Source organism: Myiozetetes cayanensis, unplaced genomic scaffold, assembly GCF_022539395.1.
Source record: "Myiozetetes cayanensis isolate MyiCay16 unplaced genomic scaffold, myiCay2020 scf14, whole genome shotgun sequence".
NCBI classification, from domain to species: domain Eukaryota; kingdom Metazoa; phylum Chordata; class Aves; order Passeriformes; family Tyrannidae; genus Myiozetetes; species Myiozetetes cayanensis.
The window spans coordinates 7,560,298-7,804,090 of NW_026087048.1; the positions used below are offsets into that span (position 1 = coordinate 7,560,298).

The 243,793-nt window shown below is 37.1% G+C and overlaps 1 protein-coding gene across 1 annotated transcript; it reads right to left on the minus strand.

The window, feature by feature from the left end:
* Positions 1–104,444: 104,444 nt before the first annotated feature.
* Positions 104,445–242,960, minus strand: UNC13C (unc-13 homolog C). The gene is made up of 32 exons (XM_050309689.1): positions 239,985–242,960; positions 223,968–223,990; positions 223,371–223,435; positions 217,615–217,684; positions 215,896–215,901; positions 211,378–211,449; positions 206,140–206,359; positions 199,818–200,045; positions 197,743–197,884; positions 190,292–190,461; positions 188,765–188,880; positions 187,269–187,432; positions 178,946–179,096; positions 176,420–176,488; positions 175,075–175,164; positions 173,926–174,054; positions 165,956–166,089; positions 159,910–159,995; positions 145,946–146,072; positions 144,938–145,034; positions 144,365–144,508; positions 143,307–143,384; positions 139,938–140,015; positions 133,114–133,202; positions 130,767–130,916; positions 129,372–129,495; positions 126,836–126,892; positions 125,710–125,790; positions 121,544–121,691; positions 107,613–107,705; positions 106,720–106,879; positions 104,445–105,852 (listed from the first exon to the last, which is right to left on the minus strand). The coding sequence occupies exons 1-32, from the start codon at positions 242,944–242,946 to the stop codon at positions 105,567–105,569; spliced, it is 6,609 nt and encodes a 2,202-aa protein (XP_050165646.1). The 5' UTR covers positions 242,947–242,960; the 3' UTR covers positions 104,445–105,566.
* Between the last annotated feature and the right edge of the window lie 833 nt (positions 242,961–243,793).

Below are 243,793 nucleotides of genomic sequence, written 5' to 3' on the forward strand. Positions count from 1 at the left end.
TGGAGGAGCTGCTTGTTTCCTGGCTTTTTTTGTTTGTTTTGTTTTGTTTTTTGATACAGGACAGATTTTCAGCATGGGACTTGTTAGGATGGCATTGTAAATGCAAGTTTCTGAGTCAGCAAAGAGCTGTCCAGGTTAGGAATTAGAATGAATGGTACAAATTGCTTTGACAAAAACAAATGAGTCTATAAATGTACCTGTTTAAGCTAATAAGTCTTTTCATGAGTATTCATGCCATGTCCTGGTTTGGCTCTAGCAAATACCTTTGTTGCTGAAGAAAAAATCGAGGAGAATTTGTGTAGCTGCCAGTGATGCATAGTATAAACATTTAGGTTAAATGAGAGTGTGGGGAGAGATTTAAAGGGTGTCTTAAAATTGTAATTCCAAAGAATTGTGACTTGTAGCCAAAATAAAGGCTGCAATTCTACAAGTGGGGAGCTAAATTTAATGGGATAATATGCCAGGTATCATTGGTGGTTTTGTCTGTACCTTCATCTCTTTGCTAATGTGAATACATTTTAAATGAGCTGTCTTCAGGAGATTTCACTCTCTTGTACAGAGGCTGTGCAAGATGATGGCAGGGTTTAGACATTTCTGTCTTCATAACTAATTATAACTTTCTCAGTGTGGGCTCTGGTGGACAATAAATTCAATTATCTCCTCAGTTCTCCAGGCCAGTACTGAAGGAGGGCTGCGTGAGAAGCATAAAATGGTGCTTGCTGGTATTTACTGTCTAAAATCCGTAACAAATGTAACTTGGTTATTTGAATGTATTCCTGTTACATTCCCCTGTGTATAAAAGGTCAGCATATGGTGAACGGTTTTTTTGGCCAGGAATATCTGATTTAAAAATCGAAGAAAATTGTTCAATCCCCTCCCTAGACACCTCCAGCTCAGCATACCCTTCCAAACTATGAACATATTAATGATATGCTTTCATGTATCACTATGACCCGTGGTTGTGAATGTGTTCTCCAGGAGCATCACTAACTCTCGCTCTGTAGTCTTGAGCTTTGCACCTCAAGCTTTAAGAATACACAGAGAATCACAGCTTGCAGCTGGTGTTGGCACGTTATTGAATCACAATTAGTACTGAGTTCCTACAAAAGCAGATCATCCACTCAAATGAAATGGTTTTTCCCTGGGAGATCAGATGCCTCTGTGAAGGTACATGTGTGGTCTGACCTCCCAGGGCCGTCCCAGTGCAGGGGCCCATCCCAGCAGGGTGTTGGATCCCAAAATATGATATCTGCAGAGAGGGATTTGAGTGGACTTTGCAGGAAGCCGTGGGCTACGAGAGTTGGGGAAAAAAAAATTGGTTTGAGAAATAAATGAGATATTATCAGGGTTGATTGCCCTGTCCCAGCCCAGAGTCCACACCTTGATTTCATCAAGCCTGTGCAGAAGACTATTTGTACCTTTTCTCTCCCTTCATGTTCGCTTTGCATCCTGTAGAACCGAATACCTGTCCCCCCTGTAGATCCCCTAAGATAAAGTGGGTTTTCCCTGTGAGGCAATTGCTAAGACCTCAAATTTGTTCACCTGGGTTTTCCCCTTATATCATCCCCTGAAACCAACCCCCTGTTGAATATGTAGACCCTAAACCCTTTAAATATGAACTTGTAAGTCCAATAAACCATTCCAGTTTCCTGCCTCCACTGGGATGGCTTTGTTTCATTGACCTCCGCAGGGTGTCCTCAGAGGTGACTTTTCCCTGCCCTCCTGCCATGGTGCCTCCTAGGCTGGCTCAGTACCCAGCTCTGCAGAGCCTCCTTCAGAAGTTAAAATGCTGAAGTGTAAAGTTTACCAAAGGGATGGGCAAACAAAGCAAGTGTGGCAGAGAGGGCACTGCTGGCTGGGGCTGGTGGATGGAGGGAAGCGATGCATTTCTTCTGGCTGACACAGCAGGGACTGCTTGGGTGGAAGTCATGAACACTGAAAGTAATGAGGTGGGGGGTTTTATTGTTTGTTTGCTTGTGATTTTCTACATACCCATGATAGTAGCAGAAAGAAATCTTTATAATTAAGAGAAGGTTATAGGAGAATAAAAATACAGTTTGTATATAATTTAAAGCTATTTAGTCTAGGGTTATAAAAACCTTCAAGAGAAAAGCTTAAGATGTGAACACACTGATAGCACTAAGCCAGGATTCTTTTGTTGTTGTTGTTGTTGTTGTTTTTTGTTGTTGTTGTAAACAACCACTTTTTAATTTGTTGAACAGCCAAAAGCCATTTTGGAGATAATCCAAGGAAATAAACCTTCTACAATAAGTCAGAGGTTATAAAACATTAGCATACTAGTGACTGCAAAAATTACTATTGAATTATTTGACAGAATAACAAAGGAGGTATTTTTTAAAAAAATTCTGAACATATGCTCTGTCACTGCTTAAAATTTGATTTTTAAAGTTGAAATATTTAATACACAGTTGTAGGGATAATGAGTATTCTTGTCCTCATTAAGGTCCTTATTTGGAAAAATAAGAGTGGATAATAAGTGTGAGCAGGTACCTAGACAGCAGGGCCAGTAATAAGAGTAACAGTTGCCTTCTGGTCATGACTGGGAGCTACGGTACAGAAGGAAAAATTGAACAGGGTACAGAAGGAAAAATTGAACAGAGAAACACTGGCTTCTAATTACACAGCTAAAAAAAGCTCTAGTTGGTTGTTTACAATACAAGGCTGAAAGTACATTGCAGCGAGGGCATGAGGAGAAATAACCACTCCTCTGATAATTGGGAAGTGGGAATAGGTAATAAAGAAATACCACTCATATGATATTTTGTCTTTGGAGGTGCCTGGTTTCACACACTGTGTGAAATCTTCCACTGACCCTGGGAATTGTAAGGAGTGATCTCACCTGCCAAGAAGGCAAGCAGCTAGAGAAAAAAGCAATTTCTCCTGTGTCTTGAGAGAGAATATTGATGTAACCTGATGGTAAATATGGAAAATATGAGTAAGTAATCTTTGGGAGCTTGAACCTGCTGGCCAAAACTCTGTGGTGTTATCCTCTCATGACTATATTGGTGTGTGATTTGCCTACCTGAAGGTGAGGCTTAGCAAAGCTCCATTAGTTTTAATATCACTGCAGCTGCAAATCAGGTCTAAAAATCTTGACAACGTTTTTCTGAGAGGGGAAAAATAATATTTTTAGCTTTTAACATTACATCTTTAAGGGCTAGGGAGTAGACTGTATCATTAATATTCGGAAAAGGTACTGACTTGTGTCAGGTTGTCAGTTACAGTCGTATCAGCCAAAATCAGCTACAGGGAAGACTGTGATAAAAATAATAGAAAGAGGTTTATCAAAGAAAAGTGCAACTTCATTGGAAACACACGTTGGTTGACTGGTGATTTTGATTAAAAAGATAGTGTGATTGCTGGTGGACCTTTTCGAGGACAGAGCAATCATGCTCATTTATCTTGCCTTAGAAAAAGATGCTGATAATCTTGTTGAAGGCAAGAGTAAAATTAAAAGCATGACCAGAAGAATACAAACGGAGAGGAATGAGGATTTCTGTGGAGAGGGATTGGAGAGTGATGGAAGCTGCAATTCTGTGGGAGTTTTCACATACAGTCTTATTTTCTTGTATAGATAAAATACAGTTTTAAAATGAGTTTGATAGCAGAACTTACATTGTAATATATTCAGGAAGATGTTTGCATCTTTTATGCTGTGATGCAGCTCTGCTGAAGAAAATATATATTTCATCACCTCATTTTGTTTTGCTTTTCCCTTGGTTAAAGTTAAGATACTGTATAGTAGAATTCCTTTACTAATTTGCAAATCTCATTTGAGCAAGGGCATAAATGTCAGTAGTAGGAAAGAAAGAAAAGATTGGCCTTGATGCCCAGAGACAGCCTCTTGTCTGCACTCAACTTGCTTGTGATGGGAAAAAGTCAGGCAGGTAAAATCTCCAGTGAAGCACTTACATCTCACTTCACAATTGAATTCCTGGATGTCCCCAGAGGATTTGAACTCTAGTCCTGCACAGACACCCCAGGAGTGAAAAAATGCATTAAACTTAATTCCACCGTCTCTAGTCTATGCTTCTAGTGTTTCCCATGCTATCCCCCACACTGTCTGGCAAACATTCTGTTATTGCACCTTGTTATTATATCTTAATTCAACTTTCTGTTTCACCTCCCTGTCTGGTATCTCAGCTGACACCAGCAAATTCTTCTCAGCCAGCACTGCAGTTCCTATTGCCAAGGGTCCTGATCTGGAAAAACTTGTTCCCAAACATATGCACTGCTTTTGCAGGGCATGCAGCTCTTATTCCTCTTTAATGGTCCCTACTGCGATTGAACACTCAGCACTTCTGATTTGTTCAGCCTTCTGTCTTTCCTCCCTTCCCTCCTCTTGGTTTTCCACTCCAACAAAATGAAAAACCGCTCTGTTCTGTGTACTTGACAGTTGGATTATTCCATTCCTAGCGTTTTCCTTCTGTTTGAAAGCTTGGTGTGTTTGTCTCTGGCTGTCATGATTTGATTGTGAATGTCTCAAACAATCTTGAACAGATTCCTGCAAAGCTTGTCATGTGCAGACGATGAGCTGAGGCACAGAGGTGAGTTACAAGGTCACAGAGGATTCATTGGCAGAACTAGGAACTGAGTTGTGTTTTAGTCACGAGGCCATTTTACTCAGTGCATCAAGGAATAAATTCTCAATTTTCATTGTAACATTTTTTTAAATTTTCTTGGATGACTTTTGTCTGTGAGCTGAATTCAGAGGTATGTATCCATTTCTTCTCACAGAAGTGATGGTTTTGAGGGCAGGTCTGTGCTGTGCTCTGGACCTGTTTCACAACACGGCTCTTGTTGACCACTGTCCCAAAAGACCAGGAGAGGGAGCCTGGGACAAGGATGAGCAGCAGGCAGAATGGGAATGGTGGTAGGACCTGCTCATGCTAGAACTGCCACTGAAAGATGTGTAATCATGCCTAGCACATACACAGTAACACAGCTTCCCTTGTGTTTCTTTTTAAAATGATAACCAACATCTTAAAATCTTGGTGAGACAAAATTTTGTTTTCTGAATTTTGAGAACACTTAAAATAAAACTTTTTTTCCCTGCAGAAAAAAAAAAAAATTACCTTGTTCTCCAGCCATTTCAAAGGATCCCTTCCTCACTACACACAGGAATGAGGGAAATTAGTGTACTTGTAACTCTGTGGAATGAAGCAGTCTCAGCTCTCTTTTTGCAATTCTCTCTCAGTTTGTTTTAATAGCATGAAAAGTTTCCTTTGCCACCTGTGAGACCTGCAGTCTCAAGCTATGAAGCTGCCAAATTCCTCTTGGCTTGGTAAGCAAGTATTCTGCAAATGAACTGACTTCAAATGAAATCAGGAATATTTTCTGACTCATCCTTTTCATTTATAAAGTCATCTTTTTTTTTCACCATCCTTGTTTTTCGTGTTTGTTTTTTTCCCCTACTCCTCTATTGCTTTCCTCCCCCTCATTTCCCCCCATTTTTCTTGCCTTCAATGAGTCCTAGTTCTCCTGTATACTTTCTGTATTCTTCCCCTTATTTAGTCTGTTCTTTCCTCCATCACAGGAGTGCCATCTCCTTCATTTATTCAATATATTCTGCTCATCTGTCCCTTCAGACTCTATTTGTGACTTCTGTTAAGGTCAGGAACTATGTGTGACATGTAGCTGCTCTCAGCTTCTTCCTTTTGGCTCTAATCATTTAGTTCCTGTTTTTTTATGGAACACAGTGGGACCAAGAGGATGACTTTTCTGCTTGGACTGAAAGATGCAGAAGGCAAATGTCACAGCAGGTGTGTGTTGCCAGAGGGGCACACAGATACCCACCACTGTTCCAGCACCCTGATGAGTTATGGTGTTATTGTCAATGGAAACAGCTGCTAAAAGGTTTCAGAATCTGGTGTTCAGGCTGCAGTTTGCATAATGTATGGTCTGTGTTTGTGAATGTGCAAGTGGAAGAGAATGATGGATAGAGAATCAGAACATAACCGAAATAACTGTATTAGACTTTCAGGGTTCAGCAGAATGGGATTACAATGAGAAGGTCTCCTTCCAGCTGAGCTCCATTGCTCTTGCATTTCCAGTGCTGGGGGGAAATGGGGGCTGTGCCTGCTGGTACCCACATCAAACATTTCTGCCTACTGACCTGTGGGGTTGGCTACTGGTCAGAAACAGCTATCTTGAAAATTTAGTAGTTGATCAGAAAGCAATTTATTACTGTAACCCACACCAGCTTTTTTCATGTTGATAAACCAATGAAGAAATGAATGGCTAAGGCCCACAGGAAATTCAGAATAAAACTTGTTTTGATTTCTACCCTGTAGCAGCCCTGGGTGATTGTGAGACTTCAGTGTGATGGAGCCATAAGTGTTTCTGGACATTCTGGCAGGCAGCTGACCCTCTGCTGTTTGTGGGTGCGTAACGTCAGCTGCAGGTGAGTGGTGTCAGAGGCACCTGGCTCAGCACTCTGTGGATCCAGCTGGGCTCTGGTAGGATTTGCCAGCTGTGGCTCTGGCAGGTCTGAGCTGAGTGAGCCAGTGAGATGTGATTCAGCTGCATGCCTGGTGTCAGCTCTGCTGGCTGCAGGCTGGCTCGGTGCCCAGCTGGTGCTGGGTGGGTGGTTAGTACGATGGGATGCTCTCCCAGCACAGAGTGCCAGCAGGGCCCTGCTGATGGGAGCCCTGGGGCTGTGCCACAGTGGGGCTGAGAGCCAGTGGGGCCCCAGGTGTGGGACAGCTAAAACTCCTCAGACAAGAGAGAACACAGTTGGCTGTGATTGGTTTTACAGCAGCCTGCTGGTGCCATTCTTGGACTTAGCTGTAGAAAACTAGATACTTTAAGTCATCTGTGGGAAAGAATTTCACTGAGTGAACAACAGAGTGAAGCATGTGAGCCCACTGCAGACCATCACCATGGTACCTAAACTCTACTCATTTGTGTCACACCTGGCTTTAGTAACTTGGTGAGATCTCTGTCTTGCAGATCTTAATTTTCTCACTTGTTTTCTTCTCAAATCAAGAGTTTATTTTCCTCCCACAAAGTTCTTGCTCATGTTTACTAGATGCTCAGTAGATACCAGAGATCAAACTAACTACCTTAAAGCTGGTATTCAGAAACTCAAGCTTCCTTCAACTTTTAATAAATGGTGAAAATGATTACATATAGAACTGCTGAAATGATGGGAATAACACAGGCACTAAAGCACAGTCAACAGAAAGCTGAAAAAACCATATAAGAGCCCTATCAGATTCTGACTATTGTCACCACAAGAGACAAGATTATGATGCAAGACTTACGCTTTTCAAGAGTTAAGATCTATTTTGTGAAATGTCTATCCCCTCTTCCTAGTTAGTATGCCACAAGTCTGCAGAGGGAATTATTTACCTGATAAAGATAGATTTTATTTTATTTTTTTCCTTTTCATTGACTGGTGAGACACCTACTTTTTAATCAATTGTAAATCCTTGAGGATTATCAGTGGCACTAAAAATTAAATGAAAAACATTATTTAGTTAGATCTTGATGTAGATCCAGGTGTTGGATTTTGTGGCTGTTTTCTCATTCAAAGAACTAAGGGTCTCCATACTGGCTGAGCTCTGGTTTTGTTGCTTTTTTCTCTTTAGTGTTGCAGCAGAATTTTGTCCCTGATACCCTAAAGAGTGATTTATTATTCAAATTCTAAATGCTGTTCTCATTAAATCAGGAGTCTGTGTTAATTGATACACATTGCACCAAAAATTGGGGGTGTATGAAATAACTTTTCACAAGCAGATATAAATTGTGTTCAACTGCCTGTGGAGGACAAGCTTGTGGCTCTTTTACGTGCCAGTGATCTTAGCCTTAAAAATAGACTTACTTGCCTGTGCTTAAAACTTGGACTTCATTTATAATTAAAGCTACACAAGGAAATCTGACTTTTTAGATTAAATGAAGTTTTGTATGTGATAAAATATTATGAGTTTCTGGAAAAAAGATATTTAAATACACTTCTCATGAGTCATTCTCTGGACCTTAAGTCCTCAAGTAGGATAGATAACATTTGAATACAAAGTATTCATGATCCTCTAAAGCATGTTTAAAACTGAAGTTGATGTGAAGTTGCTACATTAACTAAAATAATTTGAGTAAAGTATTACTCAAGATGTGGCCTTCATAGACCTATCTGTATATATACACTTGGTTTGATTTACATCACTTGGTTGAAACTCTTATGTTCAATACTCTCATTTTCAGTTTAGTATCAGCAAACTCCTTAATGACTTTTAAAATCAAATTGCATCTGAGTTAAGCACAACTCTGTGTAACCTTCTATACTGAAATAATTAACTTGGTTTAAAAATAATTACACCTGTGTGACTCACTTTGTGGACGAGCCATTAGCCTGAGTAATCAGTCATATTTAGGCTCAGAGATGGTTACTGGCAAAGAGTACATGCAAAATATGACTTTGTGCCAGGGCAAAACAGATTTTCATCAATAACTACAAAAATGGTACTTCTCAGGAGGGCGCTTGGATTTGGTTTCCAGTCAGTGAATGCTGTCAGCATCCAACTGAAAAGTCAGGTTCTAAAATCTGGTGTTTAGTGCACCCAAAGGAAAGCATAAACATAGACTGAGGAGGAGTCCACTGGTTTGGCTGGAAACTGCAGCAGTTGCTTTACACTGGGATTTGTGGGATTCCTGTATTTCAAGTACTGAGTGCTTGGAGTCAGCTCTTGGCTCCTTGAGGCACAGAAATGTTATGAATAATTACGGCATATGAGAGCCCAGAACGGCAGGACAGGATTTTGGCAGTGAGTTATATGTTTTCTGTCTCCTTAGAGCTGTAGACACAAGCAGGCTGTCTTTTATTTCATCTCACTTTTCTGAGTTACTGTGATTTGCTTCTGATATTTGCATGTCAGCTGATGTCTGACTGCCTGTTGCATTCTCATATGGAAAAGAAACTGTGATTCAATTTACCAAAAGTGTAATGGCAGAGATCAGCTGCTTGTGGTTGTCACTACCCACACCCAGATTCAGCAGGCACATGTGAGCCAGCAGATCTGTATATAAATAAAATTTCAAAAGTTCCAGACTTCAGTGTGGATTTTCCTTCATTTGGGAGATTGTAGAAGTGAGTTCCAGCTCTGCTTGGAGTAGTGTAGATTTTAGAATCATTATTCCTATAAATATTTGAGCTTAACTAATGTTCAATAATGTCCATATTCACTAGTGAATAAGACACAGTGAAAACTCTTTGCTGCTATATGTCTTTGTGCTCATTAGTTTGCTGGATTTTACTAACCATGATGTAGTTTTTGTGTCCCTGCTGCGCTCCTTGGAGAGGCTGCTCAGCAAAGCTCACTGTGCTCAAGCAAATTGCAAGAAGCTTCTCCCTCTCTCTACCTACATTTCTAACAACCTGCAGATAAAAATCCCACACTGCCCTTTCCTCTGATACCATAATTGCCTTCCCTCTTCTTGATTTCCTCTCTTTGTAAAAACTACCTCTGTCCTCCCCATCCTAGTCATGCCCCTCACTCTAGTCAGCCAACCTGGCCATATTTGCTCCCTTCCAGCATGATACTGATTTCACTTCTTAGCTGACTGAGCATAAGAGTCCCCTTTTCTCCTCTCTTTTTAGTGTTAACTGTGCTGGTATTTAAGTAGGTGGGATTGTCATAACATAAGTATTGCTTTGACAAGACTCCTCTCTTAGATAAACTCTGATTTGCAACTATGTCAGCTGCACTTTCTGTATCTCTGGGCTATGCACAGTATATGTATATATATATAAAATTTGAAAATAGCTTTTTGCCCACGTTAAAATATGCATATAGCTGAGAAGGCTCCAGACTATCCATTGAAGCATCCTTGCTGTTATGATCAGGTGATTAAAGCCTGGTGGCTTTGCTCTTGTCAGGGCCATTTGACCAAACATCTGAGCTCTAGTGGAGTCCTGATGACTTCACTGAGACCTCATATGTATTCAGAAGACACTTAATAGGTCAGGAAATAGGTAATTTTAAATCAGTTACAAAATTCTGTGTAGTAATGCCTTTTATTTTCAGGTATCTTGCATTTTTTCTGTTTTTGTGACTGTTTCATAATTCATAATATTCTTTTTCTCATTTGAAAAGTTGTTTGTTGTGATGGAGGAAAGGATCTCTGAAAATAACTGAAGATGTCATGGAAAAGATACAACAGACTTCACAAAAATACTTGTGATTGCACAAAACTTTCAGGTGCAAGTGTGGAGAACTTTTTTTTTTTTTTCAATCTTTCAGGTGCTCCTCGAGTTACAGCAACACTGGAGTAAAAGAACTTGGTTATGAGTTAGGTATGTGGGTCTCATCAGCATCAAGAGTTAATGGCTGGCTTCTCAAGTCCTGTATAACCTGCTCACTGAACTTACCCAGTACATGGCACAACAAGTTTTGTGAGATGCACAGCAGGATCCTGTCTGTGCCCCTGTAAAGTCAAAGGATGGTGCACTAAACAAAACACTTCCAGCAACTGGCTGGTATGTAATTGGCTTAAGTTATAAAGCCAGTAAGGAGAATACAAGCAGCTATAACTGAAGCATTTTTGAATCTGTCTCCATTATTTTGATTTAAAAAATTATTTTTAATCAGGTGTATACACAGAGCCCCTGGTGGTCTAGTGGTAAAGGCACGGCGCTGTCACCGCCGAGACCCGGGTTCGAGACCCGGGTTCGATTCCCGGTCAGGGCCACTCCCGGGCAGGTGGGGCTCGTTAGCCCTTAAAGGCAACCCACCTACGTCCTAAGGACCTCGCTGCCACCGTCCAAGCTCGCTTGGCCCCGGCAGATGAACCTTAGGATTAAAGGGTGGGCTCAGTTCCGCGCACACTGTGTCTCACCTAAAAAATCCAATGCGCAGGCTGGAAGGTGGAAAGACCTTCCCCGGATCTTCGCTTGCGAAGACTGGCCATTATTATTATCTACACACAACAAGGGATCAGCTCATTATATTCTCTCTGAAAGCTGGTCTTAATTTTATGATCATATTCTTGGCAGGACTGAATATATACTTAATGCTGGAGGGTACTGCAGAATCATGGCAACAGGCCATATGGCTTTTCTAATGAGCACTTTTCTTTCTAAATTCTAGAGGAAAACAGTGTAATCTGTGCTTAAATTCAGTGTGAATGTTGCTAAGAGTCGTGGGGGGATCGAGGAGGTAATAGAATGGAGAAAACTTGAAAACAAAACAAACAAACAAAGTAAGTAGAGTACTGGGGAGGCTTCTAGGGAGGCTTTGAACAGAATCCTGTTGTGTGTGGTGCCCAGACTGAATTAGGAACAGGACCGTCTGTCTCCGTGCCCATAAGATTTTCAGCAACTGTAGAGCAGTCTTGGGATCTTTTCCCGACACGCTGCCTTGGTTTGGATGCTGGGGGAGGCCTTCTCTTTACCTGTGGGTAAAAGGGGAATGGAAATACTCATCTTGCTCTAAAGGAGACAAAAGTGTATGCTTTTTTTCGTTTTCTTTTTATTTTTTTCCTTCTCTTAATGACAGGGTGCCTCAGTCAAAACTGGCCTTACTGTGATAAAAGAGTTTCTGTTAAATATGTGACAATGGTGTGTGAACACTGGCTGTGTGTTCCTCTGCCAGGTCCTCCTTGTTTTGGGAGTGTTCAGCTTTCATCTATTTTGAGGAGGAAAAAGGAGAAGGGGAGAGGTCCTCAAGGTGAGTGCTGTGACAAACAGAAGGGCCCTGCAGCTCACCTGGCTTCACCCAGGTGCCGTGGAGAGTGTGGGCCACAGGAAAAGTAACAGCTCTGATGTATCTGTAGCAGCTGCACTGAAGTTAGGCATCTCTGTGCTCAAGTAACAGTGCAGAGATCATCAAAGATGCATTAAAAAAAAAAATCCAAATTTGTAGTTCCAACAGGATGCCGGATATTTCACTCATTATCAAGAGTGAAAGTATGCGTTTCATTTCCATATGGATTTGGGTCTGTTTTCTAACACATGGCTAACTCCTGATGAACTTCTCTATTTGGAACCCAACTAATTGTATTTTTTTGGCTGCTGCCTGATCACCCATTTTGGAATTCCTCCTGTGACCAGGGATTTGGCTGGGAATATGAGTTGGCTGCAACGGAGAAATCGTCTTGGAGCAGTTCACTTGGTAAATTACAGGCTGTGCTCCTAATTATAGACACACACTTGTGGGAACATACAATTCCCTGAGGTATACCTGGATTGCTGTGTCCAGATCTTGAAAGTTAGAGGGTAGGATATTGGCTTTTCTTTAACATTAAATCATGAAGTGAAAGCCAGGGGCCTGAGGTCACATGGATCAATTCATGCTGTGCTAACAAAATAATGAAAGCCTGCTTTGCAGAAAAGCAGGGAAATCTGCAGTCCTTATGAACATCGACCTGACCATCACAGCAGCTGTTTAATTCTTGAATCCTTACTCGTTGTTATAGAGCAAGAGCACCTGGAGGATAGATATTACCCCTGCAGTAAACGGCAATGACAGAAGGCAGCACTGCCCTGCAGTAACCTGGGCAAGACTCCCATTGCCAGGAAGCAGCACCGGCAAGACAGAGGGTGGGCTGAGCTGTGTCAGTGTTTTGTTTGTGTAATGGAGAACCTCCGGCTCAATGAATAGCTGCAATCAGAACGTGCCATGGTAGGTTTTGGGTGAAAGATCCCTCCCTTTTCTCCTGTAGTGCAGTGTGTCTCTGCTCCTCAGCAGCAGCAGCACTGCAGACATGTCACTGTGACCTGTGTTTGTTTTGCTGTGGGAGCTGAATCCTCTTAGAGCTGCAGTCAAGGAACCAGTCTGTGCTGCAGCCCACTCTCAAGGGGACACACCACATGACCAGTGTACCCTCTCACATGAGCTAACGATTTGCTTCTCATTCCTCACTTCCTGACATAATTTTATCCAGTGGGACAATGAGGCTTATTCTGGAGGTTTTTTTTTTTTTTCAAATCTTCTTTTTTCTCCTGGCTTTGTGCAGTAGAGTGACAGCTGCTGCTGTCACTGACATCAGCTATTACTCCTCTGATTTAACTTTTAGTCCTTCTCATGCTGACACTCACTGTGTGAGGACAGCTATCAGAAAAGTGTTACGGTGCTCATTACCCACTTTTGCATGGTTGTCTTGTCCTCTCAGTAGACAACAAATAGTCAGATTGCAGCTTCCCAGCTGGTGATTAGTGACAACCTCCTGGTATATCTTGGAATCTTAGGGCATTGACATCTTTTAGACTTTCCAGCTCAGAACAGTTTGCAGCACCCGGCTGGTTAAGGGATCTGGTGGGATAACAACATTTATCCAGTATATTGCCTTTAAGATGTCTGCCTTGTTCTTCCCACCACAGTAGCAAACACAAGGGAGAGAAACAATGGATTGTTAGAGACCCATGATTGCTGGGAGCATTCAGCATTTAGGGGAAAGGTAGCAAAATCAGTTTTCTCTTAGGAGAAAATACAATGGCATATTAGGAAAAAAAAATCTAGGTAGTTAAAGTATTAATGGAATGTTGCTCCTCCTAATGTTGAAATTGTCAAAAGGCTGCACATTAATAAGGACAATATTTCCTTTAGTCTTGTCTGCAAAGTCAGAGTCTGCTGATATTCTTGGGAGGTTATAAGCAGATTCACCAGGTTTGCTTTTTGGAGCTCTGCCACTTTGGTTATTAACTCCATTTTGCTCTCCAACCTCTCAGGTTGTCTTTTTGTTTGTGGTTACATCTGATGAGCTGGCAGATGTTTGTTGTGCTCTTCCTGAGTTGTGAGATTCTACTGAAATGATCTGGACATCTATCTAGAACTTTCCTTTTCAGTACCTTAGACAGAGTTGTTCCATAGAGCAAACTGACCATTAAACATTTGTTTATTACATGTGCATGCACACGTGTATAAATTCCAGATAACTGTTTGCCATGCTTCTGATACAGGGCATAACTATCTCAATAAAACATGCTTTTTGCAGTCTTGAAACTGACTTTTATTGCAATGACATTTCCCCTCGCTCAGTGATTTATTTAAGAGGGGTTTTTATGCCACTGAATCATACTGTATACAAAGGAAGGAAAATTACAACATTATTAATCTTTTCCCCTGCTTCCTCAGAAAAAAAAAAACAACCTCTGTTTTTTTCTGTCTGGATTTTACACATTCAAAAAGAAACTAACTTCTGTTACTCATCAGTCTGTTTGCTGGCAAAATTTACTGTGATGTATTACTGCAAAACAGCTCAATTAAACATAAGTACTGAAGTTCACTAAGTTTTACCATGCTGTGAATAGAATTTCATGTACTTTGGTAAATCCCTTTAAAAGATGCTGAATTAACTTATCATGAATAGTTAATTTTTTTTAATGAAGCTAATTAATATCTCTTCTGCATTACATGAAAAAGTAGGCCAAGGAACAACTTTTTCATGTTGTATTTGAACTGCTTCCCTTGTTACCACCTTTGAGTTTATGGCTGGGTGTTTAACTGTTATGGCCAAAGTGGTTATGGTTTTAAGTGTTTAGCTTGTGTGTGTCCTAGTTCTAGGAAAGCAAAAGCTTTGTACAAGTTGATATGATGAGATTTAATCTCCTTTCTGATTTTTTAAATGTTAATAGAGTTTGTAGTGGTACTTGCTCCTGCTAAAGGTAATAACAATCAAACCAAGTGGAATTCCTGTGATAACTGTTAGCAGACTCTTCTGGAGAACACACTTCAATAGCAGTTATGTGTTTGCTATTCTTTCATTCAGTTCCATCACCTGAGTAGTGAATCATTTCATAGAATCATGGAATGGTTTGGGCTGGAAGAGATCATAAAAGATCATAAAGATCACCTGTTTCCAACCCCTCTACCATTGGCAGGGGTACCCTCCACTAGACCAGGTTGCTCAGAGCCCCATCCAACCCGGCCTTGATTATTTCCAGGGGTGGGGCATTCACAGCATCTCTGGGCAGCCTGTGCCAGGGCCTCACCACCCTCATGGTGAAGAGTTTCTTACTAATACCTAAACCTACCCTCTTTCATTTTAAAGTCATTATCCCTCATCCTATCACCACACTCTCTGACCAAGAATCCTTCTCCAGCTCTCTTGTAGCCCCTTTAGGTACTGAAATGTGCTTTTAGGTCTCCCCAGAGTCTTCTCCAGGCTGAACAACCCCAGCTCTCTCAGACCGTAAAACTGCACGTTATCATCTATTATAATTCTAAAACTTCTAGATAAATTAACAGAATTATTATTACTTTTTAAAGAGACTATTTCTATTTAGCTTATGTTTTCCTTTCAACTTACAGTACTTACATTGTAATTACAAAGATTAGCAGATTTACAATACTCCAAGGTATTTCCTGGGATTGTAATACACGAGGAGAACCCGCAGAGGGCACTGTATTGTCTCAGATGAGTCGGAGCCTCCAGATTAGAGGAGGATGGAGGATTTTTTAGGTTCTGCATTTTCATAAAATTCCAATAAGAAAATATTATTTTTTCTTATATGTAGTGATAAGCAGAGTCACAAACTGGACATAAAGATTGCAATATCTGTTTCTTATGTCTTTGAGATGAAAAGGCATAAACCAGAAATATCATGCCATGTTTTCACTGTAATTCTTGCCCTCACCTTCGATTCTTCACCTGTGCTTGTCTGAACATTCCAGCTGTGCAAGCACTTGGGAAATGGATGTTGTAACTGCCGTGTGTCTGAACAGGCAATCTGACAAACACCAGTACAGCGTCTGCAAAATTCACTTCCATCCATCTAAAACAGGGCTCAGATTTCAGGTCTGAGCTCCACTCCCAATCAGGAGGATAACACAATAAAGCTCTTCTGCAGAAAGGGATCTGTGAATGGAAATTTCTGTTGATTGTGGTCTTCCAGAGATTAAATTTGCTCAACTCAGCTTATACAAAGCATTTTTCATGGTTATAGCAAAATGTTGCATTCCACTGTGTTTGCAAAGTGGATTCAAATAAAGTTTTAGTGATTTTAAAATGCAGACTACAAGTCACTGCATTTTCTTCCAAGTCTTCTTGGCATTTTTGTTTAGATTAAGGGTTTCCCTGAGCTAGCTGGTGCCACAGCTTTGCAACAGAATGCCTTAGTTTTTTTCTGCAGATGTTTCTAATAGAATTTGCTTTCTAGTTCCATTTTTAATAACGTGTGGATTTGTGTCTGAAATACAGTCAAGTTTTTTAGGTATTATTGCACACGCAAACTGATTTTGGTCCCTTCACATGCAACATTTATAAAGGAATTTGCTGCTCTAAAATGATGTCTTTTTTTGGTTTTTAGAGCTAATAGCTTATTAGCTTTATAGCTTATTAGCTATAAAACAGACCTCAAGATCAGCCCTTGTTACAAAGTGATGGTTTATAGAGAACAGTGAACAGTAACAAAAACTCCCACAGTTTGTGAAGTCCTCAGCTAAAAAATACAGATGTGCCTTGAGTTTTATTTTGGGTCTTCTAGTTTTTCATATTTTGAAAAATCTGTCTTCTAGTTCTGTAATTGTGTGATAATGGGAGGTAGATATTCCAGAGGCTCTATATCTGGTCCCCTACTCCTTCCACTGCAGTGTTGCAGCTTTTATTTCCTGTAAAATTGGGCAGAGGTACTACCCAGGGGTAAAAAAAACAAAACCAGAGTGAGAAAAGCTAAGAAGTATTGATTCAGATCTTGCTTTAGAAGGGGTTACAAATGATCTTCACCCTTCAGGCTTGTGGCCAAACTTTCATCCTTCCCTTCGTAGCCCCAAGCTGACAACCCCTCCTGGTGTGCAGGAGAAAGGCTGATGCTTGCCATGTGATCAGACCTTTCTGCAACTCAGCATTTAAAAGATGCTACTGCCCTTTTGCATTCCTGTCAAGGGGACCCAAGGCAGGTGAACAGACTCCTGTTCTTTGATAAAGGAGAATTATTCAGCTGTCAAGGAAACTTACTTGGCAGAGGATAGCTCATGTTCAAGTCTTCTAAGGTTCATTGGGCTGGCATGTCCTGTGAAGGAGAGTTTGCTTTCTTACTGGACCTGCAAGCTGGCACCTGAAAATTGTATTAGAAAACATGTTAATCATTGTATGGCAGAGAGATGGCAGCCACCTGTATCAGGATGATTTCACTGAACAAGGAGATTCGATACCAAGCCCGTAGTTTAGCTCTCTGATTCCATGCCCACTGGGACCTCCATTGGGACTCTAGTGATTTCCTCAGTACCACATAGATAGAACTCTCAGAACAGGGTGTAATTGTTACAAAAATCAGATTTTAAAGCCTGAAAAATCAATTTTTGCCTGTGGTACAAAATGATGTTAATTATCTGTTTGTCTTGATTTGCAGGATTAAGTTAGAGCAGGGTGAGCTGTAAAGTCATGGAAAAGGCTACAAGCCCTGACAGTACCAAATGTCCTTTTGCCATTGTAGGTGTAGCTATGACAGCAAAGAAAGTGCAAAAAGTCCTGTCTTTATTTGTTCCTGCCTGTGGAGCCTGCCTCCTTGATGCCTCCATTGTCTCCAAGTTCCTGCTAGTCATCCTGAAAGGGAAAATTATTATCAGCTCTGCAGAATGGTGACTGAGAACTGCACAGCTTTGTACTTCCCCTGCAAAAGAGCACATTTAATTCACATCCCATAGAAGGCAAAGCAATACTAAAGTACTTGGAGAAGATAGACTTGTTCAGATCACTCAGAAGATGACCGAGGGCTTTCAATAGCCCTTTCTTGAGAGCCCCTACTGACTATTCCCTTAAAGTAATTATTCTCTGAGACCTGAATGGCAGTAAAGTGTATTTGGTTTTGGCTTGCACAAGGTCTGGAGAGCACATCACCCTCCTACCAGGGTGAGTGGGGAGTGGAAAAAATATCTGTCAGGGGATATGGTTTGTTATCCTGGCTGACAAAGACAGTACAGATATTAAAGATTAACTAGACTGTAGTTAACTGTACTCTCAAGTAAAGGTTCAAGTGGGCTCCTGTATTTGATGTTCTGTTGCTTGAACTGAGAATTCTGGATGCACAGGGTGGTTACAGTGGAGATATACAGGCAGTTCTAAGAGCATCAGACTCACCTGAAAAGAAAGTGCTTGAATTTCTTCTAAAACTGCTCTTGCAAACTTTCTAATTAAACTTTCCTATGTCAAACAAACAGAGATATAGGCCGGCTATGCCCATGGCCCAGGTCTAGCAGCACTTGAGAACTCCTGTCTCTGTCTGCCCACCCCTTCCCTGAGGTGGTACTCCAGGTACCAGGCAGCCAACTCCTGTGTGGTATGGACAGCCTTGTGTTTTTGTCTGACTGTAGAAACATGAAAGGACAGAGCCATTGACCATAGGTCTTTCTAAAAATAATCACATAGAAAAATAGTTTAACTTGCTAATGAACTGCTGTCTCTGGAGAGCTCCACAGTGGCTTGTTAATAAAGTCTACAATGCTATAGATTGGATTACAGCAACGATGAGCTCTCTGTCCAAATCAAGCTGTCCAGAAAGATTGTATGAGCAGCATATAATCTCTTTGATCAGAAGTAGGGCATGTCACTGTCATGAACACCTCTCAGCCATAATAAAACATGACACAGAATCTGTAATGATCACAAATACTCTGGATTGCTGATCTCCTTGGACATACTGAAATCTGTAAAGTCAGAACACTCTGAGCTATTCTTGTTCTGTTTCTGTTTGGCATCTGAGATGGGAATTATGAAGCAAGATTATTTCTCCTTCCTCTTTTTAATTTATTTTATGTTAAGCCCTTAAAAACCACATCTGAAACTTTTTGTGCTGTGTTGCAGCCTGCATACAATTATAAACCTCTGTAAATAGGTTTCTCTAATGAACTGTCTGACATATTCATAACTGTAGTGCTGCAGATAGTGCTCCTATTAAATAGGAATGGGGCTGCTGTGCATCCACAGTTATGTATATGTTAAAGACAGTTATTGTCTGTTTGGGTGTACTGATTTATGTAGCTGACTACATGGTAATTTAAAGCAGATTAGAGGAATGTGAACATGTTTGTCTCTTCTGTGCTGATTCATGTGGGAGACTGTCTCAGCAAACAATCATTATTATTTCACTGAAAAGGCTTTTAATATAGTAAATTCCACTTTGTGACAATCTACTGTGACTCTTTGAAATAGCAGGCTGTATAGAAACCTGCTGGGAATATCGATAGCATGTCTCCAAATGAGAAGTGTATGCTTCTGTCAGCTACTTTTCTGCTGACATTTAAAGAAATGGAAACCTAACCCAAATTCTTTAAGGCTGGTTTCTGTGTTCTCTTTGTGTTCTTCAGGTTACCCTTCAAGCAGCTGAACATGTAACCAGGAATCACATTTTCTTCTAGGAGGAGGAAAAATACTGAGCTTGTTACAATGTTGCTTTAAATATTATTTTATCTCCCTGTGGTTTGGCTCATTTATTCTTGTCTGAGGCTGTAATTATGAATTAGAAAACTTTAGTTTTAAATTCTGACTCCCTCTTAGTCTTTGCTTGTTCTGCCACTTCAAATACTTTGATAATCATATCTGGACATTATAGAAAGAAACTGTATTTTCATATAGTTCAGTTAAGGCCAGTTAAAAAATATTCACAGTTTATTTTACTAAAATGTTTCAAGTTGGTATGATGACAACTTCATGCTCAGTCCTTCCATGTATCCTGCGATTGGAATGTGCTTTATAAAGCTTCGTGTGCAGGCTGATGCTGGCATGGATGGATCTGGTATGACCACTGAGACAAAACTAAGAGGAACTGTAACTTCACTTACAACGAGAAAAATAGACAAGTGCTGCTTCATTTTCCATAAGATTTAGTCACTGTTTTAATACAAGCATTTTATTAGGGACTTTTTTTCTAGTCATGTGTCTTGAAAGCAAGACAATTGAATAACTGACATTTCAATTACTCCTTTTCATTTTATTTGAGGAAAGTGCCTCAGTTTGAAGATTGCAAATAATCTCAAATAATAAACTATTTTAAGCCATTTACATTATGGCTACATTGTTTCTAGAAACTAAACTGCAAAAAATGTCTGGTTAATGATGCATTAAATATCTTGGACTATACATATGAACAAAACCATCAAGGAATGGTACTTATACATTATCAAGGTATTGTAGTTGGGGATTAAAGGAAGAAAATATTTCAGCTTTAAGTAGCTTAGTCATTTGCATGTGTCAACAAAGAATATCAGAAAATGATTATTTAAAGAGTTTGGTTGTAATGGCCTATTTTCTCTCCATTTTATTCCATACTCCTAGTTAGAACTTTTGGTTACCTCTTTAAATAATGTCTTCATGCCACTGTTACTGCAATGGATTGAAGTACTGAGTCATGGCAGAAGAGAGCCCAGTCTGGCCCTGGAATTTATTTGTCCTGTGAAAAATGAGGATTTGGCCAGTGGTGCAGTAATTATAACATCTCCTCGAGCTTTTGAATAGCTGCAGACAGACATGTTTTACACTGCCTGGAAGGCAGGCAGGCAGTGAATCAGTGTTTGCTGCTGGAGCATTGGAACTAAGCATTGACTAATACTTCATTTTTCTTAGGTGCTTTTTCTCCAGCTTGGCATTGTATGCATGAAAGTGAGATCAGTCTGGTTGGATAAACTGCCTCAGTGGTGATTTTGCACTTACTTTATGTTAGTAACAGTGGAGTATTATAAGAATAGCAGTTATTAACATTGTATTTGCTTTGCTTCTCTGTAAATGGCTAGGGCAGCCCAGCAGTCTCACTAGAGGGGGGAGACAGAGACACTCAAACCAGTTTATAAAGTTTTTCCCTTTGTCTTTCTTAGTTTTGATGTGTGTGATGTACTTGTGCACATTTTGTTAGATGCTGTGGTCTGAAATCTTGAGCTCTTTATGTATTTCTTCATCCTTCCCCCATTTGGAAGAGAGAGGAAGTTCTATGCTGCAAAGGCAAGGAAGTTTCATGTTTTCCTCAAAAATACAGATTTTTTGTGTGAGATGTCCTTTATTCCGTAGCTGTTCCGAGCTTCAATGCAAATAAAATTTCTACTCCAGAAAGGTATCATATCACAAATGCTCTTTACTTGCACTTTTGCAAGTTTGCACTCCAGGGAGTTTTAATGCTCAGTCCCAGTACAAATTGCACCTATTAGTTTGCAGTTTTGCCAAATTACTCCAGTTGCAAATAATCTGACTTTTAGCAATCTTTTGGTACTTCATAACCCAAACAGAGAAAACCAGTTAGGAATTTAAAATTATTTTTCTGGTGAAGCAGAAGATAAAAGTAAATGTAATCAAAGGAGATGATATATGGTTCAGTTTTGGATTAATTGAATTACAGGAAAGAGAGAGCTTTCCCCACCCCAAACACTGCAAATTTGAATTCTGAAACAATGCTCTGGAGTATTTTTCAAGCTTATGACTGTCTCCACTAGGGGTAAAATGTAGCTAGTGACAGTCATAAATAATGCAGGCTGTATTAATGCTGGGACTGTGGTGTGATTTGTGCTGTAAGGAAGGTGAAACTCAGCTTTGGCAGGGGGGTAATTTTGAATGAAAGGTTCCAGAAAGCCATAATTTTAAAAATACTATATATCTGACATTAGTGTTGCCTAAACATAAAGATTCAGCGCTGACAATTGTAAGCTGATGTATAACCTCCATCAGGGAAAAGATCCCTGGTCAATATTTTTGTGTACTTTCTGAATGCTCAGAGCAGCTGCTGTGATTGCAGTTCACACAGCCCTGGTCTTCTACTCCCAAACAGCAATAATAGGAGAAATTGGGGTGCTCGCAGCAGGTAACAATTAGCGAGGTGGCTCTGGGCCAGACTAACTTAAAAAATCCAATACTTTTCTGTGACCTACTGCAGCACCAAGTTCTCCTTCAGTAATTTTCCTTGCTTTCTGTCTTTCATCAATACCACCCTACAGCAGCAAAGCCAATTCCTTTACATGTACCCTGTTGATCTAACTGTGGTCTTCTACCTAACTCTTTTTCTGGCTGCAAACTATTCTCACCAGATTGTAACTGCCATGCTAAAAGCTGCATTTTGGGAGAGTGAGGGTCAAGATGAAAGGACTTTTTGAGGAACAAATAGCAATGAAAAACTGACATATTGACAAAATTGACATTCCTTGCTTACATATACTAACAGACGCACATTCAAATGATAAAAAAGAAAATTTCCAAATTTATTTTTTGGTGTGACAGTGCTCCAGGGCAGACAGAGCTTTGAAGTGGACCTGCCTAGGCAGTCTTTTGAGTGAGGTGCCCAGAACGCCCCAAATGCTTTAAACCATGCTCTTCTGAAATGCTTTATTAGAATTCAACTCAGTGATTTAATGTTTAAAACAAAAACCCCCAAAATCACAGAGCAGGCAGAGCCTGAGTTAGAGCTTGGTTCTCCAGTATTTGCAGGTCAGTCTATAGACTCTGCAAAACCTTTGTACAAATTTGAGTTGTTGTTGTCTGTGCAGCACGCTCTAGCTTTTCATCTCCCACTGAAGCTTCTTTGTTGCACTTCTGAAATTATGTAACTGCAAAGAACTGTGACTGAGCAAAGTTTAAAAAGTTTGGAACATTTATGGAGATTTGCTCTGTTTCCGCTATTGATTGAATTGAATATTTGAAAAAAATATTTCATATGTAGCCATTTGTTTTTACTATAAAATCTTGGTTGTTTCTTACCTGAGAGAAGATGAAAAATAAAGCTCTGCCATCTGGATAACATGAAGGTGAAGAGCTTAAATTCAGATTCAGTTATAAAGTACAGATGAATTGGGTAAATTTTATTTTCCTTATTTTAAATAATTTGATAGCTATTAAAAAGTAGAATTTAAATTATATTTAATTACTACAAGTGAGAGAAACCTGAAAAAAAAGGGGAAAATCCTCTTTTATGCTGAAGCAATAGTGCTTTTAAATAATTGGGTGTTTAATCAAGTGATGTCTGTTAGATCTCAGTACTTTGAGTTGCTACTTCTGATATTATTTATGAATTTGTAACCTGTGTGTCTGAGCTGGTAGTGGAAGTCAACTTGTAGGACCGTTGGGAAAATAGTAAGCTTTGCAAACTGATTTCATAGCAGATGAAAAACTAAGTGAAAATTTATGCCATAAAACTTGGAGTGGCTGGATTCAGAGAATGTTTAACATGTATTTGCAATTAAGCCAGGAGTTATTTTCATGGAACTCCTGTCGGGTACTTGATGGCTCTTTCATGAGGGCTAAGATGACAGCAGAGGTGCTCGATATAAATCACTGAAATTAATGTTTGCATTGCATTATAATAGCACTGTTCTTGATTAAATCCTCTGGGCTCTGCTCTCGCTTATGGAGAGCCATGAGAAATCTTGGTGCTGATCTTGGTGAGAGCTGTCAGCGTCTCACTCACAGAAAACAGCCTGGCTGCTCTCAAAGGGCTGCAGTCCTTACAATGGGAGAAGTCCTTGCAACATAAATCAATACCTCAAAGCCATGGAAAGGCTGTAGCAAGGCAAATAAATAGTTGCACTACTGCCATTTGCTGCAATCACTGAAGTGCTATAAACATCAGCAGCTTCAGAAATGAATGAGATAGTAAGTGGCTCAGTTAATGTAGTTATCTAATTAGGCTGGGTATAAAAGCATGCTTTAATCTCCCTAATGACCTACCTGCTGGAGAATGAACAGTTAATAAATAGGAGAGAGGTTTGCTTTTTTTTTCAGGGGGAATACCAATATAAGACCTTCCTTTCCTGCAAAAATCCTTCTTGGGAAAGCAACTACTCATAGCTGTGTGGGTGGGGAACAAACTTGGTATTCAAGGGGCAAGTTCTGCAGACTGGGATGATTTTATTTGCATGAAAGTAGGGGTGTTCATGATGGTAGCTGATCTTTGAGTAGCTTTTGTTTCATTTCCCCTTAAGTTTCTGACATTTTTGGGACTTTATACTTGTTACATGTGGCAATTTGATTTAATGTAAGTTATTATCTCAGGAAAAAAGAAAAGCATTATTGTTAGCCCTGCTTTAACATGAAGCTGAACTAGACCTATAGAACATCCTTCCCAAAAGAGTTTTCTAGCACAAAAAATCATAGATTCCCAAAGGTTCTTCCTGCTGGAATTTAACAGGAATTAAATGTTAAGCATTACATTTTGTAGGGACGTATTCAAATTCTTCTGCCGTTTTGATTTTTTGCAAGATGTACAGGAAGCCAAAATATCAGCTCTCAGGGTATCTCACCAGTGCAGAAAGGCATATCCTTGTGTTAAGTCTTGTGACAATAACAAAATACGTTTGTTTATGGGGTGAAAGGTCCAATTTTTTCCTCTGAATTAAATCCACTCCTCTCCCTTCCTCTTCTCTCATTTGTATTTCTCCCTCTCATTGTACTTGAAAAAGGTTCCTTTTCAATCAAATACAAATATTTAGAAATCATTATACAAAACACTAACACTTCTAATTTCACCTGGTTGCTTTTGACATTGGTAACGAAGCCCTGACAGTATCTATTTAGGCCATAAATATATCTACTAACATGTCTAGTGAGGAAATGAACTATATTTTTGAGAGGACCCCTTCTCTTGACACTTATATTGGAACTCTGGGCTTTAACATGATGGGAGACAGAAATATTAACGAAGGCACCTGGACACTCAGCATGTTCTTTATTGGCTCTTCTGAATGTATGTTTCTATTAAAATAACAACAACAAAAATAAATAGATGTCTGCCCTCCTTGCAGGGATGATGCCCTGGGAATCTCTGCTCAGGGTGGCACATCCTGGCTGCCAGTTTTATTGCAGGAAAGCAGGAAATGCTATGAAGGGCTGGGACAGATGGGATGGCAAGGAGCAGGCAAGTGGGCTGGGAGCCAGAAAGTTTCAGTCATCAGGGTTGACTAAACTGACTTGCCCTTGCAAAAGTTTGCTGGATTGGCATTTTTTTGACGAAAAATTTTTGTCTATGTCTTTTGAGGAACAGAACTGCTTTTGAACAAAGAGCACCTTCCCTGCCAGCCTGGATTTTCCACCTGGCTGTCTGTGCCTCTTGGATCAGGGCTGCAGGACAGGGGCAGGTTGTTTCAGTGGGGCAGCACAGTGACCTCTGACATGAACTCCTCAGCAAAGGGCACCTTTTGTGCTTCCACTGAGACCCTGGGAGTCCCCTCCAGGAGACTGAGGTAGTCACAGCATTTCTTGACTGCAATATTTAAAACTACTGTCACTACTGTCACTCAGATTGTGGATAGACTAGACTAGAGACAGACTAGTTGAGCTCATATTTTCTGATTTCACTCTGAATATGCCTAAATTAAGTGAGTAGATTTTGAGGAATAAAACATTTTTCTTACAGCAAAGTAGCAGTACCCTGTGAGATTTCTGCAGAGAGTATATTGAAAGGTCCCTAAAAACACCCATCTCATCTTTTGTTTTGCAAGTACTCGAGAGGGATGGTATCTATTGTTATTCTCTGTGGCACTGAACCACTAATTAAGCCCCCTCTTGCCCTGTGGGGGGACTTGTATCTTGTCTCTCAAAAAAGTTGCCTCTATATTTTTATATATTTGTATATTTTTTTAGCAGATCTAGTTATAGCAGCTGTCTTGCTTCCTTTGCCTTGCTTTTTAAGCATGGAATTTTGATTACATCCTTGTCTTCTCTGAAGTATGAAAAGCCATTTACAGTATTGTTGACATGTCAGTTATAATGCCTTCCCTTCTGCTCTTCAGAGAGACTACCAAAGGGGATTTGATTTGAGGGAGATGAAGATTTTCTGATGATCAATTTTAATATAGGCAGATGAACAGAATTTTTAAATCAGCTTTACTGTTTGACCTCAGGGGAAGAAAGAAAAATATATATCATGACTATTGAATATAATCAATCTTCATATACTTTTTTTTGTTGATTTTGTCTCTCCCTCCTTAATTTAATAAGATCTTTTTATATTTATATGAGGAAACTTACTGCAAATTTTCTAGTGCGAATTATTTTTTGTGTCATGGTTTACTTCACCTCAAGCCATTATGCAAGTTTTTCTAATTGAAATTTGGGTTGTTAACCAGGCAAAAGTATTTTTCTATTTTTTTCCCCATCTTATTTGGCAATGCTTGCTAACTAATAACAGCAAACTGACAGGGAAGGAATAAGGTTAGAAAACTTTGCTCGGGCAAAGCAGGAAAAGGGATGGGTAGTTAGGAGAGTCTCCTCTGCTCATTTCTCAACCATTTGGGCACCAGGCAGCACAACAGGCTGTACAACCCCTCTGCTGTGCCAAGGGCGGCTGCTCATCCATATGGGCCCAGCCAGGAAGCACAGGATGTGTCAGGAACCTTGGCTCGGCTGCCCCGGCACAGCTCACCTGTGCCACACACCCAGCAGGGGCCTGGGCCAGAGTCCCTCCTGGGGAATGTGCAAATGGCTGAGTTTGGACACGAGCTGCACCTCTGATATTTACAGCTTTTTAAAGCCTTTTCCCTTAATAAAGACTTTCTGCTCCAGCCCATCTGAGGTTTGATTTATAACTTAGTCATGTCTTAATCAGTGAACAGGAAATCTGCAATGTTTGCTTTCACATATGGTGTGACTGCTACAGAGCCTGAACTAAAACAAAAGGAGTCTTTTAGATTAAGCAGTTAAATGGAAAATCTTGGAGAATACTTGGTGTTAGGACAAGTACTGTAACAGTAGAATGAGGCATTTTCTGTCTTCCAAATAATAGGAAAAGTCAAATGAACAGTGATTATCAGTAGACAATTCTTTGCTTGTTTTTCTTCAGAAAGCTTGATTTTCCTCTGATGGATCGAATAAAAAATCCAATATCTTCACAGTAACAGCTAATAGAAAACAAGGAAGTAACAGAAAATAAACTTGCCAAACTTTATATCCCTTCAGGATCAAGGATCATTGAGTCATGCAAAGACAAAGTGAAGCAGCAGAATGTAGAAGTTCTCTAGAAGAAAAATAAGACCACAGAGATTTACTTTCCTCTCACTGACAAGGTCAACAGACACTCTCCTCTGCTGCTTCAGTGTAATTTCTCCATGCAAGCTGTTTGGTCAGGTTCAGTGAAAAAACCAGCATTAACTGCAGTGCTATGAAAATACCTTTGCTTATGGAAATATGCATTTGTCACGAGTAAGTGTAATGTAAAGTGGCACAATAGAATGATACTTGTTGTAATTGGGGCTGGGTGCTGCATTGCTTTCCATGCAGGAGAGCAGCCCAGAGACAGCCCCAGGTCTGAGAGAGGACACCTCCACAGGGACTGTTTGTGGGCCTGAGGAGCTGTAATTGAGAGTATTGGAAATTGCTGTATTAGAAAGTGAAAAGCAGCAGAAAGCAGCACTGTGCAAGATCATGGTAGGAAGGGAAAAAGAGGTTTGTTCTCAGTTAACTAATTTTAATTTGTCCGTTCCAGTGGGTCTGCGTTTTTTTGCTTTAAAAAGTTACCTTGGTCTAGTTTTTCATATGTTTCATTTTAATGAAAGCTGGTTTTGCAGACTGGAAACCTTTGGTGCCCTTTGGCTTTTGAAGTGGTGAAGCAGTTCCACCCTAAGATACTAGCTAGGGTAGGTCTTGTAATATGCAAGTCAGAGGAGAAGAATATATAGCCTAATATGTCCAGCAATTTAGAAATTCACTCTTGAAAAAGGAAGGACATAGAAGAAAAGCAGCCTCTGGTAAAATGTCCAGGCAGCCAAAATATCTAATTTTGTTCTTCTGGCATGTACTGTTAGAAAGATCTAGGACAGTCTATTGCTTCAGTTCAGAAAAATAGGTAGTAGCAAAATGCAAGAGATCTCAGATGGAAAAAAACATAGAAACAGAGCTTTGGCATATGTAATTTTCTATTTTGAAAGTTAAGTATGTCTAACCACTGTAACTGGGGTAGTCAGTGAACACAGACTGTCAGATTACAGAAATCCTCCTGTAATCCTCCTATCCTGGGTAAAACAGCAGCCCTAGCATCCTGTTTACATTTTTTCCCTCCTACAAAGTAGATTCCTCACTTCCTTCTTGGGCTTCATAAATGTGCAGGGATTTGAATGGAACAGAGCAGCGCTGTCACTGCAGAAAATACACGATTTTGCCAAGCTATGGCTATGATCCTCAGGGAGTTGTCAGTGTCACGGGGTTTGGGTTTCTGCTGAGATTACTTGGCTCTTTTGTTTTCATGGTCTCATTATATTTCATAAGAAATTCAAACGTCTTTCAAAATAGTTTTGTATCAGAACTGACAAGCAAAGTAACTATTGGGGGTAATGCTGACATCACGTTCACCACATACTCAATTTTACCTCTGTGCACTCACATTCTAAACTTGCAGCCTTCCCTCCTGGATAATACACATTAACTTCCATGTTCTTCTGATTAATACCAAAGACATATTTATCTCCTTCATGTCAGGATTGTTTTGACTAATTATGTTACCCATGCACATATATTTAACCTCTTAGCATGGCATGAAAAGGCATGCCAATTACTTTTTATAAAGATCTACTTTATTTTGCACGAGTGTAGAGCCTTTAGCTTTGCTTTGCATTCAAATAAATCTTACAAAAGTGGGAAGAATGTTGACGACATTGACCACTTTAGCTCCAGGGTCTGACGCTCTAAATCTGGTTAAAATCTAAACTCTCTAATGTTTCTTTATCTCTAGTGATCAAAAAAAAAAATAGTAGTAGTGTGGGCTGAAATTCTAAATGCTCACTGAACTGCAGCAGCACCGTGATTTGCCTGCTTTAGCTGTGATCCTTTGTGCTTCCCTGGCTGTTTAACTAAAATCATTTCTGTCTCTCTTACTGCATTTTGCAGGCTACTGATTGGAAACCTTTTGGAGGGACTGTGCACCCAGCAGGGGGTTATTCAGATCCTATCTTTACTATTAATTTTTAAGTCCTATGGTAACAATTGATGACAGGTTTGGGGAAGGCTGGTGGCTGCTCTGTAGTTTTTCCTTCCAGCAAGACCTGCAGTGTCAAGCACCACACGCCTCTACCCTAATCACAGGGGCGTGCTGCTGCAGAGCTGTTCTTATCATGTTTTCCTCCCAAGCTTCCATTCTAATAAGGAAAGTGCCAAGTGCCAGATTTCTCTATTGTAAACTAATGATTTCTGATTTGACAAGCAGACATGAAAGTCAAATATATTTTAGGCAGCAAGGGAGTTTGATACCCTACTTGTTTGACATTACCGAGGCGTTTTGCTGGTGGCTTTCCTGCATATTAACTAGTCTAAAGCAAAAGGGTTTGGTGAAAATCTAAAGAAACATTTGTTTCTTAAGAATTTGGTCCCAGGCTAGTTGTGAGAGTGCCTGGCCTATGTGGGAAATGGGAATTATTATGCTCAACCCTAGAGGAGCGCTCTGAGCTCTTTGGGTGGAAAGTGTCGTGGTTAATGCAAACAGCAGCATTACTCCCACGGGGGCAGCACAGAAGGAAAGCTCTTGCACAAAAGGTATTGAGACTTGATCAGCACATGCCTCTGACTGCAAAGTAATAACTTGGTGTTGTTCTGTTGTATCAGTCCTTTCCTATTATCAGTAAGGTGGATTGAATGTACTCGGTAAACCCAGGCAATTTTAAACTAACAAAATGAAATTCGGAGTGGTGAAATCCACATTCTTCATTCTGCAAACTGTAGCTTTCACCTGTCATAGGTATACTGTAAAGACACAGGGATATGCAGTGCAGTTTTTCATAGAATGCAGCTTGGTAATACAAGCACTTTAAATACATTATCCATATTACTGTGCAGGTTTTTTTTAAAAATGGTAGTAATTGTTGTTACATCAGCCTCTGGTGTTTTGTGACAACAAATATGAAGAAAATTGTAATAAACCAAGTGCTTATAAAAATTGAAAGTGCTAGCAGAACTTAATTACTGGCAGAGGGCAGCAGAAAGAAAATTCACTGTCAGATGAATAGCTCCCCTAAAGGTTTTAATTTTTAATTATAGATTAAAGAAAGCCTTTGCTGAGTTGCATAAGATCAATATGAAATACAGATCATTCATCCACACTACAGTGCACTAGTGGCACAGTTATAAATATCCAAAAAATAAAAGTAACACAAACAGCCCTATTTTTTTGATGACAATTCCTTCGACTTCCAACACTGCTGTGTGCTGTGGTGGACTGCAGACTGTTCACAAGCAGTGGCCACGTTCCAGAGGCCTGGAAGTATGCAACAAAGAAAATATGTAATTAATGATTGCGTACATTGCTCATGATGTCATTCTCCCCAAAGGTCCCCCGTGGTGGATGTTTGGCCGGCAGGTGAGGAGCTGCAGCGTTACATAAGGACATGCTCAGAGTGCCCGGGGAGCACAGTTCACTTCAGTGGGGGAGAGATGTGCTCCGAGTCTGCACTGTGGCATTTGATTTCTTTGCCTAATATTTGCTCAGATTTAGTTGCTGGATTACTGACCTTTATCTGCTCTGAGACTGTTACTCTGAATTTATTAAATTAATAATCGGTGTATCGAATGATGATGTTTAACATGGCTAACAATCATGCTACTCTGTAGGAAAGAATGAAATCAGATTCAGTTTTAATTTGATGAACCTTTGATTCTTTTGTGTTCTGAGTAATGCTGAGACCAGTACTTTAGTTTCATTTCATACTTAGATAAGAGTATTAGGTTGTTGTATATTTTAGATACCTTTTCTTTTGCAAGTGAGGTAGGGTTATCTCCACTGACAGTTTTCTGACATAAACCAGCTGTAATCAAGGGAGACACCGCGGTGAGCTGGTTGCATGGCTGATGTGAGCTGTGCTTACACTGTCTTTGTGAAGATTTGCTCTTAACTCCTGGTGCTGCAAGCTAGCTCACTTTGCTGTTCACAGGTTCACAGAGGTACTGACGTGATAGCTTTTGTTTTATGAAAGCCAAGAGGGTGTAAAGCTGCATTGATGGGAATGAGGAACAAGTAGTGCCGGAGCTGTTTGCTGCAAATGCCAAAGATAATTAAGGGGCCTTCACTGAGCCTGGCTGTGGAGGTATCTAATTCACTACATAATTGATTAGTAGCAATTATGTTTATAAATCAAATTAACAAGACTCTACCAATGTTCTTTCAGTTACCCATCACTCTGTCAGCACTGCTGGTCAATGCCGTAGAAATATTGTCTTTTTTACTGGTTTGCATGTCAGAGACAGAAACAAACTCATGTCTGAGGCAGACTGTACCTTTTAATAGTGTTTCAGAAAGAAATTTGTCACATGTGTAAGACTGCAGAAGAAACCAGCTTTTGGCAACAAAGTCCTCGAGTGAGACTGTCTTAAAATATGAAAAATTCTTATGTGCTGATGTGGGGGCATGAGGTGGATGGGAGGAGGCATGATGTGGAGCTGGCAGGGACAGCAGGACTTGAGCAGCACACCCAGAGCCGCCGAGGCTACTGGCAGGCAATGAGTCCCCTCAGGTGCTCCTTTCTGGGAACCTCCCCTCTCTCAAATCTCTTATCAGAGAAGGTAGCTATAGAAATCCCGTGAAAGATAACAGCGGTATGCCTTTCCATAGAGCAGCCTCGAGAGAAACGTTGAGTAATGTTCCTTGAATTTTACTTTGTAGCAACTTCAGTTGTCAAAAACATGAAAATTTCTTTGCACTTGTTACCAACACAGGGAGCTGCAAAGAGGGGTGGCTTGCTCTGCAAAACTTAAGTCAGCTATTTCAACAGATTTCTTGGTGTTGCTCTTTGGCTGAGAAAGAATGTCCAGAATTGCTCATCTTTCAACAATGTGAATACAAAACTTTTCACAATAACTCTGTCTTAGCAGCCACACACTATTTGTGACCTCTTTCCCTCTTGCCTGCAGAGGGAAACAGTCTGGGCTGTTGCAGTTCCGCCTGCAGTGTTTTCCACTTGATATTGCTATCTAAAAGCACCAAAGGCCGTGGGACATATTTACACCAGGGAGAAAGTTGCAAGAAATCCCAATATTATTTCAGCACTGGATGTCATAGAAAAAAATGTTGTTTGAGGTTATTGGTGCAGAGGAAGAAGTGAAGTTAAGAGGTGAAAAACTCAGATGCAAACAGTGGATGCAGTTGGCAAAAAGCATCCTGGTCATCAGCCAAAAAGATCAGACTGCACATCAGACTGCAATAGATACAGAGTGACATTTCAAGGTGACTAAGTTAGTATGGCTCTAGCATTAGACAGCCCCAAAGTGTGTATTGAAGAAGGAGTACACAAAATTATTGAAATATTTTTCTTTGTAATTCTTTGTAGCTGTATACATCTGAGGAAATAGTAAGTCAAGGAGAACACTTTAAAAATCAAGTGTGGCTGTGCAGAGATTCCTGAGTAGTGTACAGAAACCACTGTCTCTGTGCATGTGTGTGTGTTTCCCAGGCTTCTGGGAGGGCTGCACAGACCCCTGCCATGTGTGTGCTGTGCTCCCTGAATTCACTTCATTTGGTCAAATGGCCTTGCCAGAGTCTCTGCTCTTGAGATACCTGTGACACAGAGCTGTTTGCTCTTAAGGAGTGTTATTACTTCTAACTCCAGTGCTCCCTACGAACAGCCTTTCTCTTTGCTACAACTTGTCTTTTGTATGCACACCGCTGGAGAATATACATTATCCCAAATATTTTAAAAATTAATGTACTGTATCAATATTTTAAAGAGCTCTGAAGACTGAATGTCACAGTGAGAGGAGGCATAGTTTGAAAATTAAGGCACAGGAGGCAGGAGTTGGAAGAGGCTTGGGCTGTCTGCCCATTTTGGTCACAGATGTGCTGCGTGACCTTGGCCAGCCGTGCAGGACTGCCTCGAGCTCGGGTTCTTTCTTGGGCTGGGAGTAGTTCTGATGACAGCAGAGAAGAATCTACAAGCTGTGAGATACTGTGCAATGCAGTAGAGGTGATATTCAATAATTTTACCATATCCTTGCCCATAAAGCATTTATTTCCTTCACAGAGGTGCTGTAGATTAACTGAACGTCTCATCTTCATGAGGGAAAGAGCTCTTGCTCTAACAGAGTGCGTTGTTGCTGTGTGGAGAAGGTGACTTACAGATCTCAGCAGAAGTGTTTCAGTAGAGTGTTTTGCATCAAATTGAAGCAATCCCAGTTTCACCATCTGCAAATTAAGATCTTACAGTGAAATCCACATGAGGGATTTATCCAGGCTCTGTCTGTGGTAAGGCCAAAGGACAAAGTAAAATTTCATTTTATTTTCTGGTGTTCTCTTTCTGCTTGCAGAATTCTGTGTGGCAAGTATTATTTTCATTAAAATTAGTATTAAAACCCAAAAACCACACAAGTCCAATAAATAAGTCCAAAATTGCATGTATTTTTATTGGAGGGTGGGAGAGTTCAGAGTTTTGATTCCATAGCTCTCATGATTCCATAGTAGCAAGGCCTGTCACTGTACAGGGACTTTTAAAGCAACTCTATGAAGTAGGCTGGAAGGATGGACAGAGGAAATACAAATCTCAAAACAGCAATAGGAAGACTTGAAGAAACAAACAAACAAACAAACAAACTGCTTTGTAACAACTGTATTTGCAGTTCACAGTCTGCAATCAGGACTTCTCTCTATGCCTTACTGCTCTAAGAACTAAACTTCACAGATTTCAGAGTCTTTGTTTTTTTATGGCTCCTCTCATCAGCCACTCTCATACAGTCCCACTTCCCTGGACTGTAAGGACTATAAGGAGTGAATTTAACCCATTGTTTTAATGGAAATCATTTGAGTATGACTGAGAGCACCTTCTGTTTTTGCTGGTACTCCACTGGCCACTTGAATGAGAAACCACAGCAGGTTTACAAGAAACCAGAGCATCAAGAGACATGGCCTTTGCAGTAGTGACTGAGGTACAAAGCAATAAAGTTTATTTTTGTTCTAGAAGTCAAGGTATACACGTCTGAACTACCACGAAAAGCAAAGGTACTAGCAAAGAAAAATGTAGTTAAGGATCTTATACAAAGAACAGGAAGATATTTCAAAGTCATAGGGGAATTTAAGCTGTTGGGGAGTAATTGCAAAAACTGGAGCTGGGCCAGTTAGCAAGGACTGGTGTCCCTGACTTTTACAAATGGCACTATGAAACCTTAATGATGAGAAAATGTCAAGGCTCAGGCTGTACTCCTTAGACAGAATGTCCTCTCTTGTAATGCATTCCCAGAGATCTTGCTGGGCTATTTGCTCTCCCAGTAAAAGGAACCTTTCTATGAATTAGTAGTATAAACCCATCTAACACCTCTGGTTTTGTGGAAGGCTCCCATTCTGATTATTTCACTACTACAGGACTGGAAATCAGAGATTTAAAAAAAAAAATTGTACAATAAACTATGTAAAGTTAAAAGTCTTGCAAAATTGAAGTAATGTATCAGTTGCCTTCATTATTAAGTATTCTTAAAACAATTTAGCAGAAATTTAAGTCCTTTATGTTCTCTAGAGTGAATGTGGGTCTGTAAACTGTCATTCTGCTATATTTGTTGATCAACTGAGGTGGGAAGCCAAAGCTCAATTTCCTGTTGTATCCTCCACCAATAGAGTTGATGTGCAATCTTACTGAAAAAAGGTCATCATCCCTTAGTCTGTATAGTCCTATAGGGAAGAACTTGCTCTCTGAAGAATGCTAGAAGCAATTTTAAAAGAATTCCAAATGGTAGGTTTTTACTTAGATCAGAGATTTGGAGACATAAAATGAAACTTCAGAACATCTCAAACATTTGTTGTAATTTTTGTTGAGATTAAACTGTCAGCTGCAGAGCTTTAAAAGAAAATATTACAGATCTTATTTTCTGTAAGCTCTTTTTTTCTCCCCTGAAAAGCATGGCAAATACGATAACTTCATCGTGTTTTCACCCTGCAGAGCACTTGTAAATTTAAATAATTGTAATAGAGGATAGTATGTTGTTGGTGTCACTTGAACTGCTCAATACATATTGACAAAGAATGAGGATAATTTTATAGGCAAATGCTGATCTATCATCCCCTCACAGACTATCATTATGATATTAATGGAAAAAAGTGTGATGTTTGATGAATTCTGACCTACAGCATGAGTCTTGCCTGGTGTATTGGCAATTTTTTCATCTATACTTTTTTATTGATTGTATTTGGTTTCTTGTATTGCAAGTTTAAACCTACTGATAAGGGGCTTTCTGCTCTTAGTTACAGATTGCAAACTTTTTATAAATAATGCAGAGCCCCTGCCACGATTCCACAGACCACAAGATTAAACCCTCAGGTCCACACAAAGTTCTGTTGGATGGATGCCATCCTTGGTTGGGCTGAAACCTTTTACAGCTGTTTGTTTGAGTGTGTCCTGCATTAGTGGAGTCATAAAATAAGGAGGGAATAGGTAAGTAAATCCTCACTCAACTTTTTCAGGCTGAACCTGTGAGCTTCCTCACCCTCACATCAGTTCTCTCCACCCATTATCACTTACAGTGCATATTTCTGACTGCTGCTTCCATAGGCTGTTCCAAACATGTTAAGTGGTTTAAAATTGGTGTCTTTATGCTTCAAATGTTGAATAAGCTTTCCTCTGAAAGAGATGACCGTGTGTAGTGTAGCTTTATAGTAGGGATATGCTTTGATGCTTAAGTTTGCAAGAGTTACGTTCCATAGCTCTGTGTATAAACAATTGTATAAATAAACAATTCTTTGTTTCTAAGCTCTTATTTGAGAATATTGCATTGTTACATTTTATTGTCCTGAAGTCAGAGAACAGATCAGGCAGTGCTTGCGGTGGAAAACATTGGCTTATTTCAAGGTTTTATATGTATTGAATATTTTTAAAGTAGCACACTTCTAATTCCAAGCTATGGCTTTCAGGTCTTTTTCTCACTCAAGATCCCCTTGCAAGAGCTACAGGGATAGTGATTTTCACGAATTTCTCTGTGCCCTTCAGGTTCTATGCCCTATCTTTAACTCTAAAATATTTTTTTCTTAGAAAACTAAGTAAGGAACAAACAAATCAGCATATGCTAATAGTTACTAATGAATAGAAAATATAAAATAATACAAGCAAGTCTTAAATTTCTTTCTGGCCACACAAAACAGGGGCAAAAAGACAGGCTATAAAGACTGTAAAAGAGTGGAAAAAGAGCAAAGATGGAAGAAAGATGAGGCTGTGTACAGTAAATATATATAAGCTATAATTTGGAAGATACTTGGGGAGCACTAGTCCTTGACTAACAAAAAGAAGATGTAAAATTCAACTGGAAAAGTTTGCAGAGATTTTTTTTTTTTGTGTAGGGAAAACAGAAGAGCATAAAGGAAAGAAGAGAGTGCATCCAAAAAACTACTGACAAAATTGTCATTTGGCTCCCCTGAGAGTGAGCAATGGCAAGAATGAGAGACAGAAAGGTCAGAGAAAGAATAATTGGAAATAGCTATTTATAGCCACTACTGCATACCTCCTAGGTGTTTCACTGTATGGAAATGAGACTAAACCAGGAGAAGTTAATGCAAGTAAGAAAGGTCAGAGAGGAAGTAATTGCTGAATGACATTAATTGAATCTTAGTGGAATTGTTGAAGTGGGAAAACCATTTGGAAACCATGTGGAAAAAATAGCTGTAGGAAACATAGAAAGTATTCAGATGAATACATTACTATACTTCTAATAATTTTTGTTTTGTCTCTTGCATGAAAACGTTTTGGGTAAGTAGGAGGAAAGTGTTGCAGGTCCATACCCTGTTTGCAGAGCAGAACTATTAAAAACTGTGTTCCCAATGGAAGTTGTTAATGAAAACACAGAGGTGAAAATGACTCTGACTAAATCTCAGGTTTACGCTCTGGGCTAAAGGAGTGAAAACGACAATGATTATAAATGAAAGATCTTGAAGGCATTACTAGAAGTTACACGTTACAGAACAAAGCAAACCCAACTGGGTTGTTCTCATAAGAAAAGGAAGTTGGTTTACAAATACCAGTAAGGCTTGGGCTACGATGCTCAGCCCTGCAGAGATCCAGGACAGCCCCTCTGTGGCAAAGGCTGCTGCCCTTGGCTGGGGCTCAGGCCCCTGGCAGAGCAATTGCCTTGTCCAGGGGGATGAGCTACAGGAGGTTCTGAACTTGGAGATGTTGTCTAAACATGCTTGAATCAAGTAACCTTTCTGTGTTATTGTGGTGATTCCACACTGTTTTGACCATAGCTCAGAGTCACTGAACTCCAAAAGAGCGTTGCTTTGCTGAGCTCTTCTGACTAACGAGCCTGTCTGTAGGAGGTACCAAGCTCATTGCTATTCATTGCAACAAAAAGCTCCCTGAAGCTCTCCCCTCCCTGCCCGCCCCCGTGAAGCGTTAACTATGGCACTCTTAAAAGCAGAATTAGAGTCCTCACACGGAACTCTTCTGTCAGAGCTGTGAGTGCCATCAAACTTTCATTATCAGGTACTCTTTGAAAGGAAAAGTAGTGTACCCGTCGTGGCACACCTTTGATACCCTAATCACCTGCAAGCAAGGCCGGTCAAAGACCTAGTTAGTCTGTGAGTTTTCCTTTTTCAATTGATCTCTTAGAGTTTAAGAACAGTAGTAAGAGCTGAACTGGAAAATCTCACTTAAACTTCGAAATAGGAGTTGAAAGCATTTAATCTTTTAATGACCATTAGTGATTGCAGGGGAGTCTCCTCTGCCCAGGACCTGGCAGTCTGGGCTAACCATGATTGCAGCAGATTCTGCCTCTTTGAATGTCTGTGTCTTTCTCATGATGATTTTTTTAGATGTAGTTTTTTCCTCTTTTATTTATAGAAAAATAAGAGATTAGTTTATATCTTTATGACCAATCTTTAACTGACAGAACAAGGAAATTAATTTTGCTAATATATTTTCAGGTTTAGTTTAAATTTTTCAGAATCTAAACCTTATAAATTTTTTGATGTGTGTGAAATAATTCAAGGAATCCAAGAATTTTCAGACTGTTTAGTACCATGAGCGTAAAACCTATTTTATAGACTCAGCAAATCTACGAATTCAATTGCCCTTCCTTGAATTTTTTTCACTTTATTTGATTGTTTGGAGGATGTTACACATTCTGTAAGTGAAAGAACAAACTTGTGAGATGTTGTATGTTGATACCACATGAACTTAATTTTAATATATCCCAAATAACCCCACTGTAACTTCATTAAATTCTCTTTTCAATAATATTTGATTTATTAAAAAAGACATGGCTGAAGTGATAAAGCCTTGGAGCAAATTCATATTCGTTTAACTAATTGGATTCAGTGGAATTAGATTAGGAGGTAATATAAGGTACTTTTTATTTCGCCTCTGCCACTGGCATTACCTTCCAGTTCTGAAGACAGTAAGAGAACCATAAGCCAAACACATAATTGAAAGTATTTGCCTGGTTTATCTGTAGTTTCCAGATTACTTTTAGTTTTCTTTCCAGCTTCCTGGTTCAGGAACCTTGTGCCAATAACCAGTGAACCAGTATTTCTGCTGCATGAAGTGTTAACGACTTGTTGATACATCAAAACCAATTCAGGATAATTGCCGTTTATTTTGCTGTGACTGGTGAATATGGACGTGGATTTTTACACACCTCCCGATATTTGACTGCTGTAACAGTTCCTGTCTGGGGATCATGAATAACAGTAATGGGAACCACAGTGCACATAAGAGAAATTCGTGACTGTGTGCGTGTGTTTTTCAGATTTTTCCTTCTATAATAAACCTCAGAAAGTCTGAGTGTGACATAATGAGGTAGGAAATATGGCAAGGGCAGGCTGCGAAATGTGCTGCTTGATACAGAGTTTTGCCAAGGGTGCAGTACCACTGAAATACATTTATTTTGATTTCGATTTTAGATTTTTATTGTCAGGTTGTGTTCAAAAAGCAGTTCTGACTTTTGAAATAGATTTTCCTTCCTGTACTTTGCAAGTTTTTCTTGGAATTGGCTTTTCCTTCTGTATTGGAAATGATGGAATAAATATGTTTCCATCAAGCAAGTGGTTTTAAGAGACACAATACTAAAATGAAGTTTAAATCAAGCTCCATCTGATGAACCACTGAAAGTCTGGGACATTTGGTGATGATTGGATATTTAGGAGGAGAACTGCAGTCCATGTGGGAACCTTTAAGACTGGCAGAGAACTATAAAGTACAAAAATGGAACTGAGAGGGATAAAAGGCTGGAGGACAAAAGAATGCTGTAATGTGTTCCTATTTATATTTTTCATTTATAGGACTTGAGACGTACAAATCTAAATGTCTTCTGGTGAATTTAATTAAATATGAGAATTGCCTCATGACTAAGTGGCAGAAATGCCCCAAAGGGAAGACCAGATATTGAACTATGTCATCTTTCCAAAAGAATCTTGCACAGGCTCATAAGAGCTAATGAGGACGCAGGAAAACACGTCTGCAAACAGATGAGAAATTTGTCATCTCCATTTATTAGTGCTGTGTTAATTTTGAGTGTATAATTCACACGAAGAAAATATTGAAATGAGGTCTATGAACTATACAGAAGACATCTTTTAAAAAAAAATGTGCTTAATGTTATAATTGCTACACCTCAAAACTTATTCTCCTGCCTGATGACCTCTGCCTTTATAAATGAGCAGCAGCTGCGTCAGATGCTTTCCAGAGGTTCTGACACTTTTCAGTTGTAGTTTTATATTTTCCACTTCAGTAGTGAAGTGGAAGAAAAAATTAGGTCATAATCTCCCTTCTGTAGATCCGGTTTTAATCTTCTTGAATCATTTCAACTTCATGGTATTCTGTTACTTCAGTGCTTCCAATATGTTACTTGCTATCAATTTTGAGCTAAGTTGGCCATCTCATCGTTTACTGTGGTTATTCTGCATCATCCAATTTTCTGCTTTCCCTTTCAGGATTGGCTAATGCACCAATAATGACCTGCATTCTTGATCAACTGTTGAACTTAATTTTACCATATAAATAATTTTGGTCAATATGATTCTGTCATAAAACTCTTGATGCACTGAATAACACTTAAAAATCTCATTTTCTCTCTCTGAAAAGCATTGAAACAAAGGCAGGAATGGCTATAATTCATTCTTTGTCAGTGACAATATTTTGGCTCTTCTTCTAATACATTGGAGATCTATTGAAATATCAAGATATAGATAACAAAACAAATGGAAAACTGTCTAATAAGTGAAAAGTCTTTTCACTCTCATTCATAGGAGCCTGATAACTGATGTAGTTAAAAGGAGAAATCGATGTTCCAACCAGTAGCTGGACATAAATCTATGTATTTTGTTCTGTTCTAGCCTCTAAAAATGAAAACCCAATGGCAGGGAAAAAAAAAATCTCGTTTCTGTAGGGGTTAAATATATAAAACAAATTGTCTCTGAAGATGCTCTGATCATGTCAATGCTTGAATATTTAAAGTATAGAAAGCTTAAGTCAAAGCTATGTCTTTTCCCTTTTCAGAAATGTCACATTTAAAAGCAAAGCCATTTGAGGAATGATTGTTGCTGTGAGTATTTTTCCTTCATAATGGACCTTTACAAGGTAAGATATTGAAAGAGAGAGAAAGAAGAGGGCAAACCTAACAGCTGCATTAAACCAAAGGGTACCTTCAAGGTGGTACAATAATATACAGTGTGCTGGGATGTCCTTCTCTTTTTGTAAACAAAATTTTAAAACCTTTTTCTTGGTTTTAATTCCCCCCCCCCCCCAGTGTGAAATCAAAGTTCCTCTATTCCTGTCAGCATCCCACTAGAAAGGTATGTTGCTTCATTTAGCAAAGTAGCCTAATTCATCTAATTCTTCTTAGGTTGGAATTCTGTTGTTTACCAACACTGAAAGCATAAAATGCTGTATTTCTCTGTATATGAAAGCAATCAGATATGCATTAGCTTAAGAGTCCTTTAACTCCACTAAGGGCAAAGATCACAAGAAAGGGTCATCATATCTTTGAGGTTAGATAAAATTTTTAACAATTTACAACATCATTTGAAAATATTTTTTTTCATCTCTAAAGAAGATTTCCAAGGAAGAAATGATCTCTGCTCTATTCCTGCTTTTCCTCTTTTGCGCTGTGTTTATGAAACATTTGCAGATAAAGTCTCCTGGCTGTGCCTGGGACCCAGAGAGAAAAACACCTTCCCTTTGGGACACTCCCGTGCTCAAAGGCAAAGGCACCACCTGTGGCTCTTTCGTGGGAACACGGTGTGTGGGTGTTGATGGTCCACCCACCAGCAGTTTGTTCTTCATCAGTGGTAGCAGGAGATGTGGTTTAGGAAGACATCAATGAAGTTGTTAATATGAAGAGAGAGAACCAAACCCAACAAGGCTGAGAGAATAATAGATATTATGAAATGTAATTCTTGTCAAAACTGATTTAGGAAAAGCAGACAATAATTGAGATAAATGACTATGCTCCACTGCACCTCTTCCTCCCTCCCTTCCACCCCCCCAGCATTACAGGGACATATGAATGTGCTTTTGCTTTTTTTAGTGTTGGCTCTTTGTTAAGGTTATCATTACTTGACTTTCTGATACTGTGTTGGAAAGCTGTAGTCAAATTCATTGTTGTTGTGTCTGGAATACAAGGCACAGCTTCCAGGGCTTCTCTGAGAAACATTCACTAACCAACCAAAAGCAGTCATGTGCCTTTCAATAAGTGCAATCATTTGAGTGGTTTGGGGTTCATAATGAGAAACAAATTTCATCAGGCAGCAACTAGAGACTCTACAGTAAGTGAGAGTGCTGGGAAAAACTTGTATTGGAGAATATAATCTCTTGCACAAGTTATAAGTGTTTTTTTTCTTTTTTTTTCTTTCTTTTTTTTAAATAAAGGATCTCTTTCAATGTCAGTTCATCAATGTTGTGAGACTTGGCTTAGAAATGTGAGAGCAAACCCAGGAGATTGTAACTGCTGGATCTGAGGAGTCACCCCTTAGCCCCCAGACCCTTACAGTGGTCAGTTTGTGCAACTGTGGGGTGAAGGCAGGTGGGACTGAGCTTCCCTTTATGCTGATTTCCTTGATTAATTCAGGGTTACAGGCAAAACTTTTCCTCCCCTGGAGGTGGCTCTGAGATGGATATGTTAACATGTACCTGTTTAGAATTTCTGAGCAGTGGTTTGAGGACCTAAGAAACCCAAAAGTGTCTGGTAGAAACACAGATAAATTTCAGAAGAGGAACTTTTTAGAGTCTTAGAGTCTTCTTCAAGGAAAAGTTTGCAGAGATTACCTAATTTAGAGAAAATTCAATTGACTTCTCAACAATGCCAGATTTGGGCTCTGACTCAGCAATGTGAATTTGAGTAACTTCCATAGAGCCAGTTATTAAAGTGTGTTTTAAAAGCTGACACTTTGGAAACTAAAGCCCATCACTTAAATGCAAAAATAAATGCATCACAGTCTTCTAAAATAACTTGGAAAAGCAAGAGGTTAATTTTGATATATAATACTGTCAGGACACAAGGGGAAACTATCTGTTACTATTTCTCAGCATCCTAAAGAAGCTGAGTCAGGACTGAAAGGAAATGCATGTTGTAGCTGGGAAATGGTCCTTGCAGCTGGGCTTCTCTGAATGTGGGTGCTGCCCTCTCCCTTTAGTGTAGATCTGTGGTTTCTCCAGCTTGTGGATCCCATAGCCTGATGAGCTGGTTGGCTGCTTGCAGACCTGCCACACAGGACTGGAAAGGCTGGAGTCCTGTGGGAATTTGTGGAAAAAGGTAGCAGTGATCTGTGTGAGCTTCACACTGCCTCTGCTGTGAAAACAGGTGCCCTTTCTAAAGGGCATGTGAGCTCTTCTCTAAGGGATTGAGCTCAGGGACAGGGAACCACTGCAAAACAGCCAAACAGAGGGCTCTGTAGACTTTCATTGCTCAGTCTTCATGTGTCTACTCGTTAATTCATGTCCCCACTACACTTTGAACTTCCCCCATAACCAAGAACACACTGTACCTTTGTAGTTTGTCATCCAAAACTCTCCATGCCTTGTAAAGCCAGGTTTTAGTGTTGACTTCATTATTCCTCTGCCACAGTATCACCATGCTCCTTACTTACCCAAACGTTCTGCATTCCCATGTCCTGGCATGAGACGTGCCTTTCTCAGCATAATCCCTTCTAGGGTAATGCCCCAACCCACAGTGCTGTCAAAGGACCCAAAGCCTTTGGTTTCTCTGTGCAAACTTCCCAGAATCTGTGTCCTCCACATCCAGCTTGAACCCATGCACAGCTGCACAAACTGTGTGGCAAGAACCGCCCTCTCACCAGGTACAGGTGCTCAGCCTCTCCCTAACCACGCTGTGGGGCTTGGTGCTGGGGGACAATCCCTGATCACCAGCCAGCTGTGGACACAGGATCCCCAAACTGCAGCTGGCCAAGAGGGCAAAAGAAATTTTCCCGACTGTTGCAGAACAGGAGTGACCAAAGGCAAGGTCTGGTGGCTCTGCTATTTCTCCCAGACCTGTGTCACCCTTTGCTGACCATGCACTCGTGCTCTGTAACTCCTGCCACACAGCCCAGCTTGGACCCTTCCTTTGGGCACTGGAGCTGGGAGCAGGGAGCTGTTCTTGGCCTCTTTGGAGCCCACGTGCCTCGTGAGCTGTGCTTTGGCCACCACCAAAACCGCACCTTCTTCCCAGCACGCAACCCAGAGAGGGGGTTGTCCTTTAGGCCTGGCTTAAATCCACCCTTATTACCGAATCAGTCTGGCAGCAAACTTTATTTACAATTCATAATTACCTTCAAGTCTCATTACGGCAGGCACCTGGTGCTTGCTGTCACATTTAAGGTTGCAAAACAGTTTCCATAGCAACAGCTGTCTTCGCACACCATGATTTTGTAGAGCGTTTCCCTATTGGCTAAAAAAGAAATCCGCAATTTCTTTCTGTCCAAGGTTTAATTTTCCAATCAATCAATTCTAAATTAATTTGAGGTGAAATAATGTATTATTCCTCATTAGAAAAAAACCCGAAACACCCTCATTTTCTTCTGGGAGAAACTGTTGCAAAAATAGACAGGCTGAGGACTACTAATTGCTCAGACTGAGAAAAATTTTGGTCTTAATTTAGTTTTAATGAAAGAAAGATAATACCATGGGCATATGAGGCAGTGATTTGTTTTTTAGTTGTACTGCCTGTCCTTTTGCTTGACTCTTTTGCCAGCTTTTAATACTTGCCCATTTTTCAAAAGTAACAGCTATCTATCTGAAAGATCAACTTTTTTTTGGCACATTTTGTACTTTGAATCTTAGCTGCCCAAACAGTAAAAATGACCCAGTGCATTCAGGCTACATCCCTTTCACACTAATGTAGCAGGCCCAGAATTTGCTGCTTTAAATGTTTTTAACTTACATTTATCAAACTGATTTTCTTCAGACTTAGATTTTCTTTGTGGATTTTTTTTAGGAGCCAGTTAAAGACTAACTTGAAGGAGAATACTGTGTTAGTTCTGAAGTTATTTGCATTTAACAAAATGAATTGTAAACCGATATAATCTTAGTACTGTTGTTTCAGATCTTTATCAACAATTGCTTCTTAATTTTATCATCCTTGAATTTCTTTTGTTTCTCAAGCTTTATGTAAATTCTTTGAATTGTCTTTTTGGAATATTCTGCACAGTCTGCTTTGTTCAATTTGGTAGATTTTAATCAATATAAATCCCATTTAAATCATTCGAAGGGTTTAAATTGTGGGCATGTATAAAGACTCAAATTTGGGGGATAGCAAAATATATTAAGAGTCAAGATATATTTTTGTTCCTTTTAACAATATATATATTATCACTGTAAATCTGGAAATGCACAGTCAGCTCTTAGAGTTATTGACAATTTTTTCTGCATCACCTTTGCGTCCACAGCAGCTGCAGCAGAATTATAGACTTCCCATTGTACTTTCTGCTTGCCAACTTGACCCCAAATGCCCTCTTATCCAACAGATTACAGCCCAGGAGGAGACTTTTTCCTTTAAAAAATATAGTGCAGGTTAATAACGTATTTACATCTTGGGACATCAGAAGAAAAAACCAATGTTATGTTTAAATTACTTTTTTTTTCTTTTTGTATATATATTATAATAATCTTCACTGATCTGCAGATACCAGTTTTATTGATGTCATACCATAACTTCCTATTCAGACTAACATCAGTTTTTATACTACTCTGCTTTTTGTCTGAGGGAACAAGTTGATGGAAATTACTAAAGTATAAGTAGAAAATTAAAAGCATTGAGCATTGAAAAACTGAATACTGAAGCTGGTAACATTAATGTAATGTAACCATATTTTTTCAATTAGAAGTAGATGTATACCATTGTGATTTCAATGAATTCAAAATAATAGGCTGTAGAACTTGGACTGCAAGTCTGAGATGGATTCAATGTTTTTGAAAGCTGTTTTAATGATAGAGAATTTTGGAAGGAAATATATTTTCCAACATACTTACGACCTGGGAACATACTCTTCTCCTAGGAACACCAAAACACATACTGACTTTTAAAAAAAAACGAGGGGTCAAAATCTTACTTGAATAAATATCTCATCACTTTTCATTATCTTTTTTTAATGGGATTAATGAATGGCTTATTTTGGACAGTTACATCACACAGAAAATACGTACTTTTCCCACTTGCATTAAAGAATATGTTTTCCAAAGTGTCAGAGATATTTACTCAGTTCTATTAAAATTCAGTTCTTTCCACAGTTTTGAACCATACCCCTTTCAGTTGGTAGTTCAGCAGCTGATTAGCTCAAAGGCACATTTACATTCTCTTTTCCACCCTTATTTGCATCCTCATCCATCAAGTTCAGACCCTCTGAGTTTTTATGATACTTTTATTGAAATGCTGATATACAATGTGAGAGTGCAAAAAGCTCCAATGTGTGGAGGGAGAAAAACCACTGGTATCTAAAATAACATTGGGAGTAATTGAAAAGAGTGCTGGATCTTTTACTGCTTCTGTTCAGACGCTGACTTTTAGAAGCTGATTATATTACTAAACATCTGCTGAATGTGTCTGTCTCTTGAGCCTGGGGGGTTATTATTTTTCCATTATAGCTGTGTTCCTGGGCTGCTCTATAACAGTAACACAGTTTTTGTGGACTGACACCATAAATTATGTGGCAATATTAAACTATCTTTACTCTTGGTGTTTGAATAACACAAGGAGGTCAATAAAACAGATGGAAGTCGAGGTTTAGAGAGACAGGTCTAGCTAGAAAGGCAAAATGGTCTGTGTTTCATATTCAACAGCAGGCAGAGCTGAATATGAGAATGAATATTCAGGGATGCCTTTGTTAACGAGACAGCACATCAAATTAAATAGCAAAACAACACATTTTTCCTGCAAAAGAAGTAATTTCCTGGGTGTGTAGGCAGCTCCTGCAGTTTCCTTTATTTTCATTACTACACTTTGTGTAGTGTATTTCCAAACACTTTTTGTAAGATGATTTCTCTTGCAATGACTGTCTCTTAATGTTTGCAGCTTGACATTAGTGTTTGATGTAGGAGTACAATCTTCTGACAACAGCTTTTGAGGAATGAGAACCACTTCTACAACATTATTTTGAAAATAACATTTCCCATATAATCAGAAAACCCCACATGCTTTTGATTTTAAAGCCAGCCAATGTGCTGACCTGAGCATGGACCTCTGGATGATTATCTGCCATCTACAAAAGCTCACTTAGGGTATTTTGGATGAACACTCAACTCCTGATCAAACCCTTGTCGGGTGCTAAAGAGCAGGGTAAGTGCTGGAAAGAGACAAAGGAATCTCTGCTATTTGGGAGGAATCTGTGTCAGGGACTGGGAGGAGTCAGGGGCGTAGCTGGTACAGCCAGCTCGATACCAGCTTCTTTTACATTCATGATGTACTGGGCTTTGTCTTGTTTTTAAGTGCCTGCCATTCTGTAGGAGAGGAGATGTGACGTTTAATAATCTTCTGTTTTGTTGTCAAAGCCATTACAAGAGTGATGTGGAGCTAGGGCACATCTGAAGCAGCCTCAGAATTCCTCTACACTTAAAGCAAGGAACAAACCAAACTGGGTTCCCTCAGGAACGAGGGGAATGGAAACAGCTGTCATAAGACTCCCTTAGGTCTTCTGATGAGCATTTGAAGACGTTGCCTCAGGCTGCTGAATTTAGACACTAGATTACAGTTATTACATTCTGTTGCCAGGTGCAACTTATATTCACACAATATAAACACCCAAAAAACTAGAAAAGTGATGAGTTGAAATAAAAAACATTTTTACCATGCAAATCACTATAGCAATTGAAGAAGTATTATTTTCATTTCACACTGCCCTATAGGGAAGCTTTGGGTCATTTCCAGTATATATCTCTCTGTTAAAAACACTGTAGAATTTTTGGCAGTGACTGGAAACATGTCCCTGAAGAAGGGTTGACTGAAGAAAGGAGACAGGCCACCTGCTCAATCACTATAGGACTTACAGTAGGGTTTAATGCTAATAAGACATGATGTGAACTACATGGGTGCTGTGCCCTGGCTTGTACACTGCAAGACCTCTTCAGCAAATTTCAAAAATATTAAATAGGCTCTTTTCTCTACAGATAAGGTTTTTATTTTAATTTGAGTGCCTCAGCCCAAGTGGACTGCTCTCACACATCAGTGGTTATCAAACTGCTATGCAGCTTTTTGAAGAGAGAACAGACTGTTTTCATGGGATCAACTTGCCAGGAAAACATCAATATTATATTTTGATTGCTGACTGGCAGGGGTGATCTTGGAATCTCTATTGCCCAGTATAAGTTGTCTGTTCTAGGCTTTGCATAAGGCTGACCAGTTTCCAATTCCCCAGCCACCAGTTTTACTGCTTGCAGCTCTGCAGTGACACTGGGAACATTTTGTGCTGGAGGTTTCCTTAGATTATTAGGTGAGTTAAAAAACTGACAGTAGTTTAGAGAACTTATCAGCTAATTATCTGGGCCTGTTGATTTGAGACAGTTCAATTTTTCCAGATGCTGCTATATATCTTCTTTTATTACAGGCTGTGCATTCTGTCTTGTTTACAGGCAGGTTGAATATCTTTTATCTCTCTTTTAAATGTAGCATAAAAAATTTAAGAAACATATATTCATGTTACGAATTGATATTTGTACTATCTGTATAAGGCCCTCAGCATATGCCTTGATTACAAGTTCTTTTTTTTTCCAGAATTCGTTTTTAAGAGCATGTTCTTGATACCTGTGACCCCACTGCCTATTGATTGATTCCTTCAGTGTCTATTATCAGCCCTTTGCATTCTAAATCTTGTAATGTGGGTATTAGCATTTTGCTTTGTACCTTTTTTAATGGTAGTACATTTTATTGATGATTAAACTGCCATTACATTTTTTTTCCCCTTGGTTTTAAGTCTGCTGCATTGCTGGCATCCAGTAGGATTTTTGTCAGTGTTTTAAATTTCAAATGTAGTATTCTTAGCAGGGATGTTTTTACTATTACAGATGCAGAGAATGTGAAAGAAGAAAAAGGTCTTGGGAGATGGATATTTTATAATTCTTCTTGGGTTTTTTTAAAGTTTGTTTTTTTTTCCAAAAGAAAAGTTACAAAGTACATTGAATTAAATAAATATTGTATTAAATAAAAATAATACAAAGAGCTACAAACCTCAAAAAAACCCAACTTCTCTATTAAAAAAAAAATCTCTGAAAAATGGGCTGATTATACAAGACAGGTTTTATTCAGGGGGAAAAGAGTAAAGTCAAGGTTTTTTTTTATTTTTAATTTTAAGTTTCAACTTCCTAGCTAAGCACAGAAGTCATGCAAATGAAGGAAAGGTGAAGCAATTGAGTAATTTGAAAGTGAAACAGTATGTCTCATCTTAGAATCAGGAGGGAATTCAATGAACTATTTGATACAGGCTCTCTTTCAAGTTATTAAACAGGGTTTCTCAGTCTCTGAACTTGCACTGGAAAAAGTTCTAGGTGATGTTAAAACTATTTGCTCTATGAAAGACATTTTGCTTCAGCTTGGAGGTGGTAAAGGCAATGTCAGCTGACTGAGAGCTGACCAGAGTGGATTCATTGCATGGATTGCTGTCTTGTGTTTAGAGAATTGTGGAGAGCAGGACTTGCTAATTATATATCTTGACTTAGACTGAAAAGAAGTGTTTGCTAATACTTTTACCAGAAAACCAGATGAAGTTTTACAGTAAGCAGATTTAGTTTGAATCATATTATGTGCTATGGGCAAGGTTTCATTGCATGAGTGTGGCCCATATGGCAACACCAGGGACTCACCAAGCTGAGGAACACAAGTAATCTGTTATTATGGAAGTTCAGTTTGTTGTTCCCACATTAACCACTCTTCTGGAAAACAACTTGGTCTTCCCAGGCTGACAGTTGTATATGGACTGGTGTGTGTAAAAGCAATAATGGATCAATTTCCTATGAATTTATTTAATTATTCCTTTTGGTCTTATGTCTGTAGAGTGTACTTGGCCATATTTAAACTTGCCTACAGTTCACCTGTGCACTGTGTAAAGAAAGCTCCTTGCCTTTGGAAACAAATCACTTATAAGCCATCATTTACTAAGTTGTATAAAGGTTTGCAGTGTGACAGAAACGCTGCTAATGCAAACAGCAGTTTCTGTGTTTCATTGCTGAGAGTTGCTATTTCAAAATATTCTTAGAAAGAATCGAAGCAAAATATTCCCATTTGCTAGAAACTTTCAAATGTAATATTTTTCAGTAACTTCATGCAATTCAGTAATAGAACAGCATGTTTGCAGTAGGCTTAGGACAAGAATTTTTTTTTTTAAAGGTAATATGGGATATCTGGAATAAGGGAGTTTGGACTGTTTGTTTGGAGTAGATATTATCCCTGAGAAATAAAAGCATAAGGAATGCCATCTGGACTATGAAAATATGCCCTGGAAATTATTACAGTATTGAAGAAAACAACCTACTAACATTTAGCAATGTAATGAATATCATTGCTATCACTTTAAATAGGATGGCAGACCCAAGGATTTGTTGAAGCAAGAAAATTCCCCATTGTGAGAAGAACAAAATCCTTCTATTTCATTAATGGACCCTGGTCACCAGTTTAGATAAACTCCTGTTTTGATGTAAAGACTGTAGGCAATGCAAAGCTGGTGCTGAGTTACCATTCCAGCCTCCCCTGTGATGGAAATGTGTGTCTACAGCTGCAAATGTAAAATCTCCTACAGATTTTCAGTGTTCTGTTCCTGAGAGAGCTGGGCTTTCTCTTGGCACTTAAAGAACCTTGTATTCTTCTCTGGAGATATCAAAATGTTGGCTGTGACAGCAGTACATACACCACAAGCTGCACAAAGATGAATTCGTGTCAAGTCACCTGTAGAGCCTGATAATCATACTGATAATTTCCAGCCCTGGGAAAGCTTTCCTGCTCTGATGTGAACAAGGAACACCTAGATGGTTTGGAAATGATTAGAAAATGATCATAGCAAGGCTGGTAGCTTTTAACTTAGACTGAATGTGTGTCTGCCTCGCTCAGAAACAGGCAACAAACTTTCACCAAAGGGAATGTACCGATTGCTTCTGCTCGTCCTGCCTGGATGATGCATTTGTGCCCAGGAAAGTGTGTTACTGAATCCTTCTCTGCCATTTGCAGCACTGACAAGGTCATTTCAGCTGTACATACAGAAAATATGGGAAGCAAACAAAACTGTTCTCACTCATTAATTTAACACTGGACTCTGGGCAACTGAGTGAAGTTCCTGTTTTCAAGTGTGACCTTCATTTTTAGGTTGTTCACACTTTACAGCTATCTAATATTAGCCATTTGCTTTTTGTGGAGTCAAGAGAATTGAACACCTCCTTTTTCTACTAATTACTACTTAAAGTACATTCTGGATTTGAATTAAAAAAGAACCCCTCTGAAAATCAAGTAATGGAATTTGAGACATTTTTGAAATATGACTTTTAATTTCCTGCACTTCAACGTCCCCACCTGTACAACGGCCTTCCCAGCTGGATGTTGAGAAGGCTTGTCAGCCTAGCAGTGAGCTGGAAGGAAGTCATTAGCACTATTCTCAGATTGCACTCTAAAAACTCAGAGAGTAGAAGTTCATGGTAATTCTCTTTCCCCCAAGGAGCTTTTTTCTTTTAGCTCTGTCAAGTAAAAGACTGAATTTCTCTTGCCCCTTGTTGGACTTGCCTCTAAATCTCCCAGATATTGGGTCCTGTGCAGAAACTCAATCTCCACGGCAGTTATGTGCCAATGCTGACGGTGTAAAACCTGTCAGCACAACCTTAGGGGATCTGTGCTGTCCACGAAAGGATCCATTAATGAACATCTGCTCATGCTGAACTTCTCCATCCTTTTATACCCATCCATCAGCCTGTGTGCAGAAGGTAAGGAGTTTGTTTTAGCAGAGTGGCCTCTACTCAATTACATATAATTGGGGCTCTCTGTGGGGAGGTTTTTTGTCCCCTACAAAATGGCCATGATGTTGGTCACATATCTTCTGTACATAGACAAAAGGTCCCACTGTGAACTTGCTGGGCTGGCTGTTAAATACATTGAACTCTTTTAATTGGAATGGTGCTATTGAATAGTAAAGTCCTGGGTCTATATTTACCTTTGCAGTGTCTAATTAACTCTGTGTGAGATTGATCATTCAGGCTTCAGGTTTTCTAGGAGCTACGAACCAATCTTTAATTCTCTGTTAAATGCAGGGAGTTCTCACTTTAGTGATTTTTTTATGTGGAAATTTAAATAATTTGAACACCAAATAAGCATTGAACTTTACACAGTTTCCTTCCTGAGCTTTGATAAAGCACTGAACCAGCATAAAAGGTAACATTCTTTAGCTGACCAGCCTGTGCAGGCCTGTTTTTGAATAAACCTTTCTCTTTGCTAAGCAGTTGAAACTTTGTGGAGATTTCAGTGATACATCTGAAAGGCACCTTGTCCGTGCACCAGAGCAGCTCACAATCATTTGCTGGAAACTGCAGACTGAGGCAGATTGTTGTGCAATACTGGACACCTTCCAACACATTTTCTTCAGTCCACCTGTGCTGCAGGTAGCAGTGACCCACTCTTTTACATGGAGTTAATTTATATGAAACTCCATTTACAAAAGATGAGGTTTTCACACCCTTGACCGATCAGCATCAGATCTTTCAGAAGGATTGCATTCTTGGTAATGTATCTGCTTAAAGTCTCACAATAATACATATGGAGTTTCCTGTCATTAACAGTTTCTGATTGACAGGTTTGCATTTCTGGCAGCTGAAATAGCCTGAATTTCAAATTTCTGAACTTTACAAGCTGTGCTAGGAAGCTGCATGGAAAAAAATTTCCACTGCTCCTTAGGATTAGAGCCAGAAAGGGTAAAAGAAGCCTAAAAAACATTTGATTTTTTTTTCTAAGTAAGGTTCTGAAAAACTGACTAATTTATTCTGTTTGAAATGAAGAGCAAAAGTAGCTGTCTTCTTTTTATTACCTGTTTGACTCATTGTATTATTGCCTGGAAAATCAGCAACAACAAAGCCACATCAAGGGCAGTTTTGCACACATTTGTCTTCTTATGTACATTATCAAGTACATTTATGTTTAGTATATTGATTCCTTGGGTTTATCCAAGATAATCCCTACCCAGCATACATTTGTAGGTGACTGTGAGAGTTCTTCCTTGCCAAATGTCCTGCTTAGCCATTACCAGTGGGATTGGTTACTGATTTCTGACTAAATTTCCTGAACCCAGCACTGTTGAGAACAGATGTGCTGCAACTGGGATACAAATGGAAAGATTATATGCTTGATCCTGCTTATGCATGTTGGGCTCCAGCAGGGTGGTGGAGCTGGACCCAAGTCTGACTATAATTGCTGATACAAACCAGATAATTAGAGACACGATAATTAGAGATGTGAAAACCCCTCTAGCAGAGGGACACAATTAAGTGGTTGTGCCTTTGGCCTTTCAGTCAGGAAAATACACTTGTGGAAAGAAATCTGTATTTTAATATCATCAGATTTAAAAAAACCTCTAAAAACCCATTTGGCCATCATTGAATAGAATGTTATAATTCATATTCTGGTGAAATCAATGTTGAATTTTAGATACTTATTTGGATCAAAATCTAGGACCATCTATTTCCATCTTAAAGCTTAATTAGGTGCATAACCAGAGCAGCAGCAGCAAATCTACTGATATTACAACAGTTACTCATTTTTTACAATTCTGCAATTTCAGAGTTATTTCAGGGACAATGTAATGTGAAAAGAGAGACACTGCAAGTGGCCCAAGGTCATCATGGCAGCACCAGTTAGAAAAACCAGACAGATTTTTTAATATTGCATTTTATAGGCAGTTAACAATGCTCGCAAACAGCTTCATTCATGAATACAATTCTCTTTTTTAATAACCTGCGGGCCTCCAAAAAGCAATGAGAGCATCATGATTGTTCTGCAAGTGCATTTCCACACAAACTATAATCACATATTCACACAGCATTTTTGTAATACAGGAAGAGCTACAAAAGAGTAGCAGAGGAAGACAATGTTCTGATCTGCTTGTTGAGCTGTTCTCCCCTCAATAAGATGGGAATGATTAAAACAATACCACCACCATTTTTTTAAAGATTAGTTCTGGTTTCCATGATCAAAAAAAGGTTTTTATTTTTTATTTATTTATTTTAATTTATTTTTAAAATTTATTTTAGGACCATAGTTCAAAGTTCAAATTTATAAAAAGTTATGATGTGTTAGTGTTTGGTTTATTCCATTTGTGATTATCAGTGTGTAGAAAGGTCATTCTGAGTTCAGGCAGGAAATTTAGACAGTAGAAAAAACCCCCAGACAAACCCAAATACAGAGTAAGAGCATCCTCATGCAGGAAACCTGTTCCAAGGAATTCTCTTTGTCACCTAGTAAGGTGGTGAAAGGATGCATCAGATGCAACACAAGCACTTAATCAGGAAATATTACAAATGACAGAACCTATTGAACATGACCTTCTGCTTAGACTGCCAGTCAGGCTTGTCTAATGGTACTAAAACTGGGGGAATGAAAGCCTGAATTTAAGTGAGGCTTTAGCAAGCAATTGCAGTAGTCAGTTATCTTAGGTGAAACAGGTTCTCTAGGGGATTGAAGAACCTACAGAAGGGTGAATACTTGCAGGCTATTTTGATGCTTTAGAGTTGTCTTTTCTTCTTCTTTTATACATCTTTCTCATCCCAAATCTTAGTCACAAAAGACATTTTTTAGATGCTTTTCTTCATTTCTGCTTGGAATGAATCTCTAAATATTTACTTGAAAGATACATTGCATATAAATATTTAGATGTCAGAGGAAAGGTAGTCTGAAGCCTCTTTACAGAGAGATTCATTGGCAGGAATAAGATAAACCTTGTCTCTGTTTTGCAGACAAAATTAATTGAAGTTGTTTGCAAAGAACATTCAGGTCTGGAAAAAACTCAAAGATTTTTCTTCATAAATAGGGTGCTGACTGTGGTGTATCTGTTATTGTATGAATAATTTATATAGAACTGGAGTCCCTCTGTATGTTTTAATGTCTTTTAGGCAAAGGTAATAATTTTATAAATAGACAAATCAGTCAGACTGTTAAAAATCTGTTTTACTTCCTGGCTTAAATCACTCTGAATGATGATTAAGTCCAAGTTATGGCCCTTGACTCCACTGGCCTGATGCAAAGTTTGCACTTCATCTGTGCAACCTCGTTGCTTTGAGATTTTGCCTGGTAATTGTAACTGAAAGGTACTGGAGACTCCACCTGAGTACTAATTGTACATGATAAGCAGGGGAGAAATGGGCTTTCTCTCTGTGTGGCACTAGGTCTGTGAGCCAGAAAAAAAAAAACTAATTACATACTCTGGGCCATTCTTGTCCTCAGCAGTTGTGAGGAAATCACTGAATATCTAAAAGCAGTTATATTCAATTTATAGTCTTGGATTCTGAGTTTTGCTTTTACCTATTTTTCTTCCCCATAAAAATGCTGCTATTGAGACAAAAAAAAAAAATCACATTTCCAAATGTGAATGGTTTACATAAGAAGGTCCTTCAGAGCAGTGCAGTGTCTTGCATGCCTGCAAACCACTGTCATGCAGAGATTTCCCTGCTCATGACAACTCCTGGGTTAGTTCAGCCCTGGAGCTGCAGGGTACTTACAAATGTGGTTATTCTCATTGGACTCACACTCACTGCTATTGGAAACTGTATATTTTGCATATTACTAAAGCCAAAAAACACGCCTGGTAGTGGTGGAAGGAAGGCAGATCAAGTAACTTGGTAACCCACATGCATTCTTCCCTCTGAAGGTGCAAAAAGGCATTGGTTGGGATCTTAAATCCAACCCTTAAACTTGGTGCAGTCCTTCCCAGGATGACCATGCAGGTGGCTATGCTGATTTATATGGCAGTATTCCCACAAGTGCATTCTTTTGAAGTAACCACTCTTTTCTACTAAAACCACTAAATAAGTATCATATGATGTCATTTAGTGTATGGAGGATAGTTAAGCAAGTGGATCCTCATTCATACAACTTTGATTTTTAGGTCATTATATATATAAAGCTCATGAATCTTTACCAAACTGCTCCATTCACTGAAAACTAGAATTGATTTTTTTCTTTCACCACGAGGCTTGTGCTGAACAGATCAATGTTTAAGCATGTGTGAAAGCAGGGGTCATAAATCACCTACTTGGATACAAACTCCTGGGATTTCAGTAGCAGCTTTTTAAAGCCTGTTGTGCTAATGTTACCTAAGGGGTATATCTACTTATTATGCTGTGAAGTGTTTTTCTTGGGTAATATCTATATGTGCAACTAGGAGAGGTTTTACTTGTTCTATTATTTTGTTGTGCTCAAGATATTTACTGGCTTTATTAAAATGAAAAACAATGGAAAAATACACTGAACTTAATATTTTATACGGATTTTTTAATCTTTACACAGTGTTCTGTAAAGTCTTTTATGACACTTCGCATTTACCTTGTGTTTGTTTAATCAGTTACTTGATTTGTATTCCACTCACTCCTAAATACCTTGCTTGGAGTCAAAGCCTTAGTATTTTAGATGCTATGGAAAGGTGAAAGAGGAGGACAATCTGGTTTGACCATCTGCTGGTTGGTCTGGTGAATATGCAATTCCATGGCTCATTTTATGCAGCATATACAGCTGCTGTCCTATTAAAAGCAATGTTTGCCATGAATTAACTGTACTCATGGAAGCCCTTGCCTAAAATCTGGGGACTACAAGCACTGCTTGAACTGTTCTTGGTAAGAGACTGTTTTGTGTGTGTAAGGTTGTTGTGTGTGTTTGTGTCTGAAGGGAAGAGCTGCAGGTTAAAACACCTTCTGGGAAGGAGCAAAGGCAAATGACAATTCAATTTCTATGAATAAAGGCTGACTTCATGTACAGCTGGTCAGATTGTTTCTTGTCCAAGTCATGAACTGCAAAGAACAGATAGCATAAGACCTACCTACCCCAGGCTCCTGGTAGCTGCCTTCCCGTGGGCGCTGTGGTTCGAGGGCTCTCACACAGCTCTGCCACTGACTCCCTAAGCAAAGCTCATCAGCATGTTTGCAGTTGTGTTTCAAGGTGTCAGCGATGCACGACTTTGCTTTTTCTGGTGTCTAAACTGAGATGATGGTATCTTAATTCAATGCCAGTTTCGAGTTGCCTGCGCTTTGGAATTGGAGAAGAGAGGTTTCCTCATCTTCTGTGTCCACAAATTAGAGATTATAATTAACTTTGCTTTGTGTAAGACTGGTAACTCCTCAACTGATGCAATTTCCTAGGATTATCTTCTTTCATTTTGTAAGTTTTATTTTATTTTATCCACACTCCTAATAAAATAAAGTTTTATGTTCTAATAGGGTTCAGGTTACATAGCAAATCTTTAAACAATATGGATATAAAAAGTTAATTATGCAAATAATTCTAGTACTCCACTGAGACCTTAGGAGAGTCAGACTCAATTAATCAGTAATAATGGAAACCTCTAAGTGCTTATTATGTTTAGTTTTTATTTTGAAAAACAGTTTTTGAACGAAAATGACAATTATTTAATGTTTTGTTTTAATTCCCATAACAACATAATATACTCAGATAGGAACTTGCAGGCTGTGAATAAGCAAAATGAACTACAAACTTCACTAGTCTGAACACTCAACAGCTTACATATTCATGAGGCTTTATAATTGTCACTGATGGATAACACCACACATTTTATACATTTCCTACCTCTCTCTATGAGTCTCCAAAGTCAAATGTCTTGTAATTTGCTCTGTGGGATGCAGAAAGTGTTTTCCAGGCATAATGAAGAACAGAAGAATAACTAACCCTTTATTTATTTGGCCCATGATAATGTCTTTCATGTGTGCTTGTTCATGTTAGCTATTTACCAGATACATTAACATTTGTTTTCAGAGGATTAAGCTTACTAATTGCAAAATATGTTTTCTGAGTAGTTTACAGTGTATAACCTATAGTTTCAGGGACTACACTGATTATAGAGAAGAATTACCTTAAACCCCTTGGCACAGACAGTATAGCTGAAGAAGCAGTGCTTTTCTGAAGTGAGTATGAAGCATCATTGCTCTCTGATGCAAACCCTGCGTGCCCATGAAGCTGACTGCAGCACCACTGCCTCCACTGGGTTACAAGGTTCAGGTTTTGAAGTGGAAGAGAGATAATTTGTAGCTCAATAGAAGGGAAAGCAACCTGTCAGCAACCCTGTGTGTGTCATAATGGCAGTGGGAGGAGAGGGGATTTAGGGACGTTTGTCAGGGTGTAAGGAAGACTGGCTGATCCATAAGGTCAGGAAGAAATTCCACACCCAGCAGGGCAGGGGTGAGTTATTTTTTATTTTTTTAAGAGAGAAGGGTTCCAACTAATTATCAGCCCTGAAATAACGAGCCCCTTGGTTTGCCTGTGGGTTGGCACAATTCCATCCCTCCAGAGAATGGGCGAGATTGATTCATGCACATTCTGCACAGCCTGGAAACAGCCTGCAGGACTGGGTCATGGTCAGAAAAGTTAGCCATGGATGATCTCCAGGTACCCCTGGAGGTACCTGAGGGTTTTGATATTTTGGTTTTTGCTTTTGTTGCCTAGATCCCTTTTGGATGTAGATTCACATTGTTTCCTTTAAAGCTTCTTTATTTTGTCTATGTATGTGTGTCTTTTCAATTTCTCTGAATGCACCATTGGTGCTTTCTAATAAGTAAGATGTGAATCAGTGAATTCTAAGTCTTTGTGACTCTCCTACTTCAAAATGGCTTCACTGTCTGTATGAATAGCATTAGTATAAGTATTTTGAGATTTAACTTGTGTTTGAAATTGATATTTGAGAAGAGCTGTATGTTTATTTAGATCAACAAAGCAGAAGAATCACCAAGCCCCACACGCCTTCCCCCTGAAATGTTGTTTCCACAGCCTGTCAGGATGAGAAATGAAATTGAAACTTAACTGGAAATGACAAAGATGCTCTTGGAGATGAAATGTGATGAAAATCTATGAGAGTGGCAGAGGGAGATTGTATTTCAGGATAGTTCACCTGTCTGAGCTGGAAGGACTCTGAAGCTGCAGACAGTGACAAAATGCTGGCTCTGTTATTTACATATTTATGTCAAAGCTGAAGCTTCCCACATTTAAAATGTCCTCCCAAATTATATCCCATGACAGGGAACCTGCAATGGGAAATAGTACAATTTTGTGATTAGAGTGTCATTCATAATATGGCTGCTTCCAGAAATCTTTGTTTGGGTGTCTTGCAATAGGTAGATTTTTCCTTCACACAGCAGCATTTAACTTGAATCAATTGTTGTCTACATAACTTTAATCTGACACGTGTGGTGTTTTACATAAAGATACGTTCTAGTTTTGAACAAAAGGTTACTCACAGAGTCACCTATTCAGGTTGATAGCAATACTGATACTAAAGATGACAGAATGGACACCATTCCCAAAGGCTATTTCTTTTCTGTATCTCGTTTATAAAAAGAACATTGAAGCCAGCATATGGGAAGGAAGTTTAAACTTTTGGAAAGGTATCCTAAACCAATCACAGTTCTTTTTTTATGAGCAGAAGCTGATCCAAGTAATTGCATTTATACTGGTGAACAACATACACTGGCAGTTGGTATGAAATTATATGGACAGACCCCAATTAAGTGTATTTGCTCAGAGGGGATAATTGCAAAATTCCTGATGTCTACAGGAATAGAATGCAATTTTAATACTATGCTCATGCAAAATTCAGGGAAGTTATTATCAGTATTTCTCATGGAATAATTCTACGTGGTACTTTCTGGTGTTTGCTTTACTCCCTCATATTAGCATTTTTCTTGGTGAAGTAATAATGTGGCAATTAAATCCGGGTGCAAGAAAGCTGGAGGTGTGTGTTCCTGCCTTGTATTCTAACAGTGATTCAAATTCTTTTGTTCAGTCAGGATTTCAGTCTTTCAACAGGTCTCACCTGTGTCTGTCCTACAGCCTGCAAAGCACATTGAAGCTCAGCTGAAAACAATTGGTTTTAAACGAGTCTTAAAGCACAAAAAGTGCGAACTTCTCAGCTCAGGCCCTGTGAGGAGTTGTAAGTAGATTAGTAGGGACTTGGTCAGTATTTGGGACAGTTGTTTTGTGATGCACAGAGGTGAATATGTACACACCTCTCCACAACTTGGCCCCGGGGGAAGGAGGGAAGAGCACCATGTCTGAAAGAATCTGTGTGTACTGTAGTCTTGATGTGACTTTCCTTTAAAACTTGCTACTGCTTCTTTTGTGTTCACTTTGCAAATGTCTGTATGCTTCAATTTGGTAGCACAACAGCGAATTTCCTCAGAAAAAAATAACTATACTACTTGATGATTAAATAGGTGAGTACCTGGACAATTTAATTTTTAAAATGTGTGAATGTCATCAATGGTTATGTTTGAATGTTTGTGTAATGACGCCCCTTGATGACTGTCCATTTTTCATCCAGGAACAACAGGTCATGTTCAGCATATTTGAATTCAATTCCTTGAAAAATATTTTTTAATATTTTAAGCTAAAATGCAATCAATAATTTGCCATCTGCATGCAGAGAGTATCAGAATTAGATGAAAAAGTTTAGTAATTACTTATTTGATTCTGAAGTAAACATGCCCTTATAATATGAAGAATTTATATTAATTACAATGGAAACTGTGATAGTGTTGAAGCCACTCAGCTTTAAAACCTAATGTGATGGGACATGTAAGGTTACATGTTAAAAATCTGACTCATTAATATTTTCATAGTAGCTGCACTGATGACACTGTTTGTATTTAATTATAGTTTTAGCATTTCTGTAGTGATTGTGACCTGAAAATTTAACCATGGCCTTTAAGTACGATATTATTGATTTTGTGTTTTGCTTGAAAGAACTACTGTTTGAAAAGGAAAAGTAAGGTGTCTATTCTGATGTTCTTTTTCATACTGAGGAGTGTTTGTGACATCCCTAGATACATTTATTCTGTCTTGTACAGAGTAGCTTTTTCCTGCATGAGAAGTAGCTCTAGATTAGACACACTGTCTTGGCTTTACAACACAGATGCATTTCTTTAAAACCTGATGCATCCAATGTTAATTTTCTAGTTTCAGATGTGGTAACATAGATTTTTATTATTTTTTTTTTTATTTCTATAATACAAAATTTCTAGACCTAGAACTGCAAAAGCTGATGGGTGTGTTGTAATTTTGGTTTCATTTAATTAGTTACTTGAATCATTGCACTTTTGCAAAAATCGTGACCTTGATAAATAAAAGTTGGAAAGCTTTTATTTGTACTCCACAATAAAGTAAAAATAAATAGAACTTGTAGAAGGAGATTTTTTGCATCAGTTATCCAACATACTTTGCTTTTGTAATGATGTTTCCCACTCATTTTTGGGACAGACAGTGTAATATAAGGTTTTAGTGCATAATGTCATTGGTATCCACTCCCTTCTGAAGCACATGGAACACGCACAGGGCCTTTAAGCTGTAAAATAGCATTTGTGTTCATATACTGTCTTAGGTGGGTTTTATGGCACAGCAGAGTCTTTCGTCCCCTCCCTTCATTATCTTCCTCCAAAATCTTATTTCCCTGTATTTATTCTTTAACATTCCAGCTAGTGGCCCTGTATCTCTTACAGTCTGTAGCAGTAACTAGAGTGGGAGTGTTTGGTTGTAGTTTTTCTCATGGCTGTCCCTCAAGCTCAGTGTGTTTTCCCTTGCACCAGTGAGATGCTCAGTGCCTTCCACCAGGCTGGGTGCTCAGCACACTGAGGGTCACATCCAGGATAAACACGTGGGCTGGGTTCTTCACTGAAAGAAAATCATCACAAGTTCATGGAGCAAACTGATGGTTCACTGCCTGGAGAGCTGAGGTTCTGGAGTAATTACAGAGCCTGCACTGATTTCCTTCAGTGTGGAGGATTCTATAAATTAACAATTCCCAGAAGAATTTTGGGATGTGGCTGCCCAGCCTCAGAAATTTCTACTCTGGATTCATGGTCAGATTCTCTCTCAGAGTACAAGTATCACAAGTGTTCTTTTCATTAGAGTGGTGGTTGGGAATCTGCAGGTGGAAGGAGAGAGCAAATCAAACCCATGTTTGGATTGAACGTTTCTGATCTGCTTTAGGCATAGAGAAAATTTTCAGTTAAAATGTAAATGTTCAGGTAAAAAGGTGAATTTGGGAGCTCCTTTTCTATCCTAAGTATTCCTTCAGTGTTACAAAAGTAATAAACAAGTAATTTCCACGTGGATTAATACCATAGCTGTTGATCATGATAACATGTTGCTTTGATTGTAGATAGCTCTGTGTTTTTTCTTCCTCTAAAGTTTTTATATTGCTTTCCAAAGAAATCATTCAGTATAGGGTGTAATATATTTATCTTCATAAATCTTAACCTCATTATTCTGTGTGGAAAAAAATGTAGAGAATCAAATATGTTTTACTGTGTCTGTGACTGAAAAACATAACAATAAATACTTTTCACCTAGAAATCACACATTTAAGAATATGCCAGCTGCAGTCTAATAATTTTACAGTCTGTTTTGCAATATATAGGACATTGAGAATTAATATAATCTAACTTAGTACACTGAGATTTAATAAAATCTGACTTACTGAGTGTTTTTTCTTTTGGAAACCATTTCCAGAGTTTCCTGGGGCTTACTTGAAATATTTAGTGGTTTCTCAGATGTAATTTTGAACATGAGATGTTAAAATACACATATTTTCTGTAGATAAAGAAATTCTGTGCTTTTATTCAAGTTCCATAGATGAAAGGAGAATGTATTTGCAGCTGTGAAATGAGTGTCATGGGAGAGACTACAAGACTAGTTTAGATCTAGTTAGTATATCAGAAAATACACTGTAATTCCATGACACAATATAAAATTGAAGGACATGAAGCCCTTATTAATGTTATGGTTAGGAAAAGTTTAGATGTCTCTTCATCAATCAAATAGGGAACAGATATATTCCTAATTATGCTACACCATGATATCTTTCAATCAAGTTCCCTAATTTAAAGGAAGTAGTATGTGTAAAGGAAGAAATACAACCTCACATCTGAAAACTATCTACAAATCCTTCTAAGAGTTACACTACTTAAGAAATGTCTGATTAATAACTTAACCAATTTAGAAAGAAAGTTGGGATTAAAAGCACTTATTGAAACTGAAAGGGGTTTTGGGAAGTACTATTGAAAAGTAGCCTTTGTGATATATTGTTTTTCTAGTAGAGATATTTGTCTTTCATTCTGGAATATATGTTATGCAGGGGCATACATATTGTAGCACAGTATTATAGAATGACAGTCTTACAACAACTTTTTTAAATAGAACTGTTGTCTCCTTGGCTCTGACTTGTCAACCCATCTCAGCAGGTACACAGGTATCCAGTTGCATTAAGAAAATAGTTTATAAAATTATTCAAATGTACATAATGTCTGTATTGAAACCCCAAATTGAGAAATTATATTTTAACTTCAAAAAGCATTGGACACATGTCTGGTGGTTACATCATCTGTAATCCTGCCTGGGTAGGGTACCTGCAGAGCTCAGTATTTCACACAGCAAGAACACTGTTTTCTCAGCTGAGCTACCTAAATACTTTACATGTATATAATGCAAGAGGAATTTAGTGCACTTCTAGTCTTCAACATTAAACTAAGAATTCACCCATCATTTTAGAGTACAGATTCAAGCTGGAAAGCTGTCTCATCTCTTCTCCCTCTGGCAAAATAAATGTTCCTAATCAGACACTTTTAATGCATTGCAGTGCAAAGTATTCAATGTGTCAGTGTTCAAATAGGAATGATGGTGATATGATCTCATTGCCCAAGAGGCTTTACCATACAAAAAGCCCTCAAAAAACACTTGTCATTGTTTCACCTGAATATTTTCTTATCTAAACCCTGCTGCATATATCACAGTTTAATTTCCTCAGGGTATATCAAATTCCAGTCCTCTACTTTATTGTGTATCTGTATCATAAGTGTTAATGATCCATATCTTTTTACTGAAAGTCTATAGAATATTTATTGCTTTATTCTAGCTTTCCATGACCATCACTGTTAGACTGTTTAGATGTTGAAAGCATTAAATTGAAACGTACATTGCAAAAAAACCCATGTAAAATAAAATGAATGTGTGTTTTCATGTGTTGGATACTGCCAGTTGCTGTCATTATTTTTGCTGTATGTATGAAAGGTTGACAATTCACAACATTTTTATGATGCAAATGTCAGACTTGTGCTGATAGATGTTAATGTGGTAGGTGAGACCCCGACCCAATAAATGGATTATTTGCTGCACATATTACACTAGATCTCATGTTTAAGTGTGCATGCAAAGAAGTGAATGGAATGTACAGGGGGACTTAATGTTAATTTCTTTTTTCTTCTTGTTTAATATATAAACACGATGGTGTTCTGACATAAAGGATGTGCATTTCACGTGAGCATTTTGTCTATCATGTGCAAAGGACCTGTTACATCTGTAGTTACAGTTGATTGTTTGAAATAATTTCTTGGTAATGGTTGACTCCTGATTATTTTGAAAATGTTTGACCAAAAAGACATCATCTGAAGCTGTGTGTGCTCCACAATAATCACTGTATTGCTCACTATCTCTTGGGTCAATGTTTAGGCCTTTGAAACTTGACCTGTGGAACACAACTTAAGCAATTTCTAAGAAAATAATCTGAGAAAAACCTCCTTTTCCATTTTGACTGAAATGTGCTAGTTAGAAACCTTCACAGACCAGAGAAATAGTACTAAAAAAATACAGTGTTTTCATAGGGGCTATTAACAGATTATGTATCTTTTAGCTTGAGATAAATACGTATTTTTGATATACTTTTAAGTTTAAAATGCTTTAGAAGCTTTTATTTTTAAGTAGTCTCTGGTACAATCTGTTTTTCATAGATTTATGTACAAAATGTAAATTGATCCCTACTGCACTGAGAGGATAGGAAGAGAAGAATTGTATTCTGACAGCTCAGTGTAATGGCCAAGAGAAATGGGCCCAGGTGACATTCCAGATGACATCCTCTGTTGTGTATTCAGACCCCAAGAAGTGGAAGGCTAAGCAGAAGATCTTGGTAATTAACTAAAAATACCTGAGGAGTCCCTTTGGAAATGGGAAATGAATTTCAGCTTGTTTTCCAGAGATTAGAGAAAACAAGAAATTCAAATAATGATTTGATTGCCGTTAATTTTTATGTGCAAACAGGCTTCCCCCAAATCCCCTTTTTTCCTTGTTTGTATAACTAAAATATCTTAGATGTAGGAGTATATATGTCACCCCATAGAAATGCAGGAGCCAGATTCCCAAATGATATGGTGTACCAAAACATAGTTGTAGACAGCAGCTCAGATAAACCCTATTTAATTTAAAATAGAAACATTATAGAGGCCTGGGCAACAGAGAAAACTATTATTGATTTCTGTGGCATGACAAGCCACTGGTTTCTGACAAAAAGCTAATTACAGACATCCTGTGCTCAGGAAAATATCCCAGTGTTGTGCCTGGGGCAGGCCATGGATGGTGTTCAGCTGTGCCAGTGCCCACACAGAGTAATGAACAGGACCTGGGCTGGGACAGGCTGTGCATTAACTGAAGTGCTGCAGCTGCTCCCAGTCACGGAGCCCTTATTCCTTCAATTTACCTATTACTTGGGAGGTAATTGGCAACAAAAGCTGGTAGACAATTTTCTGATAAAATAAAGTACCCAGCAGATATGGAAAGTTGGCCATTTCCTCTGCTGCATGGGAGTACCGGGGCAGTCACATTTGTGGACAATAGAAACAGCTCACGGGGTTTCCCATAAAAGTTTGCTCCAGCTATATGGGCCCTGAATGTGTTGAATTTGTTCCTCAAGGAATGAAGTGACCAAGGGCACTCTGTTCTCAGTCCTGCTTTACCTCAGAGTGAAGCTGTGATAAGGCTGAGGCTGTGAGGTTCCAGCTCCTGGGGCTCGGCTGTTCTGCCCCGGGAGCAGCGTGGGAGGAGCTGAGCCAGCTCCCAGGGTCTGTTCTGCTCCCTCAAGTTAATTTGCCATAACCCCAGGACCTTTTGTTTTGGGAATACTGCACTTTAGTGTTTTTAGGGCAAAACTTTCTCAGAATTTCTCATTCATTGAAAGTTGAGAGAGAATCCAATGTCAAATCTGAATTAAATGGGTTTTTATGAAAAATATATCCAGCCTTTGAAGTCAGGTTTACTGACCACAGGGAAGATTCAGCTCCTAGAATTCTGAAATTCAATTGGAATAGTTACAATATTTATAGTATAAAGCACAATTAAAAGAAAGTCATAAGGAAACCTAAATTTTTCATTGCATATATGCCTTACTAGATAGATTTTGTTTTAATTGATTGAGATGTCCTCAGGTGAGCTACTTCAGAGATTTTCTCTATCCTTACTAGTATTTAGATGATCTAAAAATGCAAGCAAAGTGATGTTGATTCTCCTAATGCATTAAACTATTTTACCCTATTTTCAGTCTAAAACTCAATTAACCAAAGATGTAGCAGGAAGAGAACAATGTATACTGTGGAAGAGAACTGGAAAGTACTTACAAAAGCACTGCTAAAGAGGATACCTGCTTATGGTTGTGGTGTTTTGTTTTGGGTTTTTTTTTTCCTTAAACCCTCCTTGTAACATTTTTTTCAGAGATATAGTTGGAGCCCTGAAACCCATGTAATTACCTTCTGATTTTGAAACATTTTAGTGAGTTAATAGTTAAGATTGAGCTCCTCTTGGTAATTACAGATATGGCTGGTTGATATGGTTTGTCAGCTCAAACTGTTCATCAGGCTTAGCCTTGAGAATAAAAAAATGTCAAAGTTATTTGAGAAAGCTCAGCAGCAGAGTTGAAGGTCCAGCATTTGCCATTAAAATGTTGTGGATGTGGTTCCAAATGACAAGGGGACAACCTTGCACAAAAGAAATCCAGACAGTGCAGAAAAACCTTTCCCAAAAGACTGTAATTATTTTGACAGAAGACATTAAAAGCCAGATTTAAATAGCCAACTCTCAAATTGTTCTAACTCGTGTCGGGAGAGATTTTACAGTTCTTGGACAGTGGCACTTCTCATGGTGGGTGTGACAACTGATGTGAGGCTGAGTCAGAACACAATACTGTAGATGAGAACTTCCTGGTGATTTGCTTGTGGTTTGATCCAAAATGTTATCAGTATCTCACTGGACATTTTGTAAAGCTGATGATCATTTTGTAAAGCTGCAGCAAACTCTAGTGAGCAAAAAATCACAAACTGTAATGAGCAAAATTCTGCAGCTTTGCACATTTATGTTTATTTCAGTGTGCGTACTCATTTATTTTACTTGTGGGATGATGCAAAAACCATTTTAGTTCTGTCTTAGCTTCCCCCCCTCCCCCCCCCTTTTTCTATCTCCTCCTTCCAGAAAGGAGTTAAGAGTCAAAAGGAAAACTGATTTTTTCATTATCCTTACTAGATAAGTTGTTTTTTTTTGAGATGTCATCATGTGAGCTAGTTCAGTGATTTTTCTCTATCATTATTTACTAGTATTTAGATGATCTAGTATTTACTAATATTTAAATGATAAAGGAGGAGATAATAAAGAGACATTTCCTCTAGAAGATAATACTTGAAGTACCTTTTCTGTAAAATACCGCTATTGGCACTTCAAAACAAAACAATTCTATAGAATTTCTCTAGAAATTAAGAAGTGCACCTTCTCTTTGAAAAGCATTTTTTAGGCTGTCTATTAACTAAGAATTTCACTGTGGGAATATGTGCCTGAATTATGCAAGATTCTGAAGGCAAAACAGTTTATTCTCAATTTGTGAAAAAATTAAAAAACTCACAAAGTGAAAATATATACTTTTTAGAGTTTCCTCCATTTGATCTTATCTTTTTTCTGTTGCTGTTTTATGGACATTATTTGATTATTTGATTTTTATTGTTATTTTCTCTGCTTGTCATGGCAACAAGTTTCTCTTAAAATAATTGAGTGCAGTTGAGCCTCCCTGGAGAGAAGGTCCTGAAGATTGTTCTGGTAGCAAGTGAGATGGCCCAAACTGGGAGCAGCCAGCCTGGCCTTAGAGGGGGATGGAAGGAGCTTCTTAAGGACCTCCTTTGAGGCTGGGTAGAAGATTTTGCAGCTCAGAATATTAATAAGATGGGTAAAATAAATTCTTGACTTGTCTCACTGATGTGTTCCTGGAGGAAGATTTGAGGGATGGTTTCTCAGATAATAGAAACTGCTGCAAAAATGTTTTACAGCTCTCCTGAGGGATTTCAGTGTATTCTGCAGAGTGAAGGTTTGAATTTGAATGCAAATTTATTGTTCTGAGGTTCTGAGCAGATGAGTCCAGAGGGCTCTGCTGTTTGTGGAGTCTGGATTCTACTGTCCTCTACTTTCCTCACTGGCAGCAGAGGAAATCTTTCAATTTTCAGTAAGATACGGGAAATTCAACCCCTGTAACATCAGCTTGCTTCAAGTTTTCTCCAGGAGAACTCAGAAGGTTTGGGGTTTTATGGTACTTGGAGCACACCCTTTACGCACTGGAAAGACTCATTCCTTTCCTGTTCCACCCTGGGTATTTTGCTATATATTTGTGTTGTGATTCCTTTAATGGCAATAACATCTTTTTGTCTTTATTATTATAAATAATAGTACTTATATATTAGATAAACATGCATGGCTAGGCATACGAGGAGGAAGGAAGTGATTTTTAAATGTTCAAAAATATTTCCTATACATTTTTCTCTAGAATTCTTATCTTTTAAGCCAACGTTACTCAGTTGGAGAATACAAATTGCCACTGATATGACTAAGCAGCAAATCAGAAGCACAAATAGTGATCTGTTCTCAAATGGTTCATAAACTGCAATTAGTTACTAGGAAAGAATTCATAGTACCATTAAGTAGTGAAAAGATAGATAAATTACAGGGTTTATTGTTTCATTTTAGAATAATGGAAATAGAAGAAGAGGGGAAGTTTTTCTAGACAGATATTCATAGTGCACTGCCAGCCTAATTCAGTGTTGTGAGGGCAGAAAAACTTCTGGTTAATGCTGTGTTCAAGAGGAAAATTTTAATATAAGGGAATGAATGTTCACTAGATGTCAGGTTGATGGGTAATGTCAATTTTTGCTATATTTGAAAAAACTCTGGATTTTTGTACCTTGATTTCCCACCCCCCTCCCCTTTCCCCAGTGTTTAAAGTCAAGAAAAATAAAGTGGTTTTGAGGAAACTAATCTCCTACCTGCAGAGTAGACAGATTTTGAGTAATAGTTAAATAGCTCTAAGCTGCAAATCAGCATTAGTCTGGAGCAGTATTGCAAATGCTGATGTCAAAGACTACTTTTCTTGTTGATCTACATGTTACTTGTATTAAAGAGAAAGGAATTTTTTTTTTTTTCTGCTAGGAAAAGGGTCATTGCTTGCAGAAATAGTTGGATTATTTGGGATGATATTCTCATTACTTCTAGGAGTGACAAGAGCAATAGATGCATATTTATGCAAAATCAGCAAACTTTGAAGGGTTTCCCTGAGCAGGAGAACTAAGGCAATATTTTAGAGTTATCTTTCATTTATGTTGATGTCTTTACCACAAACATTATGGAAAGCTTCCACTGTATTATCACTGCAATGTATGACTTTTCAATACAATAATTGGAGTATCTTCTAATCACCCCAGGGCTTTATGCAGCTGCCTGACGTGTTCCTGGTATCCTCTGGTTTGCTTTCAGCTCCCTCCCATGTCATCTGCACGTCTGGCCAAGGGACAGAATATTTGCTGTGGCAGATCCAGAGCTGGGCATCTGCTGCCTGCCCGACTGGCTGCCCCTGCTCCACACCCTGCTGACCTCTGCTGCTCGTCTTTGCTTTCTCCTGCAGTGGGCAACTGGCTCTTTATTGGCCATTGCTTCTCATAAAACATGTAAAAACTGGTTCTGAAGTGTTCTTAGATAAAGAGTTGATGGCTTAATGTGGTGGCGTTCTTGTTTTAAGGAAATCAAGCCAGTGTATGTGTGCTCGTTTTTAGGGGAATTGCATCTCTAGCAAGTAAAAAGAACATCTTATTTTTCACGTCATGATTAGTGGAATTAGAGCTCCTACCAAGTTGAATAGATCCATCTCATTTCTGTTAATCTCTGGTGGTGTATTTGAAGCTGCATAAGGAGAAACGGTAGAGTTGTTCTGAATCTAAAACAATGTATTAATAATTCATCTCCTAGAATTCCTTGGCTGGAAGGAAGTAAAATACAAACTTTATTATTTATTACAGCATGTTTTGATTATAGTCTGCAAGTAAGTGCTATAGAAAAAGATTACAGAGGAACAGAGATGTTTTAAATCACAATAATAAAATGATTATATAGAATAGTACTTGAAACATTTCCAAAAGTGCAAAGGTTTTGTTGTGCAACATGAATTCTTACTTTTAACTATTCATCTCCATTTTCAGTAAAGAATTATTTTATCCCAGAGTCTTGATAGAATGTTCTAATTGAAGCATATACTAATTCTTTCTCTGAGGAAAGAGTGAGGATATAGAAATTTGGCTGTGTATATTATGTTCTGATATTCTGGTTATACTGTTTCTGAGGTCATTGAGCCACAGTAATCTCTGCACTAGAGGAGATATTGCTGTGTTTGGGGTTAATCAAGCAAGACACTGAATAATGTTTTCTCAGTGGCTCTAATAATCACTGGTATGAATTCACTTCACTATAGAAAAATATGTTAATAGTCATATGTTAAGTATATTACTGATTACATAACAAAATTATACACAGTGTATATTAGACTACACATAATTATATTTTGTTTATTAATTCTTATTTACAATTACAAATTGTTATTTATAATATAATATCTGCAGAAACTGAAATGATAGTGTTATTAGAACTGTGATATTAATAGTGCTACCAGTTTCTGGTAAGATTATATGAGTACCAACAGTAAAAAAGGGTCCTCAAATGGGCTGGGAAATTTGGTTCAGAAGCTGTGATAGGTTATTGGAGCAGCTCTTTTAAACTGGCTTCTGATTAATGGGGGGTACTAAGTAACTGAGTTAAAAGCACAGGATTAAATCATAAGGTAGAACTGACTTTTTAAAGGAAAATAATATATTGGAGGAACAGAATAACACATTTTAGAGAAACAGGTTTCCACAAATTCAGGGAATTGATATGCAGGATTTCTTGGGAAGATAAGCTAAGGGATAAAAGCTTGCAGCTCCTGAGGGAGACATATTTTGCTTTCATACATGTTATACAGTGTGGAGGTGAAATAGAAATGGTAGGAACAGGCCATAATGGCTGTATCAGGAATTCTTCACTTACTTGAAGATCAAATAGAAATCACAGAAAATGAGGGGAAAAGTGTATAGGTAAGGGTGAATGCAACGAAATAGAAGAAATCTGAGGGATAAAATTGGTTTAGAATTTCTGTCTGGAAGGGATACACAAGATAACAGGCAAAGGGATAGAACTAGGAGGCAATAAAAGAAGTGTATTTCCCCCACTAAACAGTAAAAGCATAAATTCTCTGATTCAGGGAAAGCTAAAGTGTCCAATAACTCCTTCTGCAGAAATTCTTAGTGTCTCAGTATTTACAGAGGTTCATGCTAACAAGAAAATAGAAGTTTATATCAATTTGCCTGAAGCAAACGTTTTGGGATACTGCAGGGCTAAATGTTCAAGTTGGCAGGATCTGATTAAATGCAGTACATTCTACCTAATGATGTTTGCTGTGCTGCCTGGTTACCTTCTGGAAATACACTTGGATTTTTTGATAGTATGGCTGTTAGATAACTTTGTGTCTTCATCTTTCACTCTTTTTTTGGTTTAGTGGAAGTATTTTGTTTGGGGTTTTATTGTTGTTTATTAAGAAGTGGAAATATTTCCTCTACCAATGTTTTTTTAAGAAGTGGAAATATTTCTTCTAGCAATGAACAGCATTGCAAGTGTGTTAAGATTTTTACCTGAAAATGAAGTTGGGAGAGAAGTAACATGAGGTATCCAAATTTATAACAAGGTGCAGTAATCTTTGAGCATTCCTGAGGATGGGTTAATTCACTGGCTCCTAAAACAATAACTCAAAATACCAACTAGAGCAGAATCTTGTTATGTGAAAGCATCCTTTTCACAAGAAAGGTGGAGACAAATTTGAAATAAAATGTAAAACTAAAAAGTGAGACAGAAAGTGGAGGTATATAGGAAACAAAGGAGCGTGATCCAATATCCAAGGATAGGTTCTGACAGAGAAAGCAGCAGGTGGGACAGCTAAGTGTGTACTCAGTTCCTGCTGGTGCTTGTTACTGAAAACTGGGTGTGCCCTGATTTTCCAACTGCATCCCAGCAGAACCTCAGCACGGTGTTAGCACAGCTGAAGGACTGTGTTAGGTAAAACTTGAGGGAAGGAGATGAACTAAAAAGGGTTAAAAGGAGACTGTACCTTGCAGCTTAGGGAGAACCTGATCTAGAGTGAGCTGTTGTCTCTGCAGTTCCTTAGCAAGCTTTTATGTCATTTATGCTTTGTGTGTGTGTGTGCCTATTATGTCTCTTTCTCTGAAATGTTAAGTGACATATATTAAGTGTGCTGAGCTGTGGAGATGCTTGGACCAAAGCATTGATTTTTTTCCCATTGTATTGAGAGTTAACTGGCTTTAAATTACTTTAAAGACATTTAATAACTCACTTGAAGTTGTTCTTCTGATTGATTGATTTTTTTTTTGATTTTTTTTTTTTTAAAGAGAAGGCTAAGGGAAAGGAGGAATGAACCACTGCCCACCTTTTTTTCCCCAGTACAATTTTCCTACTTATCTAGCATATAAACTTTCTCCCTGGATTGAAACATGGACACACCATAGTTTTTGTTTTATCATTTTGTTGCTAAGATTTGAGTGCTTCTCAGGAAGAAAAGTCATATCAGACATCCAGGTGGAGGAGGGTGTAAATGGTCTCAAAAATACTGATCCCTCATTCTGTCAACAGAAGGGTTGTTAGAATAGGGTGGATAGTTCTGCACACCACTACACAATTGCTGACAGACCACAAGTGTCTGTCTGAGTGTGCTGTTACCAGGCTCTGTAGCACAGTAACAGGCTACACGGAGAAAAACAATTTCAAAGCTATGTAAAAGCATTTCCAGGCAGTAATAAAGCTTGCAAAACATAAACCTTACAACTGGAACAGCTTTTTTTTGCTGATAATTGGTGAAAACAAAAAAAGGCTGAGAAACAAGTCCTGGATACATATTCTGGAAGATTTTCATTGAACCTATGGAGAAGCAGAATCAACCTATGCATCAGTAGTTGATCATATGAAGCACTATAAACTGTTTCAGTGTTTTCCTTGTGCTGCCACAGTAAAATCTGTGGAGAGTCCCATCTGTTAAATCTATTCAGGAACAAAAAATTAATTTTTTAACAGATCTTAAAGCCTAACAGTGGAAACTCCACTTGGCACATCCCACTTCCTTGACATTCATATTTAAATGGTTTGGGTTTTAATTATTATTAATGAAATCTCAACAGATGAGGGAATACTGAATATTTTTACTCTTTTCCATCTTATTTCATGGTGTTTCTGAAATCTGTGTTCTTTATTTAGATTTAAGGATATCCACTAAGTTCCCTCTTGTACTCATATTCTGCTTCAGACCTAGAATTCTAACTGCCAAAGACTCAGAAACTTTATATGCCTTCATGGTTAATTCTCTTTTGATTTAAAAATAGTGACTAAGGACTGTGTAAGATAATCCTGAGTCTCCAGAAATGTGCTGCTTGTGTCTGAATTCAGTTTACAGAGTTGTGCTGTTATACTGCATCTTACAAGGCCTCATTGTTTATGACATAATCTTACTGAAGTTTATAGGGGATTGAATGTGAAGCTGTCTTGTCACTTGTCTGAATATCTCACAGTATTGTAATCATTGCTTAAAACCCCCTGCATGTTGCATTATTATTGACCTTAAACTATTGTTCATAGTAACCATATTAAAATGGAGCTTGTGCTTTCAGAGTGCAGCTTAAATTTCCACTTTACTGAAAAACAGATGATCTAGGACATTAGTGAATAAGGCAGGGAAAAAGACTCTGTCCTGGTGTTGCCCACGTGCACACTGGAGAGAGAAACACGGTAAGAAGGGCTGCTAGACATTTTTTTGCAAATATTTGGAGATCTTCTACATTTTTATTATTCTGTTAAGTGATTTTGACGTATCCACTGAAACACCTGTAAGTACAATCTGGTTAACACTGAGACTTGTATGTCCTTGCTGTCCATTGCAGAGAACAGTTTTCCTGCTGCCTTCCTGCCCTCACGATTGTTGATAAGAAAACCAACGAGATGAGCTCTTGTTTAGACACATTTTGCTGAAAGTGTTTTGCTGTGGGCATTATTATATTCCACTTGGCCAGCCAGCTTTTCTTCTGGGACCTCTCTGGGAGCTACTCTAGTATTTGGCAGCTTCTGGCTCTGTAAGGTGTGAGGGCCAGCTTTAGATTATGTTTTCTTCTGGCTGTATAATATATGCTGGCAGAAATGCTGTACTTTAGCCTTTCCTTTTGAGAGGCAGTGATGGTGACAGATTGCCATTAATCACATACGCTTGTAAACATTTCAACTAGAAGGAACCGGAAGAGTAGAGCAATTATTCCTCCTAATTTTCTCGATATAATTCTTTTTCATTATAGGCGAGTCAGCATGAAAGTACTTCAGTTCTTCATTTGAGTGAAAGTGGTGCAGTTCTGCATTAGGACTCCCATCGTGACTGCTTTCCTTTGCAGTCAGTCTGTATCTGTTTCATTCATTTCTCAGTGTTGTGTGTAAAATGTAAATGTTCCCTGGATGCTGCACGTAGCATGAAATCTGCTCTCTTTGTACCATGTTGTTGTGCCCTGAATTCACACTTAAAGTGAGTTTGAGTTGTCACATTCCAAACTTGTTCTCTTCCCGTTTCCACAAAATGGATGTGGAATTTTCCCATGACAGAGTAGTTTTTGTGAACTGGGCTCTTTCTGGGAGGTGTTTTCCTGCTGAGGAACCAGAGCTGGATGGGCACCAGAGTAGAATACTTCTTTGTTTAAAATTACATGAACAGGAGACCATTTCTTGCTAATTGAATTAGTGAGGTCAGCGAGATTTTTCTAATAAGAGTACCTTTGGCCTTTGCATAATTTCTCATTCTTATAACCACTTACTCTGAATTTAAGAGCACTGTAATTGTTCTTGGCTAAGAACTTCAGAGATTTATTGTTGAAATGAGTAATTGTGCTGATACAGGGAGTTCTTTTTGGAATTCAGGTTTTGCAAAAACTCAAGATCATTATTTTAGATTAGCAGACCAACTGAGTATTTTCTGCAAATTGACTTTGTGTTCCTCATGTGGTATTCAATAAAAAATAAACACATACCTCAACTCCTTTCTTCAAAAGAAAACCCAGTTTGTTTTCCACTCCCCCACTCCCCTATTCTGACATCACCCAAAAACTAGTACGGTACTACCTGTAAATTTGGTTTGTATTTATCCAATTAATTCAAATTTGGAAAAAATGTATGAGATGAGAATGGTTGCTTTTTCTCTTTCCAGTTGTGTAGTGTGATCTTTTGTTCTTCTTTCAGACCTAAACATCGTTTTAGGTTTAGTTTTTTATCTTACTCTTAGCAAGGTTTTTAGCATTATATATGCTTAAATAGTGGCATTTGTCCAAAAAAAGTTGTGTGTTGGTTTTTTTTTTTTCCCCAGGACAGAAAAAAAAGGCAAAATAAAACTAAACTGAAAATGTCTTGAATGAAACAACCTTTGAGGTAGAGTGTGAGTCCCAGAGAGGTCTTGAAAATGCCACTTGATACTGAGAGAACCTGATCAGAAGTTAACACAGTAGAAATTTAACTCTTTTTCCATTGAGGTGGCCTATGAAATGGGCAAGTGCAGAGTAATGCAGTGCATCTATAAGAATAGTACTTGTTTTTTAAGGGTGCCATTACAAGCAGAGTTGTTTTATTCCTCCGAGAAATCACTGTAACTGCTTAATGAGTCTGACAGAGGTTTTCCACCCATGCTGTGTTTCTGCTGTGTTTCTACAATGCCCCCATGAGAATTAAGGGCTGCTCATCTGTTGCCAGTGAGCCTCAGGGTCACCTTCAGGCAGTGCATGTGTAGGAAAGAAACCCTACAATTCAGAAAGAAAAACAAAGCCCTTTATAATGATCTGCTCTAATTTGTCCAGATGTGCAGGAAAACTCATGAGGTGTGGGTAAGATGACTCCCTAAAGGTCACCTAGTGGGGTTTCAATATAAATAATTTCTTAGAAAAATTTGCTCTCATCCTCCAGTGTGAAAAAGAATTTGTACATCCAGGCTCTGGAACACTTAATCTTCTTTCATTCCACCATTCACACAGAAAGGTAATTCTGCATACTGAACAGGAAATCACAGGTTACAAGAGAATACCCTGCAAAATGTTTGGTGATGGTTTTAGACCACCTTAATTTTATTTGTGATCAAAAGCTGCAATTTTAACGTTACTTGTCATGTCGTGTCCATATTGCCTTAGTTGTTGTGTACAAGTATCCCATGCACATGGCTTACTGTGAATTTTGAATCTTTTTTTTTCTTTTTTTCTTGTTATTTCTGGGTTCTTTAGAGCTAGAAGTAATATGTGAATTTGTGTTTCCTGGTGTGTCAAAAACTTTGTGTCAGACCAAACCCGAAGTACAAAATAAAGAGAGAGATTTGAGTGGACATTTGTATCCTTTGATTCCTAAGGCAAGCTGCTCAGGCTGAAGGCCTCAGAAATGAGAAGGTCATTTTAAATGAAAATATTCTGTTTCTGCCAGCACTAGGAGTTATTTTTTTTTATAGTTGTTGAAAGTCAAGAACCCTTATGAAGTGGTTTACTTTGGGAGTTCTATTGAAATCAAACCTGCAGGGAAAATTGTAAGGATCATAAACCAACAAGAAGAAAGTGAAACCAACTCCTAAACATGCAGGTGCAGAACGGAATGCATTTGTCTTATTTTAACAAGTGGCATGTTATGGTTCTTCCCCAGGGGTGGTGAGAACATCTGAAAATGAACTTAGACCTGGGTGCAGGTCTGTAAATTCTGGCAATGCAAGTTGCATTTTGGGTGTAGTCTGTGAATTTTCTTACTCTATTGCTCCCTGAACAGTGCTGGGCCTTTCATTAAAGGGTTATTTGCTGGTGGAAAAAAATTAAATGACAGGCAGTTACTTACTTATGGTAATGATCATTAGGTACCTGAATGGTCCATAAGGTTTTCAAAATTTGTTTTAAATTTCCTATGTGCCAAAAAATTTTAGCTTTTAAAAGCTATGCATTTTAATTCTAGAATACTATACACGGAATATAATCTTTCAAGTTACATTACAAAAAGAGTTTTATTTGATTACATACATATATATTCTTTATATGAATCTCTCTCTGTTATCTGAGAGTTTCCAGTGTTTTCTACTTATCTTCATAGACTGAACTTTTACAATTACTTTATGTTGTCTTGTCTTGTTTTCAGACTGAAAAAAAAATCAGCCTCCCCAGTTGATGTTGCTAATTAGATAGTCTGGTTTTTATGTGTTAAGGGAGAAGGTATGAATCAGAACAAGGAGACATGGTTTATACTGGAAACAAGATCTATTCCTTTAGGTTAGAGAAGTACAAGTGATTATTGCCTGTGGTTTTCTTACAGCATAATTGCATCACAGCAAAGCCATGAAGAGTATTATCAAGCTTGCTAAAACTCTTAGTGTAAAATAAAGTAAAAACCCCTCCTAACTCCTGATTTCCCACCCAAGAATACAGTTATGCCAAGCAAGGCATATCTGGATTCTCTTCTTTCAGCTGTGGACATTGTCATGATAAGTATGTGCAGCTCAGACAGGTGGATGGGCTAATTTCTGTTCACAGCTGGGATAAAATGAGGTAAAAATGGGCAACACCTGTGACTGCAGGGCTGGGAGGGCACTGGGGGGAGCCCTGGGGTGTCAGTCAGAGGCTGAAGGGTGACCCTGCTGGGGTGAGGGGGGCCCTGAGGAAGAGCAGTGGGACAAGATCCCTGCTGAGGGGTGACAAGTGAGTGGTGAAGGGCTGAGGGGAGCACCCCCTGAGTGGGGCAGCACCTGCCAGAGAAGATCCTGGATCCAGCAGGTGCTGGTGGAGAGTGACTGTGGTGCCAGCTGGATCTTCAGGGCTGGCGGTCAGTTCCTGGGCTGGCTGTCCATAGAACTTCTGAGTGCTGTCCCCAGCCCTTCTGAGACTTCTCTACTTAAAATGTGAAACCTTTCCTATCTTATTAGGAACCTGGTATAGGAGAAGGTGTCAGCAGGCCCAGCACCAAACTCAGTCTGGCTTGGGGTGTCCCATAAAACAGGGATGTGTCCAGCAGAACTGGGATGTGCCCTGAGAGAAGGGGGAAAACAGTGTAGAGGAGGAACTGCCTGTTGGAAGATGATGAGCAGCAGAGAGGAAGAGGCAGCTAACCGACCTGGACCTGTACTCTGGTAAGCCAGAGAAAATTTCCTCATTTCTAATTTCCTGCTGGAGGTGAAGAGTTGTAGGAGATAAAGAAATTGTGGTTGGATTCATCCTCCACTGGGTTAACCTGTTGGGAGTTGAGCCCCTTGTGCTCAGTGAGAGAGAGGGGCAGGAAACAAAACGAATCCCAGACCCACTAAAAGTTTTGTGCTTCTGTACAAATTAAACCTATTGTAGGAATTTCTTTGAGACTCAGTAGTTTATTGATGGAATTATTTATTTAGAGAGCTAATTTTTCCAGCCCATATCGTAGTTTATGACACAAAATACCAGAAGTTTTTGTGAATTGAGGGATAGCAGGAACAGAAGTCTCACCAGACTCATCAGAGTAACTTTTTTTAGTTGAAGTTTTGATCTAGAAATAAATTTGGCAAAGACATTAATAAGTCTTCATCAAACTTTCTAACCATTGCACTTAGTCTGGGACAAGCACTCACAAAATATTATTCTATTATCAAATGTAGCCATTTGTTTTGGCACCTGTTCATTGAATCTGTTATTATCTTGAAATTTCTTGGAAATATTTTAAAATGTAGCATTCTAACCCAAACAAGATGAGATGTAATTTTGAAAGCTGAAGCAGCCAACAGTAGAAAAATGTAACTGCCAGTCTAATTTTCAGGTAGTGTGGTAATTTATTAGCTTTGATGGGAAACTAAAGCTGCCACTTTTCACTCTAATGGTTCTGCTTGTCAGTAAACAGTCAGTATTAAATTAATTAGAAATATCACCACTTTCCAACTTTCTCCCCCTGAATGAAATAAAATTTAGCTTCTACCTTCTCAGTCTGTTTCATCTGAATTCTTTAAGTGAGGGACTTAATTGGGTTTCTTTAGGTTCACGCCTGTTTTGTGCTGCATCCTAGCTCTAGTTTCCATCAGCCAAGGGAAGAAGTGAAAAGATACTGAATGAATGAAGGTTGTTATGGTCTGTTGGTAGAATATCAGCCCTCTATGTTTATGGTTAGAATTATCACACTGTACCTTTTAGCTGATTTAATTTTAAGTTAATTTTTTTGCTGACAATGCAAGAGTGTCAGGGTGAGAGGATAATCTGAAAAATAATCTGAAAAAAGCCAACCAACCCCCAAAGGAACAATGATGAGGAAATTTAGCTGCTCTGATTTGGTTGCTTTTTTGATTCGGTAAGAGTAAACTCCAAAAAAAGCCATTTACATTCACCTCTGACTGCGTTAAAAGTTCTGCTTTAGCTGTCTCAGGGCAGACAGACAGACATGCTCAAGTCTGTGCAGAGTGTATTTACAAATGCATACCATGCAAATCAGTAGAGAGGCTGCCAAGTGCCTGACAAAATACAGATGTGTTATCTCACAGGCATTAACACCACATGAATGGCAGGTTGTAATGTGATGCCATTCTAAAGGAGTTTGTTCTTCTCAAATTAGGGAGAGCTAGTGAGCCTCAGCAAGCCTCCTGGGATGAGGGATGTGATGTACTAATTCTTTCAGTCAGGGCAGGCTACTTTCAAAAAAACAAACAAAACCAACGTGTGCAAGGCCAAAATACTCAAATACTACATCTGCACTTAAACTGTGAATATATTTGGGTTCTTGGGCAGTTAGAGCTCAGTGCAGCCATTATCTAGTATGTGAAGTTGCAACTTGTCAGATCAATAGATTTTCACTTTTGAGATGTAAAATGTGCTGCTTAAAGTTGTGTTTTCACTGATCAGATATCTTTTGCTTCAGCATCTCTTGATTTTGTTGTGAAAAATGACTCTTAAGAGTAGAAATAATTATCTTGTCTATGTTTCAAATGTGTTTGAATATAAAAAATGAGCATTAAGTATAAATATTTTCTCTTCTTGAAAGTACAGAAGATAGGTGTTTATATTTTAGTCACATTGTTTCACTTCCTTTTTATTATACTGCTGTGGTTTTATTGTAGATGTACATTATACCAATTCAATGTGGTTTTTATTTTATAAGCTTAGTCTGTCAACAAAATTATAGGAGAATGAATGATAGGTTTAAATATAACTTTATGCTTATTTTTGTTTCTATCATCTTCTATCTTCCTTTTCTCAAACTTTGGACTACTTAAATAAGTGCTCTCGAGAGGCAGAATTACTCTCTAACTTCCAGTTTTAGAAGTGAGCTGTGTTTTTATTGCTCTGAGCTAACAGAAAAGCACAATTCCCCCAGAGGCTCTTCCAAACAACTTTGTAAGAAAGGACAGAAATATTTCAGGAAACAGATTATCCCTGACAAATATATACAGCTGTCTAATAGAGCAACCTCCTCGGACCCATCCATGTCACAGGATTTTTTTTGGTCTCTCTAATCTTCTTACTTTTACAGAATCCAGTTTTGTATGCCATTAGTATGCATGTGTATGTTCTAATAGTCTATAAAAATGCTGCATGACCTACTTACTGAGAACCTGGTTTTACATCCCATTAGTGGGCATGTATTTTCACAGTAACAGACTTTAAAAACACTGTGTGACCTATTTATTCTGCTTCATCGGTAACTCCCTGTGTAGTGTGTGTATATATATCCTTTCTCATTGTTTAGGAAAAGATGAGAAAACCTTCCATAGCTGGACAAGAGTTCCGTGCTGTTTGAACTGCTCAAACACTAATATGGTGCTTAAAAGCATTTGCAATATAAGAAAGTGGAATATAGATAAAGCAACCTGTACTTAGAGAAGGATTAATATTGCAATGTACCCTGACCCATTTTTAAAGGAATCCTCATTTTACTGATTTATGATTCCCTGTTGAACTCACTCATGCTTTACTTGATTTGGTATTCTCTGAGATTTACTTGATGTTGAAAAAGGAATTCCCGTAAATGAAGAAAGCATATACACATATTTTTAAAATCCTTAGTGTAATTCCTGAATATTGTGAAGGACCAGATATTTTGTTTGTTTGTAACCTGCCATCTGCCCATGTCATTTGATATGCTTTATCTTCCATGCCACTCCTGATTTTTATTGACTTCTATAAAAATTCACCCTGAATCTTGACTGAGGAGACTTTGTGTCTAATACAAAACTATTTAATAGCTTTGCTCATCCTTGTCAACCCACTTTGTACTTTCTGTTTTTCTATTTTATTCTTTTTGAGAGCAAGGAGGCCAAAAGTTGATGGTGTTTAAGTTTAGAGTCCACACTATGAACTGCATAATGGTGTTTTGGTCTTTGTGTCTTTCTTAATACTGTCTAAAATTGAGTTTTATTTTTTTGGACCACCATTGAATAGTGATCTGGTGACTTCATTATATCATAAGCCCAGATCTGAAATCCAAATAAAGGAACTCTCACCTGAGAGCTTATCATACATATAAAGTGAACACTTTCCTACTTGTGTCATGAATGTTATTTAAATTTAGCCTTATTTGCCGTGGATGGTACTTTTTCATGTCTCCAGTTCTTTTGCCCCATTCAAGGAGATACTGTCTTGTGCTGTAGTGCCATCCTCGGAGTGTCCCCAGGGTGCCATAGATTTAGATGATCTGTGCAGAGATCCATCTGCTTTCAGACGTGCCCTGGAGTGTTTTACATCCTGAATCAGAAGCATATGGTAGTGGTTTTATAATATCAGTCATTGTAACCCCCACGCTGGTGAGGAGATTATGCACTGTATGATTTAGGGGACTTGAAAACTTGAGGTTAACCCTTGGAGTTCTCATCTGTTTGTGGGAGAATTATCCTGGGAGCAGCTGAGCCACTTAAACCCTGTGTCTGACCCTGAACTGATCTACTCGTTTTCCTTCCCTACATGCACCCAAGAGCAACTGGTTTAGAACCACAGTGCTACTTAAATAAATCACAGAATTCAAGCAGAAGGTGGAGAGACAGTTTCATAAATCCTTTGAAGTAGATGACTCTGTCTTCCTGTCCCACCAGACTATGTGAGCACTGGTAAGAGAGGGCATTGTAGTCCTCTGGGAGTACTCAGGTGTCGTTGGTGTGAAGTTAATCCACTGAACTAACTGTATTTAATTTGGAGGTCTTACATTGTACTTCTGAGGTTGAAGTAACTGCATGGAGGAATTGCCCAAAAACATATGAACAGGTTGCTTTATTGTACCTCATCCACACATAAATGCTTCCCTTTCTATCACATTAAAAGGGCTTATTTACTTCAAATGTTGTAGTTAGGTTCATTAATTGCAGTATTGGAATTTTCAGTGTAACAGGAAAAGTTGTTCTATCAATGGAGTGGCATTATAAGATGAATATTGTACCTAACTCCTGATGCAAAGTTAACATATTTGATCTGCAGTTAACCACCACACAGTGGGGGAGAATAGTACCTTACTAAATAGTTTTTCTACCAACAATATGTGACCTATGAAGCTACTTTTTAGAAGATGGCCATTTTGTCTTGACTTTTCTGTTAGGGAACCCAAAGTGTGTAGAAATCAGAATAACTGATTTAATTTGGATGTTTTACATTAAAGTCTTGAAGTTCACTTACTGTGGGTCAATAAAAGAGATGGGAAAATGCTTAGGAGCTGCTGCTTTCTGAAATCCTATTATAGTCTGACAAAACATCGTTTATCTTCCCTCCTCTTCCTGATAAATCATTCAGAGTACTAAGTTTATAAGGCACAAATAGTTGGATGTGTGACCTGGAAAGATGCAAGATCAGTTTTCAGTGTGACAAGGTACATTAGGTGAGGTAGTTGATCCATTTGACATGGAGCAACATGGGAAATACCTTTGGTTCCCTTAAACAATTAGGTTTATGTGATGTTGTCAGTTTTAACTTACAGGTGCTTGCAAATGCTCCTGCACTGAGTTCAGACTTGGGAGGCAGCTGCTGTTGATACAGGATGAATAAGCTGAGGATGGGAATCAGCTCTTCATTTGTCACATAGAAACAGGGCTGCTCAGAGACCAGGATTTGATTATTTCACAGTAATACAAACAAGAGTATGAGGGGAAAAGTCAACAGGCATGTTTTTGCTTCTAGTGTTTATTACCTGTATTTAAGCTCCAGGACTTCAGCTGGAGAATCCAGATCACCTCTAATCTTGAATGGTCTATTGCTTTCATTTTCTAATTGCTAATAAATTTTAATATTATGTTTACTACATTTATCTTTTCCAGAAGCTGGTTCCCTCTCTGGTGTGAGACTTTAACAAAAGACATATAATTTTCCATTTGCAAAAATAATAGCTGGTTACTAATTATGATGTCTAGGACTAAGCAGTCAAATTCTGTTGCAGAAAATGTGATTACAGAATGTTTTAGACCCACAGAGCCTCTATAAAGCATATAGAGATCAACAGAAAAATAGGCTGTTTAGCTGTGAAAATAACTATGTGTAGGTTTCAGCAGAATAATTGATCAATATTTCAGTTTTGGACTTGGTTCATGAATATTTGTGAATTATTATTAGCTACTTTTAACAATCCATTGGGCCCAAATTGTACATGGCATAAGTCTGTTTATTGTTACCAAAAATTAGTTACTGCTTTCATAATGTAAATAAATTGGATTTTATTTAAAAATAAGAGTTGATTTTAAAGACTTTAAAGAAAAATATTGTTATAAGGGATGAATTGAAAGCTTAATTCTTACCATTTATATTGGTGATTAAAGCAGTATCTGTCTGTCTCCTGTGATTATATCTTTTCAATAAGAAACAATAAAAATTAATTGCATTATAGTGACATAATTTGCAATTGTAGGCAAAACCTGTTGCCCTGGATGATCAAAACAGATTATTGCAGAGAGAATGCCTGTGAGAGGAGACAACTGTGGAACAAATGATACTGAAAGGAGGCTTAGAAATGAGTCAACTTTCCTTGAGGCTAGAATTTAAGGCAGAAACAGTATCGTACTTATCCAGCTGTTCATATTTATGTTTATAGGTTGCTCAGTAGGTAATGAGAAGTAACAAGTCTCTCCTGTGTTCTGTGCCCTTTCCATCACCTCCCCCTCACATTGGTACTTTTTTTCAGTTTGCAAGATTGATCTTTCCTATAAAATGGATCTACTGTACTAATATCAGTGATATTTATCAATCTCATTTATAAAAACTTGATACTATAACAGCTGTCAGAGTAGTAGTGTCACTGTAGTCATTTGTTTAATGTTTATTTTATCTCTAATCTTGACTGAAGGTGATTCTATATAACTGTGCAGCATAAATAAATTAAAATGACATGGTATCAAATTGCCATTTCATCTCGTGAACAGCTCTGTCAATTTTGGAGAACTTTATTCTGCTCTTCAACACATGAACCAAAAATTAACTGCCATTACTCAATTACACTAAGAGATGTAGAGTGTCTTTTGAGATAATATTTATATTTCATTCCCTAAACCAAAGCAGATGTAATTTAAAAAACATGTGTGAAGTCATTGAAATAAATTATTTATTATTGCAGATTTTGAGGACCTATGTCTAGACAAAGAAGTTTTTAGAAGAGGAAAGGCAATTTGAAATTTTATTAATTTATGCAAATTCTTCAGGAGGCAAATGTTAAGAGTGCAACAGACTGTGAAGCCCAGATTGTTCTGAATATGAAAAAAAGGGTTATGCCTATGATAGAGTTTTAGTTTGGACTGGTTTTCTTTTTGAAATTAATCTGATCATTCCAAACTACAATTCTTTGCTGTACATCATGAAGTGGACTATGAAACTTTCACAATTTTGGATGATAGTCCACAGGACTAAACAACTGTTGTGGCTTGACCCCAGCTGGCAACTACACCCCAGTGGGACTGGGGAAGGGAAGTGGAAGAGTAAAAGTTGGAAAATTCATGGGTTGAGATAAATACAGTCTAGTAGGGAATGGAAAAGCTGTGCACACAAGCAAAGCAAAACAAGGAATTCAATCACTGCTTCCTGTGGGTGGGCAGGTGTTCAGCCATTCCCGGGAAAGCAGGGCCCTATCACAAGTAATGGTTATTTGGGAAAACAAATGTCATCACTCTGAATGTCCCACCCCCTTTCTCCTTCTTAGCCCCACTTCATATACTGAGCGTGATGTCACATGGTCTGGAATGTCCCGTGGGTCACTGTGGGTCACCTGTCCCAGCTGTGCCTCCTCCCAGCCATCCATCCAGCCCCACCCTCCTCCCCAGCAGGGCCCTGCGGAGAGCAGGAAAGGCCTTGGCTTTGCAAACACTGCTCAGCAATAACGAAAACATCCCTGTATTATCACTGCTGTATTCAGCACAGATCCAAACCACAGTCCTGTACCTGCTGCTGTGAAGAAAATTAACTCCACCCCAGCCCAAATCAGCACAGCTACAAAGTAACATCCTTGCAGGGTGTATTTTGTGGATCTCGGCACCTTAGTGGCTTTGGATTTGCTCTACAGATCTGCTGCTATTAGTCCTTGCTTCTTGATCACGTAGACATAGCCAAAATTGGGGCTATGGTTTCATCAGATCTGGTATCAAACTGAAATCATGATGTCCATGAGCATTATCACCTTCCAGTCATGCTCTCCTACAGAAAATCTTGTATTAATGAATAATCCCCTTAAGTTCCCACGGCATGTTTCACAGGAGTAGGAGTCGATACTCACTGGCTGCTCAAAGGCCAATGTTGTCAGATTTTAGGAGGAGGGAGAAGAGCATAACACTGTGTGGGGAAATTTTGTGAGGTGGAACAAAGAATCTTTAGGCTCTTTTATGCTTTTTAAGTAGCACACATGTAGCACATATGGCTCTCAGCAGAACCATTGGAAGGCCCTGAGGTGCTGTTGCTTGCTGCTTCTTGCCTTGTAGGCAATGGAGTTTTGCCCAAAAGATGAGATCCTAACTGTAATCCCACGTGGTTCTGAGTAGATGGGATTCATTTTCTCTCATCTTTTAGTGGGAGTTGGACCCTTGGTATAAACATCTGTAAATATTTAAAATTTGACATTCATCCCTGATGGGTAAAGGACAATGCAATCAAGGACAGGAGGGAAATGCTTAAACTAAATACTAAATAATGCAGCCTGGTAGAGGTAAAAGCTGGCCAAGAGACACTGCAGCAAATAATGATGCCTGTCTAGAGGCAGGTAAGGCATAAAAGCTGGTACTGTTGCAGCTGGTACTATTCTGTAACAAAAATAAGAGCAGGTGGTAAGGCTCTGTTCTTTTAAAGGAGAAGAAATTAAGAGGACTACAAATTTTTTAATATTTATTTGTATAATATATTTATTTCATTAACCTGAGTAGCATTACTTTAATTTTAAATCTGTTATATTAAATCTGTATGGATTACAACTGTTTGCTTAATTAAACCTATTGAATCTTAGTTCAAGGCTACAGCATTTTACATTTTTAGTTAGTAAAGCTAAATAGATTTTTTTTTTTAAACAAAGAATATAATCTGAAGACTGCTGAGGTGCCTAGGATGAATGTTAAGATGATTTCTTGAAGCTAATGCTTTGTTGTAGATAGAGTATTAAACATTCATATTTATTTTTTATGAAAAAATAAGTTAATATTACAAACTTAGTCTGGAAAGAATCATTGCTGCTTAACCCAATTTGAGCTGCATTCACTTTTGCTATTATTTTTCTCCATGATGATTTGTGAGAGAACTTCTTCATACCCTTTTCCAATAATACCATTAAAATCTACAACTGCTGCAACTCAGTATTGAGGTTTTTTGAAACTGTAACTCATTTACCGCTTTGATCATCTCATTTGGGATCACATGATTTCTTAATTTAAAGAAGTAGTTCTTTTTTTTGTAACCTCTTGAGAATATCCAATTATTTGCTAATACTGTTGATATTCCCACATCTGAGAGCAATCAGATAAAAGAATTGCTGGGAATCTCTCCCTAATTCATCTGGCACTGGTTTAGGTTAAGCCACTGTACCCAGTAGTTACTGAAACTGGTCTCTTGGAAATCAGGAATGAGGGCATTTCAGAAATTGAGACTGTCTGAGATGAAGTGGTTCAAGTATAGGTTTGAGCACAGTTTTGAAAATACTTCTGCCACCAACAGTGATGGCCTTTTGGTATCTTATTTCACTGTTTACTCAAAATACAGGGAGGTGTAAAATATCTTGAGTATATAATTTACAGTCTCCTCCATCTGTGAGTGCACTGCCACAGTCTTGTTCTCCATCTGTCCCTTATTCCTATCATATAGTTCCTTCAATAAAACCTACAGTTTTTTTCTTTGGAAGAATCTCAAACAGAAACTGAGTGAAATGTTTATGCATATTGCTTTATTTTAATAAACTCTATTCCTAATTTTAGCACTAGTCTTTTAGATTTGCTGTGAGTCAAATCTTGAATATAAATTGAGTTTGGTTGTTTTTTGTTTTTCTTCAGGCCTCTTAGACACTTTTGTTTAAAAATCTATAAAAAGATATTGGATCACGCTTTATTTATGTGCCTGAGTGTTTTGAATCTAAAACAGCTGGGAATGCCAGTTAATGGTTTTAACAATAGTGGGGACAATGTATTCTATAGCAAAAGAAAGAGAAAATAGCTTGGGATTTAATCATTATGTTGTAGTTTAACCTGATTTGTTTGTAGACATTGGATTTTTATCCATGAAGGAAATTTTAATACAGATGTGTCTAGAAAAAACTGCAAACCTTGGGGTCCCTTATTCAGGAGGAATTCTGGACATGATTCTAGTCTATCTCCACTGAAGTATGGGATGACTGATAACTCTGGAGGCTTATATAACATTCCAGCTAATACCGAAAGTTTATGGCAGTGAACGTGAACATGAATGAAATTAGAAAATCAGATTTGAGGTTTTCTTGACAGTATGTGTGGCATTACTGTTTTTACTGCACAGTTCTAATTATCAGTGGAATGACTGGGAAGATAATTTTTCTCACATCTCTGTCTGCAATGTTTTAAAACCTGTATAGGTTAGCATGCTGCTACACCTTTTAGTGCAGTCCTCTTTCTCTACCAGTCCCATAATCCTACAGGATGTTAAACAATGCTTAATGCATGTGGAAATGTAGCAGACAAAACCACATATACATTCAGTGGTCACTTTTCATGGACCACAATTAGACTATAGGTTATTTTAGGATTCTAAACATAATTGCATTTGAAATCTGAAATCCAATTCATAAAGTTACAGGAAAATGTAATTCTTTTGGATTTTTCCATTCTGGACTTGATCTAGAATTATTTGACTAGAATTGGCATGTCATGAAGAAATAGTTTTTTAAAGTTTTTAAGAGAGAAAATTATAACATGCTATTTGATATAATCAGATTAACAAAGTCCAGTAGCTTTGTTCCCCAACTGTATTTCTGCCTCTGTGGTCACTTTTCCCTGTGCCCTGTCCTTGTTATTGTAGCTCAGTGGATCACTGTCATCTTCAGTGGATGCCTGCCAAGGTTTCAGCTCAGCTCCTGCCTGGTAATCTTGGCTATAAATATACCCCCCTCTTTAGACAAGCACATAATAAATGAGGGAAATTACTATTTCATACAAATCTGAGATTTTAACATAAGTGCTGTACATTAGCTATTTAGAAACAAAAAATCCCTCTTTGAGAAGTACACCTGAAGAGCTGCTCCATGCAAACCATGTCAAAGTGCCCTTATTCTGCTGGTCCTTGGTGAGTAACTGCTGGTGCTTCTGCGTTGGGCGTGAATGTTTAGAGAGCTTGACTGTCATGTTTATGTTTGCAGCAAGTCTAGCACAACAAAGCCTCTGATCTGTAGGTGCTGCCTCTGTGAGTGGAAGGTGGGTGTCAACAGATGGTCCTGTTACTTGCAGTCTTCCAGTAGGTTTTTTTCCTCAGCCTACGAGCATATGTTCAGTCTTGGGGAGACGTGCTGTGCTGCTGTGAGCTTTGGTTATGCAAGTCTGGCTGTAGTGACGAGTCTTTTGGAGAGGGAGCATGAGAGCAGCAGGAGAATTTGCTCTCTATCCAGGGTTCTGATTAAATGCAATTCTTGAGGCAGAGCTGCTCTTTGAGAGCTGCCCACTGCCGTTGGGCTTGTTATTGAAGGAAGGCATCACCCAGAGGCAATCTGGTAATTTCTGTTTCAGGCTTTGAACTGAGGTCCTGCATAAACAGAAGAAGTTACACTTAAATGATACCCGGCCTTGATGTCACTGGTTTATCTTCCATTAGGAAGCTGACTGCAAGGCCCCAGACATCTGCCAGCATTCAGAACAGCAGCATCAGAACAAATCCTGCTGTAGGAAGGGAGGGAAACAAGGCAAAAATATTGCACGATAACATTACCTATGTTATTTCATTCAAATTATCTCTTAGACAAATTTGATGGGCTCTACTTCTGTTAAGGAAGAATGCAAAAAAAAAATCAAGCAACTGAATATATGTGTGTTCTAGACAAGCAAATTTAATTTTTTCATTTGCACTTGTCTGTTTATTCAATCTTATGTCGTCTCCTTGTTTGTGCTAACACAACAAACTAATTGAGGTTAAAAATAACCTGTATCTGGAGCACATACTAACAGGCAGAAAGCCACTGAGAAAAGAGTGAGAGAATCCAAGTTTGCCTGGCTCTCCAGGCTCAATTCCAAAGTTTGCAGAAGAGCAAAGCTCGGGGAGGAAAGCTTGGAAAGGTGGTAACAGTTCTCTGGGGAGATGAAGTGCAGGTTCACAGGTGCTGTGAGAGAAAATTTTGACCAGGAGCATCTTGTAATTCAGAATCGTGTGAAGTGAGAGAAAAATATTAATTCATCAATATTAATATGCTGATTTTTTTATTTTTTTAAAGCAATGTTCCTTTCACCCATGCAGTGTTTTTGGTGGTGGATTCTGGGGAGCCTCAGAACAGGCAGACATCGGTAGTAAATACTTCACATTCTGATGAAGAAGGTTTTACTAAAGCTGGTAGACATAATTGCTTCTTAGTGATTTTGAATTAGTGACTTTGATTTTTTTTTTTTTTTTTTAAATTATAGCCTTGGAAGTGCTATTCATACTGTTGCTTTAGGTGTAAATTATCCTATTGTATAGTGTAGGAACAAAGAAATAATTTTGGACGTGCTGTACATCAGTGATTGACTCGGCCTCTGCTGAGTTGCTACACTGAACATTGCAAGGATTTTTCTCGAGTTTTCAATACTCAGCTTTATGTTGGCTGTATCTAGAGCAGATTTGATGAGCCTTAAATTGAATAGATTGCCTCATCATCAACATGTAAGGTTCAGTTTATCAAAAATATGGAATTTTATTCTTTTCTCTGCACCCCTGAAACAGGCTTTGAAGAGGAGTTGGGGCCAATATGTTTCAGAATATTAAGGTTGCCTCTTCTCTTTCTGTAACTATTTATCGTGAATTTGGAAACTTATTTTTCACATCTTCCCAGGAAGTATTTTAGGTCTGTCTGCGTGTTTCATCTTTTAAAATGCACATTTATCAGATGAACAGATTTCACCTCCTTGTATAGGTGAAGTTCAAATGAAGGTGTAATTTGAAAAAAAAAAAAAAAGAAAACTTCTGCTTCTTCTAGTATATATATGCTTTCAGGGTATATACTGTACAGAAATAGAGTTATATACCACCCTCTTTATACTTCAACTCTTGTTTATTTATATCAACATATTTGGATGCTCGAAACTGTGTTTATTTTTATAATAGCCAATCAGCATGCAGGAGAACTAAACCATGCAGCTTGGGAGTTGCTTATCAGCTGTATAATGAAGACGAATGGCATTCTAAATCTTATCTGATTATGCAAAAGTAGCTTTTTATGATAGCAATGGCTTTGCTTTGCAGTGTGTAGAAAGCTAGGCACCATGCATCTGATTAATCATGCAAAATTAGATTGAAAGAAAGGAGAAAAGAAAAAAAAATAGTGCTCTGGATTCTGTGTCTCTTCCAAGCAGGTGGCTTTACCTGGTGCTTAAAATCTTGCTCTTTGTGGACAGACTTTAAGAATATTAATTGACAGTGAAATTGTTAAATTAAATTGTTAAATTGTGAGCCTAATTAAGAATTGGTTCTCTAACTGTGATTTCTGAACAATGAATATAATCTCTAGTGGCAAATATTTACCAGGATTGTTTAGATCATAAATTGAATGAGAAAAAGTACAAGCAGAAGGACAGTCCTAAACTCCTGATCTTTGACTTCCCCATGGCATCTAATTATAAAGCAAATTTGTTGATGACATCTTTGATAATAGGTTCCTGCACCCAGATGGAAGCAGCTTTTATTTGTCTTGACTCAGAGGTGCATACCTTGAGACTGCTTCTACCAAAATTCAGTTCTGGGTTTCTTGGGTTTGGTCTTTGTGTGTGTTCTCTTATTTTGAGTTGGAAAATATAAAATAAAACTTCTTGCTTAAATTTTCGTTGTCCTTGACATCTAAAATATTGTAATGAGAAATCTCAAAAGGCACAGGGTGGCTGATCTTGCTGTGTTCCTGAGCCACTGTTTAGTCAAGGAGAATCACAAGTCTTTGAAGACTTACAGGTGTCTTTTCTTGGGAGATTTTTCAGATTGATGCAGTTCAGAAATCCTGCTTCTGAAAACAAATGTTCTGTTATCACAGCACATTTGGTCTGTGGAGGATCAGGCTTGTTTATTGGCACAGCAATAAGTGACAAATTGTCTGTACAGTAAACGACCAGAGCCATTTTTTTAGGGTATCGAGTACCGTGTCAGAAAATGAGGGGAAACTGAGTCAGATGATGTATATGAGTAGGTCTTCCATTCATCCCAAGACTTTCTGTGAAAATCAGGGCAATTATACAGCAATGAATGGTAATGAGAGCAGATTGTGTTGTTGTTCAGCATCATAAAAACACAAACTAAGCACTGGTTGTGAGTGCTTTTTCACCTACGTGCCAGAACATAGCTCAAGTTTTGCAGGGATTTTGTGTTGCAACACAGCAATATTTTCTGCATATTGCTTTTGTCAGTAACACCACAGCTAATCACCTCAATGATGGCCAACTCCATCATCTCTGCATTATTACCTTGTTTATAACTACACAGAATTTCTACTGTGCCGCAGAGAAATGTGTCCTGATTTTCTTGAAATAGTGGCTGGTTGAGGGTAGAGAGCTAAAGTAATGAGTGCATGTTCAGTTTCAGGTGTTGATTGAAGCAGTGTACAACATCTCAGGGCCACTCTGAAGTGATATGGCAGGGACTGATCATGCAAAGACAAGACTGGATTGTATGGGCTCACAACAGATCTGAGTGGCTTACTGAAAGCAAGAAGCTTTCTCCCCTTATTCACACAGGGGAATATTCCCTTCCTTTCCCAGCTGGGAACTCCACAACAGCATTCACAGTGAAGAATTTGTAATGTGAAACTACAGTCTCAGAATGTGTTTTAATTTTGGGACTGAAATTCATTGTGTTTCCTAAAGGGAAACTTCAGCGACACGCAGGGAGACGTTCAAGGACAGCGAGCTGAAAAATATCTTGGAAGTAGTTCAATCAAAGACAGATCACTGCTTTCAAACCTGTAGGAGATCCTTTCATCTTCATGTGGTTCAATTACTTGAACCAAGGTTTCTACTGCCTTTCAGACTACATTGTTGAAGGCAGAATGTGCCCTTGGCAGTAATTAGATTGCCCACGTTCCCCCTGAAGGATGCACCCAGTTTGCATGATGATTAACTGCTGTCAACACCCTGGTTTGGGCTTTGCCTGTGGAGTTGTTCCTCAATAAAGGCTCTTGCCTTCCAGGGTCTTGAGGAACGAAACCTTATCAGTGGCAGATTCAATAAGGAAGCAGCATCTCTTGAGTCTGTGCAAAGACAAAGTATAAAAGATCCATTTGCACAGTGCAGGATAAGAAAGCACTTGTTCAAAATGCAAGAAACAGGACAAGTCTTTGACAGGTTTGCTGACAGCTGGCTGCTGAAGTCAGAGTTGGAAAGTCACCTTTGTCTTTTGACATCAGTGTGAAGTTTATAGAATTCTCTGTTGCTTTACAGCTAAACAGTTAGTTATTCATACCAGCAAAGAGGAGTACGAAAGAGGCATAGAAAATTGTTAAAGTATGATTCTCTTGTACCTTCTTTGTACTGCTTTAAGAGTTCAGAATGGGGAAGAATAAGGTATTGAATATCTAGAAAGTCTGACAATGTGTCAGTGGTCCATGACTAAGGAAGGAAATTTGTGGTGAGAGGGATCATAATTTTATTTTAGAGAGTCTGAATGAAAGAGTTGAGTTTCTCCAAAACTCAGTGCCAGATGCTGATCCACCTTTTTGGGTCAATTTTTGTCTATAAGTAGCTGTTCTTCTCTCTAAAGGTTCTACTGTGAAGAGATTGCCTTCATGGAAGTGCTAAAAGCACTAAGGAGAAGTATTGTGAAGTCATTCTTCATAGTGTTGATTTTAACTGAACGCTATTAATTGCATTGTCAAGCAGCAAAAAGAAGAAAAGAAAGATGACAGCCTTTGTATTTTATATCTCACCTGTATCATCTTCCCATCTTCCACTTGATGAATGAATTATGTATCTTTGATTTTAAAAAATTACCTCAATTTTGGAAATATTTAGTTTCTTTCCTTTGGAAATCTTTATTTAGGTAAATGTTTTTCTGAGAGTTGAGAGTCTAAAAGCAGACAAATGAAATACAAACCCAAAAATCTTCTGGAAAAAGGTTCAATTAAATATGACTAGCCATAGGTAAGGGCCTGTGTATCAAAAAAATTCTGTCTGTGTGGTCTTTTCCCTTACCAGATGGACAGAGTAACATGCAGTCAACCTTCACAAAGCAATCGTTATGAACATTCCGTATCTGAGCACAAGAGCTTCTCTGTGCTCCTCAGAGATTTGCCAGGCAGGTTCAGAACAACCTCTCAGTGGTGTACAAATGTTTAAGTTCCTCAGGTGGTGTTTTTTTCAACTGGATTGTGACCTGTAAACTTATATAGAGATGTTGGATGTTGTGTCCTTTCATACTTACTTGCTACAGGTGCAAAAATTCCAAGATTAGTGTCTTGTTTCTGGATATGTTTGTATTTTCTCTGTACATTCTTCAGTGAAATCTGTTCTGGGGAGTGTGGATTCCTGCATCATAGTGCTTCATATGTGCCTGCTCTATCCTTAGAAATGCAAAATCTACCCACTGGTATCAAAGTCATCCGAGGGGAGATTGTATCAGTAGTAGTGAGATGATTATGAACGTGTTTCCTGGTGTGGAAGGGCCTTGGTTAGCTCTGCTAAGCTCTGTAGATCCCAACTGGTAGCAGAAGGAAGGCGTGTGTAATTACTTATGAGACTGACAGCCTGTATTGACTCATTTATAGTTTTTAAGTGTATGTGAAGTGCTTTGGAGCAGCTGAGCCAGAATTTAAAACCCTTGTGAAAACATGGGAATGCTGTGTTGTTGTGATTAAAGGAAGCTGATGCATGACCTAATGGCACCTTAGCTAAGGAGAAGAAATGATGAACTGGTGGTTTGGAGGTTTTCCTTTTTTTTTTTTATTAAGCTAAAATCTGGCAAAAGGAAGGTCTTCACAGCTACAGGGTATGGTGGCTGATGTGTGGGTTAGGTATTTTCTAAACAATCAGGAAGTAAGTATTTAGAAAGTGTGAAGAAAATTAAAACATGGTTTCCCATAGTAAAATTAATTAAACACAATATTTACTGAAGCAAAAAAAATCACCCTATATTTAAAACATGTTTCATTGTATATCTAATTTGAAGAAGAGACTTGCCCCTTGGGACATTATAGGCTGATAGAGATTCCCCTTCCTTTGAATTAATATTGTCAGAATCAAGCAACAAACTTAGGCAAGTATCTATATATGAATATGTGTTATATGATGAAATATATTAAAATAAGCAAATAAGCAGAACTACTAAATGTCAACCAAGGCAACGGGTATGTTTGGGGTTTTTGTTTGTTTGTTTGTTGGTTTGGTTTGTTTTTGTTGGGGTTTTGTGTTGTGTTTTTTGTTTGTTTTGTGTTTTTTGTTTTTGTTTTTTGTTTGTTTCCTGGAGTGTTTGTAGGAATTTGTCTTTATCTGAACTTGGTTTTCATAATGTAATTTTCTGTGTGCAAATGATGGTGGTTTTGATTTTTTTCAAGTCCAGTAGGTATTCAGGAATGTGTCCAGGTCCATCCTCCTAATCTGTTGGATTCATATGTATCAGCACTGTGGGCTCAGCTGTTGGGGCTCACCTGGGTGAGGTGCACGAGGGGCTTTATCAAACAACGGAACCCGGCACTTGTCACCTCCACACCAATCAAATGAGATTTGTTAGATTTATGATTTGTGTGATAATTTCTCACAACCTAACAGGAGCACTCTCTGTGTGTTTCTGACTGTTAATGATGAAGGAGTTTGTGAAGGAGAGGTGTAATGTGTACACATTCAAACCAGAGCTCTCCTGAATTTCAGATTTCCAGCTTGCAAAGGAAGCATTCCTTTTCAGGGCAATGGAGAGTTAAAGGATATTCTTAAGCATATTTTGAAACAGAATCCCTAAGTAATTATTTTGAACTGTTATTTAGAAAAAAAATGAGGTGAAGTCAAGACTAACTATATACTAAATAATTAAATATGTTTGGAAATAGGATATCTTTAATGAATGGGTTTTGTGCAGTAATTTTGCTGACAATCTTCAAACTGAACTTTCTTCCTTTCTTGGTCTTTTTTCTTTCTCAAGTCCTTTGATTGATCATTCCTTAAAATCTATTTATTTCTTCTCCAAGTTTTTCACCTAAAATAACTGTACACAGACACTACATCATACATGCAGCCTTCTTTAAATGGACTTGATCCACTTTGTGTAAAGACTTACAAGTTAGGTTTCAAATATATTTTGTGAAAAAAGACAACTACTTAAATATTAGTTATGTAATGTTTTCAAATGTAGTTTACTTCTTTGATAGTTTTAAAAAGTTAGAGTTCAAATACACTTCTTTTTAAAAAAGGGTTTTTTTGTGCTGTGTAACTCTTGCCAGCTGACAGAATAACCTTGACAGAGTGTAGCCTTTGCTTCTTTTTCATACATATTTATCTGCTACCCAAGGACCATCTAATGGGAATTCATTACTTTAGCAGTGATTGAAGAAATCTTATTTTTAATCTAAGTAATGTTCTGTGAAGTTTAATTCATAATATAAGAGCAGATCCTGGGTAATAACTAAAATATGCATATTCTTAATTAAAAGAATTGCCTTGAATCCTCAATGTCCAGCAGACATGCCTCTCTCTCTCCAACAATCACAGCAGATCATCTTTGCCATATAATGTTTAATACTTCATTATCTTTTAATTACTGAGCAAATTCAAGAGTAATAATAAAAATTGCCATAATTGAACTTAGGGGCTTTTAGAGTTGTAGGGGAGACTGGTTTCAAGTTCAGTTCTCATACGTTAAGAAATACAAAATTAGTTTGGGAAGAGTTTAGGCTAATAAGTCTTAAAGGCTCTAATTTTCCACTTTGAACACTGACACAGATTTATCAAATAGTTACATGATTGTGTAAGTGGGGGCTTGTAAAAATGTTCAGTGATATTTCCAAATGACCCTCAGTTCTCTGCATTTTTACATTTATAAATAATTTTTAGCAACGTCTTAGTTGGGAAACAGTGTGGTCACATGGCAATGAAGAAAAAAACCCTTAATTTCTTGAGTTCCTGGGTTAGTTAGTCAGGATAATGCTGCAGAAGAGCTAATTGTGAAGTGAATAACCTGCAGATGGATGAGGGGATTGGCATTCAGCAGCCTGGCTCTATTCCTGTTCTGGCATGGATTTCTTGTATGAGCGTGGGCACCTGCCTCTGCTTCTGTTTACCTTTATTTCTATTGGGCCTTATCTATTTTGAGAATTCCTCTGCAGCAAAAGTATCTGTTTCTGGTTGCATTTTTACAGATAATAAGTTACATATGCAAAGTGCATCTGTACCAGATATGCTATATGTTTTTCTATATGTTGAGCGCTACAACAAATAAATAAATAATCTCCCCCCAATTAAACCAAAAACCTATATAAAGTTGTATACTAAAAGACAAATGTAAGCACATAACTCTTTCTTCCCTGCTTTTCTTTTTCTAGAGGAAAATATTTTACACAGTTGTCTGCAAGTTAATTTAAAATTCAGTATAATCATAGATCAGACAGCATGCTGTCTGAATTAAAATCTTGGCAGCTTTTAATTTTAAATTTGGATCTCAATTTGTCCTTGTAGCTTAATGAATTTAAGTAGTTCCTTAAAATTTAGAGTATTCAGCCTCTCGGGGTATTTGAATTTTTCCTTCTTGATTTCTGGTGATGGCAAATATAGAAGTATTAGAATTTGAATATGTTAAGTAATACCTGAAAACGACTAAAACTTCATAGGTGTTATTGAATCTGTAATTTATTTGTAAACTATTTTGGATCTGGGGAAAACTATGGTGGTTCCTATGGTGGCATGAGTTTTCATTTTTGCATAGTGCAGTTTCAGCTTTAAACCAGCCAGAGAATCATTGTAGAGCTGTGTGACTCTAGAATTTCGAGGTGAAGTGTCCATAGATTTATTATTTTTTTTTAATAGGGATTTTTTTTAATGTCTTAGTGAAGCTGTGCAATAATTAAATACTTGTAATCTTGTTATTCACAGTTTAGCAGAAAAATTGCTCTTTGTCTTGCAAGAATTATTGATGGCAACATCTTTCAGTTCCTAGCAGGAGCTCTTGCATTTTTAGCTGAGAAAAGGCATAAAATCATTGAATTGCATCATTCAAAAAAAGTTCTCTCTCTCTCCATCTTGTGTGAGAACAATTCAAATACTTACAGATGATGTGATGTATTTTTCATATGGAATAAAAATGCACTATCTCAGAAAACATAAAGAATGTCTGCTTTTAATGGTGAAATCATAAGTAGAAGTTCTGTTAATACCTTACTTATTAATAGTGAAAAGAAAGAGGTGGATCAGTCATATATATGAACTGAGTCAGCAGAAGAATCAGTAAAAAGGAGAATTAATTTACACAGGTTTAAACAGCACTAACAGCTGATTCCCACTATTGCTTCTTATTTTCAGTCCTTGTATTGTGCTCAAACCTCAGGCAGCTTTGCCAGTTGATAGCAAAGCAAATTTTATTGGTGATGTGGCATCACAGCTTGCTCTTAGCAAAGAGATACTGAGTAAAATGGTAGTTGTAGGATGTTCTGGACTGACACAAAGAGCTTCAGATCTTGCTTTTCTAATTAATTTGCCTGTTCAGTCATGTGATTTCCCCAGATTTGGGTTTTTTTCCCCATTAGGAGCTGACTGTGAGCCCTCAGGTTGAACTGTATAGTTGTGATGCACTTCAGTAGTCTGTGTTAACCAAAGAAATACTGGAAGTATACTTGATAGTTGATATCAACCTAATAAATTTTGTTCTTATCATGGAATCTCAAAATGAACCTAGAACTTTATTTCTCCTCCTATAACTCCCTTACAAGATTGTCTGAAGAGGTTTTTGTTTCTTTCTTATGGTTAGTCAGAGTCACCTTGGTATACAGATATCTGCTAATTACCCTCTGTTATTCAGTTGTCTAAATAATTTACAGTGTAAAAGTCTCAAAGGACTCTCTAGGTGGCAGGTCTGATTTAGAATAGCACATTCTTTTATGCAGAAAGGCCCTTTTCTTTCAATTCTGCCCTTCTTCCTCTGCTTTATTGCAATGTATCTTGGTTCTGGGTATCTCTTTTCCAGTGATATTTCATTTTTTACTGTCATCGATGCAAGCTGCCACTGTAAATAATGATGCTGCTCCGATCTTTCCTCCTCTGTTTGACAAGTTGTTTTTCTGTGTGCCCACTTTGCTCTCTACATAAAGGCAGATGTTACTCTCTAAGTGTTCTAGCTAACTGTGTGTGTTTCTATCAGCAGTGTATGACATGCTGGATTTTAAACCAGTTCTGTGTTTCAGTAAGTGATCCTAGGTGTCACATTCAGCCAAATAGGACTCTCTTAGCTGGGAATAGCCTCAATAGCTGACTTGGAGCATTCAACAAAGATTTAACCCCTTCTCACAGATTATTTAGCCAGCCACTCGAAATAATAGCATTTGCCAAAATTTCAAGCTGTTTATAAGCACTTTTCTATCTACAAAGAGATTAAATTCATGCAATAAATTTTGTGTATAAGATTTGGTTGTTGCCTGTGTGACAGTGAAGGATGTATATATTCAGAGTTATACTCTTCATTTGTTTCCATCTAATAAAAATGTAGTAAGCAAGTGTTAAATGTAAACAGTATTTTTTTTTCTGCTGTGGAATTTCTCCCTGATCAGAAATGAAATTCTCTACAGTAGAGGGAAGATGTGCTGCAATTATATGGACTATTGAACATCACAGAGTGTATTTGGTAGGAATTAAGTTCATTGCTGCTATTGACTCCAGCTACTTCAGCAGCTACTGCAGTGTTTTGTCTCTAATGCTGAGTTGGGGAGAATGAGGGGCTTGACCTAATTTCCCAGTGGTCATTGTAGTGAGGAAGCTCAGTCTGGCACAGGAGTTTTTATGCAAATTGGATAGGAAAAGAGGACAGCATTTTAAGGGCATATTGATCTAATATTGTCTCCTAGGTGCAAATTCACATGTTGATACATTGATTATCATTAGTTGATCCGAATTGCTGTTGTTTCTCAAGATCCTCAAGAGAACTTTCCACCTAGTTAATGCTGTTGTGTCTTGGATATGTATCACTCAGGGAAATTATATCTGAAGACTCTGTAGCTTAAACTTGTTTGTAGTGGCCTCCAGGCTGGTAATATGTTTATCTTTTTGTAACTGGGGGTAGTGACATGCAGAGCACCTTCCAGACTCCACTTGGTACAAAAAGGAGTAGGGAGAGTGGAGACCCTCTCAGGGATCAAATTCTGTCTTGTACCTCTACTGGAGTCACAATTAACAGAAGAAACTCTTGGGCTAGACTAGAACACGACAAAAATACAGAGACAGATCTACCTTTCTGTGTCTGTTATATCACAGTCACACTTGTGTAGAGTGAGGAATGCAATCTGAATCTGCACTGCCTGTCAGCCCTCTTCCACACCCATTCCTCCTTTTTTTCCTTCTTTTTTTTTTCCCCTCTGTGTATCTCCCCATAGTGTACAACTATTCTTTGTATCCAATTTACTTGTATATATAGTGCTTTTTATGTGTCTGACTGCTGTGTAATGCATATAAACACTGGGTGGTTTTTATGGAGAAAGCCCTGCCATGTGTTGTAAGCTAAAATCAAGCTAGCAGGCATTGTCTCTGCTTAAACAAATCTAGCAGACTGTTATCTAGAGGAGGGGAGTGTATTCACTGTGCTGTAGTTTTCCATTAGTGTTCTACTATTCAGTGCATATTTTAGCAATTCCTTTTCATTTTTTTTGATTCCACTAGTCAGTAATTGACATTTGTTTTCTCACTGTCATGACCTCAGGCCTGGAGGCTCAGCTCTTGTTGCAGTCAGCTGCCATCACTCAGCAACTAAAAACTTCCTGCTTAAATGCATTAACATTATTGAACAAAACGTGTAGGCCCTCTTAGGCTTCAAAGGAATGGAAGTTAGAGCTGCCTCTGTAATTGTCAACAAGCCCTTGTGTATCCAGGGCTGGTGAAGATGGAGATCTCTGATTTTTTCTGACTCCGTTACAGCTCCACTAAAATCACTTGTGCTTACCAATGTAGGTTTATTTTTTTCCTTTATATTTATAGTCAAACAACAGTTTATGCCCAGTTTAGAGACTGGAGCTGGGAACAGCTCAGTGAGCTGGTTCTGTGGCCTGGGATGCTCTCTGGTTTGTCCCCTTTGACTGGAACTCTACTACTGTTCCTAAAAACTAGATAGGTAGGTGTTAACTCACATGAGACTCCAGGGCAATGCAGATTGAACCCTGGGACTGTATTTAGTCTACTTCTGTAACTGTCAGTTAGAAATAAAGAAAAATATTAAAGAGCAGACTTCTCTTCCTTGGATTAATTTTTCTGATTATCTTGTATTTATTTAGTTGAAAATTAATCTGTGACATTTTAATGGCTTTCATTACAGAGTTTGCAGTATACTCACTTGTTATTTCATATTCTGCAGTGATTAATTAATTTAGCTAAATTCATAGGGAAGGCTGTAATTGCTGCAGTCTTTGAAACTGAATTCTCATAACGAAATAGTGGTAGGCTATGAGTCATTTAGGAACAGTTTCTTTACGGAAGTTGACTTTCAGATATAGAATCTGAAAAAATTCTTTTTCAATCGTTTTCTTCTCTATTGGATTTGTCTTCAAATTAGATTTTGTAGATTCATCATTTAGAAATTAAGTTATACTCTGTAGTGTGTGCATGCATTCACTCAATGTAAAACACACAGGAGGGGCAGATACTCTAAAGATACAGATAAATTACAGTATCCCATGTCTTGATTATAATTTCGAAAATAATTTAAAATTTCTTTCCTGAAAATTCATTTCCATGAATTTTTGATACTACAAGTCAATCACATATACCTGGTGCCAAAATACAAACACAATGGTGTGAAAATACCATCAAAATAAGCACGTGTAAATAACTGAATGCTTTCCAACACTTGCCCAGCTATATTTTACAAATAACACTGAATCCATTTATGTTAATTTTATGTCTGCTAGCTGCATTTAATACAATAATTTAATATTCTCCACATATTTGTTCAGCTCTTTAGATTTCAAGGGATTTGTAAGAAATGTATATTTAATTCAGACTAATACAGTAATGGTAAATTATTATTCTGTTTTCAGTATTTGCCTACAAATTTGATTTCTACAGTCACTAGCATGAGAATATCAATGAAAACTGGTAAAAAAAATAAACCAATAATTTTCATTATTTTTCTCTAATATTTCTGTTCTGTAAGCTTCTCAAGTAATTCAGTAGAGTGATGCTTCCCTAAGCTAAATGGTAGCACTTGCACATGCATTTCTTAAATTCTTTATGAAATCTCTTAGTTCTTCTAGCACACAGACAAACTTTTTACGAGTACTTACAATCCATAAAATATGTCTTTAGGGGGATTTTCAGTGATGGAAGATAGGTGACATAAGGAAATTTAAATCTTACTGAAGTCTAGATTTAGTTGTATTGAAAAGATTATAGATAGGGAGGAAATAATTTGAAAAATGTTTTCATAAATTGTTGCTGGGACTGGTTGAACCTCTTGGTTATGGCCCAATACTCATGAATTTATTATTTTGATGTAAATTTAACTCCCTAGAAGAGACAAAGAGTATGAGGAGCTGAGCACATCTAGTTCCATCTCCAGTGTGTTTCCTTTGGTATTTTAGTAGCTTCCTGGGTTCAGTCCATGTGAAAAGGAAAGGCCAGTTCAAGTGCTGTGTTCTTAAACGTAGGTGTTGTTTAAACATGACATTAGACAGAAATTAAATTAGTTTAGATAAGTTGCTTTAGGTTTCCGAATGACAGCTAGTGTTAGCTTCTTATATTTATGTATTTAATTCACACATTACTAATTCCCTTTTTTGTCAGCTATTAGCTGTGAAACACTTTGAGGAAAATTCAAGCCAGTTCCTATATTTGGTTATTACATTTCCATCTTAGAAAACAAAATAAAAAGGGCAATAATCTCTCTCTCAACCCCTATTGAAGTGTTATATAAAACTGTCAGTCCTGAGTATACTTGTTAACTTGAAATGCTGTCATATCACAAGCTTCTCTAAATATATTTGTTTTATTCAGGTGCACTTCAAATGGTTCCTATGTAGTAACAGTTCCTTGGAGAATGGAAAATTTGTTCTCCAATTAATCTTGCTGCTCTTCCCCATCTTTCTTTTCTCCTTTATCTCCCTAAGTGTGTGTATTTATATTTGCTATCTTATCAAACCAGTACAAATGGAATTCCAATTAGAGTTTTGATTACATCAGTTGTTACTGAGAAGTGACACTGCAGAACCAGCTGCTGTCAGTTGACTAAGTTTAGCTCAGTTGAATTCAGAAAATTTTCTCATAAGTTGAAAAGATGTATTTTTTTAAAATGGAATGTTTACTTCCCTAGAAGAGATTACAAACATTTTAAAACACCACTGAAAACTCTTCCTTATCAAGCATTTTGACTACATGAAATGTGTGAGTTCCAGCTGCTTGTGCTACAGAATTGCATATACTTGTATTTTGATTCATAACCATGTTGAAAACAGTCCTGTGGTCTAGAGTTAACATACTTCCCTCTTATCTTCCACTTGACAAATTTTGATATAGAAAGGAAATATTTCTCTGTTAAAAGCAGTGAAACATTAAAGTGCACTGTGGGAAGCTGTAGATTAACAGGACTGGCTTTATCAGCTTGCCTGATCACCCCTGATTACACATTAGTGTGTGCAGCTGAGGAGACCACTAAGAGCATAACTGACCTCCTTCACTAATTCAGTTGTTACTCCTTTGTAGGTGAATCTCAGGGATAAACAGTTAAGTGGGTGCTGATTACATTATGCACTAAAACGTGTGCCATTTTACAGTAGAATAAACAGCTACAGAAAAATATGATGGAAGTGCTCCAGGGAAAAAACCCAGAAGCTGTTTACTCCAACCTTTCTGAATTCACAGAGCCACAAATGAAATATTGTGGAATTCTCTTTGCATTTTATCCACAACAGTGTTACATAGCAGGAACCACCTCATGTCTTCATTATTTCTCTTTTTTATTTGAAAATGAGTCTGCTGATGTTTTCTTACATTATTTTTTGTTAACTGTTAATAGATTCTGTGTTTTAAATGTCATCTACTGTTGACACTTTGGGCTATACCTTGCAGAAAGAGTTAGGAAGCATTGGACTTACAAGCAGAAATTTCTGAGGAGGCGATATTATACTCAGATTAAATCCTCTTTAATTTGTTTGAAGTTACAGGTGCTACACCTGATACTATTAAAGTTACAAAATCTGAATTAAGAAATCGCTTCATGTCTACACTGATGATTACATTTTAAGATGTGAAATTATCAGCATAACTTTTCACATGCAAAAGTGGCTTTGTGAAGTGATGAGTTAAAAAATGTCCCCATCAAGAGGTCCCTCTGCCATCACATGTTCTGCAATGCCTATCAGCAGGATGTGCACTAATAAGATAACCTGGGTCCAGCCCACCCTGATATGATCTTAGTGGAGCATTGTTAACTCTCTAAAGGCTGTGCAGATCTTCTCTGAATGTCTAAATATGACAAATCTACTTTTTAGTATTCACGGAAGAGGATTAAGGGTGTTGAAAGACCTCCTTAAAATCTCTTTTAAATATCTCCCAAAAGGTTCTCCTGGAAAGAATCTGGTTTGCCTCTATGGAGTCATGCACCACATTTTTAGAAGGCTGGCATCAACATTCCAGCTACGTCATGTCCTCCCTTCCTCTTAGTTATTTCTTCCCTGAAGCAAAGCTGCAACTCCAACCTGTGTAACTAGAAACACTTGTGACCAAAACCAATGACAAACCTGTATAATTACAGAACACTATGTGTATTATTACACAACATTATATTATATATCTATATATATATCTACCTAATTTATTCTATTTTTTAAGACACCGAAATGCCAACTCTTATACTTATAAAACAGCCAGATGATAGACAGTGCAAATCTTACTTTAATATATTATAAAGTTATATAGTAAGCCCACTGCATGGGCTTCACATGCACATAAACCCAATAGTTACATAAATAATATCAAATGACAAAACTAGAAAGCAGTTTCTGCATACTTTATTTTACAATTCCTCACTAAATATATTTACAGGACACAGAGTTTGCTTTAGTGCAATACATAGTAATGTTGCATAAGTACAAACTGTTGAACATTTCTAAAAAAAAAAAAATAATTAAAGAAATAAAGCACTTAACTGATGTTACAGCTAAGTATGTAAAGCAACGTTATAACTCTGAGTGAAAATGCTCACAGCATCTTTTCTTTTCATAAACAATTTCTAGAAACAAACCACAAACCGGCATTACATATCCCAAACTACCAAACCTTGTACAGTACCATATCATTTAAAAAATGACTTTTTAAAAGCACATATACTGTACTGTACAGCAATCTGTTCTACAGATACTGACTTACTCTTTAATACAAATATGATATTACCATGGCAGTTTTGAAGAACAAAGTTATCTCAAGATATCAAACATCAGTAACAAACTCTGGTAAGCACAGCTTCTTGAGGACCTGCTTTAACAGCATTTCTTCACAGTGATATTTATGAAAGGTTGGAAAAGAGATTAGCATAAAATATTTCCATCCTTTTTCAGTTTTTATGCAAAAATCATTACTTTATATTGGTAATTATAAAATTACAAACACTTTCTATAAGTAACTGCATCTGTAGTAATGATAGAAAAAGTTATCAGTAAGACACCTAAAATGAGGCTTGGATAAAATGATAGTTTGAAGAAAACTAGGTACCTCATTTGTAAAATAATGGTAAAGGAGGTAACTTAATTTAGAATAAGCAACACAGTAATTTAACAGAGACAACCTATTAATCAGTTAAAAAAGCTAATTATTTATTAATAAATGTTAAAAAATAAAGGAATTGTGATGAGGTGAAATCAACGTTTCAAAAGATCTGATGAAACATTTACTCTTAGTTTTGGCACTTCATTGGAACAATTACTTTACCAAAGACCAAAATATGTATAAAAGATATACAGCTCCTTGACATACCTTGCAAATATAGTACATAAGTACTGGCAAACACTGAAAACATAGTTAGTTAAACATTCCCACAGATTTGCACATGCATGCACTATTCAGACAACAGCATTGTATCTATGTTCTGGCGGTGACAATCTTGCATTACTCGAGGATTTTAGGCCGTTTCTTCAGCAGATCTTGTTTCTGTTTTAAGTCTTACAAACTCTTTAGCAACTTCATCATTGTTCCTCTGAGAAAGTATCCTAAGAATGGTTAGCCCAGTCTCATCCACGGAGATGTTTCTCAGCAGGGGGTACCAGGAGGCACAGCTCCCTTTCTCCGCGATGCTTTGCAGCTGAATGACTGTCATTCCTATAATTCGGTCCTCCCGAGCAAAGCAGTAATCTTTCACTGACAGGTGAAGTTCGTAGGCTCCTGGCTTATCTTCATTACTCAGCATGCTGTGTGGATTAAAAATTGTGAATTTAGAACAAGGAGTTCAGTTGAATTCCCCCAAGGAATGAATTCGCTCTAGAAATCTTGGAAAAATTAAAGTGATAGTGGTAGTTTAACTTTCATTGTTCCATTTTGTTGCAACAAATATAATTTAGTTTTAAACCTCCTACATGTTTAATTTCTCAGATGCTACTGGTGATGTAGCCTCTGTTCCCACTGACCTGAACAGGAACAGAGAATTTGCTCATAACCTAAAATAGGCAGTTACCTTTCCCTAGAAAATCACTGGTAACAAACATCAAATGGAGTTTTGTGGTCAGACTGAACTCATTCCCAGTCAGGACTGGAGGATAAGAGGATGAAAATAAATTGGTCTCACTTATAAAAGGGAGGAGGAGTAAACACCGAGGAGTGCTATGAGAAGTACTATATTTAAAACTTCAGGTTAGGTGAAAATTTCTTACAGTTTTAAGGATTAAATGATAACAGAATTAGATAACAATACTCTTAACAATGTGCAACCCTTTACATATCTCTATAGGCAGAAAGCCCCAGATATGTAGCAGTAATAATCCATACTTCAGTCCACATAACTACTGAGGCCAATGGATCTCTAGGTATAAAACCAGCTATTCCTCTGTAGGCAAATGAATTATGCATTTTAACCAGCTTTTACAAGACTGAGAGCTGAGTGGCTGCCATTCATCTTCATATAAATATAAGATACAAATGAGTAAATAATTTTGAAGTGGAGTCTCTATCTATGGATTTTGACGTGTATAGCAGCCTTAGGATGGGGTTTTTTATGTTCTTACTGATTTAACGGCAAAAATTCGCACAAAATATGCAAAGAGCAGACAAAAGAGACTTACAATTGGAAAGTTTCATTGTATTTTGGGGACCACGTGTTGCTCTTTGTCTTGGTTCCATGTTTTCTTTTCTTGTCACTTAGTTTAGGGCCTAACATGCAAACTTCCACAAACGGCCGGAACATGGCTGTCGTTTGCCAGTTTAGATTATTAATTGCCACAACTATAAGGAAATAAAAGAAACAGAGTTAAATAAATTTCTGTTTGGAAGACTTCCAATTAATTACCCTGCATGACTTTGTATATCCAACAAAAGGTGACCTGAGAGCTTTCCTGTAGGATACCAATACCTGGCAAGCCCAGGAGGAGCTTTACCTGTTCTCTGCCAAGTAAAGGTGTCTGACTACTTTTGGGCTCAACAGTATCAAACATAAACATGTGTTTTACAAATCCTTTACATTTACAGCCTTTTTTTTTCTTGTCAGTTACCTTCACTGTAATTAAAAAATCAGCTTATACTAATCTGAGTGATACTGGGTTTCTCTCTGAAATTCAGGTTGTGCAGAACAAAGACATTGTGTTAAAAAGGCAAATTCTTAATGCTTAGTGCAGTCATTCACCAGCCGGCTTTGCTGCAGCTTTTAGAAAGTTAAATGATATACAAGCAATATAGAGGATATTTTGACACGTTTTAATTTATACCTCCAACTTTATAACTTAAATTTTAACTGTCTACACAGAGAAGCACAGACAGTACTTAAGTGCACAATCTGGACTTCTGTTGATGTTGAGCAAGGAAAAAGCACATTCCTAATCACCTGAAGCATACTCACAGCTTCACAAGGACTGTAATACTTAATATTTTTTATTATTGGTGTGTTTTACTTAGGATGTAGTCCTTGGGGGTTTGCTCTTTGTTGTTGCTTTCTTTTTAAGGTTAGCTGCTGGAAACTTACCTTTTACAGTGACTTTATGCTCCCCAGTTCCAGGATGTGTGGAGACATCCACCTGTATAGATATCTCACCCACGGAATTATTAGCAGTTTGAGCTGAAACAATAATTAATAGGTTAGCACATCTGGCTTCAGGAGATGTAGTGAAAGTTGAGTGGTATTTTCTGTCAGAAACACTTAGACATTTCTGACATGTGTTTCACATTTAAGTGTGAATCAGTTACAGATTCATAAATGATTTTGCCACAAAAGTACCTGGCAAAAGCAAATGTCAGTGTCAAGTGCCTCAATAAAATAAATTATCCTGTTCATCTGGAACTTTCCATTTTTGTTGTCATCAGATGTGTTTGTATCTAGAAATGCAAAAGTCGGTGGTTTTGTCAAACTTTGTTTCCTTCCATGTGCACCCCAAAAATCTTACTGACAGTAAGAATTTGGTAAGTTACTTCTGTGTTGTTATTGATGAATCCTTTACTGGGGGTTATGTCTCAGCAAACTATTAAAGTTCTTCAGTAGCACAGACAGAGAGGCTTAAAGAAAAAAGAGGAAGGTTGAAGGGATGGCAGAGGAACCAGAAACTTCAATTTTAAAAGTTTTGCTTTTGAGCACCAACAGAGGTTTTAAGTCAATTTGCACAGAATGATTCTTTTAAAGGATTCTCAGTATGTATTGAAAGGTCCATTAATATATCAGATTAGAACAGTACAACATAAAATTGGATGTGTTGTTCTTTGCTTGGGTGACTCTCAGTGTTGAATTCTGTGAGCTGCACTTGTGCCCCAGTGTAATCTCTGTGAACCACATACGAATTACTACCCCTTTATAACTGCCTACTGTTTCTGGGGGTAGCAGAGGAATGAATTCATCTTCCTTCTATTTATACAGAAATTCCTTACCCACTGGTTCCCCATCAATCTATATGTGAGGAGAATCAAACATTCCTTCAGAAGTTTTCCAGCAGTTCTTACAGGAATTAAGGAAGGGGTAGGGAGAAGAGTGTTTTATGTAATAATAAAGGGGGAAATGATTTCCCGCCACAAATTAGTTTATACCTAGAATATTTTTGTTCCTTTATCATGCATAGTTTGTTTTGTTGGGTTTTTTTCCTCTGAATTTCCTCACCAGTGGCTTCCTAGAAAGGAGTTCCACAGTGCTGTTTATTCATTGTGTTGGCATGATCTGTAATTACACTCTCTACACTGGATGAACACTGCAAGGTCAATTAAATTCTCTTACCCCAAGTGTTACTGCTTCAGAGAACAAGGTTTTTTCTTTTTTTTTCCCTGATATATCAAAATGTGGAAATTCAGTAATCATTTAATGTGCTGAGAACCTTGAACATTTTCCTGCATTTTCCAGCTTTCAGGTGAGTTTGGCTTGGAATTGTAATAAATCTACTTTTGGAATATAGTCAACAGTGTTTTAGCAAAAATATACAGTGTCAATATATTAATGTAGTTATAGCTACCACTTCTGAATTGCAGAGTACCTGTGTTGGATTCAGTAATAGGCAGAGGGTTTGGACCACTACTGACATAGAAAAAAGGAATTTATTAGATATCAGCTTTTTAATGACAAGCAGTTTAGTTTCAATTACAGCAATTAAGTTTCTTTTTGTATTTGCATAATTACTTAAAGCTGCACTCTAAGCTGGTGAACCATTCCTCATCTTGCTCACAATAAATAATGTGTAATTTTTGTTTAAGAACTTCTATAAAAAGTTAGGAATCAAATGGACCAGAAAAGCTAAATAAAATTAGTAGAATAGCTTTATTGAGAAGGGTAAACCAAAGTATTAGCCAACTACAGTAAAATTTGTTTTTATTTGGGAAGAGAAAGGGAACTCTCTTTGGTCAAGGTCATAAATTTAATGCTGATTTTCTTTTCTCTTGCAAACACAGTGTCCTTAGGCCATGTATCTGAGTAGCATGTTTTTAATGGAGTTACCTTTAACCCACAGTGCTGACTTGTGTGAAAAAGCCTTCCCTTATATTTTTGTGGATTAAATGAAGACAACACCAATAATTCAGAAGGCAGCTTATCCAGGGTAGAACTCCAATACTATACATGATATATATTTCTATATAGGGTGTTCTCATTGGCTTTGTGATGCTGTAAAGTAAATCAAAGAGAGTAGAGACTGGAGGTCCTGGAGCATTAATCTGTCTTGTTCTTTCATACTGCAAAATCCCACCTTTCTGAATTGTTATACAATGCATGGATTTCAAACTTAATGGGTTCTTTTTGTGGTGGTGAACATTTTTATGGACAATGCTTTTTATTCCATGGATAGCCTTCCTTCAGTTCTGAAGTTTGAGTTGAACATACTGTAACTCTTCAGTCTTTAATCTTTTGTTCTGATTGAAAAGCTCTCAATGCCAAGTTGGACAGGAGAAAAGAACTAGGAATTTGCAACACTTAAATCTTAGGGCCACTGAATGTGTAGGATAAACTGAATGTGCTGAGAGAATGAGAAGTTCTTGAACTCTCTCCCAGTCACAATTAATAATAATTTACTTCCGATTGCAGTGGAAGGTGAGTTAGGCTGATGCTGAATATCACTGAAAATATCAGGCAGTGCAAATTACTTGTTTTAGCCTCTAGTTTAAAAAACCCCAAACCAAACCCTGGTCAGGAGAAATCAGGAGTGTTGTAAAAGAAAATAATTAGCATTTTTTTTTAGATAGCTCAGGCAACAGCCTGTGGATGATGCTCATAGTGGAGTTTGCTCTGTTAACCTCTAACAGTGCCATGTATGATTTTACCAAAACAAAAATCTATGAATCTGTAAGATAAGGCTTGCTCTGTTTCTCCAAATTTTTAATTAACTTATGCAAAGGATATTCTTGCAAAGGTCTTCTAACAGATCTCCCATTCCTTCTCCTGATAGGCCGTAATTCACAACACTGCTCTAAGCAGTACCAGAGATCTATGGTGGGATTAGCCCTGTGTGCACAGATCTGCTTGATACGGTTATAAAGAAACCTCTGCAAAGCATCCCATGGTTTTGTACTGAAAGCAGCTGACATTAAAATGATCCTACATTCAGTATTGCTGAGGAAACCTCCTGCAGCAGAATGTCTCAACCAGCAGAGACAATTTCTAGTGGAGTCTAGAATATAAACTCGTTTTCTTTCAATGACCACCCCATCCATCTTTCTCTCTCTTTCTGACCTGCTGAGCAAACTAGAGATACAATTTTAGGACATTCAATATTTGCTTAGAGCAGCTCTTGTTGACGTTCAAGAACTGTGGCACCTAATTTTAAAGTCTCTGATCTGCCTATTTCTGCTGGGTTTTGTTTTCTTTCTTGCTACCAGTTCTTGTAAAGTCACAGCAGGAATTAGTGACTCTGATTGCACTACAGAAAGGTCCATTTATCCTACCACATCTAATAAGCCAATTTAACTGACAGTAAATATCTAGCCCTGCACTGCAGAGGATGACTGCACTTCTCTTCCTTTAAGTGCTGTAATATAACTCATTCAAAGATTAGCAAACTTGTAAATGATTTTCCTTTGAAAACCTTATGGATATTTAACTATTGCTGCTTGCACTCTAAACTCTGCTTTACATTTTATTTGTTAGGATATTCATGTGATTTAAAATACAGCATGATAATCATGGTCATGGTAGTGATATTGGCTACATATGCACAGAGAAACAAATTCCCCTGCCTTCTATTGTTTTGTAGGTATCTTTGGAGAAGTGTGAACTTGTGGGCTCTGGTAGAGAAAACAGCAGAAAATGCAAGGGAAAAATGGGTCATGTATATTTTGTAACAACAGAAGCTCCCTGTATTTTCTATGATGATATTCCTGCTAAATGCAAGAGAATCCTACTGAATCAATCTGTGATTGTGCACAAAAGCATTACTGTGGAAGGGCTCCTTTGTGCTCCTTGATCCCTTAGAAGCAAGAAGTTTTCAAATGAGGAGTACTTTGGAAAATGACTTCTAGTTTTGCATAATAAAAGACCCCAGCAGAAATAAATGGGATTCACAGAGGATGAACTAGCATAAAATTTAAGAACAGAATTTCAGGCCTTGAAATGGCAGGAGGAGTACAGCTGGTGGAGTGTACTTTTCAGCTGTTCTGGAAGTTGAGGCATGGAAACTGGGATGCTTTCATGAGTTCTTAAAAAAATAATGGAAAATATTCAGAGCAGTTTGGTTTGGAGGCTCCAAGGAGCATTGGTATGCAGCATGGACCTCAATGAGAGTGACAAAACGAACCTGAGAAGCTGAGGTAATGATTGTGCTGTTCACAGGTCTCAGCTCTGACTCTCCAAACACCACAGCTATGCTGCTGTGAATAGTTAAGAGAGCAGAGCTTGTACATAATTACTAATGTATCATTTCATGATGTGGAACATCATCTGCCTTATGTACTGTCTGATGATAACAATTCCTTCATTTGAAACAGCTTTAAGATCTTTTGATATTCATCTTCCTGTTGGTAGTCTCACATAAAATCCTTAAATCTGGAGGAGGTTTTATTTGAGGGTCTGTTTCTCACAACATAAATGATAAAAGACATTCTTGCATAACAAGAATTCTTTTTCTGCTGCAAAGTCATCTTGTAGCAAAAGAGAAGAATAATGGAGTGTTTTTGTCATTCTTCACCTAGGGACATATTATTTTTGTTTTATCCAATAACAATTACAGCTTTCAATAACACAGATTTTATGCCTTTTCCCTGTCTTTTTCTTTCTTTTTTTTTTTTTTAAATGCTGTACTCCAGAAGCATTAGTTGGTAAAGTGTTTGTGGTCTATGCAATGCCTTTTCTTGTTTATTGGTGCTTGCAAGGACAATTCTAATTATACAGTCATATTTTAAAACATGCCCTTTTCTTCCCAAGTGTTTATGAGAGCAATATGCAGCTAATCATTGTCTCTCTGAGCCTTTCCCCAAACTTGCATTGCATTCATAAAGCTTATAGGATTTGTTTGGGAAATTGTGTTTTATTCAAAAGTTCTGTTTTATTAAAACCCCCCAAATCTTATCAGTTAATGATGTAGATTGTGTTTTTCCTCACCCTTCTGTCGAGTTTATAGATCTGTTGAGCCTTAAGTATAGGGTTAAGTTGTCAGAGTGTATGTGTAAGACTAGGTGGATGAGACAAGCAGGCATCGTCAAAACTGGAGGCTTGCGGAAATTCAGTAGAAAAATAAAGGCTGAACTTTGTCACCCAAACTAGCAGCATGTGTCCAAAACCCAATGCAGACTGAGATTCGTGGTCTTTCTCATCTCAGGTTCCAGAAAAGTCAGGAATGTGCTGTATCCCTCTCTTAATGCAAGAAGTTATGTATGTCTGAGGAAGGAATTGATTCCATTTCTGGAGCTGGAATCTATTAAGCAGTTGGCACAGTGTCCAAAGGAGAACAGTGTCTGGTCTCAGGTGCTTGAAAACAGAGCTTCTATTAGGATTTGAAAGGTTTTTATTCTATCTGCATTTATTGCAATGTAATAATCTGTTACTTGCTTTGAAAGAAAAGCACTGAATGTCTGAATTTATTGAATACATAAAAATACATTGTCAGAAGTCCTTTACTTAAATTTCCTATTTTTTTTTCTTCACACAATTATCTTCTCATTTTCCATACATTCATGGTTCTTTACAATTACTGAAGGACTAAAATGACCCCTAGGTTGAGAAGGTACACATGATTTAAATAATTTACTTTATGCAAAAGAAGTGCTTCATTAAAGAGCAAAGGAATCTAATATTTACCAAGCACCCATTTGACTTTAAATGCTAATATGTTTTTTTACTTAACTAATCAGTGCTTATATAATAATAATGTAGGACAAGCTTTTTTAAAAAATTGGATTTTTTTCTTTTATTGACCTCGGACTTTTATAATTTGCCAAGATGACCATGTTGGTATTTGGGATTTCTCTCCTTCCAGCTGGCATGGATCTATAATCGATGTTAGGCTATTCACATTTTTCTTTTCTGCACAATTTATTTGAGCTCTCTGATTTCCCCAACTTCCACACTAAATGAAGGTGATTCATTCTTAGTGATTTTTTCAGCCTTTCCCTTCACTTTAATCTTAGTTGGTCAAATCTCTCTCTGTATATCTACACTGCCTCCTTCTAATGTCTGGGGTTTCTTGTATTTTATAGTTCTGGGGCTGGATGTTCTTTTATAGACTATCTTCTTCCCTAGACTTTGGTAGTTTCTTGGCTTTCTCCTCTTTTCATCCAGGCACTCATAAAGTTATGGCAAGTATTTTTGCCCCAGAATAGTCAAAGACAATAAGGTAGAGTCTGAAACAGTTTGTATGACTGTATTAAGTTTCTAAATCTGTGGAGGCTTACTTTTAAAATTATTTTTTTAATTTTTTTTATTTTTGTGTGTGTGTGTGTTTTGTGGGTCATTTGTTGTTTTGTTTTTTTTTTTTATTCCAGCTTTTAGGATTCACGAATTCAAGACCTCCTTTACCTCCCTGAGAATCAGAAATTTAGCTCTGAGGAAAAACAACTACCTGCAAACTAATCATCATGCATGCCATGATTTTATTACCCAAGACTTACAAAAGCTCACTGAGCACTGTGAGCCAGACCATAAAACCAGCTGACCTGGCAATGTTGCCCGTGGTAACCCTACCCTATCCCATTTGCTCACGAGCTTCTTCAGCTTAGAGCTGTTTATTCAAACACTGGACCTATGCTTTGACCTTACTTTCCATATAGGATGTAAGAATGAAAAAGCTGAACAAATATTCAAGCTTTCACAGTGCCCAGTGCTCCAGGAATTACACAAGCTATGAAATGAGCATTTTAATTCAGACAAACATCTGTCATCTTTTGATTGATGATGTCAATAAAATACATGTATTTGTCTGGCGTTCATCTGCCAGTTTATTAGAAGATAAAAGATTAGAGTGACTCATTGAGTTATTTTTCACAGGATCCTGAGACTCTGTGATTTAGATGAAAATCTTGAGTGTATTTTTAACATTTTCATTTAATACAAAGAGTAATTTAAAGCTGAATTGTTAAGAGAAAAGGAAAGCATCAGGGAAACCTGATTTTATCATGATAACCACACTAACTGCAACATGTGCTCTGCTTTAAAAGGTTGCTGCACAAATGGTTGATAATTGTTTGTGTTGGGGTGTTCTGAGAACCAAGACCAGTTTCTTGAAGGCTGACTTCAGCAACCATTTATTCACCAGGCTGCCATGAAAAGATTGAAAAGATTTAGAAGGTTTGTATTTGATTAGAAAACGGAAGTAATTTCTCTTACGGATCACTTGGTGTGACGGAATTAAGGCTGACAGGGGATTCGGCAGCATCTGTAAGCCTCTCTGTACAACTGCACAACGCCACAGTACCAAAACACATTCTCTCCTGCTGGAATTTCTGTGGTGTCAGACAGAGTGATATGAGGCATTCAGAGAGTATAATATAAAAGCAGAATATTATGGTGTTAATAGAAAGTACTGGTTTGAGTGTCAGTGGAAACCCAGTTAAGGCCTTTCCCTTCATCTCTGCCATGTTTTACACAGCAAGGGCTGGAACTGAACAACTCCATTGTGACCTTCCCTTATCTGGAGCTGCTGCTCTGTCCGTGTGGTAAGAAACAGGATGAGCCAGCTTTGATCTGGGGGGGTGTGTCCAACTGGCATCACCCTCCATGTATATGCATGTGTGTGTTCTGTCCAGCATTTTAACCAGCCAACACACAGGCCTCTTAAGAGGTTTATATATGTATTGAATGTTCCACTGATACTAATAAGAAGTTACTTTTAAAAACCGATGACATATAATTGATGGATACTTGTAGCTTGTGTTTATTCTCTTGAACACTTAATAGGAAACCAATATATAACTTGTTTCTAATTTAGGTGCTTTACTGTGTCTTTTAAGGAACAACCAGAAAGTTCACCAATATAATAGCCTCTTAGGTGAATATTTTGTAAAGGTCAACTGCTTTACCAACTGTCTGGTTTTCTATATGTGAACTTCAAAAATATTTGTTTTCTACCACTATTCTGAATGCATTTATTTTTCTATCAGCATACACCAGAATATTTCTAGTAGTTGTAATTCCACAGGTTTCTTTATTATTATATTTCCTCCTGTTTGTTCCTATACATTGCTTGCAATTGTGCACTGATTTCTGCAGCTTGTAATGCAGATCTGTTTTTTTTCTTTCATGAAATAGGGTTGTGTAACACACGATTCTGACCTCAATTTGAAACTACAGTGGATGAAGCAGGGATTATTTCTTGAGTTAAATTCTCTCTGAAGTATAGGTTATGGAGAACTGCAGGACTTAAATTTCCCGATAGAATACAGGTATAGCTTTCAAAACATGACAGTTAATCGTACAACAGTTTTGAGAAGCAAAAGCAGAAACAAATTTTCTTTTTGCATTTACAAGAGCTGCTAAACGATTTCTATTTTCTGTCATCTGATGTCATCTATCTGCTTGCCTAAACTAGAGTTAACTATCAGTTTATTATTTTAATGTGATTCCATACATTTAAAAAGGTATTGAGGTTCTGCTTTGCCTTGTACCATTACAAGTTGCAAAGGAACAGAGAAGTGAATTCTGGCTTGGCAGGTGCAAAGAATTTCTCTTCAGTTTTGTTTGTGTACCTTCCTTCCCTGTGTGGGTGACTTCACAAGACAAGTGTGGAGCTCCTGTTAGAGATACTCAATCTCATTAGGTAAACATGCTTATTATATTTTCTTGTTTTCAGATGCATCTTCCCCTTTTGCCTTTCAGTTGTCTGTCATAAGAATGAAGAAATCTGATACAGGCCAGCTGATGGGAGAGCAAAGCCTTTTCTGCAGCCTTGTAAACACCCAAGTAGGGATTGCAGTATGAGCTCTGTGTTGTGAGATGAATATTGATTTTTCTGCTTAAGTAATACAAATTATTTAGTCAAGCTAAAAAATACACTGCAGTCCTGCCACTACCTATTACTGTTGTTTATCTTACAATAACAGCAGCATTCTCTAATGAGGTTTATTAAGCTAAGCTGCTGTAAATTTATAAGAAAAAATATTTCTCTATTTCCAATAAATAACCATTTTTGATGCAACAGTGATATTTACTTTGGAGAAATTAGTGCTAATAAATGAGAACTAATTCAGGACACTGTGTTTGAGGTGCTGTCTTTATGTACATTGCTAAAGCTAAAATAATATTTGTTCAAGTGTTATTAGAGTTGATGCTAACCAAATGCAAATATTCACAACACAGACTTTCTGAAACTACTGAAGATTTAAGGCACTTCTTTAAATACAAGCATAAATATAATTTTTATTTTTATATCCTTTAATTAAGTAGTTTAGGAAGTGAAGTTATTAATTCAATAAAAAGGTGACTGCCTCTCTGTTTTTTTAGGAATTATTTTAGAGAAGCTTCACCTGTTCTGCTCTCAGCATTGAGTAATGGTAAGTCAAATATACCATAGAGTAGAAAAGTTCATACAATAGGCCAGTAGCTATGGATATAGTTTTACTTCAGCATTCTTCTGAAACAGAGAAATACAGTAAGAGTTTGCCCTTTGGTTTTTATAGTTTTGCCTTCATTGTGAGTATGTTGTTGAATTTAGCTCAAGTTTACTTAAAATTAACTTGTCCTGCCTGAACTGAAATGTGACCATTTTGTCTAGAGCTGTTGTAGGCTGATAACTTGAATAAATACATCAATATATAAAATATATGGCCATTTGCAGAAGGCTTGGAGCTTTCCCTGATATCCTGGGCTGATTTGCTGGCTGCTTTCCCCCTGTTACCCAGCCATGGTGTGTTCTGGCCATCCAGCACTGAACCCCCAGGTTCCTGCAACTGAGCTGGGTTTTACAGGTCAGGCTTGGCCATGTGCTGCTATTTTACAACTGATTCATTCTTGGCACAATTGTAGTGTGCATAAACAATTGTTTGGTCACAAAAGATTTTGAAAACAATCCATATTATAGTCTGAATTTATGCAAGCATATTATCCTGCAGCTGAATTTAGAGGAAAAAACCACCCAGTTTCACAGTATGAGCTAATGTTTGTTATCATTAGTGCTCAATCTAATAGCGACAATTTACAGCTGACAGAAGTCCAGAGGAAACAAGATCAATTGGAGATCTGAACCTTGGGTGATCTGTGTGGTAATGGTGTACTGATGCCAGAAGATTCTCACTTGGCTGTGTTTTATATACTCTTTGCAGAAGTATCAATGACCACAGAGCATGTTAAATACTGGTCACTCAGGCTTTGAAATGCAGTTCTCTTCACTAAACTGCCTTAAGGTTTTTAAAAGTCGTTGAGATGTGTATAAATGTCCATTTTGAAGACTCCAAAAGTGACCTGCTCCATGAACTGGTTCTTGGCAGCACTAGCACCAGTTATGGTTGAATAAGAAAACACTGATCCAGAAGAATGCGCTTACAACAGGCACTGCAGAATCACCTGACTCCCTCCTGGTTAGTGTTAAATGTGAAGTTCAGATAGGTGGAACAAAATTCATTAGCAGTTTATGATTCATTGTATGTAGTATTACAAAAGTTTTGCTACCAAACAATGCTAGTAATTTATTTGCAAAAGAGAATGCAATGCTGCTCTGTGTGTTTTACATGTGTGGGCTGGTATTAAAATAGGACAAGTGCTGGTAGGTTTTGCTTAATTTCCTAGAAATATTTATACTAAGGGACTATAATAAGATGAATTTCTCCCTATTGACACCAATGTTTAAATCTGTAAAGATCACAGTTTCTGCAGAATGTAATTTCCAAACAAGTTGAAAGTGTGTGGCAGATCTGGGATAGCAGTGGGGATGCAATTGAAGAGAAACCTCTCTCCTTTTGTGCCAGGGAGAAATCCAGGTTTTTAATATGATAGCATATGACAGAACTTAAGCTGTCACTAAGTGTGCTAATCTGGTACCTGTACTGTCTGTATGAACTTTAAAGATAAAAGAAATATGTTGTCTAATAAATAATTCTCATACTGTGGTTACAGATTTGTTTTCACAGTGCTGCATGAGCAATGAAATTTACAACTTCCTGCAGCACAGAATTGTTACAATTGAAAAATAAAGATCTTCAGCCATGACAAATCATTATATGGAGAAAAAAGAAAAGCAAAAAATAAGCAATATTTTCAGTTACTGAAAATTATTTCAGTTACTGAAAAAGTTACTGCTGACTTATGTGCTCAGCATTGTCATTCAAACATTTGTCTGCTTTGAAAACAGTCTGTGGAGGTGCTTTGAAGAGGAAAAGTCGTCAGAGTAAGATTACAGAAGTTAATTTCCTCATTCTTGTCTGGGTGACAACTTGCTTTTAAAGCATATGTCCATAATGATGTAGTCTCATGATGTATTTGAAAAAGGCAGTAAGAGTTTAACTTTCAAATATTTAGTGTTGTTAAATCACCACAGGAAAAACTATGAATCCCTGAGTCATCGTTTTAAAAGTTAGGAATGGTTTTATTAGTATTGCCTATGCAAATTGCTTTGTTGCCAAGAAGTTCTTTAGGAACGAGTAGGCACAAAGGCTGAGAATGGAAATGCTGGTTCAGGCAGTCCTCCTTCTTTAGAAATGGTGCAAATCATCTCCTTGGACAATGTGGTTATTCCTGCTGAACTTGATCCTGCATCTGCATGAATACAGGATGTATCAGGGGCCACAACATACACTTTTACAGAGCTGTTATCATGGAATCACTAAGGCTGGAAAAGACCCCCAAGATCATCGAGTCCAACCTTATGCTTTGTGTGTGTTTAACATTAACTCCCCCTTCTCACACCAATTAAACAAATTTCTTAGAAAAACTACAGCTTAACATGATAAGTGAAAAAGTATTTTCACCTGTGGGAAGCCTGATTGTTGTCTGATTCCAGTAGTCATTAGGGAAAACCAAGTATCCATTTTTATCTAGTCATAGTTATTATTTAATATGTATTTTCTTTATATTTAAAATATTCCTTTTTTTTTCTGTTGTTTTGAGTTTAATTACATCCAGCTATCTATTGATTATAGATTGGAAATGTGCACAAATAGGATGGCAAATTTAAATCTAATTATACTCCAAAGAAAGTTTCTGCTTTGCAAAGAGGGTCATTTAAAGTAAATGCCAATGATACAGCTACAGCTGTGAGGCTGGAGGTCATAACAGATGAGGATTTAATTCTTTTAAATTAAAGGATAACGAAAACCTATGAGTCACTTTTCCTTAACTTCATTCCCAGTGGCTACATTTCTAACAATACTGGTGTGCAAATATAGGCCTGCTAATGTGTGCACAGAAATGAACACAGACCTCAGGCTGAAATCACAATGAAAATCAGAAAATTCAATTTTGCTGTTCAGGATTTATAAAAGATCTCTACTTATGGCTACAACCTAGATAATTTTTTGCTCCTGAAGTTACAATAAATGTATCAAGGTATATAGAATATAAAGATATAAAGAAAAGCAAAATACACTAGTAAGTAATAATTTTCTGCCTAAATCCATATTGTTAATCTCTCTTTTTTTTTTCTTTTTTTTTTTTCCTCTGAGGGGAAAAAAGAATCTATTCCCTACATATTAGTGTTTTATAGCAATTTTCTCACTTGTAATATACAAATTATTAAGAGGGATATCCTCAGTTTAATATGGAAATGGCTTAGGAAATCATTCCTTGGAATTAATCTTGGGGCAAGCTGCAAAACTAATGTTTCATGGCATTTATACTGTGAGTAACATCCTGTACTTCAGAAGTAAAAGCAATTGATTTCCAGTTTAACTGTCAAATTAAAACTTCTGATTCTTATAAGCAGGGTAATTTATTATGGATCAGCAAATTATAATCTTTCCCAAATATACCAAGAGGCAGACAGGCCATTTTTACAAATGCCCACTACCTTCAAAGGAAATTTAGTGAAGATTACTATTGTGCAAAAATTTGCACTTTCTAGAATAAAGAAAACATTCAGCTTGGAATATAGTGCACATTAGCCATATAGAAGCAGTTCCTGAATGTACTGTCCTAGGTCCAGAAGACCTATTTTTGAAAATAGAAGGACTCTTTGCCTGAAAGTATAACCATGAACTCTTGTCCTCTTTTTGAAACCACAGAAAGTCCTCTCCTGAAATAAACCATTAACGAATGACGTGTATTTTAAATGGAGAGGACTTTGTACTGCAGTGTTTTTGGTGCCCTACACCAAAATTCTCAAGCAGGAAAAAGTGGCTTCAGTGTTACTCTTGTCCAGATTCAAAGTATATCTAATACCATATCATGATTTACTTTTGGGAAAGTATCAAAATTTTGAATAGCAGGCATAAAAAAAAAAATGTGCCATTTTTAGCAGAGTGGTTTTGAATCTGAATTCTGAAATGCACAAAGAGAAGAAATCTAGACAGGGAAAAAATGTTGTATTTTAACATATAAAAACCTTCTAATCCTTTTGAATCCACAGCTGACCTGCTAGAAATGTGGGTTCTGTAACATGGAATCAGTGTGCTACATTAAGGACATGTTGCTCATAATTTATTGTTCTTAATCACAAAAGGAAACCTCTAAAGGGTTTTAACCTTCTGCAGTTATTTGTGATTAGTAATTAATATCCTCCAGCTCAGAAGGTATCCAGAGCTGCCAATGTGGTCGATGAGTTTACTGTCTCTGCAGTTATAACATGCACTCTGGAATGGCCTCCACAACCCTGGCTGTGTGTGGAGAGCTCCTACAAATAACCCTGATGTTCAGTGTTCATGCAGAGCTCTTGGACCTGTGCAGTGACAAGGCACTAAAGGAACTGCCCTCAGAAAAGCTCCATCGATTGCCAACAGCATTAGATGTGAGATAACATCACCATTTGTGACCATAAACTCTAAAATACAAGTGTGTGGAGAACATGACTGGCAATCAATCATGTAAAACACTTAAAATATAATCTGATGTAGTTTTATGTCCCTTTATAGATCACTTACTTTGAGAAGTCTGAGTGTTTATAAACTTCTTTATCAAGGCGTCTGTAGTTTGTGTGTAAAGGCTCAGAGCGTACTTGAGGGACTGTAGGTCTGGGCTCTTTTCCAGGAAATTCTTTTTCAGCCCACTCCCTCCAGCATGGAAGTATTGCTAAAACGAAAAACAAATATGGTTGTTCATAGAGGAAAGTTATCTGAGAAAGCCCTCAGTTTCAGATGTACAATTCTGAGTAAAATTCTTAAATGAACTTTTAGAAATAACAGCGGTCACGTGTAGCTGAATTTATGATTATAGCTTTTGAGATAACTCATCATCTCTGCTACAGAGTTCCCAGGGTAAAAAAAAATAAGTGTTGGGGGAAGAAAAAAAATATACCAGATTTTAATTTTGGTCCTCCTGATCTGAAGTATTTCTATGCCAAAACTGGACAAATATTTGCAGCATTCTTTCAGGTTGCAAAGAGTGGAATCAGTTTAAATTCTTTATCTAAAAAAAACCCAACAAACTTTCAAATCAAGGCATATTTACAAGCACAAGTAGAGAATAGATTGCTTTTGAGGGAAAGGGAAAAAGTTTTTAAAAAACTTTAAGAGAGACGAACATAGAGTGTGAAGTTTCGGATTGGTGTTGCATTGTAATTCTGTCTGAAATTATGATTATGGCAAATTATTAGAAATTCCATGGAAATTTCCATTATCTTTTCCCATTTAAATTTTGAGCTGTTTCACTATAGATATGCAGAAAATGGGTGTGTCATCCTTGAGGGACCACATTAGGCTTTCCTGGACTGTGAAAGGGAGAGGATGGAAGAGAAAAGGAGCTCATTGGTTGAATGTCCTCGAAGGCAATAAGTAAATTTTGTCCTTCACAAGAGGATTCCTTCGGGGCAGAGCAGCTGCACCCACAGCTCCCTTTGTGTGCTCCTGGGAATGATGCAGCAGTAAACCAATAAACCAGTGGTGCTTCCTGCAAACCTAAGCTGGGGCACTTCTTCCCTCTGCAAGCAGCTGCACCCGTGCAGAGATCACTGCCAGCTGCTCAGCAAGGCCTGACAAGACAGCCCTGCTCCTTTTGCTGTCCCACTCGTCCCTTGAGTGCTCCCTCCTTCTTGCATTAAAAAAATAAAAATAAAAAATATGCATATATTAGCATAAATACTTAAAAGAGAAGATGACTACTGATCTACTAGATTTGGAACAAAACATGTTTACCACTTTGATGCCATGCTGACTATGTAAACTATAGATATATGAAATATATGTAAGCTGAATACAAAACCACATTAAATTCCCTTTTCAGTCCTAAAGCTGTCTTCAGAAAACTTGGGACAGATTCTTCTCTTCTTCCACCCTCAATGAAGAATTTTTCCTAAGATTTCAGGCAAGACAGTCATTGATGAATGAATGCACTTAAGCTCCAATGAAAAGATAAATGTGCTACATACGTTCATTTTGTTCAAACACCTTGCAAAGCATTTTGCAATCTACATTACAGCTCTAGGTCTCCAGATCAATAAAGCTCCCATTAATGGCTAATTAGTAAAAACAAACACTTTTTTTCAGGAACACACTGTGACTACTTGATGACATGGTGCAGTCTGTACAGGGAGTGCTGGGGACTGTGAGCAGAACCTTCTCGCTGCCTTTCTGGAGTGTTGCCAAAGGAATATATGAATATACGCTCTCTACATACATATCTAGCCACTAAATGCTGTATCCTAAACTTATCTGCACAGTGCACACCTACAGTCCCTTTGCATTTAGTGTACTCATTCCACCTTCTGATTCTCAAGGTTTTGCTGGAGAAGAAACATAAATGTACTTTTCATAACAGTTATTATTTACGTTTCTGTGATGAAGGCTGCTGGTTGTTATAGGGAAAAAAAATATCTGTAGGAGCAAAACAGGATTTGAAATCATGAGGCCGCAACGTTTTCTATTGCTCTGTCACTGCAGGGGCAGTTAGTGTCAGCTTTAATGGTTCTGACTAAATCACCTCTATCTTCTCATCATTGCATACTTACATAAAATTTATATCTTTCCAAGCAAATTATTTCATACTATGTATTCCAAAGAAATCTCTCTTGTCTTAATTGCTTTAAAGTGTAGTCATGATTTCATTAAGCATTATTATCAATTTATAAGCAAGTGTTAAAATCTGTTAATATTTCTTGCTATTGTGACAATTTCTGTGTTTTTTTAAAGTTCTATCTCCCAATAAAATGTTATCTGCAGTAGCAGCTGCAAATGGCTAAAAGCTCCATGAAAGCTAAGAGGTACTTAAAGAAACAAGGACACCTGACCCTTATATTCCCGAGTTTTTTACATTGCTTTGCTTTTGCCCATAAATGGTAAATTTTGCAAGCAAAACCAGTAATGTGAACATATCATAACTGTATGGAACCAAATATCGAAAAATAATGAGTAAACAGGGTTTTACAGATTCAGCTGGATGGTGATATCCTGCTCCTTAGACATGGAAACCTCAAAGCAGTTCACCTGCTCCTCATGCTCGTGTCTGAGGGGTTTCAAGGTTTGTAGGTGACACAGGAGGTTTGAAGGGCACGGTGACAAATGAAAGGGGCAGATGTCAAGTGTATGGAAATCAATGCTGGAGCCACTGCAGGCTCAGCCAAAACTTGACAATGTCACACAAGCCCTGTTGGGTGTGGGTGTCACTCTGCAGGGAGCCTCTGGGTGGACGATGGAAACCAGGACAATATTATCAATATACATATTCTCTGGGTTGAGATAATGAGACAGCAGAGAGAACTCAATATGAGATAACTGAGGCCAGAAAGCCACTTCTCCTAACAGTAAATTGCAAATTAAGCTAAAAAGACTATATATATATATATATATAATATATATATATATATAAAAAGCTACATTTCTTTTTACATAATATAAAACCTCATGATACACTATATATATTTAGGATGAAAAATTATTCCTTTGTTTTATACTCTTTGAAGCCTTAATTACACCATCAACTATTAAACGATAATTGTTTCTCAGTGAATTAAAGGAAAAATAAAAAAGACTGCAAGTACAGAGATACTCCTCCCTGCAAAACCTTTCCTTACCACAGTCATGTACCTAATTTCTGAACACATACCATATGCCATTTTTACCATTCTTCTATTCTTATTTGGGCAGCCTTGTCTTTTGCTTTTAAACAAATCAAATTTACTTAGCATTACCAAAAAAATTCTCTATTTTGATCATTACACTCATGAACTGCACTCCTAAATCAATGCAGCAGTCTTTTTTTTCTTTGAGGTATCTCACAGAGTTTGTCTTTGTTCACTTCCTACCAGTGTAAGCCCTATTCCTGCACGGTCAAGGTTATTTGCTTGGTGTTTTGGAAAGCAAAGATTTTGCCATATCAGGTTCCAAGTACAGGAAGCAGTTGTAATGCCATGTCATTGCCTCACAGTTTGAAAATAGGTTTCTCAGAAATCATTATTTAGCTCAGTTTATGAATGTAGCACACAGAGATCAGAATACTGAATAAATAAAGGATTTCCCCTGTTTAACCTTTCTCTCCATCTCTAGACTTTTTCTTTAGTAAAATGATCAATACATATCTCTGCCTCTGTGCTGGAAATTGAGGCAAGGTTAGAGTTTAGATTTTTCCCAACTTCTGTGCATTTAGAACAAACCCTTTCAACGGAAAATAGATTCATGTACTGAGCTGAAGGCTTCACATGGATTTATTTGGGAGCCTGCAGTATTTTAACATTTTGTTCCATTTCTCTTTCCACAACATTAGTAATCCTTAAAGATTATTTTTTATTTCGGAAAAAGCCAATTCCACTGTAAATCAAAAACTGCAATGGGGGAGTCCTCTCTGATGCTTTTTTCTTGTCTTTTGAGACTCTACAGCTGTCCCCTTACCTTCCTGATGTGCAGTCTCTTCACAGCAGACACAAAACCACGCTGTTATTCTTGTAACTGATTGCTTTTAAGTTACACCAAGTAACGATACAGGCCAATGTGAAAAGCACTGATAAGTACATTAAATAATACTCCTTAATGGCTTCTTTTGACTTCAGAAACCCAAGCTGTGAAGACTACATGAAAGTCTCCAGTTTTTTTATCAGAAAACCTGTCAGTCATGTTCTTGGTCATTCCAGCACAGAAGAGAAAAACACATAAAGCTGTACCTTTATAGTCACCAGTGCTACTTCCATTATTGCACATTGCCTCAGGGTCAGGCTTTTGGCTTCCTCTCGAATCACATGGTCCTGCAAAGCAAGTGAAGAATTGGTTTTGAAAGGAAACTATTGTGGCTTGTTCTTGGAAAAACAAATATACAAAAAAATCTGCCAAATGCCCTCCAAGGACATATGATTAACAAGGACTAATTCAACTTCAGACTTCTTTTACAACAACCTAGAGCAATGTTGTTTCTTGAAAACACGGACTGCAGGGGAAAAGATCCCCTGTTTAATACTATCTGCATAGCTTTATTTATTTTCCTAGGATGTGTTATTTCTCTGTTCTGGGCAGTTGGGGAAAGGTTAAAATTTAAGTTCAAATAATTAGTTGTTACAGAAATTATTAATCTTTTTAATAAACCCGAGAGTTTAACTAATGTTTGTTAATGCCCCTTTTTTTTTTTTTTTAAAGAGAGGTTCCTGTCAGAACATGTTAAACAGAGTCATAAAGTGATGAAATCTTTGTCTAATATAAGCCCCAGTGACTTACTTATGTAACATTTTAACTCCTCTAGCAAACCAAACAATTATTCATAGAAACACGAGTTACCACATATCTGCACAAATCTGAATTCCAGTTGGCAACATTGATTGGCAAACAACTGACATCAAACATCTCAGTTCTCCATTAAGTGGACTCTAGCACTGTACTGCTGAAGAGTTTATTGCAGAGGTAAATACTGTGTTTCAATGCAAACCATAAATAATGCACAGAAAGAAAATTCATAGTTTTCTCACCTTGGGGCTTTTTAGAACTGATTCCAGAAGGTAACACAAAGATGTCATTTTTTTTGGTGATGTTTACTACTTTTAAAGGCTAGTTGTGCAGTAGGGGAATGATATCTTCTTGGCCCATCTAGTGATCACTTACCATATAAGTAATCAGTCATTTATTCATAATTGGGTTTTGATGAAACTGTAAAACCATTATTCACCTTTGAGTAGTTACTGCCATATTTGATCTTTTTACGGTAAATAAGAGTGAGGTCTGAAGTTTGGCCTCACAATCACTAATTATCCATGTATTTTTTCATTAGCTCAAGCCATTCACAGCTTCATCTGGCTCCATTACCTTGAGTTTTGACAGTTGTCCAAGATCTTTGGCTGCACTGAATATCATCTGGGGCCCCTGTAATCACATTGAAAATTAAGGAAACAGACTCACTACAGTGAATTTGCTTTTTATGTCAACATGATCTTATTGTCTGCCAGGATATCAGCCAAAAGTCAAAAGTGTTTTGCAAAGTGTTTTGCAAAGCTAAATAAAAGTTTCAATTGCACGTGAGACACATTTTCCCTCAGTTGATAAGGCCAAGTAGTTGAATGCCTCAGTGTGATTCCCTCCAGGATCCCTCACTTGAAGCAAATATTGCACATTCTGCTGATAGTGGTTTTGTGTCCTCCTTTCTGCTATCCCATTTGGTGTTTAATATTTTAAGCTGAGGCCGTGATTGCTCTCACACAGTGTGTCAGTGAGATGTTTGTCCATGACCTCAGCTCTCAGGCGTTATGCTAAAATAAACAATCATCCTGGGAAGTGAGCAGCCCTAAGGAACCTGCAGAAGTATGGCTGTCTACAGTGAAATCTCAGTTGAGGAACGGTGGACTGTTAAGAAAAAACCTTTTTTTAAAAAAAAGAATGAAGTTTTATGAAGTTAAAGCAATATTTTACAATAGCCAACTCCTGGTATGACACCAAAGGCCAATACCTACGTTTGTCTCAGACAAACAGAATCCTACTGTAATTCCATGCTCACATCTTTTATCACAGTTACTCCAAATAATATAATTTTTAAAATTTGTTACTTGACAGTTCAGCAAGACATAGTTCTGAATAACAGGGTTTTAGAGAAAAAAGGTTCATCCAACTTACGCTGGACTAATTTTTCATCAGTCTTTCTGTACCAAAAGGTTTCAGTTTCCAGAAATAATTTTGCTTCTATATCCTTCAATTGAAAAAGATGTAATATGGAACTGCAGCTTAAATCTTCATTATTTATTAGCAGTGAGAATGGTAAGATAAATATGCAAATTAAAAAATAAACCCTGCTTCTGAATATGAGTGCCTCTCACCCTCAGACAGAAAGAAATAATCAGGGCTAGAAAAGAAAAACATCTCTCACAGTATCCTACGTTTTATTGATTTTCTTTAATTGTCTGTTTAATAGTAAACAGAAGTAGCAAAATAAATGCAACTAATTAATACACCTTTCTCCTGCCAATGGAGACACTTAATATAGAGTCTGCCACCAGTAAAGCTCACCTCTGACCCATGCTGTTCTGTGAAAGTGTAACAACTGATCTTGCATAAAGCTAATAAATGCTCTTAGTGCATGATGGAAAATGCCAATGTTTACCCAACATAAATTCTACTTAAGTATTTGCAGATAAAATTTCCCCCCCAAATGTTGGAAAAGCAAATTAAAGATCTCAGAAATATAAATTTCAAACAGTCATTCACTGAAAGAGAAACTGTTTCTAATTATGCATAGTAAACAACGTCATTATGGTAAACATGAACAAATTCAGTGATTGGAGTCCTGGCTATGACTTTAAGATTAGCTCTAGTCTAGAATTTTTAATAGCTCAGGTCACTTCATTACTACCTTAGCACCATTTATACATGTTCTATTAGATTTTTTCCTGCCTCTCCAGCAATATTCTTTCATGAGTCTTTAATGTATGATATGATTCTATGATATGCCTTTAACATATGGACACTGACAGATTTTTAGCAGCTTAACCGATACCATAGGATGTACAGGGCAAAATTGCCCAAAGGCACACCATGACAACATCGTGATTGTCTTGTCATAAGATGGTCAATTTATTTTAAACAAGATTGAAAACAAGAAGAATTAAGTTATGTTATCCTAGTCCCTCAAAACCACAAAAAAGCAATAAAAAAAGCGCCCTCCAACCCAGGTTCTTTTTTGTTGATCCCTAAACAGAATCAGATTTTACTGGTCAGCTCAGTCACCACTCAGAGTTCATGTCAGGCCATGACCCACATGGGTCTCGTGTAGCAGCCCCACCTTCTGTATTTACAGTTCTGTTCCCTGTTCTTGTCAGGCTGTAAATGCAGTTCTGCACAAAAAGACCTCCCATCAAGTCTGCTATTAAAATATCCCAAACCTTTAGAGCTATATTTGGCTTAAGCTTCCTGATGTTAATTAAGTGCTGCCTCAAGATGAGGAATGGCACAGCAGGCAAGCCTGGAGACTGGGATGGGGCATTCCTGCCTTTCTAGAACCTGCAAAAATGGAAGGGATTGAATTTCTGCTGCAACAGGGAAGGGCAAGGAATACACTTTGTATTACTGTGCACAATGAAGTAAAGAGCAATCAAACTTAAAAGCCCTTACTTGAGAGACACTACCAAGTCAGTGATGCAGCTTCTTTAACATGACTGTGCTCACAAAAACTGCTCTGAGTCAGGGCAGGCAGTGACAGCAGGAAGGTCTTCCACACCAGCTACATACAATTCATGTGTTATTCCTTATGGTCAGGGTACAGAACAGGACAGTGTCAGACCCCTTGGCAAACACCTGATCAAGCACTTGATTACAATCCTTTAGAACACGTGAGAATTACTGCTGGAACACTCACGGTTTGGTCTGTCAGTGGTGGAAGCACAATTTGTTTTTCTATTTTGTTTAAGACCAACTTCCAGAGCTCTTTCAAAATCCGTTTCAGAACTGTCTTCTCACAGATTTTTGCAGAGATGCTTAAACTGGAATAAAACAAAACAAAAACAGTCACTGAAACTTGTATTAAGACCTCAGAGGTGCTATATCAGTATATACTCAGATTAATGACCATTAAGGTTTAGTTTTTGTCTACCAATAAAAATTTCTCAGTAGCTTAGCTATTTTGCAATATTATCAGTAAATATTTTTGCTAAAAATTACTTGCAGATTACAAACTCATGTAAATCTCCACTATCTAATTTAATGCTTAGTACATAACTGATGTATATTTATTATAAATGCAAAATGATGATGAGTTATAAAGTTTGATGGATGATAGAATTTAGCACTCCCACGCCCCTGAATTAAAGTTTCGGCATATAATTTATGTCTTAAAAATAAAACCCAAATGTCTCCCTTATTTTATATTTCTGCTGGGATGTAGAACTAGGTGCTGACAGTTAATGCATATTCACAGCTACTGTTTGCAAGCATTTATTTCTATGTACTGACATGTTTGTGCAGTCATGCTATTTATTAACAGTGAAATTAAATTTTTGGAGCATCTTTTCCATCTTAACTTTGAAAATGTCTGGCTAGGGAAATTATGCATGAGGAGCCCAAAGGGTATGTAATTCATGTCTTTGTGACTGGAGACCTGAAGTGCAGGATCAGTGCCAGGCTGCTTGTTCAACCACTTCCAGCAAAAGGCCACTGGTGTTTCACAAGTACCAGTAACAACAAGGACAGCCATGTGCTTACAGACATGCCTGTGCTGCACACGGGCTTGCAGAGCCTGTCACTGCTGCATGATGACAAGTTAAGTTACCCTTACTTTCAGAGGCCAGAGTAAGTTTCCAGGTCCCTTTAAAAATTTAGGATTTTACCAAATGAAAAAAAACCCAAACAACCTGGTCTTTAGGTGGTGAGCAGGTTTTTGGGGACACAGAAGTGCATATTAATCAGCAGTGGGACACGGGGTGCCAGCCTAGAACAAATGCCAGTTTCAGTATGGGAATTTATTTTTGTTCTTTTGTTCAGTACAATCTTTTTTCATAATGTGGCAAGTGGAGGAGAAGCTTTACACCACTTCCTTTGCAATGACTCAGAACATGACAAGACATAGAAAGGCAAGTATGTAGCTCATGTAAACATTGCTTAGTCAAGGTAAACAGGTTAAGCATGGTATTCTGCACACATGTGAGTGCTGCAAGTATTAAACCCACTACAGAGTGTTTCTAGGTATTAAAAATCCTTCAGGGTAAAACTAAGAATGCCTGACTGTAGCATCCAGTTCCTAATCTGCCACACTTACGTTTTGTCCAGGAAATCCATGAGAGGCCGAAGCACAATCTCAGCATCGATGGCTGCACTGTTCTTGTTGGCTGCTGCATTCCCATTGCCTCTCATTTGATTCAGTTCATTGCTCATTTGTCTTACACAATCTTCAATAACAAATTGGAAACTATACGATGAAAAATAAAAGAGAAAGATGAAAGAATTCAACATTTATCATTTTGCATCAGGGTCTTCACCAAGATTTAAATCTTCTCTGCAGTAGTGCAAAGTTCATAAATGAAGATACTGTGGTATCTGAAAATAACCTCTACTAAGAATCGTAGCTCATATTTCATGCAGTGTTCTGGTCTTTTCCCCCTTTTCTATTCTGTGATGTTTTTCATACTCTTGTAGTGGTGCCAAGTATTTATTTTCTGAAAGCACCAGATGTATCAGAATCTGCAGGTTAGAGCATAGCTGACTAACAGCTAGGGACGATTTCTCAAGATTTCATTGCTGGTGTGAAAGAACAATAGGAGCAGTCGACAATAAAAAGTTTTTCTCTTGATGGTGAATATGAACCAAGCTTTGATATTCTTCTTGAGGACAAATAGAACTTCTACTGATTTTACCCCATTTGGCTCAATTGGACTTTTTATGGGTTTCACATGAAGTCAGTGCCATCAGAAGCTTTGCTTACTTCTTTGCAACTAGAGAGAGCTAAAGCATTTGGACTGTTTAAAATATCCTTTTGCAAAAAACCCTGCTTAGAAGTACTGAAACTTTTCCTCCTAGGAGGAAACTTCCTCCACTTCAAAGTCATTGTGAACACATTCTTGCTCCTCAAGTTTGTATCTGTTCAGCTTTTCTGAAAACTGTTCTGTTTCCTAACTGATCTGGTTAAGTGTCTGACAGTCTTATAGTGCTATTGATGTGATAAAGTCTTTGGTCAATATATTATACAATGCAGAACAGCAGTAAATCAGAGTCATCAGTTCAGAGGTAGAATGAGTCTCTGCACACATGGTAATTTGGTTTATGGATTGATTTATGATGAAGTGAAATGTTTTAGGATTAGTTTATCAACAGAAATGCCAAATAGAGGCCAGAAATATATCAGGGCTATTAAAGTGAAAAGATAAATGGCAAAGATTAACTTGAGAAAAGTGAAAGAGAATTTACTGTGAGAGAAAAGAAACATTATAATTAGGCAGTAAGCTTTTCCACTGACATGGCTAATCATAAAAAGAAACTGCAAACCTCCATGTGAAAAAAATGGAAAACTTGGAAACTTTTCCAAGTTCTCTTGGAAACATACTTACTTACACACATCAAAGCCCTAGATAAAATTACATGAGGCTGCTAGTGAAGCTGCTCGTGTACATCCTTGAGACCAGTCCCTCCAACAAGTGTCAAAATAATTCATTGTCTTTCTTGACATTAGCCATCTTTCTAACCTTGTTAACCTCACAAATCCAAGAAGTAAACTGACCCATGAGGAATGTTCTAGCTATATGGAGCATATCCTAGATTGAGCTATTCTGGATTCTCTTTTGCAGAAACCTAGTCAGTTCATTCAGAAAGAAGCCCTGGAAAGAAATAATATTCATGCACTGTCAATGATCCAAGAACCAGGACCTGGGAGCAAAAATAAAGCAAGACAATACAGCAAACTAAGCACACAGAAGAAAGCAAACACTGTCCACCCAGACAGTTCATTGGTGGATTGTAAATAAGTAACTACAGACTTTGCTTAATGAACACCACTACAGCACTAATCCCTCTCTCAGATTTCTTTCTAATCTGAAGCAAAAGTAACTTACTGCTGCTTATACCACAGGCACTCCTGGCACAGCACCATACTCATTCAAGACTGCACTCTGACTAATGAAAGATTTTGAGAGTAAGGCTCAGTAGACAATATTTGCAGAGCCACAGGCAAGCAAATGACGCAAGAAGGCCATTCATGATGACCATTTGGAGCAGGCTAAACATAGGCAGACATCCCTGACTGAAGCAGGTCACTTGGAAAAAGCTGTCAGTCTCAGGAAGTAACATAAACATGGTCAGAGAGAAAACTTCAACATAGCATCAGGCAGGAACAAAACAGTGATTTTGCTTTCCAAAAAGCAGAACAAAAATCATCAGCCTCACCTCTGTAACACATTCATGCCCACAGATGATCTTCAGTTTTGTTTACAGCGAGGTTAATGTTAATTGTTTCAGTCTAAACACATACACAGACACAAAGGCACACACCACTCCACCAGGGCAGAGGCAAGCCAAGCCTTAGGACATCCAAACAACAACCCAGACTTCATCAACGAGGTAGATTTTTGAGCAGGAATATTTCTCTAAGGTTTGCAGTAAAATGGCTTTGTTACCTTGCAGCATATGTTACACTGAGTTCATCCAATACATTGCTAAGTTTCGCCTGAAGTTCTTTTAGAACAACACTAGCTTCAGGATCCAACTGCAAAGAGATAAAGAATGTTATATTTTACTTATACACTAGGTTTCTGTGTCTCCCATTACAATTAATTAATTAGGAATTATGTGCGACAGTACACTGCACCATGGAAAACCAAATGTGGAAACACCTGTTGCAACACAGAATTGCTTTAGTAAGCCTAAAAATCCAATTAGTATTTAAAGAAAAATATGGAAAATATTTGATTACCATAGTGAAAAATGATATTGTTAGAAATTGAAACTGTGCCATTGAAAAATGACTTTCTATGGGTTTGTGTAAATTGGGTTGGCAGTCACAAGGACAGAAGTACCATTATCAGGCAGGCACTATTCACAAAGCACAGCAAGGGAAGGATGCATAAGAAGTTAGTGCTTGTGTTAATAGTACTGCAGATGTTTTTTTTATTTTTATTATTTTTGTACATGTCACCACTGTTGGTATTTCTTTTTTGTGATTTGCACTGGAGATGTTTCCATATTTCCATTAATGCAGTGTAAAAGTAGAACAGCCAGCACTGGAAAAGATGGCTTGAAGACCATCCATGCTGCTTCTACTGACACAGTATGCAGGAAGGGAATCTACCAAATTCCAGTACTGCTGCTTCTAAAAGCCATTAAGGCATACATAATTCAAGCACAGAGCAACACATTCTGATGCACAGGGAGCAGCTCCTGTACCTCTGATACAGGTTTTCTAAACATAGAAAATGCAGGGGAGAAAGATATTTTTTCATTTACAGAGATGAGGATACATGCATAGATATTTAATCAAAAAGGTACCATGTTGTTATTGATCAGCAGCTTGTTTATTTGCTATGCATTCTTTTTCAAATTAAAAAACCATAATTTTTTCATCTCCTTTATTGTTAGTATTTAGGGAAAATAGTGACAGCCCATTGTGGGATATGACTGATGATCATCAGGATCAGCAGCTGAATGTGAATTAGTAGTTCATGTTCCAGGCCTTTCAGTTATCTACATCCCAATGTTAAGGAATGATTTGCAATGATAACCCTCAATTTCTGCACTCTGTTCTGCAGTAAGGTCAGGTACAGATCTGACAATTTCAAAGGACCTGTGCATTTTGAATACATAATCAGCTCTGTCTCTATTGGCATTTCCCTATCTTTCAGCTGCATGAGTAGCATTTAGTGCTTATCCTTCATCTGGTGCTTCAGAGTGCTGTGGTGCAGCAGGTCAGTTCTCTTAATCACACTTCAGAGACAAGGGGAAGCTATCCCAGTACACTGGATAATTTATGTGAGACTACACAGGAATTCTATAGCAAAGTAAACTCTGAAACAGATCCAATGATCTGCTGTGTTCTGTCTTAGACCATCCTTTCTCTCCTTAGAGATAATGTGTGATTTAAAAACAGAAAATCCAAGATTTTCACTACAATTATTGACGAAAACCTGGAATAGGTGACAAAAGGGGGTTTACCACACATCCTTTAGAAGGTACTCAGTGTTGTGTAGCACTCTTCTAATCTGACAAGCTCACTTTTTACTATTGTAAGTACTTACTTTGGCTACTTACAGATTTAGCTTTGAATTACTTTGCATTGAGAGTTCTGTTGCTTCTCTATATCTTAGTAGTTTTCCTGGCAGATACACTGTGACAGTTCATACACTTAAAGTGATTGTTTTCCTTCATGTGAAAAGCAGGGATTAAAGAGCTAATTTTATTGCAATGTCTACATTAGTTAATAGAGTTAGAGTTTACTAACAAAGGCAAAGATTTTTCCATTAAATGCATTTCTCTAGGGAGTTATACCACCTCCTTTGGTAGGATACATATAAAACACAGATTTAAGACCAGAATATTAACATAACCAGAATATTTAAGACTAGAATATCAACATTTAACAAATATTGAACACATAAGCATTCACACTGAACATGGTACGTGTCAAAATAAGCACAAAATACCAGGCAGGCAGAAGACTCAAAATTTCTTAGCAGATCATGCACAAGCTAGAGAATCACCTTGTTACTGGGCCTACAGAGGTCAGTGTAGTTACTTTCTATCAGAGGTTGTTGTGATAACCAGAAAACACAATACATCTGCTAAATTCACCTGTAGTTGAACTTAGTCTCACCAAAAGAACTGGAATAAATACTAATGCCAGATATAAGGACACATTATAAAAGGGTGCATGCAAGTGTTAAACGTTTTAGAGGGCTTTGTGCTCACAAATTGCATGAACAAGTTTGTGTGTGCACAGCTGGAGGCATCTGGCAGGACATCCAGCCTTGTGTAGACACGTGCTCATGCTTATTGATGAGGTGCCAGAGGGAGGAGTGGAGTATAAAGAGGTATGCGGGCTGCCCACCAGGTGCTGGGCACCTGGGGATGCTCTCAGGGCTAAGAATATGTTAGCAAGAGTTTGAAATGTTACTGTTCCTTTTGTTTCACTGGAAAACACGGTGATTTGAGTGTCTCACAAGAACTACAATGTGCACTTTTCATTTATTTTAACATGTGCCTTCTATGTGCTATTGATTGTCCTCAGGCATCACCCAAATGTACCAGAACCATGACTTGCCTTTTTTTTCCTCATATGGTGGGAGCAGGCAAGTGAGACAGTAGGCAATGCTGATCAGCATCTGAGAGGATGTCATATAGGGATATACAGATATGAAAATGAAGTATCTCCAATCCTGGGGACTTTTCTTTTTCTCCTCATGTTTCATCAGCTCCATTGAACTTGATGAAAAAGGAATAAAACCCAACAAACTTGCCTGAATTATTTTTCAGGAAAATAAAAGGAAAAAAGCCCTAACTGAGCAGATTATTTTTGGAAAAAAAAAGAAAAAAAAGATGAGTGTGATTAGTGTGCCATATCTGATTTGAGCATCAAAGGAGAAAAGACCATTTATCCCTTAGCTCTTTGGATTTCACTCCCAGTTCACAGCATGTGTGGGCTAGTCTTAAAAACATCCATAGGTTGGCTCAGGTATCAAAACTGGAATTTTTTAAGGAGCAAACTGAATGTGTAAATCATACTTTTTTACCAATTCTTAATTTGCTTGGCTTTCTTAGCTTCCTTTTTTAACACCTTCTTACATAATTGAGTTAATTTTTACCCACAGCAGAATATACTCATAAATTTGTTGGCACACTTCATGAGATTTGTTAATTATGGATTATTAAACAGATAATTAGAACTTTGACTTTTTCTGAGTGCCACACGAAAACAGAGAATACATTTGCTGAACAGCTGAAAACCAAGAAATATTTGAACATCACTGTTTCCAAATGCTGCCTGTCTAAAACTGTGACTATTTTTACACTGGCAAGCCTTGGAAAAGAGTTAGGAATCTGATGAATTTGGCTGCTTTCAACATAATGTGTTAGATTGAGGTATTCCCTGCTGTAATTTCGTGTGTGCTAGTAGGGACGTAATCTTGTTAACTGCAAATTTGGTAGTGTTTCTGTAGGAAACTACAGAGATGCAAATTACTTTTGCATGAGGTAAATGGAACCCCTCTAACCTGAATTTCATTTATCTGCAGTTTCAAAGGTCTAACTGCTTATAGTTTCCTAATGCAGTTCTCTTCAGAAAATAGTTTTACCTATCCAGGAAAGATAGAGGTATTTATCAGATCCATCACTTACGTGGTTCTTTTTGTCTCTGATACACATCATCCTTCCTCTACCCCCACCAGACTCTCTAGGGACAGTGAGATGTTTGGCTGCTGCTGCTGCTCTAACTACACTTATGAACACCTGGGCCTCTGACTTCACAGATTTAAAGATGGACACTTCAGAACTGTCCTGCTTAAGTCTGGCCCTCTGTCATCCCATCAAAGTCTATAAAGTCACATATGGATTCCTATAGGAATTCCTAAGCTTTACATATAAAGTTGGAAGTGAACTTATCCAAGTGGAAATATGATTTATCTACAGTCATTATAATACTGTCATACATAAAGCTTTACACCTTTTTTTTTTGATCCTAATTGCTGTAACTCATTTCTGCCATGTTCTGCTATCTGATGAAAAGCAACACAAGCATTAACTTTTTTTTCTTTCTCTTTTATCAGCTTCCAACATGTCAGACATGAAAAAAGTGCTTAGTGTAAATGTATGCCTTCCTTTTGGATGAAACAAACAGGAGCTAAACCAAAATTTTATGACAGTGAATCTGTTCTCATGTTTTTTAGACTTGATTTAAAAAACTCCAAACAAACAGTGGGTTGAATCCCACTTTACTACTCTTTATTATGGCAGACTGTTCTCATTGATATAATTTTTAAGTACCCTTTCTACTTTGCTGCAGCAGAAGAGGATAGTTATAAAGAAACTCATATTGTTCAGACTATTTTATTTGAATGGTAGGGATGCTGAGAAACCAGTTTTTTCTCTATTTATAGAGCTCCCTGCCCTGCAATATGCAATAAGCCTACCCTGAACATAGGGATTGCTGTTTGATTGTGGCTGTTTTGACTGCACAGTTTGAAAGACATACTGCTCACAGTATGACACTGAGGAGATTAACAGCATTTAATTTTTCTTAGAATTAGTTTTGCTTCAACTGAAATAGGTCTCATTATTCTGCTGAAAATCATCTGACTTTTATGCCCTCCACAAGTAAAATATTAAACTATTTTTTCCCTGCAAGGAAACTGCTTACAGATTTTATTGCTGGCTTTGTTTCTTATAAGTACCAGTCCAATAAGCCAAATTGGCCATTAGCAGATGTGCTTTTGGAATAGCTAGGGGAATTTATATTCTAATTCGAGGACAAACATTTTAGGGGCACTTTGATATGGGTGACAAAAAATTGAATGTGAATGTACTTTTCTTCAAGAAATTGCCCTAATGAGAAACAAACGAAACTGAATATATTTTTTAGAACTTTTTTCTTAGACCGTGAATCAGAGATGCACTTAAGGTACCTAACAAATGGATATTAGAAAAATATATCCAAATTCTCTATGAGGGTTGTATGTTGTACCACATTTGTAGGAAATGTTGCTTTGGTACTCTAACAACCTTAATAATTCATCCTCATTAACATCAAAAGGAAAGCAACAAGGACTGAGAAGTGATGAGAGATTTTGAAAGAAAACTGCAATGAAAGAGTCCTAATTATTTTTTGTACTATTATTTTTTATTATATAAGGTATTGTGAGCAAAAACCTTAACATTTTCTTGAGGGAAATGGAACATTTTGGAGACTCAAGAAAGTATTCTGATATGAAATTAATTTGATAGAAATAAAGTGTTACTCAGCTTTCCTCTGCCCTTGTCTGTATCGGGATTTATGGACAATTAGCTGTTTTTATGAATCATGATGTTCAAATGTGGGATTGGATCCAAGACCTAATACAAAAGTACTTTGCACAGAACATAAGAGCACAGAAGACAAGTTTATTTGTAATATATAAAAGTGAAAGAGGATTAAGAGGAACCACAAACCCAGCCATGTCTGGATGATAAATATACATCCTCCAAGTTTGGTCAGATGTCTTCAATGCCAGCAAGGCTGCAGAAGTTGATTTCATGTCCTCTGGAGCCATGGCAGCTTCAGGAAGCTGTTCCTGGCTCAGCAGAACCTCCTCACCGTGGAGTTAATCTGTAGGTTTATCTGCAGGCTGCAGTCCATTGCATGACACAGGGGACTCTCTCACCTCTGAGTGCCCCGTTGTGGATGTGGGAATATGAAATGCATGGAACTGGAAATGTATTTTCCAGTTCTCTCTGCAACGTGTCCACATTAGTGGACTTGTAAGTTTTGTGAATTTATCAAACTGCAGTCTCAACGAGAATGAGCTAATGTATCTGTCACTTCTTTTTAAAGCCAGCTACTGTTACTAAGGGTAGCACTTCATGATCTAAACATTGCTCCTCAGCAAGATGATAGATTTTTTCTATAGCTGGAAAATATGTTAATGTCTTCACTGTGTTTCAGAATAGTCAAAGACTACAGTCAGCAAAGTACTGAAGAATGTGTTTATGTCCCTTTACTGTTGACAGGACTTGAGGCATTTTAAGCCTTCTGAAATAAAAAAGGAGACAAAGCTAAGCGTGTTCTGGACTGTTGAGTAGCAGCTCTTGGTAAACTGGTGTCTTGAATACAAGCAGGCCCTCAGATACTGAAAAGTGCACTTAAAATGTTTTATAATTTTTTTTTTAAAGCTTTGAAAGACTTTACACTATCTGCCTAGTAAAACTTTTCAATTTAGAGTGTCAAATGAATGCCCAAGCATAGCTCTTTTTGATTTTAGATCGTAGGGAATTACACAAATGCATCGATGGAAGTAAGTAGAAAATGTGACTGTTCTTAGCCTTAGAAAATAACGGTCAGGAATAATAAAAGATGCTTACTATCACAAACCTCATAAGAGAATCTCTCTCCTTCTTTCTTCTGCTCAGTGGATTGCAAGTCAAAGGCATTAGACAAAGACATGACAAATTACAGACAAAACGTACCAATACATAAAAAGCAAAGTATAGTCCAGTACAAACATTAAAATCAAGCTGGCACTACAGATTGCAACACAGAACACCCAGTGCTGATTGAACATTACAGATCATTAGCATTTTTCTGTGAAATAGAGGTTGGTCTTTCTACTATTGTCAGGATGTTAAATAGGTCCTGGAGACTTTTTTTCTTAACATTTTGATTTTCTTTGTAAGTAGAAGTGAAACCTGTTACTAGGTTGCAAACATGGTGCTAATGATCTCTAAGGAACTTTGAATGAACCAGGAAACAAATATGGCTCACCTCCTTTCCTCCCATGGACTCAAACATTTTCTCAAGCTGGACTCTTAATTGTTGAATGTTGTTCATCAAGATACAGGCCTACAAAGAGAGCATCAGATGTGAGGTTGTGCATGACCAACTCCTCAGCAGCCCTGCATTTGTAGAATTATAGAATCATCAAGGTCAGAAAGGATCTCTAAGATCATCATTCATGCCACTGTGTTTTTCAGAGGAGATCCCCAAACAGTACTGCCTTTCCTTCTTCCTTTAATTGACAATCAGATCGCAGCATTTCACGTCCTGAGTTCTATGTCCCAGGGAGTTGCTCCTTATACTTAGTACAGTTACATCTGGGGGACTGATGCAAGTAGCACATCATCATCTCTTGGAGAGCGGAGGCAACAATGATCAAAGTGCTTTGGAGTGACAATAAGAGGGATGAAGGGGATTGCCAGATTGCTTTCTAGACCCAGCCTTCGCAGAAACCTGACAGCACCGTAACCCAGATAACGGCTGATGCTGAGGAATTTGAATAAACCAACAGGCAGTTCTGCTAAGAACAGAGTATTTCAGAAATATGCAGTTTTGCATTGCTTTTCACATTACTTGAAAAGTTGGTGAGTGAACTAGGCAAAAGAATTCTGTGATCATGTTATTTTAGTCTAGAAATGTTGCTGTTTAAGCCCATTTTTTAAGGCAGAACACAGAGCCAATGAGTAAAAGGGAGCGGTTTCTGTATAAACATAAGGTCAAAAATAAAACATTAATAAAATTAAGGAGTTTGTTAAAAAAATCGTGGAAGAGAGAATCCATTACTAGAATTTTGTGCACTCAGATTATATGCTGGTTTGTTATGGTGTAGGAAAAGCAATAAGACAATATTTTCTAAAAGAGCTCTGGCTGGCCAAGGCCAGTGTCTTCTACTGCATGAGTGGGTATTTTAGGCACTGAAGTAGTGCATATAAATAAATAAAACACATATACTTCTTTTCAGACAAGAAGGTGGTGATGGAAGATTACAGTGATTAATAATAATTTGTACATTTCCAGTTAATAACATGTTCCAATGCAGTGCTGAAACATGGTGGGAATCAATAACATGATTTAGCTTTAATTATTAATACATTACTTTCAAAGGCATTTAGTATCTTCTCAACTGAAGGAAAAAATAAAGAAATTTAATCTAACTTCTTAATACTTAGACTACTGCTTCCCAGGAAAGCATGCTATTTGTGCTCCTGCAGAAGACAGCTGGCTCTGGACAGTGGTTGAAATGTTACCTCTCTGCCCGTCTCTCCTTATATTTGTCTATATACCTTCTATTAATTCACAATCATGTAAGACTGTGTCCTCCTTTCCTGTGCTATCTCCTCTCTTCTAAAAAATTCAATATTCTGGAAATTATCTGCAATATCACAAGTCAATAATTATAATTTCTGATGGAGGCATAAGTAGCTGAGTATGACACCTTGGTCCTTTTGTTCCAAACAAATGCAAATGCCTTTGACAATGTACTGAGGCTACAACTGAAATACTTCCTACTGAAACAGTTTTCAAAGTTTCCTTTGAGGCTGGCTCAGCTGGCTCTTTCAGAGCCTGAGCCTAACTTGTCTCACTGAAAAATTTGCTATTGTTGTCAGTAAAGAACATGACTTAAAAACATTCTCTTTGTATTTTATTATCATCTTGCCCCTCAGAACAGTCTTTGCAGCAATTTGCAGGAATCAGACAACCAGATGCAACAACATGTAAAAGTGAGTGGCAATTACAATACATAAACCTGGGTTTGTTTGTAAATGCTGACAGGAGGTAGAAGATAAGATATATAGCTTTATGATAAGCATCTTCAACATGCTTTTGTTTGAACAGTTTATGTGCACATTTTCTAGCGTTTAATACAATTACTAAAAGTATTGGCTTGAAAAGGAATGCCAAATTCTAATTTTAAGAATAAAAAGTGTTTGTTTTAATGCCTTCTATCAAATCTAATGCAGGAGATGGACATTTATTGTAGTTGAAATTAACATAGCAAATGGTCTTTTATTAACCTAAAAGTTATGAATTTCAGTAGGGCAACTTCTGTTAAAAAAAAGTTATGTTCCTCAAGGACTTTTGATACAATACTTTATACTTGGTCTAGTGGAAGGTGTCTCTGCTTATGGCAGGGGGGTTGGAATTACATGATCCTGAAGGCCCCTTTCAACCCAAACCATTCTATGATTCTGTGATACTCTAAGGAGATTAATTCCATCTAAATCCTTAATAAAGATGAGCCTATGAGGATGACTTCAGAAATCCATAATTCCAACAAGTAAAAAAATCCCACTGGACAGGCCAAAAGACTCCACAAACAGTTTGACTTGGTAATTCAGCACTGTATCAAAACTAATTTCTTCTAGAAACCAGTAAGGTTTATTTAATATTGGCACTAAAGTCATAAGAACCACCAATAATTGATATTTAGCTCCAATAGACGTCCTTCTGAATTCTATTATTGCATATGTTGGAGACTCTAGATCATCACACCTGCTCTCAACACAGAGAGCACGTCCTCAAGCCATGCACAGATGGGACAAGTACAGCTGAGATCTGTGATGGGCTGGGTAAGGGCTGTACCCTGACAGGTGCAGTGTGAGGATGGGGCTGCAGTTATTTATCTGCCTGTAGATTGATACAGCTGTACAAGATGTCACTAAATACAGCAGCCATAGTGCTAAATGCTGCCAGTTGTGGGAGTACCAGCTTTGACTGAACATCAATGATACTGAAAAGTCAGTTTACAAGAATCATTTTCCTAGGTCTTGTTAAGGTATTGATAATGCCTCCACCTGCTCAACCACAGCTTTAGTGTCCACATCTCATTTATTTCTGAGTCCATAGCAATCTGGTCCTTCATTAGGGACTCCCTTGTAAGCAGTGAGGCACCAAAACAGCATGTGATTTTTTTTCTCACTGTTGTGTGGGTAAAGCACAGTGGTAGGAGCAGAAAGGTCTGCACACCTTCCCTGCACAGGGAACAATGATCTCATAAACTCTCCAGTGTATACATTGATAGAGACAGTGCAAAATGAAAACTAAACAAAAATGTTTTTTCTATTTGGGAAACAAGATGAAGATACATTCATCATATCCACTGCTAATGTCCAGAGTGTGTTTGTGGGTCATCTCTTTTTTTTTTTTTTATAAACTTTAATACTGAAATTATTAACTAGGATTTTTAACTAATGTCACCTCTTCCAGCTTGTACATGTCAATGTAAGCAGCTATGAAAATATGCTGACCTCCTTCCATTCACGCCTTTTAACATATAAAGAAGTGATTACATTTTCAAAAAGTACAATAAGTCATTTAAAGGTAGTTTCTGAGGCAGAAAAAACCACAGCTGCTTACCACATTTTCTTTATCACAATACGAGCTGAAGTAACTTGAAATAATAGCAGCATACTGAAGAAGCACTTTGTTGATAGTCTAGAAGAGGATAAGAATCTTTTAAATGGTAAATTTCATAATGTGAAACAAAAATAATAAAAAAGGAGGTTTATATAAACGATAGATTTTACAGGTACTTACACATTTAGTATATAGTATTGTTTAGATATAATATAAACAATCCTGTGAGCACATTTTCAAATGCCTGCACAGCAGATGGTGGGTTGTTCTTAATGCAATGTAATCTTCAATAACAGAGATAGTTTAATTTTAGCTGTACTGTTTTTACTCCTTGCAATGTTCTACATAGTTATTGGAACAGTAGCAAGCTCAAAAAAATCCTCCAGGGTGACAATACATACATTAGAAATATAATGGAAAAAATAAGACAAAAAGAGCACTGCTCAAAGCCTGGCAATATGAGTTACCTTCCAATAATCATGTAAATAGGAACTTTTGTTGCAATGAAAGAACAGGATTAAATGTAAATGTGAACTTTTTTAGAGCCATCAGGACTGTAATGGACATCTAGAGCTTGTGAGAAAATGTTACAATACAAATAGAAAGCTGCCCTAAGAGCTGAGTTTATCAAACAGCAGGTGAAAAAGAACTCACACCTCAGGGCTTCAACCAAAAATACTTTATTGCCACACTTTGAATTTTTACTTCAATTGCACTCACTATTTAGCTAATTGCATTTCACTGAATTGCTCCATTAATGGAATTGTAATTAGTGCTTAGCAAGGTAATAACTGACTATATAACATATACCTACATGTACATATATGTATAAACTATTTAAATGTGAAATCTCAGGACAGAACTTCTCAAACTGGTAAATCATTTTGACAAAGTAGATGAAAAACTGCCTTAAGGCACCAACTGCCTGTCTTTCTGAGGATCCCACTCAGAAAACATTGATTCTGAAAAACATTGGGACCACTTAGCTTTTTTAAGTACATGACAACACAATGTCATTCCCTCCAAAGCTTAGTTGAGGCACACTGATTTTAATTTACCTTTGCAAATCTTCTCATTAAGTGAGATAGTGCTTCTGGATTAGGACACTCCAGTTTCCTAATAATCTCAAAGCTTTGATTGAGCTGTGTGAAGACATCAACCACAGAACAAGAGAAGAGGGCATGATCTGACGTTTGCTGAAACTGGAAAGGAACATTCAAATGAGTTAATGTTTGTTCAAGGATCAAAACTGTATTAACTGATTCTTACACTTGAAATTCTTCCTAGAGTCGCAAAAAGTAATAAAGAAAAAATAATTTAAAGAAGTCTCACTGATAATACTGAGAAATGTGGCTTTTCATGTTTCTGTAACCTATTAAAACTAAAATCAAAATTCTCCTTCACGACATCATTATCACATCATAGGTCAGTGAAACCACAGATTAGAGTCTGTGGGGATTTAGACAGATAGAATTAGAGGAGGAATTTGTCTATAGGGTTATCTTCCAAAAACGGTTATCTTCTGAGGTCTAACAAGAATACTGTGGGACCAAATGGACTTCTGGTTTTGCAATACTAAATAACTGTCTTGATACTTTATTTATTCTTTTATTTAAAAAGTAAATGCTCACCCCATCTTTTTTGTCTCTTTCTAGTGCTCCATGAAGAAACTCCATTGAGACATCTTCATTTTCATCCAGCCACTGAATGACAAATGGTTCAAACCACCTGAAAATGAAAAGTAATTTTATAAAGTAGATATGTTGCATAAAGATCCTGAAAGGAGAGACGTCACACTACCCAACCGTTTGGCATCTCATGTCTTCATATCAATTCTTATTGCTAAAAAGTCTTAACAACCCTAGAAAAATGTTTGTCACCAAAGAATCTGTGGCTACCAAAAGGCTTTTTGGGCTTCAGTTTCACATACTGGTGTGCCTTAGTGATGTAAAATTAGCAGCAGCTAATCCTCTACCACGTGGAAGGCACCTGTCTTGTCAATACTGGCTTCTTGTTAACATTAAATAACATGCATAAAACTCTGTTTTAGTAAAACATCAGCTGTGTTTTATTTTTCTTTAGTTCATTAAAAAAATTTAATGTAATAAGAGGCCTCAAACCATCTCAGCAAATCAGCACACTTGCAGAAGAATAAGGAATGAGATTAAGGATAGCTCATATAAAATGACAGGACTGAATGTATTTATTGCAGGGGTAGAGATGAAAATGAAAGCAGCAGCTGAATATTAACCCAAGGTAGTAAGAATCATTTCAGTAGAGTATCCCATTAGCATTGTATCTTCATCCAGATTTGGGTATGAGACAAATGCAGGGGCCTGTAACAGTGTTGCTGTTCCCACATCTCCCACCTTCCTCAGACATTTTATGACCAAAATATTTTGTCATTTATGAAGACCTGCAGTAACAACAGTTGGATGAAGTCTATGAAATAGCTGATTGCACATTTAACATCTGGACTACTTCACTTGATAGAATGAAGAATTAAAGAATGTGCAAAAAGTAGAGTTGTCAGTGCTACACAACTTGAGGTCTTGCACAAACCTGAGCATAAATATTTGACCAAAATAAACCTTGTACTGAGGCCAAACTCATGGAAGACTTTCTGATCCAGCACTTACAGAGAGTATTCAGGCACTGCATCCTTGAAAGTGGAGAGTTCTCGCACATATTCATTATAAAACCATTTCACTTTGAAGTGCAAATTCATATAATCTGTGCTTTTGCATAACCGCTGCTTTTCATGTTCTGTAGGAGAAGGAATGGAGAAAAGCACTTAATAACATTCTAAGAGTAAATAACATTCCTGTACCTCAGTGCATTGGTGACATAATAACACAGGAGCTGCATTTTAAAGCATGATTGGCTTGATTTTTTAGAGTTAGTAGTACCCACAGTTTCAATTTTTGGGTTCAGGAAAAACAAACAAAACCAAAGACCAGACCACAAATGAGGTTTTTTACCTCTCTTCAGTGCAGTGAGAAACATCCCCATAAATTTGCTGACTTCCCATTCTTTAGATTCTTTGGCTGTTACAAAATGGTTAAGAAGCTGTCAGGTGTCAAGTGAGACAAAACACAACAGGTTGTGTAGTAGCCATATGAAATAAGAGCTATAAATGCCAGTTCCATATGAATCTGCAAATCGTGCATTGGCAAATGGACTGCATTTATCAGAGTTGAGAAAAAAAAAGAGGAGACAATTCCACAGTCCTACAGCCATCTGATTTATGGCACAAGTAGAAAAGCTGGCTTAATAAAATGCTTTTGAAGTTTCTCGAATGGACTTCACCTTCTCACTCTCCTCCTGTTTTCAACATACTGGATATGCAGATGGTCATGGGTGACAGGGGCTACCTGTAACCACTTCCTGCAATTTTTAAAGTCTGATTTAATTTTTTGGAATGAATGTCCATCTTTCTTCCAGGATTATGACCCTAATTTTAGCTTATACACTCTGTAGCCTCCACCCAGCCACTTCACACCTGGGCTATCCATCTCTTTGCTCCATTAGCTAACAGGCACTTTATCCTTCCTCAAATCTTTCATGTCCTTCTCCCAGTGCATGAACCCATGGATCCACAAATCTTGGGCCATAATAGTCATACCTTTCCTTACTGTGCACAGCTTCCTAAAATCTCCACAGATCTCATCTGTTTGAGGTGTCATATCACTTGCACATTCTTCCCTAAGAAAAAGACCAATTTCTTTTCCCAGTTCCCTTAAAAAGCAACCTGATACAGATGCTTAGCAGGAGTGATGTTCTTGTGTAAATAGTATGTATTAAGAACTTACCTCTTTCAAACCTCCTTTTTGATCCTTACTTCTGCTTGCTTTGCAGCACTGTATTACACAAATTTTTCATATATATTTGGATGTGAACCTAATTTTCTGTAACAGCAGGAGCATCCCATCCTCTGCCATACAACTGAATATACCATTTGATTCTCTGTCAGTATGTGAATTACACATTCTGTGCTTTTCAGATCTGACCAGGCACATTAAAAGGCAATGTTTAGTTTTATTACTATGCCAAATCAGCAGTCCACTAATATCACCATGGCATACGAGAAGTGTTTCAGAAGCATATTATTATGCAGTGAATTACTAAGTTTTGTGCAAATCAGCTTATGAAGTACCCCTGTGGGCTCTTATTGCCTTTTTAACATTGTGGGAGCATTTTCATCTTCACTGCCTTTTCATCAGTAAATCAGTTTCTGTCTAAATATTGCATTTATTCATCTTCATGCTACTTGAGAGTACTACAAATTCTGCCCAGCATAATCTCATTAGTTATTAGCCTTAAACAGAACCACAGGGAGAAAGAGAAAGGTATGTGCTGCTCTCATGGTTCATACTTCTGACAGACCTGAGGAAACATTTTTGTTTGTTTTTGGGTAGAAAGTTTTCCACAACTTATAACTGTAGAAAGCTAAAGGACCAAATGTTTGCGGAATAAGAGGTAGCTCTTACAAGGTAGACCAGCCTTTCGTTGAGAACAGTTGTCTTATTGCTATGAAATTCCTTGCACATCTACTGCTTAAGTCATTATTAAAAATCTGAATTACATTGCATCCCAAAAGAGTGGAATTTCTGAAATGAATAGCATTTTGTTTTCATTCAAGCATTGCATGAATGGGTTATTATATTATGCAATGTAACTTAAAAATATTTGCTATGGTATCACAATCCAAGCAAATGTTTATTTCAATTTTAAAAATGAGCTGCTGCCATTTATGGGCAAACTTGTCCAGGAGGGTACAACTTATACAACACCATTCATTGATATTTTCTTTTTTAAGTTAAAATTTATAAAACATTAGAAATGAGCACAAAAGTCATTCATGAATAATTGAGCTTTTTTCTTCAGGCTGTTATACCCTGTACGGAATATTTAAAGAGCCTCCTAGGAGTGAAAAATGCATCCTCAGTTCCCAATATTAATGAATGAGAACATCAGCAAACACTTCACATGACCTACAAAGTAGCTTAGTATCCATGCATATTACCTCTTCAGTTTATTTGAACCAAAGAACAGAGAAAAAGGCTCCCATGTGAGTTAGCCCATGACAATTCTAACTGGAATATGAATGAGTTTATCCACAGTAACCATGGATTTTGGTCACAAAACAGCAACATCACTGTAGGTGTTCTGAATTTAGGTTAGGACCAATGGATTGCTTTCTTAATTTCTGAAAAACTGGCACAAGTTAATGCCAATGTGAGACACCAGAGGATACATGTATGCATTTTGGAGATCTGTGCCTTTTCTCCTGGAGGAAAAGCTGGTGCCATGTTTCCCTATACAGATATACCAGTTTGGGACTTTCTGGAAAAGAGATTTAGTAACTGCACCATACAACTCTTTAAAAAAAAAAGTCCACTCTTGCTTTGTAAAATTATTATAACACTGAGTCAGTCAGTCTGGAACTAAAGCTGCCAATTGTGTGCAAATGTGCTTGGGAGAGATGATGACAGAAATACCTGAACTTTCTCATAATCGATTCTAGATAATGAAATCTCAGTATAGCAAACCTAATGTTATTAATCTTCTTTATTTTCTGCTGCTCATTTTATGAGACATTCCTGGTAGTGCAGCACATTTTTATAAGCATCTATTAATCTACTGAGTTCCATAAAGAGGGCATTTTCAGTTCCCACTGGCATATCCTCTATTACTGTATCGTGCATTGATGAAAAAAACACTGGTAAGATTTTTGTAAACTGTAACATCTCTAAACTTTAGGGGGGCAAAAAACTGTGCAAGGGGCACTTTAGCTGCTTTTATGCATTGAGTTCTAGTAACTTTTTTACAGCATTGACTGCACTGTGGGGAGGGTTCCATATCTCCTCAGGGGTCATGCTGTAATGCACACGTGCTTTCCTCGGGCTTGCAGTAACAGGCACTGGAGCTGCAGCCAGGAGGAAAACTGTGGAGAGTTGTTCCCTCTCAGTGGTACAAATTACAGTGACAGTAACACCTTTAAGAAGACTTTCAGTAAGCAACAGTGCTGAGAAAAAAAAAAAAATCTGTTCAAGTGTTGTTTGTATAACCAAGAAAGAAGAAAGTTGTTTGTTTTTTTTTTTTTTTTAAAGGCTGTTAAGTGGAATAAATGTATATAATTAATATATACAAATATGTTTGGTGTGTAATGATATCAGCTACAGACCTGGTGACACTGTATCTTGCAAATAATCCAACTGTAGGCACCTGTTCTTTTACAGAAAAAATCTGTATAGAGACATAACAGGAAGGACTGTAACCCAAGGTACTTTCCTCCCAGGCCTGTGACCAAGCAACAGTACTTTGGAATCACATTTGATTTCTTGCTCATTTTCCCAGCAATTGTTAAAGAAAGCTGAGAAGATTTTCTTAAAGCAACAAATAGAAGTCATAATGATGACTTATTAAGCAGAAATAACTACATAACACTAAAGACATAATGACATTTAACAAACTGGAATACAATCTTGCTCATATAGAATTATTTTTTCTTTTTAACCTTGAGGTAATAACATCACTCTGCATTTCCATGTAATTTCTGATATGAATTAGATGCTAAAAAAGGAAAACAGGGTAATCCAACAACCTTCATAGAAGATGAACATGTTAAATATTCAGATAATCAATTTGATATTTTGTTCAACTCCAATTTTTCCTTATTCGGGTACAAAAAACTCAGAGACTTTTTTTTTTTTACAGAAGTTTCTTAGCCACTGTTTTCTTTAACAATGTACAGTTAAACTGCTTGAAGGATTCTAATGAGATGGTTTTAAAGTATACTTCAAATCTTTATGAACAAGAACTGCCAGGAAATTAGTCTGTAAAAAAAATGAACAAATTGACTAGTTACAAATAAATATATATCTAACACAAAAAGCTTTTCCAGTTTTCAGGCTTTATAGATAATGTTGCAGGGATTAATAACTACTACAAAGAATATTGATGTGTAGCAAATTAATTATATCACAACCAGTTGGTTTGACTGGCATACATACTATTACCCTACAGTTTATTAAAACAGAAATGATTGAAACCAAGCAGATGGGAATTGTGTTTGGATTAACTGCAAATTTTCACATCAAAACTCAGCCGTTATTTTCAGCCATTGCAACATAATCCCACATTATTTGCAATAATTACTTGTCAATTGTTCTAGAGACTACCAGCTGCATATTTTATCTATTTATTTCAGAACTGCTGTTTCAGAAAACCCGCTATCTCCAAACTTTCAGTCGTATAATTGGGAAGTGAAGGTGTGACACAAACTGAGTATGGCTACTGGAAAAAAGCTGCTGTAAGGGATGATATTGATTGAGAATGAATTGTTATCCCTCCCTCTGCATCACTGTGGAAACATTACACCTGTATGGCACACATATGTTTTGGATAAAAGTAGGAGTTAATGTTTAGTGTATCTGATCCCAATGCACCTTCCCTACAGTACTGGAGGGGTTGCTCTGCCACTGCCTAATTAATGTGGGTATTATGCTTGTAGTGCTCTTGGCTTAATCCCTGTACCACTGAAATAACCATAAAGGCCCTGTTTGAATGTAACATAGTGGATCAGGGCACAAATGAAATAAAACTTAAAGTGCCGAACTGATTTACGAGAAGGAAACATTGCATTCTACCAGACATCCCAGGATCCTTCTACTTTGCTAAAGGCAAATGGAAGTCACTGGTTATTAACTGAAATACAGAACAGAACACAACTAATTGACAATTATGGATAATTTGCATTGATTTTGTTAATGTGAAATACTACTGGCCTTTCTGAAAGGGCTCTTCATGTCAAGATACATATAATGAACCAAAAAACTTACTTCTAATTTACTACTAAAACACATTGTAATTCTCCTTTTAAAATATACACTGTGTCTTTCATAACAGTTTCTACATATTCAATCTTTTGTCTACATTTGCTTGGAAGTTTTCATCAAAATATCTTGGAATACTTTACAAAGGTAATGGATCACACCTTGAACAACTGATTAGGTTGTTCAAATGGTGATTAAGCTGTGGAAATGGGAAACCAGGGTATAGGGAGACCAAGGGAATTTTTTAAGAGAACATGGATAAATTATGAAAGGCTGTGCAGATCTTGAAGATTTCTTAACCATGGAGTCATATTCCCTCCCTGGATAGGAGGAGCTACTGGAGAGGGTCCAGTGGAGGCCACAAAGACTATGAGAGGCCTGAAGCATCTCTGGGATGCTGAGCCTGTTTAGGCTAAAGAAGAAAAGACTAAAAGAGGCTCTCATTAATGCACATAAATATCTCAAAGGTGGGTGTCAAGAGCACGGTGCCAGACTCTGTTCAGTGGTGCCCAGCAACAGGCCATAAAATAAAACACAAGAACTTCCACCTCAACACAAGGAAGAACTTTACACTGAGGGTGGCAAAGCACTAGAACAGGTTGCCCAGGGAGGTCATGGAATCTCTCTCTGGAGACATTCAAAACCCACCTGGACACTTTCCTATGTCACTTGCAGGTGACCCTGCCTTGGAAGAGGGGGTGAATTGATCTCCAGAGGTCCCTTCTTAACGATTCTGTGATTCTGTGACAGAAACCAGGGAAGGAAGGCAGACTGTCTTATACTGAATGGTGATAAAAAAATGGATTTGATGTTCTTTTTTGTCTTCTTGCCTGCAGTGGAAGTGGGCTAATAATCCTTGACTTAATGCAGCACATTTTAAAAGCTGATATGACATTGCCCTTTATATTCAAGAAGGAGCTCTCAAAGCAAGAGGTCATTTGCTCAGACTGCTCTACTTTGCTTCACGTTTCACAGCAGATCAAAAGAGTTCAGGGTCATCTGCTTGGAGCCTGAAAAGGCAGAGCTGTACCTGGTTTCCTGGGAGAGGTTAATGTCTCATGGGAACTTCAAGGGCATCAAATACCAATGTTATACACTACCTAGGGGAAGCAACAGGTAATATCATGAGGGATGTGTGAATCTGCTGCAAACAACCATCTTCTACTCAAAATGTTGCATTTGCCATTTTTTACCTACTGTGTTATATTGACTACATGTTTCAAATTACTTTAGGCAAATTAACTTTGGTATCTCTTTAATGTTACTTAGTTGCTTCCCCCTACTTTTTACTCCTTATTACTCCCATTAGTCTCATCAATTAATTAACTACTTCCAAAGCCAAATACTTCCAGAAAAGTTCCAGAAATTGGAGGGGTTATCACCAAAAGGGCAATTCCAGATGCAAAATGTGCAGCTTGATTAATCATAAACTTGCTTGGTTCTGCTTTCCACTACGACAAACTTACTGCAAGTAACTTAATAAGATCAACCTCAGTATAAATTTTAGCCTTCAATATCACATCAGAGTGAAATTTATGAACCATAATACTAAACAGATAATAATAGTCAAAGAACAAACACTCAGAGACAAAATTCCATCTCAGGATTTATATGGCTACTATTGATTACAAAGGGAAATCAGCACTTGCTCCCAGTGACTGAAATAATCTGAATTGTGCTTTTTTTACTGTTGATGGAATTCTTGCTTTGTATATTTATTGACCATGGAAAGTGTAAGAAAATGGAAGCTATGAATGGAGCAGAAGAAATGGTCCATCCTATCTGATATGACATCTATGATGATGATTAAAGCCTTGGTTGTGAAGAATATGATGGAGATTTCAACATCTATTCAAAGTAATCACATAATCAGAGAGTAATAAAAGAGAAAAAGTGATGCTGGTATAGGAATCCAATTTATATTGATTAGGCTTTCATAAACTTCTAATATGTATAAATATTACAATATAAATAGAGAATATATGCTGCATCCCTGGGAGTGTTCAAGGCCATGTTTCATTAGGCCCTGAGCAATCTGGTCTATTCAGTGTCATCTCTGTCCACAGCAGGTGGGTTGGAATGGGCTGGTTTTTAATGTCCTTTCCAACCCAAATCATTCAATGAATTTATGATTTGATATTATAATGCTTGAATCTGGGATCGAAAACAGAATAAAGGTAACAAAGACTGTTTGACAGCATTGGACCTTAACTACTGAATACTCAGCTTGCATCTTCAGTGTAATGTTTATGACATATTTCTTCCACTTACTGTTTCATTTTTAAAAATGTATCTTTTCATGAAGGAAACACTTAGACCTGATTCTCTGCTCTTTGCCTCATCACAAGCGTGCAAAGTGAGCACAAAACCTTACCAAATAAGCACAGTAGCATTTTATAAGCAATTAGAATGAAGTACAGAACAGGAACAATCAGGCAGCAAGATAAATGGGAGGCTGTGCTTTAATACTTACCTGGGTTGTATCTGCCTCTGCCTGGAAAGCCAAAACCACAGAGGTGTTCTCTAATTCCTACCCAGCAAATTGTGTGTAAAGCTTATTAAAAGATAATGTGGAAACAAGCAGTTTTAATGGATTTATCCTATTCCCCTGGGGGTGCTGGAACCAGTATCTAATGTTTAGTTCAGAACTAATGCACTTGCCTATAAGGGGAAATTTCCCTCAGGATCTATAGGAGGAAGAACAATAGTGAATCTCCAAAAGTGGAACAATCCTGAAAGTAAAAGACTGAGTCTTCAACCTAATGAAACAGAGACTAGGAGAACACCTGCTGGGTGAGGAAATCTTTCAAGACATGTCTTAGTAGGAATGGCCAAGATTAAAAATAGCGTGCAGGTTGCTTATTATTTTTAATTTTCTTTTACTGAAGTGTTTTATTCTAGTTGATAAAGAAAAATATATAGTTTTAGGAAAGCTCTTATTGGTTACTGTTTCTCAAAGGAAATAAATTCAAAACAGAAGTGGATTCACTCTGTGATTAGCTCATGGAGTGCAGGTTTCACTGCTACTGTGTGAGCACTCTACAGACATAAGGGGAAGAAACCCCTCAAACAAAGAAAAGGATGAAAGTTTCCCTCAACCAGCAGATGCAGAACTGCACTAAACAATGCAGGTCGTTTAAGGGACTTTCTGTGGGGGCAAAATCACGTTTTTGCCACATAATTATTTCAGACAAAAGATATAACTCCAACTTTTGTAAAAATGTGAGATGCGATGAATGGTATCATCTCTAAAGAACAGTAATCAAATACACGAAGAAAGAAGCAGCAAAATATTCTTCTGGTACCTAATAAACTACAGAGAAAGTCTTGCCTGGCCCTGCTGCTGTAGGGGACATACAGCCCCTCTATGTGAACAGAACACTTCTTCCTTCAGCTCACTGGTTTGTGGAAGTGACAGGGCCAGGTGAGCTATAAATAAGCCATATTTATTAATCAATGTAGGGTTCATTTAAAGCACCATTTAGAGTCTTATAACTTATCTAGCATGGTAGTACTAGTATAAGTAATAAAAACTAACAAAAAGTTGTCTTGCTCACAATTAGACAATGTTCAGGAAAAGTTTATACACAGATGTTTTACAATAAGTGACTGCCTGGGTAAGAGCTAATAATAGTGTTTAAGAACAAGTTTAATAGTCACTGCTTTAAAAAAAGAATAAAGAAGGGTAGAGCTTTCATTATTAAATATATGGGACAATATGCATTACTAGTATTGAGTGACAAGTTTAAGACTGAAGTCAGGCATTCACTGATGCCCTACATTTTTTCTTTTAGCGTCTGGCACCATTTATACACCTACAGTCAGAAATGAAGCTTTAACTCTAAGATTACTGCAGACTTGTAATGCAGTAGCACTCACTGCTCTGACTGTGGTTTAATATGTGAAATCCAAGAAAATGGGTTAGAGAACAAGGAAATGATAGATATAGTGGGCACCTCCCCAAGTGCAAGGTTGTGCCATACCAGAGATTGCTGAGGTAGTTCCAAGTAAGATGACACATTGCTACAGCACAACACGGTGCCGTGAAGAAGTATTAGCTTAGCCCCTGGGAACAGTTCTATCCACTTCATTTGTCTTAATTATCAGGTCTAATTAACTCCAACAAATAGTGCCATTTGGTATGGTTACAATGCTTCATAGGCAAGCCTGGAGATCGCTGTGTTGCACACAATAGGTGTGGCTTCTCATACTGGCAAAGCTCAGCTGCCCAGGATGTGCAGTGTGGAGCTGCTCTTATTAACATGGTTGTCTGTTATGCTGACCACAGAAACTCCTAACTCCCCTCTTCCTCCAACTGTATTAACATTCTGTCTTATTATCTGCCAAAGGAAAGTTTAATTCCAGTTTTAATCCCCTTGCCTTTGCCTTTAGAGACTCTGAATCGCCATGAGACTGCATATTCCTCAGGTCTCCGAAAAAGCAAGGATGCAATACGTTTGTTCAAGTGTGCCAGTGCAGAAATCAGTCTGACTAAATGAAAAAGGTTTCATATTGTGATAGCAATGACACCCCTGCATTCTGGTGGATGCTGCCTTCTTGACCCTTCCAAAACCTCAGTCTCACCTCCCCAGATCTACTCTGCAGCCTCCCTCTAAGCTAAGGCTAAGTGCTATTTAGAAAGGGGTACTTTGTAAATTTGGAGTGAAAATAGACATGAAATATGCCACCAAATGGCGTGACCTTTCTCTGGGCAGCATTAGCCTTTTTGGTTTTTTTCTATGCTGTCTCTGTGCTCAACATCATCTCACAGACCTGCCTCTTCTCTTTCAAATCACTTTATCAGTTTTTGCCATGGAAGAAATATCTGTCAGAGAAATAGGGAAATGATGTCTACTTATGCACTGGGGACAAGAGCAAACTTCAAAAGCAAAACTGTGTTAAACGCATACAATGGAGGAATGATTTTTTTGTTCTTTTATTTTTATAAGGCCTTCAGACTCTCAGCTTTGCAGGACTGAGACTGTCTATTGCTGTATTTACACAGCAGCTAATTAATTTCTGGCTGGATTCTGCTCTTGACTTCTGGCTACTACCAGAATTAGATTATCATAATAACAGCAATTAGGATGTTCTCCTTCCAACAGACTGGATAGCTTCAGACACTTGATCTGACCTATTCAAAAGTTGAACATTAGAAGATCTGAAAATGACATTTCTGAGGATAAAGAATAAAAAAGATACTTTGCAACTGTGTGTCTAATTACAGCTCATTACTCTCTCATCACCTTTTATCCTTTGCATCTTCATACTTGTAAAGGAAAAGATTTCCCGCCATATGAAGTTGATAACAAATCACTTGCACTGCTGATGAAATTTTCTCTCTGTTCTCATTTGTTTGTAACATAAATGCAGAATAATTGGGGGATTGGACAGTACAAAAATATTACCATGCTATAAAATCAGACATGCTTGTGTAAACTGAATGCCAAACAACAACGTATCTGTCATGCAAATCACCAATGCTTCTTGTATAACCTGTAAAGAAGAAAAAAACCTCAAAGGGACCAAATCTAATGAAGTCAGTTTTCAAAGAGAAACCTGTGATACCTTCTCCATGCAAAATCTATACATGAGAACAATCCCAAGCTCCTTAGATCAGAAAAGAATAACTGGTGTGAACTCAATTTGTTACAGTTTGCCTAAAACTATTAACACTATGTAAAGGCTAAACATTTTCATTAACTTAAACTGGAAGAAAATCTGGAATGAAATTATGAACTTGATATCAGAATTTAGTACAGTTTTGTTTCCAAGGCATGTAAGCTTGGCACAGTGTAGCTCTGATCTCGGCAGCTGTGGAGACCTGAGCTGTGCTTTGGGATGTCCCTTCCTCCCTCACCAAAAGAGTGACAGCAGCCACCCATCCTGTCACATGCCAATATTCTGCCTTGGTATTCACAGACACACACAGCTGCTTTGCTTTTCTCCAGCAAAAGGCCACTGCTCTGGAAGCTGCATCTCCGTGTCGCAGCAGCAGCTTCCCAGCTGGACTGTCCTGGGCACGGATCAGGTAGAAGAGCGGGCAGCAGGGTGTGATGCTGCTGGTGCCGGGCTCCCAGGGCTGCTGACTCCTTCTGCAGAGGAGGTGACAGCACTGCTGGAGAGCAGCAACTCTGCCCAGCAGCAGCTGCAGCTCCTCACATCCCCTGCGAGGCATCCAGCTCTACAGGGAGGGGCTGAACAGCCATTCTGAGCACTCAGGGAAAAGGAAAGTGGATGCTCCAGTATTGGTCTTCTGTTAGAGAATGGAGATACGATGTGCTTATTTTCTGAAATGAAGCTGATGGGTGTGGCTGCACTAGATGGGTAAAACCAGAAACAGTATCTTGGATGAGCTAATTTAATCTTTTTTAACACGTGAGCAATCCTTTTGCAAACAATGTTGGACTAGTTCATTGCTTCTTGATTAGATGCAGAAAGGAATCAACTTTGTAACACAAAATATGCTGCTTCAGGAGATTAATAGTAAATTGGATCAGGGAAAGATTGCAATCACAGCCCTGGACACCATGTAGGAACAGATGGTAGCCTATGTTAATAACTTGGAAGGCGAGAGTGGCAGGGCAGAATGGAATGCATTTTAATGAACTCCATTAAAATCAGGAGGACCAACTGTGGCCATATTTAAGGTCTTGCTTCTAATCTTATAGAATTCAAAGCAAAAAGTTATATTGCCATTATCAACTGAGTTAAACTCAGTTTCTAGAATATCTAATGTAAGAATCAATGATTTAAAAGCCAGCAGAGCTGGGGAGAGAAACAGCATGCTGATCCATATTTTGTGACTGGATTTATTGAGTTTCCTGTTTAGGAATGAAACCATAGAGGGTGAAATTGTGTATATTTATAATAATTTATACTAATTTCAATTTTCATTAATTATTGTTTATACACAGGAACTTTTTCACTATTGATTCTGGGATTTACTTAGAATTTCTAATGACAAGAATGGCATTTACTCTACTCAGAAAGACAGTATCCACAGCAACACAGAGATGAGATCGTATTCAGGGTCAGATTTGGAATAGACAGAAAGAGTCAAGTGCCTCCCAACGAATCCTCTATATCACTCTCTGCAGAATTAGGATTAATGTTAATATTTTTTTGAAGTCCTGATTCAGCCCAACCACCTACACTTTATATACTGTATGATTAACTCTTCCTCAAGAGCTTCCTGTTCTATTCTTTACAACCAAGAAACAAACTATGGCTTGATCTGAAGCCACCTTTTGAGTGATCAGCATGCTCTGCTTAGCAAATAGAGTGAATTATGTTCTGTGAATTATCCTGTTGCAGTACAGGATGTTTATAGTTCAACGACTAAAGCACTACGAGCGTTGGGGTGCTCAGGGATGTCCTGTGCAGTCTGTAACTGCTGTCACTACTCCTTCAAGGTTATGGAAACACGGCAAGGAGTGGCTATTGGAAATTCTTAGTAATCTGTGCTAACTGTATGTAGATCCAATCCTGACACTGAGTTGCTGAACAGCAATTTTCTAGTAGCTGTTCTCCAAATAGGAGGTTGTTACACCAGCAATATGTTCCAACCTGTAACAGTGGCTTTCATTTGGTTTTGATGCTTCTCAGCTCTCGGAAGCTTTTGCCTTCATCGATCACTCTCAGAGAATAATCTCCTGCCTGACATCAGCTTTCTCAGACTTCTGCTTCTGATTCACTCTGACATGACTACAGAACATCACTTTCAAACATTAGTTTGAACATCTCTTCCCCTTTCCACGTCTTAGATTTCTCATGTTCTGTTGTCATTCTACATATTATAATTACCTTCCTTCCTTTCTTCCTTTTTCCTCTACTGTGTTTAGTATTCAAATATTATAATTAACAAAATAAAGTAACACAACAGCAGATGAACAAAACAGTTCTTCCATCAATAGACAGTATAGTCATTCAACTTTTTTCTACTTTTCTTTGTCATTATAAAAATCTACCATATCATCAAAGCACCACTATGAAAGACATTCTGGACAAAATAATATAGAAATGATCTTCAAGTATTCATTTTGTTTAATCTTTCATGTCTGTTGAATTGCATTGTTTTTTAAGTCCAACCGCGTACTTTTTCCCCACCCTGTCCGACTTGCTCTGTAATTAGTAGCAGACTTGACTAAAGAAAATGGCAGTTTCATGCAGGTATTTTTACTTGGTTTTCTGCATTAACCACATTTTAATGAGTGGCTTTGAAGCTGTTAGTTGAAGACTATCTGCTGTACTGAAAAAAATGTATATTTTAGTAATGGTTAACCACAGTAATATCCTCGGGGATAAAATGAAACTGCATTTGATTCTGTTGGAACTAGAATGAATACAACCTCCTCTTGAGCACAAAAAGATTTAATTATAGTGTGCGCTTTCTCCATAATTTCATTCTGTAAATGTTTCTTACAGCCGGATTAGCAATTTTCAGCTAGTAAGAAAATATGAAGTGTCTACAATGCTCTCCAGCAAGGATATTTGTGGTTCTTTGGACCCTTACGATTTTTGACAGAACTAGGTAATAAGAAATAGCATTTCAAGTCACAGTTCTTTTGTCCACAGATGACCTTATATAGTCACAGTGCAATGATTTCCTTCCTTTCCAACACTTCTTTTTCATTAATCTGTGAAGCATCTTACACAAGTAGTCCAGAAAGCTCTTACCACACACAGAAATCTGATGCCAGGTGTCACACTGGAAATGAGTCTTAGTGAACTCTCTAGTGTAATTAATAGTTTGTTCTAATTACCTTCCAGAGCATATTTCATATCCTGGGCAAACAGAGTCCACATGATTTCAGCACTGATTTTCCCCATGTTCAACTCTTGAGGGAACCTGCAATCAATCACATTACATCAGTTCACCTGCTGTTAGAAATTATCCTTACAGCTGCACAGCAGAAAGGCAAATATTTCCACAAAATAATTCCTCTAGTATGCACTTACTTAGTACTTTATGTTTTGTACAATTACATAAACCATCCAATCTTCAAAGTCAAACTTCTTCAGTGCAGAGGCCTGGGTAAATAATTAGTTGAATGTTGCACAAATTCCCTCACATGACATTTTAAATCAAGAAACATGTATCTATCTTGCAGATGACTCTCGACTAAATCAGATGGTTTATGAAAAATCTGATACAGCTGGCTCAGATGTTTAGAGCTACAGGTTTCCCTAACTCCCTTATTACACTGGAAAACAGTGAAGCTGTCTGTGAAGCTATATTGGTTTTTACTAGTTAAATCCAATTCACTGTCTGAAGACTTCCACCTTGAAGTATGGATAAAGGACTAAAGAAGATAACAGTAGTGAAATGCAGATTTTGATTCAGAATTTTAGTTTTGGTCTTATGCTTCATGTCATCTTTGAGAAACAGTCCTTTTTAGACACGTTCTACTGTTATCAATTCAGTATTTTTTCCACAGCTTTTTCATAGATCCCATCTGTTCCTTATTCTGTGTAAAAGAAAAGCTTTAATCTTTCAGTTACCATCTTCACTGTTTGCTATGAGAAAAAAGCTGACATTTAAGTGATAGACACTATGTTTTTTGTCACATTTTAAAGGAGAGCTATTTGTCTTAAAAAAAAAAAGGCTGTTCTTAACGCAGGTGTGGGATGTTCTCAGAGCACAGAAGCAGACCAAGCCAGGTCATGCAGATGAAGAGCAGAAAGTACATCACAGAATCTCTGAGTGTTAGAGCAGTTTGTTTACAGCACAGGGGGCAGTGAGAGCCACATGAATACACTGGGATCACCTAAAGTAAGGAAATTATCATATTCATGAGAAAATACACAGAGTCTGTGACTTTTGCCTTGAGTTTATTACAACATTTTACGTGAGCAGAGAATTTGATCCAAAGTATTTTCACGTTTTATTAAAGCACTAAAGAGATTCAGAAAATATTCTGTAATGATTTTTGTAAAAGTGTAAGAATTTTTAAAGCTCTTGCTGACAAAGAAAGAGTGAGAATTATGCGCAACTTTATAGTGGTAGCAGCATGATCTAATTAATGTATACTTTCTAGGCACATATTTGACCCTGATCTTATCTGCACAGAAAAAGTACTTAAACAGCTCATTAGCTCAGTCACTTTAATAGGAGGCAATTGCTATCTCAGTTCACTGAGCCTTCTTTGTGCTAATGGCTGCTCAGCTAAAGAACTCTGTATTAATTCTGTTAACATAAAATTAATTGCTGCTCAAAAGCTGAAATGCATCTCAGCTGTCTTTGTTTCTTCACGTTCAGTCCAGTCTGAGTGCTCCCTCAGCACTAGACTTGAACTTTGGCAGTGTTGCTCTGAGGAAGTATTTGGCAGCTGATTTAATATTGACACTGTCTTTTGACCATAATGCAAAGCTGGCCATAAAACAAGGCTGGGTCTGATAAAAATGCATTTGTTTGATTAGTGGGATATATATGTGTATGCATTTTAATTTGTGAAAACACATGCACACACATAAACTTCAATTGTCTGTGTTGTATAAATTACTGTAGTTCAACACAGTGTCCTGGAGTCATCCTACCTGACTTCACTTAGGCTAAGTCTAAAATCGATGATAGACTTTTTCTTTTCCAACTATTTCAGACTTTGGTCCCTAAGCAGCAAAATATCAGACAAATTCCCCATGCAAAACTCTACAAATTGCATTTTCTAATCTTTGTAAGCCACGTATTATCACATTTCTCAGCACAGAAAAAGGACGACCAGGAGAGTGTTCTTTCTTTTTGCTCCTGATACTGTTATTTCTGTCCCTTAGGCCAAAATTTTCCCAATTTCTATGTCATTCTTAGAACAATACTACAAAATCTGAGTTTATCCAAAACAGTTAGGTTGCCCCTACATAATGATATCCATGTATTTCCAAAACTACTAAACTGCATATAAAAGGCAGACACTTCTGGATGTCTTCTCTCTACTGATTTTAATGAAGCCAAAAATTAGGGAAAACTGTTCTCACTGGCAAGTTCTAACAAAGGGTTATATACAAAACCACAGATCAATGGAATGAACTCGGCTTAAATGACAGTGAAAAGAATCAATGTATAAGCAAAACACCCCCAAAGCTTTTATCCCAGATAGTGCTGCATGTCTCCAGTTCAACCCTGAAATACGAAAATCCTATCATGACAATTAAAAGTGCTTTTTCTTAATTTGTGCTCTCAGATCTTCCAGTGTGCTACATTTTGAGAATATCAAAGTCCCTGAACCTCAGAGGCACATTGTCAGAATAGCTCATATTCCGTCCTTGGATGGTTCAATCTCATCCAGGTACTAAATCTCACTGCTCTTATGAGTAAATACATTAATTTTTGTCCTGAGCTTGCAGCAAGAGGTTAGATCACACCATCTGTGGAGTGCTGGCCACAGTCACTGCTTCACTAATCCTTAAGACAAAAGTTCTATCTGATTTTGGAAAACATGTATTCTATTTAAACTGTGAGCAAAGAGTTCATTTATTCTTACTTTTTGTACTCTATTCTCCATCTAGCCAAAGTTTTCATTTTTAAATAAAGTAACATTCCTTTTCTTGGAGAAAACATAACACATAAGACAGATACTTTGTACTACAAAATTATTAGTCTATATAACTAACCTGGTCTTACAGTACTACAAGAGCACAGGACAGTGTATGTTGTGAAAAACCAGAGTACGGCTTTGTTTCACAGGATAATGTTCACAAGTTCAACAAAAGAAGTGATATTCATGTGTTTTCACAGAATAAAGTGTAACTGATAATGGAAAATATTACCGAATCGAGACACAAAACACGTCAGATTCACTTTTCACCATCCACGAAACATTCTAGTCAGCCTGACACAGCCCAGTTCCTGACACAGTGTACTCTGACTTTTTTCACTTCTTTCCACAATTTTTTTTTTCCCACTGACGTACCTTTCACAACTGGCTGACTCACAGGTTGCTGTTTCTGCAATATAAGTTACTATCCTTTACTTCACAGCTTTATCAAACACCCAAGCTGCTGAAGCATGAGGAAATCTGCTCCCAAAGATGTCACGACCCAGTACATTCCATACTGTGGAATGGGGAGGGAGTGTGTGGAACACAGTGTGATCACAGAGAAAACAGATCCTCGCATTGCAAAGATCTAAGGAGCAGTGAAGAACAAACTGAAAAGTCCCACTAGAGCTGTCTTGTTTCTTAAATTTGTACCACAATAACAACTTGACTATTCTGAGTATATATGCCAAAAAAAAAAAAAAAAAAAAAAAGTGCAGAGGCGCAAAGTTTAGATTTTCCTTTCAAAATGCACAAGCATATTTCAGTTGAAGATTTTGGTTTTGATTTGTTGTTCCTTTTATTAGAATAACTCTTTATTTGGATAGCAATTTCTGCTGTCTCACAGCCCACACAATGTATATTTACAAGTAACAGGAAGCTCTAGATTTGCTTGTGAATCAGATTTCAAGCACATTTTACATTGTTCAACTACTTGAATGAGAATTTCACACCTTAAAAACCAGACCATGTTTTCCCCCTCAAACCTGTCGAGTTTCTTATGCCATGTAAGAACTGCAGGTTGTTCCCACACTCCCACTGGATGGTCTGATCTGGTCTGTCAGTGGCTGCAGTGCTTGCTGAGGCGATCATGTCATGTTTCATTTGGATTCATAATCTGATACAGTTCAAACTACTGTATCACAGCATAATTTTTGCCTCTAAGGTAGATATAAAAATAGAGTTTCCAAAAATGGTTGAGGAAAAGAATTGTGAGCAATATTATAAAATTGTGAAAACTCCTATTAGAATGCTTGGAGCTCTCCTGAGGATCTTCAGTTACCTCATTTCCAAAATAGATTTCAAATCGATGTAGGCCTGAATATTCCACTGAGACACTCATGGCCATGTATTCCTGATTAAGGAATCATAGTTTTGCAATATTCTTATGTATTCAGCTTATATTTCCCTTTCATCCATTTTAATCTATTTTCTTTTCTGGGGTAAGCCAACAGGAAGAGGCTGTCATTTGTTCTCAATAGTTTTTACATGCTCCTTTTGGTTTAGGAGAAGCTTTTTTTAAAAAAAAGGTATCCAAAGCAACTGCACAGTTTTTCAATTTTTTTACTCTCACAGTTTCTTCATCTTTTGCTCCTCATGTCTCCTACTTCTCAAAGACATGTTATTCCCTGTGCTCACTCTTCCACTTACAAAGTAACAGTGAAAATGGGAGAGAAGTCAGAGACACCAGCTCTCTCCCTTAATCTGTCCCAATTCCGTCCACTCCTGATTCTCTTTTCACATCTTCCACAGTCACTCAGCTGTACTTTAGGGAACCTCCTAATCCCCTTAGAAGAACTGTGTTATTTATCCCTTTACTTTCGCCCTCACATTTGTATAAAAATATAGCCAGAATAATTTTTAAAGATAATTAACCCCCAGTTACACTTGTTTAATTTCAACAAAGAGACTGAAATGAAACACAAGTGTTTATTGGTTTCAGTTACGTGTTTTATAGTAAGTGTATTTGTTATGCAGCTGTCAGATAAAAAATTAATGGAGGAACCTCACACTAAATTGTAAAAATGGAGTAAACAGAAAAAGTGTTTTCTTTCCTCTGTAGGGTAAAAACTTATTCCTTAATAAGGTCAGTTTAGGAAATGACTGAACAAAGAGATGCTTATTATCCAGAACTAAAACAATCCTTCATTTGTTTAAAGGAAGGAATCAGAAGGCAAAGAAATATCTTCCAACTGCTGGTTATCACCAGGAGGTTTCTTTGTTGATTATACTTTGAGTCCATAAATAGTGTGGTATCTTTTATCAACAAATAAACACATCTCAGTGTGCAGAGTGCCTTCAGTATCTACCCTATGGTGGCTGAAAGAAACACACTTATTCCTGCTCCCCTTCAGACCATTCAGTTAAATGCAACCACAGACACCTCTATTTCTTGTTCTGTCACAATACAGATGTAGGTTTCAATTTAACTTTAGCATAAGTCATTACAGCCAGACTGTGCCCAGATTTTCTACAGTCCCTCTGTAAAATAGCTCCGAAGACCTAAAGGAGCTGAACCATTTCCCTGGGGCCTCTTCATGTCGCATTTCAATTAGTGCTACATCAGTTTCTGCAGCTGTAAGATGTGAAACATGTTCCTTTGCACTCCTATATATTTTGTGTTCAAACACAGCACTCTGTCTCCTCCTTCTATATTTATTGATTGGCTCTCTCTTTTCTACTACTGCATCAGCCTTAAGTTATTTGACCTGTCTTGGTTATTGATTGTACCTCCCTCATCCCTTACATCTTCAATTCTGAGTAGTCAACTTCCATCTCTAGCATATTGCTCTCCATTTTATAAATTTCCAAGTCAGTGTGGCTAGGCTTTCTCCCTAGCCAATTGTAAATTTGGAGAGGGTCTTTTTGTGAAGTTCATTATTCTGTTACAAATAAATCCCTAAAACTCATGCCTAAAAGACTCTCAGTGTGATTTGAACACCATGTGCATCAAGGTACTATAATAACATTAATGCTATCACACCTTTTCACTGAACTTTGCTTCTATCCATTTAGTTCTCCTGCATAGTATTTTGCAACTTTACTTTTTTGGATGGTTCATATACCACCTGTATTTAAAGTTTCCAAAACTAAAGATTCTCTTTCCGTTATCAGAGCACTCACTAGGTTTTTATCAAATGATGCCAATGTAATGTTCTGCATAAAAGCCTCTGGCTAGATTCTATTTAAAATTACAAGTACTGATTAAAGTGCATTTCCTGTCCTTAATTTAATAAATCCATGATTCTTAACTTATATAGGGAAATGAATTACTTACTGGTTCAAGATTGGTGTATATGCTGTTTTATCTTCATCTATAATGGTGACCATCAGAGTAATAAGCTGGGCCCAGAAATCCAAATTCTTTGTTGTTGGTCCCTGTTCTTCTTTAGGAACTTCTTGTTTCTTACTCTGTTAAAACAAGATTGAATATATTTTTACTAGAGAAATTAGAGAAAATATTATGGATTTCCACCTACAGATTGTTACTTGGCTGGGAAAATTGATATGCTAAGAATCTTCAAAAGTTTTGGAAAAAGACTGATTATCCAACTCAGAGTAGATTTTATGGAGTACTGTACTTGGCTGTGGACAAATATTAAAAAAAGACTGTCACATCAGCAAAGAAGATCAATAAAGGTTTTATTTTTAGTGTATGTCTGTCCTTTAATTAAGTATATTCTTAAAATTCTTTGTTGGGCTCAAACTGAGTGCAGGTAAAATTGTCTGCTGAGGCAGAACTTTTATACCTTACATAATAAAGACCAAACAAATCAATGCTAAAGAGCATTTAATGTTTTGTTTTGAATTATACACTGAAGATATTCAGCCTAATAGCTGCTATGCTGTATGGTCTAAATGCAGAAGTAGTTAAATTTCCCTTTATTTTATTGAGAATTTTGTACTTTTTAGTTTCACTGAAATGTGCATTTACAGCTAGATTTTTGTCTCTGCAGTTTTGATTTATGAATTCTTAGCCTACAATTTCCTAGACAAAGTATTCTGCAGTTCTTTGCTTGACAGAAAGATCAGATTCCTTATCAATGTCCAATAAATAACTTCATTGCAGAGACCCAAAGATGAAAATAAATATTTCTAGCTCTGTATGGATACACACATAAATACACACATAATTTCTGCCTCTTCTACACAGCTGCCTGAGATGGAAAGGGGTCTCAGCTAGTAAGTCAGAAAGAACACGTCTGTGATGCTGCAAGTTTAAACATCTATTCCCTGTACTTTCATTCCTACTCCTATGACCACTGCAACGGACCCTGTACCTTTTTGAATAGACATAACACTGTTTTAGTGTCATGGTGAATTAATTAAATGTTATTTTAACCTCAATTAACTTTTATCTATTATTAGCATTTAAATGGCAGAAAGGGAATTTCAACAGCACTTAATTGAAATTGTTTCTGTGGCCACTGTGGAATATTTTAGAAAAGTGTCATTAATCACACAGCTACGTACTCAGTTGCACTACAAATGGTACCACTTCAAATGTCTAAACCAACTGAAATAAAGCTCAGGTACAAGGGAGGATGGGCCTGGTGTCACTGGCAATTAAAAACCACACATGCAAATGAGAGTGCTTTTCAAAACAGAAATGAACATTGGAGCATTAATGTCACTCACAAGGGCTTTCATTGGTGTACATTATATTTTTATTAGAAGGCCTTGTTTCTATATCAAAGATTTATGTCTAATATACCATCTTTTTCTCAGAGGTCTGTGCATGTTTAAATCAAATCAACTGAAAGGCAGTTCTAGAAGACAAAGCCACTTCACATTTATCTCAGCATCTTATACAAAAACTGTATTTCACAGCAAACAACTTGCAGTGACATGTAGCTGAGACAGCTTTTCATGACTGTGAATGTGAATCACAGAATGTGAAATTCATTTTTTTAATAGAGATAGAAAAAAGTAAGTAATTTACAAAGTAGTAGCTGCATAAGGAGGCTCTTTCTACAAAAATTCTCTGAAACAGGTATCTCTTAAAAATCAAAATGGTGCTTTCAAAAGACCCAGAGAAGGTATTTTAAAATAGTTTCACATTAACAGGAGGAGCTGTGTGCTTGAAATAAAAGTACGTACTCAGTGATGCCCAGTGATAATTTCAATTCTTTATCCTAAAATCTAACTAGTGTATTAGAAACAGAATCATTCCAGCTGTTTTTACACTGTTAGTATTATTGGCATTGTTGTTTGTTTTATGTGGTTTCTGGCAACAGAGGCCTTCATAGAAGCATTATAGAAACACAGAATACCCTGAGCTGGAAGGGACCCACAAGGATCACTGAGTCCAACTCCTGGCCCTGCACAGGACAACCCCAAAAAAATCACACCTTGTGTCTGACAGCATTGTCCCAATGCTTCTCCAACTCTGGCAGGCTTGGTGCAGTGCCATTATAATGAGGCAAAACAATGCTGGAAATTTGATTGCATTGAGCAGTTGCAGAGTTGAAAAAACAACAAAAGAAAGTTCCATCTTGGAATAAAAAATAACTTGAGAACAAGGTATTTTCATATAGAAAAAAAATTTCAGTGGTGTAATGTGTTGACTTCAAAATGTTTCTATTGGCACGACTGAGAGGAATAGTGAGCAGCATAACAGTGTAGAAAAAGTGAGTGGGAGTACAACATCATAAAATTATAGTTGCATTTTAACATATTTGTAACTAAATTAAACACTTTTTAGAGGCATTGAAGTTTGATTTCCAAAGTGTTTTGCTGAAGCCAATGTTGGTGACATGTGTTCATCATCAGTGTGTTGTGAACAGTCAGGAAGAACACTCCCTTACAAGATGAAAGAGCAAGTTAAGTTTTTCCTTCACAGTGGTCTCAAAAAACTGAAAAACAAGCAATTATCTCCTCTGATTTCATAACTGTGATCATAATAGCTCATGTCTTGATCCTGTGATTTGGTCCCATATCCAACCAATTCTCCATGATATGCATCCTCTTACTTTAGGAAATAATACCATACACACCTACTTAGTACAGAGTATTTACAGGCTATGCAGAAGTTGTGTAAAGGGGTTTTAAAATGCCCAGATTAGATTAGATTGTACACAGGTAAAGTATATGCTTACAACAGCTTATACACCGAATTTCTGGAGTATAAACATAGTTAACTGTGTGGTCTATTCAGTGGAAAAAGCTTATCTTGGTAACAGTAACTTTCTTTTTTCACTCTAGTTATATTCATTAGAAGAAACTGTTAGTGTAAAAACATTAACTAAATACCTGATATACCCAATTAGTGCCATGTTGGCACAAATACAGCGAGAAGATACATGAGCCACTAAATACTGCTTATCACTGTGGAGGATGTTAACAATACTGAGAATATTTTAAAAATACAACTAAAAAGGTCAAGAGGAAAATAAAATCTCAAAATATCAAGATGACAAAATCATTAATTAAACTGATGCTATTCATGATTCTTGACTTTTAAAAAGAATGATTCTGTGATGTTTCCTGTCTTTTGTTTTTGTTTGATCCAGTACTAACAAGCTAAAATCACAAGCTGCTCTTTATATTAACCAAGAAAACTTTCAGGAATACTGACACAAATGAAAGTTTGCCAATTAGCAGAATCACTTTCATCTTCACCAATCATTTCACTTAGGAAAGTGAAACCACTGAAAATATCTTGACATCACTTGGGAGGTATTGCTGTCCCATGCACAGATCCATGAAATGCCATAAGATGTCTTGTACTTAAAAGCTCAACAACTAAACTGGCCGAAGGCAGAACAGTGATATTCCTGAGGGGCTTCTGCTGGCAGATCAAACAAACAGTAATACCAAATGATGTCTTACATCATCAAGACATGACAATACAGGTTTTTATACACTCTGTTAATTGACTTGGCTACTTCTTGTATTTAGGATCACTCTAAAGTTGTAGCAAACACCTTACAAGAAAAATATGTTTAGAGAGAAGTCATATTATTCACTAAAGACTTACAAAGACAGGAAATAGTGCAGATTCTATGTGTTTGGTTTTTTTTTTAATGTAACTTCTAAACTATGTGATTTATAATTTTTTGTCTTTTACCACAGAAGACACCAAAATCAGAATGAGGAAGTAAGAGCAATTTTTCATAGGATATATATCAAAATAAATTCTTTACTTGCACTAAACCATGTTTTTCTCAACTTCCTTATACTATATATATGCCATACATATACACATATGTATATATGACTCTCTCTCTATATTTGCATATATGAACTGAATTCATATATGAGAGCAATGGATCATGTACCACAGACCCACCAAAATCAGTGGCTGGGACTTCAATAATAGAAAAAATAAAATATAGAGGGATTTTTCCAAGTTCAAGGAAAAAGAAAAAGGCTAAACTGTTGACAAGCAAACATATTTTGTACTCTGGAACACTGACTGAAGGTGGAGAAAGCAATTGCAGGCACAGTGTGAAGCAGAATTAAAATCTACATCTGTATTACCCTGAGACAAATCTGTAAAGGCTGATCTGAGGAACACAGGCCTTTCAACTTCTGTCATCATTGATTTTACCAGTCTGTAGAATGAATGTCTGGGTTTATATTGCTTTGTTTTTATTTTGTTATGTTCTGTGCAATCAATACACATTAGTCTCTGTGTGACTTTGATAAGTCCAATCCTATGATATCAGAAACTTATCTATTGCTGTCTGATACCTCAAGCTACGTTTTAGAATATAATATTTTCTATATAAAGAATGATAGAGTGCAAACTGAAAGGAAACCAGCACAGTAGCCCTGATTAGCACTAGGCTACTGAGGGCTATGTTATATGCCAGTCTTAGATGATGAAATACTAATTTTAACTGTACTTCTGTATTTTTAAGCTGTTTAGTTAGTATTACTTAATTTGGAAGATGTTAAGAATCCCCAGGAGATATACAATATGCATTATACATAAAACATACACATATATAGACATTTATATATTGAACACACCTATTTTTAGAATGTGATAATTTTTTTTTAAATCTATATTTATGGATGTAAAATATTGAAAACTAGAAACATTTGCAGGCACTCAACATGCATTCAAAACCTGTGAGGAATTTTTCTGAGCAATGCTGTTGCATAGTAACTGCTAAAGTGTTTTCTTGTTTGAAACTGAAACCCTATTCTTAGAATCATTATAGAATCATAGAATTGTTTGGGTTGGAAAGGACCGCAAAGATCATCTCGTTCCACCCTCCTGTAAACTGAGTCAGAAAGTTATCAAAGTGCTTCTGAAACTACTTTTTCAAGATTTTTTTTTTTCCACATGGGGAAACTAAGCACTCCACTCAGATCAGTGTTAATTAAAAAGAGAGAATACTGCATCTGCTGCATAAGGAACTAGGTAGTTCCTCATCAGAGGGTTTTGTCTCAGACAATGAGGACAGTAATATACATGTCAGTAAGACTGCCAGGCTGTCACGTTTTACTCTCTTTAGTAGTCATTTGTATTTTGTCATCAGCTGTTCTCTGTATTCTGGTGTGGAACCGTAGCACGCTATTTTTGCACACTGCTAGCATTTGCCATGCTTCACCCCAGGAAACATAGCTGTTCCCCAGGGTGATGTTTTGCTGCAAGACATTAGCTTTATAACAGTGATTGTGTGTCTGACACAAGGTAGAGGGCAATAAAAAGAGAGACTGCTGAGAATATTTTGTAATTTACTTGTTGCGCTTCTTATAGTGATAAATTCCCCAAAACTCCAGCTTGGGCACCCTCAAGGTCATCATTCATTGTTCTATTTTCACCCCAAAAATCAAACAATTACACACATTCAGACATTAAGTGTATTTTCTTGACATTCTGAGGCAGGCATCTCCGAGAGTTTCAGGTTGCAGGCAGAAGCAAACTCAGGTGATGGTTGACATGAGTTCCACACAGAGCTACACCCTGAGCGCTCCGTGGGCCTTGACAGGACAGCAGCTGCCAGGCTGTCCCCCGAGAGAGAGCAGGTGGTGACCTACATATGAACCGTTTCTTGCTGCTTTGGGGTTCATTGATTTCAGTTCTCAGTAGTCACAGCTCAAACCTCAGCTGTGCAGCTGAAACGTGAGCCTCCTGTGCTGCACCCCCATGGTGGTGTGACCTGCCTTCCTCCCTCTGAGAGGAGACCTCACCTGAGGGGGAGGTAGGCAGAGAGAGGAGTGGCTGAAGGGTGGAATATGGTGTAGTTGGACTAAGGGGTTTGGACACAAAGCTAATGAAATGTTAATTAAAATATTGGTTACTGCTTCATTATTATAACAGTGGTACTACAAGCCAGTCACCTGGATTCACTGGGAAACCTCCAGAGCTAGAGGTTTGAACAAGCTGTATACTTAGCTGTTCCTAAAAGCAAATGTACATGTGGATGTATTGATAGGAAACTGTAAGAAGATAATGGTGATCACAGTTTCCTTGCACAACTATAGAGTTGATGCAGAATTTTGGGAGTAATTTGAATTATTTTACTCATCTCTCTATTAAAGCTAGACTAGTTATAGTTCTCAGAATTGTCTCCCACCTCCTGTGAAATAAAGTTTTGTCTGGCATTAAGATTATATGTGATTGCTTATTGATTATTGTTAGAAATTAATTATTTTGAATGCAATCTATTTATCTGCATTTTAAATTTTGGGTTTTTTTACAAATCTTCACTGAAGTTTCTTGCACTTCCTAGTGATTGCAACTCTGTAGACACTTATTTGCTTAATGTTTCTTTGTAAAACCGCCCCTGCTGGAGATATTGTGAAAAAGAACACAAGAGGCACAGAACTACAGTGAAATGCAGTTCACTCAAATATCAAACAGAGGGGCTATAATAGCCCTGTATTTTAAAACCATCTTTTAGAATAGACAAGCTAAACTATTTTACGAATTCACAGAAAACAAGCAGTGAATTTTTTGAACACAGATAGGCTTTTGCAGGTGTTACAATGCTTTGCAGAACTAAGACTACTTCATTTTTAGCTGTTTACTAAAATTGCTGGAATCTGCTGATGAACTGCAGGCTTATGTAATACCCAGAGTAGCAGCACTTCATATTATATTTACCAGACAAGATCAAATTGCTGCAGAGTAAACATTAGCAAGAAAACAGAGCAGTTTATGACGTAAATAGATGTGATGCCTGAAGCTGCTTCTTCTACTAATTTATACTCCTACTCAGCTTACAATATAATCTGTTGTAGGATAAACACACACATGAGCACTAAGGATGTGGAGTGCTCATGGTGGTGGTGAAAAATTTGCATGTTCAAAGCTGTAGATAAGTTATCTCACATATCAGGAATCCAACATTGGAAAATAAATTCTCATTTCAGAAAAGTTGAATAAACAGCATATACTACCCTTCCTGAAATACAGTAATTAATATTTTGGATTCAAATCAAATGTACTTTCAGATTAATTTTGATGTCTTATATCAATAGCATGAGTGTATACTACACAGAAAATGTGCTTTTGCCAAACAAATAATCCTGTTCAAGGATGGAATAGTCACTCTAACACCATTTTTTCAGTGTAGAATCCAGGAAGAAAATGCAAGGAACAAGAGGTAATGTCATAAAGCAGTGATGGTGCTTTAAGTCAGTTCTCAGTTTTAATGTTACAGAATGAACTCTGGCCATATAGTCTTAAACAAGTAAACAACATTCTCAAAGATTTTGAATGACATTTGGAACACAATACATGCTATAATTATTTTACATTGGCAGGTCAGCCTGACAGACTAATATTAAGAAATGTTTCAGAATTATCCTCTGCTTTCTTAAAGCTGTTATTAAAGCTTGGATCCAAGTATGCATCATATGTGTTAAAATATAAGGCTGGAAAGACAGAATATAATTTTCAGCAAATGATGATAGTGTTTTTCCTAAAGCTGCTAAAGTGAAATATTAGATTTTTAAAAAATATTTTCCAGTTACAGATCTTAAATGAACAGTAATCAATCTAATGTCATCTTCCCTAAAATCACTGGACAATTTTACAGTCATGTCTGATGTGATGACTCAATTATGAGTTAACATGCTCATTTTGAAACTCAGCTTGGTAAACATTTTGGAGTTCATAGCTATCTGTGGGTGTATTTATGATAAATTGCTCCTTCATACATAAATAAAATGAAAATAACCTGAGAGCTCTGATATGAAGGAGCACGGCAAGGCTTTCCATTCACGTAAGGTAAACTAACAATAATGAACGAGCAATAGCTTGAAACAAGTTCATATTGACCTTACCTGATCCACTAACTGGGAGTAGAGATCATAGCAATTGTCAAAGATGTATCTGTAAGTTGAGTCCAGGCAGGCTCTTACACAATCTTTCACCACAGTGCTGGCTCGAGGCGGGCTCTGCAGTTCCAGGACCTAATAAAAAATTTGGCAATTGGCAGAATGTCAGAATTATATCACACACAGAAAATCCAATCATCGAATGTAGTTCTGTCATATAGGATGAAAAGCACTGAAATATCATAAAATAAAATAAAAAAATTAAAATTGTGTTGACTTAAGATGATCTTAGTTCAGATGCATTAAAACACATACTGAAGTTAGGTAAGCAGATTGTATTACTAAGTTTTATTTGAATGAAATGACTCATATGTTGAAAGAGGTCCAAGGGTTTACATCTTAGGGTTTACATCCTGAAACTCTTTAATTATTTATGAAATAATTAAACCATATAATTACGTGCTTTCCTTTGAATATCAGCCAAATAGCACTTTAATTTTTAAGGCTAAGGGTTCAGCTTTTTCCTCCACTTTAGGATACATTAATTTCAACTTTAACTTAAGGGATTATTTTAATTCTCTTTATGTAGTGCCTAATGCAATAAAATCACATACTATTGCAACAAATGTTGTTTTGTGTTCTGGTTTTTGTTCAGTAACATTAATGAGTATCATTCCATTCCAAAGTATTTCAGTACTTGATCACTTAGATATGAACCTTTGGAGTTACTAAGGCAAATAGAGTTATCAGATCTATTTTGCTGTTTGACTTGTGATTTTATGATATTACTAAGAAAATATTATTTTATATGACACATGTTCCTAAGGAGTTTACCTGAGTTTGCTTTGTGTGATTTGATTTTAAACTAATTAAAAAGATGTTTGTTTCCTTCAGGAAGTGTACCAATAATAGTTAAAAAAGGAAAATACAGTTCTTTATTTTTTTAAATAATGGTTTTTATCACATTGTTAATAGAAAGTATGAATAAAATTACTTTCCTTCAATGATCATCAGTAACCTGAAAGATTTAAACTAAAAATGAAGGAGATTGATTGACTAACAGTATGAGTATGAGATAAAAGGTAACAGCTTTTAATTATTTTTTTATTATTATTATTTTTAATTTGGAGTCATTGTGCAAATAAAGGACAATACCTTCATCCGAAAAAAAGTAATGCTGGTAAGCAGGTCCACAGTTGATTTCAGATCCTGGAGTCTTTCAGAATTGCTGGCAGGAAAATTATCCTGGTGAATCAGGACAAGAGGAATAGAGCAAAATTTTAGTTACAGGTAAGATCCTTGAACAACTAGTTAAAAACCCTCTAGAAAAACTAAGATGCTGCTTGGAAGGATTAGAGGTGTTCCCATGTTGCCTGAATTCTGCCTGTGAGGAAGTCAGGGATGAATATCCCTTTGATATGAGTAGGAACACTTTTGATAATGCTCCTGTATTTGTAGTATCAATGATTCAAAATATTGTTATATTTCCAAAACATGAATGGAGGAAAAAAATACTACAGCTTAAAAGATAATCTGTTGTAACACCTGGAAACTGTTGTTAATTTAAATAATTTAAGAGTTCTTCATGGCACATACATCACTTGTGGGCATATATGCAGTAGAAATCTTAATGAAGAAATAATCTATATAATTTTTGCTTTGATCTCTGGGTTAACAGACTGATGGGTAGCAGCGTTGTTTAAATGCCACATGAGCCAAGTAGCCTCATGCTACGATGTTATCTGGATAGCATTCCTCAAAATTAAAAGATATTGCAATAAATATTGCTGCATGAAGGACACGGTCTTAAAAACTGAGTATGTGCAACTTCTCCCTCTAATGCCGTTAAATATTCCATTTCTCCTCCAGGTTTAGAAAGCAGGCCAGATGAACAGAGAAATCCTTGACTTGGAGGCTGTCATTCCCAGAAGCTCAGAGAGCCATAGCTGATGGAACCCTAACTGCTCCTGTGTTGTCCAAAAGTTTCATGGTCGAGTGGAATGGAGAAGGAGAGGGGGTTCAGAGCCATGTGGGAACTGGCAGGTATCCAGTGCATGCTGTCCTGAAGGGCTGGCTTTGGAGCAGAGCTCAGTGGAAAGAGATTCCATGAGGCAAAGAGGAAACTGAAATTCCTATCACATAGAAAAATGCAAAGATGAGCCTCTTTCAACATTACTGGGATCTTAGGGTGGAGGTTGTGGCAAAGATGTCAGTCTCTCAAATAAACACAGCAGGAACTGCACTTTGCAATACCTGAGTCAGTAAAGGTAATTCCCAGATGAATTAACTTAATTATAGACTAGTTATAGACTAACTTAATCAAAGTTGAATCATACTCTGTCCTGAATATCTGCTCATCCCTTGACCCATTCTTACCTTTTGGAAAAAAAATACTAAGATTTTCTTTCTTTTTTTTTTTTTTTTGCTTAAATTTTGTAATTTTTTTTCCCAAAGAATTTGAGTTCTCATGTCAGCTCTAGATAGAATACATTATACATACCCTGTATTTGGATAAATCAATCCTCAGAGAATTGTGCAACTGATCCAGCAGTTTTATGAACTTTTCTCTCTGGGAAAAGAAAACAAGAGTAGATTTTGCAGGTTCCTGTAGCTGGTGGGGTTTCAGAAAGCTGCTTTTCACTTTTAACTTATTTGAAAATCAGTTTGCTTTCCACTGTTTCATATATAAATACTGGTTTGAAATATCTGTGTTTCAAGGCCAGGCAATGCATCCTTTTTCACCTGATTTTCCCTCTGTGTCCCAGATTGAGATTTACTTGGTATGCATTAAATTGCAGCTGTGCAATACATTACTGAGGTAACAGGGATCATCTGATGTTGTATTTCCCTTTCTTATATTTGCCTCACAATTGCTTACACTCTTGAAGAAAGCACTTCCCCCTCCCTTTAATGAGTAAGAAATGATGCTCATTTACAGCAGGATCTGGCATAAAAGTATGACTGAAAATTATACTTCAGAAACAATTACTTTTATAGAAATAAGCTAAGTAATACTAATAACTGTGCCATTACAGTTTTCCCTTTCAAATGTGGAGATTAACTTGTTATCATGATAGATGAAGGTGCAGTGAAAATATTTTGCTGTGAGATATCCAGCTTAGTTGTAAGTAATACTAATGAGAGTTTCTAATTACCACATCAGAACATCTTCCATAGTCTGCTGCACAAAACTGCAGAAATCCTGATCAGCCCATGTGAAAGCAGCAGACTTCTGGAAGTAGCAAGATCTGATACCTCTCAGGATGCACTGATTGTACCCACACCATCCCCCAAATATGATCGGCAGTAATTTGAAAATAGTCTTTGTGCACTGTCTCTCATCAGTGGAGTGCTAACCTACACCAAGAGCCAATAATTTGGCACAGTTCCCTTAAGGGATCAATCAAAAGGGAACTTTTTTGTCATGTTATAAATCTGTACTGAAATATTCAGTCAGCCAAATCATTCCCAGCTGTAGCCTGAGGACTTGAATTTGAGATGTTCTTTTTGATGAATGATGTGCAGCAATTCACTAACAAATGCCTTTTGACCCAAGAGAGAAAAATAATCTAATATTTTGCCTATAAGTCAATTATCTGAAAAAAGAGCTCCAAATCTCTATTAGTGATGCTTACTACTCTCTTTCCACCCATCTGTTGAACTATGAATTGGATTGGAATTGCGTCAAAGTTAAACTGGCATTAACATCAGAGAAAGGACTTAATCTCTGTCCAGTCTGTGGATAAAAGTAGTTCTGATCATTAGAAAAATGGGGGGGAAAAAAAAGGATTAAAAAAATCGAGCAGAAACATTCTAAATTTCAAAAGTTACATCAAACTCAAAGGTCTAATAGGGCTTGAACATTGAAAGAGAAGCCTGGTTTCAACAGCGGTGCAGAGTCATTCCATAAAAACCCATCAATCAGCTTTAAAAGGGAAACCTGAGTAAGAACAAAGAAATATTGTACTGTCATGGTAATCCAATAATTGAATCACAAATGTTCTAATATCGATTTTTCACCATAAAATGTTTTCCTTTGGAGTGAAGGAGCCAGGTTAATATTCCTCTCTCTAAGCAAATCTCTAGCAGCAGGAGACAAGGTTCCAGTTCAAGAACAAGCTGTCTCCAAACTAAAGACCCAGCCCTGGGTAAATTTATATGTGGGCACTTCCACCAGACTGAACATTTAAAAGAAAAATCAACTGATATTAAGAGTAAATATTTCTCTAAAAAGTTACTCTGTGGACTTGAAAAGAATGACTTACTGGAATTCGTAAAAAAAAATTTTGTACTGACTTATGACATCCCTTAAATTTCAAAATATATTGTCAATACTCCTTTAGGAGCATTTAGAACTAACTGTTGGACTATTTATGGCTGTAAGCAGTAGCATCAGATCCTAAGTATATTCAAAATTCAGTAATAATTAATAGAAATCAATCTTTAGTGTGTTTACTACAGAAAGTGAATTTAGGGACATAAGTTCTATCTCAAAAGTACGTGTTCAGGAAATACAAACTACTATTTAGTTTCAGGTATTTGAGGCCCTGTATGATGCAGGAATGCTATACTTAATACACTGTTAAAATCCAAAATTTTTTTTAGCATCCAGAGCAAATATTCTTTGCTAAACTAAAAATTTACATATTTTTCCAGGTAGGAATTGCATTTATTTACTGAGGATAATCTGATAATTATGTTTCTGACTTCTGATGGGAAGACAAAAGCAAAACCAAAACTAAATCTTTCTTGGTTTACTCATTCAAATGCATAATTTCATAATGTTGTCTTGAAAATCCTAAAATTCATAATGTCGCTATTATTCTAATACTGGAGAAGTACCTCTATCACTACTTCAAACAACTGTAATTTGTGTTTAATAAATTCCAATTATGATTAATATCTTATTTCATGTCAATAAGTGGTATTTTATGAAAACCATTAAATCAAAAATAACTTTGATATCAGCCTTAAAAAAAAAAAAAAAAGAAGACGAGAATTCTGTTAAAAAAGAAAGTCTACTTACCCCAAAGTTAGTAGCAGCAAAGCGGTCTGAGGCGGATACATTTGTTGCTGCTGTGGTATGAGCATAGAAAGCATTTATATTGGCCAACAATGTGCTCATAACTGCTGGAACACCAGGGCACATATATTTAGAAGATAGACAGGAAAAGTGCCTGCAATTCAAACAAACCAACAGTTATTAAAGATGGCAAGGAATCTTGGATTCATCTTCTCTCACCACAATTTCTTTTCAGCTCCAACGATGTAACGTTCAAGCTACCTCATGGAAAATTGTGCAGATGCGTGTGAGGAAAATCCAGACATGTTTGATGTAATTGCTGCTTGCTGCACAAAATCAGCTGCTGCTGGTATTTTCAAACTGAACACATCAAATTCACCTTTTGTTCTTACCCTTTTAACCCTAAACAAAAAACCATGATTTAATTATCTCAATTACTACTAAGAAAAATGTTCATTATTAACAAAAACCTAAAACCTAAAAAAATTTATAAACATAAAAAGCCACAGAGATCTACAGCAGAAAAGGATTTCATTGTTGCCAACAAAAAGACTCAGGCATTTTAGTGTGGCTTTTATTTTAGACTACATTATTGATGAAAGCAACTTTGGGTCCACTTTGATTTTATTCAGGCCATAATTGAAACTGTTCCACTTTGATTCAGGCCAGTAAAATTTAGGTAATCGGTCTGTTAAACCCAAAGCAGCCCAAACCAGAGTTGCAATGTAGCAACACTGTTTACTTGTTTAACACAGCAGAATATGCCTGGTTGTAGCACACAATGAGTTTGTAACACAAGAAAACATGAGAGATATAAGATGGATGAAAGATCCAACACGTGAGGAGAGCGAACATCATCACTGAAACCGTAAATTCCTAAATTCAAGATCTATAGTTAGGCTGAACTGAGAGAGAGATAAAGGGATAGAGAGTAAATGTACATAGATAGGAATAAGAATGAGGGGGATTAGGCAGAGAAGATGATGGTGAAAATCAGTGTACAGTCCTACAGAAAAGGATGAAGAAACTCCAGTCACTCTGGAGCTCTCTGTATGACTGAAGGTCCTGACTTGGCCACATGCTCCTCTTAGCTGGAGACTCTGGCTCCTCTCTCCTGTTTCTCCTCAGGAGCATAAGGCAGAGCAGTGTGCTGGGCCTGAACCACCTGGGCACTAGTGCCCTTCCAAGAGAAAAATTAACACAAGGTACCACTGAACTCAGTCCTGCTGGACTCAGGCCAAGGACCCTTTACTGCTGTCACTGCCCATATCGTCTTTCGAGACATCGTTCAAGATTATTTTCATCTTGTATTTGGATTCATGCTCCTAAAACTATAAAAAATGAGCTCTTCATACCTTCTTCCAAGCCTGTACACAACTCACTCTACCTGCATTATTCTTTTTGATACCTGCTCATTTTCTCAGCAGTCCTCTAAATTGCTTCAATCTGCTATTGTGTCTGACCCTGTTAATTATATTCCTGTCTTCTGATATTCCAGGGCTGCAGAAACTTCGGCTGAAGGGACAACAGTATCTTTTGTAGGGTCTCCAATGTCACTGACTTTGTATATTTGCAGATGCCTTTTTCATAACCCTTTGGGTAATCTGCAATTTCCTATCTACCAAACAACTCTTGTTCCATTAGTCTATAGATTTAAAAGGGAAATTAGGGGAATGGAGTGAGTCAGAAGGCAGCATCACGTAAAAGTATTTCTTGCTTCTGCTTTTCCAGTACTCCTGTCTCAGTTCACAGATTTTTACTACAGATGTCCACCTACAGATTCAGAAATGGGCCTAAAAAATGCCCTGGGCTGTCAGTCACTCACACCACTACAAACTAAGCACTCTCCAGCACTTTCATTTAGTTGGCAAAGGAGACATCTCAATTGTAGTTTACTTCAGAAATCTGTGTCAGGTCACAGATGTGTCAAAAAAAAATTCTCAGACTCCCCAAGGGCCGAGGCTCAGGATTCAGGCTTCATTAGTGCACCTGATATCCATTCCATACCTAGATATCAGAAGCATGCACCATAAAATTATTGACCAAACTGCTCTCCTCAAGCACCTTAGTCAAACCTGGGAAAAGATTTGAAATAGAATCAGCTGCTTACAGTAAAGTAAATGTGATGCTGAACACATCCAACCCTCACGACAGTTCCATGATCCCCGTGGTTAACACAGGACCAAAGTTGAAGTGCTCTAGACTGCAAGTGTGTTTTAATTACCAGTGAGTGCTCAAAACATGTGTGTGATCTATAAATGAAAGTATTTTTCTATTTACTTTTCCTAAAAAAAATAAAGCCACAGGAGATGGGTGCCAACTGATCCTGTAATTGAAAGGTAATTGGCAGGAAAACTTCTAAAATGGTAATTTTCTAAAATGGTAATTTTCTAACTCTTCAGCATTTTACTCAAAGATAAATCCAGTTATAATTTAAACTATAATTCCCAAGAAAAAACTCCAAGTAATTAATGATGCATGTACAAATACCTAAAGAAAATCCCATCACATATTCATGTTTTGCTACTTTATAGTATCATCCAAAATCTCTGACACATTAAAGAGAATCTAAGGCTACAGTCCTCATATGTGTGGTCTCTGTATTTGCAGCCTTCCTAGGCCAAGCCAGGGGGCTTTCTCTTGCATTGGACTCTCTTTGAAGTATTTTCAAGCTCGGTTTATATATCACAGTCTTGCATCAATGTAGTGATATATATTGACACTTAAAACTTATATCATGGTAGGGATGTTCAAAATGCTTTGCAAGCATTTCTCAGCCTTCCTATAATGTTGATCTGTAAGTTCTATTATCTCTGTTTTAGAAAACAGAGAAACTGCTCAAAGCTACACAGAAATCAATCACTTGGGCCAGGACCAGAGCTCAGCACTCCCAGCTATGTGCTCATAGGATAATATTACCAAACCTTTCATTCACTGCCAGTATTTTCCAGAAGTACTTTTAAATACCACCATGTGAATCTGACAAAAACACAAAACAGCTCTCTACCCTTTAGGAGAACTTTTCATTATATATCACATGTTTTCTCTCAAGTAGAAGAATAATAATTTCCTTTGTAATAAAATACAATAGTGATGTCAGGTGATTCTCACTACTAAAGATAATCTTCAAAGTTAATGGAAATCTCTCCTGATATATTAATCACATGAATTTTGAGAAATACAAGTACAAATGAGCAGAATTAGATTTTTAAAAAATGACACAAAAATAACTACTATATACTTACAGAGGTGACCTTTAATTTCCAAAAATCTTCTAGTGGACCTAAAGGCCTGTAGTGTAGGAGTAACCCCAATCTGGAGATTAGAAGGCACTACTAACCCCACTGGCCTTAGAGTCATCCCTATAACACATGCTCTGCTGTGTGAGCAGGCAGGCAACAGGGGAGAAGCCTTTGAGATTGTGCCCTTTGTCTTCAGAGAATATGACAGAGCATGGAAAAACGGTTCTAGTCAGCATTTTAAGTTTGGTACGGTGTCTTCTGCAGGTTCTTCCAACCATTTCACACTGAGCTACCCATGACCTGTGCTGAGTTCTTATATTTAAAATAGACCCAGATTGCATAAATTTGTGGTGAGGAAAATTTAAACCTCTTAGTGTAATTTGTTTATGTCCTTATTGTATCACCGCACCATTTCACTGTGTTAGTGAAAATGATGATAAAGTATGAAGCAACAGGCTTTTGTTTCTCTCCTTTGCTTAATTAACATCTCTCAAGTTCACAGAACCTATTAATTGTATCACATGGGTCATGACTGTGAGAGTGCTGGTAACTCAGGTTATCAGCCACCTGCAAGCCACCTGGCTTTCTTCTGCTTGCTAACACATATAAATCAAAGGGAACCCCATTCCTTGTTTTTGTAGGTCTTTGAAAAGAGTAGCAAATAACATGAGTTATTAACAATTTCCAGTGTGCACAAGATGTCACAGCAAACACTGCCAAGTCCCACACATCTTAGAGTAAGATTGCATTGTTTAAGCTAGAGCCAGGTCTAAAACTAGGCCTGCTTGCTCTAACTTTCTTACTGTGCAATTTCTTGACTAACATGCAATGCCTGTGATTCTTCCAGTACTTCTGCCACTGTGAATTGTTGAAGAAAGAAAGCAAATTGATGTGCTGTACTCAGCAAGCAAATTCCATCAATAAAAAATTAGTTTAATGGGCGATTTGTGTGCTTTTTGCGATGCTGCCATGTTAATTGAAGACTAGCAGGAGACCAAGATGACATGGTTAATGTCCATTAACCTGCTGGAATGAGAGCTATGTTGCTGATTGAGGAGCATTAGGTTCTACCTGTGGTGAGTCTTGCCAGTAAGAAGCAAAGATCTTAGAGCTTTTAATGCACTTGACTACATTACACAGTAAATCCAGGTTGCTGATGTTATGTATAATTTCAGTGTCTAGTCAAACACTGTTTCAATACGTGCTCTGATTTTTTGCTTTTTAAAGAGAAATAAATTGCACTGAAAAATAAGAGAAAAAAAGGGTTTTTTTCTCCATGGTGGAGAAGTGGCTTAATATATGTAGGTAAATAAAGTGTCAGCATGATTCCTTCAAGACACTGAATTTACAGCAGAAATTGCCATCAATCACCACAGTCATCAAAATAAAGGCCAGCCAGATCACTGAGCTGTTTTTCTGCTTTTTCCCCTGTTTTCTATGATAACTATTTTCTCTCCTATCGTCTCACACATATATGCTTCTAGTTCTGGGAGTTACACATACTATTCCTGGAGCTAACAGCATATATCTGGCTGCTATTCATTAAAAAAATAAAGCCAAAACCAAAACCAAACCAAACCACAAAAAACCTTTTCTGAGCCATATAAGAATGGTTGTAATTGTCTTTCATTTCTTCTCCTAACACAGACTCCATGATGAGTGGAAGAATATAATAATCATAAAAAAAAGAGTGGATTATGGAATCTGTCTGGTCAAGATTTCAATGAACAGTAATTACTTCAACAAAAGCAGACTTTTTGTTGTCTTTTGGCTTTGGGTCAATGATTGTTTTTCTACTCACATGAATTCCACATCTGGTGACTTATAAGCAGATTTCTTTGCTTAGGAACTGGGCAGCTGTAATCTGTATCTTGAGAGTAAGACACCCTTTCTAAGTGGGCATCTTTACTGAAAAACTGTTTGCATTTATTGTCATAGAAATGTGGATTTGCCTCTATCTCCAGCAATAGGTGCAATCAAGCTTGAATTCACGCTCTCATAAGTTTAATGAGAAAGGTCTCACTGGGGACAATGACTAAGAGCAGACAAGTGGCCACCTATGTGATATCTTTTGGGTTGATATCCACATTCCAGTTTGACTATACTCAACGTATTTGGAAGATCAGGAGTATATTTTTGAAATGTTGTTTCTTTGCTCTAAAGGAATAAATATAAATAAATACTGAGAGCCAGAAACAAATCATCAGGGTTTACTAAGAGGATCACAATGACAAAGCCACTGGCATGAACCAGCAATGACAGACAAGTGGGGTTGTTTATTGCTGCAGTGGAACAGGATGCTAAATTGTTCTAGACAGGGGTACTTTAGGGAAGCTTAATCAGATTTATGTTGTGTTCAGAAATGCAGAATGGCATATGTTCCTATTGCAGCATATGCCATCTACCCATACTTAAAAGGGTCAAGACTGACTATCATTAAGTGGCACTGAAGCTTTATACAACAGCTAATTTTGAAACAAATACCAATACTAAAAATTACATTCAGAAAAAAAGAGCACCTCATTAACAACAGCCTAAAACTCATGTGAGCCTGATAAAGTGCGTGTGGATGCTCTTGGGGGTCTGCATCATGGAGTATTAAAGCATAGTCAGTTTTTCATTTACAAATGTAAACATTTTAATTTGCAATGTTATCCTGAGACATGCAGTAGAAGTACTCTGCAACCAGATCCTCGAGCAAAGAATGCTTACACAATATTCCTTTGGGCAAAGTGATTACATTCAAATTCCCTCTCTGATGTATGGTAGAAAATTGCTTTTGTTTTAGTAGGAGCTCTTCATTACCAAGAATCTGAGGATTCTATTTTCCAAATCGAGTTACCGTACATTTTCTTCCAGCCACTAAAATTGTTCCAGAAGAAAAAGGTGATCTCATAAAAAGAAGTAAAACCAATAGATAATAGTCCAAAAGAAAATTCCTCATGACAGATCTATTTTTTTCACTACTCTTCTCCCCAAGTTTGAATGCTCTGAGACGTCTGCAGGTGAATCAGCAAAATGATCTATATGAATATGTATTCTTCTCCAAGTATTATTTGAGATTACATTTGTTACTGATTTTATTCCTAACTTACACAGGATGAAGCCTTCCCCTCAAATAGGGAGGGCTCATTATTAACAAGGAACATTTAAAAGGACGTGAGTATGGGGGCAGTGAAATCTTAGCTTTTATTTCCTGTGAGTACCAGTATTGAATTAACTTTCTTATTATACCTGCCCTCAAATACTTTGCTTGCAGTCACCAACAGGAAGGAAATTTGGTGGAAAAGGTATAGAAGAAAGCAAGAACAAAAAGAGGACAAGGCAAAGTAGGTCGTTTAACTTAAAATGGCTTGGTTAGAATTTCTGAGAAAGGATTCCTGAAAAAAGTGTTGCAGTACTTGCCCCGCTCCATGTTAGTTGTTCAATTTACTTCCTTTTCATGAATATCTGTATGTTATGTTATTTACTGAGATAAAAGTTAAGCATCTTCTTTATTAAAAGAAAAACATCTTCTTCATATGAAAACATAATTTGTTCATTTCTAACACTGGAAGCGAAAATGGTTTTCAAATACATCAGTTACATTGCTATTTTTGCAATGTTGACTTTTACAACATTTGAATTTCTAAAGCCAGTTTCAAACTTTTTCTGACAAATTTCACATTACTGGTATTACATCAAGAGATGAAGAAAAAAGCAACTTCAAAATAATTTTACAGTTCAGGTTGTCCATCAGAAATATTGCCATGTGGTATTGACATAACCAACTACTGGGCTATAGTTAAGAGGAAACACTAATCAAGATCAGTCCTTTATTTCTTAATGCAAACCAGTAATAACAGCTCTCCCTTGGCATTAATAGCTCTTTTGAATTCATCTTTCAGCAAACCTTGAATTCATTTTGATACACACAGCAGGAACAGCACTATCATTAACATTTTGGTAAAAACAACACACCATTTTAAATCAAGTTCTAAATTTATAATACTTTGCTAGTTAATAAGAGAAATAATCAAGATGTAAAAACATACATGGCTAAAGAGAAGTTAAACATGCAAACAAAAATATTCAGGAAACTCAATGCATGAGTTCCTCCATATATAGTTAAGATATATTATCCCACCCAGGAACTGTCAAGCTTAATAAATTATTCTGTGCAATGTTGTGTGAGGTCCTTGAAGGAAAAGCAATAAAATGTATATATTACAAAGACATCCTCTGCCTTTCTATTAGATGTACAGTACAATAATTCGTAAAAAGCTACATAAAGTGAAAAACACGCTCATTGCAGTAGCAGATGGTGTCATTATATCCTGCAATAAAAAGAAAACTTCATATGTTTTTGTGCCTTCATACTTATTATAAGACTTTTCAGGAGGTAAAGAGATGGAGAAAATGAGAGATGTTCTGATACAAAATTCAATAATATCAGCCTTCTGTAAGAAAAAAATTATCTATTTCTTCTTTAGAGAACTCATTTGGAGTCCTCCTCCTCTCCAGTAGGAGCAGAGTATAGCCTTTTCATCAGAAAACTTTCTACTGGGCAATTGAGAATACATGACGGGGCTCCCATGTCTCCAGGCCTCTAAGCTAAATGGTGCTGTGTTCTAAAGTGTTCAGACAGCTACTCAGAACAGACAGTGTAGCAACAGGTTTCATTACTGTCAAATATAGTTTGCATTTATTATTTACATATACTATGGAAGCTCCCTACAGACCTTGCGGCTGTTCTATGATTATTTCTCCGCTCCTGGAAAAGAGTAGAGAGCTTGTGAATCCCTGTTCTACCACCCCAGTCCCATCTGGAACACTGGAAGTCTTTCTGAGCCCTGCTATATATGAGTATCATAAGGATTAAGAAATGCATTAGCAGTAATACCAGTAACAGCTCACAAAATGCTTATAATATATCTTAATTCCTCTGCAGATGAGAATCACTTCAATGAGAATCAAATGGACAAAAATGATAACAAAATTTTAAATCAGGAATGGAAGAGAGATGGAGAGAGAAAGCCTTGGAACTCATCGCTTCCCTCAGATTCTTGACAGCAGAGCAGAAAAGCAGACGTGCTAACACTTACGTCATAGCCTGATAAATGTATTCGATTCCATAGCGCATTGCAAATTCATCCACGATTTCCTGGGCAGCATCATCAAAGTACACCTTCCAGGCCTCATCGCCTTTCACCTCAGGGATTTTCACCACTCCGTTAGATTTAACTTCCGTCAAGTAATGGAACAGATTCTAAAGGTAAGAAACGTTTCAAATAGGGAATTTTGGCTTTTCAGTACAATCTGAAAGTACATCCTATACATAGTTATATGTATCCAATACATATGTATCCTATACATATCAATATGTTAATTGCCAGTTCTTTTTTTTTTATTGTTTATTTTTCTGAAAACTGGCACAAACTACTCAGCAGGCTTGTGATTCAGAGCATTGCTCTGTCTGCTTGATATGAAGTCCTGACAGTTAACTGGCACAGATAGACTGCAACATGAAATAGTGCAGAAACTTATCTATTAATTGCCCTTGTTAATGAATCCACATTGTGATGTTGGAACACTTAGTACACAGTGTTTCAACTTTATTTGGCTCTATGACCAATAAATTTCAAATTCATTATTTGAGACCTGTGAGTTACAGGAAGATAACAGAAGTATGGCAGATGCCTCTCAAGTAGTGCAAGGGGTGCAATTAAATAAGTTTAGTAACCTTGGGAGTAAAGCTAACCGAGCAGCCAATTTTATTTCCTATTTTCAGTGATTAAAAAACCCTAAAACTTTGAAATACTTTCAGTTTTTCTAGTTAGCCCATAACTGACTCTTAAAGGATTATCTTAAAGCAATAGCAGGTCAAAATCTATCAGCACAAATGCCCTGAATATCCAGTTTTACAAACGGTGAACAAGGAGATCTTGTGCATACACACTAGTGTTGAACTTTCATCCATATACAGGCTATCAGCTTTCACAAACTGACTGCATTTTCAGAACAGAATTTCTATGTGTGTCTCTATTTAAGGGAAGAGGAACCAATTACAAGGGGAATCTTTCAGAAGACGCACTGGTTTGTCAGTGATGATTTTTTTCCAATGTTGACAAAAGCAATCTAGATGACAGGAAAATTAAATTTGATATTGTCTGCAGTTCTCTTGCCTTTTCTCACTCTCTCCAAGATACAAATTAATGTAGAAGGAAATAAATCCTTCAGAGTTAATAGCTCTATTTATGTAATATACCAAAGTGTTTGTATATTCCTGACATCAGCAAGCATGTACGGAGCACCAAAGTGCTAAATCAAAACACAGTACAGGGAGAGCTTATCTGGCTCACTCTTATATTTCTAACACCTACTGGCAGGAATGATCTGTTGGTCTTACATTGTTCTGACTTTGCTTCTGAACCTGATATGCCATCAGCAATACAGAATGGGGAATCTAAAATAAACTTGTCCTGAGGTATGGCAGCAGTTATTTGTTACAGTGTTCTAATGTTCTGTAGCTTTTCTTCCTTATCCTTGCAACAACACAATAATCATTTCTGGAGAGTATGCTTTAACTTCTCCTACATACCTCATGTAGACAGGTGTACTGCACATGATAGGGAGCAACTTTCTCCTCTCCTTCTATTTCAACATTGATTTTCAGTCTAATGGCACCAGAAACAGCTGATTTATCTGTTCGCTTTTCTGAGGAGCAGACAAACAATACATCAATTAACTACCAAGAACACCTGTATGTCACGTGAAAAGCTCTCATAAATCATTCTACTTAATGAGAATGTTTTTTTAGAGCCAGGAAGTCCTCCTGTTGAAAAACAAGAATTTTTTAGTACGTCACACATGGTTCAACCCATGAAATAGAATATTGAATTACGAAATAATGAATCTTTCTTATTTTATCTGCCATATTCAAATCAGGCTGCACTGCAATTTGTTTATCACTCTACCCTTTCCAATAGAAATTATTTTATTTTTTTATTATCTGTACTAATTATTATTTTCCTTTATTTATGAAGACTTTAGCATGAACCTAGATTACTCTGTACCTGGGGGACACCAGGTGCCCACCAAAGCCACTGTATCACTTCCCCTGCTCAGCTGGACAGAGGAGAAAAAGTAGCATGAAAGCCTCCTGGGTCAAGAGGACAGGGAGAGATCACTCAGAGCACAGAGATTTTTTTATGTTATTATTAAACTGCTTCCAGTCATATCATTTCAGCATGCTTTTTTTAAAAAGCTCATTTCATGATAACTTATATCAGTTTAAATCACTGAAATTGTTGAAGAAATAAAATTCAGAATTCATAATGAGCCCAAATATCTTACCTTTGAAAAATAACTCATTATAAATAGGAAAAAACCCAAGAGTTTATATTCATTGTCAATAAGAGATCAAATAGTTCTCTGAAATATCTATATATGTCACTGGGAAATTAAACACTAGAGCTGTTGATTAGGAAACAAATTTCAGAAAACTATGTCAGATATTTCACCTGAAGTTTTTAGAGAGCAGGCTAACCTAAATAAAATAAAAATTATGATACCATATCTTTATGATTGAATATAGGAGATTAACTTTTAAAATGCTTTTATCCTTCAATTTAGATGGAGAAAACATGTTCTGAGACACTATTGCAATTATTTATTTCTGGTTTAAAGAATGATACTTTTATAGACCTGTCCAGACAAGAAAGTGCAGTCACTGAGGACAACAGAAAACAGTGAAAACCAGAGATGATTAAACCCACAATAGTAATAAATAATTTTTTAAAATATGTGATAAAATGAATGTGAAGAACATGAAAATATTTATAGATGTATTTCCCAAACAATGCTCCTGTTATTGGACCGCTCTAAGATGTTTGATTCTCTTACACAGTTTTAACTGTGCATTAAATGAAATATTTTTCTTTGATATCATTGGGATTAGCCTGTTCTCTGTAATTGTCAGAAACCAAAAATGGATCAAATCAACTTGCAATATTTAAGATCTTAAAAGTTGTATATTGGTACTAAAGCTATATTTTTTTAAAGTCACAGAACTACAGATGCTGAGATTCTACCTAAATTTGTTTTAAGAAATCAGTAAAAATCATACCTAAATTATACCATACATCCATTTCTCCACTCAGTGTTCTTACTTCAATGATTGTTTGCCCCAGGAAGTCATCTGATTCTTTTTTGAAATGTTGCTTTACTCTAGATTTGATGTCATCATCTTCATCCCATACTCTCACCTTTATTCTATCTGTAGAGTTATGGCATTCACTGGAAAGACAAAAATAAAATACAAAATGTGAGTGATAGACAAGTTATATATCTCTGTGCTGCTGTCTAATTAATTGACCTCGATTTTCATACACTTGTTTAATTGCATAAAGTGTCAGAACACAAACAGCCTGCAACATCCAGTGGAATTAAAGGCCATCCCACATTGCCAGGGACAAAACTAGAATTGCTTTATATATGAGAAAGTAAAGAGATTAACTTGATTGAATGATATATGCATACGGATTGTATTTAGGAATGTCAAGAACTCCTCATTAAAATTATTAATTAATTTAAAATGTGTACTACTTGATGCTATTATTTAACAAGTATCTTAGGAAAGATACAGTCAGGTCAGGTTTATTTGTTTAGGACTGCTATGTAGTACATACAGCAAACTACAAAAGTAGTAGTCTAGAATAATACAAAAAGTGGGAAAAAAATTAAAGAATATTTTCACTTTGTGTCAGGAAGCTACCCAAAATCATCACTGCACGACAAGAAGGCCAACAGAAAAACCTAGGGAAATAAGTAGCTTCTTTCTTTAAAAGATATAGTAATTTTCTCCAAGACCTCCATTCCCTGGCAAGGAGGAGTAGAGACAGACTGCCATGTACTAAAAGATTTATTGCAAATTTAAATTGCTTACTAACCCCTCATGGGTTGAGTGGATTTGAGAAACTACTGGAAGTGTGAGGGAATGAGGTGGCTTCACTTGCAATCACTTGCAAGAGTTCCCAGTGGATAAAAATTTTTTCTCCCAGTTACACCCTGCAAGTATTTGCACAGAAATGGAAAAGAAACTCTATTGCTGCATATTTCTGTAAGCCCCAATGAGGACTGTTTACTATTCATCAGTGCTGGCTTTTGATGCCTTGACTGGAATATCCTAACACTGACTGCAGGAGTCCGTGGTAGTGAGAAATTTTCTGCTGACATTTGATGACCAGTACAGATATCAGTTCTAAGGCATGTCAGACTCGTGCTCCCACACTAGCTGTGTTTTTTTAATATCCACTCAAGAATGCTACAAAAATATTTTAAACATTACAAATCTTTAAATATAATTTTAAAGTGTAGCAGCAAATTTTCATCTTCAGCAGGGTCGTAGTTTGACGCTAGACTAAGAGTTTTTCCTTGAATTCTATTTCAAGCACTATCACTGCTCAGTGATCTGTTTCAGTGTCTCCAGCATTAAAACAGTAATACTCTAACTTATCTTCCAACTGGCACCCTCAGGGGTATTCTAAGAATTAATTAGTGGTGGTAATGGGCTTTGGAAGAATAAAGCGCTGTAAATGGTATTACTATGTCAAGGCCAATCAGACACTAAAAATGGCATGCAGAGCCTTTACTCTGCTGCACTGTGACATCATTCAGTATCAGAAATGCTTGTGTCTGCCTGTGTTCCAGATTTTAACTTAGCAGATATTTCTGGTAATTAAAACACACATTGTTCTGTGATTGGCAAAACTAATAAAGCCTAGTTTCCTTTTGTCTTATAACTGGCTTCCCTGACATCTAAAACTGCAACCACCTACTGAATCTTCCCCCATGGCTGGGATTTTCATAAATTGCCCCTCCATGTGAACTCCCTGGTGTCTGTTATGGGGTGAGCTCATACTGAGGACACTGTCAGGATCTCTCTCTCATCTCTCTCTGACCACCGATTTTCATAGAACATGACAGGCAATCCGTGAAATTTCTCTGACTGATCACAAAATTCAAAAGCTATTGGCAAGGACATATAAAATATAGGAAGATACAGATGGATCAAATAAACATCTTCCCCTTAAGAAATGAGGCTAAATCCAGAAACTATTTAATTTTCCTGAAACGTAGCTCTGAGTTATGGCTTAACATTGCTGGAGTTCTGAATTGCATTTAGCTGTGCACCCAACAGAAATATTAAGCAGGGGATTTCGACAGTGGCATAGGGAGATCCATCACTTGTGAGGTATTTATGTGACGCTCATCACCATATCTGTGCTTTTAGTAGAAATCTTATTCCTGCTTTGCTTCTCAAGGAGATGATGCATATAAAAGGTCATTAAATGGTACTTCAGCACAAACACCATATTTTTATTCCCCTGAGACAGCAATGATTTCCCTCTGATGTATACTTAGCTGATTAAGGAATATTTATTCAGCTGGTCAGGATGACTGCACTTTTCCCTGATATCCTCAGTTATCTCTTCCAGATCCTTTTCTCCTTTAATCTTAGGTCAGTGAGACATGGTGAGACCCATCACAACCAATGTATCAACTCACATGTTCATCTTTGTGCCGAAACTTTAGCACTGAGTCAGCTCTGCTAGGTTTGTAATGCTCCTCTGCAAGACCACCAAAAATAGCATGGATTTGTGTTGCAAGAACTGAAGAGTGGATGAGTAAATATTTCTACTGGCCTGTCCTGGGGCAATGTGACTGCAGGGAGATTTACCATTAAAGTCACAGAGCTGTCTCTGCATGATTCTACCTACCCGCCCAGACTCTTAGAAATAGAACAATTTAATGACATGCACATTCTGCCTTAGTCACTGGTAACATCTGTGCAGAAGCCCTGGGTGGGATTCCTACTTCTACTTACTCTGTCCAGGAAAATCAGCCCAAGGAATTAAAGGCTAAGACAACAAATGCTATTCTTGATGTTCGTGTTCTAGCCACTCTGCTTTATATTCTCAGTGAAAGTGTTCACGAAGTGTGATACAAGAAGGTGAGAAGTGAACTGTTCTTTGGCACACACAGAATGAAGATACTGAAAGCTGGAAAGGCTGCAGTATATTTAGAGATGCAAGATAGAAGAGACAGTGTTAATAATTTACCAGCGATCTGGTGACACATTACTTCTGCATTGCCAGAATGCCACATAGACATGAAACAATCCTCACAGAACTTCTGATTATTCAAATGGCTAGAGTAATACAATTGTAGTAGTAAATTATTTTTACAATAGTATCCCAATGGAAATTTAATATTAGATGCACCAGCATGACCTGACCTGACTCCTCTAAAAGATCTTCACCCAGTGTTAAAATGACAACTAAGTGATACTATGCTACTTTCAGTAAGTTCAGGAAGCCATTCATTGCTATTATTGCCCTCATATTTATCATTTTTGCCATTACTGCAAGCCAGAACCAGATTCATAGCATTGCTACGAGAAGTCTGTCCACTCTGTTCTTATGTGTTTAGAGACCCAAAGTCTCTCAAGAAATCTATTCCAGTACTTCATTAGCCCCACTATTGGCAAACTTTTTCTGAAGTCTGATTTAAACCTCTCTAAATGGAATTTGTGCCTACTACTCATTGTTCTACTATAACAGGAAGCATGGGAAATAGATTATTCCTTTCCACTTTGCAGGAGAAAGGATGTGTTTAAAGACATCCTTACCTCCACTACTTGTTTCTTCTCTAGTCTGGACAGTCCCAACTCTTTAGCAGTGTGGTCACGGGCCATGCTTTCTGATAAAGTAGAACGAGACTAATTTTGCCTTTTCTTGCATTAGTTTATTCTGTCATAACAAAAAGAGAGTTGTATAAAATTAATCTGGATTGACAGCAGTTTGAAAAAAAGACTCAGACCAAACATGCTGTACCGTGAAACTGAAAAACATTATTGCTGAACAACCAATTTGTCATTTGAATTGTTCCTAGAAGTGTTCTTCTCTCTTGATTTGGGCTGAGACTGTGAGATACAGTTATTTTAATTAATTGGTCTCTCAGAAACTTGGCTGCTTATTGAAGAATTCCTAGAATGGATAAGTCTAGTAAACTAACAGGCAGGTTTTATTACTCAATTGGTTTTATGTAATATAATTCTCTGTTATATACTTCTGCTTATGAGACAATCCTTAAGCTATTTCAAAAACTCTCACAAAACTGTGTTTAGGTATCACTGGAAACTGGAACACCATTTAAACAGGTAACCAATCACATTATCTTCACTTACAGTGAAGATCACCCTTTTTACAAGTCAGTTCAGCTGATCAAGAATGTATAAAATTACTTTTTATAGAAAGTGACTTTTGTGATGTCCTCTTGTATTTATTTCCTATACATGGCTGCTTATACTAAATATTACTTTAAATGCATCAATTAATAACATATTTCAGAATAAATAAAATGTGTGTAATTCTAAAGAAAGAACATCCACAGCTGGATACCTGAAGTGAGTTTGCTCAAATGTTTTCATGCACTGAAGTTAGCAGTATATACATCCAATTAAACTATTTATCAGAGCACATATGTGGGCCTAATGACAGCCAAAACAGAAAGAATAAATGATATAAGATAATAATCCAGTTACTTGAAAGACTTCTGTATTGTACCCTTGTATCTGAGATGTTAATGAATGATCAGAGAAAATGTGGCACCTGCAAAGTCAGCAAGGCACTTAGAGATGTGTCCTTGCCAGACAACAGTGTCAGAGAAACCAGATTCCTATATTTCAGCAACCAGCTGTTGAAAAATGGTCAAGAAAAGAATGAGTAGAGTCTTATTATAATGTATAAATCCAAAAATTTCTACAAACATTTCTACAGCCCAAATATATCTTCCTGTAACTAAAACTGAAAATGCAGTCCTTTTTCCCATATCAGATGCCACACTCAACAAGAAAGAGAAGGTCATAGAAAGCTTCTGGACTCCTCCTTTGCTCTGGCATTGAAAAAAACTCTCCTGTCACTGATGTTTTGTTGAAAAAATAAAAACTGCTCTGTTATCTCATTTCTAACGGTGCCAGTGGAAAGGATCAAAGCCTGTAGCACCTGTGTTACATTCATTACATGAGAATCTGCTGGTCTATTTACTTTTCTACCTTGTGCACCAAAAATCTCTAGTTCTGGTTTAGGAGTTCTCATGTTAAACTCTCTGCAATATCCTATTTAGCAAAGGGTCACATTGTATTTTGTGAGAAACATTCACTCTCTGCTTACCATAAAACCATGACAGGTTATGTGTGACTCTAAGAACTAGAACACTGCCCTCACTTTATCTGTTATGACAGAGCAAATGCACAGTGGGGAGCCAATGTTTTTTCCATGTCCTTGTTTTGGAACAGATGGGGAGATTTAAATGCATATTTTGGTGTTGTAAGTAAATATAAGATTGTAAGATTTCAAGACACATTTTATTTCTGCAATTTTATCATTTAGGAGTTATGATGATGATTAATGTTACATTTTAAATAGGACTGTCAAATATCACTAGTAGAGCCTAATTTAAATAATACTTCCCGAGTCAATGAAACAGTTATATTGATCTACTTTAGATTTAATCTTGGGGTTAAACATTTATAGTTTATTTAATACACTTTAGAAATTCTCATATACTTTCAATTGAAATCCAATGCATTAAATAAGTCAGGAAGATTATTTTTGAAAGCACAAGTGCTAAGAAAATGATTGAAAATGTATTCAGTTCAAAGCAGTTACTCTGGAGGTTCATGCTGTAGTAAGGTCTGAAGGGTTTTTATAAATGTTATTGCTTGAGTAGCAGAACATAGTAATACTCAGTGATTGCAAAAAAAAAACGATTTTTTCACGTTTCCAGGGTTTTCATTGCAGCCCTGTTCACATCTTTGAGAAAACACATTTAAGACTTCCTACCAAATTTACTGAATTGCTCATCTAACTTTAGACACTATGCAACTCATACAATTAACTGCAAGAAAGTAATTATCTGCTACATTTGGTCACTCACACTCATTGAGTGAGGTATGGCACCTCAACTATCACTGGAGTAGCTCAAATAACTCGAAAAGAAAACACTGTCTGTCTAGGGGAAGCCTGTAAAAAGTTTCTAGGTGAGTGTTTGCTCTGAATTAACTATTTATTTCTAATACAAGTGTTTGAATCTGTGAAAGGCATGGGCATACATAGTTTAATATAGCTGGATCCCCCAGTACATTTTCCAGACAAATAGAAATGGCACATTGGAGCAAACCTCTTTCCAAGTCACTACTGAAACAATAACCTGCTCAACAAGAAGGTAGCAGATTGTATTAAAATCCAGGGAAGTGCTGCATGAACATATTAAACTTTTATAATGTAATACCAAAAGTTTGGGCTATTAAAATGTGTCAACAGTTTGTGTATACTCTCAGTATGAATTCAAATAAAATTATTCTATTTAACAAACATTTAAATTATAGATTCCTTATTATTATAATTTCTTATTTTCAGAATTTACTATGCTGGTGATTTCACACAGTTTTCATAAAACACCTCCTAAACTTCACTTGATAATACTAAGTGCATGCTTTCAGAGTAGACTAGAACTTTCCAGAACAATTTAAAAAGTCTGACTAAATAAATGTTTCTTTTGCACTTGAAAATATCAAAAGGAAATCTAGGGGGTTAATTAGCTTTTCAGAATCCTTGACTTAGTTTAATAATAGTAGTTAAGTGCACATCATATGCTGTAGTACAGAATAATCAAGTTAAGAAGAGAATAAATACTCAAATACTTTTTTAATATGTAGAGGAATAGTACAGTAAATTGATACTACTGTCAAATCAGTCAAATTCTCAGTCAGGAATGTGTTGCATCCTCGGGCAATATTTTCAGGAAAGGAACAGAAAAGTACCTGGGAATTAGACTTTCCTGTACTATAAAATGCCTTTCTAGGGAAAAAAATTCTATAGACTTCAGCAGACCTGGCATGAGATCATATTCAAACCTTAGACAATGTATTACAAACTGAACACTTTTGCAGTCAGGGCTGAACTTCTGTGATGTTCTGACCCCAAACTACACCCTATTCATTCAGAGGCCATGGCCAAAGAAAGGAGGCAGGAGAATCATAACCTACTCTCCACATGTCTCTAAAAATATAAACACTACAAACAGCCCATCCCAGAGCCTGAAGCACATCAGTTTCTGTCAAATTCCCCAGTTTCATCCAGGAGAATCACCATGCCAAATAAAAATGCATTTACCTTGCATGACACATGGGAAGGCATTTATAGTGTCAGTACTTGGTATGTAAGGTTGGAGTCTGAAAACTTACTGAAGTCCCCTAAAAAAATTAGAATAAACAGACACCACCAATAGATCCCCCAAGCGGAATGAATTATGAGCTGGATGATTACTATAAGATAAAGTCACAAAAAGCTTTGATGCTCTCTCCATTCAGAACTTGCTCATGTATTAATGCTATGAATATGCATAGTACAGACACAAAATATTTTCAAATTAAGTGATTGTTTCTCTTGGTAGCATTATATTACCTACAAGTAAATTAAAAAAGCAAGAAATAACAGTATTTTCTATACTTACAAATAGAATTTTTCATCCCATACGGGATTCAAGTTTCCAAATATGGTTTTTGTTCTCCGCTTGTTTTTGCCAACTTGCACAGTAACATACGGGTCACTGGAGCCAGTTTTGTCCTTAGCCTGCAAGCCCTGAGCACAAAGAACTGCAACAAAAGGAGAGAAATGTGCTTTAGCCCTCAGAACCTTCATTACCAAGAGGTAAATGACAGTGACAACAGTAACAGGAAAAAAATCATCCCAGTGAGGGCTCCTGAAACAAAGATTTCTGGATTATTTTCCCAGTGTGTGTAACTCTGGAGCCTGACAAGGCTTGTCTAACTACCCTTTTGGACTGTATAAAATTTTAAAATACATTTTAATAGAGTAATAAATGCAAAAATGCACTACCAAGCACAAAACAAACACTTTTGATGCATAATTCAAACCATCTTCTGAAGCTGGGATTTAATCAGCATGGCAAATAAGAGAATGTTGCTGTTTACCTTGGCTCGAGTTTAACAATTCCCTAAAATTCCCCTCCCCATCCCCCCAAAATAAATAAGATTTCCAAAATTTCTCCGAAGTTCCAAAGTAACATTTACAAAGTAAAACTTCCAATATAAAAAAATCTGTGCTGTGGATTATGAAACAAAACATGAGGGGCACGGCTCTGATTTGTGGTTTGTTCTCCTCGTGAGAGATGAACCATGATGGGTTTCAGAATACTTTCTATGCTATTACAGAGAGGGTGACAGTTCAGATCAATTATCATTAGCTGTTTATGTATTTGCTAGCCTTTCTGACAGTTATTGTGGGTGTATAGTTAATGGCTGTGAATTAAATGAAAAATATAAATCCACATAATTTGACCATAATTCATAAAACTGGAAACCTCAGGAGAAAGCAGAACTGTCAAAGAGCAACCTACCAAACCCAGAGAACTGCAGCTAAAACACTTACTCTGGCTCCTACCATCAGCTGAGCTTGGTTTTGTTATTCTGCACATATTATTTAAAGCATCTCAGTGGTAACATTTAGTTAACATTCTCTAATGTCATTCATTTTGGATAATGAAGCTCCCTCGGTGTGCTTAGAAAAATGATTACATAAAAATGACACCTTCTTGCTCAGCAGATCAGCTCCTGAGTGGGTTCAGTCATATGTGCTGACTTCAGTGAAAAAAGTGAGATTCTGTTACTCTTTTATGCATCCAATTTCTGAAAAGACTAACTCTTTGGAATGAAATAGCATATTTTGTCTTCCCCATTCACTCTAAATCCATAGGGAAATTTTTAGAAGGCAAGGAAGTATCCTTCTGTGATTTATGCAGGTGAATTAAGTGACAGCCTAGAAAATGTCTTCCAAGGTTGTTAAACCGTATGTATTATACTGGCCTGAAAACAAGACAGCCCTCAGTATCCTTTGAGGTACAACTAAAAGTAAACATATGAATTAAATCTGTCCCTAGTGCTTGGTGACAGTCCCAAAATTCAGCAATTATTCTTTTGAGTTTCGTGCACCATCCCAAAACCTTCAGCAGAAAATATGCTCCTTTTTTTAGGTTTTAATTCAAAAGGTGAGGTTTTAATTCAAAAACTTGAATGTCAAAGTCAGAAGACCTGGAAATCATCATGAGTAACCAGGTTAATGTGATTGGAAGCCTTTTGGAGCACGTCCTGGGTGTGCAGCATCAGCATCACTAAACTGGAACACACCTTTAGTTAAACAACATGAATGAGTGATGAGTTTCAAACCAGTGGGGTCTGGAACTGCAAGCTCAAGTGTTTTTAGTCACTCAAAACCTTTTTGTGGGACCTTTGACTCTTGCAGTTGCTGGCAAAAAGCTCATCATTAGCACAGGAGATACTGGCAGGAGGTAGAGGAGATGCAACAAGACCATTTACTCGCCTTCCTTCCTAGAGCAGAAGAATATAAAGCAGTTTTGCCAACAGCTGTAAAGCTCTTGCAGTTTGCATGCTATAAATTCAACTGTTTGCTGATGCACCAAGTGTGCAATTGAACACACAGTTCCAGCTCTACTTATAATAACTCTTATTCCTGAACCATGAGATGACTAAAAGAAAGAAAAACATTTACCTGTGATGGTTACTTTTGCTGACCATTTGGATGTTCCATCTAAAACACTTTGTTTTGCTGCTTTTGTATGTTGTACAAAATCTTCTTTGGAAATGTTAAACATTTCCTGGATCACTTCAAACACCTCTGGTCTATTTTTCTCTCTAATCTTCATTCTTTCCTTCATAGCACTAATAATATTCTGTGTTTTGTCTTCTGCACCATGTTTGGAACTTTTCTCAGCTGCTCCTGAAATGACAGAAAAGGTCACTATTGTTATTAAAAAGTTAATTTAGTTCTTTTTTGCCTCTAGAGTCTCCAGTCAACTCTTGGTACTGAAGTACTGAAATGAGAGCTTTGTTTCATCTGAATAATACCAAGACTCTTGTATTTATTCTTTGTGATACCTAAAATTATCAACTGATTTAGTTAAACATGACGGGTTAATATTCAGCTTCCATCCGGTGTGTGTTATACCTGGAAACATTTATTGAATCAGTATTGTGAAAACATCTGAACACATGAACTGAGCAGTAGGCACTAAATTGTGGGCTCAAAACTCCATCATTTAAACACCACTACTGTGCTTCTGTGGTATTAAACTTTAAGGCTTTTTGTAAAGTTCTTCTTGAGGGATCAGTCATGAAAATAATATATCACACATACAGAAGAGAGGATCCTCTCTCCAGTACAATGGTCATTACCGATAATTTCAGTCAGTGGATGAGAATGGTAGAAGAGATCATAGGATTAATATGTGAGAATAAATATAATATATAATGGCCAGTCTTCGTGAGCGAAGATCCGGGGAAGGTCTTTACACCTTCCAGCCTGCACATTGGATTTTTTAGGTGAGACACAGTGTGCGTGGAACTGAGTCCACCCTTTAATCCTAAGGTTCATCTGCCGGGGCCAAGCGAGCTTGGACGTTGCCTTTAAGGGCTAACGAACTCCATCTGCCCGGGAGTGGCCCTGACCAGGAATCGAACCTGGGCCTCGGTGGTGACAGCGCCGCACCCTTAACCACTAGACCACCAGGGGCTCCCTATATGTGAGAATACTCCTAGACTATATTACCCTGTGGCAATATGTCAGGCCTATCCTATAAAAAAAGTCTGGAAAACAAAGAAAACACTCAGGTAATTTTTCTGGAACATCAAAACCACTACAGATTTTATTGGTTTAGTTAAAAAAAAAAAAAAAGGATTATAAGGATACCAAATTGTTGCAGATTTTATTCACAGTTCTTTTTAGAAGTGTTCTGCAGAGATTTCTCTCTCAAACAATTGTAAATGATCTCAGAGGCCCTTTTAAAAAAAAGTGAAGTTCACTTTATAAAGTGTCCTTTGTCTGCCAGAGGAAAGAGTTTCTGATCAATATCTCAACAATACCTAAATGTACTATTGAAAAAACCCCAAATATCGATCTTGCAGTTGGGTGTGAGGAAAGAAACATCAGACTTCTACAATCAGAAGAGCATCACAAACGTGGCAAGTAAAAATTTAAATTCCTGCAGCGCTAAACAGGCTATTTCAGCTCTTGATGAGTCTAACATATAAAGCAAGATGAATACTACAAATTTGATAATCAATGACACACTGCCATTTGCTATAGGCATTGCTGAGTTCTGGCTCATGTTGTTAAACACTGCACAAAGGCTTGTGGCACTGAGTGTCACAATCATCATCATCATTATCATTAGCAGCCCTAAGTACTTCACTCTTCCAAAAGCCTGTGGAAACATCATCCAACTAGCCATCCTCAGCTCCTGGGAGGATCAAAGTATTATTGTTCCCTTAAAAAGGGCAGTAAAATCAAGACAAAATTATGCTGAACAATTTGCTGTGAAATTAGAATACAGATATTTCAATAGTGAAGAAGAACAGAGTTCTGTCTTTACAATATCATCGAACACCAATCTGTCCTTTGGAAAGAGTTTTTTTGCTGAGGTACTCTCAGATTGCAATGGCTAAAGAAAAAAAATATCAACACATCCATAGAACTAGAAAGGGTCATCTTTTAGCATAAAATTTTAGTGGAGTCTTACTAAACTAATATTTCATGTTTTCCTTTTGCTCACTTTTCAATGTGCCTGAAGGTTTCTTGGCACATTGGAGCAAAAGAGATATCTATATATAGAGAGAGATAGTAAAGTGGGAAGGCATAATGTCATAAGATGGGAAAAGTGTGGGACGAGGTAACAGATACCAGTGATCCCAGATTGTCAAAGGGCTGAATTATACAGCTTCTTCAAGGTGTTTTTCATGGCAGTAAATCTTGAAAAATCTTGAAAATCTCTAAATCAGAGTACCTATTTTTTTTTAATGAGGAAGACCAAAGTTCTAGTGATTAAAGATTTTCCAGAGTGAAAAATCAGGAATTAGTAGAAATAGAATTAAATACTGCTATGAAATTAAATATCAGATAAAGAATTCTCTAGTGATTTTATCAGGAAAGAGATGATGGCTGATCTGCCTGGAAGTGTGACAGGTCATTCTTGGAAGATGCAGGAAGGAATATTTTTCATTTTCTCTTATTTTCTACCCTTCCTTAAAGAGTACAAATGCAACATCATAACTGAATGATAAATCATGGACACAATATGAATGGCAACAACATATTCCTGTTAAAACCCTTGCTGATGAATTTGTACAGATAAAATTGAAATATGTGTTAAATGCAACTTCCTTTAATGAAATAGCCTTCTACTTATATAAAATTATTTATTGCCACTATTTTTACATCCTCAATTGCTGACAGTCTATCAACAACTCTTCTCATGCAGTATTGATCAAATTAATTGAGACAATATTGTTAACTTACATTGCACACGAAGTTAACAAGCCCCTTTTACCCCAGGGACTGATACAAACTCAACATGATTGAAATCAATTCTAACTTAATACTGCACCTGGTACTAGAAAGGGATATCTTGTTGAAGATGAGTGGTCTAATGAAAGTACTACTGATTTTTTTTTAAACCTAATTTAGAACAAGGTTAGATATTGACCTTAAAGAGCTTGAGATGTGAATCCATTTCTAGAGTCTACATTAGTAATCATTGCATATAAAAAAAATCACGGAGGCTTGGAGGTCAATACACCCTAGTGATTATGGGATGGCCCAAAGACTGACTGTGATAAAAATAACTACATTTCACTTTATGACACTGTTAACATCAGCTTTCTCAGCAACAGAGATTTAACCAATTGGTCAATTCATTTTTTCAATGTAAAACGAAGTACATGAACCTCACTTTTGAAGAAGTATAATATTCAAATCCACTGAACAATTAATCTGTTGCAAAAAAATATGACAGGATGCTCAAAAATATTTGCATGCTAATGAGAAGAGCAGGATCCCTTAGGTGTGTTAAATATTTTATCTGCAATTTGCCTTCTAGAGGTTTGTTCTTTCAAGACTTTGTGGTTCAGTGTTTTCAAACTGTTTACACCACAGATGACTTCCACTCCTATTTCTTTTTTTGCAGGTTTTCTCTAAGACTTTTAATTTATATATCTGTAAAAACTCTTCAAAGACAGCATGGTGCTCTGAAACATTTTTCGTGGATTTTTGGGTTAGTGATGTGGGCCAAGGAACCTCTGGGCTGAATTTTTCTTCAGCTAAGTGAAAAGGAAGATAAAAAGGATACTTTTACTCTGTATGCCTTTTGTAGCTTTTCAATTTTAGCCAGGATTAAACTATTTCAGGGATGGATACATCTCTCATGCCACCTGAGTGATTGTGGCACCCTGAAAACCAGTTCAGCTCTTAGAATGTTAGCAGAGGATTATTGCCTTGACAGTTGGAAGGGTGAAACAGGAAGAGGCATGGCCAGCATGTAAATATGTGAAGGTGTATCACCCCACTGGGAAAGGATTACTTATTCTGAGGTGTAATAACAGCTCAGCTCCTTATTGATATTACACTCAGGTCTAATGACAAGAGATTTCATCACTTTTAAGAAGCCTCACAAAGAACAACCTCTTTAACCATACTCTATTATGAGAAATCATAATACTACACACAGACTGTGAGTAACTTGTAACCCTGAAATTGTCAGGGACATGATCTTGGATCTTGCTTTTCTCTCTTTCCTTTTATTACTGAGCAGAAATAGCTGTAGTAACATTTCCAGTTTGAACTGTGACTCTCTCAAACAGCAAAAAGACATTAAAATTCTCTACTTTATATATGCTAGCTCTTACAGACACCTCAGGAAGCTTTCATTTTCCACTCCAAACTTCTGCAAGAATGAAAAGACACAGACTTAACTACTGTTTTCTTTGATAAAAATGAATCAAAATCCTAGAGGTCAGATCTAAATAGCTTTTCAAGCAGGAGTGACTGGATGTAAGAATACACTGTTGATCTGTATTGTGCTGTACTCGTAGAATGCACTACAGGACAGAGCATCCATGAGACAGGAATAGATGTTCTTGCCAAATGAAACTTCCAATTAAAAAAATCTCCCAAGTCCCTGCAATGTAATTCAAAAGGGGACTGAATGCCATGCAGTAACCAGGCTGGAGAGCCTGGTGGAGTAGAGGAGGGTTTTCATATGTTCGGTGAGACAAGAACCACCCAAATAACAGTAGCAGAAAGGTTCCTCCCAGCACAAAGACATGATTACCACACTCATAACAATTTGATCTTTGCAAGACTTCATAACACCACTGTTGAAAAAAGATTTGTTGTGTATGTTTCACGGAGCAAATTAATCTTGATTCTCTTAAATTAAAAATATTTCTGAAAGTGTTATAACATGATATGTTGTTCTGTTAAATCCTTCAAAATAAAATGCCCCCTTCTGATGGAGTAAGTTTCAGCTATGTTATATTTCTAGACCATTATTGTATGTAATTATGGTAAGGGAATTCCCACAGCACTCTACAGAAGACTTGATAGTTATCTCTTTGTCATAGAATACAATCAGCCTTTTCAGGGAGCAGCAGAAGTGAGTCACAGCAGAGTAGCTCTTAATCCAAGCAGTAGCTCAGAAGGATATGTAGAAAGTAACCTTCTATTAGATCCAATGTGGTCCATAAAGATTTGGTTTGTGTCCCCCACACCCCAGGATTAATCCCACATTACATTTTGAGAATATCAGCATCAATTCAGTGCCTTTCCTCCATGTTTTCTTCCCCCTGTACATAAATAGATCTAACAAGATAAAATGCATAAGGGGAGAGGTTAAATGTAGGAAAGCTATTTCTATTATCTGCCTCCTCCATCATGTTGGCAAAGTGACTTGCACATATCCTGTTGCCAGTAGAAGTACAAGCTCAACCCATTTCCACGTCTGTAAATCCAGGTAATATAAACCCAGTAATTCCCAGCAGAAACAGGATGTCAAATGACTACTCAAATCAGAGAGATCAATGGGCTGATGTGCAATTCATTATTATTTTTAGCCAGTCTTAAAACATACCCAGAATGAGACAATTAGTCAATAAGAGTGAACAGGAACTGGCATTCTGAAAACATACCTGCTTTTGTTACTGTCCCAGCAACACAGCTATTTGCACTTATTGGAGAAGCTGCTCATGAGTATCATCTTTACACACTTTTGAATATTCACCACCACCAATCACATTAATGCTGTACAAGCTACTTTTGAAATAGTTATTTTAAAAGCAAACATTCTTTTCTCACTTGTGAAACTGTGTCAAAAGCTTCGCTGTCAAACACAGCCCAGTTGCAGCCATAGTGCAGAATCACAATTAAGCACGGTTAAGCAGCTTGATTTAGAAACTCATCATTGGTTTGTGCTCCATGGGGTCAGTTGCTCTGGGAAATTTTGATTAGTTCCCGAACAGTATGAACCTTGAGAATCCATCCCTTGTGACAGCTCTTCACACAGAGAACACAGTGGGAAGAAGGAAGACCTGACTGAAATATCTATGTAGTTTTCCTTCATGTAGAAGCACAGTAACATATCAGCAGTGGAATATCAACATATCAACAATGGGGAATAACTCCAGAGTTATAAAAGCACCTGTCATTCCAAAATAAGAATATTGGAAAATCTGCAGGTCTTGATTTTCTATTGTTTAGAATCTTGTGTAATAATTGTGTTGTAATTTAAGTATGGTTTAAATGCACCTGGTATATTTTTGAAGGAGAATGCATGGTGGCTGGAATCAATCTGAGCAAAGAAAAAGGTTGGTTCTAGTTCCAAATGACTTCCTGATTAAATTTTTCTTTTCCTTACACTGATTTTTGATTTTCCCCTCACTGATTTTGGGTGATTTGGTCCTTCCTTTCAGGATATATCTGAGGGTACACACAAAATCAAAATGTGTCAAGTATTGCAACGCTTGAGTTGTCAAGAAATACTCACTCTGCAAACAGTCAGCATTCAGGAGGTCTTGGCACTTCTCATGGCACTTGACACCACATTCCGTGCATCTCATGCCTTGTCTGGCTATGCCCCAAAGTAGACCTTCACATTCATAACAGTATGTGGGAGTTGTAGCTGTCCAAATTTCAAAGTTATGAGGTGTGGTTGATGATATAGGATAGATCAAAGCCTGCAATGTCTTCTTGAAGACATGTATTTTCTGTTGGGTAAGAAAAAAAAAAAATCAAGACTTTGGTTGAACTATTGTTTAATGCAAGTGAACTGTAGCTAAATTATATGGCATTTACACTTCCAATGCTACAAAAGATCAGAACATACACAGAAGAATGAATTTGCAAAATACTGATTTACTCATTTTGCCTTACACTTTGAAGGCAAAAGAACACTGGATGACTGTTTTATCTGAATTCAGAAACAGAAAATCTGAAAGCAGAGTTAAGCTGAAATCAAGTTAGTCAATTAACACGAAGTCTTATGCATATTTTTAGGTGGAAATTAAAAAATTCATCAGCATTACATTCATTGGTGCATTTTAATGAGCTACCTAACATTACTTCTGAATATTTAAATACTTTCTACAGGAACCTAGATACACTGTATAAAATCTACTTTGATTATATACAATGCTATCATTCAATAAGTAATGTCTATATAACCTCATCAAATAAAAGCTGACCAGTTTTAGGGTTCCATTTTATCTGCATTCCTGTGCTATATAATATCTGTAATAGCATACTCACTACTTCCTTTTTAAGCATCAAGTTGCTTTTTACCTGTAAACAAGAATGATCCATACTCTCAAAAATCCACATCCATTTCTTTGACTCGTGGCCAGTTCTGCTACAAGCACAGTTATTGGCTGACTAGTACTGTAACAATCTCAGCTCCTCAGTGCTTAATAAGGTAAAACCGAAGCAATGTCTGAAGTTTTGTATGTAAAACGTGGGTTTATATGGCCACAATTGTCCAGCTTATTTATCTGAGCTTTGTTTTGGGGCACCCAGATCTTCTAAGTCCAGGTGATTTACTGGGAATAAAAAAAAAAGCCCAGCAGTGTGTGGGCTGTACTTGGCACCACACAAAGATATGATCTTACAACGTTTGTGGGAGTTGTGTGTTCACTAAACTTATCCATGGCTGCCATGAATGTATTAAAAGTTCTAGAATTGTTCCCTTATAATGAATGATTGATTCTTTTAGAAAGAAGAAACCATATTAAAAAGGGTAGCACAGAGGGATATTTCTGAAACTCTGTCTGTCTTACCACGGCTGTGTTCAGTGAGGATATGATATGAGGTAGCTCTAGTACTGTAGAAAATGGGGAACAACACTTGGGAATTTGTGTGATTTGTCCATTTGTGCTTCAACATCTCTGCCACAGTTCTGATAGTACAGTAAGCAAAGCAAACTTACTCAGTTAAGCATTTGTTAGCACTCCCTTACATTTAATATTCAGCTGTGGTAAGTTCATACCAAATGCAAGATATTAGGCTGTCTACCAATATGCTGACATGTTCTTGGTTTTATGTATCTTCATATCTGCTCAAAACATGTCAGAAATTCTGCTAATGATAAATTGTCTGATAAAAATAAAATATTTTTTGTGGACACGCTTGCATAATGTTGCACAATCAGAGCCATCGATTAAAGAACTCTTGCTACCACGGGAAAAACATTACCATGTAGCAATAAATCTACTGATCCATAGGTTCAAGCACTAAAAATAGCAGAACCAAATGTTAAGTAGCTTAGGCTGCAGCAGCTCTTGAAGTTAAGAGTTACACACTAAAAACAACATCCTGTGAAGCCTAACCAAACATACATGGTCAGACATTTCATGGGCATTTTAATCTGCACTTCTGAGAACACTGTAGAACTGAACTAAGAAAGAAACCTGATACAGCACAAAAGACTAAAACAAATACTGAATTGCTCCCTGGGGTGCTTCTTTGCCTGTCCTGGTAACTTCCCTGAAAGCAAGGAAAGGTCTGCACTGGTTTGATTTGGCAGACCCTAAGAAGGACTGGGATAGTCATGGCCACCTAACTCTGGAGAATTCATCTTTGCACATATCTCCACCTTCTGCCTCCCATGTTACAACTTACCAGCTTCAGGGATCAGAAAGAAACCTAAGGTGAATTTATGCAGCTTGCTGAGAAATGATGCTTGTCAGAAACCACCAGGTATTTGAAGGTTCCTTTGCAGATTACACTGTCCCATTCCTGAACTCGCGTAGCCTCAGTACAAGTCCTGCCCTTTCACCCTGTTCAACTTCACTGTTTTTTCACATTATAAATAAATTTGCCAGTAACTTTTATCTTTTTCTAAAATGTCAGTAAGTAATGAAATGGCACAGCTCAACAGGCCTTGAAATAAACATTTGAGGGTAAATGAAATTTTCAGCTGAAAGACACAATTTGTAAATTGGTTTTGCTGCTGAACATATTCCTTCCCCTGTTGTTAATAAAGCAAATTGCAAAGGAGAATTTTGTTTATCTTACTGTCTAGAGGCTTTCATTCCTATTACTTTTCTCTGTTTAAATGTTTCTGTTATATGAATTCACTGAGCTCTGAGCATGGCAACATTTAGCACTCAATATATAGGAGAATTATCTAGTTATTTGCTTATCCTCTGAACTGAAGTTTATTTCTGTCAGATACTAATTGAAATATTTTTCAATGTCATCAATATATTCTTTTTACAAACTTGCAGCCCTGTCTCTTTGTTCAGCAAAGCAATTAAATGAATGCTCAATTGAAAACATATGTTCAAGTATCACACTGCTTAAAATGTCTTGAGATCTGTGCCTGAGAACACACAAACTCACCGTGCCATGTGTGTGCTCCACCAGAAGGACAACAGTGTCAGGTGGCAAAGCTCAAAGCCTCAGGTTTTGATTTTTTGTGTCAGTGGCATTTGATTTTTTAATAAAAGGCATTAGTTCAAAGAATTTCCATACTGAATCTAATCAACCAAATAACCTGCTCCCACCAGAGTCATTAATATTCCCTCCAGAAAAAGTTGAGGGAGGGTAAAAGCCAGAAAAGCCTTAATCAGAGGAATAACTTGCCCAAAGGGGTTTTTTTTTCCTTAACTCTCATCAGCAACTGCATTTCTTCATCTGCATTTCACATCTTTATTTTGTGGAGAGTATCTGGAGAGTTCTTTTATGCCTGCAAATGTCTGTCCTTTTTGTTTTTAAATCTTGCTCTACCCAGCTGAATGATGCCCTAGGTTATTAAGTTCAGTTGGCTACTTAGAGACCAAGTACAAAAGTATTACCTTTTCCATGTTTTAAATATCTAGCCAGTGGCTTTACTGGCTGTACCATTACATTTATCTGTGAAAGAGGAGAACCATACAATCACAGAATCCTCACTTCCCTTCATATGTTTAGTGAGGACTGGCTCACTAAAGAATAAGACAGGCTTCTCTTATTCACCTCTTCTCTAAATTAGCTTTTTACCCTTTCTCATCAAATGAACTTTGATATATCTAAATTATATTTGCTGTCTGCCTTTCGACTTACATTTTTATTTAAAGATTTCTTAAGAAATATCTATTTCTGATGCAGAGTTTTTCATATGGCATGGTTCAAAGGGATGCCAAAGAGTATAAAGGCATAAAACTACATTGAAATTATTTTTCCATATCTCCTGAATCATAGTTCAGTAGTTTCTCCTGGCTGACAGCATTGGAGAAATGCTCACGCTGAGCTGTCTATTGGGATTTGTTGCCTTCTTTTTTCTTCCTGAGCAGTACCACACAAGTAAGAATCTATAAGGAAAGTCCAAATTATTATTTATTGTCTTGCATTTGTTGGCAACTAATATTATCTCTAAAACCTGCAACTAAAGTCAGAGTCTGGTAGTTTTTATAGGAAGGGAGGCGTGTAAAGGAATAGTTGCATCTGTATTTATCATCATAAAAGGTAATAATGCATACATAATTTTTTTTTTTAAAGAAAGCATATGGAGTATCTTAGTTACTTTTACTGAATTTAAGTATTTTTGCAGAAACTATAACATAGATGAAAAAAGTCTTTATTTTGTACCACTTGCATGGTGTCAATTTTTCTCTATAATTTTGTCTCAGCCTTGAATTTCTTCTTAAGATTCAATAGTTCTCTTTCATTCTGCCAACCTTTGTTACTATTCTGAGATAGCAGAATAAAATAACTCCTTCTTCTACTAAAAGAACATTTCAAACACCAGCTGTTTTCTACCTCAGCAATCCATCCCTGAGCACTACCAAACTGGTACTTTATGTTTACCATATAAGCACAGAAAGTTCACGATAAATCAGGTGAGATGGACGGGTGTGTATTTGTGCTGTGGGTTTCAGTTCCCAGAACACCTGTCAGTATATTCTGTCCTTCCATTCTTCTCCTATGGAGCTTAACAACTGTGTAAGAGAAATTCAACACTTTGTTTTTCTTCAATGTAGCATATATTTCAGAAGGCTATGTATGCACTAGCAAGTTAAGGAACACAAAACGGGCCTGTATTCCTTCAAATTATGACCTTTTGCTTAGTTCAGCCATGTAAATCTTCCTGCATTGCCCTTTAAGCATTCCTGGGGAAAATGACACCTTTTTGTGTTTTTGTTTCAAATAAATTTCTTTTTCAAAATCTAAGTGAAGTCAATAATGGGAAACCACAATACACAGGTTTTACTAGCTATGAGAATATGATTTTTCAAAATATTCTCATGGTCACTTCTCGTATGAATTAAACATTTCTTCAAGAATGATGTGTTATCAGCATGAGTTACATTAAAAACTGTCAAATAGTGTCCCAGCCACCTATAAGGACTGGGAAAAAATAATGACCACAAAGAAACTTTCTTGCAGAGTCCTGTCATTCTAATTGCACTCATGGTGCGATAAAGACACAAAGATGTTGAAAGACTGCAGGTAAAGCCCAGTATAAAATGCTTCCCCCAAATCACTGTTTGGTAAAACAAAGGTTTCTCACTCAGTCTCTTCTGACTGTCATGAGCGTGACTCAGCAGAAGCAAACCTGGCCTTGTCACCGTGGATCAGCCAGCAAATTCTGCTCAGGATCCCTGAAAGTTCCTACCCTGTAAATGGAATGTTTACACACTCGATTTCATCCAGTTTGGAAGTGTCTAAGGCTGAAATAATTTTTAAAGATCTTTCAACAAAAATGTCTCAACTATTTAAGTGATTTAAACATGTCATTGAACACACTTACCATTTCCTCAGTGTTTATGGAGGTCCGGGTGAGCATGGCCATGGAAATACCAGACTTTCGAGCTGCAAGTGTCTGTTTGAGGCAAATGTAAAATGGTTAAAATTATACTTGCAACAACAGCTGTCGAATCTAATGGAGGAATTAGCACTTGATTATGCTATTGGATATAAACAAAACTTCAGAAGTTACAAAACTTTTCATTAATGTTTGCAGCCCAGAACCTTTAAGGTTTCAGTACATAATGGAGGCACACCTTCCATCATCATTACTGTTTCTTTCAGCACTGCCCAGCTGAACTGCCATTTCTAATACGAGACCTGTTATTCAGAGGTTTGTGACTCAGTTTTTTTAAACCACAGGCTGTCACTGTTTTTCCGCTTTGCCAACCAAATTAATGTGGTACAAGGGTAGGCATCCTGCCCTAATTTGGAAGCTGACTGTGCCTGCAGCAACACGGGAGATCATTTTGCAGGAGTCTTACGGTTCAAGTTGTCTGTGCGTATGTATAAAAGTGTTACTTGTCTTGAATAAAAAGACCTTGAAAAACCTTAAATTATTATTTCCCTTAAAGAGAATATTAATTTGATACTATGGATCATAGTACCCATATATGGAGAAATACTCCGATTCCTGGAGGTAGGAAAAAAGGCTGGAACTCTGTCTCAATCTGTCCTCGTTTGGCCACACGATGTTATTGGTATATGAACACTTCCTGGTTCCAAATACATACTTGGTTGTAGAGATAATCTCATTTGCTCTAGTACAGTACATACAAGGGGACTCAAAATGAAGTATTTTTAATATACAACAAACAATGAAATTTTTTATTCCTTATTGCAATACTCCTGGAATTTAAATGGTTCCTTGAGAATTGATTAGCAAGTATAATGATCAGAAGGAAAAAAACCCTGGTGAAATGAGTTCTGTGTGTTTTCCAAATAATATTTCAAATCTGAATATCACTTCTGCTATCAGTACTCCTTTTGGCCTGAGAGAAACGGGTGAGATTTATTTCACTGTGCGAAATATCAACCATAACACTGTTATATTACTGCACTTCACCTGCAGCACCATTCTCATTCTTCCTTTCCCCTATTCTAAATCATTCCAAGTGTGTCTCTAGAGTTGTGCTTTATCTCTGTTCTTCTGTCACCCAGTATCTGCTTTGTCATGCACTGCTGCCCTCATAGTCTAGCCCCGTGCAGATCAATTATACCACCCACTAACCATAAGTCTGTTGTTGCCTTTGTTGTGGGGATACAAATTTTCACCTAACTGTGCAGTGTGTCTCTGTAGTTCACCATTACAGAGCTATTACAGCAAAAGTTTCACTGATATTTTCCATATATTTTTTTGTGAAATACGTATTGGGTCAGAAGCAATTCAGGCTCCCATCAACCGAGGAATTGCATCATTAATCTTTGGATGAAGAGACAATCCCAATTTCTTCCCATTTAATCATTTTAAACATTGACATTTAAAATGGATTTTTATTTATTTATTTAGATATATTAAGACTGTTCAATTTTAATTTTAAATGTTCACTTCCCCTGATTCAATTTTCAATAACTTTCTCTTGATAATAATTATTCTTGCAGACTGACACAAAATTATTAATCTTGTGAAACCAATTATAGGGTAAGAAGTCATCCTTGGTTTAGTAATATTTGATTTGATTAATCCTTGTCCTATTACAATTAAGATGGGATGCAAAGAACCCTCCTTTTATTTTTTTCCTTTTAAACTCAGCAGCTTACCCTCTCTATGCCATTAATTTGCTAGTAGTTTTCCCATTCTATTATTATTAAGTAAATAATTCTGTTTACTTCTCTGGGACCATCTTTTTATTCTACTTCTGTGAATATGGGAAATTCCATCAGGGAGTGCCAGTGAGATTGACAAAGTCACAGGAAAGATTAAACAGAGCCAAGAGGCTTTGCTGTTTCAAACTTTTTATGACAAAATCTAATGCTACAGGACCCGTGCATCAAAGTAAAAAATGGTAAGTAAAAATGCAATGGAATCATTAAGAAGAAAAGAAACAATTTTCATAATCAATAGAGTTTCAGGTTAAAAATAATTACTTTAAAAGCACCCATCTTTTGATCCCTCCTAAAGCAGACGTTTCTTCTCCAAGTCTTGCAAAGTACCCATTTATATTTACTTGCCTGCAGTAAGCTAGTTTTACAGTTTTGAACTGTAGACTTCATGTCCCTTATACTTAGCAAGGGATTTGATCCTTTCAGGTCTCAATTGCACGATCCCAGAAAAGCCAAGTGAGAGAACAACAGGGATGACTTGTCCGGGCAGGAGTAGAAAGGGCATAATAACATTAACCTGGATTATGGGGCAGGGACTGCTGCTGTGTTCTGTCCTCCAGCAATTCATCAAAGTACATGAGCCAGCAGAATTGCAGCTTCATGGTAGCAGTAGAAGCCAATAAACAGATATTATTTCCCATGAGAAAAAGTCAAAAAAGGGAAGCAATTTTGGCCCTGTCCTGTGTCCTTGAAGCTCAGTTCTCCCAAGGGGCGCTCATGGAATCATGGAACTTTACTGTTTTGCTCCTTAGTCAGAAATGTGTCTAAAATTATAGTACAGTGCCCTATATAAAATAACAAAACCTAAGAGAAAGCAGGTAATTAGGTTGTTCTTAATCAAGTGTTTGTCATGCTGGAAGAAAGTGATATCCAGAGGGATTTGGGATAAACCACTATATTTAACAGTTATATGGATTAAATTTACAGGGATTTTAGTGAAAAAAAAATCACAAGGGTTATTTCCATTTATGTATCATTGTCAGAATAAACTGCATCTGCAAGAGAAAGTCCATAAGCAAAATGCTGCTGTTCCGAAATACTGCAGTTGGTGATAATTCAATAGGTAACTGCAGCCAATCATCTGGGCCCTCCAGGAAGTCCAAATTGCCAGAGCATCAGAAGAAGGTGGTGAGCAACAGGAACCTGAAGTGGTTCACCACTCTCCTTCAACAGGACACAAGACTTATGTCAGCAGTTTACACTTGATTACCCTCAACCTGACGTTCAGATTCTACCTCGTGTCTCTCCTTATGTGAGAATTTGACCTGAGAATAAGACCTTAAGTAAGCACTGCTGAATCCTGAACATATGAACAAATTTATAAAAAACCCCAAACGATAAGAGAAGATGATAAAGCAGAACATGGCCTATTTAATTTTTAAATGTTTTTCCAAATCTCTGATATAGGATTTAAAAAAAATTAGTTTCCTTTACGCTCAAGGCCTTTTGGATGACTTAATAACTTGTATTTACACTTTCCTATATATTACCTCCAAAATTGCCTTAGCAGCTTTAATAAATAAATAAATATAATTAGAAGTAATTCTAGAAAAAACATTGAAAAATAGTAACTGTAAGTAAAAGCAAACTGGACTCAAGCTACAATTAAATATTAAATGAAAATTGTGTTGGTGAGAAAAAGAGTCCCTTATCATGATGGAATAAGTGAACTGTGTTTTGTACTAAAGTAGCACAGAGGAACAGGCAGTCAAGCCAATGTAACTGTTCATGTATTCATGCAGTACTCAATCCTCAGGTTTTACAGAGGGTCTCCATTTTCCTGATCACCTTTTGGTTGTTAATTTTTTTCTTTAAAAGAATCTAGAAGCTACTATCAGCAGTTGAAGACAAAATGTTTGTTAACACTTTAAAAAACGCTGGTGTATTTTTAATGCAATGTGAAAGTTACTCACTGCAGGTGAATTAGACAAACATTTTACTGTTTTCAGTATTTAAAGGTTGCACAATTTTAGAACTGTTTCTTTTTGAGAAAACACAGGTAATTTATCAGATCTCAACTTCTATATTCTGGAAGAAGATTTGTACTCTGTTTCTTGACGTGCTGGAGTGGAGGGGGAGCAGGAATGAGGAAGAAATAACTTGAAAGGAAGTAATCTACTGCCTGATATTACTTAGCCTGTCCCATAATTTTTCTATCAAAAAGTTGATGTCTGATCCTGAAATATTCAACAGATATGAAGTGTTAAGCTTAGAAAAAGTATTTGGAAAGGAAATGACGATTCAGCTCAACTACATGATCATTACTGGGCATGACTGTAATATCATTTACTTTTTCTTCATATTTGGAGCACAGACACAAAAGTATGTCCTGTCCAGCCTCAAAGATAATGGTATTTTTATATTTACATTTATTAGAATTAACAAAGCCCTCACAACTTCTCTTTCTCTAAGTATCTACGGCTCTCAGTACCACAGGGGAAGCATCATGCTTGGTTGCTAAAGATTCTGCTTGTATCATTAGAAAGGATATTTGGAATACATTAATAGCTTTTTAACATAAACCTTTTCTAATAATTTGGTATATATGATGCAGAGGACAAGACATTCTCTTATGACTAAATTCTTTATCATAAAATATTTTTCCTACTTTCCAATAGGTCATAATAAAATATGACATTACTGAAATCCATAAAAGTTATGATAATTTTAGAACATTTATCAGTATAAAAGTACTTACCATAGCCTGAAAATCCAGCCAAGATAGGAAAGAAATTTTAAAGAATATTAATAATTTGTCAGATTTATTGCAACACAAATATATATGAAATTATATCTATTTCAGTCAGTATCAAAAGGGTCTATCACTCATTTCTAGCAATATTATCTCTATTTTCATGAAACAGTCAGAAGTAAGCATAAAACAAGGATCATTTACAGTGTATCACATCTTACAAGGACCTGATCATTGATTTAAATGAGGTATGTTGGAATCCACTGAAAGCTCAGAGCTTGCAGGAGGCTGCTTGAATCATATACCTTTAAATACAAATAATCTTTGAAAGGTGAAGACCTACACTAAGTCTGAAATAAATTCTTCTAAAGTTGGAAGAAGTGTTTTAGGCTTACGGATGTAGAACTGAATTGTAATACAATTTACTCTTTTAAAGACATACATAGTTAAAGAACATATAGCTAAGAACTATACTGTAAGTCCATAATGATTCGATTTCAGATTGAATTTCAGTTTTAAAACTCTGCAATTTATACTTATTAAAGACAGAATTCCTTCAAGGAATTATTCTCCAGGGACTGGACAGTAAAGCAGAAATCACTGACATACCAGAATAATAAAATGAAAGTGTTATTCCTCTCAAAGTGAATAATTAACATTCTGATGTCTTAACGCATTCTGAGCTATACTTGCAAAAAGTTCCAACAATTAAAGCAGAGTGTCATTTAATATGCATAAAAATGTCATAATGAGGCAGCAGATTATTCTTGTGTAATACAGCTAACAGTGGAGTGGTTGCTGTCCAAAAGACGGTCTGAGTGAATGCAGGCTCTCCTATGTCACACATGGTAACATCTCATTGATTCCAGAAGGAACTCTACCCTAAAATGGTTGCTGTTCTTTCTCTGCCTGACTGTTCAGATAGCACAGTGCATCACTGTAAACTAACTGAACAGTGTAGCTGAGAGAACAATGAGCAATAATTTAGCAAAGGCTGATCTTTTAATGACAGCTCCAGTAACATTTACTTAGGCTAACTCCCCATCATTTCTTTACAACAAAAAATTGGTTTGGGGGCTCACCGCCATCAGAGAGTAATATGGATTTTATTGAATTATGAATTCTGTACTTCAGGAAAAGAAAAAGAGAAATGTGAATAGCACTTGAAATTCTTCAGAGTAGAGATTTTACTTAATCTTATTTAGACTGGAAGTCAGAATAAATCTCAAAGGAACTGCCATTCTTTTCACCTTGCTGAAATTTATTTTTCTAGACTATTATATATGTTAGAAACCCCATGCCTCATCTTGTACCAAAAGTACACATAAATCTTTAAAATATTCATAGTGAAAAAGGGCTGCTTTTTCAAAGGAACTTTCTTCCTCTTTCAGTATCAAAACAAATCAAGTCAATCACTATTCCAAACCCTTAATAGCACCTGTCTTCATATGCTAACTTAAAATGAGAATGGGCAGTTTATTATTGCATGAAATGCTTATTACTTGATTACACAAGTAATATCTAAATATTCACTGAGATATTCAGATTTATCTGGTCCATTAGAACAACTGCCTCATTGACTTTTACTGGCCTCAATCCATTCTCTCAAGATATTTATTTTCCCTAAAACAATGGCTGACAAACTGTCATTCACGTGCACAGTAGTAATTACAAGAAAGGTGTAGACAACTGACAAAGGAATTCACAGTTTCAGAAGTTACTCACCAGATCTCGAACAATGGGAAACGATTTCTTCCTGCGCAGGTCTGGCATGCTGTCAATGCCATACAGTCCACTGTATTTACAGATAAAATCAAAATTAACAGTTATCAGCTAAAGAAGGTCAATGTTCTGTTTCTTGTGAAAAGGTGGTGAAACTCTTGGTGCTGCTGACTTTTACTTCTGGCATTCACCCAAAGCAGAGTAGCTGAAAGGCTGTTTAATACCTCCTAAAACTTTTTACCATTGATTTAGAAGTTAAAACAGTACCTTTCCATCAAAAGGTCTTGTATATCTGGTAGCTGAGATGCAGCCCAATATTGCAGAGAATATAATTGTTGTAATTTGATAAAAAACTACAATACCCAGTGAAGTCACAGACTGACATCTCAAACAACTCCACGTAAATGTGGAAAACAGAGCTTTTAAGATAATTCCATGGTGACCATCACTGTTTTCTCTCTCCTGGTTTAAGCTTTTTCATTAAGTACACAATTAAACTCCAGTTAGATCTCACATATAACTTGGAAACAGCAGCAAAGAGCAACTTGTAATCACTTCAAAGAATAAAAGGCTGACGCAATAGAATTTGGAAGAATACTTAGTGATACAGGTAACAATGTGCCTCATTACTCCTGACTCTTCAGAACAGTTAACACAGGTATTATCCTCTGAACTTTTCTTGCACTGGATCTTGGAAGATTGTTACATACCTTGTCAGATCTAATTCAGAGATACTTTGAGATTCTCAGAGAAGGTGGTGTATAACATGGTTTATCATCTGAAAGTCCTCATTTTTTTTTTGTACACAAAGCAATTTTTGAGTGAAAAGAGATATAACTGAAATCAGTGACAGAATTTTCACTTCCTTTTGAAGAGTTGGGACTTTGCCCCAGATACTCTTTCAGAGACTTGAGGATTACAACCCCCACACCCCTCCCAGCCCAGCTTACAAACTTGACAAAAAAGTTGACAAATTCTAGATCTGGTTGAGGATTCCTGTTGGATATAGATGTTACAATTCCAGAGCTGCAGCTGAGTCCAGAAGGAATTATGAATCAGAGACCTCAGCTGTTCTGACTTCCAGGCTGGCACATTGATGTAAACTGAAATCAAAGCCGAGTTATGCTGATGGGACAGACTCATCCTCGCTAACTCCACTGCTAATAACTTCAACATGAATCAACACAAGCCAACAGAACTCAAGACATCAGAACTCCAAATGATTTAAGAAAAGTGAAATACATCCCTCTGTTTTTCTTTGCAGAGTTCCTTCTAGTTACAAGAGAAAAAAGGTCATGCCTTTCATATCTTAGTTGAGTGAGTAAAGCACTCAGAGCATAAGAGAGTTTATTTCAACACATATGAGCATTACCACTTTCCAAGCACTATCCTAACGTTTAGCCTATAAATTCAGGAGATAATCTGTTTCTTCCATACTCCCTTCTGATGCACCTGCATCATCATCTAAAAAAGGGAAAGGAATTCATAAGCTGTTTTGTGCAATTCCTTTATATTTTGACATGAACAGTCTTTGTGAAGGTTTGTGATCCTAGAATTTTTTTCAAGAACATAAAGATCAAAGTAGACCCAAACTGCAACTTCCAGACCTACAAACCCAGCAAAAGCATAACAGAAATAAAATAAAATTTCTGAGGTTATGAAAAGTAAATGTATGGAGACTAAGAGATAAACTCAGAAACTCAGGGCTTTTTGCTACTCAGGAGTAGTTCCATCAGCAGCAAATAAAACTCATCCTGTGTATAAGGATGTGTATGCCACAAAGAGTTACTTCTGACAGACAATATCTGTAAAAGCACTTCCATCTATTATTCTGTTCTATAACATAAAATATGAGTGAAATGGAGGTTCTTATTGAACTCCTTTTACTAATCACTAAGGAGTAGCACATAGCAAGGAAAAAAAAATCCAAATTCAAGAATGACTAATAGCCTTTTTCTGGGGAAAAAGTTATGTCTGAATTAAGCATGTTGATGATGTTACCAAAGAAGGAAAAGGTTGGCTTTTGAGGGAACAGCAAGAATGACAGATGAATAAAGGCAGATGAATATATAATGCAAAGATATTTTATTATGACATTAGTGGTGTAATTTATGCTCAGTCAGTAATCTGTCATAACTCACACCTCTGTCTCTTTAAATAGCTTAATCTTCTACTCAATCTGTACTTCCCCCCCACAATCTTTTCATTATGATTTCCAACTCAACTCCAACTTAGCAGAAACATCTTGATCTGCTTATTCCTCTGTGCATCTCTACAATATAAAAAATATTTACTTCTAAGTTATATATATAGTCAAGAGGTACCCATTTTGTTCTTTTGAAAAAGTATTACTAAAACTTATTCCAGTTGTCATCTGCAAAGTGAAATATCAATGAATTTAAATATTTTGGTTTAAAATGCACTTCACCATCTTTTCTGACAATACCAAGGTAGTACTGTAACAATTACCAAGAAGTTTATGTATTCCACTGAAGGTTCTGCAACTTCTCTGCAATTAATTTTTGAAATCTGGCAATGTCAGGAAATTCTTACACGTACTCACTTAGTCACCTGAATACCTTTAAGAGGTTAAAGAAGCTGAGCACATTTGAGGGAAGAATTGCAACCTGAAACTGCAGCTTGTAAAGGGAAACTCTTTCCTTTCTGTCTCCTTTCGTTGTGCAATGAATCAATGATGAGATGAACTCCTAGAAGACAATAATATCTCCTGTCTCTTTGCTGAAATCAATCTTATTTTTGGAGAACTGCTTACATAGTTCTCTTCCTTGCATCTCTACTGAAACAGCCCCGACTTTGGGGATGTGAACTAGAAATCCTCCAATGCACAAATTTTCTGTAGAAGGACAAATTGATCCTTCTAATAACATGTAAGAGGACCGTAAATATGCAAAGATTGTTGACTATCACTGGAAGTAAAGACTAATATACTGATCTGGGTTGTGAGATCAAATTTTATTGAAAAACAGAATAGCTACCTTACCAGAAATAACAAACTGGTTACTGCTGTATTGACAATGAAATATTAGTCTTTGAAACATTAAAGACTAGCCATAGAAAAACTGTTTATGTTAATGTAGGTTATACAGTAAATTCTCTACTCCTCTCCCTATGCCATAACTTGACACAGAAGATGAAGTTTAATCAAAGTTATTATTCAAGCCATGAAAAAAGTCTGTAATACTGACTATTTTTTGTGTGCTTCTGAAGATATTCTGCACAACAATAATGTATTTGTATTTGTCAGAGTCCAAGAAAAATAAGTTTGTTTTACCATTGAGAACATGCCACTGAAGGAAAGGAGTAATCATCTGCATGCAGCACCATCTGTGTATCATTAGCAAATTTCAGAATGGATTAGGCCATATGTAAAATTATCAGTCTCTGACTTGCCATCATACAAGCAGTAAATTAATACACAGCAAGTCTGGAAAAAGTATAACAGTACTACTCAAGATTCATGATAAAAAACCCGGCTGACCTCCTTTTACTTTTAAAAAATATGCAAATAATGAACTCTAAAGTGTCTCATTTCCAATAAAATGAAGAAGAAAGTTAAAATGAAGAAGCCATTATGGGATACCGGTATGGAAAACCCAGTAAAGGCGTTGCTTTTTGCCATTTAACAGAGAGGTTGGATGAGAAACCCCAGGAAAGCTGTCTTTGGTCTTTGCCTTTACTTTTTTTTGTTCTGGTTTTTCTCTCATTTCATGCAGCCAAGGGGAGATCATTGCAGAGAATGAAGGGTTGCAGTCCCTACCGTGGATGTGGGGTGTGCTGGTGAGATGTGCATGTGAGATGGGGTCACAGCTTTGTGCTATGACAGAGGGGGAAGAGCAAGGCAGAAAAGAAGCAGCTGAGAGATTTCTGCATAGATAAGGCACAGTATCTGTGGTTGTGAGGGAAAGAATCTGCCTTCACTTCGAAGAGTAACACGTTTTGGAGACTATAAGAGGAAAAAAGAATCATAGCTAAACTGCAGTCAGTGAAAAGGCTGAGGGATCCTAGAATTTAGGATTAGTTTTGTATGCAGGAGTAGAGTGGGAAGTGTGATTAAAACAGAACCACAGAAGTCTTTGAAATGACAGCATTCTTTGGCTGCATGAGAAGTTAAATGAAAATTGCATAACTGTTTTCAGGGAGGCCTAGTGAAACAGAGGCTTCAAAAAGATATTGCAGACAGCAAAGGGAGGAGAGGCCCAGTCTACACATTGTCAGCAATAGAAGTGATGTTTAATTTAAAAACATGAGCTAGTATTGAGCTATTGTCAGTCATCTGAAGTCGTCCCATGCAGTGGTTACAGGATGTCTGCACAAGGGATTGACACAGTTTATTCTCAGAGGACTCAATATTTGAATTCATTCACCTGTGACTGGAAGAGAGGGAATAAAAAGAGCACCTTCAGTCTGTACAGTCATTGTCAGTAGCAAAAGTTCTCCTTACACCTATGAGATTGTTTTGTGTGTAACCAACAAAAAATTAGAATTCTATACACTCTTGTACATTACCCTTTAAAGGCCTACATCTATTAGGGAATGGTTTTTAAGTAACTCGTTATGGAAAGTAGTGCATATGGCAAAACAATATGGTCACATACAGCTTCCTATAGGCATAGCTATCAACACCTGACTGTCAGTACCTACACTCTTGGAGTCTGCTTACAAAATGCTCTCCTAAATTACACAATAACTAGATGTTAAACTGCTTCTCTTCTAGTTTGCATTCAGCCACTAATCCTGCCCAATGTCACATCTGGCCTCACACTTTTACAGCAACTCTGAAGGTTCTGTGAGTTGTGAAAGGCAGAAACACAAGACTTCGAGGTGTGACAAACTATATGGAAACTCCCTAAGCCACTGAAAAGCTGGAGAGTGCTCTTAATTTTGTTAAAGGTTTAATAAGTACAAATGTTACCTTAACTATCCCTTCCACAGAAGCATGTGAATTACATTAAGCAAATTCAAGCCATAATCACCTTTTAGGGTAACCCCCACCCCAAACCATAGGAATATAAACAGGAAAACTTCATAGTATCTAGCATCTGTTGTATAGCCTTTCAGATACAAAAACAAGAAGACGGATGATTAATTTGATGTCATCACCTTTCTGTGTAACAAAGCATATCTATAGCAAAAAGTGCTTTCATAGTGCACCAGCAAAATGATAATATCCCTTTTAATTAGGCAGCTAATGTAACTGATAAATTTACCAATGACTTTTACTTCTTTTCCTTTTCAGATAATTCAAAATAGGAAGGAGAGATTTTCCTCAAAGGAAGGAATCCCTACAACTAGATACAAGATAACTTCATCTGGAGACAACAGAGCAAAATGTTTTGGTTTCTGCCACATTCACTTTCAGCTAGTGGAAGATCTTTTTCCCTTGACCTTTTAATTTTTAAGTACCAGACTGATATTATATTACTAGCATTACATTACTATACATTTACTAGAATGAAGACAAAATTGTGTTACAGCTTCAAAGGACATCTGTCTTATATGCAAAAAAAGGTAAAAACATCTGTCATCCAGTCAGCCTTGGTACCTGAATTGTTGTATTGATTTCTCAAAAAAATAAGTTATTAAAAAAATTAAGAGAAGACACAGTCAGTTTTGTTGTGTATCTTCCCTTTAAAATAATGCAATTTCTTAAAATAAGAAAACTTAGAAAAAAAACTACAATTCTATGAGACTACTTTGCAGATGTAAATATCAACGTTCACAATCATATTGGTACTTACCCAGTAAATGCCTGGACTGCATAAAGCTTGGAAGCATCCAAGGAACTTCCACTTACTATCCGAGCCTTTAACAGAGACCAGAAAAAGTACAGTCACTTGGTTGCTTTTAGTAAGTTTTGCACAGAATTTAACTGCATCAAACATATAAGACATATGAAAATGTTTAGCAGGGTCAGCTCCAGGCCAAAGCTAGAGTAACTTATTCCTTTGGGATACATTTTGGTAGCATTCAGCATTTACTGAAACACACTGGAAGAACCCATGGGAAGATAAGGTATTGCTTCCCAAATACTGTTGTCCTTTAAGTCCTATAGTGTATGCAGTGTAGGTGATAATTAGAGGCAAATATGAGATATCATGTTTGACAGCAGCAGACCCCTGTGTTGGCAATTATGATAAGCACAACAGTGAGGGTTATCCTGTTTATAAATGCAACACATTTGCAATACACTCAAAGGAGAACGAAAGAGTGGAAAGCTGGGGAAAAAAAACCATGCAGATTTCACAACTAAAATGAAGGAACAAAACAGGTCAAAGAAGTCACAAACAAACATCAACAAAATACATGATCCCTATAGCAAATAGGTGATTTTAAACCTTTTCATCCACAGAACCGCTATCTGAAAGAGAATTGGGAAGAAGGGGAATATAGGTTAGACAAAACAATCTCTGAGAAATATCTTATGCCATAAAAATCTGTCACTCTTTTAATCTGGATTCTGTAGACCAGAATCCAAGTAACACCTGTGCTTATAATTGTGGCAATGTCACTCTCACTACATTCTAAACAAGCAAAAAGATGTTCTCGGTAGATAAGAACCCCTGCCACTTATGAAGGGCTGTGTGGATCGTATATAATCTACATACCATAGCTCATCTCCACGTGATTTTTAATTTTACTTTTAAAAAAATATTTTTAATACTAATGAATGTATATTTAATATAGTTGCAGTGTTCCAGAAAATAATGCTCTATTTTAAGGAAAAGGAAAGTGTTTCTACCAAGGATATAAACACACCACACCCCCAGCTGCAACTCCTGAAATGTAACTATTCTATCACAGCCATTCATATAATGACAGAAATTGTTCCCAAATGCCAATAGAAGAACCACAATTGTGAAAGTATATGACATATATAGTTCTAAATTGCCTAATGCAAAACCATGATGTATTCGCATTTACTATCAGACAGAAAATGTTTGCTGATATCTAAAATAGCTACCCTTATTTTATTGACTTTCACACTTTATAGTACAGTGCATAAATGAAACTGTGTTGTTTTAATTGTCACCTTACTGATCTTTCCATTTTTTTCCCCAAAGGGAGGACACTTCTATGAACCCTTTAAATAGTTTGGGTATTTTTGAGATGTTTGGAAATATCTCAGGTTATATACTTTACAAAATAATAATTTACACCTTAAATGTGTGCCATATTTCATTTTTAAACCACTTTATCTGCAAGAAAATATCACATTCAAATGTATACATCAAAAATATACTGGCAAATGTAAAGCTGAATACACTATAGTAGTGACAATCCAGGGAACTAAAAGTATCTATTATGCCATTAATTTAAAGCCTAATTATGTGATCAAAGCAAAGCACATGCACAAGAATGGGCAGAATTAGAGACTGGAGACAAACTGTTCAAAACATATTTTACAGGTCAAATTATATCTGATTATGTATTATTCAAAAAGTTTAAAGAGGACTAAGCTGCTAGATATTAGCAATGTCACAACACCAAACTGGAATGCACAGAAAACCAGCTATGCAACAGTCTCTTCCCCTTGGTGAGACCAGAAAATTTACCATTTTCCTATGCTTGACTACAGATCTTAGATTTCCCTCACTGCTGTTGTGAACAATCCTTTTAGAAAGAGTATGCCTAAAAGAATGAACAATAGTTATTTGGCCTAAGGCAAAATTATGCTCTGAGTTTTACATAATATTAAATTAAAACTCTTACTAATAGTAAACTCCACAATTTAGTGAAAGTACAGTAAGCACATCTCTGTGCACCAAGAATATCTGCTTTATATGCTGTGAATTGATAATTTTCATAGTTCATCTCCTGAATACAAATGGTCATTATATCAATTTCTATTTTCATGTTTTATAAAAATTCATTAAGGTACCTTTCTGCTGGGATGTGAACTATTCTGATGTTTTGACTTCACAACTTCCCTACCCCCTCTTCTGAAACAGTAGAAGTTTCATTTAGCCTCAGAAATTAATTCTTGGCTAAATGAAGCTATAGCGTTTTAGTTGTCAAATTACCCTCATTTGACTGAGCAGATTTATAAAAGAGCTTACTCTTAAAATACCTTTTTAAAATTTATTTCTTTGTGAAATGCATTTGTCTAACAACATCAGACATGACTGGCTACTCTTTCTCCACAAGCATAGAAAGAAGATTTGGACAACCCTATGATCCAACTTTCCCACTACAAAATTATTACAGCATTTCATAAGCAGGGTGAGAGCAGAGCCAGGAGTACCGAGGTGACTGTGAGCTGGGCTGGCTGGAAACAGGAATATGCTTTTATGAGGGCTAAAGAAAATATGAGGAATACTTAAAACCAGAATGTTGGAGCAGCATCTGCTCAAATGAGCAAGAAAAAAGGCAAGAGATCAGGACTAAAGTAGGAGAGACTGAGACTGCATCAATTCTCACACTTGTGAAAAAGGTGAAGAGGAATGTGGGGACTGAGGGAAGTTTTAAGCAAGACACTCCTTGGAAGTTAAGAAGTCTTGTCATTATTTGTTCATACAACCTACACCTTCTTTCTAGAATGTCTAATCAAAACATTGGTAATACTGCCACGTAAAGACACATAATAAATCTCATATTATGTGGAATGCAATTTTTAAATAATTTGAAGGTACTTTGCTACAAGATGCCTAAAGAATCACACGAATGCTACGTTTAATTCGCTTGTTTAGAAAGTTTTTTTAAAAACTGTTGACTTGTCTTCCACATTAAATGGAATTTTCCTTACTTCTCTTGGGTTTCAGGCACCTTCATCAAATTTCACTACGCTTCTTTTACTGGAACCTAATTGTGCCTCAATTTAGGAAGGAGAGTGACAATCAAAAATTAGGAAGGGAGAAAATACATTATGTTTTTTGATTAACTTGCTCTTCTTTGCAGTTGCTTCATATAAAAAAATAGACAAAGAAACAAAAAAAACCAACTACCTAATGGTCTCTTTTCTGAATAGAAATTGCGTAAAGCAAACAACTGACGCAAATTTTCCAAAAAGAAATCTTGGGAGCATCTCCTTTTTTGTAACAAATGACTGCATCTTCAGAGATTAAATTAGTTTGAAAAATTCTTCATTGTTTACTGCTTCTTCTGAACTCACCATGAGTGAAATAATCTGAACTGTGGAAGTGTTCTCTGCGCGTATGAGAGCACCAAATCAGGAAGTGTCCAGAGTCACCAAGCAATTCACTTTAGTAGTCGTTAGGCTACCAGAATAGACAGGAACATTCCTTGATGTAGATAAGAAATGAACTGTGATTATGTAAGAGACCATTGAATGTATTTTCAAATCAGGGATTCAAGGCTAGACATCTCAGATTATACTGCTGAAGGACAATGATTTACTTAAAAGAGCTTATCTTCATATAACTCATCTCTGTCATCCACACATTCAAAAAACTAACCAAAAAAAGTTATGAGTGTATGAGAAGCAGTGTAAACAGTGGTCCATTTAGTTAACCCTATGGGGTATTATTTTATTTCAGTTAGTTTGCTCCTTATATTTTTATTTTAAATGACAATTTATTACATTATGAAATACCAGTAACTGCCTTCATTTTATGCCTCTATACCAGATGCCATTTTAGATAACAAGAGAGTGTTTTACTAGGATTATAGGAAAATTCCAAGGAGTGATATTGCTCCTTAGTTGATGCTATTTTTTCTCTTTGCACTCCACATATACACACTTGTATAGTGGAATGACGAAGAGTAGGGAGGTCATCTGCCTACATTCTACTGAACATTATATTTACAAATGTCCAATATTGAAGGCAAAAGGAAAATGCTTCCCGACCCCTTTTTTTAAAGGTAGTTAATTATATTTAATTAGGTAACTAAACATGAAATTAGTTAAAATTAGTCGTTAAATTTTCATTAATAAATTTCAGGTGTTAAAAAGCTGTATAATATTCAGCATAGCCATTAAATCCTGTCTTTTGCTGAAAATGGTTCATAAGTATCCACCGGGGTAAATTCATCCCCAGATGGTGAGGACTGGAGAGGTGGAGTGAGAGGCTTGTTTGGTATTCTTTCAGTACCCTCAAATAAGTCCCCAGGCTATTCTCTATCCCCATGTCAGTTTAAACCAAGGCTAAGTAAAATTTCCAACAAGTGCTTGTTAATGCTGCATAATTACTATTTGAACTTAGTCTGAAAACTATCATATCTTAGAAAACTGTAACTTTACATGGTTCTCAACTGTTTTCAAATTAAGTCATGATCTAATTTATTCATTTTTAGTAGAAATGTTACTATCTGTAGTTCACAACACAACACAGGAATTCATCATACAAGATAACTAATGTCTATACCCAAACTTCTGAGAAAAAAAATCTGTGAAAGATGCTGAAAAGGCAGATTCTTCCAGTGTGAAAGGTATATTAGCAGTGGAGATATAGAAGTGAACACAGATCTTTGCTTTTGTAGCTTGAGATACCATCAGAAATACAACTGGACAATAAGTCTTATCCATCAGCAGAGATATTTATATCAAAGAGGTTTGAATGGTTCTGTGCTCCCTCCCCATCATAATGATCCTTCAAGTTTTGTGTCATTATTTCACTTCTACATTTTTCTGAGCAGCAGACCATTGTCCCAACACACTCCTCTTTCTTTAATGACTGCAAAAATTGAACTATTGAAAAAGAGAACTATTCACCATCACCCCCTGCCACAGTGCAAGAACTGTAATAAGGTTCTAAAAATCTAAGCTGCTAGGAAACCCTAGAGTCAAAATGAATCAATCCCTTGATTTTCCACTCTTGGAAGTGTGTGTAATTGCAGAACACCAAATTGGAAAAAGAATTAAAGTTCATCATTCTTTCAATGTACCATTTCAATCTTTAGTTCGGCAAAGTGGCTGCAAGAATGTCAAACTGACTGATAATTATGTCATTCCTGGAAGCAAACCCTTCAGACAAAATTGCTGGAATTAGATAAAAATACAGCTGTTCCATGGAAATAGCATGTGTAAAGTCCTCACCTTCAGAAGCAGTCTGGAGTCTGAGCTGGGCAATTCTAATTAGCATTTATTGCTAAAAAAGGGAAATAATGGAGGGAAACCAGGTTCAAATAGAAGCAGCACATATAGATTGTCTGCCCAAAACAATGACACAAATTAAGCCATGCTAAAATAATAAATGCTGTACCCACAAGCTATTATTGCCACTACAGAACAGACCATTACACTGTGCAAGCCTAGAGGATGTTGTATTGCTGGAGCCTATTCCAGGAGGATACTGTATAACGCTTGAAAGAGAATATTAAAGCTAGCACATCATGAGAGATGAGTGATGCTTGTCTGACAAAGAGAAGGTCAAACTTGAATAAAGCTTGGTTGACAGGAGAAATGGAAGAATTGCTGCTAGCACTTTACTAGCAGTGATGTAGAAAAATTACTAGCGGATACATTGAGAGCCAAACAGGAGGTCAGTTTGGTGAAGATGAAAACTGCGTTTGTGTCTTTATTAATAAACTAGTCTGCAAATCTGAAACAAAACGACATGCTTTAAGAACATCTCTGGTGCTTAGATATTGAGTCCCATTAGACTTCTAATGGCTTTGTTTTCTATTGTTTTTCAACAGCTACTAGATACTTCTACCAAATGCTGGAATTTACCTCTAGAAAAGAATAAATTATTGACTGTCAAGACAATTATTTGATTACAGAATGTGATGGTCTCAAAAAACTAGCATCCTCTTGAAGACCAGGCTTTCTTGAAAGTCTCTGGCTCATCTGAGTGATGACAAGAAGTAAAAGACAGCATGCATTTTAAGCAATCTCTTCTAACCCCAGGAAACATCACTCTGACAAGGCATACGTTACCCATAAAGGACAAAGAAGCATATTTTGCCTCCTTCAATACATATGATAAAAGTACATGCAACCAAGTAATTAATTATTTGCTACGAAAGGAGAGAGGAAATTAATTATTGCAAGTCTTTCTAGATCACACAGCTAGCGATGTCACAAAGTGTTTGACTTGGACAGCTGTATCATAGCCCTGCAAGCTGAAGTCTCACTGCATTACTTCCAAAGAAATCCAAGCAAACAGCCCCTTGGTTTGACACCCGAAGTGAGAGTAGTTCCTCAGGACTCTTACAAATAAAGCAGGTTCCTTGGTTCTTACACTGAACATGAGGATCACATGCACGCTGGTTTGCAGTGACAGAAGGGGCAGTAGGGTAGGAATGTGGAATGGCTGCCTGGGACAGAGGAGTGAGCGAGCTGCTGTCCACCTTGGGCCACAGAGAATATGCCTGCCAAAGCAAATAATTTATGGTGCCAGGAGAGCAGATCAGAAGGTCAAAGCAGTTGGTGGTGGAGACCCAATTGCTTGCAGCACAAATGTTTTGGGGGCGTTTACTTGACACGAGTTCTATTTTTGGCCCTGATGACTGAAAGCCCAAACTGAGCACATCAGATGTGATCCTGAACAGCAACATCTGCCTTGGTTGCATCAGTAAAATATTGAGATCCCACTCAGACATTCCAGTGGCCAAACCAAATGTGGTGAATTTGGAAGACTGAGAGATTTGTTTCAAAAGTGTAAATAAAATGCTAATGGTGGCAAACTCATAAGGCATATAAGGACCAAGACTGATACCTATACCAAGGATCAAGAGCGAAAGAGCAGAACACAGTGTCTGAGAAATGGTCACATATTTCACAGGGTAGGATGTTCATAGCTGATATTGGTTTGAAATTTTCCTGTGGAGCTGTATCCATTTCCTAGCTAATATTTAAGGAACTATCCAAAACAGTCTCAAACACTGAAAATTTTCTTTAAAAACCCCAAACTAAGAGGCTAAAAAATTTAGATAAGCCAAACTAAGTTAAAGACTTACAGTAGTGGAAGAAGAAATGACTGCATGATCACACACTGAATAAAAAGATGACACAGCCAGTGTGCTTGCTTAGACAAAGATATCAGATTTTCTTTTGTTGATAAGCAAACAGGCTTAACTGACACAAGAGAAAGAAAATACTTGAAATACCACAAAGCTAATATGATTAGCATTAGAACATTAGAAGTTATTATTTGCCCCCTTGCCATCTTCTATGCTATAGGTAAAACCAGAATCAAATTACACAGTTTGTTTCAGTTCTGTCTTGAAAGTAACAATAAATTGGAATATTTATGCATAAACATGAAAGAGAGAGACAGATGTTAAGAGCTATAGACTGGTACACTGGAATTCAAAGCACAAATTTTGGTTCTGTTGGACTTCTTCTGCCTCACAAGACATGTATAAATCCTTCTGAATTGCTCAATCCTTTTTAATAGTTTATAGAAAAAGGCATGTCTCCTCCTCATCTGCTTTTATGTTTTGTTTTGGGGTTTTTTTATAAGAAAATTTCAACCACTATGACTTTTAAAGTTCCCAAAGAAAATTCCACTGTTTGCAGTATCCTCCTTGCCTTAGGGATGCAGTGACGCATCAGCTCCATCCCGTTTGTGCTAAATGAAACAGGAAGACCTACAGGATAAGATTAAAAACTGCTTTAGTTTATACTCATCCGTTTTATAAATATTCTTCTCTCCTGGTCTATTTTGCATTCAATAATAATACATTCATCTCATCTGTCTCTCCTTATTCCACCTTGGGATATGTGCAGCTGAAGGACAAGGATTCCTCTGGTGAGGCTGCAGTTACACTGGTGATACCCAGAGCTGTGCACAGTTTATGGGTCTGTGACAGCATCGACAAATCACTTGCGCTGTTTCAGTAGCAGCTCCAGAGAATCTACTGATGTGTCAGTCAGCAGCTGGCTCTTTACTAGTACTTATTTAGTGAAAACAGATTACAGTATTTTCTGTGTTTTCATATCTTCTGGTTAACTTTTATCTTTTTAGATACCATATTCTTTATCACATCATCAAAACATTTAAAAATGGCTCTATCAGCAACACAACTGTCAGCCATGGGCTACCTGGAAAACCTTCTCTTTACACAGGTTTTAATAAAAAGATTAGTAACATTTTTAGTGGACTAAGAGTTCGACACCAGTTAAGTGCAGAAGAAAATTCTTTCAAAAACAGTACTTATTAAACAATACGAAAGTGCAGGTGCCTTTATGTATGCATTGATGTTTTTTGATAGAATTAGTTACATGTAAATCAATCCTGTCTTTATTTTCCGATTCTGAAGAATACTCTCCACTCATCAAGGAGTCAAACCTCATGGTTAACAAAGTTTCATGAGTTTCAGCAATAACTTTGTGTCAGTAGGAAGTGGAGGGGTTTTGGATATTTTCTCCTATTTAGTGTTCCAGGGAGACACAACTGTGTAGGTGCTCCACTGATCACCTGGAAAATGTGCATAAGGAACAAATCTGGTACCTGACCCAAGAAAATAGTCAGAATGTCCCTCTGGGAGCAAAACAGAGAATCTCTAATTTTCACACTTTGTTATAATATTCTACTTCACCTGTATATCAGAAGAAGATTTGAGCTTATTTATGAAGTCATGTTTTCCAAGTCATTATCTTTTTTAAATGCATGTCTAGATATTTTTTCAGCCAATTGCTTTAACAAGATTCCTTTTATCCTGAAGCTGCATCACAAAACGATGCAGCATTATCTCTGCTTCTAAAATACAGTAATCTAAAGAAAATGGTTCAATATTTTAGAAATAAAAATAGAAAATATTTTTTAATCTTGGTGACATAGTATTGTGTTCATTTTTACAGCAAAATCACTATAAAAAAGACCTTGCAACTGACATTCATGGTCAGCTTTCCTTTTAGTTCTAGCAAATTTAAGTTTGTTTAAGCACAAAAAGAGCAGGTAAGTGGTATTAATATTTATCAATTCACATGAATTCTAAAATCAGAGACAATTGTGTTAAATGGTCTCGTTTTCAGAAGGAATAGAGTACGAGAGAGTTTCTTCTTTTTTGAAGGAAACTAGCAGTTTCAATTAATTATTTTTCCTAAAACCAGAACTCATTCTCTAAACAGAAGATGTTTGGGGTGGCCTGTTTTGGGTTTTTTTTGGTTGTTTTGTTTTGGTGTTTTGCTTGTTGTTAGTAAACAGTCAAAATACACATTTCTGCTAAACCTTACTGATTAAGGATGTGGAGGGTTTGTGTGTTCTGGGTTAATTTTTAGTTTTTTGGTTGGTTGGTTTTAGTTTTGTGTGGCTTTACTTGTTTGGTTGGCTTATTTGGGATTTTTTTATGATTAAAGAGTAGGTATAGCTATTCTAGCAAAAGGGCATCTGGCAGCGATAGAATTTTTCTGGAATCTGAGGTTGTTACACAACTGTGGCTGTGACACACGTTCCCCTAATGTAAAGCACACTTATTCAGCAGCAGTTACTATGCTAAATTAAACTATTGATATTCAACCTATTTGGTAACTATCCTCTTTACAAAGAGAGTCTATGTTCTAAGATTTTTTCATAAGGATGAATGCTGTAACTACAGAATTAAAGTAAAATAAGTCATGGGAAGACTATTATGTTTTCTGAAAGACATATTAAACAGGTTTTAAAAATAATTTTACTAACTTATTCAATGGGGAAAAGCTAACTTCTCATCAATAGGAATTTGCTTTATTTGAATAGTAAAAGTTTTAAGACGATGATCAGTACTCTCAGGATAATTTTCCTTACTCTAATCTCTCTTTTGATGGACTGAACATGTAGCAAGCAACTAATACAGAGCACCCTTTCATGAAGCCTTTACTTTAGAGTAGGTGGTGAAGGTAACTGCTTGCTCTTTCCTCACAGACAAGAGATGGATGTATCATCTTGATCATTAACTGATTACATTTCCTCTTATAAGTTTTCTAAAGCAACTTCTCTACAGTTCTATTAATCTCAAGCTGAACAAACTGCCATTTCTGTTTTAAGTCCCTGATAAACCTTTTCCCCATCAAAGGACAGAAGAGAAAGAGGAAGGGAAGAGTGTAAAGACTTTTGCCTGACTGGAGTGAAACCAGGAGCAGGAAAAAACCATAGAGACTCTTGTGTGTTATGAAACAAGCATATGAGACTCAGTCAAATCAATTTACTTTGGTTCATCTACACTACCCTGACTGAATTCACAGAGTGGTTAAGAATTCTCTAGAACACTATTTTACATCCTGTAATATTACTGGAACATTTTTAGAGTGCACACATACATATGCATATATATATTAAAAAGGATTTTCTAGCATTTTAGCTAAGCAGGTTGAGTGCAAGAATATATTGTATTTACCAGTTTCTACCCAGATCATCTGAAAATGTATTTTATTCCCCCCCTCCGCGCCCCCAGCTTCCTATCCTACAAAAAAGAAGGGGAAAAAAAGGAGTTAAAGGAGTTAAAGACATCCATCATTTTGTTTACCAACACAAGGCAGGACACAAATATAATGTTGGGAAAGAAAACAAAGACAGTTGAAAAAACTAGATTATTAAATTCTGTAGTTCATTATCATTCCCAATACTGCACCAAAATAGACTTCTTAACTCACAGTAAATCTTGTTTCCTCAGTACTACACATCTATTCAAATGTACAGCAAGGGTAACCACTTCTTCCCCAGTCTGCTTACACTACATCTGCTCCATTGTGATCATCTTCTGATGCCAACATAGAAGGGAATTTACACTGATGAAAACTCTCTGTAATCTGCCTGTTTACCTTATTTACATATGAAGAGAAGAGCAACAGATTAATCAACTTGTGTTGAAAAGTATTATGTCCCCAAATCCAGCTCTTTATAGATGATACATTATGTGAATATATTATTCTTAAACACTGCAGATGAACTATATCAGCCACACCGAATATACAGTCAGTCCTTATATTAATTAAGTAATTCATCACTCCTGGTGGGAAAAAGAACAAACGAACCATGAAGAAACGAGATGTGGGAAAATAAAAACAAAATCTCCTACGACTGAATACTGTGGCACCAATATTTTGGAACAGAACAGAAAACGTTGAGGCTTGGTATTGCTGTTACCTTTTATTAACTCTAAGTGTTTTTCTCTGGGCTATTCTTTCCCAGTGATGCAAAGACTAATTACAGTATGCTCATTCAGTAACTTTCCTCCCCCGCATCAGACTAGGCCTGAGATTAAAAGATGAAAAATGCCACTGGGCTCAGTGAAGGAAAAGCATCTCAAAGAGATCACATAAAAAAAAGTTTCCTTTCATTACTGTATCAGGTGACGTTAAACTTACAGGAAACTTAAAGTGTAGTCACAACTCTGCTTCAAACCTTCCTGGGGGGGCTTCTGATGAGTGTTTACAGTGAAGGAATCCTAAAGTGTACAAACTACATCAACACTATATCAACTTAAAGCTGTATTAATTCAAGACATTGTTTAAAATTAATTACACCTAAGCTTTCAATAGCGCCACAACACCATTATATGTTAAAGCTTAAGTATAAACTAAAGCTAACATTCAATTTTTTAACAACAAAATGCTCACAGAAATGAGGTGTAATGAGAACAGGAGGGTCTTACAGATTTCAAAGAATTACCACAAGATGACAAACTGTTCCTTTTGTTATAACAAAAGCAGACTGATTGAAAAGGGGAAAAGATGACTCTTTCACACTCTCTTATGAACAAGACTGACTGGCAGTAGCTGTTACTACTGGTCAGTGAAGAAATAAGCAGCTCATTTTGACACAATACAAGCAAATATGCTTGTTCTATCTTTATTAAGTGCTGTAGTATCTTATACACTAAACTAGAATTCTATTATCTGTCTAGACATCCTTCCCTTTCCCAATCTGTACCAACATCCTGACAAGGAACTTTCTTTTCAAGAAAAAACCCCACAAACGCAAACACAACTCACAAGGTTTTAATCAGTCAACACAGTTACCTCAAGCAATTAAGAAATAAGATGGGATATATATCTACTTTCCATTTCTCTTTGTACAAACAGTGGTCCTTTCTTAAAGCCCACTTCCCAACAAGTTAATGCAGATGGAGTGTAGAAGAACTCTCTAATATATAAAAGCAATTTAACTTGTAACAGGCCTTTTATTTCCCCATTACAGTCACCACCAACAAATACGGAATTTCCATGACCAAAATAATGGTTTTATTTATTCTATTTCCACCTGAGTGGCTATAAAATTACTGATTTGTTTACTAAATAATACCAGATAAATTGATTTTCATCTGGGCCACAGCACTGATCCTTTCAAGTCCAAATCCAAGATTTATAATCACATGACAAATCCAGTACAATACTATTAACTGTTAGTTACTACTAGCTATCAGTTACTAGTACCTGTGTACCTATGCAATTGTATTAAAACCAAACATGATGGAGGTAAGACATAAAGGATAAAAAGTCTTGAATACCACAAGACAAGATTATATTAACTTCTATACAGCTGACTCAGGAAGTTCTAGCAAATAGTTATAAAAAAAGCCAGAAAAGGTGTCAAAATAAGAAAATGTACATTTGTTAAAAAAATCCAGACATAGTTTAATAAACAGAGTTGGAGATATGCATTGAAATAGGCTTACTTATTTCCCTGACAGCTTTTCTTAATACAGAACAAAATGACCACATGACGACAAGGTAATACATTCCTGGTTCCTTTGTTTTCAGATGTTAGCAAGATAACAGTATTGATCTCATATTTGATCTCTAAATTCTATTCTCCAGTCAGACATCACTAAATGTAATACAAATACTTCCTATAAAACTCTAGAAACACTTTCACCCAGTGCTAAAGAGGCAATTCCAATCACTGGGCCCTGTCCTCTGACTTGCCACTGTGTGTGTGTATAGAGCAAGATGAGTTCACCCATCCTGACACCATAAGCAATCTACAGGTTACTCCATGGCTGAAAATTCAGACCAAAAGCTTTTAAAAATCTGTCTGATTTCTAAAATCTGACATATCAAATGAGCACCAAAATCTTCCTAAATGAGATCAAGAAGATATTGCTCTCAAACTACCATTCATAGAAAGAGATTAAGTTACCATTAAAAGCAACTCAGAAGAGTGCATGCAACTCTGGAATCTTACCCAGAGTGATAGTTTTGTCAGGAGAGAAAATGATGCTTATTCTAAGGCACCTGGAAAAGTTAATAAGATAGGGATGGAATGAAAGAAGATACGAGGTAAAAAGAAAGCTAGAAAAAACCAAGTGAGGACTGGAACAATGAAAAATAGGGTAAGCTATTCTTGATTACAATATACAAAGAAACAAACCACTGGTTAGCATTTCTTTGATATTTTTCAAGCCATCAATCTTTCTATTAATATACACCCATCATCACAGTGTCTCTATATCCTTACAGAACTTTAAATCCGAGGATTACTCATGTACCACTGACGTCTCCTCTCATTCATTTAACACGTTAAGTCACCCCAGTATGTCTCCAAAAACATGTTGTAATAAATAATACATAAGCAATCAGCCCACAGTGTATTTTTTCTCTCCAGTTAGAGACAGAGAATAGAACTATCTGATGGGGTTCTTGTGCACTAATAAATTATTTATGTACCAAAGCTTCATTGACCTTACCTTATGCATTACTAGAATGAAAATCACATCGCTCTAAACCCCTCCTTTGTATTAAACTGGAGAACTAACACTGCTGTATTATAAGGTTATAACTCTGCTTGGCCAGGTTGTTTACCTGCCCCTGCCTATGTGAAGGGATGAAACAATTCGTTAAAGAATAGATTATGTTTTGGTTATATAATGAAGATTAATTTGAAGAACTTGTTTTCTTACTAGTACTTTTCCATCCAAAAGTAAGGAAGTGGAAGCTGACTGTGAATCAGTTACAGGGTAACACAGTGAAAAAACCCCACAATCATTCATAAAAGTCATGTAAACCCTAGAGTGGCTATTAGTCATTTTTCTCTAAAGTTATTATTGCTCCTGTAAATATTAAAATGAAGATAAAATACCTCAAACTGCAATTTACTTAAATACTTAAACTACTATAGTCAAACTACTATTTGCTGAAATGATAAAGTATTTGGACATGCATGAATTCACACATAAAGAAGAGGGGGCAGGTTGTGATAACTTAGAAGTTACAAGCTGCACATTTTGTGAATTTTTTAGAACTCTTCTAAGAACTGATTTATAAAATGTTCTTTCCTAAAATAATGTGCAATTCAAGTAATAAACAGAAGATGAATATATTTTGTATTAGTGGACAAACTGACTTTAGGAACACATCCTTCTTCAAAGGCTGCATACAAAGTGTTCAAAACTGCATTTCCTTATCACAGAACAACTGAGGCTGGAAGGGAACTCTGGAGGTCTTGTCTAAGAACCCTGCTCAGATGGGGCCATCTAGAGCAGAATGCCCAGGACCACCTCCAGATGGCTTTTGACTGTCTCCAAGAGTGGAGATTCCACTGGATTTCATTTTCTGTGGAGAGACTGTCTGTAACACCAGATATCCAGCTCAGTGAAAGTAAGCTGAAGGTAAGATAAGGGAGTATTTGGCTCCAATAACACTGCATACCACTCAGCAGAACAACGGTTCTTCGGGCAATACGTTCTTTTAGTAGGCTGCTCCAGCTAGAAAATATATTTCAAAAGTTTTAAATTCTGAACAATTGTTAAATATTCTGCAGACATAAATGTAAAAATATCATATTCATCCACTAGATATAAAAACATGAAAGACTTTTTTGTTAATAAGTATTGCCAGATATGCTAGAGGACCTCAAGATACACTCTTGAGCTGAGACGTAGTGTGCTGTACCAGTCCATCTGTAAATTCTCCTTAGCCACTTGCTATATTCCCTTTCTCCTTTATAAGAATTTATATTATTTTATTTGTGGAAGCAAAAATGGAGGTCATAGTATGACATAACCATACAGACACACTTTGCCCATAGACCACATCCAATACACATTTTCATAACCTGGCCTTGGTGTCAAATGGATTCTCTGTAAATATAAGAAGTGCTTCAGAATTCAGAAGAAAAAGAAAAGTGAAACCAATTTGAGTTTCAATATTTCAGGTATTCCTTATGTGCTTTCTTCAGTTATGACCTCAGACCTTCATATTCTTACATGAACTAGGTAAAGGGATTGCGATTCCCTCTCCCATGCCTCATAAAAATCAAGAAAAAGTACTGAAAATACTAACTATTGATAGTTGTTTCTTCATATATAAACTATCTAGTATCCAACACACTACTGTAGAAAAACACTTGCAAAACGTAATTACACAATCTAGTGTCGTTATTTGAATATAGAAGTAGACTTTAAAGCAAACTACCATTAGCAATATTGAAATGCTTGTGTAACATACTTTCAAGTTGACTGCATGTTTATTGTAAATGTAGTTGTTCACATACCAAAGAAGCTCTACAGTAGCTCGTGCTTTGGATGCTCATTACTATGAAATAAAATCTTTGGCTAAAGGCACAATTTTTCATCTTCAGAATGAATGTATTGGATAATTACTTTACCAAGGCAGATAAAGAAAGCAAAGATTCAGTCAAGGTGACAATTACCATCTGGCCAGCTACAGTAATTATTATGCTCCTAATTAAATGCACATGCAATATTATTACATTAACATTACAGTGTATGTTAATATTGAAAATCACCAGATTTATGTATTATTAGAGGCATTAAAGTTATATATATGGCTGTCTTCTTTGAAGTCTGATAATACACAAAATAAAAATCATGAATAAATCGGTGTCAACATTTGTGAGTTAAGTTCTTTACTCTTCAGACATGGATGCTACAACTGACACCCTTTTGTCTTTCCTCTGCACCCTTCTCTCTCCCAGTTTTTTTGTCTGAGTGCTTCCTGGGAGTACAAATAAGGACAGAATTAAAATAAGGACAAACATGAAATCAATTTAGACTTTCACTGTTGTAAGTACGTAACAAGTTGTGGGTTGCCCAGAGGATGGAGAACAGTGTTCACCAGGATGAATATAGAACCAACAATGCCTTCAAAACTGCTAAAGAAAGCAGGGTAATATCTGAACACTCTGAATTGTTCCTTTGAATACATTTATAAAGCTATAAGAATACCAAGAACAGTGTAAGAACACTGTACCATTTAGTTAGTTTTTTAAGATTTGAATCTTGTGAAATTTAATCTTCAAATTACTGAAATTCAAAGCAATACAGTTACCTGCAAACACATCTGACTAAACATATTCAGAAAACTCCTTCAAAACAAACTTTTGAAATTTTAGTTTTTTGACTTCTATAGAACTATTTCACCTATTTCACTATTTATTTTTATAAAATCAGACAGAAGCAGAATTTTTGCCACCAAATTCAATGGAAGCAGGATTAGGTATTATACAAAAGTTAACATCCATCTTTAGTGAGAACAATGTTTTCTTAAAAAAGTATTAAAATACTATTACCTCCAGCAAGGATCTTCTCTTCCAAATCATTCATTTGTTTCTTGTATGCTTTTAAAGCAGCTTCTTTGAATGATGGTCGTATTCTTTTCTTCTTTGGAATTTCAGTAACTGTCTCTGGGACATTCTGGTTTTCATCTTCTCTGATTTCTACCTCAGGAACCACATCACTTTCAACTTCTAATATCTCTTCACTGATCACACTGTCAAACTGAGTGTCATATTGCTCCTCTGGTAGCATTGCATATGGAGTTTCATACAAAGACTGCTCCAGTTCATATTCTTGGACTTGCTCACTGGTTTCACTACTATTAGTTCTGTTTTCTAGTTTAGCAAGCACTTGTTCCATGACTTCTACATAATCTGTTTCATTCTCACCAGATGGTTCAATTAAGTCTTCCTCATACTCTGCTTTGTAGCAGTAAGGCTCAGCATAAACATCAGAATCGAGGGTTGTACTTGATTCGTTTGCAGTAGACTGAGATAAAGTTCTAAACCTCCCCATAAAAGATGATCCACTGTCTTCATATCCACTTAAACTCTGAGTACTTTTGTTCCAGACTACTTCTAAAGCTGATTTAGCACGCTGAAGTGTAGATCCAAATTTAGGAAAGCTGAAAGCCTTATCAGAAAGGTCTATGCTCAACCGGCTATGCCACGATTTAGGGGCCGTTTCTTCTGAATCATCGCTAGGCAGTTCACTCTGACTTCGGTACATCATAGGCAATCTGTTTTGATTCTGATAAGAGGAAATAGAATTTGTATCCTGATAATCATCATATTGACCAGTCCACTGACTTTGTGTTTCACTGTCAAGGCCTGGACATGATGGAGAAGTACCATCTAGGGTGAAATCATAGCTTTCAGTATCATACTGGAGGTCAGAATTTTGGCCCTTTCCAAAATCTGTCTGTTGATCTGAAGGGCTGCTCATATCATATACAAAAACTTCTTGTGTGGATGTGTCTAGGCCCAAATCTGCCCCTTGTTCCAACTGATTCCAGTCTTTCCATTGGGAAAGGTCATCCTGTAAAGCAAGCTGAGTATCACTATAGTGGTTTCTCTCTCCAGATGCACAGATTATTCCATTGCTTACTCCACTATCAACAGTTTCTATGTTTTCTACTTCATTTTGCTCTGGATCCTGTTGCATGTCTTGGACAAAAGTCTGTTCCTGGGAACTGCCATACCAGTTTGTAGAATCATCTTGCCTTCGTTGCCAAAGTTCTCGATCAGAGGAAGACAATAGTGAACTGCCATTTGTTCTGATAAAATACTGGTTTTCTGAAAAATCCTCAGAGTAAGACTGACACAATTTTGAGAAGTCTGACTCTGAACGGCTAAGCTTTGGTGTTGCAAAGTCATTCTGTAAATGCCACAAAGGAGTCATGTCTGAATAATAGGCCTTTGATTGTTTCTCCAGATTGTCAAATTCTGGTGACTGATTGCCATAACTTCTGTTTGAAAAGGTGCCATTGTCAGCAGTTCTATTAAGGTCTTTAGTGTTTGGGGACTCAATAATCCCCTTTGCAGTGCTAGTTTTTATTTGATATACTGATTTAGATATCTTTGCATAACTGTTCTTATTTATATCTGATTCCAAGTCTTTATCACTGTCAGGTGACTCCCAGTCATGCATTTTAGATTTTGTCTCCACAGTTAAAAGTTTCATATCCATACTTTCATATGTCTGAGAAGAAGACAGTCCTCTTTCTTTTTTGTCTTTTATGTCATGGGAAAATATATCTGTAGAAATTCCAATGCCAGTTCCCTTAAGTTTATAAGACTTTTTTAAAATCAAATCTCTCTGTTGTGATGACTCAAAGTAAACAAGAATGGGTCTTGGCTTTGCATTTGGACAGTCTCTTTGTTGCCCCAGTCTTTGGGCAAACTCAATTTTAATAGTGCTTTGTGCCTCTGAGAACCCCATTTTATCTATTAATATTTTGTAAACTATGCTTTCAGTTTTTTCAAGTCTCTCTTCAGGCACGTTTAAAAACCTAAGACTTGCTTTGTTTCCTGGATGGCCAATCTGCTTAATGTAGTCATGTATGTCCCGAGTTTCTCTTCTGGACTGTACAAATCCAGTTCGCAATTGTTCAATTTCATTTTGTACAACTTCTACACTACTGGAAATTTCATCAATTGATTGTTTCAGAGCATTAACATGCCCTCTTAATTCAGAGAGTTCTGTTTCAATTTGACTTATTCCCTGAAGCTCTTTAAAGATCATTTCCATAACATCATGGGTTTGACTAATACAACCTGTCGAGCTAAAGCCAGGCTCAAGAGTATTTGATTTCTGGTGACGCCCAGCTCTGTCCAGAGATTTACTTCTTAATCCCCATGTTTTCTTCCATGTACTTAGTTCTGAGTCCGATGAGACACATTCTTGGCTCTTTTTCCATTTCCTTAGTTTTCGTAAAGCTCCCAGTTTCAGGGTGTGCAAAGTGCGTTCTCCATCTGAACTTCCGTCGGAAGGCGCGAGGCTGCTCAAGCTTTTCCTGTTGCGTCTCACAGGCATTGTGTGTGATGAGTATTCGTTCCTCTTGCTATTGCCTTTTATTTCACTCAAAGAGTCAGAACACGAGCTATCATTTGAAGACAGATCTTGAACTATATCTTCATTATTAGTGTGCGCTACCAAAACGTGCCTTTGCAGTCCGTTGGCAATAGCAACCCTGTAACTGAATGTTGGTGAAAGGGAAAATTCTCTATTGCTTTCCTCTTCTTCAGTTGATAAGTTGCGAGCAGATGGACACTTGGTGATCTTTTTAACGGTGCTTTTTAAAGTATTGGAAAATTTTGGATTCTTTGTATGTCCAATTTGAGTAAAGTCTTGTTCCTTTTTGCTCTGACAACTCTCTTTCCTTTTTGTACTATTTCCCGATTTCTTTGTAAACATTCCTTTGCGGATCTTATATATGTAAGATGAGATCAGGCTCTTTAAGAGGGCAGAAACCATGGAGCATAATTTATTTCAAGTTGTTTCCACAAAACACCATTTTTGATCCAGACAACTATTTGTATCTCCAACAGGATCATCATCAGTGGGGACCATATCCATATAAACTACTGTTGCTCTGGAATAATTTGACAAGAAAAAAAAAAAATCACACATCTGCTTGTTGGAAACAAAATCCTGAAGGGGTTTTGTATGTCTTGCAAAATCTCCCTCTGTTGCTCATGACTTCTTGACGTGTCTAAAAAGGAGGGAATGATGTTACAATGGCTGCCAAGCAAACTTATCATTCAATAATACTGATGTTGTTTTAACTAGGTTACAATGGAAACACAGACTATTCCCCATAATTGTCTGAATAGATTTTTTCCATGAATAATTGAAGTTGAAAACAGTTCTAGGAGAATATTTTTAACATAAATGTATAAGCTATACTTATTTACAGGTTTCTTCCTCCACTTTAATTCTCTGACTTTAACAGAAATATTTGTATTTTAATGCTTTTGCTTTCTTTCAGAGTAATGACATTTCAATTCAGATCCATGTGATATACAGGAATGATCAAAAAACCAAACAGGGAAGCAAGTTGTTACTATCTAGTAAAACATAAGTAGAAAGTTCTCTCTTGCTTTATCTTTTGCACCAAGGTAGGATTCAGATATAACAAATGAGTATTGAATCCATGAAGTACTGTTCTATCTTGACATTGGATTATGCACAGACTATGGTTAGGGACATAGAGGTTTTCTTTTGATATCAGACTTTAACAAGGTCTGGTAAGCCAGGACTCAAAAGTAGGTATATCTTCTTTGTTTCTTTTCTTTATTTTCTTAAAAATAAAGCATAGAAA

Bases quoted from the DNA above. Each gene is read 5' to 3' on its own strand.
- UNC13C (XM_050309689.1), bottom strand. From the start codon at position 242,946: ATGGTTTCTGCCCTCTTAAAGAGCCTGATCTCATCTTACATATATAAG. The intron at 217,685-223,370 runs GTAAGTACCAAT...CTGTAAATACAG, and splicing joins GCAGTCCAGGCATTTACTGG to TGGACTGTATGGCATTGACA. The intron at 146,073-159,909 runs GTAATTAGAACA...CTTCTCCTACAG, and splicing joins TATGAAATATGCTCTGGAAG to AACATGAAAAGCAGCGGTTA.